Source organism: Gymnogyps californianus, chromosome 13 (genome assembly GCF_018139145.2).
Source record: "Gymnogyps californianus isolate 813 chromosome 13, ASM1813914v2, whole genome shotgun sequence".
Classification (NCBI taxonomy): Eukaryota; Metazoa; Chordata; class Aves; order Accipitriformes; family Cathartidae; genus Gymnogyps; species Gymnogyps californianus.
Genome location: NC_059483.1, coordinates 7,380,800 through 7,669,157, shown reverse-complemented (window position 1 = coordinate 7,669,157; position 288,358 = coordinate 7,380,800). Strand labels below are relative to the sequence as shown.

The 288,358-nt window shown below is 45.0% G+C and overlaps 2 protein-coding genes across 2 annotated transcripts; one reads left to right on the top strand and one right to left on the bottom strand.

The window, feature by feature from the left end:
• Nucleotides 1-47,704: 47,704 nt before the first annotated feature.
• SLC25A26 (solute carrier family 25 member 26) lies at nt 47,705-138,044 on the top strand. The gene is made up of 10 exons (XM_050904637.1): nt 47,705-47,810; nt 49,798-49,954; nt 51,602-51,711; nt 68,160-68,264; nt 69,721-69,768; nt 110,570-110,614; nt 122,206-122,275; nt 130,472-130,536; nt 132,021-132,094; nt 136,993-138,044. The coding sequence occupies exons 1-10, from the start codon at nt 47,778-47,780 to the stop codon at nt 137,087-137,089; spliced, it is 804 nt and encodes a 267-aa protein (XP_050760594.1). The 5' UTR covers nt 47,705-47,777; the 3' UTR covers nt 137,090-138,044.
• Nucleotides 138,045-140,395: 2,351 nt separating this feature from the next.
• LRIG1 (leucine rich repeats and immunoglobulin like domains 1) lies at nt 140,396-237,319 on the bottom strand. Its single transcript, XM_050904865.1, has 20 exons — nt 237,227-237,319; nt 236,599-236,666; nt 198,963-199,034; nt 193,378-193,452; nt 174,253-174,390; nt 173,054-173,197; nt 170,652-170,795; nt 169,650-169,793; nt 164,482-164,625; nt 160,475-160,555; nt 154,938-155,009; nt 153,547-153,618; nt 151,107-151,270; nt 148,964-149,284; nt 148,029-148,310; nt 147,065-147,484; nt 145,630-145,752; nt 144,884-145,030; nt 143,441-143,749; nt 140,396-143,249 (listed from the first exon to the last, which is right to left on the bottom strand). Exons 1-20 carry the CDS (start codon nt 237,317-237,319, stop codon nt 143,017-143,019), a joined length of 3,246 nt encoding a protein of 1,081 aa, XP_050760822.1. The 3' UTR covers nt 140,396-143,016.
• Nucleotides 237,320-288,358: the final 51,039 nt, after the last annotated feature.

Here is a 288,358-nt window from a genome sequence, read left to right as displayed (position 1 = left end):
GGGAGACCTAAGATCTCCTGGATCACATATCTTTTGATATGAGCCCTAAGGCTTAAAAAAACCTCTTCTTCAAAAGTTTACAGTCCCCCTATTTATTACAATCAACATTTTATGTATTTAAAGGAATGATTTAGGAGAAGTGACCTGTGAGATCAGAAAGACGAGAAGAACTGGGTACCATTGGGAAGATAATGTGACAGGCTGGTAATAGCCGAATGACATTTTATAGCTCCGAGACTCTTTGCTGCAGACTTCATGGGGAGAGGGTGTGCTGGCAATAGTTGATGTGTCCTGCTCTGCCTGAGCCTTATCCCAGCCCCTGCTGACAACCAGTCCTAGTCAGCCTGCTGAACACGCGTCTGACCTTTTTGGAGGAGGCATGAAGGCAGACGGATGTAACGTTTGCCGAGGACACTGTAACATAGCTTTTGTCTGCTTCATCCATGTGCCTTTTAAATACACTGGGTTGGTGTAGCACCTAACTAGAGCTGCTGGCTGAAATGCTTCTTGTGTTGCAAAGACACTGGACTTTCACGCCGTACTTTCTTGTCTTATGATACCCTGGAAGAGATGGAAGTGAGGAACACAGATAACCTTGCTAAAACTGGCACAGAAGGTCCCTGGTAGAAAGGGGGAAGGAGGGACACAATCTGTAGTCACACATCGTTCAAACCCTGCCATGAGGCATTTTACAGCTGTGCTAGATCCTCCAGCCCCACTGAGTCACAGGCATACCTGCTTAGATGTATTAGCCTCGATCGATTTTCAGCACTTACAGCGCAGTTGCACCAGGCGCAGCCTGGATTGGTGCCCCACCGTGCTGGACATGGTACAAGAACCACAGAGCCAAGACTCCAAACGATGGACCCAAACGGCAGGGCTACAGGTGAACACAGCATGGTACGGATTGCTTGGATTTTACCTCCCAGCCAAACTTTGCTTCATTTTGAGTTGTTTCATTCCCTCATGCTGCTATCTTTGTTCATTGGAGAGGCACATCTTGTGCCATTTCCCCCGTTCCATTTTAGTCCTAATATTGCCAGTGGAATGGATTAATGGCACATTATTTTCTAGTCTAGTAATCTCTGTCACAAAAGTGAGTGAAAGCATACAGTGAAAATGAAGATCTATCAGCACTGCCGTTTGACTGATGGCTCACTCTGATAGCTAATGCTAAGATGAGAACAGAAGATGGAAAAAAAAAAGTTCTCTTTCTTATTTTAATACCAAGAACAGTACACAGCACCTGTACCTATCTTTTTGACAAAGACTGTAATGAAAATGGGAGCATGCTGGAATGTCATCGTACCTCCGTGATGGGCTGTAATTTCACACCCCTCTGTGGGCACTGCAGACAGTCAGCACTCTGTCTGCAGGTACTCGGGTTAAAAATGCCTGTCACTCACTCCGTGTATTGCATCTTGGCATCACCCAGATGGTATTTCAAGCCCCTCATGCCACACAAGCTATCGTGCATCCTATTTTCTACTAGTTAATTGGGCAGGGACACAAAGTGCAGCGTGCTTTGTTTTCTCAGAGTCAGTAACTAGCCACATTTGATGCATGTATTTTTTATACCCAACACCAGCTAGTAAACAATGTAATGAAATGAAATTCATTGCACACATCTTCAGCCTTCACGCTGCAGTTCTTCACTGACCTTTTCCTCTGTTCCACCTTTTAGGCACACCACAAGCCTCCCTGAACCTTCACAGCAGCAAAAAGAAGAGTGTATTTTTTTTCAATATCCCCTGGCAAATGTCATCTTACTATTTCCTTTCTTCAAGCCAAAAGCACAGCTGGATACTACACGGTTAAGATGTTGTTATCCTAGGAACAACCTAGGAAAACTTGGTTTAGACTTTAGCTCTGCTGGTTCAACTTTTTGTGAATCTTGAAGACATTGCTTTTGTCCAGATCCATCCTGGGAGCAGTAACAGCCTTCATCTGAAAGAGGAGCTGTGTGACTAACGCGATACAGGAACAAACAAGGCTGCGTGATGCTGGGGTGAAGGATAAAGTGTTCATCTGCTCCTTCCCTCCAGTAAACCAGCTTTGCTCATCAGTGGCAGTCCTTCCCTTGATGGGTTTCAGGCCAAGCCTCGGGAGCTGAGCACTTTTCCTTTCCACTGATATGTGGAGGAGGACCATATTCCCTTTCTTTCCAGGGGAATGTCATGGTTACTCCTTGGGGATGGGCCTTGCCAAGGGGTTGGATACAGGCAGGAGGAGAAGAGGAGGTGAGTAGTCCAGGGATTGCCCTCCTGACTTCTGAAATCAGCAGTTTCAGCAAGGGAGAGGCTGGCCCAGGACACCTTCTCCTCCAGCTTTGGCAAAGGCAGTATGAGCCCATCAAGAGTCTGGCACTGATGGGCAGTGACAGGTACGCAGCACTCACTCTTTCCGACAGGATGGGGCATTTGGCAGCAATTCAAGTCCCTTTGTAAGGGATCTGTCCTAACCTTTCAAAAGCCCTGGGTTTCCTAATCCTCACTTGATTGTTTCCTGCTTTGAGCAATTTACATAGTTATTAGGCCCAGTTCTCATTCTCTTCTCTAAAACATGCGGAGGACAGGGCTGAATGAGAGGGAAAATTTGATTGCTTAGTATTTTGTCTGCCTGCTACTATCGGTAGGGAGCAGCTACACAGGCTGGCAACAGTTTGCAGAGAGCCTGAAATGCTCCAAAATTAGAAAGACCCAGATTCACACTTCTCCTGATTCCTCATTCTCACAGGCCAGAAAGAAAAAAGGGAAACAAAGAAAGACAGAAAGAAAAGAGAAGATCGTTTGTCTGCAGAATATTTCTGTATGTGTATATTTTGCAGAAGGTTAATTGAAAAGGGTGTTTCTATGCCAACAAGGGCTGAGAACAGACGGCTGGACTTGGAGAAGCATCCGCCCCCGAGCAGACGTTTTGGATGCATGGATGATGTGGCCCAATGGCTAGCACATGGAGCAGGCCAGCAGGAGATGGGACTTCTGGACCACAAGCCTCCCTGCCTGTGAGGCTGGAGGAATTACTTGACTTGTCCCCTGCCCTAACTCAGCGTGGCAGATCCAGTGAGAGGGTGGTCTGACTGCTTCTCTGCTGGGCTTCAGTCCTTGGTTTTTGGCCCTTTCCCTTACAAGCTGTGGCAGAAGTTGGCAACACTGGGCTGAACTGGGCACCTGCAGAGGGCAAGGCAGGTCCTTCCCATCCTACGCAGACCTGGTGCCTCCTTGGGAGGGGTGAGCAGGAGAAGCCGCAGAGCAGTTCAACAGCCAAGTCAGGAGCTGCTGGAATGGCTGCTCCCCCTCTCCAGCAAGGGAAGGCACCCGGGGACAGAAGCGGTCACTCAGCTGTGTAGCTCTCAGGGACTGGTGTGATGTTTGCCTTGGACAGGGGAGCCCCGGTTTTGACTGCAGGCTTTAGAAGCAAATGCCACATAAAGATACCAAGTCATTAACACTGTATTAACCTGTGAGGTATTCAGATCATAGTTATCTGCTCCAACCCTCTCCCCTCAAACATATTTAAAGTCTGGGGATGAGCACAAACAGCATTTTAAAGGGAAATCATTTTAATAAGTGCATATCGAATCTTCAGATTAAGTTAAAAAGAATACTATGAAAACTTGGCTTAAAACTACTCAAAGAAGGCAGAGTATATTGTGGTTCTTAGTGACTCATTTTTCATGTGAGAACCATAATGTAAGATGGCTTTCACAACTGTCTTGGGAGGAAGATCCTGCTCTACACACTTTTGCATTCTGAGACATTTGAAGTGCAGATGGGGAAGGAGGCGGCTTAGGCATGCCTCTGGACGAGAAGCTACAAATAGGCTCTAAATGGAAGCATAAATCATTTCTCTTGGGTTTCTGGGGTGAGTTACATAATTGTAGTGGCAGATGGGTCTCTAGGACATTCAGATCATTCTCTTCTGGCTGAGTTCAGCACCTTTGCACAGGTCTTCCAAGCAAAAAAAGAAGTGCCCTATAAGACCAGCTGAGGTCTTGCAGCTGGACTGACCGACACCCCTTGGATCAACGCACATCTCTGACCTGTAAGGGATATATTAGTGGGAAAAAGATGACCTTCCTCATTGCAAATTCAGGTGGTGAAAATGGCTTTGAAACACGCATCAAGTGTGTCCTATTATAACGCCAGAAAGAAAATCAAACCTTTAGAGTAGCTGAGTGACACATACCCCAGCTAACTACAACCTCACTGCAGCACCACATCTTGCCGATTTGTAGCTGAATTCGCTTGAATCATCAGATGAACAGATTTTCATCTAGTTTGCTCATCCAGGCTTTCCCATGTGACCATGCTGTGCCTCCAGAGCCCGCTGGGAACGAGGGACTACAGCGAGCGCACACGTGCCAGCCAGGCACCTTATGTACGAGCTGCCACAGATCTGCGTGCAAGAGACACTTAGCAAGAGGGCAACATGAGCACATACAACGCAGAAGCAACAAGCTGCCCTGGTGATAACACCTCAGACACCTTCATCTCATTGAAAACCATAGGAATATTTCCCCTGAACAGAGTGGGTAGGATCAGGCCATCACAAGCCTGCAGCCAGCCCCTACCTTATATCCATACTCCTCAGGCTGCTTTTGGAGTTCGACAACACTGTGCCTTCGCTCAAAGCCATTTCTGTCTTAGCTCACGTTTGCAGTGATTACATCAATTTTTTATTTTCCCCAAGTTAATATCAAAGGAATCAATATCACTTCAATAAGCTATTTCTTTAAACCAACCTTGGAAATAATTACCAAGAGACAGAAGAACTACAAATCTGTACCCTGTTTAATGGCTGAGCCACTTTCCATATGGCACTTTGCTGCATGCCATGGTCAGTAATGAAAGCCGCTGAACAACTCTGTTCCTTCCTTTGATCTGCAGCATCTGCTAAGGTACCTGCCCGGGAGCAGGGTCAGCGTACTTCACAACTTTAACACTTGCCAGCAGAGAGTTAATCAGTGTCCTTAGCGTTCATCACAAAAATACCTTTCTAATGCTTGTGTTGCGTGCCTCTGTATCTGTTCTTAATCAACACATAGGTCCTGTCTGCACTGAAGAGCTTTGCCAAGGTAACTCTAAAATGATGGCTTAGTTTATTCAAAGAAATTACATAAGCTACACCAGCAAAAATACACTGACTCTAGTTACAGTCACAAATTATCTCCAGGACTGAGTTATAGATAAAAGTTTTGCCAGCACAGCAATGCTCCTTAGGGATACCATTTTTTCATGACATTTCTACGCCAGCAAAAGTCATGTGAATGCAGCTATGCCAGCATAAAATTTCTTTTGCCAGCAAAGAAGTGTTGGCCAAAAAATTTAAACCCTTAACTCTTATTGCTTTCCCAGGAAGAGTTTCTTCTGTAGACTCAGCTGTAATTTGAGCACTGGGGACAGAGTAATCTACTACATTTGAAATCACTTCTCCCAGGAAGGTAGGCAAGGCACCTCCAAGAGCTTTTATTCTGTGCAAGTCCATGCTATTTACAGTGCCCTGACATCACGTAATTTTCTTGTTTGCTTATATAGCCAGACCCTCTCCACCGGAGCTCTGCACCAAAGAAAATGTTCCAAACAAATAATTTAGGAGATGGGCAACTTAGTTTGTGCATGAGGAAACAACTTGTCAGAGAGCCACGAGGCAGCTAATGCCACCAGCCTCCTCTGGAGCCTCACTGGGCTCGTTCCCCGCAGCGGGACAGTGCTCGGTGCAGGTTCACACGCGGCACTCTGTGCCCAAACCCAGGAGCTGCAGTAGCCACAGCTGATTCTGCTACAGCAGAGAGGAATAGGAGAGACAACCTGTCCTATTGCCATAACCTGGACCCTAAGCAAGTGCCACAGGAATTTCCAAAAAATACCTAAACTATGGGATCACACCACCCAAGACTACCAATTCTTCATCACCGTTTAACTCTGACTTGTGCTGCGAGCTCTGCCAGGCAAGTCCTGCTCGCCTCCATCAGCTCTAGAGCAGCTGACTGGGGAGGGAGGGAGGAGGCAGCTCTCGTGTCCTGCTTGAAATTCCTCAGGAACACACTCGGACACGGTGTCTGTGCTTTTGGTCGTGCTATCTGGATTGTAATGTTTGTGTTTCTGCTATCCTCTAGATGCAGGGCAATAAAATTAGCATTCACATTCAGATTTATAACCCAGTAAAGGCAAGTTCCCTCTAATAAAAACAAGCTCATTTATGAGACCAGATTTCAGGCATGACTTGCAAGAGGGAAAATAACATCCTGTGTAATTCTAATGGCTCACACCTCAGTGGGCAGACACAGCAGATGATATTTTTCTGCAGCTCTGCTTCTGCTCTCAGCCTCCCCTCATCTGTGCAGTGTCTGTGGGTTATTCGCTAAGTCCTCCAGTGCCACGCTGAGCTGAGCCTTGGCACCAGCCCTGCGCAGTTATCCCAGCCCCATGGTCTCTGCGTATACACCCTGGGGGAAGGGGAACAACTACGGACCTTCCCTCTGCTACCCATCACATATCCACAAACACCCCGGGCCAAGCTTTCTGGCTGAGGTGCCAAATGACGGCCACAGAGGCTGGGCAGGGAGAAAAGCCCATATGCTGCTGCGTCGCTGTTAGTGCCCTCATGGTCATATCATATTAGCAGGCAGCACTCCTGGGACTGCGTGTGATACACATTTTCTGTGGTAAGTTGTGCCTGGGTACATCCCCATGCAACGAGGCATTTTCTTGTCTCCTGTGGGTAAATGCAGTGGAAAGACCGAGACCTCACCCACCCACAAAGCCAAACGAAGCAAGAAGACATGAGTTTAAGCCCTGCTGTTGCACGTGCCCTCTCTAGAGGCACTCGGGAAAGGATTGCCTCTGCCAGTTACTGCGGCATTTCTCGTGCTCCCTCTGGCTCTCGTCTAACAGATCGCTGTGCAAGACTTCGCTGCTTTCCTGTGTTTCACAGTTTCCATTGCAGCCCTTCTGTTCTCACAAGCTGCCCCCCATCCCTCAGCCACCCACCCAGAAGCAGGAGACCCGGGGAGCCGGTGGGAGGGAAGCACCTAAGGGTGGTTTTGGTCTGGCCAAGTCGGGGGAACAAGGGGACGCTTCAGAGCATTCACCAGGATAGGTTTTAGCCTCTGACACAAACAGTTGCGAATTATGGGGCAGGAAAGCACAAGCAAACAGAAGACTAAAAGCCACCATTTCTCTCTCTGTATTTACTATACCAATAAAATATCTTCATAGCAGCTGGCTGTAATGTAAATCCTCTTTAAGGACTAATGGCTGTGCAGGGGACCATTAAAAAACCAGTTCCATCATTAAGGCTTTTTGTTGGGAGACTGCCTGTACTGTTATTCTGTGGGGAGGACCGCTCTGCAAGGCTGCACGGAGCTGCTCGGAGGCTGCTTTGCTCTGGGCTTCTCTGTTGCACAGCAAACTGGCTCCCTGGCCCACGCATCGGACAATGGCTGGATTTCAGGGGAGATTTTCTGCCTCCAAATCAAGGCTACTCACTAGAAAACAGCTAAATCAGCTCTGTTTTCCTGCAAGCGCCCACCGTGCCCTCCCACCACAAGCTGCTTGCTGGCCATGGAGCTGGTGGTCTGCCACTAAATACGACCCCACTGCAGACCAGGAGGAAGCTCAGGGCACACAGACGGGTCTGAGCACCGCTCCAAGCCCAAAGCCGTTCTTGTGCTGCAGCGCAGGGCCAGCACCGACTGCAGCAGCGCGGTGCCCTGCTGCATTTCTGTGCAGTGGTTGTGATACGCCGTTCACCAGCAAACCCCACCTTGGGCAGCCTTTTTCTCTGCCAGCTCATGAACCCTGGATATATTTTCAGGGCCTTTGCAATGTAACACTTTCATGGTTACATTGAAAAAAAAAAAATCAGCTATCACCTGAAAAACAGTTAATTAGTTGCAGAATCAGCTCCTTTTGAAGTAGTAATATAATCGTTCACTTCTCTCTTTGTTCCTGGGGCATCTGCCTTTAATCTAACATCTTGCAGGCTTTCCAAACAGTGCCTGGCTCTGTGGTGCTAAGTTCCCGGGATGCTGCACTCAGAGGATGCTCTTCCACGTTGACAGAAACAGAGAGGCCCCTGTCCGTCTCACCACATCCCGGGGTAAGACTCGACTTCTTAGTGCAGTATGTCTTGAAAGCTGTGAACAGGTAAGCACAGGGCATGCCGAGGAGCATGACAGAAGTGATCAGAGCAGAGAGCCAGTGAGGCTGCCCTGCTTGATGGCCTCGGTCCCATTTCGCCCACGTAGGAGGGTATCGGGAGAAACAACGATGAAACCAAAGCACACCACAGGGACGAGAGCCTGGGGCATTGCACCGATCAAACAGCAATTGCCTCTCTCTTTCTTCCAGTGCAGCATTCTTCCTCAGCTGTTCCTCTGAGCAAAGAGTTTCAGGATTACCTTGTTGCACGCTGGGTCACGCAGCACGTTGGCACAGACCTCACCCAAAGCCTGGGGTACGTCAGCCCACGAGCAGCGAAACCGATACAGCCTCTGCCCAGCACCCCTGCACCATGGTAACCCTCAGCTCCCCCCATCTTTTAACCTCCAGCAGGTCAGGCTGGGGCGGCTGCGCCAGCTGTGACGCGCTCCCTGCCTGGCCGGCAGCCCATACTCGTTTGCTTGTGCCCAAGCCAAATTAAGCAGATAATTGCTGCGGTCACTCCTGTTGCAGTAATCTGGGTCACTCTGCTCTGCCTAAGACCTAAACTCTTTAACACCTCTGAGGTCTCCTCGCTGCTCTTCAGCTTGGCTGATGCTGGCCGGTGGGTTCAGCAGGTACTGGGGAGGGGCAGGGGAGGGACAGACAGACAGTGCAGTCCCCTTGATCTTGATTTCTACCTTCACCAGCCACAGATGAGGCTCCCACCACAAGGTTATGGATGCTGTGGAGCTGTGGGCTGCCAGCCTTTGCAATACCATGGGCTGCACTAGTAACAGTCTGTTATTTTTCGGGCGATGGCACAGATGGTGAGCCCAGCACCCCGTGACTGCAACCTCTCCCAGAGGCTGGAGCCGAACCCCATGAAATGGGCTGATTCTATCACAGAGCTGTGGGTTCAGATTTATGCTTCGCAATCTGCTTTCAAGCAGAGAAGTTGGCACGAGGAGCATCCTCTTGCAGGATTCTGGCTGGCAGCTGCCTGGCAGGATTTAATCAGTTATGTGCATGGAATCTGACCCAGCCTGCACCTGCTGACCTTGGCCCCAAGACTTGCAACATGTCAAATGAATGCAGGCTCACAGATCCATCACCATCTTTTTCTAAGAGCCGGTATATCATCCATCCAGCGCATCTTGATGATCTTCGTGTAATCAGCATACAGATTCCCATTTGCATTTCTCAGATATTCATAGAGAAAGAGCATCCTGTGTAAAAAAAGAGAAAAGATCATCCATGGAAGAGGCAAATGAAAAATAGCTGCATCTTTGCACAAAAACTCTCCTCTGCTCCTTGTCTGGCCACGTATTCGGGTAGTTACTGCATAGTTTATATCTCCCTGCTCCTCCATAGGTGTAATGGAGAAGACAAAGGCCTGGGTTGCTCGTTATGAACCAACAAGCCCTGGTTCCTTCCTCTGAAGCCTGGGTGGCCTCACTTCTCCAAGGCCAAATTGTCTCAGTGACCACCTCAAAAGAAGGAACCGTAATGATGAGCTCAGCCCTGCTGAGAAGAGGCAGCAAGAGCAATCGTTTCAAAATGGAGCTCTTTTTGTAAAAAAACCACATCTTCTTCTGAGCGGGCCCAGGTGACAAGGAAAATATCTTTTAGGAGGAAAAGTAAAGAAAACTTCGCCCTTCAAGCCTTTTAAAATGGGAGCATGAAGGTAGCCACCAAATTTTAATTAGATGAGGAGTTTGATGGGCTCATATTATTATTCTGTTATTGAGATATCTGAGATAAATAAAATAAGCCAGCAAAGAGCGGGTGGTCACATAAAGGACCCACTCCAAATGAAAGTTCATTTACTAATGTACATAAAGATTAGCAGAAAGTGCATGGCACGCTCCAGGGCTCTGCGAGGTTATTTGGAGGAGGACAGTTTTCACACTAACATCGGGGATTCTTCCTTCCTTTCCAAAACTCATCAGTTCTTCACTACAGAGCCCTACTTGGTGCATCCACAAATAATAATGTCTCCTGGCTGAATGTCCCACCTTGGCTATCAGGTGTTCAGGTTTGTTCATGATACGACTGAACTCAGTGGTAATTCCAGTGTATATCATCTCATGTTGACTATGCTTGAAGTGTTTACTGCAGGGAGAGTGGATGTTGCAATTCTCTATTTTTACAGCCTACCGAAGTTTTCACCTTGATCATTAGAAACCACAGTGCACAACAGATGGCTGATTGACACCATATAATTTGGCTTTATCACAGCATTTCTTCTGACTTTCTTTTTTGGGGGGAGGGATATGTGTGAATCTTTTAGCATTTCAAATATAAACTTCATTATAAATCATGTGGTAATTTTGCGACTGAAAATCCACAACTGCATCATCAGGAACTGACCTTGGAATTAAATGTTTTCCTCCGAAGTTCTAACTTGATAAAATGTTCCTGCATTTCCGTGCTTGGTGAAACTCATCATGTGAGTAGGCAGCCGTGTGATTTTCTGGGTCTGCTTTCCAAGCTTGGCTAATCACACAGTTTTAATAGCAATAAATCACTATTTCAACAAAGGGCTGTCTCTTCGGCAGAGACGTGCAACTTTTACTCACAAAGGTATGGATTTATCATGTTTATTAATAGACATGCTCTACAGCTTTGTCTTGCTTTGTGTACTGCAAGCAGTGACTCAGCCCTGTGCCATGGGCATGCAAACATTATTAATAAAACCTTATTCTGCCACATTTAGACAGATTATGGACAAACGATAAGGAGAGATTTGCATACAAGAAACCCCATCAGAAGTATGTGAGAGAGGATCATAGTTTCTGGTAAATTAGATATGCCATTTCCTCGGGGAAAAAAATGTAAAATTCAGGTGGTCTATCAGAAAGTGTATTACACCCTCAAATGTGGTAAATGCTAGCTGCTAGTATTCACCGTGGTACTTCATTTTGTCAATAACTGGGGCATGTCAAGATACTTCCAGAGGAGGATCTGCAGGGCTGTGTGAGAGCTCTGCCCGCTGCAGGGGAGGCACTGGGTTACACGACGGGCGAGCGGAGCCATCCCTGGCAGGAGCTGTGCTCCGTCTAGTCCCAGTACCTGCTGCAGAATTAAGAAAGCAGGGGTTTGCTCACCAGTTTTGTGCTGAAAACACATGCAACTGCAGCTATTAGTTACAGGCAGCAGATTACTTGTTGGAATTAAACCACAACCATTCATGAGTATCCCCCAACCTCCTAAGGGATCAGGTCTTTCTAAGAGACCCGCTGCTACTCCGCTCTTCCCAGGGCGCTGCTGTAAGAGCGGCGGTGGGGATGATTCATTGCACAGCGAAGCGTTTCACTTCGAAGCTTTCGTCTGTGCTTCGTGGCAACAGGATGTCCCTGATCAACCCCCAAATCTCACTGCTGGCATGGGAACCCTGTGTGAAGACATCTGGCTCCACCGACATCTCTGTATTGCAGGGCTCGGCTGCAAAAGGGAAACCAGCTGGCACTGCTGATGGTTGTCAGGTCCCCAAAAAATCTCCATACAGAGGTGCTCTCAGTACCTGCCTCTTTGCAAGCCTGATAAGCACCACCAGCATAAGAAAACCTACAAAATACTAGTAAACAAGGCTTCCTGGGAGGGAGATAGACTCTCCTCCTTTTCCCTCCTACTCTCTCTCTGCATGCAGGCAAATTTAGCAGTGAGCCAAGATTTACAGCTTTAATTATGAACTTTAGCCCAAGCAGTCGTTCTGGAAATATCCTCGCCAGGGAAATGGAGAGTGGGACCTGGGCGTGCGCAGCGACGTGTACAGCTGTGCCTCCGGTTAATTGTACTGATTCTGGTCCTTCATTAAGATGATTTCATGTGAAGGGATTTTATCTCCCCCCCCCGCCCACTGCTGGTGACAAGAAAACGGGAAAAAAGGAGTCTCAATCTGTCTTTTACTGTATTATCTAATAAACCAGCAAAAATTAGCCTCAGCAGCCAAGATTAGCCTCCTTCAAGCTCACACACCTTAATTAAACATGCTGAGCTCCAGCTGGCAGCAAACTCAAAATGTTTTACACTGTTAAAAACGGTTCATTTGTTTTACTGTCCAGTCATCCTAATTTTAACACCCAAAGCCGATCAGCACTCCTAGCAAGACCCTGACTATGATGATGGGCCACAGTGTAGAAACCTCCTTGCTCGTTTCAGAGAGAAGATTCCAAGTAAGAAGGTAGGGAGATTTTTGTAAAGAAATCACTTGTGAACCATCTTGCAGAGAAGCAGTGCAGATCACTGCCACAGTGACCAGTGGTCTTTGTATTGAAATATAATCTGTTTTGGATACGCACCTCCAATAAACAGCATAGCTAACGCAGGTTCATCAGTGCAGTGATAAACTAGGTCTGACTCCATACTGAAAGTATAGCTACATCATGACGTGCTCCCTTGCTGCTGAGCCTGTAACTCAGCCATGGTCAGGGCTCTACTGAGACTGTGGTTCTGCAGAAGAGTCAAAGCAGGAACTCAAGCCATGTAGAAGATCTTTGTGGCATTGCCCATGTAGGTTTTTTAATGAAATAAGCTTTCTGTGTAAGACTAGTATGATTCCATAAAGGCATTACGGTATCAGGAGCTTTGTATGAACTTACACAAATTAACGGCAAGACGCTGTAATTCTCTTTTGCAAAAGGTTCGAGATATCTTGAAAAGCCCAAGTACAAAGAGGAGCAGCTCAGAGGCACAAAATTCAGCTGCAGCATCCCACCTGCCCGAGGCAGGGAGCATCAGGGGACGCCTTGCTGGCAGTCAAACAAACAGGTAAAACAGCTGAGCCCGGCCTCTGGGCTGGCCACCCCAAAGTGCAGAGCGTGGTCACGATCAATTTTTGAAACACATTTTTCATCCTATCTATTGTTCATCAGACACTACGGAAAGGGGACTTGCAGCTCCCTGTGGAGTCGAGATTGGCCGACACCATCTCTGAATACATTACACGAGCCCCGTCCCCGCCGGGCACACCACCGCGTGTCTGATCCCTGGCACAGAAGCAGAAAGAAGCATTACGGCTGCAAAAAGATTACATGCTGGGAGGTTTCATTATGTCACATTTGACCTTCCCGGTTTTCCTAATAGATTGTTCTCGTCATTAGGGCCTAACAAAATGCATTACCTTGCTGGCATTTGCTGCTCAGCAGCAAGTACAAATCTTAGCTCCACTAGCTTCATTTGGAGGTCCAGCACTCTGATTTAGAGAGTAACTTCAGAGGCTAAAAAGCTTAATTTTTTTCCTCCAAAAAGATTAAATTTTAAATCTCTTTGTAAGAAGACATTTGCACCTGAGCAGTCCTTTTAAACTACATTTCTTTCTTGATCGGAAAGAAATTGAAGTGCATTAGAAAATGCTCAACCAAATCAGTATTCTTAAATATTGGTGTGCAGGAGACAGAAAAAGTGCTTTTTCTTCTCTATGGGGTCCAAGAAAGGCCTTCCGAGGACTTTTGAAGCCCTTGCTCTGCACCTATTGTGCGCTTGCGCATCCCCAATGTCCTCTCATTCTTTGAAGACTCTCAGTTTTATGTTTTAATTTTCAATTCCAGACCATAGCTAGCTCCTAGCTGGTGTTTGTGGCCTGTCTCACCAAAGTTCAGTAGTCAGCAAGAGAGGTCATTTTTTCAACGATACACTTTAAGTATTATATCACTTCTTGATGTCCCTTTTGATCGCAGTTTAATTACACTGAAGATAGCTGTGAATAAGGTTACTAATCTTGAACTAATTCTGTTTTCTGAAGGTCACACAACCCTGTCCTTCTCTCAGCCTCTCCTAAACTCTGTTAGACATAAGATCATCCTCATGGTTTCACTCTGTGGTGGTTACATTTCAGAAAAGAGCATATGAGCACCACTACCACTGCCATTGATGGAGAATTATCTTCAGCTCAATTATACAGCCATGGTCTTTTATCCACTGGTCCTTGACCACGTGCAAGCAGAGGCATTGCTGGGGGAATGCCTCTAAAGGCTCTGCAAATATTCACCTTCATCTCCTTCGTAGATAAATATATACATATCCTTTCACTCTCAGGCCCTCTTTCGAGACCTGGCATGAAATTGCGTACAAATGCTGTATTTCCTTTACTAGGAAAATTATCTGGAAGAAATATTGTATCAACTGGAGTTCACTAATGCACAGCCAAGAGCTGTCATTAAGTGATATATCATGCATTAAAGATAAAGTTATGGGCTCTAAAACAGATTTGGTAAAGGAAAATTTAACTTACACTAAATTACCTATGGAAATAACTCACCTAAACACTGACTTAATTCATTATGATCGGTGCCATTATAATAAATATCAGATATATTCATAATTGCATGGCATTTATCTTCAGTTAATGACCTGTAGGAAGGTTATTATATAGGTTTCATCCTTTGGTTACTGTAAATGGAAGTATTCACTGAGCTGGCTTGCAATCTCACTCTTCATCCTGAAGAACAGGTATTGCTGAGCCCTCCTGCAGCGTGGCTAAGGTGTGGACCAGCCGGTAGCTCAGCATTCACCCAGTGCTGACATATCCTGCCCGAGGGAAGAAGCAGCTCATTTTTGGTTGCTCTGGCCAGGAGCTACAAGGAGAGGCTATGACTCTACTCCACCCACCTGGTACTGCCAATGTTGGTGCTGAAGTAAACCTTCAGCAAGGTTTACTTGTGAAGAGCAGGCCAGCAACAAGCTTTATCTTAGGTTCATTCGTATAGCCCAAAACTTCACTGGTATCTGTGGAAAACACAGAACAAACACGTTCTATCCCTAATTAATGGTTAGAAATGTCTACTGCTGCTTCCAGAAACTGGAATTAATGCTGATCCTGGTGGCAAATGGGTCTATGCATGGTCAGAGCAGTGAATAATCAGCCTTTCTCCCTGTTTCCAGGCTGAGCAAAATAATAATAAATTAGTAGAAGATGACAGCAGTCCATCCATTTCCCTTGTGAGCATTAGGTTTGACATGCAAGTCACTAATCTGGAGCTCCTTACCCATGTTGCTTGTACTGGAAGCAGCTGCATTGCCAAATCCTAGAAGAGAAGTGTGAGCTTATCTCATGGCCAGGTTTTGGGAATCATGGTCCAAGAAAGTACTTGGCTGAATGCTGTGCAAAGGAGCTCATCTTCCACGGCTGCGCCTTTAATCTTAATTGTAAGTGTCCTTGGTTTTCCTAAGCCTCATCAGAGCAGTCGGTAGCCCAGCAGGCTGAAAGACTTTTTGTTGCTATTAATTTACCTCCAGGTCTTTTGGTTCTCCCGGGATCTCAGTTCAAGGATGGTGGTTCACATCATCTCTGGTACTGTTAATCCAACTCTTCCTGTCTCTAACCACAGTTAACACTTGCAGTGCAGAGAAAGCAGCCGCCTGTCCTGGCAATTAAGGGCTTTTCCTTTGCTGGTGTTTTATCTATCAGTCTTTCCTCTCTGGACTAATTGTAGAAGCTGGATTCAGTGCCAGCTTCACAGATGATCTTTTCATTTTTTAACGGTGTTTGGCTTTGTTCACCAATAACTTAATTAGAGGTACTCTCCAAATTCCCTCTCTGCTTACACAACCCTCGCACTTTTTCTTTTCCTTGTTTTCTCTTTCCATCAGACAGGTACATCAGAGCTTAGAGGACCCGGGGTGGTGAAACGTGGGAACACTGACAAGTCTGTGGGAGGAACAAGGGTTGCAGCACCTGAGAAATAGTTTGCTGAAAGCCTCTTCCAATCGCAGCCACATTAAGAACGTCCCCCCTTGATGAAAAATGAGGGTGTTTGGGCTGCTGGGAGCTTAAGGAAAGAGAGAGGACAGACGTTTCACAGGCAATACAAAACTGGGAGGAGTGGTAGTAAGCCAGATGGTTGTGCTGCCCTTCAGAGAGACCTTGGCAGGCTGGAGAAATGGGCCAACAAATGCAAAGTCCTGTGCCTGGGAAGGAATAACCCCAGGCACCAGGAGAGGCTGGGCGCTGACTGGCTGGAAAGCAGCTCTGCAGAGAAGGTCCTGGGGGTCCTGGTGGACGCCAAGTTGAACATGAGCCAGCAGCGTGCCCCTTGGGGCAAAGAAGGTCACCGGTCTCCTGGACTGCTGTAGGCAGAGCGTTGCCAGCAGGTCAAGGGAGGTGCTCCTGCCTCTCTGTTCAGACCAGTGAGACGCATCTGGAGGGCTGGGTCCAGTGCTGGGCTCCCCAGTACAAGAGAGACATGGACATGCTGGAGTGAGTCCAGTGCAGGGCCACAAAGATGATGAAGGGACTGGAGCATCTGATATATGGGGAGAGGCTAAGAGAGCTGGCACTAGTCAGCCTGGAGAAGAGGAGGCTCAAGGGGATCCTATCACTGTGTATAAATACCTGAGGGAGGAAGTAAAGAAGACACAACCAGACTCTCCTCAGTGGTGCCCAGTGAAAGAACAAGAGGCAATGGGCACAAATTGAAATACAGGAAATTCCACTTAAATATAAGAAACAACTTACTTACTGTGAGGGTGGTTGAACACTGAAACAGGTTGCCCAGAGAGGTTGTGGTGTCTCCATCCTTGCAGATGTTCAAAGCCCAATGGGACACAGTCCTGGGCAACACGCTGTAGGTCATCCTGCTTTGAGCAGGGACTAGGCGATCTCCAGAGCTGCCTCCCAGCCTCAGCCACTCTCTGATTCTGTGATTTTTGATATCTCTAAGGCAAAACTTCTATTACTTTCAGCAGGGTAAATTTTGTTTGCAAATGTTTCTGACATTATCTGAATTTCTGCCAGAAACTGGTGTTCCTTCTTTCTTTTTAGGAGCAATAACCATCTGTCCCGATTCCCTGAATGAAAGCTTTTACCTCCTATCAGCAGGCGTGGTAGGAAAAAAATAGCAAAGACTGAAAGCAGCTTATTGTTTATTAATGTTTGACTGAGTTTATATCCTTTCTGGAAGTCTGCAGTCTTGTGTATGCTGACTATTCTCCTAGATATCCTTCCTATGGGTATAAATGTCTCTTTTTTTTAAACTCCTTAATAAATTCTTGGCCTCAACGAGAATTCCTGGGGGCAAGAAGTCCCTGAAAATGTGTTATATTAATACAAAATATATTCCTTACAAAAAGTCTGAGTCCAGGTGTGATGGATTGTGCAAAGATTTGCTTGGATTTTTCAAAAAATGTGACCCGAGGCCTTGGGATGGAGGAGGGTTGTGATTTGACCGGCATGGTTACCTGACCCTTGACAGAAGAGTGCGATCCAGGGAGACTGACAGCAGCAGCCTTTCGTTCCAGCGTCGCTGTTGTTCTGGTTTTATTTAAATTGGAAAGGCGAGAGGGCTTGGGAAGCTGCCAATGTTAATGCTATAGTCACTGACAAGGTAAAATGTGCCTCGAAAAGATATACAGCTCTCCTTTCACAGCCGCATTTGCTTTAAAGTTGGAGCTAAACCTCTCTGCAGAGCAGATACGGGGAGCGTGGATTGCGTTGATTCCTGGCCCTACAAGGTCGGGAAGAGATTCGGCATCTAACACCAGGCCTAGTCCTGCTGCAAGAGGGGGTGGCGAAGGGATTGACTGCTTTGCATGGCTTAATTGCCCTCAGCACTGCAATCTGCAGCAGTTTGCTAAATCATGGCTAATGTTCAGCTTTATTTCTTTGTGAGAAATGGCAGCCAGTAATGAAGTAGAGCATTTAGTCAATGGTAATAAATAAAAATAATTTCTTTCTTAACCAGAAAAACAGAAGAAAAGGAGCCACAGCTGAGTGATCAGGCTCTTCTTCTTTTCTTCTTAGATAACATCACCAACCAAAAACTCAAGAGCTTTAAGGAGTCAAATGCCCACCCAGAAGTATACTGGTGTGACAGAGCAGGTTCTTCCCTGACTCGGCTCTGCCATCTTATGTTTAAACCTTAAGCCTATTCTCTATCAGGCATGTATTATAAAAGAGATTTTAGTTCTCTGCCCACATAACACTTTCTTCCCTCTTGGCAAGAGTGGAGTCTCCTACAGAAACAGATGTTTCCCTCTTGCCTATCAAGCACACACCATTCTTGGGCTGAGGCTTTCCGCTTGCCGGTACTTCCAAGCCCCAGAGGTGACCCCTGCTCCCTGCTGGAGCTCCCTTCTTTCCCTTGGGAAACCCCTGCCCCTCCTGAGCAGCCCTGGGAGAAGAGGCTGAAGGGAGCAGAAGTTTCCCAGAGTATGTCAAGGCTTTTGCTGTATGTCTGCTCTCAAAAGCAAGTGAGGTGTCCTGGGATGTATTAATCCCCCTCTATCAGTGACTGATTTGGCTCCCTGTGAATGCTTTGGCCATTTGCACTGTCCTTAATATTTCTACAAACAAAGGGACCTGCTGGCACCCCTTGGCAGGGCCAAGAAAAGGTCGAGAAGAAAAGGACCCAGGCTGACAGCAGAAACCTGCTCATGGCCCCACCAGCTGCTCTCTTTGGGACTGGGGACCCTCAAGGTCCTGTCTTTGTTCAGAAAACCTTAAATTTTATGCAAAAATTAAAACAAGTGACTGAGATGTCATGTAAGCTCTTACTGACTGTACAACAGCAGTTTGTAGGGTCTGTTAAGAATAGACCAAGTGCCTAGGGAAGCTGCTGGCTCTGCCTGGTTCCTGTGTATTTACTCATCAGTTCTTTGTGTGCTCTTCCCTGCAAGTGACTGCTATCAGTGTTTGGAAAGATGGTACATACCAGTTACTACACTTGGCTTCTTCTGTTCTGTGCCTCATTAATTGTAGCTCTTGGCATGTTGATAAAATGTTATCTCCCAGATAAGCCGAACACACTGTGCAGTTGTCTTGACTTGTGCAGTAACACTTGGCCTCTATTTCTATGGGAAATAACGGAGTGGAAAGGGTACCTTCTGAGACGTGATTAAATTATCTCCTTGGAGGTACTGCCTGTGTGTTACCACTGCAAACAGTGGTGTCTGAGAGGGGATCTGAAGATGAACACCTGGCAGGCGTCCCCTTCCCTGCCAGGCACCATTGGCATGTGGCCATCCGACGCAGGAGCACACGTGCTGTGTCCTGGACTGACAGCTGAGCAATGGCAGGGACAGCACGAGACCTGATTTAATAACCAGGTATGGTGCATAAGGACCAGCTGGGGAGGGTCAGGCTGCAACGGGTTGTAAGAGACTGGGCATGAAACAAAGGATGTCCCCACGCCAGAGACACACTTTCTATTCTTGTGACTTGGGGGAATCTGGTACTCTCTGGGGCCACCCAACCAACCGCTCTGCCTTTCTGCAACACTTGGCCACTGCCCGCTTTGCATTTGGGAGGATGCCCAGGACTACATTTGGGCTTGTCCAGTATCTGAGCGGTGGGAGCACCTGGGGTTTCGGTGAGGTCCAGAGCAGATCATGGGGTAAGCTGAGGCTCACCACCGAGCTTTGAAACTATGTTCTTGGTATTTGTCTGTATATGTGTGCCAGTAAAGCAGCACAAACCATTGCCTATGAGCCCTTCATGTGCTTTCTCTGCTGTTCCTGTGCTGGTTCCCCAGTGCAAACACACAACACGTGGGATCTTTTCTGCAAGCCTCTCAGTGATACATGACTGTCAGCACTAATATAGCAGGAGAAGCAGCATAATCATCTGCAGCACTGACAGGAACCAGGCTTGATCTATGAGTGCACTATGTATTTTCAACAAGGATCAGAAAATCAGCTTACCAAGGAGTAAAACAAAAAAGCTCATCATTTAATACCCCTGTCTTTTCGCCTCCTCCCCAGGATATGAATCTGGACCCTGTGATGTTCTGGCTTTTACTTTATTCAGCTTTCTAGAGGATGAAATGACTAAGATCCCCACTCCAACGAGATAAACGTGGCTAATAGACAGGTAGTGCCATCACCAGCAAAGGGCCCAACCTGCTCTAAGGCCTCTGAGCGATCTGTGTTCGGTGATCTCTGCAGATGGTTGAAGTGGCTCATCTCCTCTCTAGCAGAAGTGTTTTATGTTCTCCATTGGGGGGAAAAAAGGAGAATAACTGCATAAATTACCAGTGGAAGCAATCTCTTCCCTGACAGTCTTCCCTGTCTGCTCTGCTCCTAAAGGACCAGTATATACTGACTGTAATCAGGCTTGTCTGCTCGTGTCGGGAATTTCAACAAGAGGAGGGAGAGGAGATACTCTGCTTTCCAACCGGCAGAAAATCTCCTGCAGCAGAGATTGCTCCCAGGGGGCTCAGGCCCTTTACCCTGATTGATCAGAGGAAAAAGTTGCTCCTAGGCATTACCTAGTTACCTTGGCCTTCTTTTTCAGGAGTAACAAGACTGCAACTGCCTCCCACTGAGCGTCCGGCTTGGCTTACATTTCAGCAAGGCTGATTTTCAGCTGGGAGGTGCTTGGTGCTGCTTGGATATCGTCCTGCTTTTCCCATTGCCTAGGCAGGGCTGAGCGCAACCATCTTCATATCACACAAGCCAGTGTAACCACAGCAAAGTGGCAGAGCTTCACTCCCTATTTTCAGCGCAGGGAAACAGGATCATGAAAGTGCCCTTTACAGGTTTCCTGTCCTAATCCAGAGAAAAATCGCTCTCATTGTTCACTGAAGTTAAGGAATTGCAGGGGTTTGTACATGCCTTTGAAGAGCTTGCAAGCCCTGCAGAGGCAGTGCCTGTGTTCTGTGTTTTAGCACCTGCAAAAACCACTCAGATCAGCAACTTGCCAGAGCTACAGAATACATAAACCTGATATTTTTGCATCTGCTTAGTATGTGCTGTTAGTGGGAACCAGCTGAGTAGGTTCATGTCTTTTTTGCAGGAGAAAGAGGATGACACAAAATCCCTTTCCTTGTATTTTTAAAAGAAGGCAAAGAGAAGCCACTTCTTTCTCCTGTATAAAACATTTAACAGGGCCCAAGCTCATTATTTTCCACATTTTTGGTATAAATCTCTAGAAGCAATGATCGCAGCTGGGAAAAACTGCAGCCTAGCAACCATGAGACATTCATTTGGACTGACCTGTCCCCTCCTGCAGTTTCAACTGAGGTGGGACCAAGCGGCCCCTTTGGACTGGGTGCGCATGTAAAACTGCTTTCCTTGGTATCGACTGGTATTTCCCAGCCCTCTCACAAGCCATGAGGATTTGGGGGCTGCCTGGGGAGATGGGATGAGGCAGAAAAGAAGAAAACGCCAATATTGAGTTGTTAAATGTTGTCTGAATGACTGGAGCATGACTTGAGCCGGGAATGAAATGTCACTTGCAACTGCACATCGGGTGAGAATACTGTATTAAATTGTTTCCTTTTTCTACTTGGGCACCACCTGCTGGCATGTAATTAAATTAGCATCATCAGCCAGATATTAAACTCTCTGCAGTCCCTGAGAATATGCCAGGTTTTTTCCAGATTATTAAGCAAGGTAGAGAGGAGAATTTTTTTAATCACCTTGTGCACTCCCTGTACCAGCGCTTAGTCACTATAAATATATCTCCTTGAACAAGACTGCAGTGGAGAGCTCTTATGGAGAATGGTTTTCTGGGCATTACTTGCTCCTGGCGGCAGGCAAAGCCAGGCGTGTGCGTGGCCCGGGCACCCGGCCAAGGTGCTCAGCCCAGCCGCTCAGCCCTTCCCGTCCTGCCTGCGGAGCCCCCCTGGACCTGCCAAAACACAGCCAGGACAAACACGGGACTGGAAGGACATTCCTGGGAGCCCAGGCTATGTCACTTGCTAGAAGCCCAAAACATAAAATCATGTGGCTGAGAAATACTGGCCCAGCTCACTCGGGCATCCCAGAAGGAGCTCCAGAAGGAGCTGCAGCAAGAGCACAGCCCGGGAGCCAGCAAGCTGATCCCAGCAGGGGAGATCTGCAAGGGGGATACCGGGAGAGGATTGTGGTTATGCCCTAAGAGCTGCTAGTAGGTTTCTGGGAGTTTTGACTTCACGTCTTCTTACACAGATTCAGCTTTCTTTGCAATGTTTCATGCAGGAATAGCAATAATCCCCATGCTCAGCAGTGTAAGCTCATTCAAGCTAGATTGGCACCGTAGAGCTCATCTGCAGTCTTTAGCGATGGTTTGTCTTGGGTCCTCCTCTGCCCTCAGCAAAACAACCTCTGCAGCCAGGGCTGGTTTTGCACAGGCATGAGGGGCTTCCTACCAGCTTCATCCAGCTGCAAAATATGTAGCTTGCAGGCAGCTGCCAGGAGGGAAAGGAGATGGGGTGGAAAGAAGGGTGAGGGAGAACACACTTAGGGAGTGAAGCACTAAATAATCATGCCATGGTTTCAGACCGGCCAGCTACAACGCACAGTAATCCACTGCACTGAAGGAATACAGTGCTAGCCCACAGATGAAGACAGAGACGTACCTACAACGTGGGGACCAGCAAGCCTTCCTCTTCGGGAAGTCATGCATGCTGCTCCCTCTCCCTTGCAGAAGGGGAGGGACAAGTTTGCTGGCTGGTGACCCTTCCCAGGAGTGCAACAAAAAGGGAAAGGGCAGCTAACACAGCCGACTTCTTTCCCGGGCACCCAAAGTCGTCTGCTGGTGCATATACTGTGAATGGGGTAAGAGACAGCACATAGTACCCAGTGTTCATCCCAAGATATTTCCTACTCAGCTTTTGGCTGAGAGCTTCACAGCTGGTCCCAAACATGCTGTTGTGTTTCTTCACATTGAGGGAAAAAGGATAACCAGGACTTGGATTGGGAAGGCTGAGGGGAAATGAGAAGTGACATCCAAATTCCTCGTTGCTTGCAAGATGTGTGTACACCACAGGAGGAAACAAGCCAAGAAGAAATCAAATTAAAAACTATGCTTGTGAGAAATTGTGCTGAGAGTGAAAAACCTCCAAACTATCATTTTTGCTGCAATCTGCTGTGGAAGGCTTGTGGTCTCGTTGGACCTCCGGTGCTGTGGGAGAGCTGTGTCAGGTGGCTCCACAAAGGGGTAGGGAAAGATCTGTGAGACATATGGGAGCATTTATATAATGTCTGCCTTTACCTGGCTGCAGAAACATGTGACTTTTATAAACAGGGGTGCTTTTGGGAGCCCCAGACTTACTGCGGGGCAGATCTCTGTCCATTTCCTTGGCTATGAGCTCAGGGAGACACAAGAATAACTCCCTGAACCCAACATGCGTGTGAAGCTCCTCAGGACCCAAGGGACAGGTTCCCACGGGCCGAGACAAACTCAGGACCTTACCCCAGGGTAAAAGGCAGCCTGCCTGACCGGCTGGCTCCCGTGTCCTCTGCATGGGATGCATATACAAAGCATAAAAGAAAATGATGCTGAGAAGGGGGTATGGCCAAGGACACCCCTGCCACGTGCCAGCCCTATGGCATGCAAACCATCCGGGGGGCCCCTGGGCCAAATGCAGCCCCTTCCCCAGGGAGCAGGAAGCACCTGGGAGAGCCGGAGTGGGTGGAAAAGCAGCTTTTGGGACCCAGGTCGCTGGTGTCACATGCTGCTGGGGTGGCCATGGAGAGAAAGGCCATCCTGGACCTTAACTTTTCAACCCCAATGCTCCAGCTGGCTTATTAGGGACACAGGGCTTTCAGCAGGGCTTACAGTGCTTTATTCATTAGCTCATTTACTCATTAGCTCATTGATAAAGAGCTTTGTCGTGGTTTAACCCCAGCCGGCAACTAAGCACCACTCAGCTGCTCGCTCACTCCCCCCCACCCAGTGGGATGGGGGAGAGAATCGGAAAAAAAAACCTCGTGGGTTGAGATAAAGACAGTTTAATAGGACAGAAAGGAAGGAAAGATCATGATAATGATAAGAATAATAATATCACAATAGTAATACTAAAAGAATTAGACTATACAAAGCAAGTGATGCACAATGCAATTGCTCACCACTCGCCGACCGATGCCCAGTTAGTTCCTGAGCTGCGATCCGCCCCTCCCGGCCAACTCCCCCAGTTTATATACTGGGCATGACGTCATATGGTATGGAATAGCTCTTTGGCCAGTTTGGGTCAGCTGTCCTGGCTGTGTCCCCTCCCAACTTCTTGTGCCCCTCCAGCCTTCTTGCTGGCCACGAGAAACTGAAAAATCCTTGACTTGGTATAAACATTACGTAGCAACAACTAAAAACATCAGTGTGTTATCAACATTTTTTTCCTACTAAATCCAAAACACCAGCTACTAGAAAGAAAATTAACTCTGTCCTAGCCGAAACCAGGACAAGCTTGAACAAAAGCCCTGCTTTCAGATACCATCACCGTGCTTATCAGCCTCCCCAGAGGAGAGAGGAAAATGGCAGTCAGCTCCTCAAACTGAGAAGTGCGGCTCTGGGGCTGGGCTTTCCTGAGTGTGCTTCAAGAGGAGCATGGCCTGAGCCAAGCAGCCTTTTTCCTCATCCTACACTGCTCTCCAGAGCAGTGGCTGCCCAGCAAGACCCGGCTGCACGGGGGCTTCCCAGGGCCGTGATCTGCTCCCCAGGAAAGGCTTCTCCTCACACCAGGTGCTGGGAGATGAAGTGTAGTGAGAAATGGTGAGAAAGAAGGGTGGGCAGGAGACAGTAATTTAAGGAGTCACTTGTGTTTTCCTCTGCTGATATGTCTGTTGGGGTAGGGCTCATTACAGGGGCCCAAGTCTGGGTAAGGAAACAGGCAGGTTAACATTATCCCTGTTTTAGAGATGGCAAAAGAGGCACAGTGGTGGCATCTACCACGCCAGGCATTAGGCCAGGTTCACAGCTCATCCACATTACTTGTTTCAGCAGCATCCTTCCCAGGAGCCTTCCGAGAAGGCAGAGAGCATTGTCCAAAGCCTCTAGAAAAGAAATAAAGATGCTCAGCTTTGATAGAATTTCTGTTATTAAAGAATAAAATTCACTCAGAAGATAACTTTGCAAAAAATACCATTTCCTAGAGAATTCTTTGCAAGAAGTGGAAGCTTAAGGCAATCAAAGTAGAAATGTTTCCTCCTTATCAGGCGTGGGAAGAAAAAAACAGGCATTTAAAAGCAACTTCTGGGAAGGCCCCTGCAACATGCAGGATGTGTGGAGCTGCAGGTGGGATTCATGCAGAAGGGACAGAGGAGTGATCTGAAGTTGATGAAAGGATTTCCCGACGGTCGTGCATCTCCGCTCGTGCATGGTGATGGGCCTTCTACTTATCAGCCCTATGCCTGCTGTCTGTCATTCAAAGCTGTTTCAGATCCCCATATGGGTAGGAGAAAAGTTCTCAAAATGGTCAGAAAACGGGATTTTTCAAATACAAACCTGAAAGATTTCCTAGACTTCTTCAGCATGCAGAGAAATGCATGTCTTCATGTCTTCCCTGCAGTAACAACAGTCCTGCAGCTCTTACAGATACAAAACAACCCTCCCAAAATGCAGCTGTACCAGCAATTGCATACAGGATGAAAACTACACTTACATCCAGAGGAACATGGACTTCCCCCAGTCACCATAATTTCCTGTAGGTCTGAAGAAGATGGTTAAAGAAGCGCAGATGGAAGCACCAAGATGCTGTAGCTGGTCGAGCTGCAATTTCTCTGCCGGATTCAGCCGAGGGAGAGCGGTGCGGCTCCCGGCGGGCACGGGGCAGAGCTCAGCACTGCCCAACCCGTGGCCCTCGGAGGGGAGCGAGCCCTCTGCCAGCCCTCCTTGCTTTGCCCGTAATGAGTAGCGCAGGCAGGAACCGAACGTGCCTCCAAGGCAGCACATGAAAAAAACATAGTAAAAAGATTTTAAATGCGGTTTGTGAGCAATAAGGCTTTCCCCATGTTGGCTCAGTCTGACAATCTCTCCTCATACAAATTTCAAAGAGGGTTTTGCCCTAGTGAAAATACAGTGAAAGGCTCTCTTTTATATGTTTTTTAAAGCCTATGCAATCAAAAAGCTCTTTGAAGCTCCAGGAGCTCTAGACATTGTCTAAAAACATCTGCTTCTATTTTTCTGCTGTATTTTTCCTCGATGGGAAATGAAACCAATCAAACTCTTGTTAGGGAAGAGAGCCAGGACGGCCCTGTGCCGACAGCCTGGGTGCTGGGCTGGGACGTGGCTCTGTCAGGAGGGACCAGTGGCACCTGCACAAACCAGCACCGCTGGATTTCCAAAAGCTGGGCTCCGCTTCCCCTGCTGCAATGGATGGGGTTTGATCCAGCGTGCTCAGGATGACCAATATGCCTGCAGCCACTTCTCCAATTATTTGCTGTCCCCAGCCCTGAAGCTCAGCTCCCCAAAAGCCAGCAGCGTTTGCTGCTCACCCTCCTTTCCTGCAGGTCTGGATGGGGAAGTCTTTCCAGACAGGTAACACTGGAGGACACGTTTGCCCTCTCCTTCCCAAACCTCAGTCTCAGGAACCTTTTCCCTTGGTTCAGCCCCGTCTGTGATGGAAAGGAGAGCTTGACGGATGGCAACACTGGCCTCAGAGAGGCCCCAAGGAGCTGCCTGCACCATTCCCGTGCCCCTAGCAAGAGAGGAAGATGCTGGCCAGCCCACGGCCATCACATAAACCAATTTGAGTTTACTGTGTTCAAGCAAGCTGGAGAAAACATCTGTGGATTTGTCATTTAAAAGCATTTTAATGGGAGGAAGCCCATTTTTCAGTGCAAAAGCAGAAACTCAAAGAAATATTACAAACTATGAGCACTACTTTCTGCTTCTTTCACAGCAGGGCTGAGCCATCTCATCTGGTGCATTATGAAGAAATTATTTTCGTTTTCCTAAAAAAAACCCCCAACAAACCCCAGGAGTAATAGCGCAGCTACCTTGCTGCTTCTCCTAGGAGGTAATTGCTTAATAGGAACATCTTACTACCTTCAAAGAAAAATAAAATCACCAGGCCTGTAGGTCTTCCTCCCCAACTGTTCTCTGCAAGTGCCCACAGCTGCTGCCGGTAATTTCTAGCACCCTGGCTGCTTATATGTCACAGATACAAAAATATCATCATTGTGAACAACCTCATTGTGTAAGAAAATAGTATTTACTAAGCTGGAATTGATCCCACAGTGACAGCCAGGGAAGCATGTTCTGCATCCCAGGACGGTCAGAGCTGATCCAGCCTCAATGGTGGCCAGGGCTGGCACCCACCCACCCAACCATGGGGCTCCTTCTGTGCAGGTACTGTTCAGCTAAAAACCCAGCAAGCAAAACGAGCTGGGCTCAAACGTGCAGGGGGAGAGAGCACAGAATTCCTCAGGCTGTTTTTTCTCCTCCTGCACCCTTGGGCCGAGCAGAAGGTGAAGTGGAAGGAATGAGCATCCAGACTGAGAAGGCATGGGGGAGAAGCAAAGAACATCATCAAGAAAAAAAACACATTTCAGCAGAGGATAATAGGGAATATTTTATGTAATTCTGGAAAATCTGCTCAGAGGCAGTGCTAGGGCAGGTGAGGGGGGAATGACCCTCCTTCCCTCACCACGGCCCCCATGTTCCCACAGAAATCGGCCAGGGCAAAGCTGGTGTTTCACAGCCTCGGCCAGCCTTTCACCAGCACTGCTACCCCTGCACCACGCGTGAATCCTGAGCTTAGAAGCTATCGGAAGGGAAGGGACCACCGCAGCTTCGCTCCTTCGGTTCCTCAGCCCTTTTGCCTTTCTGACATCCAGCCCCAGCTTTCAGTGATTCTGATTTTTGCAATGGCAGCCTGATTTCTGCTCTCCTCCAGCTCTTCTCAGACAACTTCAAACAGCCTTTAACCACAGCTCCAACTGCTGCAGCTGCTGGATGCAGACTCCCTGTTTCTCCGAGGACACTCGCTCTCATCCTGCTGTGTTAGGCAGGGTGGGACTTAAAACCAGAACAGAACTCTTAAGTCCTTCCCCATCCCCATCGTGTGCTCCCAGGCCCTACGCTGAGGTTTCCCTCCTGTTGGAGGTGGGAGCTGGAGGCTCCTTCCCCGGACGTCTGTCGACTGAGAGGCAGCATTGACATGCAACACCTGCAGCATAAAAAACCTATTTGGGAAAATGAAATTGCGGGGAGCGGAAAGCTCAGTATAAAATTTTGTACTCAGCTTGAGGCTGAAAATCAGTGTGTTCCCCATTCACTCACCTGATTTCTTCCCTCCCTATTAGCTCTGAGAGGGCCATCAAAGCATCGCAGCTGAATATATTTCCATATGGAGGCAGGAGGAGTGATGATTTGGCATTCAAAATGGATACAGTTTATGCAGCAGGGAAAAAATTTGGGGGAGAGAGAATTGGCAGTGAAACAGGAAGGTTATAAGATAAAGATTCAAGCCCCCCACCAACACATACACACCCAGAAACACAAGGGAAATAATTTTTAACAGCAAGGCCCAGCAAAAAACCAGAATGATGCCAAACCAGACTGCAATGCAGCATGAGCCGCATCTAGTGGCCAAGGAAAGTAGCGCTTTTCTTTGGGTGAGCAGTTGAGCTTGGTAGGAAAAGTAACGATCAAGTCCAGGAGTGGAACTAGAGCTTCTCTCATTCTCCTTGCTGCTCAAGTTTGAAGCCCGAACTGCGATCGTCCTGCCTTAGGAAAAACAGAGGCTTCAACAAAAAAAATCACAAGTCTCAGCATGTCAAACAGCGCTAGTTTGGGAGGTGCCATAGGTGCCCTCCTGACGCAGGTTTGCAGCAGCCCTCATAGCCCGCAGGCTACTGTGGCCACCTCTTTGGGGTCAGTTGCAATAAAAAAAGGCAGCTGCTGCCTGCACCACTTGCAAACCAGGTTTCATGGGCAGAGGATTTGGGGCAGAAAGGCAGCAAATGCAGAGCAGAGCAAGGCTGTTTCATGCATTAGCCAAGACGCCCAGGAGGCCGACAGCACGGACTAAGGAGCCTCTGCCGCTTCGTATTCTGCTCAGGGCTACGTAATCCCTGGCTGCACGTTATTAGCATCCTCAGCATTTCCTCCTCTAAATCTTGACAGTATACTGACAACTCAATTTGAAAGCCAAGGTGTTTCCTTGATGCAGGACTTCTTCTAAACAGGAGGCAGAGTACATCAACCCACGGCACGATTCATTACCCTCAACTCAGAGTATATGGCGTGTCAGGGATAAGCCATGAAGTTTTGATTTATATAGGCTAATGAAGGAGAAAGCTATTAACTGAGGCGCAATGGATTATTAAATAAAATGACAGCAGAAACATAATGTCAAAACACCTAGTTCTGACTCTTGGAACATATAATTGCTCTTCTTATCTATCCCAAGTCTTCTCTATAAAAGTTATAGCAATCCCTCCAGCTCAGGTACAATTTTAAACACGTTGAGGACCTGATCCAGCTCCCATTTAAGCATATAGAGCATGGCAAAGTACTTGAAACTCTGAATAACGTCACTGAAGGGCTTTCTCAAGAGTACTCAGGAATAGTGAGCTCAAAGATCAAGACCTGGGCGCTACCTGCTGCAAAACTTTCAGTACATTGCCCTTGACTGACAGCAGGGTTAGTTTTGGGGGGCACAGCCTGGCGGGATGTGCCACAGCATGTTGCCGGAGTGCGAGCACAATATCCATGGTCGTAAATATTACACTTCTGGCATCTTCATACAATCAAAACTAGTCTATCCGAAAGCTGTGCATCATTGTAAAGAGAAGGAAGACAAGGGGACCTGAAACTGAAGAGCAAAAGACAAATTCACAGCAGCATAGAAAGCCATCAAGAGCCATATATACCTCTGTAGATCCACTGTAACAACTGTATCCCTGTTATAGTGCAGATGAAGCAAATGCAGAAAAATCCCAACCCATGGACAACTTCCATCCCCATGCCCCATATTAGGGCTAGCTTTAGGGTCCCCCACTCTCCAGGGCCACCTAATGCCTTTCACTACTGCCTGGCTTGCTCTCGGCCCTCGTCCCTGATAGAAAGGTGTCCTCCCCGTGCTACTCCTGCTCCATCCCTGAAGCCCCTTCCCACTCTGGTCCCATCCTGCGCAGCACCACTAAAGCCTCTATGCCTCCTCCCGTGGTGTGTGCCCGGTTCCTCCCCACCATGATCAAGACAGCATGTGCTACTACTGGATTTTCCCAGCCTGCTACACTCACAGTGGGAACTTTCTGAGTGGGGCCGCGAGCTGCCTGCGTACGCCCTGTTATTCAGCAGGGATCCCCTTCAAAGAGCCAGAGGATGGGGACTCAAGCAGAGTTCAGTGTTCTCCTATAGCACCTTTTAGAAACCTGGCATTGGTGCATGGCAAATCCTCTCTCAGTCCTAATTAACATGGTTTGCTATAGCTATTTGTCCAGGGCTTTTTTTCCCCCCTCTTCTCTGGTTTTGTGCTTAGCTTACCTGTTTTGCTTTTCTGTATCTGTTCCTCCTATGTGAGGCAGACAGAAAGCAGAGCCCAAGAGGCCAGGGAGCACTCAGCACCAAAGGAGTGAATGTGAAGACACAGCCCAGAGATGCACATGGAGGTTCAACATTAACACCAGCCCTCCAGCTGCAAGTTCACAGAAAGGCATTTCTGAATCCCACTTGGCAGCTTAAAGAAAATAACTCACAAGTCAATCAACACAGGTGGCTTGTTCTGAACCATATTTGCAGCGTGGTGAGCAACTGTACACGGAGCAGAAATGGCAATATCATCCTGCCTGCCCTTCCCAACACCTCGGGTTTATCTGCTTATGCAGCACATGTATGCCGAGGCCCGGGACTCCGGGCTGTCCTGACCCCAGCCCGGGGCTGCCCGCCCTGCCCTAGCTCTGCTCCAGCCTTCATCCTCTGGAGTTCTCTCATGCTGAAATAACTCCTGGGGCTCTGCTAGGGACCTGTGTCTCTGAACTCTCCACACCACCAATACCTTTTTTTGGTGAACTTGCAAACCATGTTCCAGTTCGTCCTCTCATCTGTATATTATCAACTCTGCTAATGGTTGTCCAACTGGTAACCAACTGTCCATCAAGTAAGTGCTCTGTGGGGAGTCCAAACAGATGGATTTCAGTACTCTTCTTGCCTTGACTAGGTGCTAACTTAGCAGAGATTAGGTGTGGTAGGAATCCCTATAGCCAGCCCACCTTCACTTAAGGTGATTCTAGTCCTGCAACATCCTATAGCATTTCTTAAGTAAGATACATAACTAATTAGACCATAAAGCAAAATAACCTCCCACCTTCCTGCTCTATCCCTTCATCCTGTTTTCTCATAGGGTCCTCCCCAGCTTTTCCTTCTGCCTAGATCGTATTGCTCTTTTAACTCAGCATCCATTTCCCAGTAACCAGCTGACTTCTGAGCCTCTTTTTTCTCTCCTGCCCTGTTCCCCCTTCCAGAAAGTCCGAAGACACAGCCCTTCCTCTGCAAGCCTCTCCTACCTGCCTTTTTAAGGGATTGTCTCTCCCAGCCAAGTCAGTGATTGACTTTGATTCCTGGATGATCGGGATGAGCTGAAGAAGGCAAGTATCAGTGATCCATCACAGATAAAACTGAGCCCAGTTACCCAGGGAGGGTACAGCAATTTCTGCTCCAGACTAAAAGCGTTCTGAGCTGAGGTGCTAGTGCTGTAGTATGCTGCTCTTGGAGCACAGAAATAGAATAGGCTGGAAATAAATAGGTGAACTTTCACTTTATTTTTGCTCTCTAAGATCAAGATAGAGGAAAGCTCTGTTTCTTGCAGTGATTAGCCTTTGGGATGAAGGCGCTGGGTGCTGCTCTGCTCACAGCATTGATTTTTCTTCTTGTGTGATAAGTTGATCTTAAGCCTTTTCTGAGTATTTTTTTTTTTTAGTTGAAATGCTGCCCATGTTCTAATAGGCTGCTAACAACTAGGCCTGCAATTTAAGTTCTGGATTGTGCTTAATTGCTCATATAAGACAACTTTGTTTCCTAATTTTCATGGATGCCTAAACACAAAGATGAACATAAATACTGGTCCTAGTGACTTTGGAGTTAACCTGAAACATGAACGTTGGTCATCCCAGACTTCCTGCAGGGTGTTCAAGGCTCTGAAAAAAACTCTAGCATGTACCTCTATGTCCAGGGAAGTAGTTTCCACTTAGTATAGCAAATGCACACTTGCTTTCTTTGTTTCACAGAGGGGTTCTGCTATCACAGGTGGATTAGTGTGCTCTCTTTCTCTCCCCTCTGTATCAATTTTCTTAAATTATCAGCCTGAGATCTCCTGTTGGTTTTAAGCTCTGAAGTATCTCCTGGCATGCCTAACCTGAGCAGCTGTGTGGCTTCTGGGGGCCCTGGGAACTCCAGGAGTGGGGTTTTGCTTGGGCCTGTGTAAAAAGGGCACTAACAGGTAGAAGGAAGGAGAAAGGACAGGAAAAAGTCTGCTGATATCAACCCCAGGCTGGTGGAAATAGTCTGTGAATGGCCTCTTGGGTTGCTCTGATTGCCAGATATCTGTGGCAAGGGAAAATGTTGGTGACAAATCTGTCAAATAAGGTTTTAGTCTTAAATCAATAAAACTACTTTCCTCTAAAAGGGATTTCTTGGCTGCTGCCATACAACCAGCATCGAGAGAGAAAAGAGCCATCAGGTTTTGATGTCAACAGTGTCAGTTTAATGCTAGAGGGAAGGACTTGCCTACATGTCAGTCCTGAGCTATTTCTCCCTGTTGTCACATTTCTGACCAGATGTAAGAGGGGCCATCGCTTCTGCCCCTCTTTGCTTTGAAAAGTCTCTTCAACATTGGCTGACCGGAGAGTTTTGCTGCTCTGACACTGTGTTCTTGGCTTCCTCAGGCCTGTGGTGAGATCTGGAGATTTGCCCCAATTTCCTGCCTATATGCCTGTCTTGGCTCCAGCATAGGGAGCAGGTAGGGGATTTCTACTGGGAATGATCTCCATCCTCTCCCTCACTGCAAAGGAGCAGAGGGCTCTGCAATCCAGCAACCTGTCCCTTCACTCTACCCCTACATCTTCATGGCGGGAATGGTTCAGCTCTTGTCCCAGGGTAGCAAAATTCGCCTTGGCCCATATTACTGAGTAGTTCTAATTTTCAAATGGCTTTATCAGTCTGAGAAGGATGATTAGGTGTGCTGAGGATTACAGCTTGGATGTCTGAGCTGCAAGAGAAATTTGAGATTTGCTCACAGTCCACTGGAGAGCATATTTTAAGCATGCTGAAAATGAAAGGCAAGCGCTCTAAAAAGGGTTCAAGAGCATTGATACCTTCAGCCTGAGGATGTCCAGACCCCTTACAACATTGTGAAATTGTGTCAATAATTTGAAGAAATAAGATACCGTTATGGCTTCAACATCAAAAGCAACGTAATGGCTCTTCTTTGCTGTCAGCAGGTTAAAGGCTTTCTCTGAACTGCAGCGTTTTCAATGGAAGATGTATATAATAAGCCTGGCATGGTGCAGTCTGTCACAGCTCGTTCAATATCTGCAGTAAAGCAGAGCTGCCTCAACATTCCCTAATGCAATATTTTTCTAGTTGAAAATGCTGTTACAGCACATTGAAACTGTAAGTTGGGGAATGGGAGGACTTTAAGGCAACTTCTCTTGGAAAGGCACAAGAGTTTTCGTAGGTCAAAGGGGAACTTCTCACTGTGTTTTTTGTTCTGAAATTATTTTGGAAAGTATAATAGAAAGTCAATGGTAAGTCAATAAAAGTCAAAAGGTGGAAAAGGCATTTAATTTTTTTAAAGTATTCAGTGTTTCAGTGGCTTCCACTGCATTTTCCAGTCTCCCCTGCAGCAACCTGGCCAGAACAGAGTCCTCTTCCCCTTCACGCAGCCTTGTAGGGCTTGCGGATCACTTGATATCTCTTTGGACTTGATTTTGCATGGTGGGCACAGCAGGTAAAGACTGTCACTTAATTAGGTTAATATTGCTGAAGTCATCTGCTCCTTGCTGAAGCAGCCAGGGCAGCTAAGCAGTGGGGCTGGGGCTCCAAGAAGGCTCTTGATTTGGGAGACCCATTTTAGAGGAAAACTAACTCTTCTGGCATCCTGGAGAGGTTCTAAACATGCTCATCACTCCCACACCAGGAAGTGTGAAGTGTCTTGAAGTGTGGCTGGTCCAGCAAAGCTGTGTCATGACCTTCTCCAAGGAGAGTCAAAGATGCTCCCAAGGCAGCAAGAGATGCCCTGTGAAGCACTGAGATTCCACGCTTGATCTGTGCCAGTTCTGTTGAACATCCCAGGTGTGCTAATAAAAGCATTAATGTGTTATCAATTTTACTGGACCTTTGGAAGAAAAATATGGAAACCAAACATACCACTTAGGTTTCCTGCAAGAGCTATTATTAAACCAGCTTGGTGCTTTTTTCCAAGATCATAAGCCTAGTTGACTTTTCTATTCTAATTCAAGTGGGAAAGTAAGATGGCATTGTGTGGCCTTCAGTCTTTTCTATTTGTACATGTGTCTCAGGAGATGAATTATTTATGATAATGTAATTATAGAAGTGAACAAACAAGTGCATTGTACATTTTTCCCCCCCCAAAGAAGCCGCAGTCTGTCATCAGGACACTAGATGGTAGTCTTAGTCCAGAAACATTTCAATGGATGTTTGCAGTGACAGTAAATCGTGGCTGTTTCAGTGGGGTTTGCTCCTTTCAACACAAGACTTGAGGTGAATCAGTTGTGATGTGGAAACGTTATTCAAAGCTGAACTCTTTGCAGTTAGGTTCAGAAGCTAGTAACCAATTCCCAGCTGATTTCCAGAAAAGGAGATCTCGATTCTGATAATTTTGTACTTAACCATTACTGATCTACCTGAAAACCCGTGAAATATCTATTTCTGATAGTGTGAGCACAAATTCTGATCAAAAGAGATACCCAGTCCCTAGGTATCTCAGTGACTGGAGTCAATGGGATGTGGAAAACACGTTAGTCTCTTTTTTTCTCCTTAGTTTGGATCAGATGTATGAGCAAGTGTCACCTGAGACCATGGGAGTGTCCTAGCTTGTAGGCTATTATGTGAAGTTGTCCTGTTTCACATTTGGAATGGACAAACTGTGACCCATGAAGCCATGCTAATTTTATCATATGTGGTTACGTTGGTATCTTCTACTTTGCATAATCATGAAGTACTCACTGACTTGCATTCTTTGTTAGGGCTCCAATATGCTTTCAGTTCAAGCCTATTCTTTGAAGGAGGTGGGCTGGAAACTTTAATTTGTATCTTCCATAGCCAAGCCCCAACACTCTGTAAGACATTCCCTTTCACCTGCTTCTCTTCCCCTGAAAAGTCAGAATTTTTAAGGCCTATTTTGCAGTTACTGCAGGTATATTTATTAAAAAAAAAATCCACATATGCCATTAAATTTTCAAAAACAGAAGAATTCAATAGCAGCACTGAAGCAGAAGAGACTTAGTTGGCTTCATTCCCCACTGACCAATATTCGGGCTATTTTAGATGTGCTGGCTGGGGATGGAGTGTCTTCCAGCTTTCCCTGAATCAAAGAAAGGATTCCCTTTGACACCAGTGATGTTAAGGAAGACTCACAGCCGTGTTCCTCCTTGCTTTGTTCAGTTATGTTTCAGTGTGAGGTTAACAAAAAAATGTGTGTGGGATGTGGAAATAACCGGTTTTAATTATTAGATATCACAGATTGACTGAGAAATGAACCCAGTTCTCACTCTGCTGAGGGACTAGGAATAGAATGCAAGGAGAAATCAGGCATATGTTACTCCTAACATGACCATTTCGGTTTCAATAAATTGCAAACTAGTATTGATTTCTATACATAAGCTACGAACAAAAAAGAATTACAAAACTTCTCAGGAGCCTGAAAAGCCAATATCGACCGAGCTAGAATGGCATTTAGGAGAGCGATGCTTAGCTGATGAAAATAAATAGCAGTAAAATAGCTTCTCACTTGTAATTTCTATCTAATATTGTATCAGGTCTGTAATCCTTTGCAAGTGTCATCTAATGCATCACTGGTGACTGCAGAAATGTGCAGAATTAATAAAGAAGGTGCCTGGATGTGGAATAGCTACCCACCTCCAATCTTCCTGAAAGGTTTCAGTTTGATGTATGATGTTCCTCTGATGAAAGTATAAAATCTATTAGTTCACGAAGTGAGTCTTATTCTTGAGTTCCAGCAAAAGAAGCCCTTTGCTCCAGGCCCCAGTTTCATACCGTCAATTTGTCTTTATCCCAACATGCATCTTCAGCCGTGAGACTGTGTGGTCATCCTATAGCACTTCTAACAGGAGTGCCTATGGGGTTGCAAACATGTGGATTAGAATCAAATCTGGTTTAATACTTAAATACGTGAAGCAGAGGAAGGGAGTAACGGTTAGCAGATGGGTGTGAATTGGCAGGTGGCACACAAAGGGAACTCTAGCAGGAAGGGGAGTGGAGCAGGGATATAGGTGATTGGGATACCGTGAAATAAATGGGCATGTCAAAAAGCCAAAATACGACAAACATTCACCAGAAGATGTGGGATTGGTTCCTCTGGAGATCCCTTCCCGTTCTGTTGTCCTGTCCCTAAAATGTTACTGTCCCAGCATATGACAAGGATCAACAGTTTTTAAGGGAAATGGAAGGAGGAAGTCTTTCTCACAGGCCAATCATCATTTTGCATTTAACAATCTTCCTTTCCTATGTTTTGGTTTCTCCTCTGTTTTAGAGCATGGGATGGGGTGGGTGGGTGGGTGAGCCCAGAGGGATGGACACCAGAGCACAGCATGTGGGATCAGTCCATTCAAACATGCAGATACAAACACAACTTCCCACTATCACCCCAGTACCAGAAGAAAAGAGCCTGTGGAGCAGGTATGAGGTCTCTGCACCTGCCCAATGTTTAACACCTCTAATGTTCTGGTTAAAATTGAGATTCCTGGTCCCTCCTCCCTTTGACAGGTCCCAGGTCTCCCTCAGGTTCAGCAGAAAGTCGGACCCAGCAGGATGTTCCTTGCCTCCCTGGAGCACTCTGCAAAATGCTGGACTCTTTTTTTTTTTTTTTTCCCTTTTCCCTTTCTCTTTCTTTTTTTCTCCCCCCCCCCCCCCCCCCCAATTTAGACCAATCCTTAGTTCCTTCAGTAACCTACTCTACTGAGATGAGAAATCCCTACTAGGCATGTGCCACTGTCGTTTTTAGGCTCAACAGGTATAAAACAGTTTGTACTGGTTCTCCAAGGATGTAAGCTCTTGCTAAGTATGGGAGGTTGTTGCTTGCAGTAGGATATGGGTGTTCCAAGTTCAACACACACTTTGCCAGCCTGGAGCTCGAATCTTTATCTACTTGTGGCTGCTTGCAAGCAAGAGCAGCTCCATCCCTTAGATGATTAGAAATATTAGTATTTGACTGGTATCACAGTTTGAAAAGAAATATAACTGAGAAGCAGGTGTTGCGTATGACCAGACAAAGAAAAAGTTCAGGAAGCCTCTCTGTATCGTCAGATCAAGATGAACTTTGATAAACTTGGTTATTAAAAAAACAAGCAACATTTTTCTTCCTCTTTTGACTTGCAAATTAAGCTAAACTTGCATAATCAAATCTGATTGGAGTTTATTTTCAGCTGAAGAGTTCACCACAGACTTCAAAGACTAAAGCCAAGATCATAATTGCATATTGTGGACTGCCCCTGCTGCAAAAGTTTTCCTGATTTCAGAGCAAAAACCTACCTAGTGAAAGGAGTTTTTGTACTAAATGAACAGTTAGAAGTGCAGAAATTGATGTTTCTCATTCAAATGCAGAAAGGATTTTGATCTTGATCCATCCTCCCTCCCTTTGAAATGCTATTTACCTACCTCAGAGTCTAATAAGGTTAATGTGTTAGATGTTCCCCCAGTGTAAATTGTATCAGTGGGAAGAATACTGCCTGAATAGAGTCCTCCAGCTCTATTCATTTGCTTTCAATGTGTCAAATTAATTTTGCCACATGGGTAATAAAAGCTGTGCTTCTGTGTGTTTCTGTAAACATTGTACGATTTAGAAAGTGTTTATGATTTCTTTCAACAATGAAACTTAAACTGTGCACAGTCCAATATCAGCGAGTAATTTCAGAAGTGACTGAGGCATGTAATTGAGTTTGTCAGCGTAATTGTATTTTGGAATAGATAGTGGTATGTTTTTTTTTTTTTTAGTCGTTAGCGAATCTCGTATTTAGTGTGCTGATTAATTCTATTAGAGGAGTTAGACTGAGAAGGTGGGGGTGAGAATGGATACAAATCACTTTAAAGCACTGCATTTAACTCAGAGTTGATTGTTCTGTGCACAGAGAAATGCCGCCTCTCCGCATTTTGGACTCACGTGTGTGATTAGAGCTCATCAGTGCAGCCCTGCGCCTGCCGACAAGGATGGACGATGAGTATGGATGCAATTCTCTCTCCTTTCAAGTGTGAACTTCCCAATTGAGGCACTGCAGGATACAGAGTTGACCTGACTTAAAAATAATAAGCTCCTGTGCATACTCTGTAATAATAAAAATAATTACAATATCTGTATTTCTGGCACAGCCTCCCCATATTGTTTCCTGTAAAGAATAAAAGGCAATATAGAATAAACAGGCTCCACTTAAAGGCACTCTTTGGCTCTGCAGACTTCAGAAGAGCTTGGGCTCAAGTCTTGGCACGGGAGATTCAGATTTTCCCCTGCAAAAAGAAAAGAGACTTGGATGCCGGAGGTCTGGCAGCTGCAATATCTGCCCTGGAGGTGCTTGAGTCAGGAGCTGAACGCAGGCCTCTGTTGGCATCTCCAAGCAGGAGCCAGCACATCTTGCCCGCAGGCAGCTGCATGGGCCCTGCCTGCACCAGAAGGGTGGATGCTCTGCAGAGGAATTGGCTTGTCCAGAAGAGGGAGCTGAACTTGCAGCTGCATTAAAAAAGATTTGTAGCTCTGACCCAGAGCCTGGGCTGGTGGTAGACATGAACCATTTTTGGAGAGCATCACTAGCCTTGGGATGGTAAACGGAAGAGGATGGACAGACGTTAATTCTCCCTACTTGTTGACCAGGTGCTGCGCACAAAAAAAGTACAGCCTTAGGAGTGGCCATGGAGGAGCTGATGTGGCTCTTTTAGTCTTCTGCATCTGACCTAGCATGGACCAAGCCAGCTCAAAGAGTGGGCAGGCTGAGCTCAAGCCCTTCTACACCTCTCCATCCCCACAGTGTGCCCCAAAGCACTTTGAAGTGTGAGATGGGAGGGACTGAGGAAAGGGGGGGTGAAGAATTGAAACAGCCTCCTCTAAAGCCAAAGTATGTGAAATAAATATATACAGAATAGAATTTTAAGCAGTGGTGTGTAATTTTTTAATTGCTTGGAATATTTCCAACTAAACACAAGACATTGTCAGAAGAACATTAAAACATGCCTTGAGACATCATCTGAGCTGGACAAAAGTCAGGTCCCTTTATAAACCAAATGTACAAATTGGGAGCTGGTGTAAATTTCTGGAAAACAGTCTCAGTCTGAATAGATGCAAAGGAAGGATACTGTCAAATGAAGCAGCGGTCAGGACTACACAAAACCCAGGTCAACAGCCTGTACATTTTCAAGAAATTGTGACGCCACGTCAGGGAATTGCTCCCAGGCTGTCTGGTCAGGCCATTACAGCGCTGTCAGTGAAAATACCTCTTATCTTCCAACTCCTTCCACGTACAGATAAAGCAGCCATGGTCAGTACAGGGCATATTTTAATAAGATTCAGAGTGGTAACATCTGGCAAATTCACATGTCATATGCTTCTCCTTCCCCATGTACAAACAGCCTGTGTTCCCATGCTTTTGTGTTTCCCTTAGATAACGGCTTTTCTGCAACAGAATACAAATGATAGGTTATCAGCTGGGAATGGCAATGCGTCTCACGATGGCACAATACGAAGAAACGATCAGAGACTTTCACTGTTGGGAAACTTCACATCGGAAGCCAGCTCCGATAATCCTATTGAAAGGAGAAGAGCTGGCAAGTCTCTCTCGCTGCAAAACAGAAGGAAAAGGAAGAAGGCCCTGGAAAGTCACAGGAGGTGAACAAGAATTTCTTGTCATCAGCCTCCTTCCGCTGTTCCTGGGAAGGACCTCTTGGCTGCCTCTCATCAAAGGGTTGTGCTCCACAATGTCAAAGAAAACACGGAAGATGTCTCACAGCCAGGACCGAGACAAGACTGAAGTATGTTGGTAAAGATTTAGAGGTGCACGGAGGGAGAAGGCAGTGGGAGCCTCATGTAGAAGAGCAGCAGTGTGGCTGCCCGGGGGTGTCATGTGCTATTGGGATAAAAAACCATCTTTTTGTGATGGCAAATCACCTCCTGACTATCAGGCTTGGGCTTGGCTACTGGATTCAGTGGCTATTACAGCAATGGTCCGGGGCTTTGGGTGGCTACAGACGCACATAGATGCCTCTAGGGATAGTCTAAAATGCCCAAGAAGGTTAAGTCTCTGCAGTCGACAGGATTTATGAACCTGAAAATACTTAGGCACTACTGAGACTCCCAGGATCCTGTTTTATCTCACTTTTGTATCACTGTGATCCCAGCCTCATTTGACTATTAACACCTTTGCCCAACATTTAGGCCCACAATTGTTTTAGTCACCTCCTGTGCTTGATTATAATCCAAAAATCAAGCATTGCGTACAGATGGGGTTTGCACTTGTCCAGGTTGAGGTATAATCTGTGCCGGACTGATGCTGTGCTAATGTAAGAGTTCAGCTGAATATCCAACAGGGCACCGAGCCCCTCAACGCATTTATGCAGAGCTTTCCAGCCCCATTTGGGGGTTCAGTGCATGGACCTCTGCAGCTTTTCCAGGTCTTGTGTTTTTAAACCTGCTATCCACAACCCCGTTTGTCTTAGTTTCTTCTGACAGACCACTAATGCGGAAAACCTCACGCAACCGCAGCCCTGCAAAATACCCGGTCCCTGAGTAACACAGCTACTTTTGTCTCTTTGTCAGCAACAGCAGCCTTTTGACAGCTAAAGTGATGAGCCACAGCACAGCAGTGAGGAGGAGAGCTGGGTCTGCAGGGCGCTGATAGCTCGGCTGGGCAACGCTGGCCCGTGGGTCCTCAGCTGGTGGAAGAGCTACACGTGTCCCCTCAGAGACCTCAGCTTGCTGGAGACTGAGTCTTCTGGAAAGAGGTAGTGGAGCTACCAAGCTGTCAAAGGCAATCACCCGTACAAATAATGCTGTGTAGTCTGGGTTTTGTGAGCAGACCCCTGTGGCGTATGGACAACCCGCCGAATGGAGCTGGGTGCGGACAGAGCCCCCTTCCCTGCTCTTCTGGAGCTGCTGTTTCACCTCCCTCCAGGGGCATCGCTGTGGGTTTGACTTGCAATCGGTGACTCAGTTACTAGAAAATGGAAAAGGAAAATTGAGGTTAGGCAGCCTTCCTCCCTCACTGCTGACCTCCTCCTTAGGGACAGGGCAGCACACACACCCTGTCTGTGGTTTGGATTTAGGGATGGGACTCTCCATGGAGCAGTCGCCTCCATCCACTCCACTGCTGTCCCTGGGCCTGCAGAAGGGGAAAATGAAGCAGGACTTCATGTGGTCTTACAGGACATAGGCGGCAGTGTGGAGCGGTGGCAAAAAGGGATGTGCAGGAGTTTTGGGGCAGGCAACATGTGCCCCAGCAGCTAGTCCTTATGAGAGTCTGTACTTCCTTCAGCCCTCTGCTCCCTGTCCCTACGCTGTCATCCATGTACTTTGGTTTCTTTGTCCTTCTCTGAGTAGCCAAAACCAATTGAGAAAGACTTTTCTTGGAATTAAATGATACTAAAAATGAATTATATCAAGTACACAGCACCAAACACACAGCATGGTTTTTTAAAGCACGCTATTTTTTTTACAGTTTATATTTAAAAAATAGCTGTAGTTTACATGCTGAAGTTCAGCTGTTCAAATAAACCCTTAAGCTCCTTTCTTCAGTGCCATCTCCCAATAGGTGGATCGTTTCGGCCACGGTGGCTACTCTATATGTCATTGCAAGCACTTCCCATCAGCTGTGTTCCCTAGGAGCCAGAGAAGGAATTTAGTTGATAAAAACTCTGAGCTGAGCAAACAGCTGGCAATGAACTAATTTTCTAAAATATTGCTCCTTGTCTGTACAGAAACAATTGCAATTTATTTCTGCCAGGAGGCTGATGGAACTGAGCAGTGGAGGTGAGGGTCAGCCTTGAGCCGGAGCCACACACCTCTCCCAGGAGCTAGGGCTACCATCGCTGCAGGGCACTGCTGGGCCATGGCACTGGGGTGGAGGATCCATCCATCCCCATGGAACAGGGAGGGGTCAATGTCCAGCTCTCCAAAAACATCAAATTCAAGGAAATCCAATTTTAATTGAGTCTTTCTTACAAAGGTCCAGCAAAATAGCCCGAGGGGTCATGCTGGGCCTCCACCAGGGTGGCCTTGGTCTCCTGCTGGTCCATACTGGTTGGAAGGGGTGGGTCCAGCACTAATGTTGCGCCCACTCCTTCTCCTAGGAGGGGACAACCCACCCCATGTTTCATTAACACTGGCTGCAGCCTTTGGAAGAGTCCAGGTCTGTTAATCCTCTTTTTTAAACAGAGGAAGGCACTAAATCACCAGAATGACTCAAGCAATTTGGTGGCTGAAGGAACCCAGTGTCCCGGTTCCAGCCGCTCTGCGGGAATGTCAAGGATGCTCCTCCGGGACCATTTGGAAACGCACAACTGTCTGGGCAGCTTAGGGCCATCCTGTTGCAAACTTTTTCTTAACTCTGCTTCCTGAGTCAATTAAGTCATTGCATCAGCCCACAAAATGAGCTGAGAACAGATGTGAGTGATTCCAGTGTCAGGGGTTTGGACTATAACCACAAATGCAGGCGTAATTAAGATTTTCCTCCATTTCTCTTATGTGCTAAATGGAAATATTAGATTAACTCAGCTGTGCTGTAAGACTAACTGCAGAGAGTCTCTGGAAGACGTGTTCACATGGAAAAGGTCACTACATTGCCACTGGATCGTTATTTCACTTACTTTACCCAGTAGTTAAAACGCACGTTTTCTGTCTTTCCCAGACCGTTCATCTTCAATTGTCCAGGCAGCCAATAAGGCAGAATAAATGAGGATCATCAGAAAGTTGTACAGTTTAAGGCTTTCTATCATTATGCAAAATCTATATCTTCATTAATCACTTTTTTTCTTAATGAATTTGGGGACTAGTGTTTCAGCTGCTAAGTACTCAAAGGAGTTATTAAATTTCTGGCTGTCTGGTTCCCCCATCTGTTTCCATAAAAATTTACTGCAATTAGTATTTCAGCAAAATTTCTAAAACCTGCCAGATTTCTTAAGAACACGGAACGCTACTGTAAGCGTGAGGGGGAGCTTATGGTGTCTGAGTGGCAAAAAACGATCCAAAATCCCCATTAAACCAGCCTTCCCTGTAGCTTGCAGGAGGGTTAAGGCAGCAAAAGGGAGACTGACAAAATGAGGAGAGGGTGGAAAAACCGCTGCCCGTCCAGGTCCAGCTGTCCACTGCTGGCTAGATATTAGGATAATATTTAATTCATTTTCATTTTTCTGAAGGAGGCAGCTCCAAGAAGCACATGCAACAGCCAGGGAAGTGGGTCAAGGTCTGCAGCACAGCTACTGAGCCTGCAGAAGGGCTATGGGGCACCAGGCAATGGGGTGGCTGCTGGAGGTAAGTACCAGTCCTGGGGGTACGTACTGGGCACAGGACTCTGCTTCCTTGCTCAAGAGCCCCTGGCCACTTGGTGTCAGGGGGCCTCTCGGATTTTACTACGCTGAAGCTGTGGCCAAGAGCATTGCTGCCCTCTCCGTGGCAGAAATAAACTGCAGAATGTAAGCCTGTGCTTCTGCAAGAGTATGGCAGGAGCCCTGGCCTTAGTGCACGCACTTCAAGTGTTTAAGGAGGCTGGTGACAATGCCGTCTCCTGGAGAAGGACCAGTGTCGCACCTCTCCGGTGCATGGAGCCACGCCGCTCTCCTATGCGCTGACATGATCTCAGGGAAGGCCCTTTGCTCCACACTAATTTCACAGTTCTGCGGCTGTTTGTAATAAAATGAGACAAACAGGGTTTTGATGGCCAAAGGGTTATGTTTTGTTCCTAGTCTTTCAATTAAGAGGCCCCCTCTGCCATGATGTGCTCCTGTGGTGCATCACAGCCTCTTGGGTGCTGTATGCGGCCACATCATTGACATTCACCCTTCAGATGGCCTCCCTGGCCCCATTATGTACCTGCTTAGTATCAAATTAAAGGGATCCCTGAGTCTTTATTTTCACTATATTTACGCCAGGATAAATTTTTGCAGCTGATAAATTTCCATCTGCTTTTAAGAACAGTGGGACGAGCCCGGTTTCTCAGGAAGGAAGAGTTGCAGGGTGTTGTCCGAGCTGAAGCAAAAATGACGATCCAAGAAGGGCTGACTGACTGGAAGGGGTTGGCTTCGACGTGCCTGAATTGCCCAGGAGAAAGATAATAAACAGAACGAGGAGAGCAATTGCTTTAATAAATAAACTGGAACATGTGTGCGACTGATACCGCCAGGGGCTGATATATGCCAAGAAGTCTGTTTTTAACATCTGCTCTTCAGCAGCCTTAATATGTTATGACCAGATCAATATATCTTCTGCTGCTGGTGTCAGACATCCTGTAGCAGCTAGACACTGGGGAAGGAAATACAGGCAAACAAGCATACAGACATGCATATGTATACACAGATATACACATACAGGCATTTTTGTACATGTGCATTGTTGTACCAGTGGAAGGATTAATAATGTGAAACCGATTCAAAATGGTGCTTCAGTATCCCTGACAAAGAGGACCCACCAGTGGCCGACATTCGTTCCCTATGATCTCTCTTTTTTGCAGAGTATAAGCTAGAGGATTGCTATGTTGTTGGCAGCTCATATCCCACTCAGTGCATCCATAGATGCAATATGTTCTTTATCATACTGTAATTAAAAGGTTTTTCATCTCTTGCCAAGGCTTTTATGTGCTGCAAAGGCTGAGGGAAGCAGGTGAGGTGCTGTAGGCATAATGGTCATTTTTAAAAGCACTCTTACCAGCCTGCAGCCACGGGCAGGGAAGGGCAGAGAAGGAGAGGAGCAGGGAATGAAAAAGGAGATGAAAGGAGGGGCTGAGCAAAAACCCGGCAGCCACCAAGCCGCTCCGATGCTGGCAGAGTCAGCACTGGCAGCAGCACGGACACAGCTGTCTATTCTCTCCTCTGCTACAGGGCATTGCACCCGCAGTGCCTGGGAAAAGCACCATGTGGCTGTTCCTCAGCCTCCCCAGCTCGCCCTCCAGCCCCTGAGCTTCAGTCACAGCTGAAAGCAGGCTTGGGAAAAGGTACAGGACCATGAACGGGCTGAAAACAGGGTTGAGCGAAGGTATGGGACCACGAACATCCATCGTTCAGGTGCAGTCAGACACTTCCTTTGCCTGTGCTAGGTTTTTCTGCTCAGCCCATCTTCTTCACTTGCAGTGGAGATGCTGGGGAGCACCCGCGGTTTTCCCGCAAGGAGGAAAGGACGCGAGAAAACAGATCTCTTTCTTCACTCAATTTACTCTGCAAGCTCAGGGGGAGTCCATTGAAGGACTTAGCACAAAGATTAATGTTTGGCCTGCGGCATTAAGCAGAACTTGTTCATTTAAGACAGGACAGTGGCTTGGAAGAATAGGAGGTTGTGACCTCTCTGATGCAGCAGCAGTTCTTCTGACAGAAGGTGATAAATAAAAGAGTCACTGCCACAGAGTGTATCTGAAAGCTTTGCACTGAACAATGTGAAAAATGCTTGCTATGACCCCAAGAACCTTTACATCAAGAGACCTCCTGGGCACAAGTGGGGAATAAGGTCTCGTTTTAAGTGCTGCCATCAGTGGGTTGTATGGGGATAGCAGTAACTCTAAAAGCATGCTTCATTTACTGCAGATGTCTGATTTTCCCCTCAGTATCGCTCCAAAGTACCTAATTTAATGACAGACATGGACTTGGAAACTGAGGAACTTTCAGCTTTTGTGTTTATTTAGCCACTTACCAGAACACCAGCTGGAAACAGTAGATTTCAGATCATTTTTATTTCTGTCTAAATAGCAGGGTTCTTTCAGAAAGCCAGGTACTCTGCTGGGCATTACTATAATAACTGCTCACAGTCCAGTCTTTGCTATATTACAGCTGAAATCTGTAACTCTGGCTCCTGCTTCTTCCAGGAATCAGAATCAAAGTTTTCAGGAATTAACTCCTAGACAGCAAACTGGCCTGCTTTAGGCTTCACGCACATTGCGGGCTTTGGAGGAAAGGTGGTCAGACAGCCATACTGGGGACAGGTATACTAGTAATGTCAAAGAAGTCCACTTGTTTGATCATGTCCTGATATGAAACCAAGAAGTGATCCTCGATAAACACAACAAAGCCCAAGCTAAAACAAAGTACTGATAACCCACCAGATTATGGTAAAAATCATAAGTTAGGACCAGAAAACCAAGGAGCTGCCTTAAAAATCAAAGTAAGTTGAGAAATATAATACATTCAGGTTCTTTCTATTTTTGCCTGCAGAGCTTTGAGCTTTTCACTCAAATGAAAATGAAGACTAAAGGAAATGAAGACTACTCTAACATCGCCGGTCTCTGGGGACTGAGGCAGTTCAGAAAAAAATCACAGCGTTGCAGCGTTGTAATAAATTTGCTGGAGTTGGCAACTGTACTTTGATGTCAGTCACTATGCTGCTGCAGGCAGATGTTACAGGACAGGACAGGACAGCACGGTGCTTCCCATCTGCAAACACCCTTAGCAGTTCGATGAAGAGGAGCTGAGCTGCCTGAAGGCGGTTACTGACGCTGAGAACGTGAGGCATCGTCACATCCTCGGCTGCTATGTCCAAAAGTCATCCCAAGTGATGTGCTTGCAGCCACGGAAATCTTGAATTGAAGCCTGCTGATGTTCTGGTTCTGCATGCACTATAGTGCTCTCCAACATTTACCCCTTCTCCCTCCCCTAGAATCGTATTTCCTGTAATTTCAAGTGTGGTTTCCTGCTGGGTGAGGATTATGTGAGGACTCTGTGCCAAAGTCCTCTTCGCAACTTTTGAAAACACTGCCGATTCGAATGACCTTTGTGAAGAGGGGGAGAGGCCTCAGTGAGATACAAGTGCAAAATGCAAAAGCATTTCTGACGGGATGGGAGCGAAAAACAGCATTTTCCCTTCCAGGGAGAACCAACACACCTCCTGGGAACAGGCAGGAGAGATGACCCTGGCCAGGAGGCTTTATTCATTTCCCTGCGCACTGCTCCGATCTGCTGTTCGCAGGAACAGCCCACGGAAAGCCTGCGCAGGATAGTGTCAGCAGGACCATGCATCAGGTGTTTGCGCTGCAGACGTGAATTGAGGAAAAAAACCAAGTGACTTCAGAAACGTTTTCCCCTCAAAACGCCTTTTTTCCCAGTGGACGTTAGGTTTGCTTTCTGAACAGATCCCAGCCGCAGGTGGAAGGAACCACGGAGGCCACCGGAGCACCCACCAGCACCTCAGGGCCACCTGGGCCCAACTGCGGGGCAGGGGCAGCGGCAGGGGCAGCGGCAGCAGGAAGCGCCTCTTCCCCCCTTTTCTGGAGCAGCACGGCTGCTAGCGCACAGCAAATCACCATCAAGTAGTAACTAATTTAACGCCCAGTGATAATTAATGGGTGCTTTCACCCTCACAGCACTAACACTAATGCGAGGCTCAGGGCCCGGCGCCCCGCCCGGGCAGCAGCATCGCTGCCCGCCGTGCGCATGTGCGGCGCTCTTGCACAGGCGCAGTGACGACACGCTCCCGCCTGACCGCGGGTCAGGGGCAGCAACATGGCTGCCTCCGTGAGCACGCCCGGGGCACGGCTAAAGCGGGGCGTCTAGTCCCGTCCCGTGGTGGGGAGAGCCGGTCTGTGCCGTGCTGTGTAGCCGTCCCGTATCGTCACCCCTGCATGGAGCCGCGGGAGTCCTGGGCGGCCTTGGCGGTGAGTGCGCGGGCGCGGGCCTGCTCGTTGCCAAGGCGACGCGGCGGCCTCCGCTGCCGGTGCCGCGCTCAGGGGCGGCGGGAGCGCCCCTTGGTTCGTCTCCCCTTGGCCTCAACAGCCGCTCCCGGGCGGGGGGTGTCGGGGCCGTGGAGAGGCCGTGAGCCCGGCGGCATGAGCCCGGCGTTGCTGCGGGGTGTGTGCGCTGTGTAACGTGTACTTCGCGCTGCATTTCCCGCCCTAAAAGCTACTTTTCAACGTGTACTCTCAGCAGTGTTGCATGCAAGGGGGTAAAGCCCCCGGACGCCATAGCTAGGGACCTCCTTGGAAATACCCAGCACTCGCTCTCGGTTCCGTGTGGAAAATCCTGGACGTGGTGCCCTGGGCTAGCGTGAGGAGAGCTGCGGGCCTGCGCCTGCTGGGAGAGCTCAGCTCCCTGCCCCAAATGCTCCAGGGGCAGTCGGCTGCCAGCTTGCAAGATCATGGTTCAATGCATTTGAATTAGGTCCTGGTTTTGTTTAATTGTTTTGACGGAGTTACGTTTAACGGGTATGTCCAGCTCCCGGTAAAGGTTTTTCAGCTGTTTGACTTCTGATAATGCTACTGTTACTGAAAGGTGGGGGAGAAGGTGCGTTTCGGTTGTCTTATTATCTAAAAATCGTTACTGTTCCCTGCAGATGGCGTAAACACACAGGTATTGTCGCCCTCTGGCAGGTGCTCTATTAGCTGCTTCGTGAATTTAAATGACATTTAAGATACAGAACTTTGAAAACTAAAGAAGCAATCAGTAACTTTTGATTCACGTTTTAACAGATGGCTAGATTAAATCTGATCAACGTTATTTTGAGCAGATAAGGATTTTGATGAAAAAAGAGTGAAGAAAAATCAATGCATGCAAAATAGCCAACTAGATTAAAAGAGTAATTAACTTATTGATTAAAACTTTAGTAGCAGATAGTGAACACCTCTCTGAATCCTCTGTTGGCCCTGGAAAAAAAAAAATCAGAGTAACACACATGTGATTTGTTTTCAGGCAGAGTTAAAAATCTGTGCAGCTGTTTCTTGTGCGCTGTTCTACACGAGGTAGATTTCAAACTATGTTTTCTGTTCTGAATAACAGTGCATCTAAATAATGTCTCATAATGGATTAATGCTATTGATGTTTTTTTCTTTTCTTTTTTTGAAATGAGTTTTTGTATTCGTTTCAGTCTTGTCTTCCTGTTTTTTGACAAGTAAATCTTTTCTACAGATCAGCCATGTCCTGGGGAAACAAAAAAAAAAAAGTCATCTAGAAACACAGACAATGCAAAAAGATTGAGCTTTAGTTGAAACTATTTTGTTAGGGTTTGGTTTTAAGAATTGCTTTGGATAACAACCTTCCCCTTTTCCTTATGACTTTGAAAACATCTTTCTTTAATGTGATTTTTTTTTCCCTATAGGCTTTTGTCAGTAAAAGAAAATAAAGCAGTTTTACCTTAGGCTTTGTTCAAGAAAGGAAATGGGGGGGTAACACTTTAAATGAAGAAGTTTGCTAGAAAAATGTGAATGTGCTTTCTAGAGATGCTTATGGGGGAAGTAGAATTGCTTCTGTCTTTCCCCGATCTTATCACACAACTTCCTAGAAGTGTTGGTCATTCTGTGCTGTGTCATCTTGGTAAGTGGCATTCACTGTCTTGCTTTTATGTGTAGCGGGTAGAAGTGTTGCATTGCTTTGCTTGTACTATTCAAAACACTGAGATAGTTTTGAAAATACCTTAAAAATGGTTTGAAAGTTATAATATCTATTACTTTCTCTCTTTTGTTGAAGCTTCCTTGTTATAGCTATAGAAGCTATTGAGGTCTGTGTAAGACTATCAGTTTATAATTTGACCTCAGAAAGGATATGGCCAGTAGTGCTTTGGTTTAGGCATGCCTCAGTTACTCACATAAGCACCACAGCTTCACCCCTGTGAATATTAATGCACTTTTACTCCATGGTTTTGTCTTGAAGGCTGGTGGAGTTGCTGGTGTCTGTGTTGACTTGATCCTTTTTCCACTGGATACTGTAAAAACAAGACTGCAGAGTCCTCAAGGATTTAGGAAGGCTGGTGGTTTTCGTGGCATCTATGCCGGTGTTCCTTCTACTGCTGTAGGATCCTTTCCAAATGGTAAATTTTCTTTGGATTATGCTTTGTTGTCTTTAAGTGGGAACTTACGTAATATAGGACATTCATGTCCATGGCTTCCTCTCCTGCAGGTGACTGTTTGGATTCTGTGAGTCCATGTCCAGCTGTGAAGAGCAGTTTCTAGAGTTGTACAGTATTGAACAAACTCTTTGAGCAAGCCTGGAATGAAGGCTGCTGCATGTTTACTCTGAAAAACAACCCTTACTCCTTGGAATCGTTCCTGGATATGTCTTATAAGCCTGTCCTCACTTCTAGGGGTACCCTAAAGCATTTTCCAGGTGCCAAAGAGGGCTTGAGTCTTGCTTGCCCTGGACACTTTTGTCATGACCCACTCTTTCATGGCATTGGAAATGAATCAAAATTCAAAGTGCTTGAGCACTGGAAGTCTTTGAGCTAATTGCCCTGGGGATGCTATGCCCATCTTTTTCTCCCTGGAAACAACTACAACACTTAAAATGAGAAGACATCAGGAATACTTTTGAAACTGAAGGTTTAAAAAAGTAAATGCTTGTAGTCCCTGCAGAGAAAAGGCATCTAAAAATCCTAATGCCTTTGTCTATTTTGTCTTTGTAGGGAGGGATAAAAAAGCAGCAAGCTATGCTGTCAGTAGTAAATGTTAGGAGAACTTTGCTGACAAATCCACTGACACCTTCAGATGTTTGATGTCCTTCATAAGATGATATAAAAAAATTCAGTTCTTTATCTTGTCTGCTCTGTTATCTCCTCTTGAGGTGATAAGCATCTTTTGATTAGCAGAAGGCAATTCACATAGCCCTTCTTTACAATTAAAATCTGTTCCCCCGCAAGACATGTCAGTTTTTCAGGATTTACATCTTCAAAATCTGAACTGTGGTTTTATCTTTCCAACGTATGACTGAGAACTGAAATTATCTTTAGGAGAAGGAGTAACCCTTAAGGGTGCAAATGCCTTTGTAGTTGACTGTTGCAGTGAATAAACATAGCTCATGTTGCTATGCTCAGTTTAGTTTTGTATGTTTCTTGTTCACTGGACAGGACTTTTACGAGTCCTTCAGAAGCTTGGAATAATTTTTTTATGGAGCTAAAGTGCAAAATATTAAACTGACGATGGCTAGGAAGAAGTTATTAATAACTGCTGCTGGAACAGTTTTGCATATTGCAGGGTAGCAGACTTATATCAAGTACCTTGATGATTTTTGGGTTGTTCCCCCCTCCCCTTTTCAATTAATCAGCTGATTTGGTTTGGTTTTTTTTTTTTCCCAAAAAATAAAGACCATCCATCCAATTCAATCAAACGACCTCCTCTCTACCCTTCCCATCTGTGAATATGGAAGATACCGTTTTTTCAAAACCTACTGGACATTCATGACTAATCAATACATCTTTCCTTAACTCAGTACTAAATATGGCCTTAAGTCCTGACGCCTTTGATAGTAATGGGAGGTTTGCCAGTGATAGCTAGGAGCATGAACTTCTGAAGGAATTATCCCACAGATTGTGTTGATACTGTTGTACTGTTTTGGGGCAGAAATATCCTGTTTTGAACTACAGTTGCAGAATAATAGGTGACAAAATCCACCTCTAAAAGTTTTTGTGCTAGTTCTGTGATGGAGAAGCATTTAAATGACTGCGTGTATTCTTGAATTTCAGCTGCTGCATTTTTTATCACCTATGAGAATGTGAAATCTGTGCTGCACCCTGGCTCTACATCTTACTTGGCCCCAGCAACACACATGGTGGCTGCCTCCCTTGGGGAAGTGGTAAGAAAGAAGTTCATATATTGTGTGTCTGTGGGAGGAAAGGAAACCATTCAATTATGAAAAATCAGGTTTGCTGTCATATCTTACTTTTTTGAGTGTTGACCATCTTTGTACTTGTGACAGTTCTTACAAACATATTACTTATTTTTTAATGAAGCGTTGGCACTTGTAAGGATTGTTTCAAAGCGAATAAATGAGTTAGGAACAATTCTTAGTAGGCCTAGTGGCTGATCTTGCTAAGTCCGTAGATGGTGGAAGTGTGAATTGTTCCGAAACATGAATACATCTTCACATTGTAGTGGTTTTGCGTCAGTGTTAGCGTTCAAGAAAGCCTTTTACAGCCTTTCAGCTTCATGTGGGGTAGGCATGGAAAGGATTTTTATTTTAAAAATAGCCGTAAGACAATGATGTTATATGTAAAGTAGGTAGGTGCCATCATCTGAAACCCATGCACCTTGATGTGTAAGAACCAATATTAACTAATTAGTAATTATCTCCCTCTCCTCCCTTCCGTGCATTCACATTCAGCCAACACCATTTACCAAAATATTTCATTGTATTTATAAACAGACTCTCCTAGTGGATGTACAAAGTGACGTGACCTGATAGGGCGACTGGCGGCTGTGTAACTTCACTTACCAAATGATGTATAATGCTTTCCTAATGAAACCTGTCTCAGTGGAAAGTGTCATGGGTAATCTAATGAAGCTTCTTCCCTTGGGATGGACATCAGTATATTTTACTGACAGCTCTTCACATGGTCTCTCTGATAGCTGTAGCCCTTAGTTTAGCGTATTGGTTGGGTTATTGCAGGATAAAGATACATGTGAATAATGAAAATAATTTCTATATACAAGCTTTTTGAAAACTCTTTCCCCCCACTTTTTGGAAAAGTTGCTGTGTTTCTTATCCATTAAATCCATTACTTTGTTTATAGCAGGTTCTGGAGCTGGAAGTAATGGCTTGCTTTGCCTAGGTTTATACAATACCCAGAATAATTGGAACCAAATTCTGTTGAACATTTTGGATGATCGTTAAGGAAGGTCACAAGAGAAGTCTCTCTTGTTTTGATGCCTAGGTTGCCCTTGCCTTGTTAACAGCATGGACTTTGCAGAAATTAATTGTGTGTGTGTATGGGTGGTTTTTTATTTGTTTGTTTTATATTGCAAGTTACAAGTGAAATAGCATTAGCCTATTGAATTTAAGTAACAAAATACCTCTTGCCCTCGTGACTTTCCAATCTGGTATATCTAGGCTGTTTCCCGGCTTATATTGACCACTCCTTAGAAATCTTTTCCTTCTCTGGGGGGAAAAAAAAAGGTTTTCAGTACTAAGGAAATGTCAAGGCTGTATTTGAAAGTGACTTTATATTCCAGTTTAAGATCATAAAATTAATTTCATTGCCAACATGCAGCGCCAGGATTACTGGTCAACCTGTAGATCCACAGAGTTGAACGTTTAACTCTGGCAAGAGCTAGTACGTGACACCCTGTAACAGGAATTTCCTGTGCAAATAGACTGTAGCAAGTGTTGAGAGAGAACACGTCTTGATGTGATCAAATGATGACCATTCCTGTCTGATCCAGACACAAACTTGTCTATAGGTAAATACTGAAGACGCTTTATCCACACACTTTGTCCTACAAGGTTGAATGTTGTGTTTTTAAAAACTGTTTCTGAGGCTATTTGCGAACCAAAAGAGCAAGGTTGCTTTGGGTTAGCTGAATCAATATATTCCAGGTTCAGCAAAATCCTTCTTTCCCCACATACTCCTCTCATTTTTAACTGCGGAGTTGGCACAGTGCATTAGCAGTGTATGGGGCTGGTTGTTCAGCTGTAAACAGTCCATTGCTGTTCCTGCCAGTGCTGTCCACCTCCTTTCTCCTGCTTTTGTCACGCTGGGTGTTTCCTGACACTGCAGTGATGAAATGGGATGCGAATTGCTGTGTTCCCACAAGTTTGGAGGAGGCAAATGGGCTGTATGAAACTAGCTTTTCTGGTTCTTTTGCAACTTAAACTTAGCCCATGATGTGGGGCAGAAAAATGTATTCTGTCTGTGGTTCCATATTCTGCTTTTATTAATTGAGTTTTTTAATCTCTTGTGACACTGACGACTTTCTCTCCATTACAGGTAGCTGTGTATTTATACTCCTCATGGTGGCTTAGCTTACTTGTAGGTTGGTCCCAAGCTACCAGGAGTGCAGAGGGATCTATGCCATTTTAGCTTAGCACAGGTGCCTCACTAATATAGCAGCATAGCCTAGCTACTTCCCACGGGAAGCAGTTCAGCTCTCCCTGCTCTCTGTGGGTTCAGCTTTGATTCCCAAGTACTTTTTATTCTTCTGTGGAAATGATACTGATTAGATTGAATGGGACTTAGCCAGGGAACTTAATTTAACATACCAAGCACATGAAGACAGATGAATGCAGCACCTACTAACCACTCTGGTAGGGGTTATAGGCAGGAGTACATACAAGGTGATAGATTTAGGGCTGGGTGGGATACATTTGTGTTGCTGCCTCAGGTGGATTCTTTTTGATCTTGATTAGAGCCTGTGCTGTCAGGTTATGACTTCTAACTTAAGGCAATGCACAGAACTTATTTCCATGGAAATTCTCTAAAGGCTGTTAGAAATCGGCAAGAGGTTCTTACCACTATGGCAATGCATAGCCCTTAAATGCCTTGTTTGCCTGATTTCTCATGGAACAGCAGATGCAAGAGGTGTTTTAAGCTTCTCAAGTGCTGTTTCAGAATCAAGCAAAATGACGATTGGGCTCATGAAGAGGTGCCAGTACTCTGCGATAAAATCCGCTGAAAAAAAAAGTCTCTTCTTTCACGAGTGGGTCATTTATAGTATACTTCGTCTGCCTGTGAGGATTCTTTGAGAAAACTATAACTGGATAATTTAATCATCAGCAGCCAGAGAACAGTTGGCTACAGGTGACTCCTTGCATGATTACAGAACCTGTTGCCTGTTTTTTCCAAGGTGGTCTGTAGTCTTGTGACCCTTACAACTCAGGCACTTAAGGCTTTCATTTTCAGGCTGACAAACAGAGATGCAGCATAGTTAAATGAGTTGCTCAGGGCTGTCTCGTGCTTGGCTCTTGCTACTCTAAGGCCAGAGAAATAGCTAGTGATAGCCATCGATTGAAATGGCAATCTGACTTTATGGTGTGGAAACTGCGATGTTGTAACAGCCATTTTTCAGCTAATAAGATTCTGCTTTTTGCTAGCTTTTCTTCTCCTCTTGGTGTGATGGGAGAACTAAGCTGTAAAATAATTGAGATAGGGATTTAGAGATTTGCTACAACAAACCTGTAATAAAAATAGCACAAAGCAAGATCTTCTCACATTTGTTTTATATAACGTCTTAGCCGATCAATAGAAATATATAAACTATTCCAAATTGCATTAGGGTGAAAGTTATAATTATAGTTTTATTGATTAGTCATTAAGTTTTAATCAGGGCATAACCACTGGGACTATTATTTTGTCAGTAGTTTTTTTAATGCGTACTTTTTCTCCTTTGTACACTTTAATAATTACTGTGATATAAATTGCTTTTAAATGTGAAATAATAAGCCAAAGACTCTGTCATGTTAGGACTCCCAAGGCATCTCTTTGCATTTTCAAACTGTCTTTTTACAAAACGGAAAAATTAAGATTTAGAGCAAGAAAATAACGTTGGATTTCTAGGTTTGTTGCTCCTTCACTGGTGAGCATAAATGAGTCAGCTACCTTCTTGTGCATCCATAAAATGTGAGTATGTGCTAAGCTTAAAGGTATGTTAATGGTGACTAATCTGTGTTTTGAATGTGACCCAGTAAAAATAATAAAATAGGTAAAGAGGAAAAAATGCAACGGTTGCATCAAGTTATGTTAAAATAAGTGGGAGAAATCGGTCAAATGGGAGCTCTTAGTTTTTATAACAGTCACTCTTCTGTATTGTTTACAGTCTGTGTAAATTCATGGGAAACACAGTTCCCTGGAACTGGTTTGGTCCAATTTCCCAGTTCCAGGCTAGGAGGCACAAAACCAAGTGGTAAAAAGGCAGTGGCTGTAGCGTGGTTTTTTGTGTTTTTTTTTTTTTTTTTTTCCCTTTTAGGCAGGAGGAATATAGAAGGCTAATCTCATCTCCTGGAGTGAGATAAAGAAAAGTACATACAAAATCTGACCCTGATAAACATAATTATTTTTCCTATAACTGAATCTTGCTGTATAAGGACTCTGAATATCCCATAATACATGAAAAATTACTTACAAAGACAAAGACACAGCCAAAACTCTAGAGGGCAGATATATGGTATCTCATCTCTTCAAGGAAGAAGGAGGTCGAAGAATACAGGAGTTACCAAGAGGGGGGAAAACCCTCATTATACCACTGGTGTAACTGAAATTTGGAGATAGGAAACACGCTTACTGCATCCAGGGCTTTGGAATTTTTCATCTTGACTCTACATTGCCCTGTATGTTTAGTCTGCCTGTATCTTTACAGTGAGTTGCCAAATGTGCTTGGAAAACATGATATCATAGGGAGTGGAAAGGAAAACCAGATGTTCTAAAATTTTACTTTTAATATTCTAAGGCGGTGTAAGTAACTCTGAGAAGGAGCAGTATTTTTAACCTCCTAGTGCCCATTTTAAATAGTAACCAGGTGCGTCTTGCAGATCCAGAGTTAATTGTACAGCTCCGGATTGATTTGTACAGAATTTTTTATGTTGGTTTAATATATGCTATTAATTACAAGAAACTTTGATAAAGACAAGTCCCCTTTTGGGCCTCCCTCACCAGCCTCCTGAAAACATGGTTTTATGGGACAAGTTTAAGATTGTCCCAGCTTGACCGATGAGGTTTCCTTCATGGGTGCCAAAGTGGTTGGATTCAGCACAGTTAATTTTACATCCTGCTGGCTTTTCCGTGGAGGTGAGAATAAAGTCGTTTGGATCACGTTCTAGAGAAGCTAGCTGACAACAGCCTTTTCCATCTAATATTTAGATATTGTTATGGTTACGATCTGAGCTTTGCAAGATACTTAGTGAAAGTTTTGGGCTGTTGCTTGTAAATATCAGGTTCACTCTTATCTTTCTGACCTTTTATTTTTGATTGGCTATTTTTGGCGATGTCTTTTGGGGTTTTTTTTCCCCCTACTCTGTAGGAAAGCAAGCTACCTTGACTTTCAGCTCACTTGTGAGAGAAAGTGTGGGGGACGACTGAGGACCAGGGTGGGAGGTAGATGTTCTGTTCTTTTGGCAGCTAGCGGTAATGACCATGCTCTGGAAGTAGATTACCAGCTGAAGTTATTGAGCTGCTTTTGTCCTTGTGTAAGTTTCCAGAGTACTTTAGGATTACAGTGCTGGAGATGTGTTGACACTGTGCAGTGCATCCCCAAGGCTGCCAGATCCCAGGTTACTTGCAGTGAAGTGGTGTGTCTACAGAGTATGCCGTAGCACCAGACGGAGTGAGTAACTCAGATCCTGAAAGCTGCCGAGTCGTATTAGTGACACTGTGCCTGCATTGGTTTGTCCTGTTGAATTTTTAAGCTGATGTAGCCATGATACTTTAGGTTCCTCATCTGGCTTGTTTTCATTCTGCTTCAGTGTCTCTGCACTGTGGTCACTTGAGTTGTATAAATGCTGGACAAGCTCATGGGTCTAGAAAGGTGTTTCTGGTCTGGCTGCAAGAATGCTAGAACTTGGGCTACCTACTAGGCTTTGGTGGAGCATGAACCTCATAGGAAAAGATGGAAACCTCGGCTGTGTTCTGAGACAGCTCTGAGTGGTTAAGTAGGGACTGCTCTCTTCGAAGATGATAGGCTTGGCTCTCCTCAGCAAGAAAGATTTTGGCATAGCCTCACACTTAACTTTTTTCCAAAATTTGAGAAAGGAGGGATTTTGAATCAATTTGAATTTAAATGTCCAAAAGTTTGTTACTTCACTGGGGAGAGGGGATCATGTGGCTCCACAGGGCAAGGTGAGGACAGGTATTTCAAGGTGAAATTCCAAGCTCACTTGTGTATTCCAGTGTGTTGCCACTTAAGATACTTTTGTGATAAGAGCAAAGTGTGTGGTTCACCTGTGATTGGCATCTGACCCTCAGTATTAATAACTTGGGAATTTTTTTATCTGCTGTTGGGATGTGTCAAATAGGAACGCTTCTTAATGCAGGAATTATCTTTCTGGGGAATTCAGCTAGCTTTTTCCACTAGTCCTAACTTGTTTCTTAGAAGAAGCAAGCCCAAATGCAAGCAAGTTTACAGTTTACAAATCACGATTCTGTAGAATGACATTTTGAGTGTGCTTTTAATTCAAATGAAGAAGGAAAGTACATGTTTTATATTATTTTAGGCTTGGGTTTTTTTCCGGGGGAAAAAAAAGGCATTTTAGACATGATAGACAACATCATGTTGTCTGTCTCTCTTTGTCCATGATTCAGCCCCTTCTTCCCTCTGCCCTGGCAGTATCCTTTGAAACAGTTGACTAGTTTCAGTTTAATAGAAGAACAGGAATCTCCAAAAGTGTGTTGGTATGAATTCCATGAGAGTAACTGGCTAGGTCAGAGAAGAAAGTTGCTATTAATGCCTGTTCTGAGGAAAAGGCAGAAGCATGAGTCAGACAAATCCAGAGTGAAATCATGAAAGAATCTCCAGCAGAATAATTGGTCAGGGCTTCACAGCATTGTAAGCCCTAGAAGATCAGCTTGCAGGAGCCCAATCTAACAGAGATGAAACAGCCGCTCACATCAGACATGGAGTTAAGATTTTAGCTATTTGAAACTCCAAAACTTGCATGTTGGAAGATGTGGCTTTTCAGTTCAACAGGCAAGTTGGACTCTCTGGGGAGAGTTGCTTCTAAATCAACAATCGTCTGCTGCAACAAAGAAGTTATTTAGTACTTATTGTGTCTAGACTTTGGGCTAATGGCTTTGAATTTTTAACTATCCCTTTTATAAGAACTGAACTAATAAATGGACAAAACTGTTTAAAAACGAAAAGCCACATTTTCTGCTTTCCATCCTATCTCCTCTCAACCAGTATAGTATGGGCTGGCAGACCATAGTATTCAAAGTAGTATCCAAAGTCTGACAGCAGTCAAAGTTTGATGGGACCTCTTCCACAGTACTTAAGCTTTTTTTGCTATTTTCATTGATCAGTGCCTTTCGTTTTAGGTGTGACTGTGTCTTTTGTGCTGTGCATATCTGGATGCATATAGGCATTGAGAAGGGGAATGTGCTGACCCTGGCAAGATGAGCAATGGTGGGGAGTGCAGCAATGTAGGTGGTCTTTTGAATTAATCATGGTGGATTTTGAAATATTCATAAATTAATCTAGGTGAGGTCAGGTCTGCAATACAGATGCTGCAGGATTTTTGCCAAATCCTTATGCAGAAGCGTAGCTGAGGAGTGGTTGGAAGATGGTTGTGAAGGTGAGACTGCTGCCATTAAGAGCTAGTGGAGAAGGAGCATAGTTAGAGCGGATGGAAACTCAAATTAGAGCTGCAGCTGAAAATTGGTTGTAAAGAAAGATGAATGGAGGCATGAATCCACAAATGCTGCCAACAAATTCATCATACAATTAAAGGCTGAAACAGCAAATTAAGAACTGTCAAACACCTAACCAGCCAGCCATGCTGATCTTCTCTTGTATGCTCCATGTTAACTGCATGTGTTGCCTCTTCTTCATCAGCTGCCCTTCCTAGATTGGTTTGTGTTATCTACTCAATTCAGGGCTTAGAGGACATGCTACTTTGCAGTAAAGAGTAAAAGCATGATGGTTGTCATCTCTTTTCTTTCAATCCTAGGGCTGATATTCAGCTGATTTAGAAATATTTGTAGCTCAAAGTGTCTATAGAGGAAATCTAATTTGGGTTAAAGAGTGTAAGTGAGAAATAAATAATTTGAAAGTGTTTCCTGGTGGATTTCCTGGCTTGCAACATATTCTGCCAGAGTCAGCTTTGGAAATGTCTGAGATAGTTTAAGGTAGGTTTATTCCAAAGTAAGGTTCTGTACAGGGTTTGTCAGGAATAACTATTCTGAATAACTCCATATGTGGACAAGCCCGTAATTCTTTAAGTGAAAAGGCTGTAGGAAAGAGTAAGGGAAATACTTGATAAAATACAATGTAGTTGAAATTTCCGTGTTCTGGGCCAATGTAACCTCAAGAGACTGAGCAAATTGTAAAATACTAGTCATCTTTCAACAGGAGACTTAATGTTTTTTCAGAAAATATTGCCTGTGTTCTCTTGCCTGGAATCTCATTAACGTTTGTCCTCCTGTAACACAGCCTGACCCCACTTGGCTCCTTGGAAACAGTTTTATGCTGGACGGGATGCACTGTGCTACTTTTGCTGAAAGAACAGTTTGGCTGGTGGATGTGATTAGTTTCTTAAGCCTTTTAAAATAAGTTTAACAGACTCTCAGTGGTGGAAGAGTTGCTGGGATGGATCATGCAGACAATTCTGTAGGTTGAATTAAGAGTCTACTCTTCTTCGGCTTTAAGGCTTTTTATGTTTAAATGTGGTAGTAATTTATGATTCAAGCATCAATCAGGTTAAGGAAGATTTGTTTTTTAAAGCTCTTCAGCTGTTTCATTTTTGCCTCTCAAGTTTAAACCAACTGCTTGTGACTGTACTGAGGAAAATAAGTGGGACAGTTTGTGCTGGAGTACAAAAGAGATGTGCATAACAGCAGGCCACTTTCGGTAAGTTTTAGGTTCAGTTTCAAAAAGGAAACAAAAGTCTACATGGATTAAACTTTGAAAGACCAATTTAGTTATGCAAAGCACACAAACTTTCAAAACATCTGCAGTGAGAAGTACTTCTGTAAAGATGTGTTTAGTGTCAGTCTTGTCAGCTTCACGACCTTTCCCTGTTCTTTGCCTGTTAACTGATATAATTGGGATAACAGTTTCTCCTTGCTGTGAAGAGAACTCAGCACAGATTTCCACTGTTTGAGGACAAAAGCTTTCCAAGGTGTATCTGACATGGCTGATGGAGAGGTAGGCAGGGAACTCACAGCAAGGGTTGTAGGGCATGTAGCTGGGCAATTGAAGAGCCATGTGTGGGGAAGGAAATCTGAGAGGGGGCAGAAGCCCATGTTGAGAGGGCTACTCAAGTGATGGACAAGGAGCCAGCTGAGGACTTCAGGCAGCTGGGGTGAAAAGGCTCAGCCAAGATGGCCATTGTGAAGGAAGAAGTGTGTGGTGGTGCAGATGATGCTCTGGAGCAGGAAGAAAGGAGCTCTGGAAAGCAATAGTAAGGACCTGACTTAGGTTTGACAATGACAGGGTGAAATAACACTCTGCAAAACAGCTCTGCAGATTCCAGGTGAAGTCATCTAAGGTGGAAACTTGGAGGAAGTTGAAAACATCTGTGCAGAAGCTCTGGTTTTCCAAGTGCTTGTGACATTTGGTCCCTGTGAATGGTCTAATCTCTGAAATAGTATGTTTTTAAGCTCTGGGAAGTGCTGAGATCTGAGGAATCTTGCTGGGTGAGATTGCTCTTTGAAGAAATGTTTCCTGCCAGCATACAGGGGAGCTGCAGTTAAATTAATGAAGGCCCTGTTGTGTCAGTCAGAGGAAGAGAAGGGATGAAGAGCTTGGCATTGTCTAAACTGTCCCATCCAGAGCCCATTAGTCAAAACTTGTTCTCTCCATGGGGTTTGGATTAGGAGTGGAGTCACCTGTTCATGACCCCAGCAGCTTTGCACAGGACTGTATTTAACTCTGCTGGAAGGGCACATCCGTGCTGTGCATGAGTGTGGAAGGGGAAAATAAGATCAGCATATGCTGAGGTTTTATTTTGAAGATGAACACTTTTTCTCTGGGGCTGGCACTTAACGCAGAAACTGGTAGTGGACAGTACCTATATTGGGTGGTTTCTGTCATCCCTGGAGACAATTTCCTCATTAAAATAGGTGTTAACGCTTCAATTCTCCACTTCAATTGTGCTTTAGCAGGCAGCACAGCCTGCTGACAAGCATGTGTGGAAGGGCTTGTTCAAAACTTGAGTTGTGACCCGCAGCAAATTACAGACCATAGAAACTTATATTTTTGTTCTGTCTTGGTCAGAAGGGCAACAATTATTTAGATGAAGGTTTATTGGTGTATGAACGGTTATGGGTCTATAATTGCAGCAGTTCAGGCTTCTTTGTTCAAAGAAAATATGAAACCAAATGACAAATGTGTATTTCATGTCTCTCTGCTTTTCCGTTAATTTTCCTGGTGGTGGAAAGGGTGAGGCAGTTCATCTTCTGTCTACAGATACATCTCATGCTCCCCACCTCCCCCACTACCTAATGTTCCCAATCCAAGACTTGTGACCAGAGTTTAGAAACCATTATTTGGAGGATGAAATACTTTGCTAATCTCATAGTATTGCATCGAAAAAGTTCACTTTTTCTCTTCTGTTGGAGAGGGGAATCCCAGTGAGATCTGAAGAACCAAAGAAACTTCAGTTTAGAGAGGCATGGAAAGCTGCAGTGCTGAATTCAAGGTTTGTTGAGAGCCTCTGACTTGAACCAAGAGGGGAATTTCCCCTTCTTTTTCAGGATCCAAAGAAAATCAGTGCAATTTAAGATCTCTTAATTTTAGACTCGCCTATTATTTTAATCATTCAGTTATCTGAGGAATGGAAAAGGACATTTTTCATGTTTCAGATGAAGAATAGTAACTTCCTACTTAGAAGGGAGCATTTGACATAGAAATTGAGATGCTCAGATTATGTCATATTTATTGACCTATTTTGGGAAGCAGCTTTTTTTATATTAAAAAAAAAAAACAACCAAAAAACCAATGACAAAGCAAACCTGAGCTATAAGGTAGCTTTTGTCTGCAGGAGTACGGCCAGGGCTAATACAGAGAGCACTTAAAAAAAAAAAAAAAAAAAAACAAAAACCAAAACCACCACCAAAACAAAAACCACCAAAACATCTTTATTGCTTCTTCTTTGAATGGGGTTTTAGAGTTGCGCAGTTCTTCTTGCTCTTTCTGCATTATGTTGGAGCAGGCAATCCTTCTGACCTTCAAGAATGGGGTGAGAGATTAGGATTTTGTTGCCAGATTGACTGCAGCCTAAACATACGTCCTTTGATAAGTCATAGCCTCTTTATTGTCATTTTTGTGCAGCAGCTTTTTCTCCTGAATGGGTTAGTGATTATCTTGCAAAGGCATTGTGAGGTTTAGTTTAAAGTCTCTGCTCTCTGGATACAAAGTTGTATAGTGTCATAAATTAGATTCTTATTTGATTAAGGATAAAGTTATGCAAATGATGTTTAAGAGTAACCCTCCCCAGGTGTGTTCCTTTAGTTCTGTATTAAGTATTAAATTATATTTATATGGTGAACATCAATTAAAGCTTCCCAGCCTACTCAGACAGATAAAGTCATTAAAACTAACCTCCTGCTTGGGAAATTTAAAATTAAAATCCTTTAGAAAGTGTTCTAAAGGGTTTAAAGCTGCAACAGAGAAGAGTTTTCTGGAGCTTACTGCATGTTTCTGTGCCCAGTTTTCAAAGTAGGCTTAGCTATGCAAGCCAGAAATTTGCTCGGAGTCACTGAATGCGAGTTCCTAAATCACCAGCCACGAATGTATTCCAGAACCGTTCTCTATCCTCAGACTACTCTTCTCCTCCCTTGTAGCAGAATGGCTGGCTGATTACTGAGTGGAAAAAATTTGGTTTTGATCCTCACCTAAGCCTAGGTTAGTGCAGAGAATAGATCAGCTCGTTAGCCAGGAGCACATCAGGTGCCAGCATCTTAACAGAATGGGCTCTTAGTCTTTGCCCTTCAGTAGCCTGTCTTAAGAGCATGGGTAATATCTGTCTCTTATTAAAGATAAGAAGTGCTCAGACTCTATGGTTGTGGGAGCTTTTAAGAGTGTGAGTCAGATCATCAGCTGTGCAAGGTGCATGCCAGGCTGCATAAGGAAATGCTTTCTCAAGCTGCTCTCCTTAGGGGTACAAAACTGCTAATAGTATTGTACCAGCTGTGTTCCTGGTTCTGAGAAAAACCTGCCATGCGTCAGCCCAATTTAGATACCCAGCATAAGCCCTTAATAGCAGCTGTAACACCTGCTCTGTCCTCTTTCAAATGTTTCTGGATACATCTCATGCACAGATCATGCCTGCAAGGTTGGTGGTCAAACTGTAGTATAGGTGCCTAAAAACAAATGCATGTTATCTTTGATTCTCTACTAAATCCTACAAAACCAGTCGTGTAGAAAATGGTTAGCCTGGAGCACAAAGGATGGAAGCAAAAGGCTGTTAATCTAAATGGGCTATGTTAATTTTTGGATGATAATAATATAGCTCTGAAAAACCAGGAGGAGTTGTGCTCTTTTCTAAAGATGTTGTCACTGTTTTCTGTTTGGCTTTGCATAAAGAACAGAACATATTGCATAGAGGAGCAAGGACCTGCTAGTGAACTAGAAGTGGTGTCATGGTGGTTTGCAGATAAGTGCTGACTCCAGAATTTGCAGTGGTGATGCAATGGGTTCTTTCTAGTCCAACCAGCTACTTCAGATTCTTTGTCACGTTAACCACAAAATCATTTTAAAAAAAAAAATAATGAAAACCTCCTTTTGGTTGGGAGTTTTCTTCAGCCATTTTCATGGTAGGCTGTGTTTGCTGCTGGTTTCCCTGAATAAGCAGTGAGCTGTGTATATCTTGCAGCTTTTGCAGTTCCCTGGCTATTGAATCGTCAAGGCCTGGATGACCTACTTGCACCGAACCCCCTTGTAAGCAGGGCTATCCCCTCTTTGTTCTTTTTTATTATGTCTTGTGTTATTGTCTAGACAAGAATGCTCGATAGCCTTGTGCTGCTGAATTAGATGAGTACTGCCTAATTCTGAACAGCTGCTCCAGCTTTAAGTAGGATTGGCCCCTATGCCGAAGTTAGTGCTTTAAGATGAGGTGTTTCCAATAAACTTAGGTGAGCCCATGCAAAAGGCTTTGTGCAGGTTCCTGATGCTATTTGCAGCAGATCTTATTTTCTGTTAGCTACAGACACATAAGAACAGGCTTCAGATATACTGAAACAAACTGTTTAAATTGGTATATATAAAGACGCTTTGTGTTGACTTTAAGGCACTTTTGAGACTTTAATTGCACTGGTCATTCTTCACGATCAGTCGAGACATTGGTCAGACCAACCAGGAAAGTCTGGTTCCAACGTTGATCCGACCAGGAGATGGCAGCATTGATGCATGCAAGGAGTATCCAAAAGTTAAAACACTTTTCCCTGAACTGACAGAGGAAAAAAATTACCTTCATTTAATTGGAAGATATACTGCCTTAGCAATACATAGATGAATGTTAACAACATAGTCCTATTTTTAGCTTTTGTCCCTAACTGGCTAATGCAAGTCAGTAAATTAAAAACGCGCTTAGGTTTGTGTCTAAATACTGGAGTCACCCTTTGACCTGGTAATGATTTAAGACCAGGATTTTGAAATTCAGTACTCTTTTGTTCAGAATTGGTTATAGTATTAAAAGGCTAGAAAGATAATAGATGCTAATATTGTCATTTCTGCATATCTGCTGTGTAAACTAATAATAGCTTTGCTTGTAGCTGTAAAATTGAGTTTTGTTAAAGCTTAAATCTAAAAACCCTTGAGCCTTTTGTTTCAGTGTTATTGTCTTCCTACCCTTATGGTATGTATACACGTGCATTGACATGGGGGAGAGTCTGAGAACTGGAGAATTGTATTACCTGACCTGGTAAACAAGGAAGGATCTTATAGGACAGCACCCATTTTTCCCCTGAACTTGGTCTGTAGGATCTTGATTCTGTCTTTCTGCTCCCATCAAAAGATGGGAATAACTCCTGGCTCCAGAGCTTGCTTGGAAAAATGAGCGTGGCCCCTATCAAAAGGGTGTTGTCTGATGCTTTAATGTCAGCTGAGCTAGCTGAGGGCCCACTGCTGTACCCGCTCCATGGCTGGCTATGCAGATGTTCGACAGAGAGCTAATTTGTCACGGGGTCATCCCCAAAACCGGTAGGATGCACCAGGAATGGCCTGAGTTTGGCAGGCTGTATTGTGCTCTTCAGTGGCAAGCAACAGGCTACATCTATGTAAACAGCCAAGAGATTAAAAAGCAATTTCTTCCTAGGATCTTGGTGATTAGGGAGGTGAATGGGCTCCCACCGTGCGAGGTCACATTATTATCTGTCTTCCATGTCTATTTATCTAGTAGTCAATGCAGGTAAAAACATATATGTGGACAGTTACTGTGGAGCAGCTGCACAATTATGTCTTTCACCGTTGCTCGTGCAATTTGCTTATAGCTTTCAGATGTCTGAAAATTTAAGTATGAATTCTCTTGGTGCAGTGTTATACTGGCGCTGCTTGAACATATTTAGCTAAGAAAGCAAATCGTGAAGATGTGTGTTGTGTTCTTTTAACTTTGGCAGCGTTACCTGGAAGGCACTGCAGTGATTGAGATCTGAGCGTAATAGATTTGAGATTTTTTTGCACCCATCTGTCCCAGGTTGTTACTTTTTTTTTAACCTTGTGGGCTACTAAGATACGTGTGAACTTAATCTTGCATACTTCCCTTTAGAGGCCTGTGTTTGACATCAAAAGACTGCTCAGATTGTTATTGATAGTAAGGTACACATGTAGGAACAAATAAGGTAACACGTTGTAAGTTCAGGTGCACAGCGAAAATGTCACCGTTCAGTCTGATGTTGGCAGTTGCAGCTTGTGGCTTTTTTGGTTCCAGAAGTGCCCTATGGAGCCAATCTGACAGCACAGCCCGGGTGACACGAGCCTTTATTTCCTTTCATAACAGCACAATGTAATCACTGTTTTTGTTCTTGTGCAGCCACAGGCTCCCTCGTAAGCGCAAATTCAAATGGGAGAAACATCAAAGTTAATTTGAAATGAAATGCACCCCAAGTAGTCCGGGCGAAATGGAGACGTTACTTTGTAGCCACCCTTCTTCTGCCAAAACTGCAGCACCCCAGATGTCAGGAAGCCACGCTGCGCTCTTTGTCTGGTCTTGATTGACTAGATTGTTTTCAACCGAGCCTTTTTAAAGCTTTCCTCCTGCCTCCATATTTTTAAGGAATAAAAAGCTAATATAAGGACATGGAGTGTTATGAAGCATGAAGTTCTATAAATATTTATGCTGAACTATCAAAAAACTCGACAGTTCTTATTTTCTTGACAGATTGGGGTCACTTGTTATTTTTGACCCTGAGAATTGAAGAGCACATGGAGTTAGATCTTGTTTGTAATGACTTCTGGATATTGTTGTCTGGTAAACTTGTAGGAATGTAACAGGGAAAAAGACTTTTTCTTAGTGTCTTTGTGAAAATGGAACTTAAACCTTGTACTATGTTACCCACAGATGACTACTCAAGTTACTGTCTCTGTGCAATCTGGCAGCGAATTCCTGAACTTTCTTTGGCACGTGTGGGTTTCTGAGTTAGCAGCTTGGTTTGCTGCTTCAGATGGACAGCTTTCACCTAGGTTGCTCTTGACTTGAAGTACTTAATGATCACCTTTATGTCTAGGAACCACAGCGTGTTCCTGAGCCCAGCACAGGATGGGATCAAGGAAGGCTAAAAATCTGGCATAGGCCCATGGTGTCTCCAGTGTTTTCCCACCAGTCCCAGCACTGCTTTAAGTATTCCTGGGGCCAACTGAAGACAAACTCTTCCTAAAAGTTTAAGTGCTGATAAACAGGCATTTTCCAGAGAGATGAGAGGCTTGTAACTCTCTGACACTTCAGGATCCTCGTTCCTCAAAATTATGTGCACACAAGCTTAACTCCTACCTGAAGCTGAAGTGGCAGGTGAATGTTTTAAAGCCAGGTCTGGCTTTTTCAGAAAAGCTGGAGCTTTGTGATGGCAGCCACATTATTATGTCCAGCTGCAGGGGCCTTTCTTGCCTAGTAAATTCATTGTGTAGGAAAGAATCAATCCAACGCTTCACCTTGAATGAAATCCAGTGTGTGTTTTGAGGTAAACCTTGAATATATTGTGTGCATCTAAAGCTAACCAGAGTGTCGCTTGCTATCAGTCACTAGAGGGCACAAAGGAACTACCTAGGAAAGAAGTTTGTTGTTCTTCAAGTCCTGAATCTCCAGTTTGTATCTGTGAAAGTGTGTGTGGGGGGAATTCCTGTGGCTGCCAAAAGACAGGATGGCTTCAAAATTTTGGTTTCATTGGTGATTTTCCCCACCCAAATCTACTTCTGGTTTGGAAGTTAAAAATTTCAAGGGTACTTCCATTTTTCCATTAGTACAATTTTGCGTTCAGAAAGTACACAGCTCTCAGAGCAAATACATAAGCTGCTCATAAACAGCTTTTAAGTTCAACTCATATAATTACAAAAATTATTTCCTTGTTTCTCAGGTTTCTGTACTTGGAACAATCTCCAAATGTGTCTTCTATATGAAGAGCAAGGCAGCAAAAGGAGTTGCTCTCTGAACATACTGTTCTTTTGCAGGTTGCATGCCTCATACGGGTTCCATCTGAGGTTGTCAAGCAAAGGGCCCAGGTTTCTCCTTCCTCAAGTACCCTCCGGATTCTCTCCCACACCTTGTACCAGGAGGTGAGTTCAGAGCAAAATTTCAAAGAAGTTGCTTCATTCTTCCCACTTAGTGCCATACATGTCGAGAAGCATTCCTACAACTTTATTCCAGTTCTGTGCTCTCCCAGCACTTTCCCATCTATTCTTCTGTTGTTAAAAGCGATTGGCATGTTATGTTTAAAGAAACGAAACCCCCACCTCCCCCATGTGCATGCACTTACATGCACGCGCTAAACAACTCTTTTTCCTCCTCTTTTTATATGGGGTACCTACATTTAAAAAAAAAAAAAAGGGATTTAGCTTTCCAATTTCCAAAGCTCTGCTTGTATTTATGCAAACAGTCCTTGTCTGGGACAATAGAACATTGAGTCTCTGTATCTAGAGTTTGCTGAATGGCTTCCAGTTTTTTAAGCAGGCTTTAGGGGAGATGTCCTGAAGGCACCATTTCAGAGAGGCTCTGTAGGAGCTCTGGAAATGAATGCTCATCCAGTATTGGTAACTTTTGAAAAATAAGGGCTTTTGTCATCTTTTCAGTAGTTTTACTGTTTCTTCCTGTAAAAACCTGTTCACCACTGTTTTTACTGAGTCTCACAAGGGGCGTTTTTCAAGTTGTATTCCATAAGAGAAAGTGGCTCCTGAAAACACTGTGGGGAAAAATATTATACACATTTCCGTGTGTAAAAGCCTGGAAAAGGAAGACATAAATATGTATTTATGTCTTTAAATGATCCACTTGATTTTTATTTGCTTGTAAATGAAAACTATTGTGATAACCCTGCACAAGATGGTCGCTGGAACTTCTTTCTGTGACTTGATCATTCTGCTCTAAAAGCTGGTGCTCTCAAAACCGTATGTTTTTCGCCTTCTTTGTAGCTGGCCAGAGAACCATAAGACTTGCCAAACACTGGAAAAAACTGTCCCATAAGATATTAAACATAATTTTATATACACTTACAAAATAAAATTTTAATTGTTTTGAATATTATCCGTTGGTTAAAAATACAAAATATTTGTCTTGATAAAAGCTCTGAATCCAGGCTAAGAAGGTGGACATAGGAAGCTGTGTCATCCTATGGGTTCATTTTGCATGGGCTATTTAAACAGAAGAGTAGTAGTTTCAAAACATTTATGGGATAGTGGCTACTTCTAGACCAAAATATTGGGCAAGTAGAGTTTGAAGTAATGTGTTTCTGTGCCTTCTTGGCCTTTTAATTTTAACTGTAAGGTATATTTTCTTCTCTATATAACTGATTATTCTGAACAGTGGTTAAATGATCTTTGAAATGAACATTAAACCCCTCCGGCATTGTAAATCATGGAATACAGTATACAATGTTATAATCAATATAGTCAATTTGCAAGAAGTTCAGGTCTGACACTCAGTAAGGCTGTAATGCTTGCCTCGTCATCACTGATAAATTGTGGTCTTTGGCAAACTAATTCCCTATAGCTGATGCTTTCTTTTGTTGGTTTACAGGGTATTCAAGGACTTTATCGGGGTTATAAAAGCACAGTATTAAGAGAGGTAAAACACTTGTCTTTCTCTTTTTTCTTTTTAAATTGATTCCTTTGCCTTACTTTGTTTTCTAACAAGAGATAGTAGTAGAATTAAGATCAATTGCTCTAACCATAAGCTCTAAATCCTAGCATATTTCATTCTAGGTAAGTTACTAGTCTGTAATTTAAATAGAATACTGATAATGTGCACTAAGAAAACCTGCGATACATGCAAAAAGTCATCTACCATCCTGTGTCTCAGTTCTGTTGCTGCTAAACTGTAAAAGGATGGAAATGTATATGTTAACATGATGAAAGCCATAAAATAAAGTACTGGAAACTTCCTCAAGTCTTGTGATTGCATCATGTGAAGTATGTATGCCAACAATGGTGAACTGGTGGCATCGGGCCAAGTTTGGCACAGACAGATTTAGGCTTTCTTTAAATATATTTGTCAGCAGATGCCAAGAGATTATCTATCATCTGTATATAGGGAGGATTGTGCTCTCTCTTTTTCTTTTTTTTCTTTTTTTTTTTTTCCAAACGTGAAAGAAATGCATTTAGTCATCCAGTCTGTAGATGTGATATGGCATTACTTAATTCTAAATCAGAAGTACTTCACTGCTGGAAAAAGACTGGAGCTAAAAATATTTTGGCCTGCTTGGGAGAAGATAGTTCCTATACTAAAATCTCTTCATAAACGTACTGTGAATTACAGGATTAGTGTCATGGAAGTGTTTGATATGCTGTGTCAACTGAAGGCAGGTTATAAAAGAAGTAGAAAAACATACTGATGAACTCCCAGTCTAAAGCTGTTTCAGAATCAGATCCCAGGAGGTCATCTTTTGACAAAGCAGAAGTTGCACCATGAGTACCTCAAATAAAGAGACGAGGCTCAATTCCTATGAAAACATAACAGCTATTGTCCAGGAAGGGTTTTTTATTTACTGTGTTCAGTGTGATATGTGTGGGTTTGTCCTCTCCTTATATAACTCAACTGAGTAAACTAGGTTTGGATCTTTGCTGCTTTTGTTTTTTAAACACAGGCTCAGATCTGTTGGCTGTGTTGCCATTGATAATAAAGCCAGTTGCAGAGGCTTCTTAAGCCTTCATTCAATAGCTCTGCTTTTAAAAGCCTTTCTTCATGCTTGAAGACTGTGTTTAGGACAGTTATGTTAGCCAGCTCTTGTTACAATTATGGAATAAAGATGAATGTTACCTAAAATAAGAAATACCAAATCTAGTGTTCCTTAAAGTGCTGACAAATGATAATGCACTGCAGTCTATTTTAGCAGTTTTGAGTGTTTAAAAAATTAGTTATTTGTGCAGAGATGACACCTGCTTTTCTGAAACGTAACACCTACCAGAGCTTCATCCTGTACTTATTTTCTGGCTCACTAAACACATGTTATTCACTCAGATTTCATTTGGAGACGCGCAAAAAAGGCCAACGAATCATTTTGATTTCTCTGAGGGGTTCTGAATAAATGAATAAATTTAGATCCCATTGAATACAACTTTTGCATACTAACAGGTAGATAAAACACATGGTTATTACTGTGTGCTATTCTCCTTAAAATTTGTTTTGACATATGTCAGGGTGGTAATTAATTTGCAGACCATATTCATGGCATAGTGTGTGACCCTGCTGAGATAACTTTGTTTACTCAAAATGGCAGCACTTTGTTGGAAATTTAATGGGGGTCCTCTCCATTATGTATATTCATAAAAGATCCTTCAGAACTGATTTCAGTTGAAGTATTGCTTTTTGGGAGAATCTGTCCAATAGAATGAGAAATAAATGATTACCAAATGAAATGCGCTTTCTCTTCAAAATGAAACAAATCATAGGTGATGTTTAAAAGAAAAAAAAAATCTTTGAATTTAACACCGTTAAGACCGTTGCATTTTTCTGACACTAAATATTGTAAAGCAATGTCCACTCGAGTAAGAACAGCATATTGAACCCTCAGCTGGAAGTGTTGTAAGCCTGACATTTAATCTTGGTATTTTCCCTTCTCTTTAAGTACACTTCTTCCTTTAGGGAAAGTCTTTATTTTCAGATAAAAATCTATATTAATTCATTATTGGACACATCCAGGTAGCTGCATAGCATATATAGACTGATATTTAATTCCAGCTGACTTTTATACTTACAGAGTTTGTTTACATGCTTTGGTTCTTTACTTACACAAAACCCTTTGTTTAGTTACAGTGGAGTGGGATTTTTGGATAGAGGGGCTTCAATGCATGATTTTTCATTTAAAAAAAAATAATTGGAAGAGGCTGGGAATATTGATGCTTTTCAGATGATGACATCCTTGCGCTGGCAAAACTCTTGAGCCAGAATTTAAGAATGGTTAATTTTAGTTGTTGCATTGGGATAAATTTTTGCATATTACATAAAGCAGATTTCAGTGCCTGGAGAGAGATCTGCTTGCCAATTGCTTGGACTTAAGTGAAAAGGAGTCTGATTGTTTATAAAGGGAGTGCAATGTTGAAATCCCATCTTTTTTACTATAGCATTGTAGATCTTTTCAAGACAGCCTTATTCTGCTCCATGTAATTTGCATTAGCTGCTGTTCTGCTTCTGTTCTGGTGCAAGGTAGTTGTTTCATCCTTCATTTTTGATTCTCACTCTTTCACTTATCCCCTTTATCTTCTCATCAGAATACTTTCTGTACAGATGAATATTAGAAGAGAAGGAAGATGGCTAAATATGTAATGCTTTTGGAAATAACTTTCTTTGAGTGAACCTCAATGCTTGGAGGTTTTGGCTATGACTCTTTCAACCTACCTCCTTTTTGGTGCCTCTTCTCTCACATCTCCATTACATTTTGGTCTTTACATCTTCCTTTGATGTAGTTACACTGAACTAATCCTAAAATCGAAAGGGGAGTGAGGTACAGTGCATCATTCTGTTGGCAGTAGTAGCTCAAAAGAGACATCCATGCTCCAAGAAGAAAGCTTTTGTGATGAAGCACAAAGTGGGAGTATGGTTATGAGGGTGCTGAATGAGACTTTGAATAAATGGCAGAAATCGGAGGCTGTGAAACGATGTGGAATTCCCATGATGTCATTTCCAAAGCAAATTCAAGTGAGAATTGTCCTTTCCTATGGTTGTAGTGTACCAGAGTGTACTGGTGTCGAAACTGGATCATGCGACTAAGAACAGTCAATGAACAGGTAAATTTATTCATGTTTTCCACAACAGAGACAAGTTCATTTGTAAAATCTCCAGCCATCTCATAACAAGGCAGGAGCAGACTATAAAATCCACTGTAAATCCTCTAGAATTTCTTAATGGGAATGTAGTTCTGCTGCTGAGATCTTATATAAGCAAATGGAGCCAGATTTTTAATTCCTGCATAATTCATTTTATTAACTATGACCAAGTAGAACATCTGTTAAAATTCCATGATGTTCAGTTCATGGGAAAAAGAGAGAAACCCCTGAGTTCCCGTTGGAGCTTTTCCATTTCCATTAATGTTACAGGACTCTAGCAGATGTCTTAAAGGACGTTATTACGAATGAGAGGACAACACAAAAGAAAGGGAAGTGCCTTGTCCGGTTTCCCTGTGTACAATAGCTTGCTGTACAATGAGTTACTTCACCCTCGGTGTGTCTGTGTGCAGGTTTCAGCTTTGCACAAGCAGTGCCATGGTTAACTGTAGCGTCCCTTCTGTCATGAGTTACCATAGTTTGGAAGAACTGAGTGAGTCCTGAGTGGGTGTTCTGTGTGTTTTTAATCTAATTTGTCGCTTTTAAAAATATTGCAGATGGACTGGGCCCTAGCCCAGAAGTAGATTCAAAAGGAGCTAAAATTAATATTAAACTCTTCCTTGAAGACAAAGGGGATGGAGGACGACTGGCTCTTTATAATTCACAGATGTCTTGAAAGGAGACTGAGAATTGCTTTCAAATGTCAGTCTTCGCTGTGCAGGTAGCCCTGAGTAAGCTTGTCCTCTGTGTTGCCTCGTAGACTTTTCTGAGACAATTCAGGCTCTCTGCTTGTGGTGGCCTCCATTCAGGTAGAGGTGGTAATGATGCTTTACTTGACAACGTTGTTTCAGAACTCATCTCGAAGCTCTGAATTTGAAAGAAAACTGCTGATAAATCTGAACCCACTCTTGTACAGCATGCTATTGATCTTACTCTCAGTGAGATAGCCTAGTCATTACTTTTCGGAGTCCTCGTTCTTTAAGTTAGTACAATTGTGGGTTGGTTTGGGTGGTTTTTTTTTTTTTTTTTTCCCCTCCCTTCAGTGTATGCACGTTGGAGCCCTAAGTGGATAAAGGCAGCTACTGCTGTCTTGGGAGGGAGAGAGCACTCCGTGCTATATTCATTTTGAGGAGGAGGGGGACAGCTAGTTCAAAGTATGCTGTTGCATTAATGAGTGGCAGCAGTGTGACAAACAGGCAACAAATTCAGGCTCTTCCCAATCTCAGAAAGCCAAGAAGTAATAATGTCTCCTGAGGAGGAGGTACTGTTTGTATGTATGCCACAGAACTAGTGTCCTGTTATAATGTGTGTATCAAAAGGGATATGGAGGATACGCAGTGCAGCCTATGCAGACGAAGGAGGAGCTAGCATAAAAAAGACCAACAAAAACCCCCCTTCTTAAATGACTTACTACCTGGGAGAGGGAATCTAAAGCAAGTAGCAGCAAAATGGGCCTTAAAGGCACACCTGCTGCATTTTCCTAAATTTAAAGGGTCAGTGAACAAAGGATGCTGAGAAGAGTTTATATAAAAATGGGAAACCCGGCTGAGATATGTTGACCCTGTTGACTGAGGGAGGGAGGGGATCTCTGAGGGCTGAGCTTAATAGGGAACAGTCTGCAAACAGGGAGCCTAGTTTGTTTATCCACTAAAGGTAGTTTTGCATGCTTTTCTTTTGTTAGGACATCTTTATATAAATATCCTGTTCTCCTAGCTGTTAGAGGGTTTTTTTTAAGTTTATCTCTGTTGCTGTAGGACAGAAAGAATGTTATTAATACATTCTTTTACTTGCACAATTAAAACTTTGATCTTCTGTCATTCTCTGTGTATTACAGAGCAGATGTCGATAGAAATAGGCAAACAGGACGCTATCTTAATACAATATTTGGAAAAATAAACATCCTCCTTAATGAAATATGTGCAGTATCTGTCTTTTGTTACCTTCTCAAAAACTGAGCTGGCTTTATTTTATTTTGCTATTCTAGATAGGTTAGGTTTAACCAGGTATTTGCCAGGCAGGATCCGTAACACTGGATTTTTGACTTTTACGGAGCAACTAGCATTTCTTTGGCTTGAGTGTTTCCATATAAAACAACAACGGTCTCATGAAAGGGATAGGAACTGTAAAATGGATTAACTAGCTAGTCCCTGCCATGTGGAAAAATGTGCAGAAGTTACGTGATGTGATTAATAGGAGAAAAGTTGAAAAAATAAGTCCTGCTTTCTCCCCGCCTTAACACTACTCTGTCTTGGAAAGCCTATCACTGGAGTTGTATCAGCTCTTGTATCACTTGTACACTTGTATCCTTCTAGATATCTATATTCAAGGGATTTTCATTTTGAAAGGTGTATAAGGGTTAAAGGTAATTCTGGTGGAGTAAGAGCAGGAGACAAGTCCATGCTCTGGGATAAGGGCTCAGGCACATCCTAGCTCGTGACCTGGAACACTGATAAATGGACAAAAGGAATAACTGTCCTTCGCTGTTGTAGGTTATGCTTATTACCTTCTCCCTGCAAACGCTGGAAAAGTACTTGGAAATGAAAATGGAGATCTCAAAAAGCACTTATAAATGACTTTTACAGACCACAAAATAACCCTGGTTTTTCTGATTTACCAGTTGTGGGAAGTAGGTTTTGTGACATGCCTGAATGGCAAATAAACTGGACAGAGACCTAAAGCAAATTCCTTGTTGAAGTGTGTGTGTGGGGGTGTCGTCTTTTTTTGGGTTTGGTTTTTTTTTTTTGGTCAAGCATGTGCAATGACCTCAGATTTTCCGATTGAACGCTCCCTCTTTCTCAGGCTAGGTCCAGTATCCATATATACTGGTTAGAAGCAGAATGCAGCCATCCTTGCTGCCATTGATTTGCAGTTTACCAATGGAGCATACAATTATTGCATCTGTCTAACATCAGTGGATATCTTCAGATGAAAAGAATTTCATATATGCAGAGTGTTTCTGTATTTTGAAAACTACAGCCTTGCATCTAGGGTCTTTGAACAGAAAAAACACTTTGAAAACTATGTGCACTAAAAACAGCTTGTGATTTGATAATGCAGATTCTTTCCAAATGAATGTATATGCAAGCAGAGTCTTGCAGGAAGCGTATTCTACCGCATGCTTGAAATAAAGATACTATTTCTGTACATTCTCTAAGCAGCTTACTAAAGCATTTTTGTAAGTAATGTTTTCTGCAGCATTCATGGTGTAGGAATGTGTTTTGTGGGTCGGTAGCAACACTGTGGGCAAGACCAAGTTGGGAAGAAGAAAATGCCTAACTTTGTTCTGGTTTTCTTCATGCTGTGGTATTTTTCTTTCTTTGTTGTTTTTTTGTTTGTTTTTTTTTTAATTTTAAATAACCTAAGAACTATATTCTTTACATTGGTTGCTTTTGATTTCTTTTTACGTTTCACAATGATTTGAAGAGCATACTCCACATGCTGTCTCCAGTGGAGAACGGGAATTTCCCCACCTAAATAAAATTATCTGTGACAAAGGATCAGGAAGTGGTTGCAAATCCCTCATGAAGGAGAACAAACAAAAAGCATCCCTTTCCCTGATAAGAAGGTGGGACTGTAACAAGAGAGAGGACAGGCACCAAGACAGAGTCCTCATTGTAAAAGGAGGATAAAAGGCTTAAAATAGTAAAGGTAGTAAGTAGCAAATAAAAGTGATTATAAGGGGTATTTTAAAAAAAAAAAAAAGCTATCTGATAGTGTCATTGGATGAGTAACATCTTTAAAGCTTTCCAGGGCAAACTAAGGATATTAGAGTTAATGGAATAACTTTAAATCTTCAGTCATTGTAGCCTGATAGCATGACCCTGAAGTCAGGGGAAGCCACTACATGTCTAATGGGATTAGACAGTTGTGCCTACTTCTGTAAAATTTGGCTGGCTTTAACACTTGTGACTGTTTAAAAGCAAAAAAGAAAGAATCAAATAAAAATTTGTGGAATTTTTGGCTGAATTGGTGGCTTTTAGTTTTAATTCCACAGCTACATTCCACTATGGGCAAATGTATTCTGTCTGTCTTAAATTCTTTCTGTAGTTCTCTGTGGGAGACAAGATTTCCTGTTTTACGAAGTTGTAGAGTAATCCTGCCGATGGCTGAAGGGTTGCTGGGCTGTATCTGGTGAAGACCGTGTTTTGTTTGTGGGTGAAGCAATTTCTGTATGTCTGTGCTGAAGCGGGTAATTCTCTAACCCTAAAAAGATATGTGCATGTGGTATATCTGTTTATATAAAATCTGTACAAAGAGACGTATGTATGCATGTACATGTAAAATCTGGTATTGTTTTTAATAATACCTTGTCAAGGATCTTGGACTCTCTGAAGCAACTAGTCCTGTAAATGTATGTGATTGGTCTGGAACAACAAGCAATTTAGCAATTTTCTAAAAGTACCGGACTGTCTTTCAAGGATGAAATTCTTGTTTGAAGTAGACCAAACCATGATTTTTACAGTGAAAGACTTCCACTGGCAGAATCACACTGCTGTCAGTATTAATAGCAATTATCTGGTGTTCATACTTGGGCTGCTATTACCTAGTTTCTCTACATCTGCTAAAAACCAGAAGCACAGTTAAAAGAATCAGCAATCCAAGATCAAAAGCTTTTTCCCAAAATTTCTTGTACGATGTTATGTCAACCAGCAGTTCTGCTTTAACACAAAGACCCGAGTGTCTGCTCTGGTCAAGAGAAGATGCACTTCAGGACCTGAGGGCATCGTGGGAGTTCTGGGGAGCAGGGCTGGCATGGGACCAGGAGCTCGGGCCGTCTGCTTTCTGTTTGCCCTTGAGCTTGGCAGTGATGGAGAGCCTTTAGCACTTGTGAGTCTCTAGCCACTAATTGAGTGGTGGCTGTCATCTTGCTTTCTCTTTTATCAGAAAGATGATGTTTTCAGAAAGACTGTGTTTTCATATTCTGTAGCTTGTTGAAATAGTTCAGCAAGAGGGAGGTCTGAAGGCATTGATACGGAGCTCTAGTGATTTGCTTGGGAGAATCCCCTCCTTTTTGTTGTGGGGTTAGCATCTCTGTAGCTTAAAGTAGCAGGAAGCAGTGGGCTTTGCGCTGGAGTTCAAAGGAGGGCCTGACATATACTAGCTTCTTCTGGTCCTGGTACAGGGTGAGGAACCTCTGGCAGTGGGGTGAGGCAGGCAGCTGGGGAAAGTCTCCTCTTAAATAAACCTAGTATTGATTGTAAGAATCTGTCATCCATGCCCTCAATATGAAAATTCAGGTCTGCATGTATCCATAATAATGTATCTGTCAGTGGTGCTACTTTGGGTGGGAGCCTTAGTGCTTGAATTACCATTTGTGCAGATTTTTGAAGACGGTAGTGATCATGATCGTCTATCTGTAGGTACAACAGTGGATTTGGAGGGGTGTAGCTAAAGCATTTAGGAAAGAGGAAGCTGATTTTAATCTAGACTGCTGCTGCTGAAACCATGCCGTCTTTTGACCATAAATAATTCCACCCAACCCTGACATGCAACTAGATTTTTTTATATATATATATTTATGTATATAATACTTTCTCTGTTACTTGTTTATATTACATATAATGTTTATATATATAAATATTAGGCATCTACTGAGAAATATGAAACTGAAAAGTTTAATCTGTAACCCAAGGGTTATGCTAAGATGTGAAAAAGAAACCAGATCTGTGGCAGAGAGCTTATGTAATTTATCACAGTTATGATAATGTTTGGAAGCATGGCTAGAGAGGAACTTGAGAGCCTGCTACAAGAACAATTCTTCCAAGTGCATAATACAGATCATACTTAAATTTTTTTGAAAGACTATCTTATTATCTTGCAGGAAACAGGAATTGATTCCACTGTTTTGAGTGTAGGAGAAGTGACCCCCAAAAAAGAAAATACTGAAAGCTGTATCTAGCTTCAGAATATTTTAAGGGCCAGACATGGCTAGTTTTAGTGGATGGAATAGATGAAACAACTTTCTTAGCTTGTTTAAAGGGGAATCTTGGGAGTGCACTAGCAATCAATCCTTATAGTGAACATTTTGGATGGTTAAGGGAAAAGAAGTTAATTTTGGGCATGGGAACTCTTGCTTCTATGTTTAAAAAAAAAAATAAAATTGGAGCACGGTGACCTTTCTTCTGTTTCTTCCTTGCTATGGGCATATTGACTTCAGTGCTACAGGCTGTCATGCACTAGAGGGCACACAATGCCTGCGCTTGCTGCAATACCAGCCCAAGGAAATGCCTGTCGCAAGGGATCTAATCTTAGGATGACCTGTGGATCTTGGCATTGACTTTGCTTTAATCCTGCCTCTCAACCCAGTTGCAAAGGAAACGTAAAATTTGAAATGTTATTAATTTTATTTGACTCTGGGGACTAGTCCCATTGAATTTCCTGGGACTAACTTGTGTGAGTAAATGGAGTGAGATTTACTTTGGGAATGATTTTATGGATTCCTATTTTTTAACTTTGACTAGGTTTTCATTTGATATAAATTGATTGTATAAAGTCTACGGGTCTGTAGCATTCCCTGTGTATTCTTGCCCAGTGGAATAATGCCTATGTGATCATGAAGAAGAGAAAGGAGCTTGTATGATCATGACATATTACAGTGTCCATGCTGAGACTTCATAGGTTATGTAGTAAGCTATTTTAAATTTTATTTTAGCATCAGTTTTTGCCAAGATTCTGCATTTCTTTAGCTTATCTGTTTTTAAGAAAAATACAATAAGCTTTATAATCTTTGGGATAATCCCCATGTGGTGTGCACCTTAATTTGAGAATCTCTTGTCACTTTGTCTGTAGTTGGAAATGCATGTGGGGGATGGTACAGGAGAGACGGGTGGTAACGTGATTTTCATTATTTTTATAGAAATGTAGGCAAAGCAGGCCTGTTGTGTATACTGCAGATGGAAATAGTGTTATTAAACGAGGCTCTTATCTCACTTTTATTTTTCTGTTAATTTTATAGAAGCCAATAAAGTGTAAGGTCTGCAAATTTTCTTTTTATGCTTGTTGAATATGTGAAAATTGTGTTCTTGCTTTTCAAAGCCAGCAGGTCTAGCTACAATAAAGTAGAGCTTGGCTTGAACGTTTTGGCATCATGCTGCAGATACAGCAATGCTCGGGTCGCTCTGCCAGATCTGGCTCTCCCGGGCTTGAATCTTTCCCAGTTAAAGGCTGCTAGTGATGCACAATATGTGACATGGATGAATTTCTGTCATGAGTAAACTGAGGCATCTCAGTGCTCTTTCAGACAAACAAAACGCTCCAAAAAGAGAGGGAAATGTAAGCCAGGATCTACCCCTGCTTTCCCACGGGAGAACAGCTAGTACGTTGTATCCTGTGTTTGCATGTGACATTGTACAGTCTCTTAATGTAAAAGAGAAGAACAAATAAAGAAGTATCCTTGCATATCAGAATAATTAATATGCTCGTACCTCAGCGGGAGGTTATCTGCTCTGTTCTTGCTTTTGCTGATATGAAATCCTGAAGTGCAATAAAACATTTTAGGAGTCTCGTGAAATACAAGACCATAAGGCACTTAACTGAATCTTGTCTTGCTGACTTTAATGTACTGAATGCCAATTAAAGCAAAATTTGGCCCAGTACAATTTTGCCACTGGCTACATACCTCACAAGTTTTGGGTGGATGTTTTTTCCCCTTTTTCTCCAACCCTCCCAGCATTTTGCCTTCTGGCCTGTACAGCTGTGCTGCTAGTATACTTTCTATTTCTGGAAATGACCCATGCGGTTAGGTCAGTTTGTTTTAGCCTTGCTCCTTGTTGCTGAAGTAGAATAGCACATTTCCCCTAACTGCATGAAAGCCAGGGTAGACAATCTTGATAAATATGATTAATGGGCCTCTTTGCTTTGCTCTGCAGCTGAAGGCTTCCTGAGGTTCTGTGTCAGCTGAGCTACAGCTCCCCAAACCAACCTTTACATAGAAAGTATGCCTCAGGTTCAATTATGTTGTTGAAGATACTTTTATTCACAGCTTTTGCTATAGGAAAGTCTTTGCAATTGAAATATGGTAATAAGAGTCTGCAGAGGTAGTATTGACAGGAAAAGCAATTCATAAATGTGGGTGAGTTTGGATTTTTTTCCCTATGTCTTGTTACCTAGAAGTTTGTTGGTTATGTTTCCTGTGACTGAAGTTAAGTCTGGGGTTAGTGAGATATTTAATTTTGTGCCCTGATCAGCAGGATAGTAAATATGATAGGAGATAGTAGCAAGTAATGGTAGCTTTGAGTCGATTATAACTTGTCAGTACATGGAATATATTTGTAGGTTACTGTTATGTTTATCTCCAGTAATGTGGAGACTTAAATATGGTATTCATCGAATCTGACAGAAAATATCTTGTGTTGTCACTTTTGTCAGAAGGAAAAACAAATGAGTATCATATTATCTTGATGAAAAATGTTATCTAGAGACTCCAGCAGTTATGTGACTGCTCCTTCAGAAATGGAATTAAAGAATATAGGGGAAGAAATCCCCATATTGATGTGAGTGATAGTAAAATAAAATGTGTGATTGGCATCAAGGAACATTCAGCTTGCACCTCTCTATTAATTAGCAAACACTCAAATTTGTGCGGGTACTCTGCGAATTGTCGTTAAAATTCAGAGGCCAGACTTCTGCCCTGCGTGTGGGAATTGCTGGCTGCAGCACAGGCTGAATCCATCTAGCTTTCCTGGTGCCTGCTATGCAATTGTAATTGCAGGAGCACATCAGCATTCTCAATAATTGAGTACAAGTCTTAATAGCAAATAATCCTCTTGAAGTTGTTCCCCCCTCCACTGCAATCAAAGGAGAGCTTTGTTAAGGCATTAACTAACAAATTAGCTGCTAAATACTGGTAATAACCTATTTCCCATAGATTGCTTTTTAATTATAGCCTAAGCTGTGTGATTCCTGAAATCACTTCTTTGGCAAACCAATGTTTGTGGTCATTTCCAGCCTCTGTAACTAATTGGCAAAAAAGTAATTTTTAAAGTCTTTACTAATATCAGAACACACTTTGCTTATATATTCCTGCCTGCAGAAAGACTTTATTAGTGTTTCTTTTCACTGTTATTAGTATTTTAATTTAAATGTATTAGGCTGTGCTATGAAATTGTTGTTTGAGTTTTACTTCCATGTACAATATATGTCCTTATTGGATTTTTAGATAGCATAAATATTTTTCCACTTAACTCTTACAAGAAACTTTTCCTATGAGAGAGGAGGAATTAACCACTTTATTTTTATATGTATTGGTTAATGCAAACTATTTATTTTGCTAATCTGTGTTGCAGCAACCATTTAGAAAACTAAATTATGTTTGATTTTTGGAGGGAGGAGATATTTTTTGTGTATTCATTGCTTTTCCTCCCCAGATTTCAATAAAGGCTGCACGTCTTCCAATATATCATTCTGCTTCCCTTCAAACCTGACTTTTTTATAAGGGAGCACAGCCATCGAAATTGGCAAGCGTTAAGCTTGATAATTAGTTCAATATAGTGACCAATTCTGTGAATTACGAGTTCAAAGCAACATATGGACATGGATGAAATCAGATTTTGGCATTTCTCACTTAGATTGTTTCAGGACACTGCTGGAGCTTCTTTGATCTGTAAATAACAACTGCAGTTCAGTGCCTTACTTAAAATACATCAAACGCATTCATGACTTTTGCTTTTACATGTAGACCTCACTTCTCGTTACAGTTTTGAATCAAATTAATAAAGCTTTTCATGTTTTGAGATTACATAGAGAAAGCTACCAAAGATAGCTCTTTTCATTCTTCATGTTTTAAGAGAAGCAGCAAACATTTGTCTGTCTTAATGTGCACCCCAGACTACATCAACAGATGCTTTATGAAGTCAAAAGCAACCATCTCCTATATTGCAGATCCTCTACAACCTGATGGCAATGGGTGTCTTCCTTTACTCTTTCAGCAGTATAAAACAAGTGAACCAAAGGTTTATTTTCACTGCACCATGCAGTAACTTACTTCAGTAACTCCTTTCCCTGCTGCTGTAGCTTGCACATAGCAGCCTTTTTCCTAGTTCTGAACTTTGTGTTGGTTTGAACTATGATGTGCCATCTAGCAGACAGTAGCTGGACATAATCAGAGAGGCTCTATTTGTTACTCCTTAAAGATATACACAGGTGCTGACCTAGTTCAAGAAGGATCATTACCTTTCAGTAGTTCATTAAATGCACTACCTCTGGGCTTATCAGTTAGTTATAAAATGGCTGTATGATTTCTTGGTAGCAAAGGAATGTGGGGAATTATGGCTTCTCAGTGTTTTACCATCAGCTTTCCAGCTGGGTAACTCCATTGCTTCTAATTTAACTCCCAGTGTTTTGCTTAGAAAAGTTCAGCATTCAGCAATAGTGCAATAGGTTTTTTTTTTCTGCTGCATAGTTAGCGTAATTACCCGAGTTCTACGCAAACGCTTAAGAGTTGTTTTCATAGTGCTTTGGGGTCTACTGAGATAAAGTTCTTGTCCTGTACAACCCCTAATATACAACTTTGTACTCAGTGAAAATTCACTGCAACCCCCCCCCAAAAAAAACCATAAGCTTGAAACTTAGCTGAAAGACAAGCTTCTTTTCTAAGCAACCCTGTCCCTTTTCTGTTTATAGTCCCTTAGTAAGATGCCAGATACCTCACACTTGGAGCATTTATTTCTGTGGGTGGCAGATGAGAAAACCCGAGCAGGCACATTAGACTTTGCCTGACAGGATCAGACCCATGTTCTGTCCAGTCTCTTGTCTCTCCTTGGGGCCAGATGTGAAATCCTCAGGGAAGCCAGGAGGTAGGGAAGGTGCCCTGCTGTGTTTCAGGCTCACAGCTGGCAGCTGTTAAAAGGCAAGCATTCAACCTCCCTTCAGTGAGTCCTTGTTCCTACCAGCACCCCCAACAAAAATGACTGTAGAAGTAGGTACTACAAATCCTAAACTTTTACATTAACCCTTTTAAATGGATGCAGCTGGCTCAGATTTCTTACACCAATGATTGATATTTTTTAGGGGGCAGCTTATATTTATTATCTGGGAAAACAAATGATCCTTCCTACTTATTCCCCATTTATCTTTCCCTTCAAGACTCTCCTGTAGAACACCCTTATTTATTTCGGTATCCTGCCTTGCAAAACTTCATCTTACACAGGTAAACTTTTAATCTTTGTGGGCCAAATCATGCTCCCATCAGTGTTTTCCTGCTGACTTCTCTCTCAGCAGAATTGTGGGCCAACAAGTTGGGGCACAACCCAAGACCATGTGTCTCCCAGACCTGTGTGGCAGAGGCTTCTCCAGGGTGACTGCACGGTGGTCCCTCACCTTTGTTGCAAAGTCTTTTGAACATTGCAGTTCGTTGTCTGAAAAGCAGTAACCAGAACAGCTAACAAAGCTATGGGCAGAGAAGATGTTTCAGAAAGAGAAATTCTCACCATGACAATTCTTGGCAGCTTTGGAACCACTTCATCCCACACCTGCTGTGCTTGGCAGAGGATTTCACTTCCGTGTTGGGGGGGGGGAACAAAGCTGTACACATCCAAAGAACGCTGAGGTATGTAGATATAGTGTGATATGAGAGAAAGAGTTGACATCAAAATTCAGCTGCAGCTGTCACTAAAAAGAAAACAACAGCAGAGGACAAGGAAAACCTGAGGAGTGGCAACAGCGAGAACATTGAGGTGCAGTGAAAGGAATTGGTGCTCTTAGTGTTGTGTAAGGTCTTGTGTTTAATTCCAGACTTGGTCAAAACCTGACAATGGGAGGAAGAGTTTTCAACTGATTTTGTGCTTTCTTATCTCCATTGATTTCCCTTTGGGAGCAATGCGCTCGCTCATGGACACTTGAGGGTTCTTGCCACATGCGCTAGCAGGCTGTAAGGCATTGTGTTTTGCAAAGGGAAAACCCTGCAAAAAGGAAATGGGTAGCCTGTGTAATTTTCAAGGCGAGAAATGTTTGTGGCTGCTTTCAGTGTGGTGCTTTTTTCTTGCCAGTTCTAAAGGCCTTGGTTTCTGTACTGGCCTTTAAAAACGAAGAGAGAACACCATCTGTCTTTGTGTTTTTAATTCTTTCAGAAGTTTTGATAGACTCTGCATTTTATAAGAGAAATGATTCAGTGAAATTTTACTCCTTAGCTTTAGCTTGAGTAGTTCATATCATTGAGCTACTTCATTTTTATTTTGCTCAGCTGGTTGTTCAAGATGAAGATTCTGGCTTGACCAGTTGGGAAGAGATGGGCTCACTGCGCTTGTAATTGGCTAAGAGGGTACGATGAAGAGCAAAAAGACAAGGAGGGCTGCTCTGAGAAGGTGAAAGGGGTGCCTCTGTGAGGGCTTTGGGATTGAATCTCAGCAGGATTTGTTTTGTAAATTAATATCTGAAACTTCTGGGGTTTGGTAGAATTAGATTCTGAAGAACATTATTCTTCTTTTGGTTGTCTCTGGTATTTGTATCAAAACTGTATCCCACAAGATTATATTTTATGCATTTTTTAGTTGTTCTTCCCCCCCCCCCCCCCCCCCCGATTTATTTACCCTTTTTGGTGCTCTGAAATATATGCATGTTTTCTGTGAGTGCTAACACTTCATCTTAAAGTAATGAGTAGGAATTTCGTTTTGGATTCACAGCTCTGTCACCAATGCTCTCTATTGTTTTTTCACTTTGGTTGTAAGTCTAGATGTGTGTTTAATCTGTTCATTTTGAATTTTAGATAGTTGAGAGATGCTTATTCTGAATATTTAACGGTACTAACCATTATTTTCAGAACACGTAGTTTCTGAAAGAATGCAATTAGAAACTAAGCCCAGGAATTTCTGTGGCAGGTCAGGCACTTCTGGCCTCAACTGTCATTGACTGGAAGAAGAATAAAGCTCACGGTGCCTCTACAAATCACTGAAGCATTCCCTTCCCTGATGTTATGATACATGTCATACGCTCTGTTGAGAGACAATATGAATGTGCCTGGTGGATAAATGTTCTCTGGATAAACTTGGATGTTACTGTGTCTCCTCACTGTGCCTTTTATGATCCACATCTCTCAGACTGATGTGAATATGTAAAATATGAGCTGGTTTTAAAAAACAGAAGTGTGTATACATCTAATGACCATGGAAAAAATGTCTGAGAAGTGAACTAGATGCTCTGGTGAAGTTTCAAACACTAGCTAACAAAAGAGCTCTGATGTGTTTGTTTTCATTCCTGCACTTTTTAGAGCCTATTTCATGATTGTTGATGCTTGATTCAGAATTTTAGGAGGGCGCTTGAAGACGGCAGTGTAATTGTGTGATTTAATAGGCTGGTGAACTGCCGTGGCCTCCGTGCATGGTGACTGAGAGTAAACTCACCCTGCCTAGATATTCCAGATGCCTGTGAGAGAAAATAAACGAGGGAAAACAACAACAATTTGGGTGAGGAAGAAATACTTAAAAATAAATGTTTGGGGTTGGCAAACCATGGGGACAGAATTCTGTGTGAGATCCTACAGGGCCATGGCTTGTTCAGAGTGGTGAAAGGCAAGATGGAAAAGATCTTTAGTCCTTTGTTTTACTTCAATATCGGAGTCAATATGTTGCACAGATCCACGGGTCAGGTGAACATAAATTGTGCTGTTGGAATTTATCCGGCCAGTAAGTTAACCTCTGACTCACCCCAGCAATGGTACAGCATTACAAATGTAGTCTTCAAGGAAGGATGAACAAATTTCTTAAGCCATTGGGCACAAACAAAACCTTCAAAATCAGTCAAGAATACCTCCTTGTTCCACTGCTCCGTCACCCCTCATGCCCTGGGATGTATTTATTGCAGCTAATGCTAGGAAAATTCAATCTGTCTATTTGTGTTCTGTGCTCAGAGTGACTAAAAGTACCTTTCCTCATTTTGTCCAGCTCATGTTTAGTTCTGTGTCCTTCTAAAAATTTCCAGACCACCAAGTGTGATGACTGTCAGCTAAGCATATGAATATCCGTGGTTTGACAAAATAACCTCTTTTGTTAATTTACTTCAGCAGAAGGGAACATAAAGAAGGGAATGCAAAAACATGGTTTTCTTGACAGTCCCAGCAGTTTAGGAATTAACTAATTCAGGCCACAGGAATCCCGTGTGGGGGTACTAGGGGACCTGAAAAGAATGTGTCTTCTCACCTGTGATTTCATTTTACCTTTGTGCTCTCCCAAAAACCACCAGACATGCAGAGTTCCCACCAGCAGTGGGGAAGGAGCTTAGTACTTCCAGAAACAAATAAGGCTGCTTAAGTACTTAAATCTGGTTTAGCTCTTTAACTATGAAGTATATGAGTTGGAAATGTCTCTTGTGTGTGTAAGGGAACTATTCCATTGCTAAATTTCCTTTCTCTGGAATTTCCCCCCATTTTTAATTAAAAAGGGGACCAGAGCTGGGTAATATTGGTAGGAAGAAGCCAACTCAAGGATCCAGTATGAATTTTGTGCTAAGTAGGTAGCTGGAAGATCCTGCCTGGGTTATGGGGCAGACACTGAAACATGGGACCACCTGCTAAGGTTAATGTTTGATCTCTCAGTCCCCTTGGAAATGATAATCTTGAAATGGGATGGCCTAGGACAACTTAAAGTATTTATTTTCCCAAGGCCTGTGAATTGCCAACACAGGGAGTACTTTTACTGTAACAAAATACTGTGTATTTAAAGAGGATTCCTTCTTTCTGAGGAGAAATGTGACCTTGATTAAATTATTTCTATTTTTAATCAACTTTAAGGTCCCTGGAACTTCTGAAGTTCTCAGCAGCTGTTCCTCAGATGTCTGCTGGCCTGTTGGCCTCACAGATTTCCCCATCTCGTCGGGAGAACTAAAGACTCTGAACACACCCTAAACAGCCAGAGATAACATTTTGTGGCCAAGAAAGACTAAGTGGTGCTCTGAGCTTGGGAAAGGGCTCTGTAAATGGTCTCCAGAGCTTCCCCACAGAGGCTATATGTTGGAGAACCCTGGTAAAGAGCACTTCAGCTTTAATAGTTGTACACTGATCCCCAAACACTGGTTCTTCTTTCTGCTGCCAATCTCTCTTTTGTGCATTATGTTTCCTTTGAGAGCAGAATACAGGCAGAATCTCTTAGGCTCTTGCTTTACTCTTTAATCCAGCACCACAAACCAGAAATCCTTGGGGTTTAAGCAGCTTTGCCATTTATTTACACAGGTCTGCAGTGGCTTTTTGTTGTCTTTGTTGTTTCATCTGTGGTTTTCCCCCCGCTGTGTTTTGGATGGTTCTGTTTTCTGTAGGAAATTCTGAAAGGCTGTTTAGCTGCATGCATGCTGCCTTCCCTGTACATTCACCTAGTCATCTCTGCACATGGTGCAATACATGACCAGCATCCTGTTCTCAAGGCCATAGTACCTTTTCTTTACTGAAGTAGTTCCGTAAACAGCAGAAACACATTTTCCTATGGACCTGTAATCCACAGCGCCTCTGCTTTCCCTATTGCGCTGACTCAAGCTCTGCTTTCATGGCCCCAAAACTCCCTCCTACAGCCCTGAGCTGTTGGCTGAGCAGGTGGTAACAGATGCTGGGGCGCTTCCCCAGGTATCCATGTGCTGGTTGCCTGCCTGTGCATACCCACTGATTGCCTGGCCAGCAGCCACACAGATAACTATTAAGCTCCTTCTGCAGCCTTTCCTGCAAAGTGGAGTTGCCAAATCGAGTCTCTCGGCTCAACTGAGATGCTTACAGACGTGTTTGAGATGTTTGTTTGATGTTCACAGAAGTTTTAGGAGCTTTGCCCCTACCTCTGTCTTATTTGCCTAAAATCAGATGATGAGTTCAAAAGGTAAGGAGAGGGGAAAAGAGGGCAATTTCACGCACTGCTTCAATAGCAAACCAGTCTAAAAACGCACCTCTATACAGTCAGAGACAAGATGTCAGTAAATATCGTATTGAATGGCTCATGTTCCATTACTTACTGGTACAGCAGTGAAATAATTAATTTTTTGGAGCCAGATTATAATCATATGGTGGAGATGGAAACCTTAGTACTGATTAAGTATTATTATTCAAGTGATTAACTAAAATTTTACCATCCAGACATTGTGTAGTTGGAGCTGGTGGAAAGCAAAACCCAACAATACCAGTGAAATTTGGATCAGGACCATGTTATGGTATTAATAATTGGCAAAGGCACTGAGTTTTACTGTAGTAACCAAATGTTGTCATTTATCATGTCTTGAGTACCCATTGAAAATACATGGGCTACAGTCCAAATACCTCTGGAGATTTCCATGTTGAAGGTTGAGTTCAGGGCACCCCTGAAACCACTCAGGTGTTAAAAATGAGGAATACTTCTTGGTACAAAATGTCCTCAAACTTCATCAGTGCAGATGTCCTTTCAGTAGTTGTTATGGATAGTCTGCGAGTAACCAAACCATGACGCAGGTCTGAGGTACCGCTTACCTTTTCCTGGTAGATATGAGACTGTTTAATTGAAGATTTAGTTATGGAATTTTCTCTCTATGAGCAGAATTCCATAGTTTATTATAGTGAAATTCCTGAAATAGCAAAAAAAAAACCCCAAAAAGCCTATAAAGGAGGATCCAGGGAGTTTAAATCAAGATATTAGAATTGCATGGTGTTGTATGTGCATTCCCATCGTGAATCAGACTTGCAAATGATGTATGTTTGCCGTTGTTGGTTTATTTTCAATTAATTGTATCCATACCAGATAACTGTTACAGGTACTTGAATAGGCTTAGAAATATTTTTCTTTTGAGATGTCTGGTACTTTGCTGCTTTTAAGCTTTAGCACTGGTAGTCAGGTTTTATGTAAATCTATCAATGTTATTTCTGCCATTGGTGATCTTATTTCTGACTACAAGCACTACTATTTAATTCTGTCAAAGGTGTTTCCGTAATTAAATTTATAGTGCAGCTTAATAACAGTTCAGAGAGCATAAAGCTCCCAATGTGTTTTAGTTCTATTTGAAAATGGATACCCAGGCTACAGTTTGGATCACAGACAGTAAAATTGGATAGCATTTTGTGACCCTAAAGCTTTTCTGTTCAATCACATCTTAACATTCCACATTACTGGAATGGAAAAGATTTTTGTCCAAGCGTGTTTTGAAGTATTTTAGTACAGTAAAGAAAAATCACAATAAAATAGAACTGTTGCCATTTCTGTGTATTAAGAGCTGTTCTGCTCTCCAAGCTCCTGTTAGCTTAAGTGTGAACTGCTTGAATGAGATGTTTGCAGGGTCAGGCTGCTTCCAGCATCTAGGTGGAACATATCCTGGTTTCTTTACCTGATGAAGCATATTGAATTAACAGGAAATTACTAGTACCTTGTCTCTCTCCTTGTATTTTTCCATGAGTATAATCAGGAGATAAAAGAAGTTTGTTGCCTAACAGAGAAATGATCGAATGGTCCTTTGACAGTAAAGAAATAACAACATTAGAAAATCCTATTGACCAAAAGCATTGTACAGGTTTTGGAAACTGAAGTATCATGAATATGGTGGGCACAATGCAGATGCCACAGCTTGAATAAACTTTCTGATCAAGGATACAGGTGTACCTTTGGATGAAAGAATGCAAAGTTGAGCATTGCTCCCTTTTTAGCATGAGCTTTACCCCAATATATCTTTCAATGCCTGTGCTTACACTGACAGAAAACCTTTTGATTACCAGTGCCTATAAAGAGCAGATGGTATCTTCTGAATGTGTTTTAATATGAGAAGGTATTGAGTATAGATTGAGACCGTGCATATTTTAAATCAGCTGTGTCTGTAAACTCCATTTCAGTGTTACCTGTGCTTTGAAGAACTTACGTTATTTAATATGTCTACAGACATCCCATAAATTCTTATTCACCCCACCTGCCTCCCTGTGCTAAGTTCCTGCTGTTACAAGTAGAGCTTTGATGAATATTTAGATTGCACTATAAAGTTCTTTCCTTCAAAGATATGGATTTTCCTCATGGAAAAAGCTTTGTTTCTGTTCAGAAACACACAGGAGAAAAGGCCTGTCTTATGTGCGCAGCTCACCAGCGTTGCAAGTGGGGTGGGAATGAATAGTGCTTCCTAGAGCAGTACAGAGCAGCAAATATAGTTTCCTATTACCCCAAAAGCTTGGTCAAAACCCCCACATTTAGTATATACTTAGGATTTTTGGTACTAAAGCCATCTCTTTCCCTAGTTCTGAAATTATTGCAATAATCATCTTCTTGATGGATATTGTTCTGTTTGTTACATGCTTGTTAATCTTGTGACCTTCCCTCCACGCCCCCCCCACCTTTCCAACCATCCATCAGAAGTATCAAAAGTCTCAGTCATAGGAACCTGGCTGGGCTTTCTTTGTTTTCCCTCCTCAGGAATCAGCTATTTAGTATGAGATAGAGTTTTACATATGCAGCTGTCTGAAATTACAGCTCCCTTTTCTGAAAGGGGACGTTTACTGCTTCATTAATACCAGTTAGAAGTCCTGCTTTATAGCATTACATTAATAGGAGCAAGGTGGAAACATTAGTGGAAGGCTGAGGTCTGAGATTTTCATTAGTGCTTTTGAGTGTCGTTACTGTCCTTGTAAAGCTACAGGTAAGCCAGTGTTCTTGTGAGAAATGTGTGCCCCTTATCTGGCCAGATGGTTTACAGAGCTTTAGATTTATCATTTATCATCTTCCTTGTCTTTCTTCACAAATGACCTCTTTGTGAAGCTTTCTGGTAGACAGCCGTTTGATCAGAGTTGACTTTGAGAGGTCTCCCCTAGAACTTCCCGGAAGACCTCATCATTTAATGGTTTAATTTTATCTTGAAGCATTTGGGTTCTGTGGAAAATCTCTTGTCTGTGTGTACATACACCCCTGTAAGAGGAAAGTTGAGATCTTGCAGCTACTAAAAATGTTTGTGTTACAATGTCAGGATCTGACCTTTTACAATCCTGATAGAGGGCTCAACAAGAAACCTGGATCATGTACATGCTGCTTTAGGCTTCAAAGCAAAATTGGAGATCTGTGGACATAATATGAATGTCCCTTGTGTTGCTGGGGAATTAGATGCATAGGTGAGATGTATTCTTATAGAAAATGCTTATCCAGAAGTTTTTCCCTTCAGGGAATGTATGCTTCTGAATGCAACAGTAATCATAAATTGAAAGAGGTTGTGTTCTCAGGTGAACTTCACGTGTGTTATCGTTGCACGTCTGAGCTGGCACATTATGTTTGGGTCCTTCAGCCACTGTTGTAATATGAATAATCCATACAAACCCGATCAAAAGCAAAGCCTTACTGTTTTACTGACTGTCCTTTCAGCAAAAGGTCATCTTTGAGCTGATGACCTTCTAGTCCAATGGACAAGATGAAGGGCTACCATTTTTTCCAGATGTCAGATCCAGAAAGATTGAGTGCTTTGCCCGAGGTTATGCTCCTAACTTCCTATGCAGTAGGGGAATTCTCCTCATTGCCAGACCAGTTTCAGAAATGAAAGACTATCCTACTGCCTCACTTAAGGGTTTTTGTTGTGAACTAACGGTTAAGCACACACGTGGCATTTTGCAAGGCGCTGAGGATTGAAACTGTCACACTGGCTGACTTTGCTAATGATCTGCTCAGAAATTCAATGTACATATATGGTGACTTCTCTCCTGTTCACTTTTGAGCCCCAGAATAACATAGTCCTGTAGCTCAAGCTTCTGCACCACAGCATGCCTCAGACTACACAGGCTTGCACAGACTCTTAGGGTTATACTTGTTTCCCACAATTTTCTGCGTGTTTGTCTCTAAATGAACCATGAAATGATTCAGTGCCCACATGTGGTTTTAATAACAAGCGTATGTGGGCAAATGAGAAAATACAGAATGTTCAACTGGAAGTTTCCAGCATACGATACAGGTTAAAATCGAAGTAGGTTTGTAGTACAGTGTTTGTCAGAGTTAGTTAATTACTTTTGGGTTATATGACACTTTAGATGAGACTTCTCTCTATAACCTTGTAACAACTGTTGAGTGGTGGAAGGCTGCATACTTAATCAAGGGCAGATTTGGAGCAGTAAGCTCCAGTTTGATCTTCACTGGGGTCTGATTGTTTTTCTGGGAAGTTTGCATGGTGTTGTTGGTTTTGGGGATTTTTGTTTTGCTGCTGTTGTTGTTGGGGGGTTTTGTTGATGGGTTCGTTTTTTTTTGAGAGAGAGAAAGTGCAGCAAGTAGCTTTCTGATCTTGTTTTAGTTGAGAGTTATGTCAAGGGCTTATACTTCTTTAATAGAAAGTCACACTAGGCATCCACATCTTGAAAACTACAACTGCTGTAGATACATTCTGGCTTCAGGTGGTCTTTTCAGAGTCCAGAGCAATCCTTCCCTTCGCCACGTATCCTCAGCTTTGCAAAATGCTTCTGAAAAGACTTGGCGTCTTTCATTATTGTTTTGTTAGAGAGCAATAAATTCTCAGATTTTCAAAATCTGGTGTTCTATTCTTTTCTCCCACCTCAGACATGTTCAGCTCTGATGTTCCTTCTTCCGTGGATACTGAAGGGAGGTTATGACATCCCACTAGCCCGAAACCAGAAGAAGAAATTTATTGTGGTCAGATGAGAGAATCTCTCTTAGGCTATTCTGACTCTATATTTTCTTTTGCTCCCAAACTTGAAGGGTTAACATTGGTTTAGACTTAACCAGCTTTTGCTAACAATCTGGCTTAAGCTTGCTGATGAAATACACAGTCAGAATTGCCTTTGGCAGTCTTTGAGACTGATGTTCTTGTGCATGAAAGGGAGGAAGAGCATTGGAAAAGCCACAGGGAGGAAAAATGATAAATAAAGACAAGCACTTGAAAATTTCTGCGAAGGAGAAAAGAAAAATCTGTTCCTATGCCTGTGATGAGAAGGTGAAGAAGTAATGACTTAAATTGCTCTGGGGAACTATCCAACAAAGCAGCACCTGAGCTGATCATCTGGGCAGTCCATCCATCAGGAGAGGCCGTTAAAATAGGTTAGACAAACATGTTGGGAACAGGCCCTGCCCTTGGTCAACAGCCTTCGGATCTCGTTTTCTCCATAATACTGTAATTCCCGGGAAAGACAGGTGTAGCTGTAAGAGAAGGCAAACAAGAAATGCAAGGGAGCAGAGCTATTCTTGTGACAGCAGTGCTTTGGGTATTGTGTAGAATGACAGACTTAAGTAAAACAGGTGGATAAAGCCTATAAAATTTGTTAAACTCTGCATTTCTCCACTTGTGTTACTGGAAGAGTTGTTTTTCTATGGAGATTTTTTCAGTATCTAAATGATGTGTCAAGGTGACTGTGGTGTGTAGAGGTACCTGAACTTGGTGCATAGGTGCGTATATAAGCCGTGCTGGGCTGCGTTGGTTTCTTCTCACTGTGATCTTTGGGCACCAAAACTGATTGCAAAGAGGAGTTACATGGCACGTGTATAGATCTTTTTGCTGCGCTGTGAAGAGCATAGGTCTGCTGGAAGCTCTGGTCAGTGTAGAGGTCTGAAATGACAGCAAGGAAACTGCGATAAAATTTGCTATAAATCCTGCCACCTCTGTAACTGACTTACATAAAACTTACAAAAAGTGGTTTTGGCCCAGAAATTTGAAACCAGTTGTATGTCATCCAGGCATATAAGCTGGAGAAGGCCAAGTGGTCTGTGTTTTGGGAGTGCAGAAGATTTCAGGAGTACACTGAGGTTGAGGGAAGAATAGTTCTTCACGGCTGTTCTTGCTTCCTGGCTCGCTGTGGAAATGGACCCAACCCGAGGCAGTTTATGGGACTTCTCACAAAGCAAGGGCTATAGTGCCGAGGCAAATATTTGCATGTTCTGGAGGGGAAATGCACTTCTCTGAAGCACAAACATCCCAAGGTGCTGTAGGAGATTAACACCTGTATGCAGTTATTTTATCTCTGGGCTCATCGGGCTTTAGGAGCAGAGCCATATCTTAAAGGAGCTGTCACAGCAATACTTGTTTGCCTCCAAGGTGTCTCCTGAAGTGCTCCTGCAGGTAATTAATCACCTAATAAAATACACTGTTTGACAGTACGTGGAATTTGGAAATTAATTTGCACCACTTAAATGAGGCTTCTAAAACTATAATTATCATGAAAGGAAGAAACGAGCTGTGTCAGGTGTATAAATGATTTATTTATCAAGAATAAACTGTCACCAAAGTGGCACTTAAGCTTGCAGCGTCTGTGCTGCATTTCTTTTAAGTGAATTAAGCAATGACATTTGCCTGCCTTCCTATATTTGCAGGGCAAATCTTTAGTTGTTTGTGAAGCATTTGGTACAAAAGTGACCTGCAACAAAATTATAGCTGCCTTTTCCACGTTCTCTTTTTCTAATGTGTGATCACTTCTTGCTGCCCCATCATTCTCTGCTCAATGCCTTATCCTCAGAAGAGCCTCTGGCCTGCCCAGAGGACACCACAGACCTTGTGCAGCCCAGTTGGCCATTCAAATTTCTCATTATCTCTCCAAATGGTGGATTTTGTGAACTGGGTGTTGGTAGCATCAGGAAATAGAAAGGGGAGGAAGTTTTAACTAGTTGGCTGGACTGCGTATGGTATAAGTTACCTGGAATAAGAGGAAATCCAAGATATCTGATTCTGTCTTTTTTTTTTTTAATGATACAGGTTTAAAGATGCCTGAGAGATCTATTTTTGAAGGTTGTGAGAGGGCAATTTTTTTTTTTTTAAATCCAGAGAAATGTGAGAATAGCAACATTTTAAAAGTGAATCATTTACAAAAATATTTACCTTCAAAGTCGAGCAAATACCCTGCTTAAAAATGTGTTAGCAAAGTGTCTGACCTGTGTACCAGAGCATCTGTAGACTGATTTCAGCTGTGTGGGTAAAGGGGACATAAGCTTCACTGCAGCTTTCACTGCGAAATTGCCACTAACAACTGTTCTAGTTGCTACATCTGAAACGTATTTGTTGCTGACAGTGTAATTTGCTGGCTTCAAAGTGTGCATGGTGTGCCGATACAGTAGATGTAGTTTGTGTGACATGGAAGAAAATTGTCTCATTATTACATATTAATCTTATGTTATTGGTGCATTAATTTCTGAGAAAGCCCAAGAGGATTTCTATTCATTTGTGTCAGACTGACTTCTCTAATGCACAGCTTCTGGGAAGGGCCATGCCTGATTATTTCCCCCATACTTGTTTGCCTGAAGTTAAGTTGACTTGAAAAAGGGATGAGCGTGCTCAGCACCACTGGCTTGGTTCAAAAGTCCTTTGCACACAGTGAGAAGATTGCCTGAGTTAAAGCCCCTTGAGAAAAACTGGAGTAAGAGTGAAATCATTTACAGTGCCCTTTTTATTTACATTTTAGTAATGTCGTCTCCTACACCAGAAGTGGCTTTTGCTGGAAAGCATCACAAACACAAACAAAATAGGCTGCCATTCAAAACACCCCCTGTGATGCTATTAGATTGGAAATGCCATATTTTAGTTATGGGAACTGACAGATTGCAAACAACTCGCATGAGCAAAAAATACTTGTGATTCGTACTTTTCGCTTAGGAGTGTAGGTTGGAATAATGCTATGCAAAATCCTTTCAACATAAACTAATGCCCTTCTTCTCCCTTCTTCTCCAAAGTTTTACCATGAAGTATTTTTACTGGATTGCAGAATTCTTTGGAAGTGTACTGGAAATATTTTTCATAAAACTGAGTGGCAAAAATTAAACGCTCTGGAATGCAGCTGAAGGGGCAGTCCAACTACCCTGAGCATGTCCTGGTTTGCTTGAAATATGGTTGCCCTTTACAGGCACTCAATTCATCTTGAGGCCAATTTTAACAGTGCACAGTGCAGAAATGACTAACTGTTATGACATGCCCTGAACCAGCTCCAGTTCAGCTTGTGTAAATTCTACATGTGGGGTGCTTTTGGAGCTGACAGGTGGAATTTTATTGTGATTGTATTTAACTATTCCGCCACGGTAAAGGCTTTTGTCATTTATCTTACTGAGTTGCTACGTGTTGCAAAGCAAAGGCACGAGTTCTTTACTTTTTTCGTTTTTTTCAATCAGCACATCTTGTAAAGACTGTTGCTCAGGGTAGGATCTTCCCAATGTTCAGCTGCACTTTCCAAATGGGTACTGACCAGCTGGTCTGTGGGCACAGGGCATCGTGTCAGGGTCTGTTCTGGGATGACCGCTGCTGGGTGCACCATGGTGGCGGTAGAAATAGCTCATCCTTGGTTTAAGCCTGAGAGTGAAGTTAGCCAATATTTTCTGTTCCTTAGGCCGTGCTCAGAGATCCTCTTCTGGCTGCGCAGCCGGCTAAAGAGGTTACAGTCCCCAGTGCTAGTTGCCATCTTTAACCTGGCTTATTCACCATGAAGTGGGGATGGAGCAGTTATGTGAGGAGCCAGACCAGCGCTTGGGAGAGATGGGGACAGTAATGTGTGGCGGGGGTTGTGATAAGCACTTGGGAGCAGGATGAAAGTGGTAACCAACTGTCGTGGTTTAACCCCAGCCAGCAACTAAGCACCACGCAGCTGATCCGCCCTCCCCCCTCCCGGTGGGACGGGGAAGAGGATCGGGGGGAAAAAAAGTAAAACTCGTGGGTTGAGATAAGAGCAGTTTAATAACTAAAGTAAAATAAAATATAATACTACCTAATAATAATAGAAATATAATAATAATAATTGTAATGAAAAGGAATATAACAAAAAAAAGAGAGAAATAGACCCCAAGAAAAGACAAGTGATGCACAATGCAGTTGCTCACCACCCATTGACTGATGCCCGAGCAGCGATCCGCCCCTCCTGGCTGACCCCCCTCAGTTTATATACTGGGCATGATTTTCTATGGTATGGAATATCCCTTTGGCTAGTTCGGGTCAGCTGTCCTGGCTGTGCTCCCTCCCAGCTTTTTGTACACCTGCTTGCTGGCAGAGCATGGGAAACTGAAAAGTCCTTAACTTAGGATAAGCGCTACTTAGCAACAACTAAAGCCATCTACTGGCATCATGTCAGCTGAGCTTTAAAATTGTATGTGTGAATGCAGAATCAGCACACTGTTCTGCAGGTTTCTTAACTCTTTTCATGATCCCAAAGACCACTACCAGCACTTGGTGGTACTATTTAAAGAAAAGGTGTTAATGGTATTATATCTTTTGATTGAAAGCCACAGTTGATTTTTGCTCTTGTATGAGTTCCGCAGATTTTGCGTGTTTTGTCTGAAGTGGTCTATTAGTACTTGCGCTGAGATAAAAATTGGATTTTAAGTGAAGAAAGTGTTCTGGCACAAATTAGAAAATCCCAGGGAAGATAAATGAAAAATGTAATTAAAATGCCTTGAGGTTGAAACATTATGGGAATTGTAATGTATAGCTTGCTAATCTCATTAGAAAAAGTCCTGGTTTAAGTCACCTGGATATATTGTATGCTGCTAACACCAGTCTGCTCCTTTTCAGCCCAAAAGATTATGAACGTTACACTGGAAAAGGCATTTGCTTTGAGATCAGCTCATTCTTTGTATTAGGCAATAGCATTGCTTTCTTTCCTTTTCTCTTTGGTCTTTAACTTCCTTGCTAATTTTTCTTTACTGCGCTGCCTGTTGCCCAGTTCTGAGTCCAGCTATGTGCAGTGCAACCTCAGGGACACCATGTCTTTGATCAGGATCAGTATTTTTTTCTTCAGATGCTGCCTTGCAATTTTGTTGAACTAATTTGGACAGATACATCTCAGTCAGTCTTGGTGAAAGGAGCATCACGCATGCATTATGGGATCTGTGGGTAGCACCCAGAATAAGGCATCCAGATGCTGCAGGAACAGAAACAGTTCTGGAGACCTACTTAAGGGCAGGTTTCTCAAGCAGATACTAAAATACTGTCTACTGAAAAGGTAAAATTTCTGGAGATTCCTCATGGTTAGGAAATGTCTGGCTATTTCCCCAACCAACACTGTGTTTGATTCCCCCCCCCCCCCCCCCCCCCCCCCTCCAGTAATGCCTGTTATCATGAAAATTATTTCATTACTGATTTTCTGTTTCCCAGCTGGAAAACAATTGGGAAGACTATGGTTCAAATCAGATATATGTAAATCCCATCTACTGCTGTGTATCACAGAGAAAAGCCCATACCAGGCAACACAACTTAAGCCATTGCACTGTGAGTTTTATGAATCTACCTATGACAGCAGGGAATTGGCAAATCTGCCACTTGGCTGTGATGGGCATTTGACATGGCTGCAAAACCAATGAGGAAAAGAAATAATCCAGTGGAACCTTCTGGATGCAAAACGGCCTTTAAATGAATTAAAGCTGTGAGAGCAGCGTTTCCCATCCCTTTCCCTCTAGAGGCCATGCTGCAGTGGGCGTACAATTTGGCTTTCTCCTTTTGGTGTCAATGTCTTCCACAGAAGTACGTTTCTTAAAGGGACCATCAGTGCAACAGATGCTGTGCTCAGACCTGCTGCGTGAGAGGAGCGTGCTGGAAATGGTGGGATCTGATCCCATCGTGGGGCCCTGGCAGTTACTTTGACTGCTTGGATTTTTCTGCTGCTAGTTGTGGTGCTAAAACCTCTTGGTGGAGCTGCAGTTGTGTTGTTACCTTGGCTTATCCTCTCTTGGGTGTTTGAGGTCACTTTGAGTTGTTTATTGTGTATCTAAAGTAACTCACAGAAAAGTTTAGACTATTTTCCTTGGCTTTTCTCTTCATTCACCACGTTGGTTGCAGCCCCAAATTAGCAGAAAACTTTGTTTAGGCATCAGTTCAACAAAACACTTTGGCCCAGCTCCAACTCTGGAAGAGCTTTTAGATTGATGGGAAGTTGGGAGTGTAAAGAAGAGTATGGAGTCTAAGAACTTGTTTGGGTCTGCTCTTTAATGTTTTTAAAGCATAATCTTGTTCCTATTCAGCAATAGTGAAAGTTAAGCATGTGCTTAAGTGCTTTGCCAAGCATGGAGGGGATGATTTATACTAGTAAAGTGGAAACTTAATAGTGTCTACTCTGCTGATCACAGCTATAACCAGGAATTCATAGAACAAGAGTTAGCTGCTGTTGTGCTTTGTAATTCAGTTCCCATCAGGCTCTGAAGATAGCCCAAACCTATAGCTGGGATGTGTGAACAGCCGTGCAGGGTGAGCAAATGAAGAAAATAAGGGTTTGCCTGTGTCTGGGATGTTCCAGTTGTTTAGTTCTTGCCCACCAAAGCACCCTTGTTCCTCTGGATCCTGTTCCCATGCTCTTGTAGTTTGGCACGCTTTCCTTATGTCCAAGCTGGGTAACTGAGTGTGAGAAATTGTTTTGATTTAGCTTTATGGTTTAACATTGTGGTTATGATAGATCCTCAAGGCAGACGGAAATGAGGTGGCTGTATAAAGACATGCAAATGAATTCAAAAGCGTATGGTGAAAGCATCTTCCCCAAAAATGAATTAAAACAAATCATTGAGAGTCATGGCTTCTGTTTCCACAGGTCTTATAATGGTGGTGCCATTGTGCAAGCAGGGTTAGACTCCTTTGAGGAAGCCTGCAAGAGGTTCTTGAAAGCAAACCCTCCCTGCTCTCTGCACGCTGGATTTGCCTATGCAGCCAGCCTCGTCTGAAGTTTTTTTCCCAGCCTGCTGACAGGCAGGAAGTTGGGGGATGCCGGCAGGGAGACGGCTTTCCCAGGGGCTGGATTGCCGTGGACGAGTCTGTCCACACCTGGGAGGGCAGCGAGTCCCAGGTGGCCCTGCAGGGTCCGACCCGACATCGTACAGCTGCTACCTTTGGGTGGGGGTGGAAGAAATGCTCCATTAGGAGCAGAGTAGCTCTCCAGCTGCATAGGCAGGGAGGTCTGCTGGGTCCAGGGGGCTTCCTGTTTAAATAGTTACGGAGTCTGCAGAATTGGTTAAACCGTCAAAAAAAAAATTATAGAGGGTGAAAAAAAAAAAAAGGAACCATCCTTCCTGTATCTGTACGTGCATTGTGTAACTGTTCACTTGGGTTCGATCAAATGCTTGTTGTGATTTTTCAATTCACTTTAACGAGTTTTAGATTAGGTCTCTTGTAATGTAGAATCAGATTAAAGTTTGTGGAACTGTAGCTGCAGTTCAGGAAAGCTCATGCTTTAATACATACAAGCTAGGAGAGATCATTGTCGTAAGCTAGTAGGTCCCCTGATGTAACATAGGAAAGTCATTTCACTCAGTGACTTTTGCAAGACCATGTCTTGCAGTTGGGCTAAAGCAATGCAACTATTTATTAAAAAATAAAAAAGGTAGATGAGGGAGAGAAAATAGTCCAGTCTTATTTCAGGCACACAGGATAGTCAGAGTATTCAGTACGGACTTAAGGAAATATTTAACTGCTTCTCTGTAAAGAGGTGGGACATGAGATGTGTTTTAGTGCTTTGCAGAACCAGCTCCTCTTCAGCTAACACCAACAGAGATCACACGTGGCAAACTCTTTCAAGGACTCTGTGAAGATCAGTCCTTTAACTCCACCTGTACTGACTTTGCAGTTTGTCTGTGCCGTACATACAGCTGCTGTATGATAGACCACTCACCCTGGCCTGCTGAAGCTTCCCCCGTGTTTCCTCTGAGCATTGTTTCATTGGCACCCATTGAGACACTGCCCGTGAGACTGTGAGCACCTTGCAGGACAAGGCTATTTCTTCTTTTACCTGTGGTGTGCGATGCAGATATGGCTCTTCCTAAACAGTTGAAAATAGCAGTCACAGAAGGAAGCTTAGCAATGCCCCATTTTGTGAGATACAAAATTTTGAATGTGTGTACGCAGTAAGTGTGTATACATGTGTGTAAGATAAGTAAAATACCTTTACATGAATAGCATTTCCTAAATTGGACATTAATCTGCATTTTTTCTCCCTGCCACATGATGGAGATAATGGTGTAAGATATATAAACAGTGCTGCATGGGTCATGCACTTCAAAGAAAGAAGTTTCAACTTCGTGGTTTATAGTAGTTATTCCATTAATGTTGGTTTTGCACTAGCATTGATGAAGTAATTTTCTCATAGTATCTGTGGGGTGTTTTGTTTAAAGCAACATTTGGTTACTTGTCTTGTTCTGTTGTTTGTTCCCCAAAGGCTAATATGCAGGAATACCCTTACCAAATAGTCAGGGCTATCAATGCAGCAAAACACCAAAGTTCATATTTGGCAAAACATTCAAAAGAATTTGCTTAGCTTGCATTAACTTTATTGGGACTTTAAGTTGTACTTAAGTGTACACGGTTTGGGCTCAGATAGAGCTACTAGTAGGGCTGTTGTGTACGCTTCTGTAAAAGCAGGGAATTTGCAACAGTTCCTGCTTAAGAAGTTAAGAAGAGCACATCCTAGATCCTGCTCTCACCGTGAGTCTGAGTCTGTGCATCCTGGGAAGGACATGGCAGGATCCAAATTAGTTGATCCTTGTGTTGTATGCTAGAACCCTTGCATCTGCTCTCTCCTCTTTTCTCCATCTTGAGCATGGGTCCTGATCCAGGAGCTATCAAAGCCACATGTGCAAAATTCCCAGCGATGGCAATGAACTTTGGATCAGGCCCATATGCAAAGGCAGAGGTGGATTTTTCTCATGGAAATTTTTTTAGTGACGTTCAGAAATCTCCTGATGAGAGATGTATTTAATTTTTATGGTGAAAGCTGCTGTGTTATATTTGTGATCATAATGTAGTAACAAGACATTTGTAACAAAACTGCTATAGGTTGAGATACATCCAAAGAAACGCATTTCTTCCCAGTCTGTTAACTTTTTTTTTGTGGCTGTTACTCTGAGGACAAGAGTTCCTATGCTGATGGCAGTGCAATTACAGCTGCACTGTTGTCAAGTTTCTTTGATTGAATATTTGCTGGTTGAAGCAATACTCTCACTCCTCTCCATAGATCCACTTGCCTTGTGAATCAAACATGCTGCTTGTTTAATTCCTTGTGCTTAGGTCCTTGTATCCCCTGCAAAATCCTCATTTGAGGAACTGTTCAACTCTGTGATATTGCAAATCTGTCAGTCCAGTGTCTGCCATAATTTTTCTTTTCTTTGATTAGAATTTAAAAGTTTGTATTTAGAGGCTCTCCCTTGATAGGTGCCTTTCATAAGGCATTTTTGTAATTATACTTAGATTTAAAATGTTACATGTATGTAAAATGTACATTAAAATGCCTTCAAAGTTAGCGAACTGACATGCTGCCCGGACAGCAGCACATAACCACGCGTGTGTGTGTGTGCACCCACGTATTGATGTAATAGCTTCTCCAAATGTTAGAGTTTTTCCTCAGAAGACTTTTTTTCCAGAAATGCTGTGCTCCATGCTCTAGGGTTCTGCTCCTATGTTTTTTTCATGAGAACAAAGATTAGTCCTTCATGGTCCTAAACTCAATGCATGTGCATGACTTAAAGGCATTACCTACCAATAAATAGGAGATTAGCTGCGGCTTGTGTATTTCCTGATCAGTTCAGGTTTTTTCAGATGGCTCGTTGTTATCCCATTTCCTTTAACGATGGGACACTTTAATGAGTTTGCCATCTGACATACATCTGCTTCCTGTTAAACAATACCTTCATTCTTCTAGAGCTGCTAAACTCATCTTTTATCCTACAAGATTTTTATCTGCACCTTGAAAACAGCATGTACAAATCGGTCAGCATATTCATTTTCTTGTTGAGGATTTTTTTGGTATGTTGTTTTCGAGAAGGAATAGCAAAACGGGCATCTCCTTTAGTGCTTGTTTGTTGGAGAGTGAGAGAACATGGATATTATTTGTCTAATTAGGGGCTGGCCAGTCCAGCTCCTGTTTGAAGTACAATAAGATCAACTTCTGTGGCTAACATTATAAAGTTTCTAATAGTTATTCTGTCCTCCCAGCAAAGTAAGGGGCTGGTGCGAAAAGGGGGGGATTTAGAAGGCTGTTAATATTGTTTCTTGGAGGAAAGAGTCTTCAATAGGTCAATGATGGTCTGTCTCACGCGTGTGCAAAGTTAGTGCTCCGTGATCATCAGGCTCTCTTAAATGAATCCAGCCTGCATTGAGTTTGTGCATCTGCCTCAGTGCTTCTCTTTTTCCCATGTTTTGGGAACACACAGTCATGCTGGATCTCTGACTGTGTCTTTCCCCTCCACTGGTCAACACTGCCCCTCCAGAAAAACTTTCTTTTTTTCTTTTTTTTTTTTAAATCATAAAACCTTTTTCTAATGGAGGGAAAACTGGATAGAATTTTCCTTGTATTTATCTGTCTCTACATAGTGACCTTTATGTGTTGCTTTTATAACGAGCGTGCAGTGCTGTTTAAAAGAAAATCCTGTTGTATGTGAAGTTCTGCCACGCAGGTCCAAAGAACATCTGTGAGAATGGCTTGTAACCAAATTAAGCAACCCTGTGGGGCACATAATGTTTTGTCTCAGAAAGGAATTTACTTCCAAACATCCACATACGCCAGGTGACAAGGGGAAATACTTTGGCTTTAGAGCTGGGGAAACTGAGGAAGCAAGGTGCAAATATTTATTTGAGGGTTAGTGGATGCTTGAATCAGAATAATGAGTACAATTCAGGAATTTTGTATTTCTTCTCATTTATAGCTTGCAGTTGTCTCCTAGCTCACACAGGGTCAATGTTATTTGCTTGAAAATGAGAGAATTGCTGATTACCTCAGGTGGCTGCTGGTGCATGATCTGAAGCCTTTGTTTTAATGATACTCTTGGCACTGTTGAGACCAGTGTTTCTACCACCCTAAATGCCATTCCTTTGCCTCTGGCAGTGCTGCAGAGCCACGCATTCAGCTCCGGAGAGCTGTGAAAAGTTGTTTGTTGCAAATGCAACTTGATAGTTTTACCTGTGATCGCCTAGCTTCCCGTGGGGTTCCACCTCTCTTTGGCTTTGTGCAGTCTTACAGGAAGGTGCTGTATGTGAACTTGGTCTTTCACTTGTCCCTTAAGGAATGGAGCCAAGGGAAGATCTTCTCTGGTCATTGCTATACCAGCGGTGTCATACTTGCCTGAAGAGTTTTGTTTCTAATTGCATCAGTGTTTATTAACAAAGCCCTCCACCATTTATTTAACATATAAACTTGTCCATTCTTTCACCATGCTCACACTTTTCATCTCTCAGAGCTGCAGGAACACTGCTGATGGCTTTGACAGTCTTTCATTCATGTTAAGATTACAAATTACCTTCGTTAGGTTCCTTGTGGAGTCTGCAATTTATCAAGGAGGATCTGGGAGGCAGTATTAATTGAAGCTTTGCAAGAAAATAAGTCTACTTTGTCAGCTTTGGGGGTATACATACCATCAACGATGGCTGTGCTGAGCCCCTCTGCACCTTCACCTTCAGTCAGTACTGTGGAAAGCTACAGGTCTTCATAATGGTGTCTGTTGCTATGACCTCTGACATGACCAGGGGAGAGGCTTACCTCATTTCATGCTGTCTTTTCAAATCTCATCATGGGGAAAGTATATTTATAGCTGGAACATCAGTTTATCATAATCCAGATGTGTTGGGCAAGCGTGTGAAGAATTTTAGGAGGACAAGACACTGAACCAGATTTACTGTGATTATTAACGGAAATGTTTTGGTGTTAACTCCAGTGGGCAGACAGGGTTGCTTTATTCTACTGTAACTTGAACCTATTTGAAAAGAACCATCTTTTATAAAAGAAGCTGATTAAAAATAAAGGAATGTAAAAGAGACTTAGGTAAAGGGAAGGTTGTTCTCCTGATATTTATGGTTTATGTATCCTTGGAAAACAGTATACTTTTTGATACTCAGAAGTGAGTTATTAGATTTTTCTTTGTGAATACAATGGAGAAGGCACAGTTTGGCACCTGCAGCTCAGACACTGTGGTGGAGTACTCCTTATAAATACAGGCTTCCACGGTGATAGCATCTCTATGAGCCTTGTCAAAGTGTGTGCAAGTGACAGGTTAGGTGCAAGTTTGAGAACTACTCCGTGATGACTGCAGTACGTTCTCCCTGAAGTGAACAGATGTTTTTGCTGTTGGCCTTTGTGATATTCGTACTCTCAAAATGCTCTTCATAACTGTTGCCTTTTCTCCCATTGCTGTTAATGTAGGGAACAGCGGAGGTATGGGTGAGAGCAGTTTCTGGGATGGAGGTACAGTTTCAGGGACATTGAGAAAGCTCTTACAAGGTGAGCCTGTTACTCCTCTGGCTGTTTATGCCAATTTCTCATTCAGTATTTACTCTAACATTTGTAAAAACAGATAGCTCTTCTGGAAAGCAAAGCCCGCTGAACTGGAGACAGGGAAAACCTGAATAAACAAACATGTGCCACAGATTAGTAAGAACATCTGTAGAGTTTATATTGTTTTGAGAACACATACCACATAGTTTTTCATTTCTTATGCTTTTCTAGTTTCTCCCTTTCTTTCTGTATCTCTCTTTTCTTCTTCTTTTTAAATATATTGCTAATAAAGGCTGGAGGTAGAAAGCACAGCTGGACTCTGCATGACATGCCACTGTTTAATTTCTAGCTCAGAGGATGAGAAGAAGAGTAGTTTTATTGTATCCTAGAAGAGAATAAAGCCACATGCAAATTCCAGCTATAGACATCTGTTTCCTCTTTGTGTGAAAGAATTCTCATATTTGGAAGGGAATCCCAGTTCTGAAGGGGCTGATGAGTTTTTTGTTTTGGTTTGGTTTTTTCTTTTGGTTCTTCCCCTTCTTTGCCACTCTTGCAGCATGCTCTCCTTGCTTCCTGGCTGCTGTGTTTCTTTCGGGACAATGTCAGCTTGCAATTTAGCATCAGATATTGAACGGGTGAATTTTGAGTCACTTTAAAATGCTGTGTTGTAGTTACAAAGAGTATTATTTAGCTCCTCCTTAAATTTCTTTTATTTAATGAAACAGTATTTGGTGGGAGGACTTTTGCTCTGTCATCAATCTTCAGTACTTGCAGGTTGGTATTTTTTTTTAGAAGTGAGATATGTGTGTCTGTTGCTCTGGCTGTGAAGTGCAACTATTTCTAGAAGTAACTTATTGAAAATAATCTTTTAAAATCCTTCTGTATCGGGAATTAAGTAGATCTGTAGAAATAAGAATCTGCAACGTTCATTACATTAAGTTAGGCATCAGGTGCTAAGGACTACAGGGACCAGAGTAAATGATAATTTCACTAACCTATAAAACATTTTAGAGTAATGATTTACAGCTGTCTGGGGGCTTTAAACTTTTTTTTTTTTTTGGTATAAGAGTTGACTCTGTTGAACAAACAGCACAGTTATATAACATCAGGCCAGACATGAGAACTGGTACTCTCTGTCTATTTTATATTAACATCGAATGAGAGGTTGGTGGAGCTCGCCAGGGTTTCATATTTGCTGGCAGAAAGTTACCCACATGTGTGGACCACATTTTTATTGTTGCCTTAGCCTATTTCAGGCATAAATATCGCTGCCTGGCAGGGTGTGATTCTGTTCATTGCTGAAGAGCTTTTCTTTTAAAAAGCAAAATATGAAAAGGAATGAAATGCTGTAAAAGTTCAAATTAATAAGTGTCCCCAGACTGCGAGATTTTGTCACGTCTGTCATGGTGGAGGAATAAAGGGCAATAAGCCATCTAAAGGCGCTTTCATTGTTGGATGAGTTACCCTTGCAGAGCTATTTCTTTTTGCATATATTAATCCTACTGTTGGGCGTGGGCTGTTTAGTCTGGTCTCTTAGGGAAACAAGGCTTATGCAAACAGGGTGTATGCACACATGGATGCACAGCAGCCTGCGCAGCCCTTGGACATGCTGGCCACAGAAATGTGGTGGAAAGGCAGAGGCTGCAAAGATAAATAGAAGTTCCTATAAGTTTCTTGAAAATATGGGTGTGAGGGGAGAATAAAGGCGATTAAGGGGTTTGAGGGAAGGCTTGCAATAGGAACTGAACTTTCAACAGGGGCTGTTCAGAGGGAATGCGATGGAGGTCCCTGTCATGGGAAGATCATCGAACTTGGCTTGGAAATTATTTGGCTTCAGAGAATCTGATGACAAAAAGCAAATCCGCAGGAAGCCAGACTCCCTTTCATTCCAGTACCCATGAAATTGCTTGTGTGGGTTTTGTTTTTAAGTCAGGATGTTGTCAAACAGGCTCCAACAGATGACTGTAAGAAATGGAGGACATCTTGTTAGGATCTTAGTGCAGGCAAAGGTGCTGCTCTGTTTTTGTTGATGGTGCTTCCTAGTCTGTTTGGTTTTTGCAAGTTTTCAAACTCTATTAAAGTGTGACTTATGAATGCTTAGGCCCTTATCCTTCAGGCATCTTAGATAGGAGGGAGCCCGGCGGCTGTGCAGATCCCACTGACATACATCTGAAATCTTCCCAGGCACTTTGGAAGCCTGCGCATCACAGCGTCTTGTGGGGCTCATGGGGAAAAGTGAAACCGATAATCCCCATCCAGTTCTAGTCCCTGCTGAGCGGGACAGGGAAAGCAAATACCACTAACACCGAAAATCAAAGAGCAGTCGTGAACAAATTTCCTCTTTGATTGAAATCCTTCTAGCTAGGAGATAAAAAGGGCTTTATGTCAAAAGCTTCCCTTGTCTTATTAACAGCTGCATAATTTTACCACTCATTCACGAGCATAAAAAAGCAAAACTTGGAGACTGTATTTGAAAGCTTGTTTTGTTTGGTATACAGCTGGATACAGAGCGTTTCCTTTTCTCTCTTTTAACAAACTTGAAGCAAATGTAGTGGGTATTGTTTCTTTTTTTTTTTTTCTATTTTTTGGCCTGTATAATAGAAGATTATGTTGCTTTTCATTTTACATTGCAAAGAAATCATGCCATTTAACTCCAATTCAACAATGATGCAGCAGCATGTGGATATATATATCTTCTCATAAATATATTACCACACATTACTGTCAAATAGCTGGACTTTTTCACCCAGTATTAAAAATGAAATTTAATTGCTACACTAGAGTTTCAAGGCCGTGATAAATAAGAGCCATGTCTGACCTTTATTGTGGGGCTCTGAGATGCCACCAGGGATATTGCTCATTGTTCAAGATGACAAACTTCCTCTGAGATTTCAGTTTGTCAGCTCAGTGTACAGCAGTGACATTGATTTCTTCTCACTGCCATTTCCTGCCTGAATAGATAACAAATTTTCTGTGGCAGGTGTCTGTCAAGCTTAGTTTTGCCTGGCAGATTAACTTAATAGACTCATTTATTAATCATTAGTTGCAACACAGTGAAGCAGACAATACTCTAACTCTTGTGATGTTGAATGGATGTACCATTTCAGATTCCTTTGTGTAGCTTGAATTTGGGTTTAGTAAGCCGTTCATATCTCTGTAGTGAATGTTTTTAACGTGACATTACTGATGTTACAAAGAACAAAGATTTATGTATTAGTTGTGTGACCCATTTTGAGCATCTACTACTTTTCATGGCAAAAGGTGCGTAAGTGCTTTCTGAGATTAATAAAATGATGCACAAACTGCAAAATCAACCTAAATAAGGGGGGAAACTAACCTGACATGCATCGTGTTTGGGGGAGGAAGATAAGAGTAGGAGAAGAAAATAGATTCTTGGAAGAAGGTTTGAAACTGGGGCTGACAGGCTGTTGAAGTGGAGGAGATAACTGCAGAAGCATTTAGGAAGGGGCAAAGCAGACCTGCAGATACAGCTGTAGGGCAATTCTAGCACAGGCTAGTATTTTCACAGGCACCCCTTTCTCCAAGATGTCTTGGGATAGATACTTGGGCTGGAGATAGCAAAGGCAGGGTCGGTACCAGAGGTGGATATTGGACAGGGCTTGTCAGAGTGGTGAAGGAGAAGGAAGAGCCAGAAGAACTTAGTGGAGAGGTTGGAGGAGGAAGAAACTATAAGGGAAGGCATAATCTTGGAAAGTGATGTCTCTTGTTGCAAAGAATCACTCTGTTCACGGTGAGAACTGACTTATTACATGTGTTAGCCCTGCACAGCCTGCAGAGCTGATGGAGACATATGTTTGCTTTTTTCCCTGTGTGTTAAGAGAGTTGGTCACGAGGTGTTTATCAAGGCAAAATCTGTAAAGGAGCTGGAAATGCATGGGCACTGATGGGGACACATGGCAGCAGGAATGAGCCTAGGCAGAGATACAGGCTGTTGCTGGACAGAACCACCTCATTATAGGTGATGAGAAGAGAGCCACCAAGCTTCTCCCTTGGGTTTTAGTTGGGTTGCGGTAGCTCTTCATAACCTGCTTTTAATTCTCAAGGGAGCTTGTTCATGTGAGATCACTCGAAGATGTTCAGGAAAGTTTCTGCAGCTGATGCCCAACTGCAAAGCCCTGGTTGGAGCACAACTGTTTTCAGCTCAGCATTTCTGAGAGTGTGTATTGCTGAAGATGTTTTTTTGCCAAGCTGTGTTCCTGGGCTTGGGAACGTGTTTCTTGAACCATCCTTATGGCTGTCTTGGCTGAGTGTCAAACCAAGAATGTCCCTGCACTAGATCATACTGCTTATTGCTCTTCTAGGCCACCCTGGTAACAATACATTAACCTCTCAACGGGGAATGTGATAAACAAAGTAAAACTGCTTTAGTGAAACGAGTCATTTAATGGCAGCATACATAAAGTGTCCGTAAAGATTTGTAAATGTAATAAGCTGCAGTTCACTGAGTGAACAATAACTGTTCCTAATTTAGCCAGTTGAGGAACACGCCAACCTAGTCTGCTTTTGTAACATTATGTTGTTGGTTTTTTTTTTTCTTTTCCCACCTCTCCAGATTCCTTTCTCTCTGGTACAATTTCCCCTCTGGGAGTCCTTAAAGGTAAGTCCTCTTTAATGATAGAAATATAAGTTATACATTTCGCAAAGGCTTTCCATGGTAACTTACCTAACTTGGTTGTCACAATTATGGGCATGTCCAAGAATCACTAAGTATGTACCAGCCTACCTGCGCATGTGAAGATCATTTGCCTGAATATCTGAAAAATAACAGGGAATATCTAACCACTGATATGTGGCATGCAGTCTAAATTTTACTCCCCAACATACCAGAAATCTTATCTTCTGCTCTAGCTTTTTTTAGTGATTAAAGAAGAGTGGGAACTGTCTTACGTTGTGTGATTTTTTTTTTTTTTTTTTAAATTTATTTTAATTTTTTTTAGCGTTTCACTCTCAAGGTAACAGGAAATTGCAAATGATACAGAGAAAACTGATTGAGCCTGGTTTTGTAGACAGGGCGAGACTCTCAGTGCATCACTGACAAGCTATTTTGATTGGCTGTGTATACTTTATTTAAAGGTCATTTAAAGAAGGTGTCAATGGATGATGTTTTAATAGTGCAGTCTTTCAGAGTGATGTGCTGTTCTCCCACTGGCTGGTTGCTTTGTTTATCATGGACAGAGTCAGGCTCTAGATTTTTGAGCACAGGGTTGGATTCGAAGACATGTAATTTCTCCGTTCCTCTGTTTTTCCTTTAACTCACCGCAAAAGATGAAGGAAAGGGTTTTTCAGGTGCTTTGAGATCCTGGGTTGGAAGCACAGAAAGTTATTGCAGATCGTTAAAAGCATTGCAGCAAAATATAATATTTATAAGAGAGGAGCTGGAGAGAGAGTAACTTTCTTCTTCCGAAGGGTGCTAGACTTCTGAGCAAGCTTGGCACTGAGACCCAAACTGGGCAGAGGTACTGGAAGGGTGGGAACCGGTGATGATCTTCCTTGCCCCTTGCTGCTTCTATTTAGGGAGGAGGCCTTAGGTTCTCCTTGGTCTTTGTATGCTGGGTTGGGACAATAGCTTGTCCTCTTGCTGTGTGTCAGTAGCTTGGGTTATTCTGGGGGGACAAGGCCACAGTGTGAATGTTTGCATCTAGAGGCTTCAGGGAGTCAAATATAAGGGGAGTCCACAGGCAGGAGGAGCATGAAATACATCAAGAGCTTTCACAGAACTGAGCTGGTTTTTGTAGAGGATTCTGTAGGTACTTCGTGAACTCGGCCTGATGTGGTGTCTGGGTATCATCCCATTGCACAGGGTAGCTTTGGCTGCCTTATTAGGAATCTGTTTCCCTGCCAATGTCTAGGAATGGCTTTCTGTAAACTCTTCGGCAGCAATACTGGCCTGACCTGCTAATTGTTAGTGCAGCAGCCGTGTTTGGGAGCGAGAGGTGGCAGTGCTTAAAGAGAAAAAGTGCAGTGTTCTTGCCAAAACCACATAAAACAGCAACATCGTGTAGCTGTTTTCAGAATGTAAAGTTGTTTTAACTAATGTCCATGTAGCTGTGACAATAAAATGTATTGTTTAGATTGCAGGCTTTAAAGAAGACAGTTTGAATTTAGCTAGCTACAGGAATGAGTCACTTAGGATGAGACATCATGTTTAATCTAAAGAGGTCAGTGCAGATCTGAAGAGAAACAAAACCGGGTCAGTTTGTTCCACAAACCCGTTGCAATATATTCTTCTGACTGTGGAACCAAGAGTAGAAAACTGAAAAATCAGTCTTGCATGCTCCAGTCACTTTGGCTTAGCACATGGAGAGACCTCAAGGTTTGTCACATCAAAGCCAGGCAGTGAAAGCAAGAATACGTTTTGTTTATCTGAATGAAGCTGTTAAAAAAATTGTCCTGACAGTACAACAAAGGACAGAAAACACTAGGGTCCCATCAACAGGCTGGATTTGGCCAGTAGCGTCAATAGAGTATGATTCAGGCTAGGGCTTCTCATGGGTGCATGAAGGGAGCATGAAGAGACAGTAATTAAGAAGAGGTAGGAGTGCAAAGGACAAGAGAAAAACGGCACGAAGCCTGAACATAGAGAGTTATTGAGATAATGTCTGAGGGACTGTTTTGCACTGTATTAATGGGATTACTTGAGAAAGTAAATGTGGGAGCAGTTGTGTACGATATGCGTGGATCATCTCACAGAGGAGAACAGAACAAGTGCTGTGCCTGTGTCATTTTTAAAACCATTAGTACAAAGTTACATAAGCTGATGGACTATAGACTCAGTCTTATAATTCCCCGAACAAGTTAATCACCATAAAAATGAGGAAAAATATCTTTCCACTGTAAATGACAGTTAACGAGGCACACGGAAGAAGAAGAGTTTCCTTTCCTTCATGTATATGCTGGCTGCAGCAAGCAGCAGGGTGTTAAGCTTAAAGAAGCCTAATAAAGGCTTGTCGTAGGTAGCAGATCAGGTGTTTCTATATCCCATTTTCTCTATCTGCTTTGCTCCAAGCTGCTCTGGTTATTCTTTATGCTTCCAGCAGGCTTTAGCCACATAGTTTACATGCACAGTTTTCTTCTGTCTGTGAATGTAGACCAGCTGTCCTATGTGAGAGTAAACTTGCCTATCGTGCACTAAACTCAGAAGAAGAGAGCGCATTGTATAGATTACTAAACTATAAGGTTACGTACGCTATGGGTACTGGCAAAGGGGGTATTGCAGTAATTAGCAAGAATCAGATACTGTTTCAAATACAAGCCTTACTGCCAGTTACTCAGGTGAAGACACAATTTAGAAACCATTAATTAGACTCCTTAGTTCACAATGACTCAAGAAACAACAGTAAAGAAATGATGGTGATTTTAATAAAAAAAAAAAACCCAAACCTCCTCTTTTTTTGGATGTAGGTAGCATCCACTGCTATAATGCATGCTTAATGGCCTTTCTCTTCCCGATTCTTCATTTTTCCATATTTTGTTTTAGGCACAGATTATTGATATAAACCAAAGGGGAGAAGGAAACTGTGCTATGATGTATCAGATTTCAGGACAGACGTTGTAATTCTCTACTGGGTGAGTTAGTGTAGCACTTCTCTGTCTTTTTAGCCCAAGCCTTACAGCTAAAACAATTTTGAATTCTTCAGGAAAAGAAGGAGCATTTCAAATCTCATTCACTCTCTGCTACAGCAACCCTCGGAGGAGCACCAAGGCTGATTACCACGGCTGATTACCACTGTGGCAGTTTGATCAGATTTAGGTTCTTTTAGGTGGGGCTAATGCTTCTGATCCCATCCCAAAGCCAGCTGGCCATGAAGAAAGGCAGCAGAACATAGATGTGGTGTGCTTCCCAAATGCCAGCCAAGCACACTGCCTTCCGTATTAGTTCAAGTTTTGGAATAATGTTGTAAGATACAGTCCCCTTATACGCTGCCCTGGAATTTTCAGGGTGCCTCTGTAACTCGCTTTGGAAATACTATATGTGCGTTCTTCATTGTGGGAATTTCAAATTACAAGGCTGTGTATTTGGCATGAAATTGTTGTGTGTTACAGGGAGTCTAGCGCAGCTCTCTTGCTTTCATCCTGCTGCCAGGGCTGTGTAGTCTCCACTCAGATGACTATAGCCCTGTGGAGCTCATCCCTTCTGTATTATCTTCTATTCTGTTCTGTTCAGGCATTTTTTTCAGCACTTGTAATCATCATATCTGAGTACCTACCAACAGCACATGAGTGATTTATCATTTGTTTCATGTTGTGTTTTAATCCATAATTTTTCTCTTTTAGACCTAACTGAGGAAAAAGGCAACTTTAATTTCTGCTGTGGGGATATGCAGAAATACAGGGCATCAGTTTTTTTTCAACAAAATAGAGTTTAAAAAAAACCACAAAAACAAGAACCTCTGGTTAGGTTTGAGTCCAGAAACATCTTGTCAAAAATGCCTGCTTCTTATGGCTGAGTGGGAATGGTCAGCTCCCCTGGAGAACAGTGCTGTGTGTAAGATAAATCCATCTCAGGTGAAACAAGACTCAGTCCTCTTGGGTTTTATATTTCTGCATGTTGGCTGCGCTTCAGAGCCTCTGAGAGTTACTCCAACGCAGCTGTACATGGAGAATGCTCTCTTTATAGACCAAATGTATTGTATGTCTGGAAAAAAGGCTCTGGTAGCCAGTGAGGAGGGAAGGAACAGGCAGGACAGGAGGACATAGATCTCAAATGAGTAGACTTGAAAAACAAGGGGTTTTTTGTTTGTTTGGTTGGTTTTTTTTTAAGGAGAACAAACCTGCTATCCTGGGAACCTTTTGTCTTTTTCATTAGACACGTCTGATTCTGAGATGAGACACTTGGACGTTGCTAAGACTATATAACGTCAGGGTCAGGCTGACTTCACCCTGCAGACTGTGTGCACCAGCGAGTCCTGCTCTTGCACACGCAGCCTCTCTGGGAAGGCTGGCACAGACTGTGCTGCTCTGCTGGCCCAGGACCTGCAACGAAAGATAAAAATCTTGGACTGACCATGCTCAAGGTGATATTCTGGCTCTTCTGGCACTTAGTGGGGCCAGGATTTCCCTCTTTGTCTCAGTTCTGGGCAAAACCTAAAGCTCTTAGACTTTCTGCAGCTATAGTGAGCCCACGTGGTTTATTGTCACTGGCTTTAGCAATAAGATCATTTTCTCAAACCTGTAAGTCTCACAAATTAACAGGTGTTTTACAAAGAGATATTTGGTTGGACCTTCAGAGGCAATACCTAGAGACAGGGAGCTGACATACGTGGGCAGGTCTCTCTTGTGGGTTTTTGTAATGACTATGGTGGCATGTGATAGTGCTGTAAGATGCTGAACAAGCAGAGGAATGCTTTGGTGGCTTCAGGAGAATAGAACGGTTTGAAGAGTACACACAGGCACATTTCCACCCTGGGAAATAAGCGGGCCATCGTAGTAAAGAGAATGGGGTGAGTCCAGCCATTCCCCTGTGAGGCTGAGCAGTACCAGAAGGTTGGTTGGGTCAGGACAGAAGTTTCCCATGTTGTTCCTAAACTGGTTTCTGCCCACACGATGGAGAGCAGGCTTGGGATTGATCTTACACTTCCTGAGGTCCCTTGTTTTCTGTCCAGGTTCAGCTGTCATCCCAGGCGCAAGGCACTTGTGTTGAGAGGAACAGAGCTTGGGAAATCTGCTGGTGGACTGAACTATAGATCTACATGAAGGCACTGGCACATGTACTCATTTGCTTGGTTCTCTTGGTTCCCCCCTCCAGAGAGCTCAACTTCTGGGGGCTGGTACAGGCAGTATAGGGTGTGAACAGGTCTGGTTTGAGGGTGGGCTCAGCCTTGCTTGTAGTTGTCAGTGGTGCAGATACACCTTTGAGACATACCTTGAAGCGTGCTGTGCAAAACCTGCTTGGTGGGTTTCCATGGAGAGTGAGGACTCTAATCTTGGTTGGAGCTCATTGCACCTGATTTTTAAAGTTAATAAGAATGAAAAGTTTACAGAATGCTTCTGCCCAGGCAGCTGGGGTTCTCGGCAGTAATACGTGTTTATAACTCCACCATTGAAACAATAAACCACATGCTATTTCCCTCCTAAAATTTACAATCAAATCTGTTGCTTTTTAACAGGATAAGTAGAAAATAGGGGAATGTAGCCAAACTGGGCCTAAAATGGCTCTTTCCCTGCTCTATAGGTAGGTGACAGCTTTCCTTTTTTCCTGGAGAAGCAGTCTAGTATTTCTTTTCTGCTGTGCTCAGCTGCATGTAAGTCAAGAGTAAATGAAACCCAGGTCCAGCTTTAAACCCATTTCCTTGCAGGCAGTGTAGTAAGTGTTCTACCATACCTCGCTCCCTCTTTGAGTAACGATCGGGCTGATTTAGGGATTAAGTCCTAATCGTTAAATAACACTAACGTGTCTGCCATTTGCTTAGGTGCTGTATCAGGAAAACAGATTTCCACGGCGGCGTTTCGAGGCGTGATGTAACTTGCAGCCAATGTGGCGTGTGCATGCCATTAGCATAACGGCTGCATTTTTCTCACAAAAGAACAATGTACCCAACAGCTGTTCAGCAAACAGCCCTCGCTTTATTAGTGTCACAATAAGTGTCATTCACACAGTCTTGAAGCACAGTCGAAGGAATGCTAAACACCATCTGCACCAAAGAGAAAGAAACAAATGCAATCTTTACTTACAGCACTGCAGACACGTTTGAGGAAGTCAGATGGTCTCGGATCATCAATGTAGCATTTGAAATGGCAGAAGTAAAACAGACTCGTGCAGTCTGTAGATACAGAGCCAGATTGTGATGCCCTTGGTCATGCCTAGCCCACAAGCGGTTCTCTAGAAGTTGCTGAGCTTGCCAATGATGTCTGGGGACGTTTGGTAGAATATAGAAGTAATCAATGTGAAGGGCTCACCACTTGATTCGGACACTTGCTTCTTGCTGAAGAACCTTAAAAGACTCATGTAATTCTTCCGTGTAATTTATTCACACAAGCCTGCATGAAGCATAGATTTATTAGCAGATAGTAGCAGTGCAGATGCTCAAGGAAAGCCGTCCTAACTTTGAAGTGATTTTTCAGAAGTGCATTTTCCTCCCCAGACACATATATGGCCCTTTGTGCCATGGAAACTGAGTGTAGCTGGCATATTATGTTCTGCCTTGCCATGGGAATGCTGTTTTGAAGACATTTTCTTTAACCAGGCTTTTAGCACATCCATTTTGATTTACATCCAAATGGGTCACAGACATCAATGCAGTATTATATGGGGAGAAAAAGGGAATGAAATGCTTTTAACATGAAAAATATGCTGTCGCATGTAGGCCAACTTTTTTTCTCTTTCTCAATTTATCTAGGATTTGGGTGGGTTTAATTCTAGCGCCAAATTCAGTACTGGCATAAGTGAGCACAACTCCATTAGTGCAAATGGAGTCTCAACATTTATATCAACAGTGAACTGAGATCATTGAATTTTTCCCATGTTTGGGCTTGCATGTTTCCTGCAAGATAATATACACATGTACTTGAACATATGCTGCACATATGCACATAAAAATTCACTGGGGAGGACGTTTGCCTCTATGCTCTATGTTTGACTTTACATATATATTACGAAACTGCAATCAGCTTATGAATTTTTTGCTTCTCCTGTAGCTAATGTGCCATGCATCTGTAAGGATCAGCCATGCAGAGTGCCACATTGCAAGTAAAATACCTAGCAGCAAAGGCAAACGTGAAAATTGCTTTTCTTTCCTCAGTCTGCAGGACTGCACATGCACACAAATCCATGTGATTAATTCAGAGAGATTTTTCTCCCCTCTGTTATCATGAAGTTGAATACTGCCTTGAACAGAGAGGTACGTAGAAATACTACAGATGCTTGTCATTGGAGTGAATTGTAATATTTACTCAGCTGCAGGCCTCAAGTTTAGTGTATGCCATGAGGTCTGCTTACCTCTTAGTGCCTGAAGAACAGCAAGGCCAAGGCAGAGATGTCTCATTCTCTGCAATGCTTCCTGCAGCGTTTGGGGTGTTGGTCTGCTCATCAGGTTTGAGAGATGCGAGTGTTGCACTTTCCCAGGATCACCATAGCTTAGGTGTCCTGAATATAGACCAAGACCCAACTGCGTTAGGAGCACAAAGCTGACAGATTATTTCTGCCCCAAACTTTTACCACAAACGTACGGCAAAGGTGACGGGCACGCACAGCTAAGGAGTTGTGTGAACTAGTTGAAGGTTGTTGGCCATCTGGAGGCCAGGTGTCCACAACACATGAGGAGCCCACATTTGTGGGCACCGTATACTTCCCCCGTGTATTTAAAGGCGGTGGTAATCTTTTCTTTTTTTTGTTTGTTTTTTAGATTGAAAGGCCTTTGGTATATCCTAGGAGTGACTTTTCCAATACGCCTTCTGCCCAGCAAAATGGGGTGTCCTTGTATTCTTGGTATCAAAAGAGCTAAATAACATTTGTGGTGAGAAGTAGAGAACACTGGCCTATGGGACAATATGAAATGGGATCATTAGGAAGAAAAGTAAGGCTCTGCCCACATATAAAACTTGACCCTTCTCTGTGAACATTATCCCTGTGAATAATTGGAAATCTGCATTCAGGCATCCCACTGTGTGCCATCCCTTGAGGACACACCCGCTGTATTGCTTTACATGGTGCAGCAAGGCACAGCGAGATTTACATATATATCACATAAAAGTGTTTACAAAAAAAAATTAGTATGTGATTGAGCTGGGAAGCTGCAGAGGGCCCCAACTGTACGAGTTTCCATGTGCTTCAGCCAGAAGATTTATTTCCAATTTGTTATTCATAAGGGAAGAGCGAGAGATTGGGATGGGGTCCTTTGAAGTGGAAAACAAAGTCTTCTATTCAGCCTTCAGCTTAATAGAATACACATGACACAGGCTTGGCATGGCGGCCCGCTTTCATGTAATGTGCTCCTTGTCATTTTGCTTTCCTAGGCTGTGAATACTAGTGGAAATGCGTATTGCCCTGGAAAAGTCTCGTTATCTCCTGCAGCCTTTTGCAGGAGGAGCACAGTGTAAGCAGGTAGGAGCCATTTGGTGATGGTGGTGGGGAAACCACGCTGATCCAGTTGTTGCAGTTGTGTTGCTCATAATTCCCGACTTATGTTTCATATTGCAAGAGCATGTGTAGAAAAAGCAGTGTAGTTGCAGGGCTTCTGCAGGCATTACGCAGGTGCTTCTGCCCTGTTTGGAGGCCCTGAGCAGGGAGCCGTGGCCCATGGGCTCTGAACCTGCCTCTGATGCCTGTATTCTGTGTGACCTGAGCGCTCACCGTTATCCCCCCGAGTGGGATGCTCTTCTGAATTTGTGCAGCACCTAGGATGGCGGAGTGCGATCTAGGCACTGTATCACTGCAAATAACCAGCAATTCTGTCCAAAGTCAGTGTTTTGGGGAGGTAGGTATATGAATCCTGTATTTCTTTCCAGGAACAAGGCCCAGTTTTTACAGTGATCTATGAGCTTCTAATAGCTTCTATGCTTTGCCCTGTGTTAGTAGTATTAAAACCATGCTCGGTGCAGCACAAAGGCGAGTATTTCTGAAGAACTTACAAGCCCAACTTACCACAAAGCCCTGTCAATTAGTGGGTCCATGGGCTTTGACAGGAAACGTGTGACCTTCAGCATGTCAGCTTGGCCTGCGGCGCAAGTGTGGTTAGAAAGAATTTGGACCGGAGTCCTGCCAGTCCTCTTGGCCCTGTGACACTTGTTCCTCTCGGCTTCTGCCGGGATGATGTCCTCGTGCCCCACTTCTCTCTCGGTCTTCTGCATGTTCAGGTTTGGAGCTCTGGGTGAATCACCAAAATCAGAGATGGAAAGAAATGCATGAAGTCATCTCATCCTGCCCTTCCCAATGCAGGATTATTCCCCACAGTACAGTCTTGAGTGTCTTCTCCAGTCTATTTTTAAATGACTCAAAGGAGAGGGCTTTCCTCTCCTCCCTGGGGAGGCTGGCTCCGCTGTTTAGTAGATCTCACTGTTGGGGAATTTTCTTCCTGTTCTCTAGCCTCAATTCTCCTTTTCCCTAATTTAATTGAACTGTTCCTGGTTCCACCCTTCTAAACAATTTTCCGTGTTGCATGACTGTTGCAAATACCTGTTGTCAATTTGCAGGCATAACGGATGGGAATTCATCACCGTTTGCCTTGCTTGGCAAAGGCTCTCTGCGCAGAACTGTACTGGGAAGCCAGGCATTATCAGAAACTACATTTCAGAGCTACATGCCAAGAAATACAAATGACCTTTTCCTACTTCTTTGGACAATGCCATTAACATAAAACCTCATCATGACTGAGAATAGGCTGGGCTTCTGGCAAAGCCATGAATGTCTGTATTAATGTGCTGGTTTTCCTCTTAGTCCTCCAGCGGATCTTCCATAGTGCTTTTTTGCATGACAGAAGTAACTGTTCCGAGTTCTCGGGTGTAGTTGTAGATCTTTAGACGTTTGGAGAACATCTAATGAAAAAATACAGTAATTCTGTTTTTATCAAGTGGCTCCAGCAGTTAAATTTCTAAACCCTGACTTTCAATTTGAGGTTTCTTAAGCACCTGAAGTGTTTTGAAAATGGGTTTTGAAGGTGGGATTTATGCTTTGACAATGCCTAGATGCTTTGGAAGGTAGCGCCTTTTGTCTTAGGGGGTGGGTGTCCTTCATCCAGCAGGACTGAGTTGCAAGAAAACTGCATGTCCAAAGAATGTAAGTTATTCCAGAAAAGCATCTTATGGGTTTGAAGAATTATGAATCCCTATTTATTTATTTATGAGATGAAAATCAGTTTCTGCTGTGGGTGACAGCAGAATAGAAGCCCATACTGAAAACACCAGGAAAAGAATGGCTAGCATTAAAGAGACTGAAATCCCTTTAGTGCTTTCGTACAGCAGAGCTGCAGCTATTTAGCTATGGCAGGATACCAAACAACATTGTGGCTGGCCATTGTTGCTAGAACAGTTTGATTTTTAAAACATTCAACTGAAATACAACCACCAGCCAAGTTGGAAGAAGCGAGTCACAAGGACAGCGTGTTAAATGAAGAGTCAGCAAATGAGGGAAACAAGTTCTCGTGCCCCAGTGGAAAGTGGCTGTATTGCAGACCAGGAGCCTGAGAGCAATATCTCAGCCTAGCATAGCTATCGGGTTGCTTTTAAGAAAATTTTATAGCATAGAAGTAATATGGCCTTAAAAAGAATGAGATAGTGCCACAGCTATAAAATCACTGATTTCTCTGTGGTAGGCCTCAGAAGGGCTATGGATCCCACCCCTTTTTGCTCAGCACTGATCCTCACATCATAAACCAGAAACCTCTCCTCCAGAGAACTTCCAGTGTTAAGCATTTCAGGAGATGGGAAAGGGGTGATGGAGCGGAGTGGAGGAGGAGAGAACAAAGTGACTGTAGGTGGCATAATAAAAACCATCCCAGCACGCATTGGCCTTGGTTGCTGATACCGATCGGGCTCATCAAACTGTTTGACGTGATTCTTGATAGATATTTTTTAGAAGGCACCGTTCTTGTTGGTGTTTTTAAATGTGCATGTTTAAATGATGCTGTGAGTTAATGGATTGGAGCATGGTGTGTGGGAGCAGTGGAGAGGAGAAGGGTGTGTGGTCCCTAATGACGCCAAGTGAAAAACAGACACACACCTGCTTTGGGATATAATGGGAGTGATAAGAGTAATTTCTTAATGATGGGAGTTTTTTGGGAGTGCGAGGGGAAGGGTTGGTTTAAGAAACGTAGTGGGGCAAACAGGACTTCTGTCTCGCTGTGCTGGGGTCTGTTCATTTTAAATGGGAGTGTTTGGTACATCTGGGCTGAACTGATATTGGTTCTTGCATGCTGCCCCCCTGCTCAGTGTTTTGCTTTGCACTGTTTTATCTGCCAAAAAGAAAATAAATTCACAAAATATTTGCGAAGTTGCATGGCCACAGGCTTAAATACATACATATGAAATCCCTGAAAGCAATTTGCTTCAAGCTCTCCTCAGTTCCAGACATCTTTCTCACTCCATCTGCTCATTCAAGTACACCAGTTCCTTGGGAAAAATCACTTATTACATCACTGAAAAATGCCACAAAAATAGCTTTTCACTTAAGTTCCCATCCTTGGAGTTAACTCACATGGGGATCAGATAGATTCAAACATTTAATAACTTTTTATTTTCCTTTCTCTTTAAACACAGGATCTCTGGTCATGGAAGCAGGGTCACGTGGTGGATTCTTGGCAGTCAGCAGTCTGTGGAGCTTTTGCAGGTGCAAAGGATTATATGTTATACTGGGAAAGACTAAAGAAGAAAGGGAAAAATGTGCAAATCTATTAAGTATAGCAGAACAGCATTCCTTTGTAATTCAAGTTTGTTTAGAAGAAAATGGATCCAGTTGTTGTTTGGAAATAGGAAAGTCAGCAAAGGAAAGAGGAAAAAAAAAAAACTCAAACAGGGTGTCTGTTTGAAAGACAACCAATTTGTTTTTGACAAATTTCTGTTATTTAAAAACCAGGGGCCTGTCAGTCAGGCTTTGCGATTATTTCAAAGTTGATTTGTAAAGTCCTCATCCAGGAGAAACTTTGCTTGGGTGGGGGTTTGTGCAGCTGTCTGCTCTGAGCACTTCCCCAGGGGTTGAAATGATTGCAGCGAGAGGCCATGATTCACCATTCATGTGACAGCTCTGACAGCCATGTAGATTAACTAGAGTCAGGAGAGCAGGGGCTAGCACTGCACAGCCCGGAGGCAAAAGCCTTCCGCAGCAAAAAAAAAAAAACGGAGGACGAAACATCTGGGCAATCTCCAGACACTAGAACAAGAATAAAGAGTGGCAGAATACAGTACTGCACTATTTATTACCAAACAAGCCAGAAGTTAATTGAATTCTTCAGTAGGCTTCTTGCTTGATTTTAGCCTACTGTAGTTGTTTCAAAAAAAAAAAAAAAAAGAGGAAAAAAATCAATTAATGACTCATCAGTATAGCTGACAAGTTTGAGGGAGGAGAGACTCAACTGTCTTAATAGAAAAAACAGATTAGTAGTTAAGAGATGGATAGCCAGAGCTTTTCCCCAAGGAGCGAAAATACATTTTGAGATTCCAAACCAGTAACAGAATGTGTGGAAAAAATAAATCCTGTTTAAAGAGAAATTACAGCATTTCTTGAAATAGAGATTATCAAAAGCAAAGCTTGTTGTTTGATGACTTACAAAATCAGAGCCATTACATCGTGTGTAATTTTTTAAAAATAAGCTCTGTTAGGGGAATTGAAGTATTAATAGCAGCAGAATTCCAGCAGAGACTGAGGCTTCGTTTTGGTGGGTGCTGTAACTGCATGACTGAGAGAAGGGAGTGTGGCTGTAGCTGCACACAGTTTAGTAGATCGGGCATGTGAGCTGTGAGGGAATGGTTTAGGTAGAATTGATTCCATTTTGGAGCAGAGGGGATATTTTAGATGATCTCTTGTGGTCTTGTCCAGCTGTATTTTCTATGTTGGTCTTGTTGAGCTGTATTTTCTATGTTTATGTGCTAGGAAGGGAGTTTTATTCTGCTTAAAATTCGGTCTGCTGTTGGATTTTACACTGACTTAATCCAATCAGTGCAAACAAAATCAGAGCGATTGAAGGAGATCGTTCATTTTTGTTTTGAAACAAAACAAGCTATCGGACTAAAAATGCTTTAAAATGCATTCTGTACGTCTGCAGGTGTGATAGGGGATCATTAATTTAGCTCTGTTTATTTCTTTACAGTCAGATTGATACAGAAACTGTGTTCAGGCATGTTCAGAGAGCTGGAAAGGTTATCTGATTTACCCAAGGCCTTGCGGAGTAATTTCCTGAAGTCCAGTTTGGTGCCTCAATTGGAAATCTAGCCCGGTGCCTCCACTTCCTTCGCTGTATATCTTGATTCTGACCAGTTGTGCTTGGACTTGCTACTATTCAACAGATGTTCAGTAGTGTCCACTCGCTTTCTAGCAGAAATATCGCAGAAGGAGCTTCCGGAGGCACGGTTGTACATGAACGCTTCACTGCCCTTTGGCAAACGCTGGGGAGACCTAACACTGTGCTGGAGGAGACACTGTGTCCTCTGTGGAGCAGCAGAGAGACTTCCAGGTTCATGGTGGTGGTAGATGAGACAGTTCAACCTAGCTGTCTTCATAGGCTGTGTTCCCCAAGCATCTTTGCAGAGCTGGAGTGCTATTTTGTAGATCGTGTTGTAATTGGTGATGATATATATTCTCTGGGTTATCCTTCCAGCTTTACTTCCTCCAGCCTGGTTTTCCTTCTCTGTCCTTTGTTTCCCTATTCTTTCCTTTTCACCAGCAGTATTTTAAACTTCCTTTCTCATGTGTCCTTTGAGGACCTGCTTCAAAACTCATGAGGTTCAACTCTTTGGATCAGAACCTTCCCCTTCCATCTCCATTGCCTCCCTCTGCAGACATGTAACAGGCAGGCCCGGTATTGATCTAATCTAGTACCGCATCCATTCTATTCCACTGAAAATATTTAGCCTTCTTGCTGACTGGAGGCAGTGGAAAAATAATTTCCTGCTTTCTGAAGAATGGATTCCACGATTAAAAATTATTAACTACCTACATACAGCTTCAAAAACAAGGGAAGAAAAAACAAACCAAACTCTTTATCCCTTTCTTTCCACCCCAAAACAAAAAAATCAAAACCTCACCAGTACCCCGTGAATCAAATAAGATGGATGTGTGCATCCGAGTGATTTAAAATCATCATGTTATAAACCTTAAAAGGAGAAGATTATCCAAAAAACAACCTTTAAACACAGAGATGCTGTGAAATGCCACCATGGTAGTAGTGGGATGGTGAAATCACACAGACATGCTTTTCTCCTGTGTTCTTTGCTTGAATTCAATACTTTCTAAAAATATGTTAGAGGTCCTGAGGGGCAGGGTAATAAGCTGAAACAAACTGAATGAGAAGTCCTGTTTGGCTTCCCTTTATGGCTCACACGCACACATATATGTGTGTGTCTGTGTGCGTTGGTTAGTTCCTAGCTAAATCATAATTGATTATTTGGCAAAGACAGAACAAAGAGCAACAATATATTGAATTCCATCCCTAGTGCCTGTGAAATGGCAGCAATTGCAGCCAAAGTGCTGTGAGAGGCCTGACTCTTCCTTGTTGAGCACGCATGTGTAAGATGTGTGTATGCGATCCATGGGCTTTTTATAGAAACGTAATAGGCATGAGCATAAATATCAGAGATTTGGAATCCTTTCTGTCTCATCTGTTAATAATTTAATCCCTGGAGGCCTTGTCCAGCTTTATCATCATCGACAGTGTCTTAACTAGAGGAGATGTTTGGAGCAGTCGGGGAGCGAGCGAAGGTGATATCTGAGCAGCCGGTGGGGAGGAACCCAAGGGTAGATCTACATGATATTTTAAGCCTGAGGTTGCATTTGAACCAAACCTTGCCTCGTGTCTGAGCCGTTTGGACACCAGCCCAGATTTGGGCACAGGCTTTGGCAGGCTGGAGGCAGAGGAGGGAAGCATGTCCCCATGCTGCGGGCAGGCCAGGCATGATTGTGGTTGCACTCTGTGCTCGAGTCTTCTCTGGGCTTAGGCTGCCTGGCTAGACCACTGCATCCCAGCCCTGCACCGTACCGGGGCAGGCTGTCACAGAAAAGCTGCTGGGTGGGTTTTGTGTGTCCTCCACATAAGTGGGCTGGTGGCAAGGAAATCCTGCCATTGGGTATTAGCTGTTGGGAAAGCAAAGTACTGCCCTGGATCAGCGAGGCCATCTCCAGCTTGTCAAAGAACCTGAGTGTCCATTTAATGCAATTGAAAATTGCCTCTATTAAAGACGCCTTCCTTCTCCCTACTGTAAAAAAAGTGTGGCTTAACATTAATGATTAATGCTCTGTGGTGACAAAGTCACCGAGAATGGAGGTGCAAGTCTAGTAAATAATAAAGCACTAACAAGAGCTTTTTGCACATTAACAGGCAAGGCTTCCCATCACTTTTGTTTTGATCTAATCTGCTCTGACAAGATTACTCACTGTGTCTAAAAGCCTCTTTAACTCTATAGCTCTGAATAAATTTTTGAGTAGTTCTCAAGATTTCCCTGCAGTGTCTGCTTGGACCATGCTTCTAACCCTGAATTGGTGAAATTGCTGGAGGAGCAGTGCTTTGCCTCTTGGTATTTCTGCTGAAATCCAAAGAGGTTCTTGGGTCACTTTGCTCTACCATTGGCAGGTCCCGCATTGTTGTTCCCACAGTGATAAAGGACCAGAATAAACCTCCTCTTAAAAAAAAAATTAACATAGTATCAATAAAATAAAAGTTCAAATAAGAACTCATTGATCGAAGAGTTCTGAAAAAGACCGTTTGTGAACCTGGAAATCAGTCGGTGTAAGAGGATGCTGTGAGGTTTAGTGTTGGACCTGTGCAACTCAGTTTTTCAACCTGGATTTGGGATTCAATCCTGAATCAGTCCTGGGTAACTGTCAGATGTCAATACAGAAGTAATGAAGACAGGCAATAATACAGCTCAACCTGGATTTTTTTATCTTCCTAAGGTGGGCTAATTTAAACAAGGACATTAGTCAAGCACAAGTTCCTGTCTCTTGAAACGAGTTTGACCTACCAAACTGGGGTGGTGTTGCAGAAGAGAGTGCCAGGGGTCTGGCCAGATGACAGAATCACAGAATCAGAAGGAGCCCCTGTAATGGCCAGAAGGGTTCCCTGGACCCTTTAGAAAGGATGAGGAGAAGTTAAAATGGTATAGAAAAAAAAGATACAGGGACTGAAGAAGAACTTGTCTTTCTCCCTTCGTAGGATCTTATTTGAGGAGTGTGTCAAAGAACCCGTGAAACATTTCCCTGTAGCAGCAGCAGCAAATTCTGCAGGCAGCCATCTTACTGCGAGGACCTAGGGTTATGTATTGTTCTCAGGTGAAGTATTTCACTCTGTTCTGATGCTTCTCAATTTTTATTTGCATATGACAGCTAAAAAGGGTAGGAAATGCCAGAAGGAACCTAGGGGAATATTTTAAGTCTTCAAGACTTTTTATTCTTATTGCCAAATAAAGGTAAATCATTCTCTGCAGATGTATGTCACTAGCACTTCCATCAAGAACTGGACACTGGGGAAGTGTGAGTAGCAGAGGGATTTTCTGTTTAACACCCTGAGCTTGGTAAAGTTTAGCTGCTCAGCTGATGTGTGAATATACAGTGTCCATTGTAACTTCTTGGGAGACAGGTGATGAATTTACCACTACTGCGTGAAGTTTTATTTTTCCAATAGAGGAGTTTGTCACTCTGCTAGAAGTATTAACGAGCCAAGAGCCTTCTCCCATGTGAAAATCCATATTTATGCCGACTTGCTGAGCCCAAGTCATCACCAGATCCTTCTAGGGCAAGGGAGAAAGGAGCCTTCTCCAGGAGTGAGTTGGTGAGTCTGTCTGTCTGTCTAGGCGCAGACTGCCTGCAAAGGTGCCTTTTTCTCTGTCAGCTCTGCAGAGAAGCCGGAATGGTTAGGAGTGTAAGGCTGGATGGGTCTGGGCCTTTCTTGCCAACCTGATACTTTGATACCTGCTTTTCCTGGTTGCTGACTAGTTGAGCAGACTCCAGTCATATGTGGCAGCTCTTGGAGAATTCAGTGACAGCAGGAATAGACTAAAGGAGTGACTTAAAGGTCTGTTGGACCTTATTGTGTATTAGACAGTGCAGTGCACAGCCCTCCTATTTTGAATGAGTAGACTTTGGCTGTACTAGTTTGTATCTGTTCTATTAATCTGATGATTGGAAACAGTCATGTTTTAAGTTCCTTTACCCAGCTCGGGTAGGTGGGACTGAGCAGTACCTCGCTAGCACTGTAGCCTGTTCTTGGATACCTGTGTACTAGTGTTGAAGAGGTCACTCTAAAATTGCCTTGGACGTTTAGGGTTAAGGCTGGAGCAACTTCGTTTTGTCAGACTCACTGCCTTCAATAAAATGCAGTTCCCAACAAACGTTAGCTTTAATCTTATGTTTTTGTCAAGCATATACAAACTTGCATTTAATTTAGCCGCTATCCTGCTGCTTGTTGTGCTTATGAAGCATTTTATTGTTGCTGTTGTCATTCTAAATTGATTGGTAAATCTGTACCAAATACTTCCCGGTGATGGAAAAAGAAACATTGAAATGTTAATAACAAAAGAGTCTGAAAGGTCCAGATGTTAGCTGGGGAAAAAATGAAAACCAATCAGCCTCGATTAAACCTTTCAGATAAGAATTTGGGAACATCGTATCAGGATAAATTGTGTTTGTTCTAATCACTCTATCAGCCAAGACTGAAGCTTCTGCCAATAAGAAACTGTTAGGAACAAATGCACAAAAAAATTACCGGGATCTGATAAGGAAAATAAGTTAGTCTGACTAAAGCGTTACCATCATCTCTATAGCTGAGTGATGCACTGAGATTTTTTTGCTTGATACAGGCCTGACAGCCATGTGGTTCACTGTTTAATTTTATCTTGGTCTGTGGGCAAAGGAAGGGCTTCTATATCCAGACTTGTAAAGCTGCTATTTTCCGTGGAGATTATTTTTACTGTTCCAAAAATACATCGCTGACATGAGTACCAAAGTTTCTATCCAGACCATTCTCTCAAAGCCTTTGGGTCACTTACTCAAAAACTGGCTCACAATAAAAAGATTTTTGACCTTAAAGAAGGTCCAAGAATGGGCTGGAATTTAGTTTAACTTGCTCATAGTTTCTGCTTTGGCTTCTTGAATACAACCCATTTTTCTGCTTTTTAGTGAGGTATCACTGCTAGAAAGCTTCCGGCTGAGTGAACCGGATGGGCCGACCTTACGTGAGCAGAAGCTGCTCGTAAACCAGGCGTTTCGGGCTGTTCGCAAACTCGGCTTGCCTGCTATTCTTGTTTGAGATCCAGGGGACTGCACATGGGCCTTACTGCATCTCCTGAACTGTCATGGGACAGTCCTTAATTAACTGTAAGAAGTCAACGTAGGGTGCCAGCTGGCCCAACCTCCTTACTGACATAAAGCAGGGTTTAATATGTTAAAGGTAAGGTGGTTGAGAGGGAGAGATGCAGGTAAAAACACAAGCCAGCGGGGAAGATGGATTTTTTTCATTACTTTACGGATTTTAGAAGACATGCTTTTCCCTTCTCCCATCCCAAGAAAAGAGAGATCAATTTTTCTACATTCCATAAAACTTGGAACAGAAAATAGATTATTTTTAGCTTATTCCCTGGGTACTGTGTAGGCCTCGGTCTTTGGAGTCACTTTGTTCCCTGCTGTAGCAGATACAGGATTTATACAAGCTCCAGAGGAAAAAAACAGGAGGAAGAAGAGAGAGAGATTTCAGAACAAGTCACTCTCTCTTTTCTTCCCGCCTTTCTTCCCCTTTCTTTCTTCGCTTACTGCTGGGCTGTTCCTGCATTTTAAAAGTTTCCTTCACTTTGGCTCTTCCTCAGCATGAATTACTTGCTTGAAATATTGCGGCAGAGGAGGGAGAGAGAGATTAGAGTTAATTTTAGGGTAGGGAAATAAGGCAAAGGGAATAAGATCCTGGGAGAAAAAGCAGCAAAGCTGGTCCCTAGATAGCACAAGAGGCCAGGCTGTGGGTTAAAATATGGAGACAGACAGACACACGTTTGTGGGTGAGACATGCAGATGGATAAGCTGAAGATTTCTGGCTTTCAGGAGGAAAGCCACAGCTGAGCTGGCTGCTCCAAGTGAAAGTAACGAGCTCCAAGGGTGAAGTTTGGGAGTGATTAGAGAGAATAAAAATGCCCGTGAGGGGACGATGGCGCTTGTGGCAGCAGACTTCTGACAATTTCCAGAGACCCCTGGGCAGCTTCACGTTGTTGTTATCCAAAATGGAGCTTTCGTTGGAGACGAGCTCCATCCCAAACGCTGGCTTGTCTTTTTTCCCTGAAACAGAGTCCCAGATCTAACAGTTGAAGTCCAGATCCAGTCTGTCTGTATCTTGTGGGTAGCTTTGCCCCTGAAGCATGTGTGTTTCAGATGCAGAACATCTTTCTCTCTTTCTATCTTTCTAGCATTTGAATGGTCAGACTTCAATTCTCAAGGCAGAACACAGTGTGACGAGCTTATTTTCCCATCTCTGCAAATAAGTAAGCAGGTTCTTCCTTTCAGACTTGTCTGTAGATGTTGGAAGTGGAATCCGTTATCCTTATGACCTTCATATGTTCATATATGTACAGAGTCCAAAACAAAAGACAGTAATCTCAATGGGAATGTTTGGATTTACAGTTAACTAGTATAGAGCTGTTTCCTTAAGTCAACACACAGGAATAAAACACTCTGTACAGACCTTCGACAAACGTACCTGGACTCTGACGTGAGGAAACATGCTGTAGGCATTAATAATGGAGCAGTGTTGACCACAGCCATGGGAATTATAGGCAGTGTGGCATTCATATTCACCCAACAATGTCTCACTTGTGTTTGGTATTTTAATTTGCTCAGGTGGATTTGCAGCTGCAGTCACCACACCTCTCGATGTAGCGAAGACAAGAATTATGTTGGCAAAGGTAAGAGCAAAGGAGGCCAGCAGACACGCAGGTGAATGGCTTGGGTAGTTCCAGAGTTTCTGTATGGTCATTACAGAAGGAAATCCAGCACCTATTAATAATGATTTCTGCTCTTGTCCTCGAAGGCAGGATTAGATGCGAACAGGTACTGCATGCAGAACTAATGAAATTGTTGAGTTCCTTTCCTTGAATGGCTCTTCTGGTCCTTTTCCAAAGGAGCTGTCTGAGAAGGGCTTGTGCTAGACTTCCAGAGTCTCATGCAGTGTCTTTAGGAGAAAATCCTTGCAGAGTCAGACACCCAAAGTTAGTCAGACACCCAAAGTTAAACTGCCCATCAGGGATTTATTCCTCTGTTGTTTTGATAATTGTTGGGCTTGATTGTGCGTGTGTGTCTTTTCTGACGAGGGCTTGGCGCTGGATTTTCAGTCCTAAAATTTTAAGCCATAGAGATCGTGATGGCTTGCATCTGCCAATCAGGGCAGAAGGAAGATTGCTTATCTGATCAGTAAGTTTAGTAAGTAGTTAAATTGCTAGTAAGTCTGATGTTCCCATCATCATCTCGCTGACCCAGAGCAGAGCTAAGCAGCCACATAGCTAAAAGCCCTTAGCAGGTGGATATTCCTAAAGCCTTTCCCTGCCCTGAAAAGATCTGTTGTGTTGGCGAAGGTCAGGCTTCCTGGAGTTTCTGTGGGTGGTTTTTACCCTATTGCTCATGTCCCTCAGTACGGGAGTGTTTCTTGTTGATGGCATGCACCTCCCCAGCCGAGTCACGCACATCTGTGCTCACCATGTTGCTGTGTCCGTGTATCTCTCATTGCTGGGTCTTGTACCTGCTGCAGCTTCTTTGCCTTTGGATAGTGTGGGTGATGAAACTGTAAGAACTAGGTTTCATTTATGTCTGCTGCTGCCCTGAGCAACCAGGTCAGCATTGGTAAGGGAATGATGGTGCTTTGAGGTGTTCTGAGACCATTCAAACAGCATCTCACACTAACTAAATCACACATGTAATTTAATTGTCTGTAGTCCTGCTGTTTGTCCTCTGTTTTGCACTCAAGGCAATTTTCACATGCAATACACTACTCACGTTGGCGTTTTTTTAAGTAAATCTCAAGGCTGCTGTCCTCTTGCAGTGAGCAGCGAGGTCACTTGTTGGTGCTTTTAGAGTGTGTTTTTATTAACATTGTACTCCGGTGTCAGCTGCTGGATGTAGAGCTGAGTGTAGTGCAGAAGGGACTGGATACCTAGTTCTGAACTAACCAGCTCTGTGACCTTGGAGTGATCCTTTTGTTCTTCTGTGCCTCAGTTTCCTGTTCTGTCCTTTGCCTCGTTCCTGGAGACAAGGAGCTTTTGCCTGTGCCTGGGGTAAGGAGGTCATTAGGATGTCTGTAATTCCTGTAATGTAGCACTAACCAGGGACAGGGAGCTCAGTAAATAACTAAACCTCTCTGCTAGCAGTTTCTAATCTCTCTCTTTCTGTGGTGCAGGCTGGTTCCAGCAACGCTAGTGGGAATGTTCTAGCCGCCCTTGGTGGCATCTGGAGGACACAAGGCCTGTCGGGGTAAGGACGTGCTACATCTCAGGTATTGTATCTCTGTGTGTGTCGGGAGGTGGGAGAGGACAGGATGGTCTGCTTATATTTAAATACTGTCATACAGAAAAGACTTCTAGTTGCTGTACACGTGGCCAGGGAGCAGCTGTCAGGTAGCTAAGAACAAGTCCCTCCAGGGAGGTCTAGTGTCCTCTCCTTAGCGCTGACTGGGAGCAGTGTCCAGGGAAGAGCACAGAAACAGGGCATTATTGGGAGTATATCCACGGTACAATCTCGAAGCTTAGCTCCAGGCTTCGGGGGCAAGAGTGGCTTTGTGTTTAATAACCCGCGATGGACTTTTCTCCGTGAATGCGTGCATTAGTGTTTTGTGTCCATTTAAACTTCAGTCATGCACATCTTGTGGCAGTGAGTACCACAGTTTCATCTTGAGGTGTGTGAATCACCCCTCCTGAGATGTCAGGGAAGGCCAGCATAGGAGCCACGTGTCCCTTAGGGACAGTCTTCTCCTCCTCCTGGCAATTTCCTACTGATTTGAAAACACCAGCAAGGTCTCTTCTGTTCCTTTATATTCGCTGTTCTTACTGCGAAGCGTGATGGGAGCAGGCGGTGCCAGTGTGGTGCCGGCAACAGGGACAAGCTGAAGCACAAGGGAGCCATGTGCTCCCTGACTTGTCCTCTGAGCCTCCCGTCAGGTCTGGGCTTGAGCACACGCCCGCTTGGATTTCTCTGGTGAAGCAGTCGTTGCAAAAAATGCGAGTTTTCTGAGACAGGCTTGAGTGCAAAGAATAAGTCTGAGCAGCCGCAGGGCAGCTCTCGGCAGCTTTCCTACTGTGGCCGGAGTGTAGAAATGTTCTGGACTTTCTTCTGACCAGCTGTGGAAGTCTGGGGTGATGTCGATTCAGTCTCTTAACTGCCTCACTTTACCCAGTCCTGAGACGGAGAATTGCTCTTCTGGCCTTGGAGTGGTGTTGTGAACAAAAAGTGCTCTGCTAGCATTTGTAGAACATTTTGAGGTGTCACGAGCTTATAAATTATTATTAATTTTTACAGACACCTGCTTCATTTATGCTACCTTGCCCTCTTTGAGTGCGTGACTCATACCAGCTATTGACCACACGTAGTAAACATGTCTTAACTCCTCCAGTCCATGAGGTTCAGCCTGTGCTTCCTTCAGTAGGGCTTGTGTCCCACCTGCCCTTGGCCTGGAAGAGAAATGGAGGTTTTTTTGGATGCTTTACTTGGGGCTTTTCGCTGTAATTTCTCATAGGTTTTTAATCCACTTGATGTGGCCGACACTTTCAGGGTGGTATTTTAACGTTTGTAAACTGTTGCTCGAAGCAGCGTGCACCTCGCAGCTTTGCAGGAGACAGTTTTCTCTTAACATCTGATCTCTGCTTGCCCAGCTAATAAAAGTTCAATCCTCTTTCTACACATGTGGGAAATAATTCAAAACAAATTGCAGGAAGTTCCTGAACACTGATTCCAGGAAGATGTCCAGCCGTGCCCCCGGCAGCACTCGGAGATGGGTTGTCTCAGGTTTGCTCTTTGAGGTGATGAGGTGATGTGGCGGTGGATGAGTTTTGGGTCCTACAATGGCTTGGCGGACTCTGGGGCATGTTTTGAAAGGGACTGGGAGAAGCGAGGCCACGTCTGCTGCTGATGGCAGTTGAGCTCTGAAGGGTGTAAAGAGGCATGGATTTGGCTGGGGAAACCTCCCTCTTTCCCCAGCCAACAGCAGAAAATAAAAATGTATGTTTGTGTTCTTTTCGGGGTGTTTCAGCAGTGCCCTTTTCTAAACAGCCCAAAATTAAACTCTGCCTAAAGATAGTACCCGTGGACTAGGACCAAAGGGAACGCAATTCAATTGAAATCAAAACAATAAGCGATCTGGAGAAAAAGTAACATGTAAAGGAGGCCAAGCTGCGTCAGCTGCAAGGAAAAGGAAGAAAGTCTTGGGAAAAATAAACGCAGAGGCTGCCATGCCTGCTGCCAATTATAAATCTATTAATCAAAAACAATAAAAATGTCGGGCTTTTTTGGCCAGTTGCAACATGAAGTGATTTATGGCTGCTCTAATAAATCTTGTACTTGAAGAGGAGGAATTCTGAGGGCAGAAAGACGCATTGCTTATTGCCACTTTATTAAAACCAGAGCGCAGGGCTCAGCTTCCTGGTCTGCACCTAGTAAATCCCTCTGCTTCATGCCAAGAAATTTCACATCCCTTTCTGTCCGGGGAGAGCCAGGCCTGCGGCGGGAGGTAGGATAGGGATGGAGTGAGCAGACCCGTGCGCCTCCTCGCTCTTGCTAGCAATGTAGACGAGCCATTTGCATGAGAGCAGGTTTACATCTTGTCCGGCTGCTTTTGAAAGCCACGGATGAAGCTTCACAACTCAACGGTGAGAAAGACGAGGGTTATTTGACTGATAAACCTGGTGAGATAGCTTGTCCCAGCTTGTGTGTAGCTGGGGACGGAGCTGGCGGTTTGCACCAGGCATCCCGTTCCTCGGATGAGCTTCCCGGTTCGGGTGGACATGGCACGGCAGGCACTAACCACACCGCTCTCCGGAGCCGGATCTTGCCGATGCAAGTGGTGAAAGCAGCCCCTGTGCCCAGGGCTTGCTGCTTCGTGAAACACAAGGTGCCCGCCGGAGTGAGCTCAGTGCAAAGCTGTAGTCTGATAAAAGCGGTGGTTTTTCTCAGCATGGCCACCTCTTTGGTCCAGAGCATAATATGGAGGTTTTGTGGCCGAGCACACAGCGCCCGTTTCAGCGCTGGCCCCTTTATGCTGTGTCCAGGCCCTGCAGTGCCTTTTCCAAAGGGTAGCTTCAGGGGTCCTGGTTAGTCTCTGTTGAGAAAGAATTTGCTTTGGATTGCCAAGTGTTTGCCCAAAAACATCACCTTTGCTGCTGGGACCGTGGGACTAGGTGTATTGCTGGGCTGGGAACCTTGAAATGAAGAGCTGCACCCCGGAGGGCATGCAGACGGTTGAGGAGGGCGCAGGGTGCGGGTTTAACACCTGCAGCCAGGCCTCGCCCTGGGATTTAAACGTGATTCCCAGATTTGTGAGTCCTGCCCGGCCGTTCCTTGCACGGCTGGGGAGAGCGCGACGTGTCTGTACTGGAAAGCCTGTGTTTGGTCTTTGCCAGTCACTGACATGCTGTGCATTTATTGCAGCTGTCGGTGATGCGAAGGCGGGGGTGAAGCCCTCCAGCCCTTGGTGCTGGATCCAACCGGTAACTGGGAGAGTTGCTTAAGCAAAAGGGAAAACCCAGGGAAGGAGAGAGGAGTGGCAGGGTGCCAGGTGAAATCTGCGCAAACAGATAGCAAATACAAATAGACAGCAGACCTCTGCCCACCAGAGGGGTTTCTGATGGGGCCAGCAGAAAACCACCCAATTTATCTCGTCTGCTGATGAGGGCAGTTGTGGCCCAGCGGGGACCAGTTTGGATCAGGCCTGTAGCAGAGCTCAGCTCTCCGGGTTCGGGGCAGCCCCGGTGCCGTTCAGCTCTGCCCTCTTGCAAAAGGGAGCCTGTGGAGGAAGCGTGGATTGGCGAGCCACGGGTGGCAGGTGGGAAAGGGAAACTGGGGGGAGCAGGGCCAGGATTCTTGGAAGTGATGGTTAGTAATAGAGGTTGCCAGGGATGCAGCTTCTGGGTAACTCGGTTATCTGCCCCTGTTTGTGTAAGAAAGAGCTGTGTCTCGAGTGGGCTGTTTGTAAAAGAACGGCTGCCACTGCTCCTGTAATGAGGGCTGCCGAATTCGGCAGGAGAAGGATGGTGCGCGTTTCGAGAGCGATGCTGCACCGTAGGATTTACCCTATCAGCGCTCTGTCCATACATGCCTTGTACAAATTACTCTGTTTTAAAGCTGTCATTATGGTAATAGACCCAATTGCTGTCTAGTAAAGCCATAAAACGTTTCCATCTGCCTGTGTGCTCCAGGCTCCTTAGCAAAGCTCATTACAACGAAAACCAGAGTTATTGCAGCCAGAGGTTTCCCCAGCGCAGCGTGAGTAGGCGGGCGCGGGCAGGGAGCAGAGAGCTCCTGAGCAGCCCTGGGACTGCGTGCATCTCCTGCGCAGCCAGGTCTCACCGGGAATTACACCTTGTCCCACTGTGGACACGCTCCTAGCCGGGACCATGCAGCGTTTGGAAAAAGCCGAGGACAGCAGCGGCCCCGCGGAGCTCAGCCAGATTGTGCTGCGAAGGGCTCCCGCCATGTGGGCAATAGATCAGCAGGGGGATGCCAAACAGATTCGATCCTAATGTTTAATCCTTGCTTACAACGAAGGAAGCCTGTAATCCTCTGGGAGGATACACTGGCCTATCCTGAAGTTGTTAAACCAACTATGAGCTTAGATGTGTCGCGCAATTGGCTTTGCACGAGTTTCCTGTTAACTTCCAAGAACTATTAGGATCAGGCACCTAAAAATCGTGGCGGCTGAACACGCAGCCGTTCCTGCTCCCTCCCTGCTGGCCCCTGTTGTATGTTACTGGGAATGAGCCGCTGCGGTGAGCAGGGCTGTCTCTGCGGGGGGGGAGCTCCTCGCACAGAGAGGGGTCCCCTCTGCCGAGGCTGGATGGGGGTGACGGAGGATGGGACACTTCTCATCTGTCTGCAGCCCTTTGTGGGGATGTGTCTGAGCTCCTCTTTCCACAGTGTGGCATCTAGCCTCCTGCACCTTTGCTTCTGCACCTGAGGAGTGTGGAGAGGGGTTAAAAATCACAAGGCTCGGGAGTACTCTGTTGGGGAAGCCCAGGCAGGTTCCTTCGGTGAGCAGTGGGGTGGGATTTCAGAAAACAGCAAGAGCGAATTGTTCTTGGCTTTGTTTTCCAAAGCCCCTGCAGCCAGCCGTGCAGCATCCGCTCTCCGCTTGTCCTCTAAAACCGCCTTTCCTTTGCCTTCAGCTTGTTCGCAGGTGTTGTCCCACGGATGGCAGCCATCAGCCTGGGAGGCTTCATCTTCCTGGGGACATACGAGAAGACTCGCCAGCTGCTGCTGTGACCCAGCCTGGCCGGTCCTGCCGGTGGCTGCCGAGGAGCTGGAGAAGCCGCCGAGTTGGAGGAGGAGTCCGCCCGCGAGCGCAGCCTTCCTCCCGCCGCCCCGCAGCAGCTGTTCAGCAGGCTGAGAGCCGCTTTCACTGTTAAAGAAAAGTAAATCCTCCAATAATCCAATTTCCCAAACATGAAATTTTCCTGCATGGAAAGTGAGGTCATTGTGAGAGTCGTGCCAAAAAAGTAATGTTTGGGGGGTAAACAGCTAATTACGGTGGCTGAGAAAGGCGTTATTAGAACTCCTGCAGGGGAAATGGTTTGCAAACCTCTAGATCGTGGGCTGAGCGGGGAGCCTGAAATAAAGCGAGTTTTCATAATCCAGCGGCACCTGCCTCATAACGTGGGGAGGGTTTTACTGGTTGGGGAAGGGGCTGATAGAGTTACAGCCTGCTGCCCTCCAACACCACTGAAAGTATTCCAGGTTGGGAGAGCTCTTTGTAAAAGACAATAATCCATTTGTTTCTGATTTGAGCTGTATTTGTGGAAGTTTATATTCCTGTTTATACCTACAGGTGCTCAGCAAGCATTCCTGTGTGGTAGCCAGTGCAGCTTTATTAATTAGACTCACATTTCTCCAGTAAAAGCATGGGCTTGTATTATTTTACAGCTGTGATTGATTGTGCAAAGACATGCACCTCTGCCTTCTTTTGGTCTTCCTCCCTCAGCAGCGGAAGGCGCAGGAGGTTGGAAATGCTGAAGCCCAGGAGGGAGACCGGGAAGGCAAGGCAGGGAGAGCACGCAAGTTCTCCTGCCGATGTACGGATGGATCCTCAGGGCTCCCGGGGGGCTGCTGGCAGGCAGAGCAAACCTCTGCTGTTGCTCTTGTGTTAGGGAACAGAAGCTGTAGCGGCCAAAATGGTGCAGGGACGAGCTCGGTGAAAAGACCTTATTGAAATTACTCACAATTATCACCAGAGTCTGGGGTGGGGGGGCCCCAAGTTTACACCAGCAGCTTGGCTAAGTAAGTAAGTGGTGCTTGAAAATGTTTAGGTGTGGAGGGCGTTTGCATGGGGATGCCTGGGCAAGCGAAGCCAAGCTGCTGCAGTGAGCGCCTTCGGCACGCACCGAAAAGACCCTTCTAGGGCTGCGCCGGCGCGGTGGGATGAGGGGCCGGGTCAGGCGGTGGCGGTTCACACGTTTGCCCTGGGCTCAGCCATGATGCTCGGAGGCTGAGGGGCTCCTTGCGCCTGGGGGTGAGGAGGTGGGTGCTGGCTGCCGCGGGGTGGGGGGCTGTGTGGGGTGAGTTGCACAGGGGTGAGCAGGGTGGCTGTGTGCCAGGACTGAATGCACGGTGAGTGCCCGTGGTCAGGCTTGAGAGGGGCGGCAGAGCCCGGCTTGTGCAGCCATAGCGGCACCGAGGCCATCGGCTTCAGCCTGGTGGCACTGCGTGCCCGCACCCGCTGGTCTGTGCACGCTCCTTCCAGGTCATCGCAACACTTCTGAGGTAACTGAAGCCGTACCTGTGATGACGTGCTCCCCAGGGGTGCTGTAATTTAACGTTGAGGTTGTTCTCCTCATTAGGAAGATGCAGCGGTGCAGGGAGTCTGGCGTGGGGGAGAAGAAACGCCAAACCAGGTTAGCGTGTGAACGCGCAGGGGTACGTGCGAAGCCTGAGCCCTGCCCAGAGACCAGGCTGCTGCTCAGGTGCAAGCATGGGCCAGGCTTACTAAGGCTGGATGTTTTATTACACTGTCATCCCATGACATAGTAGTAAGACTTTTTTGAGGCCAAAACTTAGAAAATAATTGGCAAACAAGTAAAACATACAGAACAAAGGACATAACTCTTAAAAATAATCTTCAATTAAAATGGAGAATTTCAGCCAAGTCTCGTATTGGCTGGCTAATTCTACCCGTTTCCATGGCACGGTGGAGCAGTGCTTCCTGCCACTTTTAAGGTTGTCTCTTGTACGAGTTTATATATAGCAGAACCAATTTTAGGGGCATTTGGGGGGAGGAGATTTATTACTCTGTCTTAAAAGCTAGCTTATATTTTCTATTAAAGCTCTTTAAATGCTATGAGAGGGTTAGCACTGCAGTTGGTGCATTTAATTACTTGAGCTGAAAATAATCGTGCCTCATAGTCTTTCGGTCCAAATGCTGGATTGTTGTTTTTTTACTTAATAGATGCATAATCAGTTTTTGTTATCACTGCTTTTTTTTATTAAAAAAAAAAACAAAACCCACAAACAAACCCCAACTAGCCAAATTGTGTTAGCCAACCTAACAGAGCGGGCAGAGACAGACCCCAAGCGCTTCCCCTTCCCATGTGGTGATGGACTGGCTCTGCACCCCAGACCGCTGTGGGAAGGACAAGATCCCCCGGGAAGAGCACCAGGCAAGTGAGAGCCCCAGCGGGCTGCCAGGGCTGTTCCGCAGACACCGATTTGTCTAATCCTGCTGAAAATGCCACTGTTGTTAGTTGTGGGACTGTGGGGGGATAAAGACCTAAAAACGTGTTTGGTTTTCCCCTATTGCCTGTTTGCCTTGAGTTTTAGCAATGGTTTATTTCAAGTTTACCAGAACTTGAAAAATTAATTTTAGCCCATTACTGGGATAATATGAATTAACAAAACTTGACTCTCAAACCAGGCACCAGCTTCTTAAAGGCTCGCTCTTTTCCATTTTAAAAAATTTTAACACATGTAGGAGTTAAGGGACTCATTAGAGTAGTCTCAGAAAATCTGCTTTATACCCAAAGTTATAATTTGGAGGAGGAAATACTTTTATTTTTTTAAATATACAGAAACCGAATTGAGATTTTTTTAGTTAAAGCAAGAATTCAAGGTTATCTCCAAAGCTGCCTCTGGAATTTCCATACAGCGTGGGGTTCGGGTTTGAGAAAGCCAGAGGTGTTCACAACTGCAGCTGAGGCTGGTGCTATCCTGGCCCCATTTTTCTTACGTACTTGCACACATGCACACACCCCATCTGTTCTGTTTTCAGTGCCAAGATAAGGGTACTTGCCAGATACTTCAGCAAGTTGATATATTGGAAATGTATTTCTTACGAGTTCTTTATTGTATCTTTCAGTAAAGCCCCCGAATCCCACCCCATCCGCAAGTCAGGCTGCCAGAGTCTCACGCTGATCTACAGTATCTCACGGTGAAGTCGTGGGTCTAATTTCACGAGCAGGTATTTTGGCAATTAGTCTGCACTTTTGTCAGAGAAAGACAGAACAGAATATAGCAATGGATTAGAATTTTATTTAATTTTCAACTGAAACTCCCAAAAGCTCACTCTCAACAAAACAGCTGTAATATTATAAATGAACCTTTATTAAAGACACTTCAATGCCGTTTGTTAGACACTTCAATATCTTACATGTTTTTCAATGTACAACATTGTACCAAATTTTCTAATAAATAAATAACTTTGTACACAAAAGTAATACTTCCTCTTTCACATTGCCTCTTAGAAGCAGCAAATTCACATACTTAGTGGAAGTCATACCATTAGGCAGTTATCTTTATTCAGAAACATTATTTTCAAATGTTAATGTGGCAAATATGCTTTGTATCTGCAATGGTGATGATGTTTCTGCCAGCAAAATGAGTCAATTAAATCATTCCCATCTTCCCCCTGTCCCTGGTTCCCACTGTTTTCACCTTGCGAGTCGGTTCTGAAGCATACTTTTCCCTTCAGTAAAGGGAAAATTACGCTCCGTTTATGATTTTCTAACATCCCTTTCCTTTGCTTTGAACAAACTTGGCACTCAACATAATCAGCCACCTGTCTCAAAGTGCAAACGTGTCAAATAGTCAGGAACTGATACAGACAGGCACCTGGCTGAATTATGCCTGGCTTCCTCAAGGTCAGGTTCAGCTGGCCACTCTACAGTGAAACTCGCCATCAGCTGCTGGGCAGCAGCCAGAGGGCTCGCCCTTACGCGAGGTGGTGGCTCCTCAAGGTAAGGCTGGACAGGAGCAGCTTGTAGTAAAACCAAGGGGCACCGTGCGTCCTGATGCAGGGCAGCAGGTAACTGCTTGCTGAGACCCCGCAGGTGCGGTAGCACTCCGGCAGATCCCAAAGTGATGGATCCGAACAGAAAATTAAATGTTTCCGCCCTTACCTCTGATGCTTGTTTCGAGCCACAGTACTAGCAAAGGTGGATTTCCACCGGACTCGGCTTCAGTGGGACTGGCATTTGAATTGCGCCTAAGGAAAAAAGTAACAAAACCCCCTAATAAACCTTCCCCCAAAGTAGTCATCACCGGAGTTAGCAACCTTATGTTAGCAGAACTCAAATTACAAGTAACTGGAAGGGAGTCCTCCATCCACAGGTACCAACAGAAAGCAGCCTTTCTCTAAATAAAAAGCATCAGAGTGAAGTTAGAAGTGACAAAGATCTGTTTGACCAATGTGGGTATTTCTTTTTCCCCCCATTCATGGATGAACTTAAAAGACCACATAAAAATACTTGGGACATTCCCATTTAACAGAGAACTTTCAATCATAAATACACAGCTTCCCTTCTAAACGAGTCTATTTCTGAATAGCCTAGGATTGCTACACAAAGCAGCGTAATTCATTTGGAGCGGATATTTTCACGTAAAGAGTGGCTGCAGGTGGGGGTAATGGTGTCCAACAAGAAAGCGTGATATTCTGTTGCAGAGGGGGGGAAAAAAAAAGTATCAGATGAATGAGCAGTACAGCTGTCAGCTTGGGAGTGTGATTTGAGTTTTGTTGTCAAAACAACTCTATGGTTTCAAACCCCCTCCAGAACAGATGTATTTTCTTTTTGGGTGTGAAAATGCATTATACTGTCACAGGTTATTCCTTCTGAACAAGGCTAGGCCGTATATCATTATATGCACCTTACACAGGTAAAGCTGCTACCGTTTGGGAGGGGAAATGTCTGCCATTAGCTCTGCAGGTGATCAGTGCTGTAAGAGCGCATACGGGCAGATAACGCCTTCCGCTATGAAGTTTTTGAATGGTGCAATATATGCGACCACCCCGCAGTTTACTGCATGAATTATTTATTTTGGTAATGACTGCTCAGTATTCACGACGGCCTTTTTGTCTGGTTGTTTTGGGGCTCTGCGCTGTTGCTGAATTTTTTTAGTGCCTCTTGTGTGGTCCACTAACATCTCACACAGTCACAGTTCAAATACTAGTTTTTATGCAGTTTTGAAAACTAATGGAATTTAAGTTCTTCCACCAACAGGAAAAAATCAGGTTGCTATGTAATTTCTCACTGCATGGTTTTTTTTCCTATAAACTTCATTTGAAACAGTTGAAGATCTCTGTTTAAAAATGTGTTAAGTGCAATAAATTTCTAAGGGGAAGGAAATTTGTGCTAAGTAACCCAATTGATACTTGATTTAAAGGAACTTCCATTGAAAAGAGGACAACCCCTTTGGAACAGTCTGGCTTTTTAAAGTTCTGCTTATGCATTTAAGGCACCAGAATTATTTCTCTCACAAAGTTTAACAGCAACCTGATACTGAAAACAATATTGCCAAAGTTGTAAAATTTCACTCAGTTTTCCATGCACTAAAGATTAAAATAGCCTCTGTAAAAGATATATATATTTTTATATATATATATTTATATATGAAAACTCTTATGTACAATTGTATCAAATACTTTTCTCTTTACACAATAATCCCTTGCATTTTTGTGCTTCATATGCAAGTCAACTTTTGAACGCTTCATACTTCTCAGGGAAGTTTTAAACTATGTACAAACAGATGACGCTCGAACAGGAGTTTGTTCCCCATACAAGCTTGTTTCTCATACCTCAGTTGTTTGCCTTTGACAGGTCATCAGTTCAAGATTTGAGGTAGAAGTAAGTAGCCTATATACTCTGTGCAAAAAAAAATTAAAAAAAATAATAGCGTGTTTGTTAATTTGCACATGGCAGTCCGTCCTCTCAGTCCAGCGATCTGTTCGGTGGCTTCAACTCGTGAACGGAGTCGCGCGGCTTGGGTGCGTAGCTGTTGGACAGGAGAGCCTGTTTCACTCCCGCTTCGCTCTGCAAATCCAGTAGTGTTGGGGAAATTTCAGGAAGCACGTTCAGTTGCTTTAATGACCCTCCTGCTGGCGAAGCTCTCACCAAATTCAGGTTGTTGAGCTCTGAAGGCTTTGCTACTGCTTGCGAAGAGCCTGCAAAAAAACCCAAAGAACCGGCGTGGTTAGTTGATGCCAGCGCTCCTCATAAAACCAACCCTGCCACTGTCATTCACGCCCTTGAGCCAGTTAAAAAAAGCTGATGGGAGAAAGCAGGGCTCTGATATAACCCAGATGGCATTGTATTGCATCTGGGGAGAAAAAGACATCCCCAGGGACACACGTACCGTGCCTGTCTGCAAGCAGCGGGCTGGTCGTGCTCACAGGTCTTATTCTGTCGTGGTTGCTGGGGTAGAGGGTCCCGTCTGTTTCCATCCTCTTGCCGCCGGCAATCCCGTTGCATGGCTGAGGATGAAGAAGGCTGGTGCCTGCACCCCTCTTCCTATCTCGTTCCTTGCTGCTCAGTGCATTTGGGTAGGTATTATCCATAGTCTTAAGGCTCTCAGAGTAATACTCTGACTCCTTGGGGTAAATGTGGACGTTCATGCTGTCCGTGCTGCCACTGCAGTCCGTGCACACAACTGGCAGGCCATAGCCTTTAAGGGAGGAAGAGAAGAAGGCAACAAACGACGATTAACCAGCTGGAAGTTGTCAGCACTGAAGCACGCAACTTGCGGAAGGAAAAGGCAGCTCTGTTTAGTTCACCTGTCCCTCGGCAGTGTGGGAATCTCTCACTAAATATGGAGACATTTCTTGGTTTTATACAGGGCTAGTAAACAAACACCTGCGTTTTTCAGAACTCTGTGGCTATCACTAAAGGTAGTTCCAATTAATAGGTTTAGTTGGTTCGGGTTTTTTTTTTTTTTTACACTCCAAAGAAGTTGTGACTTTTTTAAAACAAACTGTGCGTTTATTCCCTTTTCCAGACTTTCTAGTCAGTGTAGAAATAAAAACTGGAACCTTCCTGTACATGCTTTAAAATACCAAATTACCTTTCTTATTTTTGTGCTGCTGCTTTACAGGGATCACTGTCAACTCATATTGTTATCTCAAGATACGTTATTACTGTTCATGGTAATAACAGATGAGCAGAATTCAAAGCAGCGAGCAGGAAGGAGTTTCTAAATGTTGAAAGTTAATTTCCTTAGTGCACTCGACAACTTTCCATTATTAAACTTTACAGTTTCTCCTGGAGAGAAAATTTGTTTCACTGACTGTTTTTCTGTGGATGTTATAATACAGCATGAGAACAGAAAACACATCCTAAAAATAGAAAAGTATGAGTGTAACACCCGAGAAATTGGCAAAGAGCAGAGGCAGGTGTACTGCCCAAAAACAACCTTTAAATTTTGAAAATAAAAAAAAAAAAGCTGAGCTTTGAAGTTGCCAGCCCCTTTAAAGAGCATGAAAAATTTTAACACCTTCAGTTTGAAAGTGCTCTCACATTTTAGGAATAGCTCAAATCAAAATACCGATCAGCCAGCTGCAAGGAATGGCGATCGGGAGCTTTAGTCTGCCTCTTTCTGACGGTTCCTCGAATTCAAACTATCCAAGCTTGATAGAGGATCAAAGCAAGCAGAAGAAAGTAAATTTACTGTGCTCACACCTGAGAATCATTCCTGGCTTTTTTTCCTGAAGGTAACAATTTCTTGTCTTAATGCTGTCTGACTTGGAGGGCTTTCTGATCTGTACAAACACAAAATACCTTTCCAGATTAATGGGTTTTGTACCTGTCTTATCTGGAACAAGCATTCCATCAGCCATGTCTTCAGTTTTCCAAGTGTCTTTATTATAGCCGATACACAGCTTTGGCTGTCTACAACCTACAGTGGGAGCTTCAACATCTGGACACCTTCCAGCATCAGTCTGACACATACCTGTAACAAACGAACCGTCTGGCTAAAGATTACAACCATCTGCTCTCAGTTAAATGACTTGTTAGTCTTATTTCTACTGTAAAAGCTGCGAAAGGGAGAAAAAAATAGCAATGGAGATAAGAGATAATTTTAAGCTAATGTTTAACAGCATAAATGCTGTATAGTCTCAGGAGAATCTTAGTTCAGAACGCTTAACTTTCCCTTCCTAGCGTGCTGCAATACTGTAAAATCCCAACATTTAATTTCTAAGCCTGAAGGCAGGGACAGGCAATGCTAATGTATTTTCTAGTAAAGCTTAACTATGGGTAACTCCGGTGCCAAAAGACTAATCCAAAATTAGCAAAAAAATAGTCCTTAGGGCCTGACTGAGCAGTTTCTGAAGCAGTCTGCTTGTATGAACACTGTTATTACCGGGAGAGGATAGCTTTGTGAAGTAAAAGACAGATCCTTGTTCTGCAGAAATGCAGTAGCTAGAGAATTCCATTATGAAGATCTTTCAAGATACAACAAGCACAGAAGTACTTTGTACTGTGATTTCTACCTCCTCATATCAAATTCAGATACAGCATTACAGAAAAAATAATTAAACCGGTTCTCACCATTGCTGTCTATGTGCCCGTTAGGCTGTTGGTTATCTACTCTGACGACCGCTTCCTGCCGGTCAGAAAGAGTCCCTTGTGAAGACAAGTAGCTTGGCACGTCAGGAGGCACAATGGTCTCATCTAGAGCAATGGGAGCAGAGAAATGTCAGTTCCTAGGAAGATATAAAGGCTTCTGTTTTCAAAGGCATGTAAAATCACATTTTCAAGAGGGATTTGGGACCAGATCTATAACTGGTATTTTCTGTAGATGCAATGGAAACTGAACTGCCTAAATACTCCATTCCCCTAGGAAGCCCTGCTCCTGATTTTTCAAGGCTTAAAGCTGTGAGAGACAGTGCTGATAAAGCCATTTGAGTGTTTGCATTTGGCATGGTCAGTACCAGGTAGGTGGAACTGTCTCATCAGAACAAGTAAATCCTTCCTTTTCCCCTGAAATTCAGAGTGCCTCATTTGACTCAAGTCCTCTGTCTCCCAAAGTCAAGAGTAAAAGACTTCTGGAGAAGAGGGTCTTTGATTCACTTAAGCAGGCAAGTAAGTCTAAGCCCCTTAGCTATCCTTGGCTTTCTTCATTTTATATCGGGCAATTTCAGCTTCCCTTGTCACGCACAAAGCCAAGTGAAACTCAGTTACGCTAGGCATGAAGCCCTAGATTTTCAGGACTGAAAAAAAGTGGAAAAAAAAATCCCACTGACACATCACACCGGTCACATGGTGTCCAAGACTTCCTACCTAGCCTGTGTCTTTAAAATCCTGTGTTATACTATATCTAAAGCTAAGCGTAATACAGGAAGGCTGCAAATCCCAGCAGGGTGGGGAAGTCTTAGGCTGGTTCTTCCATACTTCTGTTCAGAGGCTGCATAACGTTGAGGGCAGGAGAGTTTATTCTCACTGCAACACTGATTTCAGCACCAAATTATCCTGGTTGAATATTAGGAGGAAACAATAAACACTACTTCTTCCCCTAAGAAGTGAGGGATAGCCCTCATCAGCAGGGCTACAACAGCTTTTACAGGCAACATGGAAAAAGAGGTTCCAGCTTCAGAGTCTTATTTTTCAAGTTTTGAATACAAAGTCCTTGAAAATAGATTCCCAAAAAGTAAGACAGGTTCCCAGCATCATGGACATAGTCCAGACTGTCTCAAGAGTTATCATTTATGGTCATGGAAAATCAAAGTAGCAAAGTAATGGCTGAAACTACTGCCAAGTGGAGAAGACCTTTCTGAAGAGCAAGCCAAGGGGAGAAATGCAGCTCTGAACATGCTTCAACAGCAAGCGAAAGCTGGCTCCAGCTTTGTGAGCCAGGAGAACCACTGAGATAAGCCAACTGCTTTTCCAGCGTGATCGTGTGGCTACCTGACATGCCGATTCAGCCTCAGTGGGAAGTCTGACAGCACAAAAGTTAGAGGAAGCCTTAGCAGGAGACTGGAGCTACCTGTGTTGGTGACGCTGTATTCTTCACTCTTCTTCCTGGTCTGGTAGATAATGCAGACCCAGACCAGAGACGTCAGCACGATGCTACACACCACGGCAATGGTGATGATCCCCACAGTGGTACGGTCCTTCCTACAGCCGAGAGACTGTAAGATGCTCACGTGGCTGTGTGCGCGCTCTGTCCCCAGGGTGTTGGACATTTCACAGGTGTATTTCCCAGCATCCTCCAAGACAACGTTCCTCACGATCAGGAGCTGGTTGCCAGAGGTAAAGTGATGCCTTTCTGTCACGATCAGGGGCTGGTCACCTTTCAGCCAGGTAATGCGGGGAGGTGGGCTCCCTGTGGCTTTGCACTGAAGAGCCACAGTCTCACCTACGGACACTACGTGGTCTTCCAGTGGATGAATCAAAGATGGTGTCTCTGCAGGAGAATAAACACTGAAATTAATTCTCGGGGACAGTGTAACAACAGATTTCTTCTAACAGTATTAAACGTAACATGTTCCTGCAGACAAATATACAGCAATGCACTACACAGCCATGCACCCAGGAGCATGGCAGTTGCAATCCACAACAGATCTATCAATCACAACCAAGGCCTTCCCATAACCAGCTGGCGTTAGTCTTCCCAACAAAGAAACCCCCGAGGACAAGGGGCAACGGATGACACATGAATTATTTTGTAGGGCAAGAGAGATGGAGTGCAATTTCCTTTTGAAGTAATTTTCCCAGACTATTGGGGCTTCCTTGGCACAAGAGAAAATGTGACTTAAGGCTCCTTCTCGTAATTAGCAGGGTATTTTTCAGTAGTTAACTACAGTGTAAAAGAATGAAACAAGACTAACGCAGAGCACTGCCTCTTTGTCCCTTTTCTGTATCTGCAACTGCTGAAGAGCTTGAACAGCAACCCCTTCCAGTTCCTACTTCCAGACCACTTGGTCTCTTGGAGCGCTAACGCATCTTACCCAGTACAGTCAGGGTGGCATTTGCAAGCACAGACCCCGCAGAGTTCTGTGCCGTGCAGCTGTAGACACCCATGTCTTCTATCTTCACATCCGTAATGAAGAAGACATCATCGTCAGGCATGACGTGCATGCGGCGTTCTCGGGCCGCAGGGAAGTCCGTGCCCCCATCTTTCTGCCAGGCGATTTGTGGGGTGGGGTGTCCTTCAGCTGCACACTCCAGCCGTGCCGTTGTCCCTGTCCGGCTGGTGATGTCGTGGGGAGTTTTGATAAATGAGGGCAACACTGATAAAGAAAAACAAGAAAAAGGGATGAGCAATTCCACGGGGAAAACACCATCTTCTGGGCAGTTGTAACTGTTTTCCTTCCTAGGCAGAAGATTAATATGATAATTACCCATAGGCAAGAGGATGGCAAGCTGCTTTTGCAGTATATATCCAGACTGCTGGGGACTAACCCTGTGTTCCTACAGCACATACCTGTCTGCAGTGTCCAAGACCCCCCCACTCAGGATCATTAGAGCTAGGAGCAAAGCTAATTTTCTTCCGCGATTAATGTGGAAAGAAACCCCGTTATCTCTCCTACAGAGAACTTGCAATCACTACAGTCCCTCTTCTTTGTATCCTTTTGTATTTTCATTTTCATTTGCCCATTTCATTGGGCAAAGACTCTACTGGAACAGCCAAAGAGAGGCAGCTAAAGCTGTTAAGAATGTGCTGAAGTGCTTGGCTGGATGGCAGCCATCACAAGCCTGGAGTGTGCTCCTCACACAGCATTTCTCAGCATCCACTGAGATGCAAGCAGCTGGTGTGAAGAGGTTAAGAGCTCCTCACCATCAGGAATGGACCCTCAGGAGTAACTGCCTGCCAAAAGTGGGTCCCAGAGAATTGTACCAGCTCAGGCTGAGGAAGGGAATGAGAAAGCAGCTTTCTGCTCACCATTAACAGTGAGTCGGGCCTTGTTGGAGTAGGTAGAGCCAAAGTGGTTGGTGATGATACACTGGTAACGCCCTTCGTGGGCAAAGGTGACATGCCGGAGGTGCAGAATGGTGGTGTACTCCATCACCTCGCCATCCTTTGCCCGCCCGTGCGCAGAGTTCTTGATCTCAGCATTGTGCAGCATCTCGTTGTCTTTCTTCCAGGCAAACATCATGGGGGAGCTGCTACTGCTGGCGGCCAAGCAGGTGAAACAGATGTCCTTCCCAAGGACAGCCACTGTTGTCTCAGGCTGGATGATGATCTGTGGCTTGGGGAAATCATCTAAGAGAAAACAGCAGGCATAGTTAGTTCTGGACTGCGAGGAAAGACTGGAGCAAGCAAAGAGATGCAATGAGAAATGAGTAGTGCATACGTGAAAGACGTTATTGCACATCTGCTTTTACATCCACCGTCGTCTACACCAGGAAAGCAGCTTGCTCTTGCAAAGCACTCCACCATCGAGACTGGCTCTATAGTGCAGATGTGCCATGCACAACTCCACTGAGTGGCTGGTCTAAGCTAGGACTCTCGTTCCTCTGGTTCCTTCTGTAATCAGTTGACTGAGATGGTCACTTAGCGACCTCCAACACCTACAAGATGCCTAGCTCTCTTCACCAAGGTAGCTGAACCTCAGAAAGATACTATGGTCCAAAGAAAATATCCTTCCTTGTACAACCCATGCATGAAGAGCAATAGTGAACCTAAAACTTCACCTCCAGGCCTGCATTAGTGTGAAGCAGGAGGGGAGAGCAGGAGGACACTTAAAGGGCTGCAAATGCCACCTCTCAGGATAAATGCTCATGAGCAAGGCGACTGCAGCACGCACTGTCAAAGCAGAAGCGGCTGTATTTGCCTGTCACTCGTCTGGAGTGGAAAGCTTTGCACACTCTCTCTCTGCCCCGAAGACTGTTGGTTTTAGCAAGGTTCCAAGCAGATTCATTTATTAGATTTCTACAAATGGTGTAATTTAATATTTGACTAAGGTTTAATTAAATAGCCAGGCCTCTGGAACCAGGAGTACTAGTGCCTGGAGGACTTGGCAGGCACCGGAGAAGCAAAGCTGTCTTCACTTTGTGATGTTGCTGTGGGGATGGAGCCTTCATGATCTCTTCTTCCAGATGAACACAGCAAGCCTCCCAGACTTGCTCAGACAGAGGCCACCTAGGCAGAGCCCCACCACTCTGGGATCGAGAGGGACATGGGACAGCAGCTGGAACAAAGCTTTTACTCCGTGTTCAATGCAAGTCATGCATTCAACTTAGTTAAATAGTGTTTTCAAAAGCTCATTTTTCCTTCATCAAACAGCCATGTGCAGCTCCACCCAGGATTCACACTGGTTGGCTCCACAGCACGGGGTTTGGCTCACCAAACCAGGCCTTTATTTTGCCCAAAAGCGGGCTGCATGAGCAGCATCACTTTGGCCTCCTCTAATCATTTACATTTCTTTTCTTTACGAGAGAGGTAGTAGATGTTTGTATGTGCTGGGTATTAAGTAAAGCTGCTTTGCAACCACAGCTCAGGTGCAGAGTCAACGGCAGTGTGTGGGTGGGAGAACAGCAGTAGGTGCTGTTTAGAAGAAAAAACAACCGCAGGAGAAAAAAAGAAGATTATAATGCAACTATTAGCCATCAGTTGGTTCATGTGTAATGCCTTACTGGCCCAAAAAAAAGGAGCTGTGATGGAGAGATTCTCCTCTTTTTTTTTTTTAACCCTTTGTTATTTCTAAGAGGGAGAAAAGATGAGCGAAGAACACAAAGCCACAGAAGAAGGTCAGAACACTGCAGAGTGAAAAAAATTAGAGGACTGGAGAAGTCTCTGTACAGCCCCATCTGGAACTGGAACAAGCATTAGTCCCTTTTGATTTAATACTCAGGGAGCCCTGTAAGGAATACACTAGATGCAAGCAATGCACTGTGTGGTTTTGGTGGGAAATAAATTGTAGCCAATGACAAATTTTTAAAATGCAGGCTTGGGCTTCCTTTGATCCCATTGAAAAACAAAACAAAACAGAAACCCTCTCGTAATAACACACTAGTAGTCAAAGAAAATGTTTCCCAAGTGAGTCCTACCCTTCATACAACCTCAAAACACAGGCAAGACTTACCACACACAAAACTTTCTGGCAGGATGGCAAAAATGCTCTTGCTTTTTAGTGACTCAGGATGGGCGCAGGTGGCCACCACAAAGGATTGCAGCTCTTTCTCAACTAACCACTGGGGCAACCATTTCAGCTGGCAATCGCAGAGGAAGCTGTCACTGTTTATGTGGCTGCAGGGAAACAAAACCAACACGAGCCTGCTGTGAGTCCCGCACAGAGAGAAGGCTGGAAAGCTCACAGCCCTTTCATGTTAGACACATTCCTCCCTCCCCCCCAGCATGGGTGGAAGGAAAAAAAGGACTGCAGGGTTGTCCTTGAGGCACTAATGATGTTAAATACATAACACATTTAAACAGCATTTCATCTCCACATACAGCAACCCACTCCTGTACTCCAGTGACACTCCCTAGCGCCTTATATTTATTAACCAACTTCCAGAGTGATCCCCAGGAACAGAGGAGCAATGCCATCCCTGGCTTACGTGAGAGAAGCTGAGGTAGATCATCTACAAAGGAGACACGCAGCGGAGGCACAAGTCAACAGTACAGCCCGTCCTGCTCCTACTCCTCGTATCTAATTACCACGCATGCTCCTTCTCTGCCTCTGTGCTTTGAGCATCTTTGATAGGGACTGAATTCAGAACTTAATTACTGAACAGAGAGAGGATGCCAAGTTCCCACTGCAAGATCTTTAATTCCCTCAGTGGCCAACACCAGAGGAGTAAGTGGAGAGGCCCCTGCCTGCCTTCCGTAAGGTACATGTTCGCACACCAGCATCACCAGGGATAAGAGGTGTAGCTGATGTTGTGTTTACTGATTAACAGAAGCAGTGGAAGAGAAATGACCAAAGACATTTGTGTAAACCCAGTACAAACAGTGACTAGTTTGGAAAGCAAAACACAAAAACATTTCTCAGCATCCTAACAGTAACTTAGTACCTTCTGTTAAGAAAAGAGCCGTGAAAAAGGGGCAAATAAAAGGGGAGCCTCAGGATTTTTTTTTTTTTTTAAATATTCTGGGCCAAATTGTGGCTCAGCGTAGCTCTGAAGCCAGTGAAGAACCGCACGTTTACACCAACAGGGAATTCAGACTTCGGTCTGGTTTGGTCCAAGATCCTAGGAAAACCCAGTCTGATCCCTCAAATCAAATGTGAGGATGCCTCAGAGACTGGGAAAATGGCCCCAGACAGAGAAGTCCTGTCCTGCAATACTGCAAGTTGTGCAAAAGCAGGATATCAAGAGCGCAGCAGAATCCCAACTCCAGCACTGTGTTGTAAGAAGATGTGAATCTCCTCCCATTTTTCTACCTGATCACCTCGGGAAATCCTGAAGTCTGAAACTAGTCAGGAAAGGGGAAAAGAAAGAAATGGACTGGAGAGGGAGGGAATGAGGGAACATAGGGATCTGATTTCCAAAGTTGGCCACTTTGCTGCCCTAGAAAGATGTGCAGCCCTTAATACACACGATGGCATAAACACTGCTGGCTAGCTGGGACAGGTCACAGAGACCCTTAGTATTTAAGACTTCAGTTCAATGCATTCTGCATGTCTATGTCCCCTATCTGGAAGCCACCTTCTCCGTGGTATAAAGGTTCCTTCACAACATCTGGGATCCCACAAGCTCTTCTCTAATAAGATCAATCTTTCGCCTCAGTTTTGTTTCAAGAGCCAGTGCAAAAGATAAGCTGGTTAAACAACGGACATGCAACGTTTATCTTATTCATTCCCCAGTCACTGGTATTAAGTGTCATTGCTAACAGCGACCATCTGATTCCCATTTCCAACGTCAGGAAGAAGAATCTCAACCTGCCCAAATACCAAATAAGTGATTTCGTGTTCCACAGACATTGCACTACTCCAGAGTGTAGCAATGCACTGACAGCGGATTAAATATTTATGGAGAAGAAGAGAAGAGGAAACCAGGCAAGACTGGAAACAGTGTCTGATAACAGTGCAGAGCCCCACCCCGGAGCACAAGCAGCAGCTCTGATAACGCATCCGTATTTTTACACCAGAAGGCTGGATGACAAGTGGATCCAGTTCAAATGGTGCTTATCGCTGAAATGTCAGTACTGTATGCGAACCCTAAACATAGGTACAGCAAAGGAGCAGATGGGCCACCGGGAATTAAATCAGTGGCAGCGTGAGAAGGAGAGATGGCTAACAGGACCAGGGCTGGACTTCCTAAGCGGAGATAAATAATTGCACAGATGCGAACCTGCTGGAAGAACCTGTTCCGATGATCTAATTTCACTCACTATTAAATGCAAGATGTTCCCGTGACATCGATTCATGTGTAAAAATACCCTGCAGAGGAGGACAGAGGGGAGGAGGAAGTAAGTGAGTGGTAATGCGGATAACACCCCATTGGAAACAACGTGCTAATTCTCACGTCCCGGGCAAGAAGGATCCCTGCCTCCTCAATGGTGTGTACAGTCCAATTACTTACAGCTGCCGCAGGCTCTTCATCTTCGCAAAAGCATCTGCTTGAATTGAGCGGATGGCGTTATCCCCAAGGTTCCTGCAGAACACAACCAAAGGCAATGTGAACAAAAGGGATGCTATGGCTGTGACAAAGTCTCTCCATATTTAAGCAGTGACTCCAGCAGCAGGTGATTTGGTAGCTCCTTGTTAAGGCCGTATGCACTTGCAGCTCATAGAAATGTCTTTCCACAAAACACTTTAATATTGAATAAGTATTGACGAACAATAGTCAACCAACAAAAATTATGGGAATAAATCACTAAGTCATTCCATACCCCATCTTCTCACTACACTTTCTCAGTCTCAGCTACCTCCATCATCCACAGCTCAGAAATTCCTCAGCCCCCTCAATAACCAAAGATAGTCAGGAATGTCGTATCCCAGGCTAGACCTTCAGTAAACATAAAGAAAGCAAATACTTGCACTAAACGGCATCTGAGAAGTTATTTGAAAGTGACTTTGAGAGGATACTATTGTGTTCAAAAAACATTGCAATGTTTCCAAAAGAAGGTATTCTTAAAAGCTTTCCTCATAACTATTGCTAATGAAAAAATTCACTTGTTCTCTGAAAAAAGAATAGTGTCAGACTTAGGGCTTAAGTTTACTAAGTGAAGCGTAGGACAGACAAGCACTGCTTGCAGAGGAAAATCTCAGTAGAGCATTAATAAGGGCACCTTTATCTGGGAACGTACCCCCCGTGCCCCCCGTCAGGCAGCCCTAACCCTTCAGTATGCTCTCAGTGGTCATAACATTTCATACAATCAACAACCAATAAAACATCTAGAGCAAAATCACATATACTTTAACTTGTCTTAATTCAGAAAGGAAGTTATTCATGAATCACTGCTGGAGTCATCAGCCTTGGGACACAGAAAAAAAATTACATAGCGGCAGCCAAAATTTACTTCTTGCAAACCGCTCTAAGGCAGTTGTGCTGAATGGGGATGTTAGGTGCCTGCATCGTAAGCAGTCATTTGCAACATATGTCACTGCCAGAGCCTAGATTTAGGAGGAAGTTGGGGCAAGGGAGGAGGAGAGAGGGCTACGTCTGAAATAGCATATTTTCATTGCTAACAGCCTGCAAAGCAGCAATGTGCAAGTCAAGGCGATATTTATCCAAGAACAAATCAAAAAATTAAGAGCATGCAGATTTGCCATATGTTCTATAACTTTGTTCCTGGCACAAAAAAAGGCCAAAGTTGAGGCGGACTTATAATGAGAAGGAAGCAGGTGGCCCCCACAAATGGAGTGGCTTCTCAGTTTACAAAGAAGCTATTAAATTGCTAGCAGATCTCTCAAGCAGCTACTTTTGGCAGACCCCCCTTCCCAAACTCTGAGGCATGGTGGGTTACTCACAGGTGCTCCAGGGCCTCCAACCCTGAGAATGCTTTCTTGGCCACCGACTTGATCTTGTTTCCAAACAGAGTTCTGCAGTTTCCAAACATCCAGTGCCAGATAAACAGAAAGAAAATGAGGAGAGGGGGGCAGAAAAAGAAGGAACACAATTAGTGTGACTTTATCTGATATATGCGCTCAGTGGAAGTCCTGGGAAATCTGAACTGCACGGAGATTAAGAAGGCTGAAGTACACTCACTTTCCCGCTCCTGAAATTAAATCCTTTTATCTGTATTCGAATTTAATAGTGATGACAGCACAAAAGGGAATGTACCATATCACGTAAAAAGGCAGGTTTGCTCCAGTGCTTGGAAACCAGCTTGCTGAGTAACAGAAGGTCCCCTCTATCCTTTGCAGACTGGCTGTGGACACGATTAAGTGCAATGACAGTTTAACAAGATTTTGGTCTCTCCCTGCAACACTTTTCATTTCTAACTTCTTCCCAGATAGTAAGAGAGTGGTAATTTATTCACTGCTGCTTGGCCTAAATGGACATCCACACACAAGGGCTGAGAGCTGTCTCTTGGCTGCACGTTTATACAGCAGCTAACTGAAGTGACTGCTGACTTCCTTCCTTGGCTTATTATAAATACAACAGCAAAGTAATATAATGCAATAAATAATAGCTGAGTGGTAATTTCAAGGGGCAAAGGAAGAAGACAAAAGGTAATGTACAGAGCTGAGGAGCGTGCTTGCTTGCATCTGTGACCAGAAAGCATTCCTCCGAATCAGCAGACAGTGCTATGCAGGAGCAAGAGGGGGACTATCAGCAGGCAACAGCCAGCTGGAGCGAACACAGCCCAGCTGCTATCTGCAAAGTAACAGTTCTCTATAAATATTGACCAGTGGTGATCAGTCAGGGGCAGGGTTCATGCAAAATGGATAGTCTCCTCACCTGTTTTAATAAAACATCAACCAATGTCATTAATTAGGAAATGCTGTCCTTCCCCAGGTTCTCTCTGTCTAAGGTTTATCTTCCAGGTGCATCTTTTATCACCGCCTGCTTCACACGTTGTCCAATACAGGTCATCACTAACACCTCAGGTAAAAAACTGGCACATCTGGTGCTGCAGTTGATTGAGTTTTCCTCCAAGATTTTTCCTTCAATACAGGGTGCAACCTACATCTGCACTCTAAAAGGCTCAAAAACTATGATGGTCCCACTGCTTGCTGCCAGCTGGGGAAAGGAGGCTGGGGTACAAGATGGAGCATGTGCAGCCATTACATGAGCAAATACATTTGCAGGAGCTTGTTAGGGCTTTCCACAAAGCACCCTTCAAGTGTCAGGATAATTTGGTGTCTCAACACTGGCACCCAGAAAGCCCAGTTTCTGTGTGGATGAAGCAGTGGATGCCACAACGAGTAGAAAGGAAAATTGGGGCTCATCACGCTGTTATGACAGTGAGGACTGAGACTGTATCACAATCTGTCCTTGCAGCCTGTTGTCTTTGGAGGTAATCTGGGTGCCTGCCAGCAGGCAACACTATGACCCCAAGTAGGTCCCCACAAAATCAATCACCCTGACGGTGGTATTGCCAGAGGAGCCACCGCTCTAACTCTCTTGAGTAGACAGGAAAGGCCGGTTACTCCTAGCTCCATACAAAAGGTCTGTGGCCCCAGAATCACAAATCTTACCATCCTAGAGCAAAACACAACCAAAAGCTTCGGTTTCAGGCACAGCCACCTCCCAGCCTCCATGGTGAGACACACACTTGAAGCCCGTTCTTACGGGCAGAGTTAACTTGGTACAAAACCACAGCTGAATTTTCAGAGCTGTGTCCCTTTGTTAATTATTTGATGTGAGGTGAGAATAAAGACAGCTATAGTAGGCATGCTGGTGGCTGACTGAAGGCTCCAGATAGCTGCAACCTGCTTTATCGACAGTATCATTCTAAATATCTACAGTGAGCTTTACTGAGCTCCTCGTTACAGCACCAAAATCAGGGTACCAGAGGTCCTATTTATTGCCTGAGAGTGTGTGTGGCTTTTTGCTCTGGGTGAAATACCCCAAGCACCAAAGGATGTGTGCAATCATGTGTACCATCATTTGGTAAAAGGGATGTTGTATTAATGAAGGCTTTGAAAAATCCATTAGAATGATTAATATAGTAAATAATTTACTATATGCAAACTCTGGTCATATGGCTGCATCCATACACACTAATTTCTGGAGCCATATTCCCAAGTAAGGGTGTTATGCAGAGCTTTGGTTTGATAACTGGAGATTTCTATTTACTGTTTACAGTGGATCTTGGCCTTTGAAAATTGGAGATACTGATTATATCTGTTTACTTATCTGTGCAGAGATAAGCAGCGCGTCTGGGGATGTGAATACACAATGTATACACCACTTGTATAGGTGCATACAATTTTATGGCTATACACAGGAGAAATAAATAACACGCTGGTAATAAAACCATGCCCCAGCAAACTCATTAAAATCATTACGCCTTTCAAATTTCAACTAACCACTTCTCCAATTCTGAAATGGTTTGAACCCAGCGGCCCCCTTCAAAGGGCTGTGGCACGCTGGAATGCAAAGGCGGCGGTATGCAGCTCCACAATTAGCCTGCCTGCTGCAGTCCAGAAACGCTCCTCCACTGTCAGCAGAGCTAGGCGCAAGCATGCTCTCCCGGTGATTGCATAAGTGTAATTACACGCTAGGCACGCAATTCATTAGAAAGCAGCATTTTCTCCTCCAGCCAGTTTTGCACCTGCAGGAAGATCTTGGTCACTGAGTGAGCCATCAAAAAACCGGTTACATTTAGCAGCTTGAATAATTAGGAAACTCGTTGTTCCCCAGCGATTCCACTGATGCTTTTTATGCTTCGGTGCTTCTCGACTCCCTCTTTCTTGAAGCAACATTTTAATTTAGGCCTGTGCTCTCCATGCTGGAGACCTTCATATATAATTCAGAGAAGGCTAAAGTGACTGGCCTCCCCACCTCTCAGTTTAACACCTTCATTTCAGCAAACAACTCTCTCTGTGCTAAATCCTTTCAGAGGCTAATCTGTGCCAGATCAAAGGGGAACAGCTTTTAAGGCAATCTCCACAGAGTTGAGGTGATTATTAATTCATTGGAAGGTCTCCTCTGAAGTGCCCATTTATTTTTTGTATGCTAATGCATTTAAAGCTGGTTGACGGTTTAAACACAGGCCCTAAATCACGCAGTGAAATGTTTGCTGTAAAGGCTGATATTTTATTTTATTTACGAAAAAATCCTGCCAGCAAGAACGATACTTACTTCAGCCTTAGATGAAACTACAAGTTTGGGATTTATGTGCTGATGAGCTAAAACAGACCTGAGCAGATCCCTCTAAAACTGACCACTCCCAAGTGTCCCCAAAACACCTCAAGAAATATAATGAAATAATCTCATATTCTGAGGGTTCTTCTAGCCTTACACTCTGGCTGACAATGAATGATCCCAGCAACCTGTCTGTCCCACAGCAGGTTCGCTCTGTTAGGTAATCAAACCACTCCTGTCTGCCCAAGACCAACCTGATCCACACGCTCTTCCAGGCTACAAAATTTGCTGCAATTCCCCCCACAAACCACGGGCGCACGTCCTTCCCTGCGTTCGACCAGACTCAGAACTGGCCCAAGTCCATGTGCAACGAAAGACAGAGGTCAACAACGTGAAAAAAGATGCAAAGCCGGCTTCTTTAGACTTGCGCAAGCCCTTGCCACATCCTTTGCTACCGGCAGACAAAACCGGCCATCTTTTGAAGCTGTTCCTTGTGCCAGATGATAAACATCAGATCAGGCCACGGCTATTTCACAGGGGAGCGATAGCTGCTCTGCCCAGAGCTCCAAACACACAACCCGCACAACCCTGCGGGCTGCCTCTGCTCCCTTCCTTCCTCCTCCTGCTCCTTGCCGTAACTCCTGGCCTCTGCCTGACCCCCACAACTCATCAGCGCTCATTTCTCCTGGTTGCTGAGTCAATCCTTTTGCTGAACTCCTTCCCTCAATGCTGCCTCCTCTGGCTTTTTCACCTCTCTCCTGTTATCCGCACCCAGCATTTCTAACATATCCCAATCGCTTGGGACCGCCACTTTTGCTCCCATGCCAGTGGCCATGCTGGAGGGATGCCCTACAGTGGATGTCCCACCAGGACAGCTCTCCACTCCTTTCCTCCACCTTTTCTCCCTTGTCAAAGCAGCACTACAGACTCACAATCCTACAGCTTGCAAATCCCTCTGGACAAAGCCTCTGCTCCCACTACCCTTCTAGCTGCTCACATGGTTTCACTGGTTTCTTCAGACAAACCAAAAACTTCAGCAACAGCAGCCAAGGACTCTCCCACCCACCACATCTGCTCCTCTGCCTTTTTTCTAGCTACTCGTGGGAAGATTTCCCGACTCCACGTGCACAGCAATTCCTACTGGCCTCTCTCTCTCCCACACTTCTTCTACCTCCCTGCCTGACTCCCCCGGTCCTTGAGTCCTTCTCTGCCATCTGCCTCACTTTACTCGCAGCTACAACTTGGTTCCTCTTTCCTTGGGTCCAGTGATTCCCCTCAACAATGATCAAATGCCATCTATGTCTGTGACTTCAAATTTTTCTTCTCCATCTAAGATTACATCCCCACGAATCCTGCCATGGCTCTTCCCACTCCCCCAGGAGTCTCTAATGAGAGCACGACAATATACCGCCTGCCAGGATTCATTCTAGCCATCTGCTATCCATCGAGGTACTTTTACTGCACCTCTGGCTGTGCCATCTCAGCATCAGAGACAGCGTGATGGGGGGGTGCTGAGAACTTAAACAAAGGCAAGAGGTAATGATTAGAAAGACTCTTGATTTGTCACAAGCCATCAGAGACTTCTCTGACAGGGCTGATTTATATAGCTGATTTCAAATGGAATACGAACAAGTACAGAGCAATGTGAAAATACTTGCAAAGGCCAAGCAAGCTATAAACATTTGCAAGGCGCATGCTTGCCTTAGGTTTCTTTTTATCTCTTTAAGAGCCTATGCCCCATGGTGCCTTTTATTGTCGCTGCACATGGAAGCAAGCCCAAAAGATCGCTCTCAGACAGAGTATCCCACAGAAACGAATCCTGTTTCAATCCTCTGTTGTAACAGGAAACGGGGTGATTTTTCTCTTCTGTTTATTGTTATTTGGTGCATCAATCAGTGCTTCGCTGAAGATTGCAAGGGGTCTTTTTTGTTGCTGTTTGCTTTTAGAAGTGAGGAACAGTTGTGCTGAATCTTATAGATGTAAACAACTTAAGTTTCTCTCTCCTCTGTCTCTGAACTACAGTATGTGGCACTGTCTGTTCATTGCTTTAAAAGGACTACAATCACCTCATACCTGCTTAGAAACACAAGTGCTGGATAACCACATTTGCACTCTTGCAGTGAGCCTGCAATTTTCTGTTGATTTTTATCTTGTTCCAAAGGGAATAGGGCTGTGTTGGAGGGGAGAGACCCACCCCGCACAGGCACACAACACAATTGCTTTGCAGAACTTGAAACCCAGGGATACTCACAGCTTGCTTAGGTTTTCTAGACCTGTAAAGGCTCCGTTGGTATCTTCTATTGTGCCTGAGATGTCGTTGTGGTCCAGTTCCCTGGGGAGAGAACAGGAGAGTTCACAATCAGTGTCTTAGTCCTAGGCTCATCATTAAAAACAAATGGAAGAAAGTTTGAGAACGCCACATGAAGAGCTTTCCATTTTCTTCTGACAGTTATCAGAAAAAGCAGAGTCCTGCAGCAAAAGCAGCACTAATCACTTTTCCTGCACTGACCCATGCTGAGATGGTGCATTCCAAAAAGAGCCCTAGCTTTTTCCTAGCTGAAACCCTCTGTTTCTGAAACAGCAGCAGTAGCAGATAGCTACATTTTAACATGTAGGTTTCAGTCTTTTTCTAATTCTGTGCATCCAAACAAAAGGAGGAAAAAGAAAATAAAGTCCCAAAACTAAACTGAAAGAAAACAGCTGTCCTTAAATGTTACTATCATGAATTAAGATAACTTTGGCTATTCCAATATATACATGTATTCGTCTATATCTTAGGAAGATGATGTGGTGTATTTTCTATGAAGCTGCATTTTTCTCCTGGCAATGAACTTGAAAGCTCACAGGAAAGCACCATCATCCCTACACAGGCCAAACTCTCTGTATAACCACTTTTCAAAAAAAATCAGTAAGAATTCCTTTTTCAGAGTTAGCTTCCTTTGGCTTTCAAATTGACCATCAATTACAAGAGTCAAAGAGGTCTGAAGAAAAACAAGCACACAGAACAAACACAGGGATCCACAAAAGCTGTTTAAACAGTCTGTTTAAAAATCCTTCCCTCCTAGCTTTAATTCTAGCTAACAATGAATACCCCGCAACACAGACAGAAATTTATCATTTCTAATGTTAAGTAAAAAGAAAGAAAAAAAAAAAAGGCTTTGTTGGTTTTGTTACATCACTCTGATTTAAAACCTAGCAAAACTCAACAACAAAGCAAACTTAACCATCCAGATAACCCCCCTCCCAAACCCTCAGTTACTCTTTTCGCACCTTTTGAAGATTATTATCAGAACTCTTCCAGTTTAAAAATACTAAGACCAAAAAAGAAAAAACAAAGCCCCCTGCATTTTGCAGCATTCCAGACATGGGCATCATAGTGTAGCTTCTGGGCTATGCAGCACAAATACACAATAACAGACAAGAGGAGAACAGAAGTTTTAAAAATCCCACAGTTTCAATATTGGCATGGTTTTCCTCAGCCGAGATGGGGCTGAGACTTTTGCTCTCAGTACCTAAGCTGGCTGCAGTCTTTGCTTGTTTCTTTGCTTTGGTGTGTGAACTAAAGATGTGAAGGAAGATGGCCAAAAGCCACAATTCCTGTTTCTCGGCTGGCTTCGGCGTGAGACTTAAATCTCATGTCCCTGGGGAACCCTGGCCTTAGCCAGCATCATTGTGGATGTCAGGTTGATCTGTGGGTCGGTCTATGCCAAAGGGATGGATAAAAACTCAACACCCTCGTGGGGTGCGCGCACACATAATGATGTGGTGGCATAAGAGACAAGTCCAGGAGAGATGCTTTGATGTGCTGACATTTTCAGCACTATCTGAGTGGGGCAGGAGCAAATACATCCTCCTGGAGCTACATTTCTACATTTCCCCTATGGTTGCCAAGCCAATGCCTGTTGTTCTGTTTGTTTTTTAAGGGCAAATCCCTTCTCAGACATTTCTCCTCTTCAGTTCCACCATGGGCTACTGGTCTTTGGATCAGCAAACTCTTTCCCATGGCAGAGACAGACAAGTGGGAACAGCCTGTAGGAGCTCTCTGACACACACTTTTATTAATTGACTGCCACACATTGTGTTTTCTTGAAAAAGGAAAAGAAAATGGTATTGCTTGTTCATCCAGAGGCAACTCAAAGGTTTAGTGTTAGGAGGAATAAAAACCTTTTTAACAAATGAGTGAAAATAGAGAGAGAAAAAAAGAGTGGGGTATTTTGGCCTGGCTCTCTTTGTATTCAAACTCCTCTCCCAGCCCCTGTTGCCAATTTCCTATTCTTTCTGGCTGGCTGAGCTTGAATGCTCGCAGCCTTGTTAATCATTGTGCTCCGAGGTCTCTGGGCCTGACCTCTATTTGAATAGCTCCACATTTCAGCAGTTTCACACCCACCAAAGGCTCCCCAACAATAGGCCATAATTAAAGCATGCTCGGGTCTTTTTCACCAGGTGCAGGACCCAATAGGCCTTTCTCTTTATTAAATTAGAGCTCCCTCACACACTCCCCTCTCCGCCTCCCCCCTCTGCCCTAGACATAAAAGAGGCTCCACATTCACTGCAGAGCAAAGAGAACTACCAGCTCCCCTTCCCCTCCATTTTTCTTTGGAAACCTTTAGTTCCGGTCTTGACAGCTGCCCCAGAGAGGTCCCTTTCTGAATGCCCAGTGGCTGAAAGGCTTTGGCTTAAGTTTAAAAAAAAAAGGAAAAAAAGCAAACAAAACCCAAACTCACTTTCCAGTCACTTCCTTCACTGTGAACTTCAATAAAGGAAAGAGTAAGATGCAAAAAGTACTGTAAAGAGGGGAGATCTCTCTGTTCCCATTTCCTTTTAATTACTCAGGCCACAACGGGCTTCTGAAGAAGAATAAAAGTATCAAAGTGTGGTTTTTTTTTTCTTTTGAAGGAAGAATTAAATCAGCCTGCTGAACTCAACCAGCCTGGGAGCATGGACAGTGCCATAACAGACTGTGAGAACTTTGTGGTGTGCCAGATGAAGGTGCTGAGCCCACAGCCTCTGGAGAGAGGAGGAGAGCAGCCAGCAGCTCAGCAGGTACAAATAAGGGAGGCAGAGGCAACACAGCTGCAGGAATGGACAATTATTAGAACTGGAGTCCCCATCTTCTGATGTTTCTAAGGCGAGCCCAGATGTACTTCAATCTAACGTAGCTCTTGGGTTTAACAGTGCATAATAGTACAATTCTATAGCTGGCATCGCAGAGGGGGTCAGATTGATCTGTCTAATGGTCTCTACTAGCCCTAAAATCTTAGAAGCTGGTATCCGGACTAGCAAGCTCATTTCCAGTGCCACATTTTCCAGGTATTTTTCCAGGTATTGTGTTGTGTCAGTGACTTTAAAATAAAAGTCTCTAGTAAATGGCCATAGCCACCACTGGATGGATCATTTTGCAATTCAATATTAGGGCACGTGAAACTTTTCTCTTGATAGCATGGCAACTTTTTTGTTCTTCAGGGGTTACCATGAAAATCAGAGCAACAGAACATTTCATGACCGAAGTGAGCCCAATTCTACATTAAAGAGAAAGACTTCTGGGTACTCTCATGGTACCTGCAGCAGCTTCTTGCTCCCATGGTTGGGCCCAAGACTGGGTGAAGCTTCACGTGTTGTTACACTTCTGGTATAACCAGATCCCAAGCCAAACCTCTGAATTTCTTTGGTTTTTTTCTTCTTAACACCATCTTAGCCCAGAATTTTATATTTATTATTCAATTAAAAAAAAAAAGTAACAGCATGCAAAAATACTCGATAGCACATTTAAGAGGATATTCAAATTTCTGGTGTTGTCAGTGGAAGGAATCATTCCCTACTCCTTCTGAGTGCAGAATGACCCAACAGAAACTGTCCTTTTCTAAGAATTTCAATTAAAGTCAATATGATAGCAAGAGAAATTCTGCTATTAGCTGAAGGACTGAAGCCTCAGGTATTTTTGCTCAGCTGGGCTAGATTCAGGATCCTGTGCTATGTTCCAATAATTTTACTCTGGAGCCCTCTACTCTGAAAGCACCCTACAACACTGAGCAGTCCAACTGCAATTCTCCTAACTACTCTTAATTAAAAAATACAAGTTCACTCAAGTTGAATAATTGGGTAAACACAACAGCTGCTGAAGACAACAGAAGAGCGTGTAGGGGAGTTTGACGCTGAGGACACAGGCACCCAAAGAAACTGCAAAGCAGAACAGTTTGGCAGAACACAAACCGTGGAAGGAAGATGGGTGTTAGCTGACAAAAGCTGGGAGCAACTTACAGGACACGTAGGTTTTTGAGTCCCTTGAAAGCACCTTCTGCAATATGATTGATGGAATTGTGGCTCAGTCGTAGTACGTGCAGTCCCCCAAGGTCTGCCAAGCTTCCCTCATCCAGCCTGGTTAGGTTGTTGTAAGAGAGTATTCTGAGGGAAAAAAAAAAACCAACAGCCCTTGTCAATCCAACCAGCATTTTCCAAACTCCCCTGCGCCAACCAGTGCCTGCCTCCCACAACCACCTTACAAGAGGCAATGTGTACTGGGTGGATACATAACAGCTTGATTAGGAAGTAAGACTGCAGTCTGCAAATATTCCCATGAGAAACCCATGAGGCAGCCTGGATGACCAGAAGGGAGCAGGACGCATTTAGTACCCAGCTATAGGGAAGTCTTCTGTACAGGCAACAGACACGAGGCTCCTCCAGAAGTGAATGAGAGCAATAACCTAATACACACGCTGTCAGTTATGGCGGAGATGAGCTACTCTTTCTCCTGTACGTCTAGGTTAGGGTCTGGGAGCACCACCCCTCCTCAGTCCCCAGGTAACAGTCAGATATCAGTCCTGGTTGTGTTCAGTCCTCACTCCCATTTGGACTCCCACCGAGGCTTACAGGAAAAAGCAGTCCTCTCCTTCCCCACACCCTGCAAGGTGGAGAGTGACGTCAAACAGATGGATTTTGAAGTTCACACGCCCTCTTGGCAGGGGCCAGACTTCTGTATTCAGGAGGTGTCTTATCATTCTGCACTTGTGCACAGCAAGCCCCAGGCGTCTGGGTGTGGGTGTCTCCACAGCCTGCTCCACCCCAGTCAAGAGCCAAAAGCATTTCACCATAAGGCAATTGAATGCTTCCTTTCATGCACAGGAAGGAGGTATCTGTTGTAAACCAGCCGCCTTCCCTCCCGCTCCCCTTTGTCAAGGAGCATACAGTCTGCTTGAAATCTTCTCCACTTACAAGTGACTAATATTGGAGGGTTGTTTTTTTCCTAGTTTTCCATCTGTCTCTTCCCCTTGCCTGTATTATCTCTGGTTTTGGAGATTTTTTTTTTTTTAAGTGCTACTCCTGTTGCAGTTTGGAAGCTGGTAGGAAGAAAGCTGTTTTTCTCTCCCAGCCAGGGCGCAGATGAGGCTTCTGAGATTTGATACCGTGGGCAGGCCATGGGAAGCTACAAGCCACTGCAGACACCTCACACACTGTGCAACCACCTTCTATGCAAGCAGTAAAGCCGCAGCGTTGCCGACGTCAAAGGCCAGCTTGGCTCGTCAAATGAGGGACATGCTGGGGTAGCAGCAGGCAGAGTCACTGGTCAGTGATCTTCAGCCTGAAACATTCAGCCACAGCTCCCTGCTGTGAGTATATTCCTCCTGATCTCTGGATGTCACTGCAGCTGGGTAAGCCCTGCAGGGCTACTGGCAGGTGAGCGCGACCAGCAATAGCCTCAGCTTTAAGTTGCCTGCACACGGACATGTGGTGTATAAAAAGTGTCATTCAGCTACATGCTGCTACTCACATTTTCTCAAGCTTATCTCTTTACAAAGGGCAGTTGCATAGGATTTTCGAAAATACCTTAGTGACCTGGGAGCACAAGTCACTTCAAAAGATGTGAGGGTTTGGGCTGCTAAACTTTTCAAAAAGTGGAGTTATGCAGCTTTGAACGAGCACTGAAATCCTTCATTGTACAGACAACAAGAAAAAAAAAAATCTCACTGAGTTCCAAACCTCCAAATTCCTCTTCTAGTACTGCCTGTTAATGAGTCTGCTTAAAAATGTGTCTAGGGCTTGCATGAAAGTCACTGCAAAGCCAAAACTTAAGTCAAAACAGACATATACTCTGAAGCACTGAGAGCGTCATTTACTTGGCAAACGAGCTGTCTATCTTTTAGCTGTGTGAGTAGGCAGAGGGCAAGCTTTGGAAAAAATTCAGCAAAGATTAATGAGTTTGAAGAAGGTATGGGACAACATACTTTCATTCCTAAAGAAGTTGTAGTGTTAGTTATGAAGAACTGGCATCTGGTCAAAACTATGTCCTCACCTGCGATTAAAGAATTTGGCTTTAAAAAAGAAAAAAGTGTTCAAAAGTAATCCTAAACCTGGCTGAGAAAAAAAAATAGCTCCTTTTGATTCTACACAGAAGAGGTCCTGCCATAACTGGTGAAGGCATGTTCCCCTCTGTTCGTTCTGACGTCACCTCAAGATGGACAGACAGGAGCAGTATTCAGAGGACTCTCTTCTCAATGGCTGCAACCAGATGGAAGGCTTCAGGAGCTAACGCACCTGGTAGTGGCTTCCTTCAACATGTAAGGGCTCTGCTTCCTGCCAATGGGACAGGCCAATTTGCAAAACAGAATGTTTCCCTCCTCGGCAGTTTGGATTATCTGGGTTGAGAGAAGTCAGCAGGTCTCTGCTGCTTCCCCTACCTTGTCATCTCTCTACCAGTGAGAAATCACTGGAACAAACAAGTGGAAAAGTTTGTCTACACAGCCCTTTTGGCCTGGCAAGGAAGTGGGAGAGCAGCACACAGAGCAGCATGCCAAAAGTGATACATAAAGGGGTTAACCAGAAGCCTGTTGTGCAGCTGGGGCTCCTGCTGCCAGCCAGTTCTGGACCAGGTACATCTAACACATTTCATTCCCATTGACCAAACTATAGGTAAAAAGTGAAAAGAAAGACCCAGCAGCCAAGTCATCATTTACCTCTGATGAAATCCTATGCTCCCACTGTGGATTTTTCCATGATGTTGATGCCCTAGCACCTGACTGGTGAATACAATCAGCCCTTTCTCATGCCCATAACAAGGCAAGAGCTCTTTCCTTGTTAGCTTTTACATCAGACCAGAGCTTTGGGGTCACGTTTTCCCCCAACAACTGAAGGAGAGAGAACCCATCCTTCAGATGACCACCTCCTTCCTCAGCACAGATAAACAGGGGTCTGGCCACCTCTCTTTCTTGGGTCAAGGACTTTGAAATTCATTCCCTGTACAACCACAGGCAGTGTTTTCTGATAACTGAAGCCCAGTAGATTTAGCAATAGGGGAGGTAAGCAAGGATCTTTTAATAAGGAATGAAACGTACACATTCAAAGAAGTACACAGGCAGTCTAGATGTATCTAGCACTTCCTGTCCTCACCCTTCAATTTCAGAGCAGACCTCTCCTACAAGTACTCTTTGGCTGTGGGAGTTTCAGTTAGGAGTATCTGATGGCTCCCTGCAGCAGCCTTACCCTAAAGGCAACACCTGCAAGAGCTTGTAATATTTTGCAGAGATGCGTGCTAACACCCACATAATCACCTTTCGGATCTCAGCTAATGTCGTCTCTGGCCTCACACTCTAGCACAATCCTGTTTGTCAGGCCGAGCACGCCCCAGTGGCTCCTACCACCTCACACCACCAGACATTTTCCAGATCTACCCCATTCTGCACCAGGGCAAGTGAGTCCTGCACTGGGTTTCTGCAGTTACTGCAGAGGATGGCCTCTAAGCCAGGACAGCTCACCGTTAGGAATACTTGTTGGCAAGAGATCCCAATCCATACCTGACAGATAAAGGACTCAGCATGACGTGCAACCTCCAATCTAAACCTTGAGGGTTTGCAAGGACAGTGTCAGATAGAAAAGACAAGCATAGTTCTCCCTAAAAGAGTTCTGACGTTAGGTCTGCAAGATGCAGATGGGGCTTACCCATCCCATCTGAACCCAGGCTGAAATAAAGCTTCAACACAGGCACCAGATATTGGGTCCCTGAGAACAGAAAGCTCCCAGAGCTGTGCTGCTAACACAGTGCAGTGATCTGAATTTGGCTATTCCAGGGATCCAACTGTGAGTGCCTTCGGAAGGTAGACTCCCCTTTTTTGACGCTTCAGATTTAAGCAGACCACGGGCAGAGCACAGTGCCAATTCTGATCTGTTGCCTTGACGATTTCTCCATTGATGCTGCCTTAACCTAGTAAAATATCACTTGAGGATCTGCACGTGAAGGAACTGTAGCTGTCTACAGCACTGTGCCAAGCAGAGGAGCCCGTTAGGCATGGGCAGTTTCACAGCAATTTAAAAAATTAGGTAAGTAAACAATCACATATGTATTTAACTAAAACCAAAAATAAAATATTTCCTTGTGCCCCCCAAAAATACTTCACATCTGAATGAATAATTTGGGTTCAACGGAAGATCACAGCTGGTCACTGGGCTAACATGTTAATTCTACAGCTTCTAAACTTAAAGGAATGACATGTGTCATGTCCACCTATCTCTGAATCCACATCCCAAAAGACTAGGGACTCACAGCCATGTAGGCAGATACCGACCTTTAGTCTAAGACCAGAGTGAGGCCTCTGAAAGCAGGAAGCTGCTTTATCGTACTGCTTTTTGGTGGATAGGAGAATCCCTAACAATGTTTAACAAGAGATTTCCGAGCACCAAGCAGAATGAATTACAGTTCCGCTAACCACATGTGTCAAGTTCTCCAAAGAAAAAAGTGAATCTTTCCACAGTCCCACCGAGGGGATGACAGCTACTTCTGTAAATACTGCAAGCATCCATGTGTGTCTCTTCAAAAAGGCATTAAGCAGTGCCACAGACCCAAAAGACACCCTTATGGGGCTGTCCTCAGCAGCAAGGCTTTCCTTCATTTATCAAAAAGACTGTATTCACAGCTGGAAATCTCAGGAGAGCAAAGTCAATGTATTTACTTTTCAACAACTGAGCCCTACAGGAAGGGTAAAGTGTAAACAGGAGAAACAAGGAGAACTGCCTTTAAAGGGCCAAATCTCTGCTGGTTAAAAACATGATTGTTCTTTGTAAATAGAGAGGGTAAAGCAAAGCTTCCTTCAGGCTGTACAGTCATTATATGGCAAGCCGTACATGTCTTGTAACTAGCTAGCTAAAAAGCGTTGGCAAGCCGCAGATCACAAACTCTCCAGGTCTTTTGGCACTGTATACTTTTAGTGGGTTCTAGTCTTTGTTTCTGGTGCAAACGTATTTTAATCAGGTGCTCTGAAGGTCATAGCATCGTGAATAACAAGGGCATCACTTAGGAGGCTGCAGTTCCTGCATTTCTACAGGTTGATACAGCGGGAGCTGTAAGCCATGTGATTGGGAAAACTCCTTACTCCCCTTTCCTGCCAATGCTACATTAGCATCAAACCCTGCCCAACCAACCACAACAGAAACCAACTTACAGCTCGTGCAGCTTCTGACAGAAGCTCCAGCCATCGGGGTTGATGCGGGATATGGAGTTGTTACTGAGGTGAAGCTGGTGCAGAGATGAAAGGCCATAGAGAGAGCCACTGTTTACTTCTGTCAGGCTATTATACTCCAGGTGTCTGTGGAGAAAAATCAGAAGGAATTGACAGATAAGCAGCACTGGTCAAATGCTGAAGAATTTCCAGCAAGCATTGGGATTTTAGCCATTCCTACACATCTTTCTACATACCCATGTAGATAAGTGCATGTGTGGGCATTTCTTGTGCAAGTGAAGGACAGAAATTCAAGGACAACAAAAAGGAAATGCCTAGAACAAGCTTGACTGCAGAGGTACGCTCCACTGCAAGTAAACTGGGCTTAAAGCATCCCATTCAAGTTTGTATTTGCAGAGTCTCAGTTGTGTGACAGCAGCATCCAGAAACATGCTGCCCTGATCACTTGTGACCTTGCAAACACACTTGAAAGCCAATCATGTTGGAAGTTTCAAGCATTTCTCTGCAATGACTATTCAATTTGTTCTCTCGTATGGAAAGAACACATCACTGAGATAGGCCAGCTTGGTTTCTAGGTATCCCAAGAGGCAGAATAATCAGGTCTGCAACACAGAGTTTCCATGTATCAGTCAAAACAAATTTGCAGAAGCCAGATGAGCTTTTATTTAAAGACCAATTGAGGTCTTACTGAATGTTCAAGTCGTCAAAACTTTCAAAGGAATACCGCCACAGCTTGAAAAACAGGACTTTTTTTTTATTGAACACCTGGTAAAGCAATGAGCTTTAGTAAACTGTGGGTCAACTGAACAGAAGCTGCAGCAGCATGGCAGAGCTCTGTGCATGCAGGATATAGAAAGAAGGACGAGGACTGGCACAGGTGCCCACAGGTCTCTGATGGGAGTCCTTGCTGAAATGCAGAGAAGGACATGATAGCAGGTGAAGTCTAGGCTGTTTAAGGGAAAAGAGCCCATCTCTCCAACTTACAGAACTTGCATCTTGGCTAGACCCCAGAAAGCCCCATCAGTCAATTTGCTTATGTTGTTGCGCTGGAGTTTCAGGACTTCCAAGCTGTCCAGCCCCTGGAACGTCAGGCCTTCAATCAGGCGGATGCGATTCCGGTTCAGCTCCCTAAAATCACCAAGGCCATACAAGTTTATTAAATCCCAGTCCTTTCCCACGAAATCATCTGTGCAGCATACAATGGAGACAGCAATGCCAACAACTCCTCTGTCAACGGTTCCCAGGAGACAGCAGAAGCACACCGGAAACTTTCAATCCCAGAGCTAGCCAGGGAAGTCAGCTGGGTGTGATCGCTTAAATAAACTCACCCTGGGACAGACATTCACTACAGAGAAATAACAGAGACAGTGCAGCAATTCCTCTTCATCCCTCCTCTCTCGGTATGTCTTTTAAGCCATTTATCGTTTTAATCAATTTTCACACTTCATCTTCTCTCAAGCAGAGACACCATTTGAACCAATACAGTTAAATATCAGCATTATTTCCCTTACAATCCATTGTTTTTACAGGACTTGTAATCGCCCAGCAAAAATGTGCTCTGAAACAAGCGGGTGCCATAAGAACTGTGAGCCCAATAGGAAATTTTATGGCTAAGTTTGAAAGGAAAGCTTTCAGTTCCCCTGACAAATTTCACATTTTTCCTATTATAAGAAACTAATAAAGAGTGAAACAAGTTGTTTCCAATAACAAGGCAATTAGTATTTTGTGTATACAAAGATCTCCGACTTGGTTCATTAAATTTTTCTTTCTTTTTCCCCTGGGTGGGGAGGGACTCCTAAATTTGGGGAATACCTTTTTTCTGAATAGCAATATGAACATCATCACAGCACGCTTTACCAACCCATATCAAACAGTCTTATGGACCCAGACATACCAGGTGAAAACCCAGTGGAAAACTTCATTGACGCAATGCACTAAAGCTGAAGATAGAGCTTTTAAAATGGATACCTTTCTGCACATATAAGACTAACCTAAGGATAGTTCCCTATTCAGCATTTGTGCTGAAGAAAATGGTGGAGGTTACAACATCAGAACTTGTTTTGGAAAAGATGAGGAAGCCGTAGAAACTTTAAGCTTACTTTTTAACTGCCTAAAAAAACAATGTTGAACTTGCACTCAAGTTGAGTGTAATTAAAGTCAAGTAAGCAACCAAAAAGTTTGCAGGCCTAAAGACTCTTGCATTACTGCACTTCCTAGGCTATTAGTGAACTATGCTTTGCCAGAAAAAGAACTGTACACAAATTCTACAACGTATCAAGTCTGTATAACTTGCAATTCATTCATGTTTACCTATAGGGTTAAACAACCAGCTGTGAGACTATCTTTAAGAGTACCAATTACTCCAACTTTCAGTGAAAACTGTGTTCTTAAACAGATTGAGTTGACTCTCTTTTTTATTACAGTTTTGCACATGATGCAGATGAACACAGTGGATTACAAGCTCTCAGTCAACAGACAGTAACTTCCAACTGAGAGGCAACAGACTTAAGCTGCATATGCTATTGTGTCACACTGTTCAATCCCAAATTGGGTCTAAATCCTACACATACGCAAGCACAAATGCACACTCCTTCCTTAGACACATCTTGGCTTAAGGATTTGTCTCTCAATCAAGAGGCTGCCTTTTAGAGGTGTGAGTTCCAACAGTTTTTGTGGACTTTATGTTAACAGACAGAGGTTGACCTTTTGCCTATCAAATTTGATGGAAAGACTGCAACGGGCCTCAGGCTGGGCCCATTTCTCCAACAGCAGCAAAAGGGAAAAGCTAAACCATTAGCGCTACTATTTTACACGTAAAGCATATTTATAGCTGCAGATGTCTATGCATCCCCATGCAGCTCCTGCCATACGGACCGCAGGCAGGACAACAACGTGTGTGTTAACTCATCTAGAGTGCTATTTTCTCTGCCCAAATATCACTGCACAGTTTAACAACCTTTCGTCATTGCTTTTTTATTACCACATAAAGATACCTGTGTGGTCTTGAAAAAACTAACATGGTAGCTGAGCTCTGTCACTCGCAATAGAAACATCTTCCAAACCTCTCCTGTGCCATAGACACTAGCAGCTTTCAAGGGAATGGATTTGTCTTACGTTGTCAAGTGCACAAGATGGTGATGTCTGCTGCAGCATCCCTCCCTTCCCACCTGATCAGAAGAATGGCCTGAAAAGCCGACAGTTACAAGACAAAAATGACCCTCTCCCAACGTGTTTTACTAGGTGCTGGCAGAGGACTACTGCATAGTGTATTCTAAGTTTTATAGATAGCAGGTGAGGAAGGGTGACATTTGCTGTATATGTCCTCAGGGACATTTTGTCTCCATAAAGTGTGGCTGAGCTTAATTAAAGTGCACATTTCTACTCACAGTTGTATTAGCCTGGGTAGCCTGAATGCCTTGACAGGAAGCTGAGTGATCCTGTTTTTACTCAGACGAAGTGTTAGCAGGGACCGTGACAGACTATCAAAAGCACCAGGCTCCAGGGTGCTGATTCTGTTGCTCCCCAGGTAGCTGCAATAAATCACAGCAGAAAAACGAACGGTTCTGTCAGAAATCTCCTTTTATCAGCATTTAGTTGGTCTCCAGACAGGCTGGTGAAATTACAGAGGTGGCTTCAAATCAGTTGGATTTCTGGCTGCACAAAGAGCACAGTGCCTTTCCCAGAGCCACGTGACGAACGTGGAGAAGTGCTGCACACTTTCCAAAAGCTCCTTGATACCCTCCTACTTCAGCAAGGCAATCGAGAATGAAAGCCAGAAACTGGAGAATATTCCAGTGCAGGATGACTCCATTCATTCCCCTTTTTTCCCCTCAGCATCTGTCCCAGGACTCTTTCTTACTTGGACCCTAGTCTTAGCCACAGAGGCTGTTTTTACGGGACAACAGGCAAACACCAGTCACCACACCACTCTCTTCTATCCTCTTACAATCAGGGGCAGAAACTCAGGTGCAAACTTTAATGTAAGCAGATTATCTGTCTGCACCTCTTCAAAGGTACCTAAAACACAGATTATTTTATGTTTCCCTGAATAGGCAAACATCTCTATTGGGAAGGTGTTACTCTGCTTAACCCCCAGTTTTCTCCAAATAACCAATGAGAGATTTCTGTTCTTAACATTCAGTAGCCACTTTAACGATGAAATAGTCATTCCCCCTCCCCTCTTCCAGATGCACATGGGCTGATCTGGGAAACAGCATACACACTTCCCACTGGGGAAGAGACATAGATCTGCTGCAGACAGTTCCTCTGGCTTCTAGGTTTCCAGCTGTAAAGACACCCACACCTGAAGGATGCAGGATACCTTTTCTCTGTTGCAACATTCCCATGCAACACAATTAATAATCTGCATTCTTTACAGATACATCAGAAACCAAAAAGACAGAGCTCAAAAAATAACCTGACAATAGGGACGTTCTGCTTTCTAATTCTCCTTTGCACTTAAAACCCTGACGAATAACCCCATACTTTGTATGTTCGTTCCCTCTGCTTTTTTTAAAGAAGGTTTGAGGCCCTTTTCTCTGCTGCGGTAACTCAACAAAAGCTGTTCCCGACAAGAAAAACTCACAGCTCCTTTATGTGAAGTCCCTGCGGAAAGCAGCCGTTTCGGATTTCCGTGATGTCATTGAAACTCAGGTCCAACGTTTCCAGGGTAACGTAGGGCTTCAGTTGACTTGCTTCAATGCTGCGGATCCTGTTGTGATGCCTGAAACAGTCAGGAGGAGAAATGGAGACAATTTAGTTCTCTTAGAAAAACAGAAAGAATATCTGAGGCCACAGCAGGCCCACAGGCTGGCCCCTGAGTTCATACCCTCAGACTTACGGTGCTTCTTCAACAGCTGCTGAGGAGAAACCCACACCAGAGAGACCTTCCTTAATCCCCATGCTGTTCCTATGGCTAGAGAGACTAACTCACAGATATTTGCAAGCTTCCAGATGCTTTTTCTGGTATGGTACAAGACTCTTCCCTTCTATGGAACTATTGACTCTATTCATCACTTATTCTTCCAGTAATTTGGGCTTGGTCTCCTACAAGCCTGCACTTCCAGAATGGATTTGTTACATGCAAGGACTGCACGGCTGGATTTTAATCCTGCAGGCAAGGAGTGCTGATCAATGGTTTAAGCAACCCGCCAACGTTTTACACAGAGGATGGGATTTTCAGAGCAGAAAACAGATAAGTAAATAAGATCTCAGCAAAAGTTACAAAAAATTGTTTCCTTAAGACCTAAGGATTCTTCTGAAAACTCCCAGCTTTGGACTATGTTACAATCATTTGTAATGCACAGAAATACTGTAAGAGGGCTTGCAAACGTTTCCTCATCTTTTACTACCTTTGTCCCACTGTGCAATTAGGACAACTCTGCAGTGCCAGTGCTCTGCCAAAGCACCGACTGCAGGATCAGACCCTATAATGATCACCGGTGTTTGCTGCCTTACCAATACCAGCCTGAAGGATTCAATCTAATGTTTTTCTTCAGAGAAGGTACAACAAGCTGTCCTCAGGGTTTCCGCAGCCATCAAACAGTTAAATACCCCTAGACCTCATCTGTACTCAACAAGGTCTAACTAAAAATCCGGAGTCCTTTCCTCTGACTCCTTTCTGGCCTGAATCAGTAGAGAGAACAGTAATCAATTAAAAAAAATACATTGCGCATTAGTCACAAGAAGTAGAGCATATGCCTGATGTGAATTTAGACTAGTCACTGATGTTATTGGCAAGGCTGCAAGTGAGGCACTCCAAACAGAGACGCTCACCAGACACTTGAGAACTTGCTGAATAATAAGAGATAGTAGAGAGGGCTCAGACAAGTGCTGTGCCTTAATCCAGCCGGCTACCTACGGAGTAACCAGAAGAGGAGACAGCAACCAGTGAAAGCACTCTTGAATGCAAACCAGGACGTCCCAGCTCTCCTGACAAAGCCTCAGCTCTTTGAAACAAAAAACTGATGGATAAGCCGACCGCAGCCTTCCAGGCACTGAAGCTGCTGGGTGTCTAGGAGCTCATCTTCTCCAGCCTCACCCCCACTTCAGGCTCTCCCAGGGGTTCAGACAAGCCCCTTTCAAAGAAAACCTCTCCCCCTAAAAGAAGACACCAGTAACACATGGCAAGGGACCTGCTCTCCATACTGATCTGCTCCTTCACCCTCCCTGTTATTAAAACCAGATTGTTTCACCATCATGTTTGCTGGTGTCTATAACAGGAAGAGGGTACAAACTGCGTCCCCAGAATAATTTGCTTTCTAGAGACTCACCCTTTAAACAGCCAGCACGTGACCCTCACTTATACCGGGGAAATATTTGCAGAAATGCTGCTTTGACTAAAGAGTTTAAATGCTACTTAACTAATTCAGTGCAGGCTCACAAAACATTAAGGACAAATTTTACACCACTATAGCAGCATGCTGCTAATACGATGCAAAAAGGTGTCAGGAAAATCAAAGGAAAGTCATAACTTATGTCCCCAAACTGGTTATTCCATGGGTTACAGGCACACAGGTCTCTACAACCACAAACTGTATAAAAGGCAATGATATGGCTACTATCCAAATGACCAATATTCATTTACAGCTAGGAATAAAGACTGAATTTTCACATCCATGCATATAGTAGAACAGAGGTCCAGTGAATTTATACTATAGTGAGACTAAAATACAGGAAAATTTACTACACCCAGAATTTTGACCTCCATAAATTGAACACATGGGCGAGGGGGATTTCTTTTCCCCAAGGACTAGTTTCTTTTGCAACGAAATCAATTAGTAGAATCAGCAAGTTCCAAAATTCCAATCTTTTTTCCTCCTCAAAAGAAGAGAGTCCATTAAATGCGTGTGTGACCCTGATTCAGGAAAGTACCTCAACACAGACGTAAGTGAAAGCAAACCCCAAGCATGTTTTCTGGAGCTCTCCTGAAGCAGGGGCTGTGAGTTCAACTCTGATCTCATCTAGGCTGTGATGGCTTAGATGAATCTGGCCGTAAATTAACAGGAAATGAAGGCTTGTACAAATGAACATGGAGAATCTATAAATTACCTAACGATCCCTGCGCAGGGCAGCTAAGTCTGCAAGGGACTGAGAGCACAGAGTGAGTTTGGACGTGAAGTGCTCTTCAGAAGCCAATGTTATTTTTTTGGAGTATTAGTATTTCTGTGCTTTAGTTGCTCAACGTATATCCAATCTGCCCGCCTGCCAGATCTCCCAGCCCATCCCAGAAGACAGACTTTAAGAAGGGAAGAAAAGGACAGGGAAGAACTATTTTGTTTGAGCCATGTTCGCAGTTTCCAGGTGACTTCTGTCCGTTTGCCTCTTGCTTTTCATATGCTACAGCTAGCAGATTAGATGGATGCATTATTTCACACAGGGAAAAAAAACAGACTCCTTTCTCTCTCTCTCTCTGTCTCCTTCAAACGTGGGCTGACTCCAAATGTAACTCAGCTCCAAACACCATCCCCGGCCAGTCCCAGCTGGGGAATGTCAGACAGCTCGCTGCAAAGCTCTGCACTTCAAACAAAACTAGCCCAGCTGACTTTTCCTATACACAGCATGTGATATCAATGCAACATCATCCAAACCTTTTACTAGCTTAATTACATTTTATTTTTCATTCTTTCAGTAAAAGCTGAAATGTGAGTTAACCCTTCCTGTTATTACCTAAATCCTTTCAGCTCGCCTGCCTTTGTTCCCGATCTCATCGCAAGGGTGTTTTACAGGGTGACTTTACCACTCCCCTTTAGCAGTGACTGGAAAAGGGCTGGATTTTTCCCAACTAGCTCCTTAGTTGACACTTCGTTGGCTTCAAAGGAGACAGATCAGATTTTAGTACCAATTGCCAAAACCAGTCTTTAAAGCACTAACTATTGGTGCTTCTACAACCAATTTGCCTCCAGCTGTCTTTTCCTCTCCCCACTCCTTAGGTATCACAGCCTGGAAACAGCTTTCCCTGTCTCACTTCAGCCAGTGTTACCTTAAGAGTATACGATGACAGGGCTTCAATGTGAGATTGAGCAATTAGAGCCCAGAGCAGAGCCAAGTCTCTTAGTTTCTATTCCCAGCTCTGGCACTGACTCATCTGCCTTGGGCAAGTTTCTTAACCCCTCTCTACCTCTGGTTTACCAATCTGTATGGGAATGTAATACCAGACTAGGATGATGCAGGACTGCCTTCACTGAGGACTAAGAATTTGGAGTGAAAGCAGCTCAAGTGAAAAAGAAATCATAGGAGCTAAGGAGCCCATCCAAGTCCATTTGGGTTTGCTCAGGAATATGGGAGGATCTGGCTAAAACAGTTGAACTTCCCAGTTCATATCCAACCTCATTCCCAGAGACACTCCATTTGCAGCTAACGCAGATCTTGAACTGTAACATCTTCGTGCCAAACTAAGGTAACTCAGAGTCAGCAATGGATTACTTTCACACTCTGAGCTGCACACACATGGCACTTGTTCAGGAACTGCTTCGCCCTCAGGTCAGCACCAGCTACAGCTGCAAACGGAGAGAGGAGAGCTGAGGGAAGCTACCCTCCAGCCACCGCTACTTAACCCGCCTGCACCCCGGTTCAGCAACCCGAGGTAGCGCAGCCTCTTAGCCCTTGCACTTTGCACCGCTCTTGAATAGACCCCTCAGGATTCCAGGAGACGTGGATTAACCTCAGCCAGCTCTTTGCTGAACCAAGCCCGTGAGGACCACGTCAGGAAGCAAAGGCGCGCTCTGTGCTCCTCCGGGCTGCTGCGAGACAGAAAAACAAGCAAAATGTTCCAGTGAAGCCAAAGCGTGTTTGGGTTTGCTCTAAGTCGGGAGGGAGCCGAAGGGGGTGGCAGGAAAACAACAGGTGGCGCAAAGTCAAAAGCTTGCAGCATTTCCAGGAATCTCAGCTTGTATTTTAGCGGTAAAGTTACACTTTAATCCCGGTGGGTTTCCTCGTTCGAAGCATCTTTGTGAATATTTATTCGATAAACAGGCTGTGAAACATTTTCCACTAGAGCTAACAGGAGAAGAATTCACCTTCCTCTTTGCAGCAAGCCTGTCCTTTAGAGAACACTAATCAGTTTAATTTAGACCATAGCTTCAAACTACTTGTGTGAAATCGATGCAGAGAGCAGCGCAAACACGCTCCTTTGTTGTTCAAGCCACATTCACTTCCCCTCAGCAGCTGCCCATTAGAAAGCTGACAGCAGAAAATCAAAGCAAGCGGACCCTCGGATGGGAACGTATGAGGGGCTTTGGTTGGACTGATTTAAATACAATCAGCACAAAACCTCCTGGTTTAGACAAAGCTTGAATTAAGGCTGCCTTGGCTGCTGGGAGTCTGCAGCACAAATGTTTGGTGTGAAGTGAGGCTAAAGGCAGGGAGAAGTCACATGCTTGGCCTTCATGTAGTGTCAGCTTACAGAGCTGGCTGGGCTCACGAAAAAAAAAAAGGCAAGCCGTAATACAGCAAACCTATTAAACCAACACCTGTTATAGGCATCAAAAATAAAACCAAGCTTCAAAAGAGAGGCTCTGCACCTCGGGTAGGGTTCTATTAATAAGCCAGCACATTTTCAAAATTAGCATATGAGGGAGATCACAAGACTAGAAACAGAGAGATTAAAAAGTTCAGGGTTTGGTTAATATTTCCATACTGGGAAAGCACTGAAGAAACTAAATGCTGGAGCCAGAAAGAGTTATGGGGTTTGCTACTGAAGGACAGGCAAGGTTTGGTGTCAGAGACAGGCCATGCAAAGAGAGCGAGATCAAAGGCACCGTAACAGGAGACGGATCACACACACTGTGACTAACTGATGCCTTGAATTACCTGCCCTCCTCCTCCTCCACCTTCTCAATTCAGAGAAGACAAAGATCTAATAGCAATCCTCCTAGAAACACTAAAGAAGATTCAAGACATAGGCTCCTAAACTCTCACCTTAGATGATCTGCCATCTGATTTTAGCCCATCACTCACTACACACACACACACACACACACAAAAAAAAATCATCGTTTCAGAGTAGAATGCAATGCCTGAGCAACTTTCCTGACAATGATGAAGGGGAACTGAAAATCTGGAAGATGTGTTTGTGTTTACAACAGCAGCAACAGAAATGTTTCTGTTTGTTCTGGTCACCTTATTACAATCAATAACTGAAGATCTGTCCCAAGTGATTCTTATTAATGTATGGAAAGAAGGAAAGATGAGAATGCCATTGGGACCTGGACATCAGCTTTGACTCAAAGTTCATACAGTTTATCAATTCAGAACTTCTTACGTGATTTTAACATCTTACTCAATTTTTTTTTTTTTTTTTTTTGCTTCTGGAGACTTTTATTCTAGAAAAATTCCTCTTCCGTACCGTAACTTGTGAAAGATCTGCCTTGGAGTAATGAAAACTATCTCTGCAGCAGAAGATGAAATAAACATGCAGGCGACACCCTGGAAATCTGCGGCACACCATCCTCTAGTTCTTTGCATAAGACCTTCCCTGAAAGACTGAACTGCCCAAAGTGCATAAGCCCTCATGCTTCCCAACTGCTCTAAGAAAGCCCCACTAACCGTTTGACACTTTGCACTGTCATGTCAGCCTTGTCAGGATAATCCATGAGGCTCAAGATTTCTTACCATTACAAGAATGCACATTTCCATCCAACACAACATGCACTGTATTTGCTTATGGGAATGGCCCCGCTGTCTTTTCAGAGTAAGGCTGCATGGGTTACTCTCTGGGCAGGAAGCAAGGATGCATGGAAGCAGCCCCCACTTTTCTCAGATGCTCTGAATCACTCCTTCCCTGAGGAATCCTGGCGGATTCCCAGGCTGCCGCAATACAGCTCTGTTTGTTCAGGTGCCGGCTGCACGCACAACAAGAGCAGAGCAGTGGCAGGCCAAGCAGCCACCACATTTTAGGGTCAACCACAAAAAAAAAAAACCCACCCAACATACCACCAAAAAAGCCCAACCTTGCATAATTTTTACAGGTATCCTAACTTTCCCTTAAAGGTTTACATGCTCTGCCTGAGGCTGAATGTCAGGATCTTCCCTCTCCCTAGCACTCCTTCAGAAAAAGGTCTAAGATGCAGCAAACAAAATCCATGACCATTTTCTGTGACTGTTTTTCACTTAAAACCATCATATCTAAGCATAAAGCAAGAACAGGCTGACAGAGCTATTCCAACTATATCAAACTATGGCAGAAAGTCTAAAGACATTTCTTCATCTGCTGTACAGCAGCTTCAAAACACATTTCAGGTGGCTTTCATTCATCAGGTTATGTTCTCACCCTGTGTGGGTGGTTTAGGATGGAGAAGCATGAAGCAAACTACCCCCAGCTATATGCAGGCTGGGACACACAGGGGGCTCAAAAAACAACTTTTCTGTTGGTTTTGGGGGGTTATTTTGAAGGAGGAGGGGGCAGAAAAAAATGCAGCCTTTCATGGTGAAGTGACTGCATCTCTATTCCAGGTCATGGATGTTTAGAGTGAGAAAGCAGTCTGGGACATGAGATTTGCTGATTCATCCCTTTGGACCTGGGAGCAGCAGCCACCTGCAAATCAAGTCAGTGACACTGCAAAGGGCTGTGCTATGAACTCCTTATTCCCACAAGCAAACTATTACTCACACAAATAGTTCCACTGTAGTCAACAGGACTATTCATGTAAGACCAGTGTGACTCAAGGGCTATGTTTTCACTATCTATTAAGGGCTACTCTGTGGTCACCCACAGGACCAAACTCATCTGCCTCTCACATTGATGGACTGCAACCGTTGACCCTGGTGCCATCCAAGTGTGGCCTCAGAGCCACACTTGGGCCCTGGGTACCTGATCACAGACGGATGTTACCCTCCTGCCAGGCATGCTCTCATAGCTCTTTCATAAGGCAGCCACATGGATAAGAGTTAGGCAGAGATCAAGCATACTCTTTAGAAGTTGACTTTCATAGCAGCTGGACATAAGTGCCTGGATTTGATGAACATTCATTAAGGGCTTTTGTTGGGTTCAGTATGAACTGCATGAAGGAAAGCCTTTCTTCTAGTGTAACCAAAAACGCCACATCCAGCGAGATACATATTCTCTTAGGATATTTCTGCACTAGCAATGTTTATGTAAACCTTCTGACTTGTTAGATGACCTTATGCTGCATGTTAGATCCACTGACATAAGCAATGTATTTTTTAAAAGCTCTCTCCCTCACTTTGATCTGCATTTACTCTCACTAGACTTTTTTTGACTTGCCACCATATGATTTTGGATATTTTTTGCAATACGCAACTTCCTAAACCTTCGGCATTCAATTCCATTAACAGAGCAAAATGTGTGGGACAGGCAGTATTAGAAGTTAGTCATCTTTAAAACAGAGGCTGTCTTATCTCTTCAGCAGATTACACAACCTGTTATGACATCAAAGCAAATTAAGATTTCTGAAGACAAGACAGTCTCTGTTATGGGCACAGGCCCCCCCATCAGCAACAGGGTGGTTCCAAGAGGACCAGAGTTTCTGCTCTCTTCTGGTTACACTGGATGTTTCATGAAGATTGTATTCTGCAGAGGCTTTTAAATGATGTATTCACAAAGGGCACAGATCCATTAAAAAGGCTGTGCAAAGCATCTTTCATTGTGTGTCACAGCTTCTCTGTAAGGAGCTTCCCTGAACTTTTATGAACTCAATACCAGAGCACAACCTCATCTCCCTGTGTGCAGCTCTACCTCAAAACATCTCAGCGATTATCTTCAGAGTCACTGTGTGCAGCCCTCAATGGAATGATGCACCTGCTAGGGTTGGGGCCAGGGATCTTCAGCAGGGGCTGCCCAACTTGTAATGCAGTTTGGCCAGTTCTCTGGCACAAGGGAGGGACAGGACCCCTAAGTCACCGAGCATAATCAATGCTGGTTTTGAAACAGCCAGTTTGTGAACTCATAGCTGTGCTAGTTTTTCACACCCTTCTCCAGTTCTCAGTCCAAAGCACTGCTCTTGTCACTCTCCATCTCCTCACATTCCCTGACCTCAGTCTGGAGCAAGCACTGAGAAAGGCGGCAAAGGAGAGGAAAGGCCCTGCTGAGCGCTGAACTCTGCTAAGAAGGAGAAGAAATTGTCCTATGGGAATAGAAGGAGTCTCATATAAGGTAAATAGCAGTTTTCATACAAGAATGCAGGAAACCACATGGCTCTGCACTGGCTGTCTGAATGGGGTCATGGGGCTCAGCAGAGCCTGTTTGAAGGAAGGGCTGCATCAGTATTTTAAAAGGGTCATTCAGTTGCTGGCAAGATGACAGGTCAGTGTTTCTATGTTCTACATCTTATGTCTTTGGTCTGCTACTCTCTTGCTCCACCACTGGCTTTCCCTCTTGCACTTTTACCTCAAGGGCTTTCTTCTGCTGCTGATACATGCCAACCAAACTCAATTTTCTACCACAAATTAAATGCATAAGCTAGTCCTTGAAGCCAAGAAAGAGCCCAGCTTTACCCCACCCGTTTGCTGCTCTAATGAGTTCCTGCTCTCCACCGCCCTGTACTTGCGTACCACCCAGCACAAGGAGCCACTCCATGTCAGGGCTGCTGCCTAGCCCCCCCCCCATCCTTATCAGTGGCCTCAAAGATGAGTCAGGTTTGTGACGAGGAAGAACAGACACTAAGAATCAGATCCAGCCCAGATGTCCATTTGACTAGCACAGAGCAGAGGCTGGGGCAGCTACCCTGTCCCACTCCCAAGCAGAGACAGCAGCCTCTTTTCATCGCAGGCAAGTTTTGTGCTTCTAATCAACAAGGGCAGCATTTTCATTTGAAAGCCAATAGGGTCCAGGATCACAGGGCATGTAGGCACTTTTATACTTAAATCCTGATGCTGATTTTAGTTTCTCTTTGTGTAATAAATGATCAAAGTAAAGAAGATCCACCACAGCCTAGTGAGTGCATGTGTTTTGTGGGTGGCTTTGTTTTGCTTTTGTCTCTCCACAGGAGTGAGGAGGGGAAAATACACAAGCGGAGAAGCAATTTAAGTGCAAACCAAATGTAATTACTCTGCTCATGATGCTGCGTACATTAATCCAAACTGTAATCGCAAGCAGACTTCTTGATAGCATGTACTGCTTGTGCCTGAAAGCCATGATGTGACACAGTGGCTTTTCCCACCTTTGACAGGAGCACAATGAAAACAGGTGGATTTAACTACGCAAGAGCTCTGTGACCCTGATGCTAAGGCAGGTAAATAAAGGACAACACTTGAATATGTCTACTCTCCAGACCATCAAACTCTCAAAGTCTCATGGAACTTGCAGCAGAAGTTGCTAAAAGACTCGCCCCTTGAGGAAGGCAGCAGTTGGAGAAACATTTTTGACTGGCCAGTCAAACTCCTGTTAACACTTTAGAGATGTAGATAGGCTGGCTGGTTAGTCTGTTCCAACATGACACACACTTGTGCTCTGTTGAAAGGGCTTATCTGTCTTGTCAGCAAGGTCGCCAGAACAGGGATAGCCTCTGGGCAGACTTCACTGTGAGCGCTGCTCTCAGCCCGCAAGAAGGAATAGCTCCTATGTGGAAAAGCAATGGTCAAGTTAGCAAAGAAAATAGCTCTTAACAAGTCTAGGCACCCTGTTATCAATAAAGCATGTCAACTAGGAATGATGGCTTCAGGAAACTGCAGAACAAGGTGTCAAAAGATCCAGGGAACAGAAAATTTGAGCTCTGAAGTAGAACTGCTATTGTGCTAAGCCAGGCTGGTGTAAAACACTATCTGTTCAAGCTTCCCTAGAGCAGATCTTGTAAAATCAGTGGTAAGCATTTGCCACCACTTAGCCAGTAAGTTCTTCAAGCTTCTTTAATAAGACCATTTATTTCTTCAGTTCCTCTTATTTTGAAAAAGACCACAGCTGTCTCAAGAGCATGATCTAGAGGGAAAAAAACATCTTCAATAAGACCACCAAAAGGTGCCCCTTTTCCAGGGCACCTGAAAAGTTACAGAAAGTCCAATCCCTTTCCCTGGTTGCTTATGCTAATCACCCCTCTGTTCAGCAACTGCTTCCATACAGCGTGTGATCTGCAGCGTATGGATTGGACAGGAGAAGATATTTTAAGTCTAAAAAACAATGAGCCATTTATAGATGCTTTCTTTTGCCATCAACTCTTAATTCTTCCCCTCTCCCCAACTTAGTTTTCTCTGCTCAGATCTGACCACTAAAACCGTTGTCTTTTCACTCTTACGCCCCTGCACTCCTGTTTCACTTTCCAGCTGCCTTTGCTATTTTCCCCTGATGTGCAATTGAACATTAAATGGTTTGACAGGCAGAACATGTACTCACCCAACCACTTATTCCCAATCAATATTCACGTGGAATTCCTGTTAACAAGCAAGAGTTATGCACACACTTGGAAGGGCGGGTGGCCTCTTAAGTGATCACTTCATCTAAAGGTATGACTGATCACTTTCTCATCTACCTTAACCAGCAATCACATTTTTCCACCCCACATACCCCCAAGCAGGGCTGTTTTTGCAAGAGTAACATCATAACTTTTGACGTGATTTCTATTGTTCATCTCTGCAATTAACTGGGGAATTTAACATGGGTTAAAAATAACAGAAAATCCAGCACGCAGACAGCTTTTATTCAGTTAAAAATGAGCTTTCTAGAGATTTTTTTGCTAATCTTTTCCAACCTAGACATGGCAGGATCACATTTTAGTGAACATGTTTACACTAGTGTTTCTTTACCCTGAATTACACACTATTCCTAATGGTGCCAGTGGAAGCAATGATGGAAGTGCTAAGCATCGTATGGGGCAGAAAGTAAATGGCAAAACTGATGTTTTACTCACTGGGCTTTGAACCACATGGGCAGGATTCATTTTTTAACACCTCTGCTGAAACAGTTTTAGCCTTGTTATATGCAGAGGAACTAAAAGACACTGCCTGTACTCAGCTTTCCAGGACGCCTGAAGGTAAACAAAATGGAGAGATTTGGAGAGTGCTTTATGGCACCATACTTTAAAAAAATAAAAATTACAATTCTACCCCCCACCCCTGTTCCTACTCCTCGCTAGGCATCTATTTGATGCTCTGAGCAAGCACCACTGGTTTAACAACCAGGCTAAACTGATGACTGATAACGAGGACTAACTGGGCAATCTCAGTAGGGAGGAAAGCACAGAAACAGTAACACATACTGATAGTTTCCTGTTTTGTTGCAAAACTGAATCAGCCAAGCTTTCAGAGAGAAAATTGGGTAGAGAATTTTACCCAGAAATAATTTAACTTGCTTTTATTGCAGCTGCAACTCTGCGTTTACTCACCCCTGAGCAAACTAAATTGCCATTACTAGCAGTTTTTAGGCAGGAAACTCCAATATGCTAAAAAACTTTCAACTCAGCAAGTTATTTATGTTTAAAATCTGCTCAGCCTGTGAAGGCTAACAAAGGAATTGCTTTTGTAGACATGTGCTTTATTTGCCATATGCCATTAAACAAGACAGTCAATCTACCACAGATATTAATAGTAGCAAGTTTGGGCTATTCTAAGGCTCAAATATGAGGCTATTTTTCATATTGACCTTAACAAAAGATCACGGTCACAAATGACCCTAACAACTAATCTAGGCTTGATCTGCAGAAGGACAGAACTTGGAAACCATCTTGTGCATTGTACATGACAGGCACCTGCCCTTGGACAATGCACCAGAAGATGCTTTACATTCATGAGTTACATCTGCCCTGGGGCAATACCTGCTCTTCAGCTCAGAGGAAGCAGGCCTACCCGAACAGGAATTTACTTGGTCTTGGGGTGTAATGAATATGTGGGACACACACAAAAAAGATACTGTTTCAGTATTCTAACTCCTAATCTTGTGCTCCATCCCACGAGACCACTTGTGTCCTCTCCCTTCCTCCAGAACAAATACTAACATAGCATGGCCTGCTAAGCAGCACACAGATGTCAGAACAGACCTAGACCAGCTCAAACCAATTCTCTACTCGCAGAAGAAGCTGCCACAGCTGCACAAAAGGGTTATCCTCACTAGTAAATACATAATAAAGTAGCCTCAAGGGGTAACCGGTATTCCATGAGCTGCCACCAACTTTCACTACCTTCTTCCTCTGGCCAATTTTTACACTGCTCTATACATGCCCAGATTGCTTTCTGATGCTTTTTTGTTGAGTCTAAGGACTATGTGCTTTACTGCTGTTGCTTTTCTAGAAGAAATGATTACTCATTTCCCTGGAATAGCCTCAGATCCTTTGCCATTTCCATGTGCTCACATTATATCTGAAAGCTCGAAGCGGACACGCAAATGATTAGACCAGTTCCAACAGCCCAAAAGAGAAGTCAAAACAGCATCTCTTCTGGTGCTTGGGAGCACATGATTAATGAGAATTTCCTCTGCTGGGAAAGGCTCTTGCAGACTTTGGCCTCAAAAACTAGCAGACTTTACGCACCAGAGCCTTACTATGAACTCTGAGCAAAACAAACAAGAGGTGCGTTTCAGAATATCTTATGCCTGTACACTGCTCGCATACTGAACAGCCCAACTGCCAGCATTCTTTCTATTCACCTTTCCACATCGATATATTCACATTCAAAAATAGAAGCTGAGTAGCGTAGCCTGTAGCATGAACCAAATCCTCACAAAGCAACACTCTCACCAGCCTCTGAGGGGAATTGCCTTCATAAACACTGGAGAATTGGTCCCTGTAGACATTCCACCACACAAGAACTGATGCAAGCAGGGGCTGGGGGTGAATCTGCTCCCACTGATGGATCTACACCTGCATGTACCACTTTGCTTTACTTACCGGAGAAAGTTTTCTTTGTGCAAGTAATTATACAGCGTGGCAGGCAGCGTGGTTTTCTGAGCTGCGCAAGACACGTCCTGCACACAAGCAAAGCCTGCTGACTTCAACTGGACCCTGTACACGGCTGCATCTGAGTCATCTGGATTTTGTGCTTATGCATACAAAACCACTTGCTGTGACCCAGATGGAATTAACAGAGTATTCTCCTTATTTCTAATTGTTAGATCATCCTTTTTTAACTCCAGCAAAGATGACTTGCAGACTAAGTCTCTTGAGGGTCAAGGCAGTTGTTTTGTTTGTACAGCAATTAGCACAGCAGGATCCCAGGCCACAAATGGCCTCCAAGGCTACATCTATACTATCATGTTAGCTCAAACCTCAAATCTTCATTTAAGCCCAAACTTCCCAACTATCACCACCGCCTACGCAGAGGTTTATACTCTGGCCTAGTCAGGAACATGAAGTGAGCTCACACCTCACGTAGAGACCAGCTCAGGCTTGAGCTGTGCTCTATAAACAGCACAGATGAAGCAGTTTTGAGCTCTTTCCTCTCACACGGGTCACCCAGAGAGGCTGCGATGGGCAGGAACTGAAGCTGCAGTTCTCCTGATACTCAGCCGAGTCTTCACCATCTTAACTTGAAAAGCAAAGACAAACTGGAGTTGCACATCTGAACATTACCACCTCAGCTCCTGGGAAAAGAAAGCATATTTGCTAGATCACACTTGGATCAGCAGAGTACAGTGACTGCTAGCATTGTTTCAGCTAACATAGCAAGACACATTTGTCTTGGGTGAAAACAAAACAGCAGCTCCAAGAATCCAATGGACCACATGGGTCTTTAGAAAGAGGCTCTGCAAACCCCCTTTGACAACACTAGGGAAGCAGTGCAAACAGCACTAAAGTAACAGTTGCTTTCCCAAGCCTTCACTAAGAAAGCATGAGGCAACAGCTCCAGGAGCAGGATCAATAGTATGATCCTGATTCTGCCACATTAGGGATCTCCAAGACCAGTCAACTCTAATCCAGTACAAAGATCTAATGAGATACAATGAAAATTAAAGCCAAAAGTCAGACAAGCAACAAGGGTCACATTATTAACAATGTGACTAATTTAACCAGAATTATAATGAGATCCCCAACACTTAGAGGAAAAGCTCTCCAAGAAAGCGTGTAATTCAAATGGAAACTTTAATGCTGATGCAGAAATTACTAGCTGCAGTCCTTGACCTGTCTTACCCCCGACATCCGGATGGAATACCATAGAGTACTCTCCTTTTCATGAGGACCATGCTGCCCCAATTGGCATCTGAGCTCACCAGTTCTTTCAAGCAGACCTAGCGTGTTCCCTGCCACTCCCAGTTTCCAATTCTCCATGTATTTAGTTTTCAAATTTTACATGATATATTTTGCCTGTAGCACAGTAGATCACTTACCCTTCTCCTATTAGCCCTCTCTGTTTAATTACAGTTTAATGTGAATTGATCTTTACATTAATGAGCCTGTAAAGAAGATTGATTTTCTTCAAGAGATTTTTATGCTCAGTTTGGCAGCAGAGTGGTCCTATTGATTTCACTTTCCCCAGTAAATACGCTGCAGAGTGTCACTGCATCCTCTGTGAATCAGCTAATCCTATTTCACACACTTTTGCTCCAAAAATCCCTATTCTGACTTCCTTGTTATCTGTGCTTTTTCAGAGCAAGATCATGGGGCCAAAGCATCTCAAACAGCTTTGACTGTTGCTAACATACAGCTGACTGCCATGGGTCACTATCCCCTTTGTTCCTAAATGGCTGGGGGCTTACAAGACTTACAGTGAAAGAAACGAAAGTTATTTTTAAGTGTTTAATCTGTTAACTTCCTTAATTCCTAGCCAGCTAAGGACATGGCACAGAGTGTGCTCTGTTTACCACGCTTGCTTCAGAGGTCTGGTTAGCCAGCTCTCCACTAAGCTCTACAGCTGTGTAACAGCCTGTGCTGGCGTGCCTGCATCGATGGATGCTGATCGAATCACGCTGGCCACCTTGGTGCCAGGTCAGAGGACAAGGATCCACCGCCATCATCCCGTGCAGACATCGCACAAGCCCTCCAGGATGCATTTACCCACATGCAGGTAGATGAAGCCATAGCAGACAGGCCCCAGAGCAAGGGCTGAGCTTGTGCCTGCACGTGTGTTTGTGGGAAACCCATAGTAACAGACCAATGCAGAGCTGATTGCAGCTCAGGTCCTGCTCTTACCTGGCATGCTAGCCAGGCTAAGAGACTCTCCATGCAAGTTAGTGAGGAAGTTGGATATAAACAGACTCAGTTCTGCTGCAAATAAATGGTTTCTTCCATCCTCCCCTTCCCCACCAGATCAGGTAACAGAGTTTTTGCTAGAGCCTACAGAGTTAACACACTTGAGTTCAGCAGAACATTGGGAAGGGAAATCCTCAGCCAAGAGCATGTCAGTGAAAACATCCTGCCATCAACTCCCAAATGTCCAAGTCTAGGAACTGTAGCTAAATTACAAATGCTGTGGGAATTTCAGGCAAGATTCTCCTCTCAGCTACTCCGATGTGATTTCGGAATGAATCCAGATTCAGTCTCTCCCCCTCCCAGCTGAATTTCCTGGCTTTTGTTTGCACTAACAGATGTTTGCATTTAATGTCTGTCTTTATTTGGTAACCCGTACATAGATTATTTTTCCCTTCTGTTCTATTAAAAGCCTTATCAAGTCCCTTATGTTTGCTCTTGTTGAGATGAACAACTTTGGCAGTATTTTCAACGTGCAAGGCAAACAAACTGACTCTTCAAGGAATAATTAAACTGAACTAAACTTCATGGCAGTATATTAGGGTATAGCATGTTTGATACATATGCTATGCCTGCATCCATCTGCAGCCTGAAACATCCAAAGATTTGCAGAAAGCCTTGAGAATTCTCTCTCCGACAGATTCCCACATGCTTACATATATACATAACTGGCCTATGGTCCACACACATGTGGGGTCAAGCAAGTTTTGGGTGATGGAGGCAGGTATGGGAAACCCAAAAACAGGGAATGCAAAGCAATCAAGCTCATTTAAAAAACCTTTACAGAAAATTTGAGTTTGGCGGTATGGCAGATTTCTTTCTCCTAGCACCAAAAGGAGAAGTCGTCTCTTCCCCAGTTTAGGAAGAGCAGGAGATGAAGTAACTCATTCAAAAGGGCTGTTTTGAGTGACAAATACACAACCCTTGCTTTTATAATACATTCAGCAGCCCTTTGGAAATACTTAACCACATGCAATATACAAAACCTACTTCAGAGGTTTGTGAGGTAAACACACTTCACACATTTCTAAACACTGAAAAAAAAAGAAATGTATTTATTTTTCTTTAGCAGTAAGAATACACTGTAACACTATATACTTAAACATAAACCAGTTTCTTAGTACACAGTCTTCATTATGAGTCTTCACCCTGGGTTTGGTTTGGCAGCCTCCCCAATTGTTACTTCATGGATTTGAAGGCCAGAAGAAACCAGTATGACCATATAATCTGATTCCTTACATCACACGAGGCTGAAGAACTTTACCCAACAATTTGCTTATGAAGCCCATTAACCTAGAGCTGAACTACAGAACCATCTTTTAGGAAGCCATCCAATTGATTTAAAGACTCCCAAGGATGGAAAAAGCTTCACTTCCTCAGCAAATCATTCCAATGTGAGTTAGTCAGCAACATCGATTAAAGCAGGTACATTAAAACATCTTTCAGATTATTTTTACCTCTGATAAAAATTAAAAGGAAATGCAAGGGGAAAAAGTGGCATTCTCTGAAACAAGCTAAACAAAGAGATTCTTCTTGCAGAGGTATAACAGCAGCATTACAAATCCCACTATCAGAGTTATTTATGTGTAGCAGCTGAGGAAAGCAATACAGATTTCTGGAAAGTGATACTAAGCAGGTCTGTTTAGAATACCGTCCTTTTATCATTTGGCTTTGTACCTTCCCCTTCCTTCTGCACCACTCTGAAATTTCAGAGGAGCTGTAAATCTACTGCCTTCCACCACTCATTATTCCTCCTTTCCAAACTGCTTATTTCATTTCAGGAATAAAAAACCCAAAGCTCTAGCAATTTGGTCCTTTGCCAAGGGTTAAATTAATAGCAAAAATAACAACAGGGGCTTGTGAAACTCAGATCATTTATAGACTTTGTGAGAAAGAAAAGCCGATTTGGGGGGCCTAAAACTATATCCTGGATGGTAAGTTGTATGTGAGCTTTCCACCCATAAATCAGATTTCTGGATCTTTTGAATCCCAATGCATAACACTGGGTTATGCGGCAGCCTGGTAAGCTCAGTTCAAGTGGCAGGCAGATGGCCTCTCATGTCAGGGGATCGTGCCTTAAACATGAGACCCCGCTCAGAGGGAGTTACCACCCCGCTATGCAGCCAGCAGCCCCCATATCACGCATCCAGACTTCACATGTGGTCACACAAGCAGGGAGAGGCTGCAGCAGGAGGCAGAAATCAAACAAGATGGTTTCACACCAACTGCATGTGACACATTTGACAGGTCTGATAACTGCTAAGACACAAGCCACCCCTCCACGCAGGAGGTGAAGTGGTTACTTACGCATTTAACAGAGACACTTGCTAGATCCAGCACTGATGATAGCAGAGGAGCACTTTGGCTCTTCATAAGCTCTGCAGGAACACGGTATATGCAAGAACCAGATCAAAGGCACCATATCTCAAACAAAAGCTAAACTCACTTCACGCCAGGAGTGAGATATGGACACCAATTTGAAGCTAAGATCCTTAAACTGAATTAAGACAGTGAGGGAGTTGTTCTGCTTTGCATATTTTAACACTGCCTAACGGAAGAGCAGGAACAGTGCTAGTTCACTTCACTCAATTCTGTCCTTGATTTAAGTAATAGGAATGTACTTCTAGTCAACAGATCAAGGCTGTCTCAGAGTAAGTCAGAGCCTTTTGAGCATGAGAGGCCAGTCACCTGGTGGTACGGACATGGGCTTTTTCCACTACAAGGAGAAGCAAATCCATGGCAAATATAGACGCCTGCCTGCAGGTATATGCTGCAAGGCCATACACGCTGGAAGCCATCGCTTGAACTCCTCAAGCACTTTGCTGGAGTCCATATTAGCTATAACCACTTCCCCTTCCCAGGAACTTGGGAGGTATCATGCATACCTCAGCAAAATTCCTTCTCTGTGTGCATTACAAGCAGACACATGCAAAAATAATTGTAGAAATCCACACTCTTAAGGTACTAAGAAGTTTGGTATTATATGTCTTTATTCCCATTAGCAGTGTCCTCAACCCAAGATCCTTGGTGGCAGATACACAAGGGCTCTCAGGTGTCTAACACTTCTGCAGGCACCTCACTACCAAAATTGGGAACTTCAAAGCTTCTGCAGATCTAGCCTTACAATCACCAATCACTCACTCAAAAGAAAAGGGAAAAAAAGAGAAGTTGAAAGAGACCATAAAAACAGGTCTGGAATGAGTTCCCTGAAAGATTAAGATGTGAATAGTGTCTGGCTTTAAGAAAAAAGAAGAAATGATCAGAACAGGGCCAGGGGAAAAAAAAAAAAAAAAAAAAGAGAACAATAAGGAAACGGTAACTTGTCCTTTAATAGCACAAGTATGACATAATGGTTGAAACCCAAAGGCAGATGAGAGAAAAAAATAATTATACTCAACATGCAACTAACCTGTGGAGTTTACTGACCTAAGTTACCACTGACCATAAGCACAACATTAATCAAGCCCAACCTCGCACAAATCACACAACTCCAGAAGATGCTTCTTAATTAAGGTGCCAACAAGCCCGATAATGAAATCTGAAGAGTCAGAAGTGGGTGGTACACACAAAACTCTCAGTCAGTAGCAGCTAAACCTACCCCACAAACAGCCCAAAGTCAAAAGCCAAAAGAGGCAGCAGTGACTTACAGGTGGAGGGAGCGGACACTGGAAGCAGCAGGTCCCAGGGAGGGAATGGCGGTCAGCTCGTTGTTGTTCAGTTGCCTGCAACAAACAGAAATTAATTGTTGAAGCAAGCAGCCTACGACCAAGCATGCTGGAGCAGGGGACAGCCGCGGCACTTCCTTAGCCAACCCCCCCAACTCTCCAGGAACACTGAGATTTTGGCAGAGGCCTCCATCTCAAGGGGTTTGTCTGGGTCTCTCTGACAGTCCCACTTCATCCTCTCAACCCAACCCTTTAATAAATGAAAGCCACCACAACTGGCCCCACAGTATCTTGTGTATAAAAGTAAGGCTTTTTCTCCCCTTCCACCCACTCCCTTAAGTGAAGGGCCACCAAGGAAGGAACTGTGCCACAGCCCTCCATCGGCCTGAGTTTCCACAGTCATCACAGAGCCAAGCCTGAGACAGGAGACTGTTTGCACCCATGGCCATGAGGCAGCTGGGTCCCGCTGCCTCAGGACAATCAATTTAACTCCCTCCCCAAGCAGCAGCCCCCACTTGCCCCTCCATGCCAGGCCAGGGCATGGAGGCCCAGCAGGGTGCCATGACAGTGGGGAATGGCAGCCTCAGGCCTCCTTTCCACACCAGGCCAAGCTCTGGAAATCCCATAAGGGCAGCCCCACGAAGCCAGCAACACACACACACAAAACACTGGTGCTGGGTGCAGTAATGCCACCAAAAAGAGGTGACCTGCTCCAGCCAGCCAGCTTGGGAGCACCATGCAGCCCCCTGGGGCTAATGGCAATTGCAGACGGGGCCCGCTCCTGGAAGTGCCAGTACAAAAAAGTCCTCTTCAATGGCCTAATGTTTGAAGTGTTTTTCTGACTGAAAACAGATCCTTGCCATGTGACCGGCTCTTCCTTGGTTTAAAGAGCCCTTGTTTGTATGGTGAATTAGTCAATTAATTACTGTAACAGTCGCTTGTCTGGCTGCTTGAAAATTACCTAATTTCTTAGCCATCTTGCCCACTCCCCCACCCCTCGTCGCCACATGCTGAAGCAATTAAAGCCGAGCCCCTGCCAGGCCGAGCAGGGCAGCACACAGCGGCTCCCCAGGACCCCCAGCCACCTCCGATCGGCTATTGCTCGAGGCAGAGCCTTGCTGGGTCTCTTGCCGCTGCCTGCCTTTAAACTGTTCCCCTTTTAAACTGAAAAGATCATAACTTGGGTGCGAGAAGCAGAGCATCCTATAGCAGGCAGGGGAGCACAGCACAGCTGAGGTGTGCTAAGCCATGGGCACGAGTTGGGGCAATCCTAAATTATGGTGGGGTTTTTTTTTTTCTTCTTTCCTTTAAAACTATTTTTGGCAGGTGGGAGAGGGCAACAGTACATCCATCCCAGAACTTCCTTCTGACTCCTCTGACAGCAGGCAAGAAATTTGATTTCATGAGGAGTTCCAGGCACTGCTGGGATAAAAGCTTTCCTCAGCCTCGGCTCTGCCTCTGACATTATACCTGTACCTTAAAATGTAAGGGAAAAAAGCCAGATGCATTGCAATTCAGCAAGGAGCTCCACTTTGCAACTAAAAGCTCATTGTTGCGCATATTATAGCAAGGTCTATAGCTTTCAAAGGTACAAAGCAAGCTGGAAAGAGCATTAAAATGCTTATATTTGTGCCATGTTTTCATTAACATCTGTCCTGGTTTTGGCTGGGATAGAGTTAATTTTCTTCTTAGTAGCTGGTACAGTGTGTTTTGGATTTAGTGTGAGAACAACATTGATAACACACTGATGTTTTAGTTGTTGCTAAGTAGCGCTTATCCTAAGTTAGGGACTTTTCAGTTTCCCATGCTCTGCCAGCAAGCAGGTGTGCAAGAAGCTGGGAGGGAGCACAGCCAGGACAGCTGACCCGAACTAGCCAAAGGGATATTCCATACCATAGATCGTCATGCCCAGTATATAAACTGGGGGGAGTTGGCCGGGAGGGGCAGATCGCTGCTCGGGCATTGGTCAGCGGGTGGTGAGCAACTGCATTGTGCATCACTTGTCTTTTCTTGGGGTTTATTTCTCTCTTTTTGTTATATTCCTTTTCATTACAATTATTATTATATTTTTATTAGTAGTAGTATTATATTTAATTTTACTTAGTTATTAAACTGCTCTTATCTCAACCCACAAGTTTTACTTTTTTTCCCCTGATCCTCCTCCTCATCCCACTGGGAGGGGGGAGCAGCTGTGTGGTGCTTAGTTGCTGGCTGGGGTTAAGCCACAACAACATCCAACTGAGCATCTTATGGAAAGGCACAGGAGAAGGATAATTAGGCCCACCTTCTGCTAGCCTGGGTCAGCTCTGGTTAAGCAGCTCTGACACTGACAGGCATCTAACAACTGGTCAAACCCTCCTCCGACCTAAGTGTGATTTTCATATATCAGCCTCCCGTCAGGTCAGAAGTCAGTCAGAAGTGGTTCTCCCACCTCATTTTCTCTTTTGGCTCACAGGCACCAGTTGCCAATGCAGAGGAGACAGGCAAGCTCAGTATTTGCCTGGGATTTCCCTCTCATCTTCCTCTTCCCCCACGTAAAGGAACAAAACAAAACGGCAAAACACCCAGACGAGAACAGCCAGGCTCAACAAATTTAAACTTTCAGTCTCCTTTCTCCTCCCCAGCCCTCCCCTTTGACGACACAAACCTGCTGCCTCTGGATGCTAAGGCAGAGAAGGAGGGGGGCCACCCATATAAAATATTTACGGTGCAGTTGCCAGGCTGGTGTCAAGCTGAAATGGAGCCTACTCAAAAATAGCACAGCTCTCCAGAGCTTTCAGTGAAAGGCACTTTAGAAAATAAAAGGTGAGTTGTTTGGAGAGGAATTTTAGCACAGTTACTATTTCTTTGTTACAAATGAGCTTGGAAAACCTGAGAGCCATGCAACCACTTCTGTGGATCTCATGATCCATATGACCTGAGGAAACCCCAGAAAGGACCACAAGGCCTACAGCACAGCAGCACCCTCCATCCCACCCTTTCAACCAAGGTACAAGAATGGATGGACCCCAGGAGGTTGTCATTAGAGGGAGCCACCAAAGGGGATGAGAGAAAGCATAGGTGTCCTGAAGGAAAGTAAAGTAATGTCCCACTCCAGCCCCTACCACCTGAGCCTCCATCAGCACAAAGCTACTTATTTCAGAGCATGCAGGATCACAGGGTTTCATATCACTTTGAGCTACTAAATTTCATCCCACACAGACTTAAACTTTTAAGGAAAAAAGCTTCTCAAACAAAAAACCCACACGAACAACTGCCTAAACCCAGGGAAAGGGAAAAGCGTAGGGTAAATACAGCTATTACTTTATTACAATCTCAGTAAAGCAAAACACAGCATCCAAGATAAGCTATAAAGTTTATATCTTTTGGTTTGCAGACATTTTCTTAAAATCAAGGGAAAACAAAAGGTTCTCAAAATATATCATACTAATTATTCACATACAGAGACACACACAGAGCTTTCACCCTGATCTGTAATGCTCAGGAACCACAGGTACCATGTTTGAAGCATCATGGGAGGTTTCAGGTCTTATCAATCCATCTATTATTTGGGGCAATCTCTTTCCCTGAGGGTGACTTGGTTTGCCCAGCACAGCGCACACAGCAAAACACTGACTTGCTCTCAAGACATGCCACAGCATGATGCTTATTTCATGAATGTTTGTAAAGTGCTTAAAAAAAAACCTCAGAAAGGAGATGCTCTGGCAGTACAGATGTGGTTCTCTTTGTGAAATGCAGTTTATTTCAGTGGTCTGTGGTTTAGCTGTTATTCAAAAGCAACCAAGATTGGTAGATAGTGCTTTTAATAGAGCTTCTCCCTCACACTTTCCAGAGCCTGCCTTCCAGGCTCCACTCCAGACCTCTGCCTCCCTTCCAGTCTCCCATTTCTGACTGCTCCCTTTCCCTCCTACTCACTCCTCTGCTCTCTCCCTTTTCCCTAACCCTGCCTTTCCGACACAGCAAGCAGCTCTTATCTGCACCATTACTTTGCGGGCTGCATTGCTTACCTCCCCCAAACCCTGACATCTTTTTTTAGAGGCTGACTGTTCAGTGCAGTGCTTGTCCTGCTCTCAATGCATGCAGCACTTTGCACAAGGGAGCTCCCTACCTACGGAATCAGAAGCCATACACGTTTCCCAGCCCCACACTCCCTGAAGTCACATGCCTTCAGGCACTTCCACAAATAAAAGCTATTGCTAAGCCACAATCATGTTTAGAATAATTCTAAAGTCTCGTGGGATCAGGGCTGCAATTCTCTTCTTTAAGCACAGTGTAATTTAAGGCTTTCCACAGTTTAAAGAAAAGCTGAGAAAACAGATCCTATAGGCAGCATTTTGCTGACCTGCATCACTTTCTCTCCCCTCCCTGACTGCTCTCTAGGATGATCAGGATGAACTGATTTCAGAGCACTGCAGTCACTCCTGACGCGTATTCCTCACTTAATCATGATCACCCTAGCAAGTCCCTACTATTAGTGTAAGCAGGGGAGCAAGGGGAGAGATGCTACATTAATCCCCATGGTCCAATCTTGCAGGCATCAGTCAGGCAGAACTCCCACTATAGCAAACCCTTTTGCCTATTTAAGAATCACAGGATCTGGCCCCTCCACAAGCCCCAGAGCCAACACTTAATGAAAACAGACAGAGGACAAGAGAAAATACACGATATACACAGAACACAGTATTGTTTCTGAAAGGAAATGTTTTTTCAGTTTCCCATGAGGCATCAGTAGCTCTTCAAACAGAGCCCAAACCTCAAGTATGCCAGCGATTCAAACACGAGCTCATTACCTCAACCCACCACTTGCAATTTTAGTCACTTTCATTTTTCAAAACCCAAATCAGAGCTCCAGGAATCACTGTGAATAGCTGACAAGCACAGCTCCTCTGCAAGTGTAACTGCTGAGCGTCTACAGAAATCAGGAGCTAGGAAATCCTGCGATTCCCCAAACAAGGTTTCTTTTACCAGCAAGGGGGGTCTGGCACAGCCACTCAGACCTTCACCAGCTCCTTCTCTTCCCCCACAAAAGCAGAAGACAGCTCTGCTGTTTTAGCCTGTCCTAGCAGACTTCAAACAGAATTTGTTCTGGTTCCAAAAGGAGCACAAATAGCTGTGTCTCCTCCTCTCTCAGACAAGTGCTTTGTTATCCACTACACTACACCTTTGTTTCCTGGGAGATTTGGGTTAGGTTGGCATCAGGTATCACGATCCAGGCTGTTCTGCCTTGCTTCAGGGTTATCCTTTCAGCAAGGAGCTTTGTGTGTATGTTCAGGTGTGTTAGCTGAACTGCTCCCTCAGAGTATTGCACAAGACTGAGGGAGGCAAACTCCAATGATTTCCAATAACAGCTATGCTGTTTTAATTGGGATGTTGTGTTCTGCTCATTGATTAGTTTAAAAAAAACAGCACAGGTACAATATGGAGAAAAAAACCCTCCACACCAAGTTGGATCTGCTCATTCAAGTTAGCTAAAGGAAGGTACTGTCTTAGGAAGCTATATACAATTTCCTCCTGGCCCACAAGCCACCCCAGCAAAATACAATTAAAACCTTTGAAAGAATACTTACACTTCCTGCAGGTTCAACAGCCCTGCAAAGACAGAAGGATCAATCTCCATCAACTTGTTGTAGCTCAAGTTTCTGTAAAATAAAAGACAGTGGGATCAGCATACTGCAGTTACTGTGCTCAGCAAAACAGTCGTCTTCATTATTCTGGATTGCAATGGGAGGGTGTGGGGTTTTTTTGTTTTGTGTTTGTTTTTTTTTTTTAAACAAGAGCACTTAAACATGGCAGAGCAGCACCTTTCTGCTGAATACATGAGTGAGTGAATTTAGTTCTGTGATCAAAATGTTATCTAGCTCTCCCTAAGCTTTTTCCTCTTTTGCATTAGTGTGGTTTTTTGTCTTTATATTACACAATTACATTTATTATTCTTCTATTGGTTATTCACAACCACAAAACTAATCACAGATGAATAGGGTATTTCCTGACAAATTAAAGTCTGAACTGAAACAATCAACAAACCTTCTGCTAAATATTTTATAGCTATATTCACACGGAGTATTTTCATATACCACTCTGTGTTACGTACAAAATATACACACACAGGTATGTACACACTTACTATGGTTAAACATAAATATATTCTACATTTTATAGTAAGATGATATTATTAGTATATCACTAAATGTTTTTTTAATCAGCGATTACAGCTTTCAGCCAGTCACCTAGAAGTACACACTTTGGTCCTCAACCACCCCAACCAATGCTTTCCAACTACCCGACAGTCCAAATCTAGATCATATTATAGCACTTTACTGACAGATAGCAAATAGGTTGTGCTGTATTATCGGAAAACAGCCTGGTGGGAGAGCAGACCTGCCTCGCAGGACATCCCTGTTTGGAAATATAGTCAGAACTCCATACGCTTCTGGAAGGAACGCACTGCGAGGATTGCTAGGGACAGCAAACAGACAAAATAATGCAAGTAAAGTACCGACTCCAAAAACGACAAGCAAGAGCTTTGCCACGCTCTGCTGTAGCATCATACGGTACGACAGCAAAGTCTCCCCTCCAAGATATGCACTATCAGCACACCACATGCAACAGGTCAAACCTGCAGCTAGGGACTTACTGGGAAAGCACAGATCAATTAAGACCAAGTGACTAATGATGTGGAAATTAACAAATGGCCTAATTAACATGATGTATACAGTGTTGGCATGTTCCTGTGAGTGTGTAATCTAAAAAGGGAGGAGGCAAATTGATGGGTGGTAGCAAAAAAGCAACCACAATAAGTTGTAAGGAAATTGTGAGGGGGACCTACTTTAATTTTACCCTGCTTCACATCCTACTCTAAGGCATTATCCTGGGTAAAATTCAACCCTCCTGCCTCCTCTGCAGGGAGATTACACCCTCTTACTGCACCTCTGAACATGACCCAAAAGATTCATGGCCTGATTTTTAGATAAGCCCTCAAACATTCAGCTGCTTATTCAAACCACCAAGCCAGTCTGACTAGAAAACTGGCCAATCTTCCCTGTTTTGTGTATTTTCTTTGTTTTAAAGCTGTGCCCACAGAACCCAAGCAGGTCTGGAGCCCAAACAGGTAAACAGGACCTAAGTCACCAAGGCACCCACTGAACTTTTACCCATGCTACATGAGCTAAGAGCTGAGGGACACAAAAAAGGGCAGCTGCCAGAAGAGCATAGACATAGACCTCCTGTTTGAATTGCTTGTGCTAACCCACTGCACTTTGTGGTGATGCAAAGAGAAATCTAGGCCCACAGCAACTTTACAAATACCAAGACTTGAAAGACTACAAAGCTTACCAACTTTGCATGATTAGCAGGAAGCGATAAACACCTCTTTTGAGCTAAAAAGCAGTTATTGATCACCTGCCCTCCTATAATGCATTTATGGGAAGTTCTCAAAGCGATCCCCTGCATGCGGGAACCATTTGATAGTTCTCACGCACGTGCCATTCCCCATTATTTCAGAGAAGCCAGCTCTGAAGACAGCTCCTTGCATCTTGCCTGAAATGTTCAATTTTTTTGCCAATACCTGCTGTGAAAGAAGGCTCTACAAATCAACAACACAGGCTAGCTCTTAACAGAATCTAGACCTGAAGATACACAGGAGTGTAAAACCTAACAAGCATCTAGTTTTAAAATATGCTGTCCTGTAAGCCCCTACTGTCTTTTAAAACACTCAAGAGACCTTTAAATCAATACCAGCCTACAGCAGATATCCATTTCACTATGAACTCAAAGGCATTTATCTAAATAAAAGTCAAACTGCAGTTTAAACTCAGAGTGCATTTGAAAGCCAAGTTCATATTCATAGCACAATTACGAATTAAAGTGCAATTTGCCCACAGATTACATTACTACTTTTTTTTTTAAACCACACAGCACGATCAGGTTGGAGCTTGTCCCTGCCTGATGTACAGGCAAAAAGAGAAAATACAACAGGTAATGTCCTATAGGCTCAACACAATAAAGATAGAGCTGACAGAGAAACACTAGTGACAAACTGTAAGGGGGAAATACAACCACGGTCATGACCGTGCATGAATCCATCTGTTTTCATGTATTTCTATGCCTTCTATTGCTGAAAATATTCACATTTCTTAAGGTAATGTATTTATCCTCAAAACATTCCTCTGCAATAGGCTAAGAAGCTACTTTATGAGTCTAGCACTGAGAATCACAGGCAGCAAACTGATCATCCCTACACTTGTCAAAGGGACCAGATCCCTGGCTTAGCCAGGGCTCAAGCACCGAGTGATGCATGCTGACATGAATCTCAAAGGTCTTCATAAATTAAAGGATTTCATGGCCACAGTTTAACATCAACCAAAGCGACTTTCTGATTATTGTTGCTGCCATTCAAGAAGTTTGAACATCAAAGTCATTGCACAAGTAGCTGGCTCTTCAGATAGCACAGCCGTATTTTGCCTACTCCAGCAACAGAAAGACTTTCCAATGGTTGCTGCAGAAATACAGGTGAACTCCACCTTGTATGCCAAAGTCTTCAGTTCTCCCCACACTACACACTCCAACCGCCGACTATCTTCACCAAACATAAAACACACTGTTCAAAAATCAGTGGGGGAATGAAAGCCACAAATACAGAGTCAGTGCAAAATAAACAGGAGACTTGAAATTAAATAGATACCCCAAAATAAACAGTTTACTCAATTTCTGAGACTAGCTGTATTTTAACTTACATTAAAATGCTCAAGAATTTCTAGTCTGAAGCAATTTCTAGTCTGAAGCATTAGCAATCAAAGCATGTGTTTCCCAGAACTCTGATCCCCTCACTAGACAGTATTTGGCATGCTAGTCACAGCATTCAAATGGGAGAAAGAATTAACGTGCTCCAATAGATAGATCATTGGGACCGGGAGTCAGGAAACCTCCATATATTCCTGGCTCTCTTAATCTCCTGCTGGGTGACCGGGTCATGTCACATCACCTCTCCAGAGCTTTTGTTTCCACAGCCACCCTTTGTCTGTCTTGTCTATTTAGACTGTAAATAAAATTGAGGTAGGTATTGTCTCAGTTTGCCTGATGCTGATGAAATGAGGCCTCAATCTTGGTTGGGCTCCAGTAATGCAAATAAAGAAGGGAACTCAAAACTTGAGGTCACGGGTGCATACGATGCTCCCCCACCACTAAGCACAGGTCCCAAATGTACAGCAGTGCACAAAGCGCTGCAGGGGCTGTAACGTCCCCCATCAGCTCGGCCTCTCCAAGCTGAGCAGACCAGCAATGCAGGCTGGTCAGAGATGCCAAGCTTAGGGGCACAGTTGTGCCCCCATTGCTGAAAACTGTCACGTTTCTGCTCTCCCACAGCACAGAATGCATTCCTTCTCGAGGAGCCCCTTGGTCTGATGCCATGCAGTAGTGCAATGGCTCACTGAGCAAATGTTTCTGCCATCAATATTCTAAAATGTCTTCTTCAAAGCAAAAGAGCCCTCAAAACCCAAAGCCAAAACCCTGTCCTCTCCCAAATCAGCACTCCCCTAAACCATCTGAGCTATCTCAGGTGCTGGGTATCTCTTCAAAGTGGCAGTTTATAAAGCATCATCTACAGTGTTTTATGCCAGTCCCAAGAGACCACGTCTTTGGTGTGTGGTCAGACCATTTCCTGGCACCTGCACCTACATATGGCATTAGCCAAGCCCAAGTGTGGGCATACCCACACAGAAAGCAGACTGCCCAGTGTCCTGCCTGCTTCTCTGCATGGGTAAATGTTTCTGTTGAATTACTCATGGGAGGATATTTTGATCCCTCCAAGGCAACTGGAAAGAAAACAGAATTCAGACAACCAACATAAATCCTGGACAAGAGCCTGGGCTGTAAGTTCAGGGAAGCATCCTACAAAGGTCAGAAGCTTCTACAGATGGCAGAGAAGACAGAGCAGAGCCACCAACTTGAGCGGCCCCTAATGTTCAAATTGTTTTTTTCCCTGTTTAATAGAAGCTGATCTGAAGTTTGTGAGGTTTTTTAAGCTTTATTTTGACTTAATGGCATGATAAGTGCTCTGCACATTATTTGTCCATTACATACTTTAAAAGTCTTCCTTGTATTGGCTAATCCAATGAGGTAGCCCTCCTCCCCTCCTGTCACCAAGATGCCCACAATCGGGAACTGAGAGCCTGTTAAATCAATATGGGAAGGGCCCTGTTCTGTCTGTTCATCCATTCCAGTCTCCAAGTAAGAAAGCAGTGTTTGCCTTTAGTTAGCATTGTGAAAATGGCACTATGGATCACTGAACATTGCAGAGACTGAAAGGAAAGCCTTGTTAAATAACCAGGTACATAGCCTGCCTGGAAACCACCTCCCAAAAGTCATAATGCTGTCACATAGAGAGTCCTGCTTGCCAGCAAGGAGGGATCAGTCAGTTCTTTGAATCACGAGATGCCAATCCTGCCTCCTTGGGCAAGGTGCAGGGTAGACCAGGAGTTCATGTAGAAGTTTTGGCTCTGCTTTGTGAACTTGACCAGCGTGGAGAAAAGCCACCCCTCTCTTGAAAACAGAGGTGCCCAGCTGGCTCGCCAGACAAAGGGAGAGACACATATGTGGCTCCTGGTCTCTGCTCACCACGATAGCTGAATTCTGTTCAGTGAGGTGAAGGTTTCCAACCCTTACATCAAAACCATTTATCTGTCAGTGCAGAAGATTATGTCAAAAGCGTTCCTGCACCTTTTGATGACAGGCATTGGAGAAAAGGAGGATGGCTCGAAGTTCTGCCACTGCCAACTGTGGCTTTCATTAAACACTTTGTCAACCATTGTCATAACACAACTTTTCATCGCTCCTGCACAAAAGGGAGCCGAGGGCCCAGAACAATCGGGCCCTGCAATAGAAATTCCTCTGGCTAATCTGTCGAAAGATAGCTGCCTAGTCCGCAGCTTACTGAATAGGCACCATCCTCTTCCCACATGTTTGTAGATGGCTTTACAGCACTGGAATGGAGGCCCCATGCACACTTGATTGGGTATGAAAAGCATGGCTGCAGTTGAATTAGCTTGGGGATGGGGGCCAGCGGAACAAGAGAGGGAACACATTGCCCATGCTAAAAGTATACAGCTGTGCAGGGAAGAAAGCACACTCAATTTCTCTTTTAAACAAGCTTGTGAGCTCCCAGAGAGATGGCAGAGTCCTCATAAGCAGTGACATGCAAGGCTTAATGCTGAAGCACAAAGCAATCAAAGAGACTGCAAGGATTCAGGTGGTTGCATGGACTGTAAGGACAGAAAGAAGCAGCTTTAGTCCACTTTCTTCCTGTGCACAGGACAAGTCCAAAATCTACTCCCATGAGGCAAGAGCAGCCAAACAGCTACTGCAGCTAGTGCCAGCTATCCACAGCTGCACTGCACAGCAACACTTTACCTTAAATGGGATTTTTTTAGTTCCCCCTAAAACAAATGGCCACTAAATGGAGTTGCATGAGCCACCACAGTGATGAGAGTCAGAAGGAACTTTCACATACTAGACATGCAGTCCTTAATTACCTTCTGGAGGATTTCTTGCAGATTCCTTTGAAGCGGCCAATGCACTGCCAAAAGCTGAACCTGGACTTGGGGAAATCATTCGCCCAACCCACCACAGCCATTCCTAGGTATCCTTTGAATCCGCCTGCTAAACTGATAGAAAACCACAGATTCTTATACCCCTCAGCTCCCTCATCACCCTCACCTCTATTCCACTGCTCCCGAACTCAGCATAACAGGCCTACAGTCAGGAAGGACAAAGAACAGAAATACCTCTTTGCTGAAGGATGCACTGAAGGGCTCTGCACCCACGCTATGTCTTGCGGTTCAGCCAGCCTCAAGCATGAGCTCCCATACTGCTGAGCAATACTTGGACTGCACAGCCTCAGGGATGCTGCCATTTCTGGGGTGCCCATTGCTGCGATAAGTCAAGCCTCTCGTGACTTTTTACAGCGTACCCTGGGGAGCTCTGCCTCCCTGTGCAAAGCACCCAGCTTGCAAGAGAAGTGACACTGCTGAGGCACAGAAACGTCCCACAACAAGCATCAGCAAGAGTTACCTCCTAAAAGGAGGTAAGAGCGACAAAACACAGGGCACCAGAGGTGTCAATGTCCCAGCTTGCTGCTGTAAGTGCTCTGGGAGAGAAGGTGACTCTGCAGGACATGAGAAGGACAAGCAGCACCCACGTGGGTGAAGCTGTGCCCCATCACTGAGAGGTCCTGTTAGCGGCTAAGCGAATGTGCTCACTCAGGCTTTACTTATGCCCTAGCTCAAATTAGCAGCAGCATTATCAGCTTGGGTTAATAGCCTGCTCATATAAGGGGCTTTATGTGCAGAAGGGAGTCAACTTAAGGGCAACCCTCAAGCCATAATATGAGCTAATTTGACAGTGAAGACAAACTTTGAGAGGTCATCCAGATACCAAGAAAACTGCACCATGAATCACTCTCAGTCATGACCAACAATACTGTCTAAAGGAAATTCCTGTAGCATGATCACCAAAGAATCAATACCACACCGATTCCAGCAGATGCATGCAGTCATTAATGCAAAGAATACTAATTAAAACCACATCACTGAGAAGCATTGTGCCGGACTACAATTTAATTTAGCATGTGGTTGATATGGTTCAAGGAATTAAGGAATTATCTTCTTATCTTCAAGTAACTTTCAGGGACACATTTTCAGCCCTGGCCCTCCCTCCCGCTCTGCACTCACAACTGTTTCCGCTCACAAGCATGCAGAGACCACACATCTGGCACGTAAAGACGCCTGCGCATACAAGCCTGGTAAGCGACCACCAGAGCTGGTCTGCTCACACAAGGCTGCAAACGTAAATATCTCTATCATTGTCTGCTCCTTGGCTCCAACAGACAGCACAGGAGAGCAACCACGCTCTCGGTGGCTGAGGAAGGGCAGAAGTCCTTTGCAGGAGCGTTGGGTAACACCATGCTGCTGCTGGGGCTTCTACATCTCCTACAACAAGGAACTCTTACAGGCTTATTTGTCTCTTAAAAAAGGGCATTGTCAGGTTATTTTAGGCACTGTTCAGTTTACACAAATGTGTTTTGACAAAACCTAGGATCTCATTTCCTCCTATTTTAACAGCCTTAGCAAAACTAAAGTGGAGTTCTTTTATGCTTTTTTTTTTTTATTTTGCTTGGAAGACCATCTCCTCCAAACACCCCAAATGTTTTCTTTTCTTTTTTCTTAAAGAAAGAAAGATTAGCTTCAGCTTAATCTACACAATCACACATATATGCAAGTACACCACAAAATACGTGCAAAGCACTTGGGTAATTCAGGTGCCTACAGACCTCTTGCTACGCCTCTGCAGCATCAGGAGAGATGTGAGGATACTCATTTCATCAGGGCTCGATCCTGGTTCACTCAACAAGAGTTTTCTCAGTATTTCAACTGCTCCATGCTCCAAAAAAAGTAAAATGAGATTTCAAGAAGTGAAGTAATTTCAAAGTCATTCAATGGCCTCAATGGCAGAGGAGGACTGCGAGCCCTTGTCTCCGCAGTGTGCCCCACCAGCGCTCATGACTGGGGACCCATACAGCCTTTCCCAGCAGCCAGCAGGGACCCGAACCAACAGAAGATGGCAGGACAAAGCAAGCATGAATGACAAGGTATCCAACAACATGTTCTCTGCTTCTGAAAAAAATACTAGCAGCAGCCACATAGCCCGCAGTTACTGAGGCTACAAACCCTCCCATTAGGATTGCATGTTCCTCTGCTGCTAATAAGACATCCCAGTCAAAGGCAGTATTGTATGCAGGGAACAGGGGATGCTGCAAGGGTTAGAGCAGGCGGTATTTAATTGCAGCAATTTTTCCACTTTATTTGCTGCTTCTATTAAGCTGCACTGCCTGAAGGAGACTGATCCTCTCCAAAACACACTGAGCCATCAGCTGCAAAGATTGCCTCAAAGCAAAAACACATTTCAAAGGGGGCATGGATATCTAAATAAAAATAACTGTATTTAACATAAAGCAATCCTGGTTTGCCACCTGTGACAGGTAAGAAGTTGGAAGGAAAAGCAGGATGTGGAAGGTTTTTTTTAACCCACAAATAAAACTCCACCCTTCATCTGCCCAGACACCCATAGGGTTTCTTCTGGGTTTATTGTTTTAAGGTGCTACCTACTGTCACGAGGAAGACATACCCTAAAACCAAAACCCTGCAAGTTGTTTGCTCCACTGCGTAAGAGCAAACTCACCTTTTTCTAATTTGATGGCAAATTTCTTTCTCAGCGATTTTGCCTCCACAAGGCAAAGCACATTGTGTCTTAAACCACTGAAGCGAGGGCTCGAGACCTAGCTCATAAACAAAATACTCATGAAACAAATTGCTCCCGCTTCCATCACCACTGTGTTTCTTCAGTAAATCAATAAAGGCCATGACTTCTTTACTAACATTTTCAATTAAGGTTCCCCACTGTGTATTCAACATACTAAACCAATTTATTGAGGATTAACAACTATACAATTTACTATACATGTCTACCTTAGAACAACTGCTAAGCCTCCATTAACTGGTAACAAGAGCTATATTGATAAATCAACATTAAGCGTCCATTTACAGTTTCAAAAATTGCTACTTCTGCAAAGCAAATATTTTCAACTGAAAGTTGTGCAATTTTTCACAAGTACTCACAGCAGATAAACCGTGTTAAACCTTTGGCTTTTTCAGATGCTTGGAAAGACCCACAGCAATACATTCAACTGCTGGCAACCTAACCCTCCCACCACATGACTTTGCAAAATCCAGCTGTGGGTTACAGGTCAAGTGCAGATGGAAGACAGAGATAATTCAGAAACTCCCTGAACACTGTTCAGAAGTTTCCACGATTTAGGACAACATCCGAGGTCAACAATCAGTCAATAATATCCAATAACCCATATTTTAAGATATGTTTTCTCCTGAAACACAGAATTGTAATGCGCTCTGCTCTCTTTGGGGATGCAAGCGGTTTACAATCGCGTCCGCAAGCATTTCTGGTAAGCTCAGAGTGCTTAACTAGCCGAGAAGACATTTCTCCACCACTCCAACACCGCAGTTTATCAGAAATATTAATTCAGTAAATACATCACCAGGCACAGCTCTCATGGTGGCACTGATCAGCAGTGCTGGGTTTGCATGCCAGGAAGGGAGAGCACCAAACCCTGATGCTAAAGTTTCAGCATGCATATGGCATCGCCCCTTTGCAGAGCCCGTGGCGAGCAGGGCTCGGCCGTGCCTGGTCCAGTGGCAGCGCAGGGCACAGCACCACCCAGCTGCACTGGAGCAGAGCCGGGTCAATCATTAATGGCGGGGAGAGGGCAGGCAACCCGCTCCCGCAGTGTTTGCTCAGCGCTTCATTCTCTCGCGGTTCTTCTTATTAATAGTTAATCAGGAAGGACCGATCTCCCCCCAAAAAACACGCTCGCTTGGAAGCGGCACAAAGGAATATTTGTGCACTGGTTAAAACTAGTCAGGCAAAGAGGTGGGGGGAAAAAAAAAAAGTCTTAGAAAAACAGCACGCAGATTTCTCCTGCGGCTCAGGCAAGGGGGCTCACCAGCTTGCTCTTGCGTCTCCTGCACTTGATGCTGCTTTTTAACACCACAGAGAGGGGCTGCATCACCTCCTGCCCTTGTACAGCAGAACGGTGCAAAAGCAAAGAGGCATTTCCCAGGAAAAAAAATGCTGTTCTCCCATTCTCCATCGGCCCAGGCTGGCCACGCTTACACCGCTGTTTCACTGGTAGCTGCTCCTCCTCAGCCACCCAGTGCATCCGCTGTGCCGCCATCTAAGAATAACCTCAGCAGACCTGTTGACTTGAAGCTCTGTCTCATGAGATGTGCTGCAAAGTTTAACGAGCTAACTGACCATAGCCAAAGCAGCCAGCTCAGTCATACCTGCCAAGACAGAGGCAGTGGTCATCCCGCCTGGCTCTGCTCCCCTCTTCCCACCTGGTGGCAAGAACTCCAGTCTCACAAAACACCTAGACAACTCTGCAGCTTTCTACAGTGGAAATAAATCCCTTTCTGACCCCAGCAGCAGTCTGAGTGGAATTACAACACTGGACTCCTTCCTATGCCCACTATAAGCTTATTCAGTTTAAAATCCACCCAAGCAAGGATATTCCCTGCGCTTTTCAATGCCATGGGCTGAAATTGAGAGGTTGACCAAATCCAAAAGTCTTGTGCATGGAAAGGAATGATGTATATAACCTCAAAGCATCAGCTAAAGGACTAGTTACCTATGAGGCAGTCAATGGCTGGCAGCACTGCATGTTGCAGGGCCAGCTCTAATCCCCTAGAGGTGTGAAAAACACACAGCAGACAGCTCTCCATTTTCAGTTTAAAAATAGTTCTTCTTTATTATAAAGAACAGCATTTTAAGGGCAAAACATGCACATTTTAAGCTTAAAAAAAACCCTAAGCTGGCCATCCTGGCTGGAGGTGTGTGGTTTACACAGGCATTCACCCTCTCTCCTTTCGAGTAATCAATGTCCAATCACAATGCACTTTCATTCCAAGCACTTTTGTATTGCCAATAAAGCACCAAGCAATTTAATGGATTTCTAACCCCAAATTGGAAGCTGTACTGCATCCAATTGATTCAATTTGTTCAGTCTTAGAGGAACCCCTGGAACAAAATGCTAGAAATAAAACCACATGCACTGATAAAATTACAGAAATAGATACACCAAGAAGCAAATGTTCTGGCTGTTTTATTTTATCTGACCTCCAACCTGTTTTAATTGACCTTCAAGATGGAAAGGCTGCATTTAGAAGAAGCCATTTCCACCTAGATCAAGAGAAATAAAAGCCAAGCTATATATAATGCATTTGCTGCAAAACAAGGCAAATAAGTCTACCATGAAATTACCTTTCACTTGATAGTGAAAAGCCAGAAGAGACTTTTAAGTTAATTTACTCCATATTTTAGGTCCTAAGCAAAGCTATTCTCCTCAATAAACTTTTCTCTGCACATGGCCTGAAAACAGCAGAGATTGCTTCCTCTGCCCTCACCTTATCACAAACTATAGCACTTGCTGGCAGACAGCTGTATTATCAATCTTTGGCTAGGAAGAGGCTGAAGCAGCAGATCACAGAGGCAACAGTGTGATGCAGGAGTTTCCAAATGGTGGTCCACAGTGTACCTCCTGCCGGCAGGAGAAAGCCAGCCAGTCAGATATTGTATGACATGGCAGACACTTTCTTTACGTTGATTCTACATTTAAGTGATAACTGTAACTACAATAAGTTTGACCTAGAATATGACATTCCTCCAGAAGATGCTCTTTATTTTATGATGTGCTATAGAAAGCTATATTCCTGCCTCAATGTTACGAGCAGGGCCATCTATCAGAACAAGCATTCATACTTTTTTGGCATAACTCCTGTATTGGTCTTTACCACTGGGACAGTGGCTGGATACCAGCAAGGATTTCAAAGCAGATAAAGCTTGTGCTCAAGTCTCTGCCCAAAGAATGCCAGAGAAGTCAAGGGGATGGTTAAATCTATTGCTGCTTTCCATTACATGCCAGTCTTCACATTCCTTCTATACAGCAGAATGTCACAAATAAGCATATATTCTTGTTTAAATAACTTGCACATGTACATGACCTTCACTGTGTGAATTTACAGATGCATATGCAGCTACAAACACATAAACATGTACACATCTATATATGCATGAAGCAATACATCTACAGTGATGTATGCAGGTAGAAAAGCTTTATCAGGAGAGTTTGGACAGCTGTACAGCTTATGACCGAGTTATGAGGAATGCTAGTAAAAAATCTTTATTACACTCTGCCCCAGCATATAATGCCACATCTTTTACAGAAGCACTATTTTAAAAATGTTTGAGAGCTTTACAGTTTTTATTGGTGCTATTTTTCAACTCCTTCCACTTACAAAGCCAGACTTCTTTACTCGTGCAACTCAAACTGCAGAAAGACTCAGAAAGAAAAGTTACAGCCAACAAAATTTTAGGAAGTTCTTCAAGTGAGCTTGATCTTCCTAAGTCCAGTATCTCAGGACTTCCCAGGATTAAAAGACAGCCCCTATTGCCAGGGGCTGCAGTTTTTGCTCTTCAGGTCTTTCAACCTTTCAGGACTCCCGGGCAAATGGGACTCTGGGCAGAGCAAAGGTGAAGCACCCAGTTAATGAGCCCACACTTGCTCCTGCTCTCCACACTCCTTGCCAGGGCACTTGAGCTAAGCTCAAACCCCACACTGGCATCAGTCAGGCACCAAAGCTGAGCACACGTTTTGCTTTCAGATCAGGAGGATTTTTTTTTCAGCTACTTCAAAGGGCTATAATGTACTTTGCTGGATGGATGCCTTGATTTATTATTCAATGAACTCCCCTGGATTTGTGCAATTTCTCAGCTAAAAGCATCCCAGCTAATTCAAAGGAAGGGTAGATGTTAAGGTTGAATCAAGGAACAAACTTTTTCTATAGATTTTATCCTTTCCGTGTTGTAGAGGGATGGGAAAGGGAACATTTCCCTATTCTTTTGCTACAGGAAGCAATTAAAGACCCAATCTCTTGCAAAACTGCTGGATTCAGAAGGTATTTGGATAAGCTCATTTCAGCTTCTTTTAACTATTATTACTGGAATCGTACTGCTCCACTTGGCATTTGAGATCAGATTTTTTGTTGTAACTGTCTTAGTTTCTGCCCACCAGAAGGTGCGTATATGCTAGTGGAGGCTCCAGTCCCAGCTTCAAGCACAGGGAACCCCTTTATCTGAAGGAAGGCTGCATTGAACAACAAATTCTGCAGGGAGATGTTAGAAGGCAGACAGATACCTTCCCTCTTGCTTCGAATCTATCTCACTCAGGCGTAACCCAAAGTAGATGCCATCTTAAAACTGACTGATGACCTCTGAAAAATAAAAAAAAAGTCCCATAACAAAACTCCACGTGGGTGGCCGCCTGGCTGCAATGAAAACAGAAAAGCTAACACTACAATTAGGCCAAGAAGAGAAACACCCTTTTGCTCTTCCAAGTGGTCCTTGCAAGCCCAGGCGCCGTGCCAAGGAGCTCACCATTCACTACTCACACTGCACCTCTCATGGGGCAAAAGGCACCTTGGCTTCACACCAACACCTCGTGCTCCAAAAAGCAATTACTTGGAAAAACATGAATGCAGAAGGCGCTCCCAATGCTTCACTCCCAGGGTTTGTTACTGCATAGGGAGGGCCACAGGTGTACTCACCACTTGGTAGAATTCAAACCATGTCCTTTTGGGAGTAGATAAATTAATCTCTATGAAGAGAATAAGGAGAAATGTCACCATTTCATGGTAATCAGAAAAAGAGAATTCTTAGGGCTCTTGGAAAGCACAGACAGCAATGGAAAAGCGCAGCACTTCATGAGCAAAAGATGAAGAAATCCCGAGATGAACCATGATGGACAACCCAAGGCAGCCCACAAGCTGGGTCATGGGAGAGATGAAAGAGGACAAGTCTGAGGAGACCGGAAGGTAATAGCACATCACGTGGTTGAAAAACCACAGAAAAGAAACACCCATGCAACTCACTACCACATTTGTGAAGCCACAAAAACGAGATACTTTTTCTCCTCCAGGCAGGTCACAACTCGGCTGTTAGCTGCACAGTTTTCTCAGTCCTTCCTAAAAACGGGCATTGTCAGAAGCAGGACCCTGGGCTAGACAGGCCGCTGACTCGCAGCAGCGTGGGAGCACGCACTAATGTAGACTCTCTATTCCAAGCCTGGCTCAACTACAGCAACGCCACATTAAAAAACACATTCTCCTCAATTTGTCACAGCAAGTGAGGTATGAAATAAAAAACTTTCCAAATCTTCCAAACACACAGGCTCCCCCCCAAAGCCTTTTGCAAACCAATGAAAATTGTGTAAAAATAAATTGTAGTGCATTTTATAGGGGAAAATAACTCTACTGCAACTGGAAACACATAATTTAGCTTTTCTCTAACAAAACCTACAGGAAATGGCTCTGCAAAAGTTAACTAAGTGATACTGAACTTTCTCCAGAGTGTTGTATAGGAAATAACACTGCAGAAATGACTGCCTGATTTAACCTTTTGTCCAGACTACACTACAAAGCTGTACTACAGAGGTATCTGGCTGATGTTAACAATTCTCTGGTGTATTCTCTAGAACTGCAGCAGAGAAAGCAGGTTATCTCACACATGCTTAGCAAAACACCCTTGCCACGGCACAAAGCCCAGGCAGCCAACTGCTCATGGAAAATAGAATTTTACGATTTTCCCTTTCTGTGGCTGGCAGTTGGTTTTTATTTTGTTTTTTAGATATGTGAAAAAGTAACGGCTGTCCTGTGGTGCAAAGGGCAGAGCAGATGTATGCATCCCCTGCATTCAGACCTGTGCCAGATTGGCAGTGCAGACATACCAAGGTGTCCCATCTCTCTCTGCCATCTGTCAGACCATCCATCCATTTGTTTGAGACCTCATAATGCGATACCATAGTATTTGAGTGAACCCCCCTTTAGCATCACATTTCTCAGCTCCACCACTAACACTCACTGAGCTTCTCCCCCTTTACTCACCACCTCCACCATCCCAGGAGGGGCTGCTTCATGCAACAGCGAGTGCCAGTGAAGGATCTTTTACTCCCAAGGCATCTCAGGAACGGCATGTCTGCCAAGAAATCTGGTGTCAATATTTGCCTGGAGCTCTGCAATCACAATTACACAGACTGAGTCAGGCTGCCCTCCATCCTTTCTCCCCCACCATCCACATGCTCCAGTGTGGAGAAGGTGTTGCTGCAAAGACCTGAAACAAGTCTGGTTTTCAGCCTTCATTTCTTTAAGTCAAAAAGAAGGAGCTACAGCTTACATACACTCCATCTACTGAATCCCCAATATCTCACTCAGTCTTCGTTTTCCATGAAATACGCTGTATGGGGAAGAAAAAGGTAAGGAAAAGAAACCAAGGCTTTTCCACATTCCCACAAAGCTTGGGTTCCTATGTAATTGCTTTAACCAGGACAGAGCTTCTCAAGAGCTATGGGACACATTTACTGCTTGATCAGGTTAGCCAGCAGGAAACCATTTTATGGTTTTTTTTTTCCCCAGCAAATTTGACACCACCACCAAAGTTGCTCCAAGACACAAAAAACCCCCACACATAGGGGCAAGAGCCAAAAAATAATCTGTCTAGAGCAAGGACATAACCCTCTGTTCAGGAGGCTCACAATAAAATGCCCCCCCCATGGAACAACACTGATTTCAATATACCAAATTGGCCCCTGGGAGGGAAGCCAATACACAGCAATACTGCAATCCGCCTCGGGAATTAGCTCCAGTAGCTTTTTTTTCTTGCAGCCCCACGCTTACGTCAAGTCACGTGAATACAATTACATAAACTGTACCTTTTCCATGAACACCTTCTCTGGGATAAAGGTTCTCATTTTACTCCACATAAAAACACCCTCCACAGGTTTATAAGCTTTAATTGCTATGCGAACACATTAAAAGTGCCCAAATAAGTCTATTTAATGGTTACACATTAACTATCATACACCTCCAGGCTTGTGTTATCCACCTATTTGCTAGATCAATAAACTGCTTGTAAGCAAACTTTTTAAAAATGTTGCTGCTGCTGAAAGTGTTCCATTCCAGTTTACTAATAACTTTATGAAATTAATTGGAAACTCCTACCTATATCTGAAGTTTTCTGCTTAGTTCTGCTAGGGAAAAAGCAAGCTGGTTTTCAGCACAAAGAATCAAAAACATATCCCTCTCCCATGCTCAAAATTGGATGCTGGTCCACAAGGTAATGCAAGAGCAGTGCAACTCTGGCCTAGGAAGGATTTGGGTGAAGAAAAATGTGTGCATGTGTGCCTGCAGACACAGAGCTCCTCTAAACCCAAGCAGAAAATGTCTCTAGGAAATGCTGTAAGCCTGGACAGCCAGGAGCAGGGAAGCCATTTGCATGAGGAAGACAAACAGAAAGCATTAGCAAGAGGTTTTAGGAAAGTATACACCCAAAATACTCTTATTAGCAATTAAAATTAAGGGCATTGGTCTCAGTGAATCCACTCCTTTGCCATTTATCTGCTGCTGTCCTACACTCGCCCCACTGGGCTCTGACAGGCAAATTTGGCAAATGGAGCAGCAGGTAAGGAGGTGGCTGCCTGCAGCCGATGTGTGCAACAGCAATGGATGGGACAGCATCAAATAAAACCTTACCACAAGGCACCCTTGCCTGTTAAACAGCACCTGAACAAGCCGCTTGGGAAAAGCTCTGCAAGGCTGCCCACAAAAGCAAGCCCTCTGCAATGCTCCACACACCTCTGTGGAGGAGGGCAGAAAGCATTTCATTTACTGTCCCAGACCTAAAGGTATGCATCGGCAACCTGGTGCAGCCCAACTGCTTTCTTGTTATGTCGAGAGTGCACTAAACACCTGCTCAATTTTACCCTGGGCATTTACAGATGCCCTCATGTGCCATCAACCCACCTGACAGACGCTTGCAGTCGGCAGCAGGGGCACAAGGCCAACTCTTGCACCCCCCTGCCTCCTCCGGGATAGGGGAGAGGGCAAGCGAGACCAACCAAGCGGCCTGAGAGTGATTAAGTGTTGATCAAATCCAACTATTTCATAAAGTTTTGGTATGCCCAACCAGCTTCAATGGTCTCTGCACTTTGCTGTGAAAACCCTGTGATATTTATGAGAAGTTTGCACATGGCTCCTTTGTCTTTTTTTTTTTCCTCCTTAATAAGTAAAATGCAGACTCTGAAACTCCAGAGATGCACTTTGATATCCCAGCGTGCTTCTCCAAGCACCCACTGAGTGCTCTCAGTGTCAGCAAGGGCACCAGAGCCCCACACCTCATGACTTCCATCCTTCCGGGGACAGATAACGCCGCTGCTTTCTTCCTAACCAGCTCCCCTTTCCCCACGGCCAGGAAACATCCATTCTCCCACGCTGCCCTCCTGGCCACTCGCTTCCCAGCCCATCTGCAGACCTGCTTCCACAGGGGTCAGACAGACAGCAGGCACTTCGCACCTCACCACCATAAACCTGCCCAGAGCAATTACCCCGCTCCACTCCAGCTGGGAACACATTGCTGCCTCATTTATAGCAGCAGAGCCCCAAGGGCAGCAGGCAGCTGGCCCCAGGGCTGGGGTATACATGGAGAAAAGCCGAAGCCCCACAACAGCAGAGGAAACGCAAACACAGGGGGCTCACGCTGCCTGCTCCCCCTGCCTGCCCACCCCCTGCCTGCGCGTATTAAAAAAATTAATCCCGATCGTAAAAGCTGGAGCACAGCCTGTATTTCAGGCCAAATAATAAGGGGAGGCCTTTATAAAGAAGGAATCACTTACTATTCAGAGGGAGGGGGATTATAAAGGTTATTTAAATTAAAAACAAACTGCACAAACAAATAAACCTCACTGCCTCCCCCCCAGCCACTGCAGCCCAAGCCCCCCGTTGGCTGCCTGTTCTGCACGTTATCTGCAAACCACAGGCAAAGCGATTCCCCGCTCCATGCTGTTTCACAATCTGCTCACTCTGAACCTTACACTACGTCAGGAATTAAACAAACATTTCCTCCTTCTTCAGGGTTTCCCCCCCCATACCATCCAGAGCTTGGCTCCAAAGTCCAGCCGGGCAGCAGGCATGGGGTTGAGGTGTAACTGCCAGATCAGAGAGCTTGGCACACTCCCCACTGCCTCCAACAGCCCCCCCAAAAACGTCCATGGGGGTGGCTGGTGGTGGTGACGGGGCACACCAACCCCATTACACTGGGAGAAGCAAGAGGAAAGCTGGGGGGCAGGCGTCCGCTGCAGCCTTCCACAAAAAACAGCCCGGAAAACAGGAGAGGGGCTCTGTGAAACCCTCAGCATCTCTCCCACTGCTCCACTAAGAGAGGATAAATGCACCAAAGCCACCAAATCTCTGTTCATCAGGCAAAAACAAGGAATGAGGGGAAACTTGTTTGTAGCCTTGCTCCCAAGGAAGTCATCCTTGTGTGTCCTCCTCATCCCAAATAGTCTAAAACTGGGATGAGACCAGAGGGGTGGGAAGGGCGAGTGAGCTGTGCCAGGCTGCAGAACCAGGGGCAGGCAGGGGAGGGAGAGTGGCCGGGGGCCGACATGCAGCCTTCGCCCTTGGCTTGGGATCGCCTGCGCCCATTGCTATGGTAAACAGGCAGCCCCACGCACTCCCAAAATACACCACAGACAGCAGAGGTGGGGAAGGAGGGCGATACTAAAACACAATGCAGAGATAACAGGAACGCTCTGCAGAAGTAAATTAAAACGTTAGTCAGCCCTGGAGACAGAAATCCTCAGGAAACCAGACTTCATGTGCCTGTTTCCACACAGATTACTGGTGATTACGAGTAACTGCAGCAGCAAAATTTGATGAAAAGTCTTCTTTTAATCTGTCTGTATTTTCAAACAGGTTTATGTTACAAATTTAGGGTTTATCTGCCTTAGAGAGCACTGCAAGGGCCATAGCGGGGAACCAGCAAAGTGAGAGCATGAGATAAAGCAAGGGGCCAAACATCAGAACACCAAGTCAGGTTGAATTTTTGTGTGGTTGCTGCTATATAATGGCAATGTCTCATTAAAATTAGGGATAAAGGAAGCTTTTGTTAAAGACCTGCTCCTTCCCTCCCTCCCGTACCTTCCCGCAGGGTTTTGAGATCACATAAAAAACACATCCCAGAGCTCCTCAAGGGATTTTTTTTTTTCCCCAGCAAAGCCAAGGCTGACAAGACTTGACATTCCTGAAATGTTTAAATGGGGGGAGAGGGAGAAACAACAACATTTTTTCAAACCCACTTTATGCATCAGAGACAAGCAAAAATTGGCCCAGGGCCAATTAAAAAAAACAACTTAAAAATATTTGCGAGATCATCTTAAATACTCTCAATGTTCCTGATGGAAAAGTCCCCGGCTGCACAGCGGACGCAAGCCCCCGCGCCAAATACTGCACATTCCTGGAGGGAACTGCGGAGCAGAAAGATATAATCGAGGCGATTGACAAACCACGACACACAACTGCCGGTCCGTCCCCGAGCACCCCGTGGGGACATGCCACCACCAGCACTCGCCCACGGCGGGTCTCGGGCTCTGTGGCGAAGCCCCTGCGGGAGGCTGGCAGGGACCAGCCTCCCCTTCGAAGCAGGTGGGAAGCCTTTAAAAATAAAAACAAAACACATCCCAGGGACTTTGTAATGAGCTCAGGATTAAGAAACCTGGCTAATGAAGAGGCAAGAGCCAAGATATCCAATTTCTGCCAAATACCAGGAAAAGCATACCACTATCAGTAGCCATTATATTAATTAATTCATACACTGGCCCATTTTGTAGCTTTTTCCAGGCTGGGATTTCACTTGCCTGATGCTGCAGGACAGAACCGGGCAAGGAGAAGGGTGCAGACTGAGCACTACAGCTTGCAATAAAACCCATTGAAGGTGATACAAACCAGATGTGGACGGTAACTCCACACGCTCTGAGAGGTATTACAGCTCCATATGCCAGCCACAGCATGCCAGACACTCGGGAGCAAGCACCCATACCGCCAAAACACACTTGAGAGTGGGGAGCATTTCAAGGGGTGCAGAACAGGTTAACGGGAACCCACCGAGCTCCACCGGCCAATTATTCTTCCTCAGTTTACTAGCACAGAAATTTGGGCATCAAAGAGGACTGCAGTGTTCCACTTGTGCAATAAACTCCTTTCACCAACATCACTTCACACTTCCCAGAGTGCAAAGTTCGCGCTGATATTGTTGGCTTTCTCACTCACTGCTTTTTGGCACCGTCCTGCCTGCTTGGCTGTTCATTAATATGCAATCAGTACATTAAAGGCTTCATTCCACAGTCCCAACTAGGCTGTAACAGCCTTTTCCAGCAAGTGCTGTCTTGTGGGGGACAGAAGTGCAAATGTGTTTAGGTGCTCCTAAATACTCAAAATTTTAAAAACCCCAAACCCTATATTCCTACCAATTGGGTTTTACAGAACAAGGGATTATCACCATCAATGCAAATAGTGCCCAGAGAAAACTTGGAAACTATACTGAATTTACTCTCACTATGCTTTACTCCTTTATGCACCAGTTACACTACTAAATTTTTGCACAATTTACAGACTGACTAATCATAACTACATGGCAAAGGCTGCCTAAATGCACTGGCAATGAGAAAGTTCCCACCATTTTCGTTTGAATGATGGCTAGCTGGGAACAGTCTCCCAAAAAAATCCCACCTGTTTTTTCAGCTATCCTCTAATCTTCCAGATTTGAGCAGGAGGCAGGACAGCCCTGCCTCATTTACTGTCACCACGGTTGCATGGAAAACTGTGGCACCATAGATCAAAATAATTTCTGCTCTTTTGGGAGCACTTTCTGAACAGCTCTGCTCCCCATACTCCTCACTCCTACCAGCTCCATCACTTCTAGGCCATCAGCATGCAACGCTCATCCCAACCAGGAAACGAATTCAGCTTAAGTCTCCTGTTGTTCTCTACAAAAATGAGCCATCAGCTGTTGGCTAACAAGCTCCTCAATTAAACACCCTGTATTTACTTCACAGCCTCCTCTTCTGCCCCTGGCCTTGACCATTTCAGCCTCTGGTCCAGCCTGTTCCCTCCTGGCCCACCCAGCATCACCTCCTGCCCTGCTTTCCAAACAGGCACAGAAAACTTACCCAGCCTCCCTTAATATATTAAATCCTGTCTTATTTTTCTTCCCTGGGAGACTAAACATAGGCTGTTCAATATAAAACTAAGTACATGCTCAAAAGACAGAACAAACAGAGTTTAATTGTAAGGAGTACTAAAAAAAGCACTCTAGTTGTTTCAGGTCATTTTAAGCCACATTCTGTCCCAACTTTTGAAAAGTTGCTTATGATGGAGATGAGCCCAACTGGAAAACCAAAATCAAGAACCCCTGAACTCTGAACAAAGGTTTATCTGAGTTTGGGCCCGTATCTGCACTGAATGCAACACAGCCAAATAACATTTTTCCATTACTTTTTTATCACTATTGCTTTGTGTTCTCCCCCCACGAGCACAAGGTCACATCAAAATTTCTCCAGGCGGTACCCAGTCCCATAAATTGTTAGAGATCTGGATTTACATCAGTGGGATTACACAAGATCAGCCAAATGTGCACATGCTGGAGGGAGAGTGCACATGCTGGACAACACAGCACTTTAAAACTGGAGAGTATTTTTCATTTATAAATAGTTTACATTTTTTGGATCCAGTGGCAGACAACCCGCTCAGTCTGTACTGAAACCAAAGAAATATCATGTGTGAGCGCTAACCACAGTGTAACAGAGATAATAAACAACAGACAGGCAGCCATATGCAATGAGGCTAGTGCTTTTGGTAGGGGAGGCAAATTAAAAGGAAAAGAAACACCAAATTCAGCAACCCTCACGCAGCTAAAGGACCTATTAAATTTCAGAGGGGCCTGTTTCTCCAAGTTAGGCTACAGGAGTAACCTCCACAAGGAACCCTGCACCCTGCTGTGCTTCCCTGCTCTCAGCTGTACTCACGGTTTTAGCATCTCTCAGACCATCAACCCAGCGCTAAGGAGGGCCCAATCCAGGTACCTGCAGCAAGGAGGGACAAAGCGATGTCCATGGTGTCACACGAAGCACATGCATAACAGAGCATTGGGAGGCATCCAAGTCCCAGGGCAACGTGCACAGGAGCAGTTCAAATTCTGATCCAAGACAGATCCAGTGCACTCTTCTAAATTATATATAGGAAACAACTACAAGAAACAGGAACCTAAAATACACTGTGCATCTTGCAACCACATACCATGTTTTCACACCCCATGAGATTACATTTGCAAACAGGTCATACTCAGCATCAGGCAAGTGAGGGCTGCTACATGCAAAGCACCTGAAGTCTGCTGGGCTCCATCAGAAGCCTCCAGCCTCATGGACTTCACCAAGAGAACTAACCGAGCTGGATTACAAACTTCCTACACCAACCTCTGCTTTCACACCAAATAAAACTAAAATGAACGCTGACATCTGTCTTATCCATGCTTTTACAAATGTTTTTGATATTATGTCAAACAATATCTTATATCCCACAGAAAAGACAAGTGTTAAAAGGAAGCAGGACAGCTCTGTGCTTGCCAAGCAGAGGAACCTGGACTTGGACCATCTATTGAAATCAGCCTTCCAAGACCAGTTTGATGCATTTTATTATTGCAAGGAATTCCACAAATATGCTGGTAACTTTTGAGCATTAGTGTGGGTTCCTAGGTAGGAAAAAACCTTCTTAAAATATGCACTTTCCGGATTTTGCAAACATTTACCAGATGCAGAGAATTCACGGACAATTCATCTGCCATGACAAGTGTGTAGACACGAAATCTAGCAGAAGAGGCTGAGCACCCATCTCTGTCATGAGTGAAAGCCTACAGCCAGATACGCCTGGCTGAACAAAGGTTTGTTTTCAATTATATTTCAGATTCTTCTAACAATAACTGCATGGCGTCTGGCACCAACACATCTGAGCCTTTGAAGTGGTTCTTGACTTCAGCGGGAAGAGGGGGGAGGGCAAAAAAGGGAATCAATCAGCAATTTCAGTCCGAGTCAAACCTCTTCTCTGAAGAGAACATGTTAATACCACAATCCCCCAGCACACCAGAAATGTGCTAGCAAAAACAAAAACCAAAACAAAACCCATATTTGGGTCAAAATAGCAATGGGTCTGCACTGGGGTTGCTGCTTTCACCTTCAGAAACAAGGTTATGAGATACATGGGTCAATGGTCCCAGACACAGGAGCCTTCCTGCCTCCCAACACCTCCCCGCAGCTGCCTCGGGTAGCATGACAGTCTGCATCCCCTTCCCGGTCGCTCATGCTCACACCTGTAATAAAATGCTCAAGCAAAGAGACATCTAACACCTAAACCCCAACCCCAGCAACCACCAAAAGCACAGTTGAATCAGAACAGGAAGGCAGTGAGCAAAGCTTGCTGTCACGTTCTCCATTCAAAACGCTATTGCTGGCCACCCAGCCCCAAGGAAAAGGCAGCACTTCCACTTCCCTATTTCTGGGCAAAAGCAGCAGCTCCCACTGAGCTCTTCCACAAAAACTTATCATGAATGTACGTTCGGAGCATCCATGACAGGCCAGGACAGCAACATATGGGTGCTGTGGGGTGTAAACTACGGGTGCCGGTGACCACAAGACTGAATCACCTCTGGACATGCTCAGGAGAATATCTGCAGGAGGCTTAGCAGGTTTGCAGCGCCTGCAGGTACATGAGCTGCCATACAGCCTTGCCTCCTTTTCACCTAAGTCCATTTTTAGGTATCTAAACCCCTTTTCAGATCTAGCCTTAAATGACATTGCTAGGATCACCAGGGAAGTCAGTGCAAGAGCAGGGCAACAAACCTCAGTTTTAAAATGCATATCTTCTTTATCTGGTGTGTTCAAATAAGCACAGCTGTGGTTTAACAGCAACAAGGTGGCAGAGTGGAACAGCTCCCAAGACCAGGGATGGTGGTTTTGATCGGAATGATGTTCATTTAAAGAGGGATAAAAATGCCTTATTCATTTTCCCCAAGCTGCGCCCAAGTCTTCCCAACTCTTTTTGTTAGGTCAGGCAGTTTCTGGAAACATCTTCTGGCTCAAAACATTTGCAGAATTTCAAGAATCTGCTCCACAAATCTTGAGGCTGCTTTGTTCAGGAATGCTGACATGTGGGCAAAGGGAAACCAAAACATTCCCTTGAATGCTGCAGAAAACTTTAAAGTCTGCCGAAGATGAAAAATGCAAGAGTCAAAACTCTGAAGGAAGTGTGGGTTTTCTGCTGCATTTCAAATATCACCCCAAACACGCTCTTCCAGCACGGGAACACGGCCGTGCCAGGACAGCCTGCATGCCTAGCAAGGCTGATGGCCTCCATGTGCTCCCCTCAAAGCAGGGCTGGAGTTAGGAATGAATAAATAAAACAGACTTTCAGATCAAGTTTTCTTGGCCTTTACAGAGATGATTGTGCTGTGAAAAAGCTCTGGGCAGAGACTCTCATCTCCCAAGACAGGATCCACCCACTTCCCAATGCCTCCCCATCCACAAGCACCAAAGGGCAAGCATGCACTTGGTCTTCTGCTTGCACAGCTCCTTGGACAATACTTGAGTTGTCCTCTGGAAATATCCATTGCATTCCACAAAACTGAGAAAACTAGATCTCTAGCTTATCCATAAAGCGTAATATTTATAGGCTTACATTAGGTGAGACAGTTTTTCACTGCTCTAATTACAGGACTAGTTTCAGGCCAAGGAGTCTTGCCCAAGCCAGCAGCCTGCTGGTGGCTGCCAAAACAAGGCCCAGCTTCTGCTGCGACAATGCTGACGCCACATCGGCTTGTCATTTATTTCTGCCCTGCTCCCCAACAAGTCCCAACAGACACCACAAGACGAGGCCTGGAGGGATGCTTTCGACTCCTGATTGCCAGGCTGTGGGACACCAGCATCATGGCACTAGGCCAAATGCAGACCAAGAGTGGAAAGCAACCACTGGCAGGCTGGGCATGGGCCAAACAGCCACATATTGCCCCAAAACCACTGTCAAATATTACACACACACTCAGAAGGATATGGTTGGCTCACCCTGGCTTGAAAGCCCTCAGTGGAGGTGGCCACAGAGAACGGCAAAGGAGCCAGCAACTGAAGGCCTGGCAGAGGGAGCAGTGCTGGAGGACTCCTTGCTGGCTTATCCTCTGCCTTTGCTATCCGTGGACCCAGACCTCAGGCATCCTGCAACCCTCTCCCCCACACCACAGGAGTGCTAAGAGAAGGACCAGCTCTGCTTCTCCAGGGCAGGCACGGCCAGGTGGCTCTGAAGCCATTCAAACAAGCCAAGAGGGATTCTGCATTTCAAACCTAAAAAGCAGGAAAGCCATCAAAAGGCATTTCAGCTGTGACAGACCCATAACCTCCCCAAAACACTTCAAGACACATTTTCAATCCACTCCCAGTCCCACCCCAGTCCCATGAGGGCTGTTGCTGTTATTGTCTATCACACAGCAGCATCAGGAAACTGACTTCCCAGGGGTCGGAAATTTTTCTGCCACCAGCTGCAAACAGCACAGGGGACCTGAAAGGAGGGGATGGAGCAGCCCGGGGAGACGGCAGGTCAAAGGGAAATTCAAGGGATGATGCATCCTGCAATGGCGAGGCAGACTGTTTTATAACCAGCGGTCAGAATTACTCAGGAAACCATAGAGGAAGCAATTGGAAATTGTTGGACAGGGAAACTTCCCCATTTTGTTTCCAAACATGCAGGCCTGTAAGTCTGCACCGAATTCCTCTTCTTTTAGCCATGCCTCTCATGAACAAAGCAACATTAATTAGCACACAGCCCCAAAAGTGTTTCAGCTGCCACCTCTTCCTCCCCAAAAAAGGTGGATTTGTGTTGTTTTGACTTAAAAATTTACAACAAGCCTAAATGGCTTAATCACACATAGCCTGTTCCCCAGCAAGCCCCACACTGGCATTACAACTTGCACACGGGGTGCTTGAAAACCTCGCCTTCAAGCCAGCTCAAGCATTCACAGCTGGAGAGTGAAGCAAACAAAGTAAATAGCAGTAACCAGAGCCCAGCCAGCAGCCTGCACACACCACCAGCTCATCGGCAGCACCAGGGCTGCCAAAAGGGACCATCACCTGAGGACAGGGGGGCATGCAGGGAAGGTGTTGGAAAAAAGCTTGTGCAGTCTGAATAAAAGGAAAGCCTGGGAGCTGGAGCAAGCCTGGGAGACACACAGAGGGATGCGGCACAGTCCCAGTGTCCCTGCCAGCTGAAAGGACAGCTCATCAGGCTCTTGTTAAACAGACCACAGAGTGGTAGCACTTGAGACACAAGTGCTAGGAACCATGAGACAGACACACTGTAGTAAACAGCCTGGGCTGCAATTTGGCATCTCCCAAAGATGCTGCCCAGCTGCATGGCTCTGCCTTCTCCCCACACTTGCTATAAAGCCCAGACCCCATGAGCAGCCAGAGCAGGCAGCAGTCCCAGACAGCTCTCCCTGCCCTGCCACAGTACTGCCAGGGAGCAGGGAGATGCAGACACCCAGGGCCACTGCTTCCCACCCGGAGCCGATTGCTCAATGCCCATCGGGCCACGAAGGCATCTTCTTCCTGGAAACACTGCTCCAAGAGAGGAGCAGCGATTCACCCAAAATGATTCCCAGCTGCGGCCATGGCAGTCACAAGGGCTTGCTGCTTTGGCTGAGACACTCCCCCACTGCATGGGTGGCACCACTTTATACACAGAGAAACAACTATGCCAGTCCCCAAAGAGGCCAGGATTCAGGTGCTGCCTCCACAGCATCCCTTGCTCACAGGATGATGCATGGGGTAACCCAGCACCAAACCCTCCACTCCTACCTACAGATAATAGCTAATGCCAGCACCACCCCAGCAAGACTCTGAACCTCTCCTTCACTGACCTCCTAACAGAGGTAAGCACAGCACTCAGCAGAGCTGTGTCTCACAGCTGGGTCTCCGTTATCTGCTTTTCCTGCGGGGATGGTTTAATGGCACTGCTCTCCCCCACGGAGATTCTTTGATGTCTCATATGAGACAATCTCACACTGCTTCCCTTCCCTGGGTGGGAATACAGCCACTCTCCCCAGCCTGCTGCCTATGAGAGGTAGGCATTTCAAATTTGAGTTTGCTCCTCAAACTGAAGTTGGCCAACAGCATCAAAAGCTCTGGGGGAGAGAACAGACATGCACCATCGCACAGCCTCCTTTTTCAGGAAACCTAGGTAAAAAGTAGTACCTGCCTCAGATTATTAAACCAGGGAGAAGCAAAGCCAACTGCTGTTTTAAGTAGACCATATAAACCAAACACATCCTGTCAGATCTGCACAGCTTTCTGTCCAAGGAGATTGACTCAAAGACCAGTACACATCTCTGCTGGTAAGGTCGGTAAGAATGAAACTGGAGCTCCTGGAAGGGGTTCAGCTCACCAAGAAGTCAAAAGCCAAGCAACTTCACTGGGGAGCTGGCCTCAGCCCCACAGAGATAAACAGATGCATTTACTAAAACTGCAGGAGCTGAAGCAAGTCCCGCATGCATCCCTGCAGACCAGAGAGGCAGGCTGCCGGCTCCTTGTTCAACGGGCAACAAACCAAGTGACACCACTCGAGATGAAAGCACTCAGAAACCAGGGGTGAAGCCTCAGCTCTGCAGACCTCCTCCCAAACCAGAAAACTTCTCCTTGCCCACTCACACAGCAGAGGTGGAGTCTGCCTACACACCATTTTCTTATCTTCATCAAGCTATTTTCTAACCTACTATAACAGGAAAAGTTCATTCATCTGCTCTTATGAACAGAGTCATCCAAACCCCTTAACTTCATCGATCTCAACAGCTTTTGGGTGGTCACAATCTCAATAACAAAGGTTGGAAAGTGGGAAGGAGGATACACAAGAGGTTTACAACCATGTGAAACAATAAAGCCAGCACAACTCTCACAAATGCTTCCAAATCAGAGAGGTCTAAAAATACACAATATCTTATTTACTGATTTAATGCAGAATGTGTGTCCTACTTCAGAAGGTGTCTGAAAGCCAAGAATTCTGACTTGTTTAAGGAGGAAAAAGGAGGAACACAGCTGTTTATAGACTAACATAGATAGGAACAGCACAAAAATATGCTTAGCAAAGGAAAAGTGGGAAGTATTATGACACCTTTCAAAATAAAACATCATATGGTTTGTTTAAATCTCCTACAATAGGAGAAGTCTCCCCATTTTGCCAAAATAAATGAAATACAAGTGTGGATGCAACTCTGCTCCCTGGTTCAGAAGGAGACAAAGGTTTCTAGTGAGTTACAGAGTACGGGATGCTCTCCTGGCTCACCAGCAAGACCAGACCACAGGCAGCAAAGAGATGAGCACCAGCCAACCGCCCCGTGTCAGCAGCACTTGGCATTTCCTGCGCTGCCTATGCCATCACCAGATAGGTGTGGGAGTGATGAAGTAACTGGGCATGAGAGAAGGGGAATAGGGTGGGGAACATCCAGGTGCCACCCAGATCATGAAGAGATACCTCCTCACCCTTTGCAAAAGACAGAGAGGTCACTGCTGACACGGGCCACGCGCACATCCCTGCCATACTCCCCATCCCCACGTCCCCTTGGGGCTGCAAAGCCTGGTGAGAAAGGAGGAAATCCCATGGCTCCATACACCTTCCAGCTCCAACTCAAAGCAATCACCTTGTGCTGGGGAAGAGCCAAATTCGTGTTGCCTGCTCATGGACCAGGCTGCTGCAGGAACAGCCCATGCTGTCCAGACTGCTAAAGGATATTTTTTAGGTCTGTGCTAAAGAAAGGCTTCTGGTGCTTTTTCACAGCTCTCAAACCTGGGTGGACTGCAGCTGACCGAGACACAGCAAAAAGCAAGCAAAGGCTGCTTGGGGCTGCTCCCCAGGCAGTGGTGGTGGAGAGCTAGCTCCAGCCTTCCCCCACGCATGCAGCGGAGGAAGGAGAGGCACCAGTGTTTGGACAACTGGAACACATTTAGGGGGCGATTTTTCACAGGGCCTCCAGCCAGGCTGTTTCCTACGATAGTTGTTTTATTACCCATGATACAGCCCACAGACCAGCAGCTCCTCCATCCACGAGGTCTCCCACCACCCCACTCCTACGGGGACATCACCCACATCAAGCCCCACCAATGGGGCATCTACACACCTGGCACACCTCCAGCATCACATCCTTAAATGCAACCAGAAGACAACACCCAGTAAACCTGCCATCTCCATGTGAATATCTTCCACCAAGCCCTGTGGACATCCAGTTCAACACCTTCAACCCCAGTACCCATCCATACTGGCAAACAGAACTAGCCAAGCGCTGCCGCACACGCTGCAAGCACCGACCCACTGGGCCAGCCGTCACTTTTCAGAAGTATTTTTTAGATGATAGATAACACAGAAAACCTGTGTTTATATTGGCACACAGCAGACTAAAACAGACTTTAAGTGCAGTTATAAAACAGCCCAGTCTACACCGGCTAGGCAAAAGGTGTTTTGAAATTGCAGGGCAGCATTTGGAGAGAGAGTTGTTAGTAGCTGGTGTTGATGGTAAACTCTCCAGGGCAAAGGAGTATTCACAGTACTGAAAGACAACGGGGTCCCATCCTGGCAGGTGCCCATCCTAAAAGCACAGGCTCTGGGCAACCAGGGAGAGACACGGTGGTGGTGAGGATGGATCCACATCCCTACGTGTGGGGAAGTGGGAAGCAGCACAGCCCCGACTTCGCATTTTGCATCTCTCATTTCCTTCTTGCACCTGCAGGCTTGTCCTGCCTTTCTGCAGGGAGCAAAAAACTGCCAGCTAGAGGAGATGGTCTAGGAATAAAGCATCTTATTTCAAGATTTTACAGCCAAATTTCCACTGAACTCAAGGGGTGTGTTTTCTAATCTGAAAGGGTTCACCTAAAAACAGGTACCTTCAACACAAGGGAAACATTTGCGATACACAGCCTGTATAGGTGAGTAGGGTTTACAAGAAATGCATTTAAGACTGCAGCTCTGCAGATTTCAAAAATTAATGGAATTGCCCCAGGGTGTCCAAAAAAGGGAAATTCACAAACAAAAGTTACTGCCTCGTTATGAGCAGCAAGACTACCTAACCGCCCCCCCCCAAACATGACAAATTCTCTTGCACACAAAACTTTAGCTCCAGAACAAAGCTTTAGGCAGCTAACGCATTTTTAAATGCAACTTGTGCATGACGCTGGAGTGTACATTTTATAGATCTGTAGCTCTGTGTAAAGCTGTTCAACTGTAAAGGGCCTCTGATACTTTTCCTGCTGAAATCCATGCAAAGCCAGTGCAGCAAACTATGAAACTGCCACAACAAGTGCAAATAACCAACCATCCTGCCTGCACATCCAGCGTGGTTAACATTAATAAAAACTAGGCAGATGGCTACAGTTTGAGACCCATCCTTCAATTCTTACTCAAACTGAAAATGCAACCACGCAGCAGTGAACCACGCTCCTGGAATTGGATGAGACACATCATCAGGTCTTGAGAGGTGCCCCCAAAATAGCAGGGCCTGCTTCTAGACTTCTCCAAAATTATATGGTTGCGGCTTGAGAGACAACGTGCTGAAAATATAATGAGGGAGCATAACATATCACATATGTTGTGGTCCTGCTCTGAAGCTGGAAGAGGCTGGGGTTGAAGGACTTGGGCTGCAGTGCAGCACTTGGTTAACTATTAATGGATGACTCAGCTACAATAATAATAGGTATTTTGTGTTGTGTGCTAGCACAACAGCATCCTGGTCCTTGACTTGGGCCCCTATGCACAGCAGAAAAAAAATACCTCATAGCACTTCATTTATAGCTGAACGTACCAGGAACTATGAAAGAGGGTTTATTCACCCTTTGTTTCTTCCTGCAGCTTCACGCTCTGCTCCTCCCTTCACGTGCCACTAAAAACCAGTGAGGGACCTCAGAGGAGAGCTGCTGGTGGGTACCCAGCCTCCCAGGCTTGCATGAAACCACAATCCAGACCAAGGGGCTATGTTTATTCACTGTTATTCACCAAAGCCATGCTCTATGTTAAATCACTCCCCTCGCCCTGAACGAGGTGCTAATTCCTGCCCACCCCAAGTCCTGCAGAGCTGATAAACCTGGAGCCTGGATTTTCTGCAGATAGCTCTTCCCAGCAGCATTAGCCTAAATTATCTCTACTCTATTCATCCACATGACCCCATCCAGCTCCACACTGCAAAACAAGGGACTCACACTGGGCGATTAGGTTAGCAGCACAAAATGATTATGTTAAAAGCTGATGAGCTGAGCTAACTCAATCCAAGGTGTCTCACGGGGCAGCCAACAAGATCAATTAAAAGCCCTGCAACCCTAATTGAGAGTTTCTGGGTGCGGTTGACATACAAGTCAGAGACAATACACAAGTTCTCAGCAGAGCTGGCTACTGAGGAATGAAAGCCATCATCCCATTTTGCAGCCACTCAAACTTCAAGACACAACTTTAACCCCTCTTCAAAAGATCAAAGCAACCAGAAACGAAAGGCTGGCACTGCTTGGGCAGGGCCAGGGGCTCCTGGCACTCAGCAATTCCCAGCTGCCCTGCAGAGCCAGTGGGAGCTGCACATATATCCCAGGCATATGCACAGAGTCAGGAAGGTGTTTCTCCAGCACCTGGGGGAGTGCTTCAACATGAAGCCACCTTGAACCTTTGCAGCATGCTCTGCTAAAGCTGCACACTGGGGAGCATCCTTCCAGTGCTCTAGGATTCTCCTGCATCAGGTGGGGCTCATGCCAACTAAAGCCCCATCTCAGCAAAGTGCTGCTTCATCTGCCTAAATCCCCATCAGAGACAAGACTCCAGCACCAGCTTAACTTTAAGCAGGGAAGTGAAATCTCACCCACAGCTCAAGGAAGCATTTAAGTACCTAAGTGCTTTGTTGAAGTGTTTGGGCTCCCAAACATATCGTTTTACCACCTCTAGCCTCTTGATGCCAGCAAGCTAAGGGAGAAAGCAATCAGCCTCACATTTGCTCTGTCATCCCTTAAAATCCAAGTAGGAACTCCTGCAAGGCTCAGCCACCCCCAAACCTTACATCCACAGAACTGTAGAGCAGTTTGCACAAGCAAAGAAAAAAATATTAAGCTTTATCTCACACATAATAATGGTTGATTTTCCTAGAGAACAATTGATGGTGTGTTCGTTTTTTCAGCTGCCTACTGAGATGCTCGTTCCCCTGCCCTGGGAATTTTCCCTCTGCAGTTCCTCCTCCCCCGGCTCCCAGACCATCCATTCTCCCCTTTTCAAACTGCACCCATTGTAAATGGCACTGAATATTAACACAGCCCATTGAGCACTTGCTCCTTTTGTACGGGACCCCTGCGTTTCAAATTGCAGTCACTGCAGAGAGGAAAAGCCTCGAAGTGATTAAATGCCATGAAGTTTCTCAAAAGGAGAGACGAATATGCAGAGGAGGCTGAGGGGGTCCTAGAGCCTTTCACTTGAAGCCAGGGGCTTCTGCAAGAGCCAGAAAGGCTTCTCAGTGGGGATATTTTATCCCATTCAGGCTTCATTATGAATCTCACATGTACTTCTAATCCTAGTCTGATTGAGATAATTTCTGCCCCAGCTGTGGCTCAGTCAGGGATTAAGATGAGAAGACCAGACAGCAGTTGCAAAGGGCTTGCTGTTAACTGCTGTTCTTCAGCAAGCACCAATAAATATCACAACATGCTGAGGGTGGTCAGCGAATCCACCGACACATGTTCACACAGGAAGGGTGGATTTATTTACAAGTGTGTGTATTTATTTGTGCATAAGCAGCAGGCCCAGAGAGGCACCGCTTTGCAAGGAGAGGCTTTGCTGTTACCCCACCAGGGCCAAGCTCCAGAGCAGCAACTGCAAGCCTGTAAGGTGCAGAGCCATCCTGCAGCCCCAGGGCTGGAGACCTTCCCCAAGCAAGGCCACTGCTGAGGACAATGCTCCATGAAGCACCAAACCCAAGCGCGTCATTGCAAGCTGAGCAGGATTTTTTTTTACAAGCACCACCAGCTCCCAGCGCTGTCCCACTTGAGCAGGAAACCTTCCTTGGACTACCACCCAGGAGGGAGCCACTGGCTTTGCGGAATTTCTTTGGGTTTCCACTCCCTCTTCCCCAGGAGGAGGGAGGGGGACCGGCCACCTGCACTGATCCTCACCCCCCTCTCCCAAGCCATCCTTCCAAGCCCAGCGGCCCCCCGGGCAGCCGGCACACGGTGAGGGCTCCGCAGCTGCACAGGGCCAGGCGCCATGAGCCTGGGGTGACAATTACTTAATCTTTGTTCCATTATTTCAGCAGGGCTGGAAGTAGGACATGCAGGGGAGGAACTGCCAGCAGCACTCCCCCCTCCCAGCACCATCAGCAGGAGAGTCCCCCCCACTGCCTTCTCTTCTAGCATCTGCAGAGGAGCACAAGTTACTCCAGAGCCTGAGAGCAACCAATGTCCATCTCCAGAGAGCACCATGCACACAGGCAGTGGCACAGCAAGTTTTCTGCAGAGCCCCATTCTGCTTTACCAAATAAGCAAAGAAGCTACTCTAACATGTGAGAACAGAGCAACAAGACCTGACACACTAAAACCCCAGTTCAGCAAGAAATTTAAGTTCATAGGTAGTTTTGAGCACAAACATTCAGTTTCGTTGTTTTCAACAAAATCTTTGTGTGCATACACTCGAGCACAGCAAGAGCCTGCTCCTGACTCCTATTTCAAATGCACTTCCAGGCCCTAAAACCATTGATGGCACCCACAGGATTTTCAAAAGCATCCAGACACTTTGCCCAGCTCTCTCCAGACAGCAGCAGCACCATGCAAACAGCCAACATCCACACAGCTGGTGCCTCAGGGCAACTTATCCATATAGCCAAACCCCAGAGCCTCCCTGGGAAACCAGGAGCAGCTCCTAGCCCAGCTCTCCTGGGCACTTGAGGACGCTGCCTTGTTCCCAGACACGCCAGGCACACACTGACCCAGAGGCAGAAAGGTCCATGCATGGATGCCCAGTATCCCCAAAAAAACCTTTGCCTCGTCATTTGGGTCAAACACACACAACACATCTGTTTACAATAAAAACTTTCACTCCTCCAGTCCATACCAGCAATGAATTAGCTATCCAACTGCACTTCCACAGCCCCAAAGCCTTCTCACCATTAAAACTGGTACCCAAAATACTATTGCTCTATCACTAAAAAGGAAGGAAAAAACCTCTCTCATACATGATGCCTAGAAGAAATCTCTCTTCTACCACTCCTCAAAAATTAAGATGCATGGAGAGACAGAAACAGAGGATGCGCCATGCCACCAACACTGCTGGAGCCCTGCACCTGGCTTTTCTGGGAACAAAGCATTTTGTACTTAAGCTCGGCCCTGAAGTTTATGCCATGTATTACACTCTAATGTAAAAACAAACTTCAGACTTGAACACCCAAAGACATGAAGCATCTCCAGCAGCTTCCAAGTGAGACACTGCAAAGGAGCCCTGCCCAGCAGAGTTTGATTCTCCTGGCATCCCCCCCGGACCAGGGACTTCTCACAGCTGCAGAGCTCGCAGCGGCTGGGTGCTGCAGCTCCCGTGAGGACAGTATGGGTCATGCCAGAGTGTTGCAACGTGCCCTACTCAGGGCTGCTCAGCCAACAAGTCCTGCACACTTATACAACTGGCATGCAGTGTTGAGCTGCCTGTTGCTTTTAAAAAAAAAAATATCTGTGCCACACTGCATTAACTGTGAGCAACTGCAGTGCACCAGCCCTTCTGCGTATCAGTTATGCTTTCTGAAAGCTAGGGAGAAAAATTACAACTCGAGCTCTACTGCCAACAGAGAAATAACAATAGTTTCAAAAGATCCCAATGCTTTTCCTCAGTACTGATAGTCCTGTTGACAAAATACACGGTGCAATTAAGTCTGTTCCAGAACCCTCCCAAGTGTGCCGAGCCACATTTCCAACTCTACAAACAAAAGCTTTATCTCCACCACACTGAAAACCGACTCCAAGCACTGCTTCAGCATTGTGGAATTCATTAGGAATAAAAGATAAACTGCTAAGGGGAGATTTTTCAATAGCACTTTAATGAAGTTAAAGCACAGCCACCACGAGTCACTGAAAACAGGATTTATCTCGTCTCCTATTAGCGATCGAACATGCCCAAGCTTATCAACCTGGGGAAGCAGACACCTTCGGTGGGAGACGCAGCCTGCCCAGAGGCGACGGAGATGAGGGATGCACAGCTCCCACATTGCGCGTCTCACCCCGGTTTAGGGCTGGGGGGGGGGACCCGCACCCCCAGGCTGTGCTCCTACATCAGCCTGGGGCCACTGCAAACCTTCACATTTGCCTTCTGTTTCTTTAAAAGGGCATGTTAAAAAAGAAACAAAGCAAAAAACGACAAAGATAGTTGCGTAGAGATAACTTTTCTCCGGCACATGGTGCTTTTATAGAGGACATTAAACAACTACTAAAAAATGAGTTAGCAGCTCTCTGCACCAGAAATGAGCATTCATGATCCCACCAAGCATGAAAAAACGTGCTTCAGTTGCGTCCCTAAACTGAAATAAGCATTAAGGGATTTTTGTAGTTATTGGAAACAATATTACTTCAAAACCAAAAGTGTTTGCAATAGCTTAAATGTCTGCTTTCTATATTAGCTATGGAGAAGGAAAAAACCCTTAATTTTGCATTGTCAGATATGAAAGCCATCACAAATTTCCACTTTAGCTAATTCTTTGGTTAGTTTAGAATTTACAAAGTTACAAATTATATTCTGTCTAAGTGGTTAAAAGATCAACAGCCCACAGGTCTGTAGCAATAGTTTTATACGTGCTATTACTTCACCAATAAAGTTTAAACTGAACTCAAGACACACAAAAATCTGTTCCATATGAAAAAGACACTCCTGGGTATTAGCACTCCTGAAAAAAACCAACAATAAATTTGTTCAGACTGGGCTATTAATGCATTTCTCTGCATGAACAAAGATATGCTGTCCTATTTTAACAGGCATATAGGGAATTATGCTGAGAAAACTAAGAACTTGCTCTGAAAGGTGCCCAAGGCTGAAGGAAAGATCCTTCAGAGCACACAGCGACAGGTGAACGGGATGAGTCAGGGTTTTAATGCAGAGGCCACACATTCCTCTTGGTACAACACCTGATAATTTCATGTAAAATAAGGCATTTCTGCAGCCAGAAGTGAATAATACCAGGAGAACCTGACAAACCTCTAATAATTCTTCTTAATAAGGAGCTGGATGATCTCCAGCAACACTTCAGTGACTGTGCTCTCTCCTGCCAGAGCTGAGGAGTATCTATTACAACCAGGGGTTTTATAGATTCAATAATCTATAAATCTGTTCAAACAGCAGAAAGGCCCAGCAACAGAAGCACTGAGACGCTTTTCCCTCTCCCGTTCTGGATCCTTATTTCCCCAAGGTTAGCTAATAGTTGAGGACACTTATTTTTACAAGTTTATGAGCACACACACACACACACTCTCAGTCTTCCTGCACTGTCAAATGAACTGAGTTCTCAAAGCCGAGCACACTTTCCCCCCTAAATCTCCTGTGCTTCATGTGCCTGACATTTTATTTCAGATCTTGCCAGGTCAGAGCAGCGGTTACACAACTGGAGCAGACCCACTGCACTTTACGGGAAACGGCAATCACGCCGTCCTGCACTTGGGCATGTACCTGAACGCTTTAAAACACCATTCTAGGGGAAAAAAAAAGAAGCCACAGTGCTGTACTAACCACCAGGTGCTGGGCTATAAGTTCAGCTGCCATCCAGGACATATGATACACTGCACGTTAATAACTTCGATAGACGGACAAGCACCAAGGGAACCACAGCCAGCCACGCAGCTTTTATTGGAAAAAAAACACCTGGTTTTTCTTGAAACACCCCAACAGCACCACAAGAGCCCCCGACTCTGTTTCAACCCACGCTCGCTGCCTCACCAGCTTTCACACCTTAACTGTTAGCAGCTCAAAACGTCAAAAGGGAGTGCGCGGCCCCAGCGCTGGGGTCCGTATCTGGGGACCTGGGTGCAGGGCGGGATGCTGGGCACGGTGCGGGGCTGGGGCGCGCCCCGGTTTGGAGCACCAGGCCGGGCGTGGGATGGATGTCCTAATAAGGATTCGGGAGCCCAAGCTGGCCGTTATCTCCCGCAAATCCCATCGTTAAGAGACCAAACCTGCTCCCGGCTCTTCCTCCTCTGAGACACCCGTGTAAAGGGGAGGGAGAGCCAGCCCTGCGAGGACCGGGCGGACAGGGAGCCCCGAGCTCCTCTCACCCGGGACCAGCATCGCACCCGCCGCCTCCGTCCCCGCCTCGGGTGGGAGCCAGAGGAGGCACCGGATCACGAGAGAAGTTTCACACCGCGCAGCTCAGCGCCTACAAGGCGGCAGAGGTCACTTTGCTTTAAAAAAAAAAACCAAACTGACTTTTGTGGGTTTTGGGGTTTTTTTTGTTGTTTAGAGGGGTTTTTTTTGTTTTACAAGCCCCCCGGTGCGCCCAGCTGCGGGCGCACAGCCCCCGGCAGAGCGGTGCTGCCCAGACCCCCTCTTCGCCCCCAGCCCCTTCCCCGCCCGGGTCCCCCCCCCGCTGCACGCCCCCTCCCCAGCGCGGCGGGGCCCCCCGCCCGGTACTCACACGTGCCGCGGCCAGCGGGGCAGGTCCCGGGGCACGGCGGGCAGCGCCAGCCCACCGCAGCTCAGCAGCTCCCCGCCGCAGGCGCAGCCGGCGGGGCAATCGGCGGCGGTCGCCGAGCCCAGCAGCCCCAGCAACAGCAGCAGCGCCGCCGCCGCCGCCGCCCCGCCGCTCGCCCGTGACGGCACCGCCATTTTGTATCCGGCACCGGAGAAGGTCCGAGGCGGGAGGAGGCGGCAGGAGCGGCCCCGGCGCGGAGCGCAGCGGTAACGCCGCGGGGCCCCGCGAGCGCTCAGCGCCGCTCCGCCGCCCGCAGCATCGCCTCGGCCGCCGGCGGCGCGGCGCGGCCCCGCGGGGCGGTCACGGCACCGGCATCCACCCGCCAGCGGGCGGGCGGGCACCGCCGGGCGGGTCGGGTCCGCGTCCCCGCCGCGGAAAGCGCCTCCTCCTTCACGCCGCACGGCTCCGGCCCGGCGGCCGCTGGAGCTCCCCCTCCTCGGTGCGCTCCCGCGGGGCTGAGAGCCGCTGCGACCGCCGCACCACTACCGCGCCGCTGCTCCCGCTCCGCCACCGGCCCAGCCCGGCCCCGCCGCTCCCCGCCCGGCCCGAGCGCCGCTCGCCGCGGACCCACGTTGGCGACACCGCAACATGTAGCCGCGCCGCCCCCTGCGCGCCCGCCCATTGGCTGGCCGGCGTCCTCCGGCAGGCCCGCGCGCGCCGCCATTGGCCGGCAGGCCCCCCCCGGCGCGGCGCCGCGGCGCCCCATTGATGCCGGCGTCCCGTCAATCAGGGGCGCCGGGGCCCGCCCCGCTTTCCCACTCCAGGTGTGAACGCGGGCGGCCGCCGCCCCCTCCCGCGCTGCCCCTCTTAAAGGGGCCGCGCCCGCCGCCCCCCTCCCCTCTCCGCCGCGGGGAAAGCGGTTTAAAAATCTTCCTCCCGTAGATGTGGACAATCTGCGTCAAGACCAGGGTCTGGGGGCTCCCCCACAACCCTATGTGCCCTTCCCCGGACGCCACGAAGCGGCTGTGGGGCCACACTCCCGAGGGACACGCGTGTCCCGCCACGAGCCAGTTGCAGGAGTGGATTAATTATCCACCCGTGTTTCAGACCAAACCTAAGCAGCGGGTTTCACTTCTCAAATTGATCCCTACTTTTGAAAGCCCAGCACACACCAGATGTAAGAGAGCACACAGTCCAAAACGGGTCGAAGCATGACTCATTAGATAGCTGCAGCAAGATCATTACGGGCAAAATTAATCTTAGAGCATCAATACACTCTAAAGACTGAATTTAGAGGCTGCTCCTGAGCTTAGTGGAGAGCATCCAACTGGCTTTGGTCAAGTTTGGATGTGGCCCACACAGCAATTTAGGGGAGGAAGCTCTGTCTGGAAATCCTGAGGGAGGAAGATTTAGCTTTGGAAGACGACATGATATGAAATGTAGAAACTGGGTTTATTGATGGGGCAAGATCTTGCTCCAGGATGAAGAGTTTATGATTTCAGCATCCCCACCTGAAAGCTCAACCGTACACCGCAAGAAGCAGTGTTAACTATTGCTGGCGTAGCATTTCCCTGTTCTCTATTTACTCTTGACACTCCACCTGCACAACAACTATTTGGCCTTCGGGACAGCTTCGAACGTATCAGATTGCAGAGATTAACCGTAAACGGAAAACCCAGTCTCTGCAAAGGCTTCTCCCCACTCAGCACTGGGATGACCAGGACTTTTCAGGCATCCCGTCCCACCGACTCACACCTTCCCGGGGACCAAACGCCGGGCGTGCCGAGCCCAGGTGATGCTCACCGGTGTCGGTGCCCTCGGCAGCGTGGCCGGGACGGCTGCTCTCCCCCAGCCACGCACAGCCTTGCGCTGGGTCCCCGATGACAAGCACACCTTTCAGCGCACACGCTGCGGATACTCTGTGGGCCAGCCCTAAATCTTTCCGGGAAGAATCAATAGGCATTATTTATAGATAGGGGCTTTCACTAGGTAGAACTTGGGGTTTAGGCTTTTGTTACGCCAATGGGGGGAAAAAAAATTTTAAAAATTCACATTATTGTGGCTTGGGGTCTTATTTCAGCTTTCAAGAACTGGAGAAAACAGGAGAATGGCTTACATTTAGTCCTCTAATTTATTTGAAAGCTGTTTGCAAACCAAAAGCAAGAGCTCCTGTCCCTGGGAAAGGAACCTGGGGCAGGAAGGGTAGATGCATTACAGAAAATAGTGCAGTCTTATACAAATATATAGCCAATTTAAAAATATGTCTTTAGTTCTTCGATGTGGGAAAACTAAAGTTTAAGGCACTTTTATGGAGCAGATTTCTCTTGCCCATTAGGGAAGCCATCGTGAAAATAAAAAACTTTTGGTTTTTTTACAGTGTTTTCAAATTTGACACCCAAGCTTTTTAATTAATTTTAACAATTAATTTTAATATTTTTCAATTGTTCTTGCCATCACTGACCTCAAACCCTGCTGATCTCATCTCACACATTCAATGTAGGACTCTCGCATCGCACCACGCAACTGCCATTGCAGTGCTCGTCCCCAAAGCCCCTCCGCTGTTCCCCCGTCCCGTGACAACGGCGAAGGGCTGGCCATGGGGTTTCCCATGGAGAGAGAGATCCGAAAGCCTTAGATAACCTTTTTAAAAGAGATATCTAAAAGAAGATCTCCTGGGTACAGGTCCAAATCGCCTCACATGTGCACAGGATCACGGTGCACTGAAAATAATTCAGCGAGGGCAGTTGGTAGGAAATGAGACTATTCTCCCAGTCGCGCTCTCCCTCCTACCCGAGTCCATGCCTTTGCTAGAGAGGAGTCTGTGTACAGCATGGAGGATGTTTCTTCCTCGAACCTCATTAAATCTAATTAAATAGCTTACAAAAGTATTTATGAAAACAAATTTTAAAATGGCAAAGGCATGCCAACAAGGAAGATATTTCTAATTCTGCCGGTGTCTTTTTGTGGATTTGGAATTGGTTCAGAAGTGCACACTTGGAAGGTAATTGCTGACAGCATGCAGAATCCATCAAGCTATAATTAACACTCTACTATTATTCTAATTGCCTCACTCAAGCTTCTGTGTTTTTTAATTGTAGAGCAATTTGCCAATAGAGAATTTAATTGCAATACATATTTTATACATTTTGGGACAAAGTACCATTATTTCCACTTCAGCAAAAATGTTCCTCAGTTTTTAATAGCTTGCTTTATTCTTTTCTAGGATTTTTTTTGCCCGATAAAGGAATTTGATTGCAACCTCTTGTGAAATTAGTAATGATATAATATACAGGAGTGCCTGGAGGCTTCAGTTTGGATCATGACTCTATTAAGCTAGGAACTGTACATACATGTAGCAAGACACAGCCCTGAGGAGCTTGAAATCTAAACAGAGAAGACAAACTGAGGTGAGAACAGAAGTATTATCCCTGTTTTACAGCTGGGGAACCGGAGCCCCAGATCACTCACCTTAGGCGACCCTGCATACCTGGGGTGCAGCCAGGAACTCAAACGAGCCCTGAACGCAGGGCACCCTTTGTCTTTAACATGAACTTATTTTCTGTCTCCTGGTTCCTGCAAATCTCTGTAATTTGATTTGCAAGCTAGACCTTCTAAATAACTTCTAACCATCTAGGATCTACATTCACTTTTCATGAAGGCCCCGGCTTTCAGAGCAAGACCCAGCGTTGAACAGGAGCCCCGGTGAGGCTGCAGAGTACCCCAGCAGATGTGACACGCTGCATGGAGGACGATAGCAATGCTGTCAGGCTTTGTGAGGGATGTGTTTGACTTCTCCTGGGGCAGGCTGAAGGTTGGAGGCGGTGAAATAGAAAAGGATGGACCTTAACTCGTGTTGACCATCCTTGCATTCGACAATTTTCCTTCACTCCAGCTTGGTGCTTCTACCTGCAGGGCTGCAAATCTCTCTGTAACAATGTTTATCTCCTTCTAATAAAGCTCATGATGGCTTTCTACCCAACAGTGATGCTGCCGAGATTTGCAAAATGGCTGATGCCCATGGCTATAATCCCTTATATTGTCACCCTGGTGCATTGATGTGTCAATCACTACTATTATGGCGACAAATGCATAAAAAGGTTACAGAAGGTGTGTTGTGGGGCCAGTGTACAAGATCACAGTGATTATTCAGCACAGCAACAGTCACATTTATACAAAGCTAACAGCGGTCTTTGGTATTAGCTGCTCATGGCAAGCTGCATGGTTTGGGTCCCGGCATCCAGGTTGCGAGAGATGGTTTCTCTGGTATGACCAGATCAACCAAAGCATCAGCATTCCAGAGGTTTATTAGTTGATCTGGTTACACCAGATCTGCAAGGACAATTTTATGGCATCTTGCCACCCAAAGCTGGTCTCTATCTCTCTTAGATCCCAACCCTGCTCCTCAGAGCTCGTTTTGTTGGAACAACCTGCGAGATGTATGACGTGACCCAAAAGTGCCTAGCAGCAATGACTAATGATAACATCACTTTTCACTGCTATAATGGGTGAAGCCGATTCAGCTTAGCAGGAGGCAGCATATGACAGTGAGAATTAAAGGAAGAGATGATCAAGTCAAGCTTTGGTATAGGGTCACTAACAGTACTGACATGAAAGTTTAACTTGGGCTCAAACTCCGAAGAGTTTGCCTTGCAATGACACATAAGCCTTTTCTTCTCTTAAAATTAGAGACCGGTGCTTGAACTCTGGTCCTCGAGGAACATAAAGTCTTTGATCAAGGCCAGATCATGCTTCGTTAATGTGAAAGTTCACTCAAGTAGCTGCTGTCATTTCATTTTTCACAGGCAATGAGTTAAATTGCTTTCCCAGCCTGGGACTGGCACAGGCAGTTAGCAAAAGATGGTGCAAATAGCTAGATCCAATTAACTAAATCCATAGTCTGTCACAATGTTGCCACCTCTGATACTTTTTTTTACCTCCCGAAGGACTTGTTTTAAAACCTTTGTATAAATGTATGTGTGTTTATCTCATCTTTTTAAAAGTAGACTCAGAAAAGCATGACAGTAATCTACTGTTGAGACAGAAGGGGGAGAGAAAGCGGACTGTTAGCACTAGAATATTGCCTGCCATTTGCATGAGCAAAATGCATGATAAGAGCGAGGGTTTGAATGTAAACCTGTGGTACTCGAACCTGGAGCTTACACTCAATTGCTTAAAAGCATGTTTTTGTAGACAAGGCCATGGACTAACTCCAAGAGCAGGAAGAAAGCTGGTAGACCTGAAGTCTGAACACTGTCTGTCTGCTTGGATCACACATTTCAGCATGACATTACTCTCCCCTAATCATGCTCAAGATCCAAAATCCAGAAGTTTCCCCAAGCCCAGGGAGAGATTTGGCCCCGTGCACGAGCTGGCAGGTATCAGGGTTTGCTCTTCAGATCTGGGCTTGGACTCAGATCTGTGCCGAGCCTCCGACAACAAGAGCAGAGCCAGAGACACAGCTATTCCCGACAGTGACTAGCACTAATAGTGTTTATGCTATGAAGAGCTCTATTAACTGGCATAATAACTATAATTACATGGTGTAACTTCTTTTCCTTGCCTTCACCTCTAGGCTGAGATGGAAGCGTGAAGTTCTTGCAGCCCCAGAGGAATGTGTTAGATGAAATCATGCAAGTGGAGCAAAGAAGCTGGAATCCAGCTACAGCTAAAATAGGAGCCACCTGCCCCTGCTCAGAAAATAATAGAAAAAGATTTAGAAATATTGGAGGAGAAGGAGTTTAACTTCTCTTTCAGATAGGGATGCTTTAAATTGAGCCTATTTCTTCACTCTGGACAAGCCTCCATTAGAAAGGGCAAGAGACTTCAGGTGCATCTGAAAAATAGTAAATGCTTTATTTTACTGCAAACCCTTGCCTCAATGTAAGTGGGAAAACAAGCCACCAGCTTGCTTAATAAAAGCAACGGGCTCCAAAGCATTTCCAGAGTAAACCTTGTATTTCCTTGCTGATGGCTGTTGACTTCCAGTGACTTTCACAGTAAATGAAGGTAATTCACCCCTCCTACCTCCCCCCCCCCCCCCCAAAAAAACCCCAACCCACAACTCTCTGTGGGCTCAGAAGGTTGATAAGGAAAAACCCAGATGGAGTAAGTGCAGGGTGCCCTCTCAAAAAGCAGTCAAGCTGAGTATTTATTCAATAGCTCACTGTCAAGACTTTATACTACAGATGAAGGGTGCCATCAGCAAGGGTGGTCTCTGCCTGGCAGTATTTTCAAAGCAAGTTTAGCTGAAAGTTGCACAAGTTATGGCTGTTCTCAAAGGTCCACATCCCATATAACAATTAAAGGAAGATGATTGCAGAATGACCACAGCAGCCAGACTTTGGAAGGATCTGGCAAGCAAGCACTGCCTTGCAGGTCAGAGCTAGTTTTTTTCCAACTGTTGTACTTGATCTTTATCCATACTGGAAATGGGGCAAGATACCTTGTGACAACATTTATTGTTACTCAGTTACTGCCTCTGTGATTACCATGGGCTATTACTACCAAACTGCGTCTTGTTGCTTCATGTGGCTGGAAGATATTAGGATTTGTCCGCTGCTTCATCATACTTTGATCCCTTGTTTAGAAAAGAAATATTTCCTTGCTCGAGTGCCTCGTTCTTGGCTAGGGACTGAACTGCAGGCTGATATTTCTGTTTGGCCCTTGAAGCCAACTATTAACCACACTTCTTGTCCTGCTGGTACCACCCAGGAGTGCATCAATAGTGCAATACAAATGGCACAGCGTCATTATATGAAGAACAAAATATGTGGCAGGGCCCTGCTGCGGCTTACAGGCTCTGAGAAGAATCTCTCAAAATATCTTAGACATCTGCCATGTGTAAAAGCTCATGATTGTTCTTCAAATTCTTCTGTGGATACATCAGCCTCTCCTCCGCTTCTCTCCCCATCTCCCTCCACTAATTCATGTTCTTCTTACCAGCAGTGTGTGACACAAGGGTTGTTTTCCTCCACAGTTATTCTATTTATTCAATACCTGAGGTCATTATCCTCTGGTTTGAGACATCCTAAATCACTTCCATAGTGCACAGTTGGGATGACATGAAGGATTATGACTTCATGTGGGAATAAGGAGGAGCAGATGAAGACTTAATAGACACAGATCCTGTTTTATGCCAATGCCATAACTAATTAGAAACAGGGGGGAAACAAGTAGATGGGAACTGTCTCAAACTTCTCTCAGAGTTTGCCATGGCATGTGAATGAGTCTCTAGCATCATCATGCCAGCATTGCAGTAGTTGGACAACTTTGTCCACAGATGCAGTGGTGGATATTTGGGATTTGTATAAGCTCTGTGTGTCTCCAGTGACACCCGTTTCTCACATGCCTTCTCCAGCTCCCACAAGATGTGAGCGACCACGGGAAGCTGCAGGGATGCATAATGACTGTTTCTGTTATATCCCAGGAGGATTATATTCCTTTTGCCTTTGAGATGAGGTTTCCATCAACTTGGCAGTAAGGCACGCTGTAATGTAAGAGCTCACACAGAAGTAATGAGATTGAATCCGTTACCAACTTGTGATCTGGAGGCAGCGCTGTTTGAAGAGGCACAAGATGCCTCATGCCCCTTGCCACCCAACTTTAAAAAAGAAAAACACACCCCAGTATGATGCAATTTGTCTCTTGGATTAGAGGAAACTACATAGAGCTTTTAGCCTCACAACTGTGCCGCTCCAGAGAGGAGCTAAAAATCAACCAGGATTTATTTTTGCTCTTCAGCTTCCATGTTTTTCTCCAAGAGGACTACATTATTCCCTTTCCATCCCACTTGGCCAGAGCCTCTTTGTTCTGGTTACCCCAGGCAGTAGCATCATCTATTGTGTTTTGGAGGATCCATAACCAGACACCTTGAAGATAAGGCCATATCAACCAGCCATCTCTGCCTCCTCACCTAGCTAGAGCAACATCATCTATTCCCAGGGCACTGAGAGTGAGTTCTTGTTGAAGACAGCTTAGAGAACAGGCAATGTCCAACAGAAACCCCAAATGAGAAGGTGGAAGGAGAAAGGAAAAAATGCCACTCTAGCCTCCTGCTTACCACACTTGCTTGAAGAGGTTTTTGCAGTCACTGAATCCAGCTGGCAGCAATGCATTAAATAGCCACATCCCCTGTGCACAGGCTCACTGCTGACATGGGTGAGCACCGGCTTGCTGAGAGGAGGAAGGGGAGCCGAGCTCCTTCCCTTCTGCTCCATCAGCACCATCTGATGATACACAAGACCTTGGCTATGCAACCCTTCCCTTTTAACCAGGGCTGTCTGCAGCAGAGGTAAAGTCTGCTCTCCCCAACATCTATGGGGTTTACGTGTGTCTGTATGCTGTGGCTCCCTGGCTGGGCTTTTCCAGATGGGCTACAACTGTGGGGAGAAAAATCAGCTGTGAGCTATCAACTGCCAATCTCACGTCCCAGGCACCACGTACACTGCCTCAAGCTTTTATCCTTCAAGGGATCCTTGAGGGTGAAATGGCAGGCAATGAATGCTGTTTCCTCACATGATGACCTTGCTTGCTGTTTTGCCAGAAATACCAGAGTTGGCCTTGTTCCTGGCCCTAGGACTTGGCCTTGTTTCAGGCAGAAGGGAATGCCTCTGGGGTGTGCTGGATGTTTTTGAGTGCATGGTGGAGCCTCCTGACACTTGGCATATCTGTGGTGGTCCCAAGCTACAACGTAAGGGGTAAGTGAATGAGAATTGCTTCTCTCGTTAAATGATATTTTGTCAAGTGCTATCTTGTTTTGTTTTGTTCACCTCCAGTTGTGACTAGTAATGGCTGGGTGACTCTATCTGAGCTACTGCATTGTTTGAACTGGTGCCTCTGTGCGAGGTGTTTCCTTGGGACTTCAGATACCTTCTCTGCTTCTGCCCAGAGCCCAGTCTTGGATGTGTTCAGGAGGGGTTGCTGGTTCCAACGCCCAAGGCATTTTCAGATGGTTTCCGTAAGGACTGATGGTTTCCCTTGGCTCTTTGGCTGATGGCTTTGAGACTGGAGCAGTAGTTCTCCTAAATGTCTTCCTTTGGCAGCCGGGCAGAAGGCAAAAAGGCAGAATGCAATATAGACAGGAGGTCTATATGTACCACAATGCGTATAGGTAATGCAAAGCTGACTGGCTTGTCTCCTAGATACCCAGATTGCATAGGTTTCGACAGCTTCCTTACATATGGCAGGCTGCAGGTGATTAGAATCCTCTAATAGATCATCCATAATTTAATAAAAGTTAGCTCGCTGTATTAATGTAAGGCAACACGTTGGAAAAAGTCATTAATCATAGCAAGTCTTGATGGCTGCTGAGTCCGCACCTGTGAAGCTGGAGCCTTGGGAAATAGTATTTTGAGCAATCTGCATGGCTTTGACAGAATGCCTGTAAGTTTTTCCCATTACATCATTACTGGGGCCAACACAAAGGCTATCTGGGTTGCTCAAGGAAGTGTATTGTGGAAAACAATCCTACTTTGATGACTGATCCAGGCATTTATTTAGGCAAAGCAGAAGCAGTTGCATTGGCTCATTTGATCTGTGCTGTTAATAGGAGACAGCTCAGTGCATGCTTTTGTTATACTTGCTCTTGCTTGCATAAGTTCTTGAGATACTTTTTTTTTTTTAATGAACAAAACTGTCCGTCCCTTCACGTGGCAATCATGCCAGTGTCACAATCTTAATTATCACTCAAATTTTCCAGATGGGATTTTTTCCAAAATCTGGCTCAGAAGAATTTGCCCAGGTTTAAGAAAGTCACTCAATATAATACTGAACAACTAAAAAGTTGTATGTATACAACAAGAAAAAAAAGACGGGATGCAATGTGTGTAGGCATGAGGTAAAAATAAAACAGCTACTTGATTTCTAGTTGCGTGCATTGCTTTTTTACCAGGAACATGTCAGTAGCCCTCTGTATCCTTTTCCAGCAAGGATGCAAAAGTTACTGGTTCCCTGAAAGGGAAGGAAATCTGTTACATGAATCACACTGATCTCTGGGGCTATAGTTGGAGCACCTTGCAAACCATTTACTTCTTTTAACATTCATTCTTTGTTAACATTTCTCATATGTTAGTGCCTGTTATTATAGGCTTGATAAATGGTTTGAATTAAAGACTTGCAGAAATGGCCAGTTCACCTCTTTGGTATCAGACTTTGAAACTTTGTGTGCTCTTTATGTAGATATTCATTAAATAGAGATAAACTGACCTTCTGAAAAAATGAGTGGGGCTTTCAACAATGTAATATCAGAAAATAAAAGGTGAAATTTGGTGGGGGAAGCTGACAAACGGGGGTTATGTTCTTCTCAGGTCTACGTAATGTGACAAAACATGGTGTCACTGCAGAATTTTTCTGCATCATAGCAGTTTTATCCTGGTTTAGATCTCTTCTAAGGGTTAATATTTGTCACCCCCAAAGCTGCGGGAGACGAATGGGTTTTCATCTGTACCTCGCTGGCGAGAAAGGCCATGGTAACTAGCAGGGCATCGCTGATTGGAATTGCAAGAACCTACAATGAGGAGAAATCTACTCCAACCTCTGCTAAGGTGAAGCCACTGGCAATAAATCTTTCCTCCTAAGCTGGTCTTTAAAAGACTCAGCAAGACTTGGCCATAAATGTGCCTTGCATAAAAGGTAGTAAACTGGATGTCCAACTGTACGCTCACAGGTGCACCAGCACCCCTGGGGCAGCTCCGATGGGAACTGGCTCTGTTACTTTTCTTTCTGCAACAGGTCAAACAAGCAGTGGGCACTGAAGTCTTTCAGCCAAAGTTTCCAAAAACCAGGAGGTCAGCCCCTCGGCACACCTTCCCAGGGCATAGCTCCAGCCACAACAGCCGACAGGCTCTTTTGCATGCCTCTTCTCCTAAAGCATTGCAAACCGTAACGGGGAGGACCATAAAACTGGTGTCCGGACAGCTGGAACTCGTGTCTTGCAAGATAATGGAACGTGCAGATTTGCACCGTTGTGGATTTGATCCAAACTGACTGTCTAGTTTGCAAGGATGCTGAAGGAGCCCATGGGGGGAGTCCCCCCCGCCCAGCATCCTTCAGCAGAAGTCTTTCCCATCCGCTGCCCTTAGCTGCTAGATCATTTGTCTGCTTTGTGGTCTCTGGTTTTGGCTAGGAATGGCACATCACCATCTCTTCCTAGTTCTTGGAATTAATTTTCTACAAACGTTATAGGGTGTGTCTGTCTATTTTTTTTGCAAACGGGGTTTTTAACTAGCTGTAAAGTGACCTCAAAAGCCTGCTTCAGTATGAAGCTGGAGGAAGGCAGAGCTGCATGCGTGCCTGCGTATCACCTGCACACACCAGACCCTGCAGCTACTCATTCCTTCTTGCGCAGGCAGCTCGGCGCAGGCAGCTGAGAGCGTGACAATAGCATTTGGATATCATCCCGTTTCCTACCCCCTTAAACCTGAGCGTTGTCTTCCAGGTGTTACAGATGTTTTTGAAGTCAAAACACTTGCCAACTCCAATTAAACTTGTGGTTTGCAGACAAATTGGGAGCCGGCCGGAGAGGAAGCTGGCAAGAGAACAGCTTTGTACGTGTACCAGGCTCCAGGACAGCTAGGTTTCCATAGGTTTTGTGCAAATAGCCGGCAGAGAAGAGACTGTCAGTCCTCTGCCTCTGGTAAAGAAGGGATAAATGCACAGCTGCATTGTGTCTGCAATGAAGGACTCCACAACAGCAGGGACGTGCTTTGGTTAGGTAGGGTGAGCTCTGTTAGAGACTGCAAAATTGGAGAACTCAGATTTCATTTGTCCAGCTCGTGGTCTAAATGCCACCTCTTTAGGTGTCCTGCCTGCAGGGGCACCAGCGGTCGGCTGCAGCGAGCTGGAATTAGGCTTTGCATGAGCACGTTCTGCTCATCTTCTGGGGTACCTCTATGTTCTTTCTTCCTTCCTTCCTTCCTTCCTTCCTTCTCTATTTTCGCTGCTTCAGTCACCGATCCTTCCTTCTCCCTGATCCAGTCCTGTACTCCTATCTTATTCTCTGCAGGACCTGGTCAGAAGAGGGCTCATTTACTCTCACCTCTTTCCAAATGATTTCTGGACATTTGAGGTCTCCTTTCATGCAAAGCATTTCATCAAGCTAAGAGGTAGCTTGAGGCCATTTGTAATGCATTTCGTTAAAATGGAGTGGGAAATAGTTTTCCCAAACTGGGAATATTTTAGAGACCTTTGAACAATGTAATTCTTAGATTGCATAGTGACCAAGTTCAAACACTTGGGTTTTGTTTTGGGGGTAAGAGGGGAGGTTATTTTGATCCTTTTTCTACTGGCAACTTTGGGAACAGATGCATTTTGAACAACAACATAAAAAAGGACCTTGAATTTTGGCACTCGCCTGAAATGGGACACTTCACCTGGATTTAAAAAATGGATCAAAATGGCCTCAAAACTAAACATTTCCTGCAAAAAAGTTTGTTTTGACAATTTTTTTTTTTCTGTGGGAAAATATTGTATAGTGAGGAAACTGCTCATCAGTTCTAGCATTTGATACTATTGGAAAGGTCTTTTACAGCTTAAAAAAAAAAATTGCTTTTTTTTTTTTTTTGTATCCGCTCTGCCAGCCAAAGTGAAATCTGAGACCAAAGTCAGACACAAAACCAGGAGGAAACAGAGCTTATTAGATTGGGGGTGACTTTTGCAGTGCATCTCACTGTCCTGTTTTAGTGATCTTTCCAACCTGGCTGTCTGCATTGCAAACTCATCCACAGATAACGTGTCCCTGATGTTGCAATGACATTTCTCCCCAGCATCCTGGCCGTTCAGCGCCGAGCGATTTCCAGCCCTCTTGCTGAAGTTACTTGTTGTTCTCTGCCTGAAGGCACTACAACCATCTCCCAAAATGTCTGCGTGCCCTTGCCGTGGCCTTGTGCCATACCCTTTTGGATTTTGCTTGCTGCACCCTGTCTGCCAGGCATCACTTTCATTTACTGCCCCTGCTACACCCATAAAAGCTCCACACTGGTGTCTCTGAAAGCCCTGGAATAAGCTGTGCTATGGCGGAAGAGAAGTGCTTGATTGCTGTTGTGAACGTGAGGATAAAGAGGATTGGGGAATAGTGCCAAATGACCTTGTTAAAAATCCTATGCTTGCAGTAGAAAGTATCTTGTGCATCCCTTGTAGGAAGCGTCTTTGGTCCAGGCACCACTGAGGTGTTTTGGAGGGCAGAGCTGGGGAGCTGGAGACCCCCAGGGAGGTCTGTGGCTCTTTGATGGCTGGAAATGAGCCCACATCTGCCATCCTTCCCACCAGTGAGACTTTTGCTTAGCCATTCCCAGTGTTGGTGGCCACATGGTGTCCTGGGTGGCCAGACAGCATCTGAGTTTCCAAAATCAGCTGCTTTGAGTGGCCCCCAGCCCCTCATCCTGTGAGCAGGAGCCATGCCCTGCTGTTTGCCCACCACCCTAAGAAGGACGTGCAGGTCGCAGTGGGGTGATAGTTTTGCCTCCTAGAAGCGTCTCTCTTCTCCTGCAGCCTTCTTCCTGACCACGTTTCTGTTTTTCCTCTTGACTGTTTCTCCATCCTCCACCTCCCCCCCCCCCCTCCCCCCCGCTCCATCTGGTTTCTATCTGGACTAAACAGATGTTTTTCCACTTCTTAAATGTCCTGTATGCTCACCTCGCTGATGTCTAACAGTGATTGTTCATTCTTCTTTCCCCAGGTGTAAAACTTGAAAAAATGGAGGGGCTGGGGGAGAAGCAGCTTCTTGTAATACCTTGGTGTGCATTTAGTGCTGGATGGAGGGATGAGGGAAACCTCTCCAATTATTCACCTTGCAGCCTAGAATCTTGTCACTCCTTCCAGGTCCCCTTTCCGTTGCCAGTGTATACAGAGGATCAGACCTGTGATTTATGCCAGGGCAGTGTGTATAATATTCTCGCTTTCATGTTATAAATGTTTAACAAATCCATAAGGTATCAAAAGAACTCGCGGAGGAGATTTGCTAAGAAGGGCTTGTGCATAAACCTTTCGGACTTGGCTGGAAAGCAGACATATACAGTTTATTGCTTCCCCCTGCTGCGGAGTGACAATAGGTTAATTGTAGATTTTTCCTTAAAATAAAAGTTCCTCACTTGGCAATTCAATCAAGTGGTATCTGTCATGCGGAGGTCTCATGAAGGATTTATTCCCATTTTAAGTAATGTTTCAGAGGTGCACGCTCCATATGGAATACATTAGATAGACAGCGGCAAGGTTTGCTGGCATGTTCGCGGGGCTGGGGAAGGTATGTGTCCTGTGGGCACTGGGGTTCGGCAGCGGGGATCTTCCGCAGTTCAGCGAGGATCTGGTTTCCCCTCGCCTTCTTTCTCTCCTTTTCCCCTTACATGGCTCTGAAGGTCTTTGAGGGAGGGCTTTCCCAGCCTCCCCTATGGATGGACCGGGAGCATCACGGCAGAGATTGCCGGCATCTCCTGCCCATTGCCAGGTGCCTGGCAGGAGAAGGACCCCATGTCCTTGTCCACTGGAGCAGGAAGCCGCAGGCTCTCCCGGTGGCCATGGGGCAGAAATCCCGGTGCAGATCCCAGCCCGGGTCCTTGGGGCAGTGTCGGCAGTGCTGGGGTTGCAGAGATGCTCTGAGCCGCTTCGGGTCCCAGAGCTGGTGGCAGCCACTGCCAGTGGCTCTTTCTGGCCATGGCGGTGCCCAGGTCCTGGGCAGGGGGGACTGAGGATGGGGCTGAAGTGAACAACTGCTTCTTCTCTGGAAAAAAACAACTCCCTTCTGTGATGGGAACTGAATGACCGAGTAAATGTCATTTGGAAGCTGCTCTCTGCTTGGCTTTTGTACTTATTTATTTTTCAGTTGGCTGGACTCTTTCTCCTGTAAAAACAGCAACCAGAGATGGGATAAGCGAGCAAAATGCTTGCAGGGCAAGTGCCTGCCAGGTTTGGACCCGGGTGTCACAGCCCTCTGCCGCTGGGAGCTGCCGGCTGATCGGGAGGTGGGTGCTGGCCCCTGGCTGCCCCAGCCTCTAGGGCAGCCCCTCCTGTTTTGCTTTAGGTTATGGAAACTGTCCTCCTTAGAGACCATATCTGCGAGCACTGGCATTTTCCATGCTGCCTGCCAAGGGGGGCTGTGCAGTGCGGATTAACGATTGAGCGTGAGTGTGTTTTCTCGTACTGGGCTGCGATGCTCGCTGGAGCACAGCCTGCTCTCCTGGGGGATTTAGCTTTTGTCACGCACTGGCCGCCGGGACCAGAGCACCCACGTTATTGCTCTGCAGGTGTCTGGCTGCAAAGGGTGCTTTGCTCTGCTGCAAACGAGCTGGGAGAAGTCCCCATGGTGCGCTCAGGCACTGCTGAGAAGCAGAAGGGAGCAGGAACTGCTTTTGCTGTGAATTTGCTCTCATAGGTGCCCTGTATAACATCCACGGTCAGATGAAGGCAGCCACTCCAAGCAGGTGTGAGCACAGTGCTGCACTGTTGGAGGGGCTCAGAGACACAAAACGATGACCTGCATGGAGTAAAAAAACAAACAAACAAAAAGCAACAACCTGAACAACTTGAGGCCATTTTAATCTAGATCTACCTGTTAATACAGCCATAGCTTCACAGCATCGTGCACCTCAGCACTGCCTCACCATACTGTGTCTGGTCGTGAAGTCTGCAGGTTCCCTGCTCCCTGGGACTGTGGGCATCGGGGCATGTTCCCTGCAATTGCTGCCAGTCCCCGAAAGAGCAAAAATACCCCTGTGTGCCCCAGAGGAAGCCCCATAACGTGAGGGCAGAGGGAAGAGAGCCAAAAGTAGGGTTTCAGTTGCTTTTATGAAAGTACATCGTAATGACAGAGAAAACACAGCCCCTTTGGCCAGGGAGAGCTGGGTCTCTGTTAGGGCATCTCGGCATCGCACCCATGTAAGATCTTTTTGGAGACGAGACCCTTCTCTGGGTGAAGTCAGTGGCCCTCTGCAGCAATGCTGGTGCCGTGCGACACTGGCACTGTCAGTGGCAGAAAAGAAGTTTAGTTTTTCACAAAACATATTTCCCTAAACTTTCTGACCTTGAAGTTTTCGGCCGGAGCTTTGGTATTTCATGTTCCCCAACCCAGTGAAAGATGAAACTCAGCGCAGAGCGGACGGGGTGCAGCAGGCGCGTTACTAATGGGATGTGGAAGTGCCATATGGTCCTGAAAAATCACTGTCAGCGAGACAACGTTGAGGAGCCCCCCCTCGGAGGGGAAGGGGGGGAGAGGCAATTAATCATCTTCACCTCCTAATAAGTATGTGAGCTCTCATACCAACCAGCGCTCTTGTTGGAGGAGCAAAACTTCAAAGCGCGCGGTGCCCTGTAGCCCAGCAGATGCATGGGGCGTTGCTCAGCAGAGGCTGCATCCCGCTGGGTTACAGTACGTGCATCTGAAAGCACCGAGAACTGGTGACAAACGTGACGGGGGGTGGCTGTAAATGCTCCCTTGGGACAGGGCTTCACCCGGGGCGTGCAGCTCGCAGCATCCCCGGCTTGTCCCAACACTGGTCTCTGTGTCTGTGGGGCTACCGAGGGAAGCATGCTTCTGGGGGTTTCCAGCTGGAGAGCTTTCATTTCTGTTGAAATGTTTGAGGGGTCCGTAAAGCAAGGAAGATTTAACCCCCGTGAGCACTTGACTGCGTTGCCCTTGCGGTGCCCCAGTCCCCATCGGATCAGTTGTGCAAGTGCAACGCTTAAGAAACATGTCCCTGAAGCCACCGGCTGCCTTTCCACCACTGGAAAATCAGCAGCTTCTTGTTCTTTTATCTTTAAGCTCTGGCTGGATGAAGTTGAAAGTGGTATTGGGGAAAAAGCTGTTTATTAAGGCTTTTCTTACTTTAACAGACTTCCCTTTGTCCTAAGCACCTCTATTTCACACATTTCCCCTTGCAGCGGAGTCTGCAGTACCGTCCTCTGGCCACAGACAGGCTCATACAACCCTTTCCACTGTTTTCTTTGTAAACTTGGTGTTACGCTGGAAAAGTCTCGAGCAAATCGTGTTTCAGCTTGTCCCTACTTCCATTGTCCGTGGATAAAATAATACTTCCAAACCTCATAGCACTTCATAAATACCGCTGCCTGTGTAGAGAGCAGTAGGCGCTTTCCAGAGCCCTGTTTGCCAGGCCACGGAGATTTTGAATATTTATTGGGAAGCTGCAGCTGGATCTGTCCCTGCCCGCAGTGCTGGCAGTTGCTGTTTGCTGGGGAGCAGGGGTCAGGGCAGTGGCTTGCTTGGGACAAGCCTGCGACTTCCAGAGGAGTATATGCATCCAAGTCCATTATCTCTGGAGCAGAGGGATTTGTCCCTCGCTGTTACTGCTGGCCAGGAGGCAGACAGCGGGGTGCACGGTGATGCTGGTGCTGCAGGTGGATGGGCAGCTCCCATGCAAATGCAACTGAGTGAGGAGTGGTGGCGCTGGGAAGAGGGTGCTGGAGGAATAAGCCCTTTGTATGCCTCGGGGAGCTTTTTCTTTGCTTTCTGCTGAGACTGCATCTCTGAGAAGGGCCTTGGAAGCCGCTTCCAGTTTGTTCTTCTCCCGTCTGTGCCAACCACAGCTCTCCCCGATGGGCTCATCTCAGCACACGCAGCCCAGCACCGACACTGCTGCCGCAGCCTCTCCATGCTACTGCAGGAGCCGCAGCACTTCATGTGGGGTATCCGGAATAAAGGAAGTCAAACCAAGCTGTCCTTGGCTCATGTTTAGCTCTGGTTAAGTGAACAGGCTTTGCAAATTCTCTGCTCTGAACAAGCTTCCACTTGTATTTCCACATGCGGCATCGTCCCGAGCTGTAACATAAAGCAGATCCCGCAGAGGCTTGCGTGTGGGAAGATCTCTGCCCAGGCAGAGATCAGCCATCAGCATCCTCCTTGTGGTAGTGTTATCTGGGCACAAAGCGCCTTTGCAGCATAGAGCGGTAGAGACCTGGAGGTGAACGTATGTGGCATGTTGCTTAACCATAATAACTGATACCCAGCCTAGGGTATGGGTTCTGCTGGGAATTTTTCAGATGTCTGAGCCTCAAAGTGTGTGTGTGTGTGTGCGCATGTTCTTCTTCCTCTTCTCCACTGTCAGCACAAAAAGGTAATTTCCTTTTTCCACAAACTTTGCCTCTTTCTTGTGCCCAGGAAGGCAGCACCGCTCTTCCAGCAGCACTGCAAAATCTTTGGCTTTGATTTCCTCTATCCACCCTGGTGTATCTGTGGGGAGAAAAACATCCATCTGACGAGCACAATCATGTCGTCAGTCACAGGGAGGGCCCAAGAGCAGCCAAGCTGGAAATGACTGACGCTCTGAATGGGTATTGGAGACCTCCCGCTCGCTGCGGATAGGGACACGCGGGACTTGGCTGAGCGCGCAGGGTTTCAGTTGGGAACGAGCAGCAGCAGTTATATATCCGGTAATCTCTGGCAATTCACCGTATCCTAAAAATGTTGTTTCATTAAAGCTGCTTTCTGAAGCAGCTCTTGTGTCCCAGCAAGGGGAGGCAGGCCACCGAACCAGCTGTGGGTTTTTTTGCTAGTTTGCTATACTGGCTTTTTAAACTCCGCTGCTCAGTTTGCCAACTGCTGTTCTTTCTGATGCTACGCAGTTGTTTTGCATGGCCTTGAAGTGGTTTCCCAGCTATTTGAACTCCCTAAATGACAATGCTTCATTATTGTCTGATGGAGAAGTGGAATCTTCTGTTTATATGTAAAGGTTCCCCTCCTTCCCCCCTACCTCCCTCAACATATGCAAAGGCACTGCAGAAACTGGAACCAGATAAAAAGAAGAAAACAGGCTTTTAAAGCAAGTTCTGAAGTGTAAAGATGTGAAGGCCACTTAGAAATCATTGCCTTGCGCTTTCTCCCACACTGTGATTCATTTGGTCCAATCTATCATTGATTCAACATGCTCATCCGACAGAGCCTTCAAAGACAACTGTGCATCTGCTTTAGCCATTCATCAAGGAGGAGCACAAAAGAGAAGGGCAAAGGAAAATGTATTGCCAGCTCCCTTTGGTGCTGTTTAATGGGTGTGAAAAAAGGACAGTAGAGAAACTTGGTTAATGAAAGCCAGGATGACCGAGGAAGCGCCCCTGGGATGTATATTTTTCAGCCCAGGTACGGACCTTGCTAAATTTGATTCTGCAGAGGAACTTCAAATGCTAGGCAGGAGAGCCAAAATGAGGTCAACATGCAAAAGAGTAATCCAGTGCAGGTGGATGCTTTTCCCCAGATGTGGCCCCCCGGCCTCGTGCGGACACCGAGGGGAGAGGGGCTGTGGACCATGCAGCTCCGTTGTGTCTCTCATTTCCCTGATAAGCAACGAAGTATTTTCAGGGAGATGATGCTCTGCTGTGCCAGAGAGCTCCCATAGCCCGATCCCTAAAGAGATGGCCTCGTGCATTTTCTTCAGTTAAAAAAAATTCAAGCAGCAAAATGCAAAGAAAGGCCTTGCCTTTCGGGGCTGCTCGTTCGGCTGCAGTCCTGCCTGCAAATTGCTTATCTTGCACATCTGCTGAAAGGTGAGTCCCTGCAGCACAGTCCTCTGCTGCCCAGGAGTCACCGGACCAAGCCCAGCTGTGTTGACTCAGATGTCAAGCTGCATGCACGTAGCCCCGGTGCATGGACCTGCTGCGAGCGCCTGGGGTACCTGAGCTCGCTGGCTCCGTGCTAGCACAGGCATCTGCTCTATGCTCTGCTCTGCAGGGGAGATGTATGGCTGAGCAATCCCTCAAGCAGCACCACCACCTCTGACCAACCCAACGTGGCGGTAAACCCAAGTTCATGATGGGCTCCAGGGGAAGTCTCTTGTCTTAACACAACCTGGAAGGTATTTTGTTGAGGTTGCTGGGCTTGTTCCTCATGTCATCTGTGACCCTGCTGAGCTGTCTAGTGATGAAGTGAGGGATGTTTTGCCTCATGTGTTTCTATTTATTTTCTTGCCTTCTCACATTGTCTTTCTCCTGGCCCTTCTTCGCCCCCCATGGTCTTCCCTCGTTCTGTCTGTCCCTCCTTCCCGCGCACCCTTCCCCATGTGGAATGGAAGAGAAGGAAAGAGAGGGCTGGTTTTTAGGAACAGGTTTGACACTTGTTTGTTCACCTTAAAAAACTGAGAGTGTTGGAGGGAAATATTGTTTTTGCAATTCTCTAAGTCTGTAGGAAAAAATAAAAGGAAAAATAAGGCAATAACCTGCGAGAGTATCATGCCGTCTGACTGCACAGCCCCATGACTCTCCAAACACACATGTGCAAATGATGCCAGTGGACAACACCGAGCGGGACAACAGAAGAGACATGGTCTCCACCTCTCCTCTTGCCCAAGCGGAGTCATGCCTGTGCAGGTGGGAGGTGGCGGGTGCTCCGGAGGGCCTCAGCATTTCTGATGCTGAAACCAGAGTGCCACCAGCTGCACAAGGAGGGTGAATTCGCAGATGACCTGAGCTGTCCTTGTGTAACATCTCCTTTCCCAAAGGAAGTTAGGTACTCGAGAAGTGACTGTGCTCTCCTTGGCAAGGACAGGAGTTAATAATGACAGGATATATTTTTTTTTCTGGGCATCCTTGAAGCTCACTCCAAATTCCTGGGCCAGCCAACCCTTTGTTAACAGAGAGAGATTATTTGTCCTTCTTTAGTGTGAGTTTATCTTGGTGGAGGAAGGTTGTTATGAGTTGCACAGAGGAAGAAGGACACTCTGTATGATACCACAGGGAAGACTCTTGGGCAACTTACTGGCTGGTATGGAGCAGCAAGTGATAGAACATGTCTTGCAGTTAATTATCTCACTTTTGGGGGAGGTTGAGGCCTCCTCCTGTGTTCTCACATGATATTATTTATCACTGATATTATGTTCTTTTCAATGAAAGATGCTCAGCCTGAAGTTTTGTGAAGACTGCTTCCAAGTAGTTGAGCAACAATTTGTTCTCGGAATAAACCAATTTGCAGCTGGGGCCTGAAATGCTTTGAAGAAGATGAGTTTATACTTGCAGGCATTCTGCTTTGTGCTTATCTTGATTTGGCCTTGCAGATCTTAGTCCAGATTTATAGCTGAGTGCAGTCTTTTCTTCAGCTTCAGGATGGGGAGGGAAAGCACTGTGCTTCCCAACAGCATGTGAATGGGTGAGCTCTTGTCCAAAATCCTTCCCCTGGGAATTAAGTAGAGCTTCTGGACTTGTGTAATACGCTGACCAGTGCGTGTGCATTTCTGTCCTTCCCATACTGCAGGATATAGATGGAAGCTGGTATGAATTATTAATCTTTGTGCTTCAGTTCTGTAAAATGAGAGAGTTGGAGGTTATAACCTCCCTTGGAAAAGGTTGGAAACTGTGGACAAGAAGCCTGTAGAAGTACTGTGAGTTTTTTCATTTTAGTGCATCTATCACAGAAGCCCTGCTATGTCTATATTTATGTGGTTCGTCTTTCAGGCCAACTGTATAGATTTTCTTTTTTTGGTCTGTATGTTGCAGGTTGGGATTTGCTTTTCCTGGCTGTCTCCCCTTCAGCCTCCCTTATTAATGCCCTTGTTTCAACTTTTTGCTCTTGAATTCCCTTGGTTTCAGTCAATTCTGGAGCTTTAAAACTAAAAGCTCTAGGAGATCCCTGCTCATTTGCTTGCAGCTCAAATCAAATACAGCAACCCTTCTCCACAAGCTCATCATTGTTACAGAAATATTATAAATCATTCTTGTGAGGTTCGAGTTTGCTAATGAAGAAAGCAGGACAATGTATGCTGCTAAATGAGCGTACTCATGTTAAAAGGTTCTTGATGGGAATCCAGGCAGTGAAGTCACATAGCCCTAGCCTGGATGCGGTCAAAATTGTGAACAGACATCAGTTTTAGATAGAACAGTGTTCTAGCATTAGTGTGCTTTTATAGAAAGTTAGTAGCATGGATGTTGACCTTATGTTTGGCAAAAGTAGACTACCCAAAACATGTATGCAAGGCAGATGGGGAATGCGATTTAATTAAAAAAGAAAATATTATGATATTCTGAGAACAAAGTGGTAAAATCTTCTGGCTGTGCAGGAATTTCTTTTGAGAAATGGAAGGCACTGAAAGGCTGGACCGGGAGAGGATGGGGTCTGAAACGTCCTTCCCCAGCGGGGAGGAAGAAGGACGATCCCAGGGTATGTGGCTGGCAGCAGGGTTATCAGTTACTCTCTGGAGCAGCGGTGGCTGGAGAGCTTCCAAGCACTTTTTTCCATAGGAGGGTGCCAGCTCGCTGGAGCCGAGGCGCTTCGCAGAAGACGGTTTGATTCCAGCGCGATAGCGGCGATGGCTCCCTGCCCGCCAGAGCCGGCTGCTGCTGGCAGCCCCCGGCCCCACCTGCGCTGCCCACCTGTGCCTGCCGTTGCCCCGGGGCTCCCCCCGAGCCCCCCGGATCCTGTGCCAGAAGCCTTGCACCGACTAAACCTCAAGGCACCAGGTGATGCGATGGGGAGGTAGGAACCGAGCTTGGTAAACAGGAAAGTCCTTCACCCATCAGCGTTCCCATGCATCTGGGTTTCCCTCCGTCCCTCGGGGACATTTAATAAAGACCTGGAGCCTGGGATCGCTGGCTCCCAGCTCCTCTGCTCTTCGCCAGGCAGGCGGTGAGGAGCGAAGCCCTTTGAAGCGCTGCTGCAGCGAGGCAGGTTTTTGGGACCAGGGAAGCCCCGCGGGAGGACAGCTGTGGAGTCCTCTCCCGGTGGGAACGATGTGACCCTGAATTCCTGCGGGGCGGGAGAGGGCAACAGAAACCTTGGCTTGTTCCCCCGACGTCTCGCAACCACGCTCTGCTCGCTGCCGTACAGCCGCTCCTGCCCGCCTTCGCCCTGCCCAGAGATGAGCCTGCAGCTGCTCCCCGGCCCCACACGAGGAGGGGGAGGCCAGCAAGTGGGTCTACGTGGGGCAGCTGCAGACCACGCTGGGCAAATAAACACACAGGGGCTTTCCTGAAAGGAGGGATTGCCGCCGCGGGGTCTTGCTGCACCGCGGATCCTCGCTACCCACGATTGATGCCTCTCTGGGGACTCGAGCAGATTGCTGAGTGGGCAGGGGTTCTGGAAATCAGGAGATTTAAGGGGCTTTTGTGTGGATTTAAGAGCCTCCGGATAGACACCTGCTTCTGAAAATATATGCCAAGGGCACCAGTGGGGAAAGGACATGGGAAAGTATCTGGGGCTGCTGAGGCAGAGTGGGGTCCCTGAGTCAGAGGGAACGGGAGAGGGGACAGTCCTGGGTGCAGGTACAAGGGTGACCTCCTTGCCCAGCGGAGAGAGTCTCTGGTGAGTGATAGAGAGATGCCTCAGCTCAGGGAGGACCTCCCTCTCCATGGGGCTGCTCATGTAAAGACATCAGCCCTGCTCACAACATCTGCCTCCAGGCAGCAGGGTGGCTTCTGCCACAGGCTCAACCCTTCAGGAAAAGCTCCCCTAACCTTTGGAGACCTGGTAATCATCACCCACCTCTTGAATGATCCCAGCGAGCTACAGAGAGGGCAGTACAGCCTACAACCCTGATCCTCCAATCCGTCATGCAGTCCTGTCCCCATGCAAAACCCGCAAGCCTTCTGCCTTGGCTCTGGGGGTCTGTGGGGACTGGGGCAAGCAGGTCTAGCTGCAGCCTCCAGGTCTTCATTTGTAAATAAGCACCTAGCTGCTATGGTGATGCTTATTTAATTTAGGCTAAGTATTTCTACAGCTGTTCTGGGGGAATCATGCTGCTTTATGCTAAATGTTAATTCTTGGCTGCTCACAGCTGCAGAAGTGCATTGGTCAGGCGCAGTCCTAAGGACAGGTTCTGCTGCGTGGTAAGGCACAACCGTGCAGGCTGTCCCTGCTTTGGGGTTCACGGAAAATGCCAGTTGCTCTCCGAGTCCACTAGTATGCAGCTTACACAAGACAGCGACCAGTACCTATCTGTGCCAGCAAAGCAGGTCATAAGTTGTAGGTTACCTAAGGCATTTTTAAAGAAAAAGGATGCAAGTCCACTTCGCAGATATAGGTGTCTTATAATTTACCTGCCCTCTGCCCAGTCACACCATGTCAGAATACATGCTGGGTTTTCCTGCCTCGGTTATATAGCGCTAAATCTCTCCTTGCTTCTTATCCAGGCTTTGAATGACCAGGGTGGGTCAAGGCGTAGAAACCAAGGGGACAGACACTGAGCACGTGGCACAGGCACCTACGAGCCCAGGGGTTGCATGCTGTCAGTGGAGGCAGGTCGGTGGCAATGAACTGCTGGGGATGGTCCTTGTCTTGGAGCAACCATCGGGGCAGAGCTACTTCGAAGCCAATCACGGGAGCCCTGTGCAGTCCAACTCATGCTCCATCGCTGCCCAATTCCTCTTCCTTAGAGGTGTGGGGACACAAAGACCCCACAGATCCCCCTGCAGCACACCTGAGTTATATTAGTCCCTCTGCAGCCGAAACCTCTCCCAGCCATGGGATCGATAGACTCCAAGGCTGAAACGCTGCCAAACCATCCTGCTGTAGCAGGTGGGCCCCGCTGGTGGGGAGGAGCTGCAACGAGCGCTCAGGGTTCCCAGCCCTGGCTCCTCTGGTGCTGTGAGCAGCTGGGAAGCTGCTGCGTTGGCCAAGTGTGATAAAAGTCTCCCTCCAGCCTCCCTTGGACTCGGGTGGGTTGGAAAGCCTGGCTTAGCTTGCACTGGGGCTGAAGATGCTCTCTGCAAAAAGCAGATTTTAGGGCATGCTGGTCTGCAGTCAACTTTCTGTTGAGGATGGTGTTTCAGGGCAGGCTTTGGGGAGCAGCAGGGTGCTCTGCAGCTGGCAGCATAGCCATAATCCCAAGCATGCCATGGACCCAGCATCGTCTCAGGTGGTGCACAAGCTTTGCACCACCTGAGACGACGCTGGGTCCAAGCGTGCTATGGACCTGACACAATGCTGGGTCCAACCATGCTGTGGATCCAGCAGCTCCGCAAACTTTGCACCACCTGAGATAATGCTGGGTCCAAGCATGCCATAGACCTGAGACGATACTGGTCCAAGCTGGTCCCAAGTGCATGACTGAGCATGCAGTCCCCAAGCTGGGCCATGGTCCCAAGCGTGCCACAGACCCAGCATCATCTCAGACGGTGCAAAGCTTTGCAGAGCTGCTGGATCCACGCATGGTTGGACCCAGCATCATCTCAGGTCCATGGCACGCTTGGACCCAGTGTTGTCTCAGGGGGTGCAAAGCTTGCTCTGCACCATGCTGTGTCCGTGGCACGCTAAAATAAGCCCCGCTTTGACAGGAGCCTTTGCGTGAGCTATCACGCAATCTGTTTATAGCTCAGGATTGTCTTTGGCTTTTAAACACTACAGCGAGGAGTAAACGCAGCGAGCCCAACGCAGGCTTTGTTATGACATTTTGTTGCAGGCAGGAGGCAAGCTCCGGCTCCAATAACAAACACCCAGTGTTATGACACTTTTACCTTTCCAACTATTTATGTAAGCACAAATATTTTATTTTAAGGTTTGAGACATGCCGTTAACATAAAGCAGTCTCGTTCCTTTCAATACGGCCTGGTTTTCACTTGGGGAGCTGTTGTTTAATGAAAAGGTTAATTGTGTTTTATAGGGCTGTATCGCCTGCCTACCGGTTTCTGGCTTGGAAGGAGGCGAGGTGCGGCTCCTGGTGCTCGTGCCAAGTTATGGGCTGTGAATACAGGCAGTTCCTAGGAAGAAAACAAAATGCACGACAAAAAGTAGCTCAGAAATCAAGGGGTTTGGTGGTGCAAATCCATTTAGGGGCTGCAAAATTAATGTCAAGTGAAATGTTTTCCAACAATACTGCCCCATGACAACACCCTGTGCAGTGGAAGATGAGAAGGGAGTTTCAAAGAACATGAACTGTTTTCCGCTCAGCAGTAAACACGCTCAGCCTTTCCCTTCCATAGCTGCACCATGTTAAAGAAATCCTGCATGTATTTTCCTCTACTGAGATTGAATTAATTAACTTGAAATTTCTTCTTAACAGCACATAATGACTGGGGAGAGCAGAAGGAACTGAAAGTTTAATCTTGACTTGTCAGCAAATTCCTCCTCCGGCAGCTGAAGGAGAAGCAGCCATGCACTTGCATAATGCCCTGGTGCGGCCGCCGGACTGTTTTGATTAAATGGATTCTGGGGGTTTAGGAAAACTACAAATTTTATAGCTATGGTGTTCTTTGCAAAAGTGATGTAAAACATCATAAAGCTGCCAAACCACCACTGCGGTGCAGGGATTCATGCTGGCCTCCTCTGCAGCAGGGACTGTCAGCCCCAGAAAATGCTGTTAAGAAAATATCTGAGATGGAGTTGGCGGGAGGGCATGGGGGGAGGTTTGCACGTTGCAAACTTTTGTTCCCTCTTTCTGAACATTTAATGTCTTTCGATCCGTGCCACTTAGAAGCCACATCTGAATTTGGCCCGGTGTTTGAATTAAACGCTTGTGAGGCAAGCGTTTCTCTGCAGTGGCATCCCTCATGGCATCAGTAATGGCACCGTACCTGATCTTTCCTTCTTCCATTTCAAAAGAGATTTAATACCAGCCCTGTATCAGGGTACTGACTATTTCTGCCTTCAGACTGTATTGAAGACGGATCCAGGGGGAAGTTACTATCTAAGCAGCATGGTTTCAGAGCAACTCTTTGAAAGAAGGCGGTTGTGGCCCCAAACCTCACGCAGGGAGTCGTCCCCTGCCCTGTAGTCACCCCGTGTTGCCTCCTGGCTGCCCCGAGCAGTGGCACCCAGCCCCAGCTGTCCCTGAAGGGTGAATTTGTGCCTGGATGCCTCCATCAGGGTGCCAGACACATGCTGTGGTCCCCAGGTCAGTCCGTGCCCCCTCATACCTAACTAGAGGGGGCAGACCACTCTTCGTTTGTTCGCTCGTGAGTGGAGCTATGACCTGGTGCTCTGCAATATTAACAAGCTGGAACATATAGTCATGATGGTGTCTGGCTGTAGGCTTTTGTCAGCTCCCCTTGTTGCAAAACCTCACAGGCTTTGGGCTGGATGGAGGCAGCAGGAATGGTGCACCCTCCACCAGGAGGGATGGTCCGTCTCCGAGCGTTTAGGGAATGCTCCCTCTTTTGGCAAATTTTGATATCTGTTCCTATGGATTATAGAGACAAAATGCAGCTCAGGGTTTCTTAGGCATACTAAAAACTGAATTCCTGAAATCAAATTGATTGCATTAAAATTACAGCCATCCTTCCTTGCGACCGGTGCCAGATGGGTGTGCTGTGTACGACCGATGATTTTAATGGCTGGGACCTGAGCATTTCGACATCCCAGGCCCTGAAGAAGAGTCAAATTCAGAGCAGAAGGGGAGAAAACTGAGCCCTGTTCACTGCCAAAAAGGCAACAGGGAGGACAAGAGTATGCAGAAACAGAACTCTGACTCTTTTGACTCTTTCCTTCTTTTTTTTTCCTTCTTCTTTTTTTTTCTTCTTTTTTTTCTTTCTTCTTTCTTTCTTTCTTTTTTCTCCTTCTTCTTTTTTTTTTCCTTCTTCTTTTTTTTTTCCCCCTTCTTCTTGTCATCGGAGCAAACCGTGCTGCCAACAGTATCGGGGCAAAGCGTTTAGTGGAGTTAGGTAAGGCTCTCACTGCACGACTGAGCTGAAGGAGTTTTGTACGGTGGGGGGTATGCAGATCCGTGGTAGGGCACATGGCACGGACCCAAGGTTATGTGGTCCCAAGCATGCTGTTGCACCCAGCATCATCTCAGGTCCATGGCACACTTGAACCCAGCGTCGTCTGAGGGGTGCAAAGCTTGCTTTCGCAAGCTTTGCACCCCCTCAGACGACGCTGGGTCCAAGCATGCTGCAGTCTCAGCGTCGTCTCGGATGGGGATGGGACTCGTGTGCGGGAAAGTTGTGCTCTGAAGAAGGCCTCTGCTTGAAGCCGGTGGAAAAAATTTGGAATCAAAAATACTGTTAAATGCCTCTAACGTGTAAATGTAAGTTCTCTAAACCTGAAGGTTTAATTGATATTTTTTCTTCAAATAACGGACTAAAGTTGAGTAATTTAAGCCATTTTACAGCAAAGGCAATTTAATAATTGCTAATGGCTTTCAGCTGAATGTATTTAAAGTCAGGTCACAAATCTGAGCTGATTTAAAGACCAAGGGGCATTCCTTTCTCTTGAAAAAGAACGAGATAACAATGGTAATTACAAGATGGGATTCAAAGGAAAATTGAGATTTGAGGATAAGCCTTGGCAGAGCAAGAGCAAAAGAACTGACCCGGTGAAGAAAAATGGTGACCAACTATCCTGCAGAGTGCTCAAGGGGAGCAAAACAAGAAAACAGAGACCTTCACGTTAGAAATTTTCAATTATGTTAATATGCATTAAAGGGTGAAAATGGAAGGGTTTTTTTAGCCTGGTGTCACAAGGTAGAGGTCAGGCTGTTGCAAGATTTTCTGGGCTGTGGCTGCACCTTGCATCCATTCACAGGCTGGAAAATGGTCTGGATGTGGGATGACGGGCACCTTAGCTGGAAGATCCCATGGGGACGTTGTGGCATGCAGAGCGCTGCAGACTGGCAGGGGAGCACCACCATGGGCTGCTTGCCTAGGGATGGTGACAGGACATAACTCCAAAGCCAAGCAGAAATACATGCCCCCGAATACTTGTGTGGGTGTTCTCAGAGCAGATAAACCTCATGCTCTTCCGAGGAACAATTTATTGATACTTCAGACAAGCTGGGACTCCTGCCCCACATTGCTGTTGGGGCAAGTCATTGTTGTATTTGTTTGTTTTCCTGCCGCTGGCTCAGGAATGTGTTGGCTTTGGGAGCTGGCAGGTGTCTGTCCTCACGTTGCCGCACGGCCGCACGTGTGTCACTGATGCAGCATTAGACCGTAGCGGTGAGTGCTGCCACATCTGCTGCCTGCTGTGCCGGCAGTGCTGCCTGTCCTTGCCTCTGCGAGGGGGGACTCATCCTGCTGCTGGGATAATTGTGGACCAGAAAGAAAAGTTGTCACTTTTTCTCTAGCACATTACCCTTTCCCCAAAGGGGAACTACTTTAGAAGAAGGCACTAAAACTTTGCAGCTTGCAGATCCATGCACAGCATCTCAAAAACTGCTCTATATAATAATTTCAAGATGTAGCATGTGTGCCCAGCCTGGGGCCTGAGTGATAATTCAGGATATTCATACACATCTCATTTGCAGTCACCTCCTGAAGCTAGCGGGGGCTTCAGTTTCAGTGACACCTTATGGTAGTGGCCTCCATGTCCCAGTGGTGAGGTCACATGAAACTATGCCTTTTGCTGTCCTCTGGACTGCTCTTGCTCTGGTAGTTCTGGAGTCATGGGAGAAGGAAAAGAGAAATTCCTCATCAGCTTTCTTCAAATAATAGAAAGTGGATTCCTTTGTCTCCTCCTTTTTTGTTTCCTTTTAAGGTAACTTGTATTGGCTCTTCCGAGGAGAACCTTTTTCTTGCCTCAGTGTTTGCTCAGCTTCTCTGAACTCCTCCTGGCCCTGCATCCTCCAGGGACGGAGTGTCCTGTAGCAGAGTGGCACATCCCTGCTTATCTCTGTATCGCTCTCCGTGATGGAGCTTCACTGAAGCGTGTTGTTCACCATGCCTATATGTTCAGCTGAGGTCTTCCCTGTCCCTTCTGCTTTAATGCTGTTGGTCTCTTTCTGCCCCATGCAGTGATGTGAGCACCTTCCAGCGTGTACAGCTTTGCCTCTATCAGCACTGAACTTTGATTGCTATTACTTTGTTTGCATACGGCGACAGTCCTGCCTCTGGAGCACGGCTGTTTGGGAGCTTTTACACATCGCAGCCTGCCTTCTGCTGTAATTTATCTCTTTCCTTCTGCCAGCCACCACATGTGGCATGTGGAGATATGATCTATTAACACAAAACTGCATTGAACTTTAAGTCAGAATTACCCAGGATGTGCCGTGGGTAGTTTTGCTCTGACTCGCAGGCCTATGACTTCTTTTTGGCAGTTTGGTAGTGCTCATGAAGCATTCTTGCAGGCCTTCATCACAATTCTCATGGGCTTTCTTCAGGCTTTATGGCTCCTGGCAGAAGATCCTTCCTCACTGGATCCCATCTGTTCAGTGTCCTCAGCTGAGGCATCCTTCATTAAGGTCTTGTTCCTTGCAGATTCCCTTCTGGATGCTCCTGTTCTCCATCAGACTTTGGCAGTCTTCATCCTGATGTCATCGGAGCAGGTCCTCATCTGAAGTCATGGCTACTCTTCATTTTCCTTCCCTTGCCCTGTTACTTGCTCCCCAGGACTCTCAAGGCATGAGATAAAGAGAAACCAAAGAGCAAACAAAGCTGCCAGTGGACTTTTAACTTCCCCTTGCCTTGGGAAAGGTGCTGGGTCTTGCACTTTACTGTTTTCTTTGCTATCACCCAACTTTCCACCACACTCTAACATGGGAACAGTTAAGCAGCGTAAATAGCAAACAGGTTCACATGCTTAAGCACTTCCAGATGCCTGAGCAGGTAATGCTTTGAAATGTCTTTTAAATGAGTGCTGAGTTTTGACCTGCAGGATAAATGCTGACTGGCATGCCACAAATAATACCGATCTTGAAAATTATCCCAAATTATCCCCACCAGTCGTAATGGTGGTAACAGCTCAGAGACCTGCTCCTTAATGAAGCGATTTCCTGCCAGGGCACTGTAGAGCCCTGCAGTTACTGTCACTGACTTGTACCTCGAATTACCATGTCTTTGCTAATTGTCCGTGCTTCCTCATCTAGTCTAAACACAAAACTCTTGTTTTTAATTTATTATCTGTTCATACATCCACGCTCCAGCCGTGTCCGACCTCTGCATCCTCTCACACTGGACCTAAGGAGCTAAGTGCTGTATGTTCAGCATTGCTCACGCAGAGCTTTTTCCTTTGGTATGCTTTCCTCATGCAGGGATTTTGCAGCTGGTTTCTGCAGGATAGAGGTGTCCATTTTCCTCCCTCTCCTTCTGATTACAAATCTCTTTTTGAGGAGGATGGTGCTTCTCTTACTGCAAGAGCAGCACTACCAAAGGAGTAATATATTTAGTTCAGTGGTGCTTAGATATCTCCGTTACGACTGTAGGCTCCTGCTGTCCAAACAGCTTAGACGGCCCCAGTACATTTAGGAAAATAATTAGGACAGGGTGTGTTTTGTGTCCTTTCATGAAGAAAATTCTTTGGAACCACTCACACTTGAATATAGCCTGTAAATCAGAGCAGATCAAACTCCAGATCAAACTGGTACCGGTGTGAGGATATTCATTTTGTCTATGAAATGGGGGAGAGGAGGTGGAGGTGAAAACCTGGATCCCACTCCTGGATCCTTTGGGAGGACTCCTCACCCTTTAGAAATCTTGGCATCAAACCCTGCCTCCTTCCAAATCTAATGAGCTCACGAGAGACAATTTCTACAGAAATTTTCATTATCTACATGCTCCAAAAATTCTGTGTGTTTCTTTGGGTGTTTTTTTGCTGCTGAGAATGACTATTGCATCTTCCACAGGAGAGAAATTAAAAGGCAAAAAACCTGAGGTCTGTGTGTGGGATAAACCAGTGAGCTGGACCATACCCTGTAGTATTGAACAGCATGATCAAATCATATTTCTAGTAACTGTTTACAAATGCTTGCTTCTTGGAAAACGTCTTCTATATGTGGGCAAGGAATTAAACTACTAGTTTAAAATTATTATGAGAGAGATCACTTTACTTTGTGCTGAGTGATAACAAACATCCAACATAATTTTAGAGCCCGTCCTTCCTCTGGCTGTTAATATTTAAAGTTTAATACTAAAATAAAATGTTAAAGGAATTATTTTCCCTTTACTGCATTCTGTCTGCTCCCACTTTGTCCTCCAATAGCTGTAGGAGACCTTCCCTAATCTTTCCAATTAACTCGGTATTTCCTGTAAGGCTAACACTGAGGAGGGAAAGAAAGGAGTGTAAAGCGAGGAAAGACATCTGTCAACTATTGGAAATACTTTCCGTGTTAGAAATTGAAGGGAGCCCACACTGAAGCCAGATGATCCGGCGAGAAGAACAATTGCAGCGTTGGCTTGAAAAGAATGTGGGTGATTTGTTATAGCTGTCCTCACAGTAGGCACCCGGTTGTCATGTTCATATGAGAATACCTTGGAGATATGCTAAACACATATCCTGTTCCCATCAGGAGTGCTGAAGGGCCAGAACAGGCAAGGTTTGACTTGCATTTTCTGGAAGACATGAATTATCATTTGTTCCTAAATCTCCATCTTTTCAAATCCTTCTCATTCCTCTCCGCTGTCCCACGACTAATTTAAAGCAAGCTGTGAAGAGTTTGTGTGTTGTGTAGGCAATTGAAAGTGTGCGTTTTACCAACTATTGAAACTCCTGATTGACCCTTTTCGGGGGTGAGGCTGTGTGCAGAAAGTTTGTAATGGTCTGGTTTTGACTATGAGCTTTATATAATAGGTCAGTGGAGACCCATTTTGGTAACACCACAGTAAAAATATGAAACGCTTTCTGGGGAGGAGAGACCCAGCATTTCAGCTGATCTGACACATAAGCTCTTGGATTGTTGTTTGCTTGCTTTACTTTTGGGTTTATTCTGAAGTTTGCAAATGGCTCTAGCATAGCCCAAAAATGAGCTGGAACAACAGTTCAGCTTTGCGAGCCAGGACACGTTTGAACAGGAGAATGGGTCTGCAGATTTCCAGGGCTGTCCCACTTATCCACTCCTCCTCGCCTGACCCAAAGTAAATTAATTCTAGTTGCAGAGAGAAGGACCAGCTTCGGCCTCCTAAAAGGCAGAAAATGTGATTTCATTGTGATAGTTTCTGCACCATTGGTGTCCTCCTCCTTTCCCTCATCTGATCAAAGACCAGCTTTTCAGCAGTCCCTCACCATCCCCATCTGCAGAAAAAGACCTATGAATTAGTCGAGTCAAGACGTGGCCCCACCGGTTTGACATCATACTCTTGTATTCTCCTGCACTTCATCTCCCTCATTGTGCCAGGCTCCAGGAAACCAGAAGAAACTTTTGTGAACAGCTGGATTAGTTTTAAGGGCAGAGTATCACAAGATCAACAACTGGAAGTTTACATTTCGTGAATCATTGGATTTACCCAGTCACTCTGGCAATGAGCCCAATAACTCTTATTCCAAAATGGCCTGCCACTGAAGATGTCAAGGGATGAAGACTGCGTTAGTAGCTCCTTTGTTATCTTTGTGCTTAGTCATGATGCTTGAATTTGGCTACGTTCACTTCTAACACTAATCCATGCCAGTCCTTCCTCCCTGAATTTTGGCGGTGGGTGTTACTGTGGGATGAGAAAAGGAGAACTGTGGTGGTCATTGCTGCATGTTTAGGTCCCTCAGAGCCGCTTGTGCTCTGGATCTCATGGAAAAAGAGCAGCCTTGCCCAAGGGAGCCCAGCAGTGCCCAATGGCATCCAGCTTGAGAGTTTGAACCGATCCAGGCTTAGCCCTGAAAGCACCACATCTCTGTAGCTGTGTCCTCCCCTGCTGGCTTAAGCACAGAGGGAGCTATTTTAAATAGAAACCCTTTATGAAAACTGTTCAACATGTTCTCTTCCAAAGGGTCAAACCTGTGTTATCTTCTGGGCTTTTTCCCTCTCAAGCTGTGTCTCTTGTTCCGGCATGTAATACGGATGCACCCAGCAAGGACAGGAATCGGTGCAAGGCTTATGTCAATGCACTGTGGGTTTTCCTGCTCCAGTCCAACTGGAGAAGGCACTGTGTTTATCATGAGCAATAGACCTGTCCAGCTGCATCATTTGTCCTATAAAAGTTTCACCTCTTCCTATGAACATTGCCTTCTTTCAGCCCGTTGACCGCTGCTGCTTACGCTGACCTGTGCTGTTTGGTGGGACATCCCGACCATGACCACTTCCAGCCCCTGCCTCCATCCTCGGGATTTAAACTCCTCCCTGCCTTGCACATCTCCCGAGTCCAGCCTCATGACATATGTGCTATTTGCAGAAAATGTTTGTCAAGACCAGGTGGTTGAAAGTAAAAATGCCAACAGATCTGCCTTTTGTAACTGTGCAAGCAGCTTGTTAAAATTAGTCACAGGCTAAGCTGCAGTACATCTGTGCTGTCAGCCGTCCAGAGAGCCATCGATACCGCCCGCTCCCACTGCGCCAGCCCCAGATGGGAGTTGCGCTGCTAACGCCGATCTTCGGGTCTGCGCTAGCACAGGCTGAAGTCATTCCCGCTGCCTGTTCCCCCTCCTCCAGTTCACAAACCTTTGCCCAAATTTAGCCACGAGCCTCCTTCTAAATGCATAAACATTTGTGTGTCCTGAGTTTCAGATGCCTGCAGACAGAGCATCCCAAAACAAAACCTGGGAAATCTCGACGTTGGCATTTGCTTTAGAAGAATTTGTACTTGGCTGTTCTGAAAACTTTTTTTTTTTTCCACTTAATTGTGCAAGGGCTGCGATTTCCAAGGCCTTTTGGGGAGTGAGGTACCTAGCTGTCACTGGAGATTTTATTAAATTTGGGCCCAACTCCCATTTTCTGCTTGAAAAACTGCAAAGCAAAATTCCTATCTGGCTCTCTGCTGTTGTACAGCTGTCTATTGGAAAGCGCCAAATCATCTGGTAATTAATAGCTGTCTCCAGTGTTGAGCAGGAGTCATCTGTTCCCGCTTTCTGTGCAGCACCCAGCACCAAGAGCCTTTGGGGACAGTACCCCAGCGAGCGCGGCATGTGGGGCCGAGATGGCCAAGGCGTGCTGGTGGGGCAGCGCCGTGCCTCGATCCCTCCCCTTCCCCATCGGGAGCTGCCTTTGATGCACGTCCAAAAATATGGCTTGAATTGGCTTCTTCGGATCCATCGTGCTTAACTGCTCTATCAACATGGCCCACTGTACAAATACGTAAACAGTTTGCATGTCTGTCCTCGAGCCAAGGGTCTCGTATTTCTTCGCGTCCTACCTCTGATGAATTCTCCCGACATGCTGTATCCGATGCCTGCGCTCACCCTGCCCCGCATCCCCACTCCCATCTGCGGGCATATGGCCCCAGCCTGCTCAGCCTGGGAATGCTGCTCCTTCTCCTGAAGCACAGAAACATGAGGGTTTTATTCTCTCACCCTTAAAACAAGGACTTTCATGACTTTGACCAAGTTTTCTTGCATCACCACCAGCAATGGACCTAACAGTCCACGATTGCGTGGGGAAGGGGAGAACGTTGCTCCGGCTTTGCCTGTTTCAGAGCACGTTTGGTGCTGACTTCCAGGCATTTTGCACATAATTCCCTGCCTGTGTGAAAGCCTGACATTGTGCCGGGAGGACACGAACACAGAACCTTTGTGCTCAGGGTATTATGCTTTCCCCGCGCACATGCTCTCTGCTCACACATGCCGTCTGGCCAGCCCTTGTAGCTGGGTCTCTTGCATACCACGCTTTCTTATGGAATTTGGATTCAAATGTGAAAATTCTCCGCCACACAATAAAAGTGGCATTTCCATGCCCTTTAGCACATCAGTCTTTTCTTGTGAATAGAGCCCTGAGTTCTTTGGCTTTTGCCGTATGGAACAATTGATCCCTTCAGTTCACTTGCCAACAGTAATCGGTTTCTTCTAGCCATAAATTTTAGCAATTCTTTTTTTTTTCCCCTGCCTTTTTTGGGGGGCATGGAGGGGAATAAAGTAATAAAAAGAGACAGCCATAAAGTAGGCAGCTGTTACTAGTCAGCTCTTGGTCTGGGAAAGAAGCAAAGCAAATATCAGCCTGACTTTTACCTGTTGCTGTCTGCTGATGTTTAGCTATCGGGACAAGTTGCTCTACGATGGGTCCCGCTGCCCCCCTGCTTCCTGTGTAATGACTGGCCATGTGGAGTCTTGCTGTATTTAAACTAAAGGAACAACCAATTTTAAGCACCCTGTGGGCTTTAGTGGTTGTTGGAGAAAGTCAGTTAATAGAGTGTAAGTGGGCAAAGCAGTAGTGAGACAATAGTTTTGTTACGATGGGTTTTTTAGATACATCAATTTTCTATTTGGTGTCATTATTTGTTTGCCTGTTCTTTGCCTTGCATTGACAGACTGTTTGCGCATTTTACCAAGGCTTTCGTTTTCTGTGCATTGCAGTATCTATTCTTAAAGGAGGATCTTGGTGCTCCCTGCTCTGGTTGATCGCAGTGAGCTGCTGGTTTCTTGCTGGGTGGCACCGGAGAGGCTCTCCAGAGCACAGCAGCATCCTAATGCCAACGCCAGCCTGCAAACTCTCCCTTTCCTCTCCCCACCGCTGTCCTGGGGACCACGTGTGTGTTCTGCTTTCCTCCTGTCTGCAGCTGAGGCAAAAAGGGATGGGAAATGCCAAGGAAAACAATTCTCCCCTCCCTCCAAAGACGAGTGCCACAGAGCTTACTTTATAGGACCTGCTTTCTCCTAAACCTAGAGTGTGCCTTGAGGATGGGTTTATTTGAAATATGTTTGTCCTAAAGGGAGATTTTCTATCCATATGGCCCAGTACAGTAAGAGTTGTTTCACACTTCTCTTGTGGTTTACAGTAAACTGTGAGCACCTGCCTCTTCTGGCCTTGGGAAGGGTAGAGCGGCTTTGAAATTGCTGATAAAATTGTTCTGCAAGGGAACTTGATCTTGCTCAGTTTCCTTCCTCCGCCTGCTCACTGCTCCATGTTGCCGGTATCAGAGGAGGAGGGTGGAGGCCTCCATTGTGAGCAGCTTATTAGAGGAAACACGGCAGATTTAGGGTCCAATCCCTTGGAATTACAAAAGAAAACCTCCTGCAGCTCTGGGAGGGAGGAACATCCTACTTGGGACCAACCTGCACCTCTACAGCTGCTGCTGCCACTCCAGTGACAACCAGGAGGCATTAAATGGGTATCTGATGGGGCCTGGGCATGCTGGGTTACTTGCAGAGCAACCAGAAGACCTTCCTGCAGAAAGAGTTTCTCCTTCCCCTGCAGCTGTGGATCTGCAGACATTTGCTTTCTCCCCAGCAGGATTTTGATTCCTACAAAGTTCTTCCAAAACTGATGTCATCTGGGCAGAGACCTGCCAGATTTTCTGACCTTTCTGACATGCTCCCAAAATCCACATCCCCCGGGGACTCTGTGAGATGACGCGCGCCGTGGCCAAAGGCCGTGGGGCTGCTGGCCCTCGAGCAGGGCACTCGGCTCACAGGCTGCCCCGGGGAGAGCCAGCCCCAAAATCCTCACTCCAGCTCCCCCTGAGCCTGGTTAAATCCCTCCCACTGAAACCACTTCATTTTCCTAATAACACTCTACAACTACATTTTGATTTTGGAGAGGGTTTGGGTTCCTTTCCACTATCCCCACTGAGGACTGGAAAGACATATATGTATTTTAAACCCCCTAGATTTGGCAGAGTCAGCCCTTTCCAGCGCTGTCCCTGCCCTTTGGATTTGTACATCATGTGCCAACATCCAAATGCAGTACAGCTACAGTATCACCTTGTTTCCATCAGTTCAGTATGAGGCATTAAAACCTTTTTTTAATCTTGGATAAACCAGGACCACCAAAGAGGGCTGTAGTCATGAAATATGCCATCAGATGCTTTCTCTTGAGGAAATATCCATTTCAGTGTGTTGTGTCACCATGAGTCTTATCTTCCACTTTAAATACTGCGCTGGTGTTTGTAGTAATGTTGCATGTCCCCCAAAGTCCCCCTTGGAGGACAACGTGCATCACCAGCCACACTTAGAAGAGGTGGACAGTTCTCGAACACAAGTGTGAAGCAGCCTGACCAGCTAGCGCGAGAAGTGAGTCTGAAAAGCCTTACCTAAGGCCGGACACATCTCTGAGGCATTGCGGTTGTCAAAAAAAGTTGGGTTTTTGTTTGGACATTTCATGCACAAAAGCAGAATTTGAGACCTTATTTCAGAATCCTGTTCCAGATCTTGACAGGTCAGAGCCACCTTGACTGAGCGATGGCTTTCCACCTTCAGATGCACAAAGCTTGGAGCATGTTTTTGAAATGAGATGGGCTTTTTTTTTTGTCCATACCAGGCACCTGCCTGTGCGTGAGGCTGCAGGGGCTCCTTTCGGACTGTGTTTGTGCAGGGTCTAGTTTGAGAAGGGACCCCCTCAGATGGATCTCCAAAATGCTGCTGACACCCAGAGAAGATTAACAAACTCAAGGGAAGGCCAGAAATAATATATACGGCCCCTACTCACATTCTTGTCATGATCAGTTAAAAAAAATAAATACACATAACTGTCAGTCTACCACAGCTGAACACAGTTGTATTATCTGCTCCATTTTCTGATTTATTTGTTAAAGTATAGCAGAGCACTTATGCTCTATATAGCTAATAGTTGCTCTTTCACAAGCAGCAGAAATGCTTACGCATTCCAGTAGTTAAATGATGCAATATCCAGGTGGATATTTAATGGCCCATGACAAATCTGGAATGACACAGCAGACACCATAAATATCTTCACTCGAACAGATAGAACAAAACCTTTTTTATGAAAGCTGTTCCCATTTTTTTTCCATGTGCAGGCCGTATTTTTAAAATACCCTTTAAAAACAGCCCAGGGAATCGTCCCTGTCCTCCCTGCAGCCTGATCCTTTCCGAGCTCTTCAGGGCGTGGAGCCTGCAGTACTGCAAGCAATGGAGCTCTTTCCTATCAAACAGATGCTTCTTGGCATTTCTTCAACACTCACGGAAAAATTTGCGGAAGTTCATTCACACGAATATGCCCAATTTGTTCAGCGAAACTCCTCAGGCCTATGTGCATTTATGTTTTTTGCATAATCCTGGAGGGTTTTTTAAGTGTGTGCTTCTGCTTATAGGTAAGGGCTCTCTCGGTTAGGGCAAGTTGTTGCAGGATGCCAAGGCTGGCAGTCACTCATGGCACTGCTGTGGGTGCTCCGTGCCACCAGTGTCCTTCAGCAAGAAGATGTTGTCCTGCAGATGCAAGACAGACCTGAACAGTGGCCACCCCGATGTGCCTAAGCATCTTCTCTGAGTCTTGTTATCATCATGTTACATATAACAGGCTGCAAAGGGGCAGGTGAATCACTGAAGGGAAGGACACATTTATTTTTAAAATAAGGTTTTGGAAGATCTGGAGCTCTTGTGAACTGAGACTGAACTTGTTGGATCTTTAATTTTTCTACTAAAGCTTTTTAAAAATCCTCATGCTTCATTTGGTCATCCTTCAGGTTTGAGTGTATTTTAGGCCAGCATTAAAAGGAAATTTCAAAAACAGAAAAGTTTTTAAAAAAGAAGTCTGAGTAACCCAAACACGAAGCAGACTATTTTATTTTGAATTAAGAAAAATCATGTTATGTGTTGAAGACTTTATTTGAAGTTTTTCAAAGGGTAGGGAGGAGAGGTGAGTGTTTTCCTGAAACATTCCTTTTGGTTTAAGATTAATAGGTATTTTCAAGTTATTTTATTTAGTTACTCATTGACTTAAAAACTCTTGATTTTCTTGGCTCCGTTACTAAAACAGTGGTGTGGCATCTTCGGTTTGATACTCAGCTTATGGAGATGTTATTTCCAAGTGCACGGTACACCCCCAGCACTGGTACAAACAGACAACAGTTGGGTCGTTATCGAGTACATCTGAAAATTCTGATCTTAAAAAGGCAAAAAAGTGGGTGAAGGGCAGAGCAGGGTGGGGGGTTGGAGCTAGCAGGCCCTGCTGGCCGCAGTTGCCAGGGCAGTGCTGTTATGGTCCCAGGGACCCTGCTAAAGGGATGGAAGTTTGCCAGTCCCTTGAATACACCTTGAATGCTGGGGTCCCAAGGGACAAATGACGGTTTTGGCATTGCTTTACATAGGATTTGATCCCCTGTGGAGTGCATGGCAGAGCCCAGATGTAACTGTTCCCAAACAGGCTATAAAGATTCAGAAGAATGTATCTACTGCTACTGTCCTTGTTTATGGGCCTTTTTTGTGTACTTTTTTCCAAAACATGTAGAAAGCAGTAGGATTTCATTACTGATACATGTGTGCCTCGGAGGCAGCTACTGAATCTAGTGGAAACGTCATCGTCTCTTAAGAGTGCTTTGGACAATAAGTTATTAACTAATCTGTTAGGTTTAACAACACATGCTGGTACGAGGTACCTCGGAGCCATTTTTCAAGATACGCAAGTCTAAAATGCAGCATGCTCAGCTTAATGGACTATACACAACTATACTCCTGCCCACACCTCCCCTCTCTAAAAATGCTCTTTATTCTTTTAAAAACTTCCTTTATTCATAAGCAGTGAAGAACTTGTCAATTTGTCATGGTCTCTATATCCCCTCCTCTTTCCTCCAGTTAAATCCTTGTTACAGGCTAACATAACTGATTTTTATCTGTTCTTAACCACTTACCCTTTCTGGTATTTTGCAGTCACTTTTACTGATACTCATGTGTTTATTTCTGTTTAATCTCTAGTGTCAAAGCGCTAGAAATCTCTCTTGGTCTTGAGTTATGGGATACTTGTCTCTACCACAAATTAATGAATGATGTAATCACAGCTGCATCTTGAACTAGCTTGCCTGAAAATACCTCCGCAGCGCTCTCCAGACATGACCATGTTGCATTTGCCCTGCGAAAAAGCGCGTGCTCAGGCCAAGCATCAATGGGAGAGCCTTGCAGACGCACATGCGGACATGTGCAATTGCTCCATCCAGCAAGGGTCTAGTGACTGCTCCAAGGAGGACATGCCCCGGGTCCCCGGTGGGGTGCTGGGTTTGTCCTGGGAGCACGTCTATCTGATGGCAGATCTCCATTTGGAGCGATGGGGAAAATGTCCTGGCTGCCGCTCAGCTTCCCCAGCAGTGATGCTTTCCTTCTTATGCCTTTGAACTTGCAAACTCCTCTCTCCTCCAGCAAACGTCAATGTTTCACTCTATTGTATGGAAATGTTAGTGTTGCTCTGTGAAACAGTGAGGATTCATTTTTTTTTCTTAAACATAGACAAAACAACCCTGTTTTCCATGAGCTCATTCTACGAAACACGAGACATATTTCAAGTGATGTTTTCTCCCCAAAATCTAGACTGAGGCAGATGCTCGCTTGGAAAATTTAAGCCCCAGTAGTTGAATTTTGGCAACAGCTACTGAAAAACCGGTGTCTTGTCATGGAAAGCGTCTGACAACTGTAACCATTGAAAAGCACTACATAAAATAAACCTGGGGAAATCATTTAGTGTGCAGGGGAGGCTGTGCAAATGAATGAATGGGGAAGGAGATCTTCAGGCATGTGGTTTTCTCCTTGCTTTTGGACTGTATATTGTCTCCCACCGGCCAACGGGGCTGGGGGCCACTGGGGCAGCCCGGCTGCAACCAGGCCATGCTCTTGTTATCCAGGGAAGCATTAGTGGAGATTACAATGACGCACAGCCCCGGCCTTGGCTTGGCCAGCATCCCGTTTGCTCCATCTCCGCTGTGGTTAGCAGCCACTCGCTTCTCCTCATCTCCCTTAAAAATGTCGTTTCCCATAAAACCATTCTAGAGTGCAGATGTGAAGTCGTGCCTGTGCGGGATCTGCTGCAAGGGCAGGCTGGGCACTGGCAAAGGCTGACCGCAGCTGGGAGAGCCCCTCTGGACTGCGGTTTGATACCAACCTGCCCTATTTAAGCACATCTAGGAGAGATGCTCAGACTTCCCAGGCCCCTCTGGACCAGTGCAAAGGCACTAAGGAAAGTGGCCAGACCTAATTTAAGAGATTTTTTTTTTTTTTGTTCCCCCAGCTTCACTGATGACTTCCTTTGCTCGTCTTTCTGTTTTCCTTCTCTCCCCTTTCCCTGTTAGTAACAGCGTGGCCCCTTCCCGGACATGTCTGCCTGGCTGGGAAGACTTGAATTTCCATTACTAATGTCCGTCACATGTTTGTCAGGTCCTGTACACAATTCTCCCTTTGTATTCCCAAAGTGTTAAATTGCATTTATTATACAGGACACCAAGAGAAAATTGGCTAAGCTGTTGATGGATAATTGTATTTTTATATTTTCCCCTTTTTCCTCCTGTAGAAGCGATTTGTTTGGTGAAAAGACCTCTGCATTTTCATCCAGCTTTCCTCCCGCTGTGACAGAGCTGTGCTCTCATTACTCATTCAATTTTTATCTTTTATGGCAATGAATTTAGGGGGTTTTTGGCCATGAACTCATTTGTTCTGTCTTTGTCCTGATTAGCTCACATTTGCTTTTCCTTCACTTCCTGCAAGAACATCTTTTCCTACAAAAACTTCATGCGTTTATCTTTAAGGCATTTATTTGTAAACCACCACTAGGCCTTTGTACACAATCCAAAGGCAAAAGCCCCGGTATCTCCAGGAGATATTTGCAATCCGACCGCAAAATGGAGTCCTGTATGTGGCGCGTGTTTGCACGTAGGTTAGGACCATTCACCTGGGTCAGACCAAAGTTTAGCCCTGCCTCGTGTTTGGGACCATGGAGCAGATGCCGAGAGAAAAAGTCTAAGGACAAGGCAAGAGTGCCCTCATACCACCCTTGGCATTATTTTGATTCATGGCAATCGATGGCTTGGGGACTTCCCACGCTAAAGGTTGTGTTGCCTCTTGGTATTTAATGTTTGTGTCTCTAATCCCAGTTTAAACACTGTGCTTAGTAACATTTGTCTATGTGGTGGCTCACAAAACCTTCTGTAAGTGGCTTTTTTATATTCATTAGCAAAATATTTTTGGGTTCCATAAAACTTTTTCCTTAAAAAAACAAACAGAATAAATCTTGGTAATCTATCAAATTTAGCGCTGTAAAAATCATAGCAATTCCCAAGCCAATCCCATTGTCTTGGGCTCGTCTCAGACTCTTTGACAGCTTCCCTGAGCCATGGGAGCTTCCTGGGGTGTAGGGATCTCCAGAGGGAACCGTGCATGTCCCAAGACTGTGACTTCTCCATACAGAAGTGTCTACATGTGCAAAACCTCCCCGGGGTGGAGTCACTTCAACAGCACTTTGCTGGAATTTTTCCAAGAAAATTGATTTTTCCAGGTGCTCTTCATATGTCCTGAATTGAGGGTGCCATCGTTATTTGCAATGTTTCGGGTGTTCCTTGGGTGATCGTGCCACTCACTGCACTGTCTAGGGACTGATTTGCACAAGGGCTTGTCTGTGTAGCCATACAGACCATCGCTGCATGCCGATGCTCACATCTTCTCTTTGTGCTGTAGAGAGGAAAAAGCTGGCCCGAGGGGGACAGTGTCTGCCCCTCTGCACCTCCTGGTGTCTCCTGGATGGGGATGTTCTTAGGGTGAGACAAAAATCTTTTCTGGTGCCTGCACACCCCAGACTGCTCTTTACAGCAGCTCTTCATCCTAAGGATTTTTTTTCCAAGCTGGGATTAATTTCTCCTTGATGCATCAGGTTGTATTTCTCTCCCAAGCAAAATGTCACCTTTTGGTTTTGACTCTTTCCCCTGCATCTTTTTTCTTCCTTAAAGCAATTTTGTTTCCAGGGTGAATTTTTAGAGCGGCTCCTCTTCTGATTTTTTTCTCTACTAATAACATTGAATAAACCTGACCCTTGCCACAGCCAAAATCTCTGCACACCTCCTCTACCTTTCCCTACGGCTCTGCATACTCAGCACCACATTTCCAATGGCTGTAGGTCTGTGGTCTCCATCTGAGCGACTGGTTGGGCTTGTCCCATAGCTGGAAACTGGGCTCCAGCCTCAAAGGCTGCCCATGGAGGTCTGTGTCTCTTCCCAGGGCTGGGAATCAGGGTGCAAGCGGGATGCAGCTCTGCTCATCCGGCTAAGCCCGCTGGGATTTGAGGCTGCTCAGGCGTCCTCTGCATCCATCCATCTGTCCGCAGCCGGGAGGTTGGCTCTGCCCGGGGCTCGGCTGCAGTGCGGAGCTGGAAAAACTGCTCCGAGCGCTTGGGCAAGAGCCTGTTTTAGAAAGTTGCCTGGGTGCCTTGGCAGCGGCAGTTGTTTTCCAACCCGAAGCAAGCCATCAGGGCAACAGATGATGTTTACTTCATGTGACATAATACTCAAGTCAAATATTATTTAATAGTGCTTTCTTTCATGTCCTGACAACTCTGAAAGTGCCTCTGTATGACAAAAAGCTGTCGAACAACTTTTTGCAGCTTTGTCTTGTTTTGTGTGCAGAGCGAATATTTGTCTTTTCTTTGGCCAAGTCGGACTGATCCCAGAAGAGCTACATCAGGTCAGACTGAAGCCATTTGCCTTCGGTTTTACTAGCACAAGTTTATCACGTCCTGCAAAGGAGACTGGAAAAAGGCTCTGGTGGGTTTTTGGACCGAATTTAAGGTCAGCTACAGCACTCAGTGAAGTGGGAGGGATTAATAAAAATGTCAGCAATGGATGACAGGAAAAAAGCTCAGATTATGACCCAAAAAAGTGTCAGTGCTTCCCAGCTGCGTTCAGGTGTTTGGGCTCAGGCCTCTGCTCCTATCGACATTCTTCGCTGGGTACCGCTGCTGTCATGCCAGGTCGGGACTATGTAAATGTCTGGTGCAGACAAGCACTGCTGACACCTCGTACCCGGGAAGGGTCACTGACTCCTTCGTTGTGCCCAGCTTTGAGCTGGCTGATGACCGGTGAGGGTTTCAGAGGCTGCCTGAGCCTCTCCTCTCTTTGCTTCGTCCTCAAGCAAAGGGGAGTCTGTCCGGTAGGTTGCTGCCAGCCTTTTTGTTTCTGTGAAATAATATGATAAAGCTTTTGTGGGTCTCTGGGAGCCCCAGCAAGCTCCAAGCCAGAGCTGTGATAATTATAACTGAGCACCGTCTCTGGGACCAACCCCGAACAATGTCCTCACATCCATGTAGGAGAACATTGAGGTGGTGGTGTCCAGAGACACCATCACTTTCTTGCAGCAGTGGCTGGTTTATTAACCTCCTGTAAGCCAATTTTTCACAAGGAAATGACACGTTTTAGGGACATGACCTGGCATCTTGCAGTATCACAAGCTGACTGAATTTTAAGAGCCTTTTCTGCTAAAGCTTTGTGGATTCAACAAACCAAATGCCCTGGCAGTGTGGTAGCCATGATGTAACGAACGTACTATTTCATTTTTACAGTGTGCTTAGATGTATTTTATTGTCATGTTCACTGCAGAAACTAAATACTATCTGTCTTGCTGAAGATGTTTCTTGGAGATGGTATTTCAGGCGACTGAAGCTGACAGAGGGAAATGTGTCTGTTCTTTGCCCACAACAGGCTTTCTCTTTCAGAGTTAGCAAGGCTCCCATGAATAAAGTAGAAATATCCAAAGATTTTGTTAAAACTTTTGCTGATGAGAGAAAATATTATTAGTGGCATGCCTTCTAGCAGCACCCAGAGGACCTGGCTGAGCTCAGGCTCTCTGCCCTGCGCCAGGTGCCCTCCAAACCTGAGCTGGTTTTGCGGAGGTAAAATCCCTGTGAGAATGGCAGTGCCCCACTTGCCATCTGGTCTTTAGCAGAGGAGTCAGTGGATCTGAAATTATTTGGAGAGTTTGGTGTTTGCCCTGTGTTTTGAGACTGCAGGGGTAAAGCACATCAAGGATGACTGCGGGGCACGTCTTGGATTGAGGGTTGTGTTGAGGATGTTTACAGGCTGTGCTAAGTGTTGCAAAGCATTTGGAGTAAATTTGTGTTGGTCCTAATTTAGCAGTGAAGGGTTGATAACTCCTGTGTGAAGAGCGAAGCTTTTCCCCTTCCCCACAACTGGCTGCAATACTGATGGGAGACCTCCAAAATGTTGGTGATGGCTGAATGCCACAAAAATGTCATGAATATTCATTGAGATTTTTACATGAATTTGCCTGAGTTGTGATCACACTCTTTGTATCCACTTTTCACTGATACTCACTCGATCAGGTTTTACTGGCAGCAGCATGCAAGCATTGAAGCCAGGATGTCATTGGCATGAGTATATGTAGAAATTGATCTTTACATTCCCATGCAAGGGGGAAAAAAAAAGGCAGAAGAAAAAGAAAAAAAAAATGCCATGGGAAATATTCAGGTCATTGTTTAATAACAGCTGGCAGGAAAACTGGGCTCTTGGAGTTGAAGTTGACTTCATTATGGGCTTGGATGCTGGGGTGCCAAGTACAAAAAGGGCAATAGCCACCAAGACCAAGTAATACTTAGTTTAGTCTTGCAAAGCAGCATCACTGTGCTAGTTAGGGTGGGTTGTCTCTGTGTTTTAATTGCCCACATAAAACTTTCCTCTGGACATCCTAAGCACAACACTCTGAGCAATTTCTCAGAATTAAAAACATCCAGGAGCGTTACATATGTGCAAACATTAAATCAGTTTTAAAGTTGCAAAGAATTATCTGTGTGCTCTTGAGTCCCATCAAGTCCTCTCTGTTTTCTTCAGTGGAGACTGTGTGTGGTAGTCCAGGAAAATAAACTCCAGCCCATTAAAGTAGCCTTTGCTAAGAGTATTGGACTGATAGAGCCTACTTTATCATAATAAAGTCGCACTTACAGCCGATACAGATCTGAAGTCACTAATGCTGATGTGTTTGGAAGCAAGATGTTTGGTCTGTTTTACGGGTTTTATTGTTTTAAGATGATTGATGTTGCAAAAGGCTTTATCATGCTGTCAGCAATAAATGGAGAAAGGACACAACATGTCCAGAGTCATGAAGCTGGTAGCTCAGTCTCGGTCTCCTGACTTGCAGCTGCGCGCCTCCTCTGCTTGGCCACCCTGTCTTCTCCAAAATACTGGACTATCGTCAAATGCTCTGCCGCGTCCCAGCTCAGCAGCAAGCCAAAAGCCCGCAGGAAGGAGAGGGATGTCTATCAGCAACTCTGGTGGGCTCTGCTTTAAGAGCTTCGAACCTTGTGGGATTTTCAAACCGAGTATTTTCAAACCCAGACAGTATCCCAGGCTCCACTTGGGGCTTCTGCAGACACGTTGTAGCCGATTCAACTTAACATTTAGATTGGAGACAGACGGCGCAGTTTAATACAGAAAAGATGGAGACAGAAGCTTTTAAAAAAGGACTGTTTATTAAAGCTCCCTCTCCTCTTTAATGTCAGGAGGGGCATTTTAAGAACACGAAGGTTGGGTATCTCTCACTGCTCCTCCTTGCCATCATTCACAACGCGGTGCAAATCACCCTCCCAGCTACGCAAGCACAGAAGGACCTGGTGCCTGGTGTGCCCGTTCCCCAGGAGCCTGGTTTAGCAGAGCCAGCCCTGCTCCCCTGGCATGCAAACCCCAGTGTCCAGCCGGCAGTGAGGGGCATCTCTTGCTTTACTTACTCCCTGCCTGCATTTTAGGGAGCATAGGGCAGCATTTTTCTGCCACTTTTGGCTGCGAGACAAGCTTTGTCTGAACAAGCAGGAGGGAGTCTTTTTTGGCAGCTCCTCATCTCCTCTCTTGTTTCCCCTGGTGTTTTGGCTCTTTCTCCCCTCTCTGTTTATTCCCTCAGGAGCCCAGACACTAGCAGAGCTGTTGAGACTCCGGCGAGGGTGCAGCAGTCGCAAACATGCAATCACATTTCACTTTGCAGAGAGAGAAAAAGAGCAGACGCTGGGTGCAGGGAGCTGCCCTGGGGACGGTGTCACTGGTACAGACGCAGAGTCAGACCTCTGTTGGCACCATTTGGCCCACAACTCGGGTTGCTTTAGATGCCAGCAGCAGTGGAGAGCACTGTGTCAACCACTCACAAAGCCAGCCAGGCCAGGCCAGGCTGGTGGGACGAAGCTCAGCAACAAACTGCAGTCATCTTCTCCGGTGGAAAACTGCAGGGCTAGCGTGGGAGTAGGTCTGCCCTGCAAGGGAGCATTTGTAAAGTGCCTTTAATCCCCATGTTGTCTCTGAGTGCCTTTCCTTTTCAGAATTCAGATTTTGGATGCTCAAAGGAGAAGATGGGGTCTGGGTGCTAACAGATTTGGCTAATTCAAGCAAGGGCTTTGAATCCTCACCCAGACTAACTGGAAACTGGAGGTGTAGCAGTGTATTACGGCCTCTTCCTTGACATAGCAGGAGATGAGGATGTTTACTGCTCCACTATTCACCCTCAGCTCTTGAGACAGCTCTTTGGCTGACACAAACCATCCCCAGGAGCAAGAGCTGTTTGTTGGCTTACCCCAGCCCAGGATTTGCCTCTCCCACCTTCTTTTGGAGCTTTTGAAATATTTACTTTTCTCCTTAACTGTGATTACACCTGAAACGTTGCAGTGAAACTCCCAAATTTCCTGAAAGAGTTTTTGCAGCAATAGGGATCACTACAACCCTGTCTGCATCCGTCTTTCCCTGCCCTCAGCAGGGGTGTCCGGGGCCTGCAAGGGAAGGGGGAGGCTGGTGGGCTGAGCCCTGCCTTCAGAAACCTTCCTCTTCTACAAGCCTGGGATGAATAATGACAGCTAAACCCCTCTGGTTTTCTAAAAGGAGCTTTTTTGACTTTTGAAAGAGATTTTATGAGATCCTTTGTGATGGTAGAAGACTGGGTTCAGAGGTCTTTTCCAGTTCTCTGTCCTTAAGCCCAAAGGTTGTAACTTAAGCATTAATTTCACCCTGCAAGCCTGGAGTCCTGTGTTAAAAAGAAGCCCAAAATCAGTAACAATAGTCTTTTCTCACCTTAGCATCTGCCGTTGGGGGGAATGGGGCCGATGTGACTGTCTGATTTATCCCCACCAAGAGCGCCTGTCGGCAGCGCTGATGTGATGAGGCCAGCAGCCTCCACAGAGGACTGCGAAGCTCTTGGTGACACCCCAGCAGGACAGATCTGAACCTAAAGCCTCCCCGCCAGGCATGGGGGAGCCCACATCCAGCTCTGATGGCTCTGCCATCCATCGATGCACCACAGGGATGGCTTTGAACCTCAGCTTTACCTGCTGGAGCTGCTGGCTTGCCTGGCACAGGGACCTCCGTGGACCTCCACGGGGAGCATTTGTTATAGGACCGAGTCGACTTGGATGTCTGACCCCACATCTGGCAGGATGAGTGATGGCGAGGAGGGCCAGCCCCCCTTCCCCGTGCCTTTCTGAGTGAGGCAGAAAACGCACAGAGCGGCTTTCAGCGCGGTCCAGCTCCTTGCGGGATGGCCGGCGGGGAGGTTTGTCTTCTCGATAAACCACCTACAAGCGTTTCCTACGCGCCGCATGGGTCTGGGCTTGAGTCTCTGTGCTTTGAAGAGCAGGACCACACAGAAAGTCCAGCCATCCGACGAGGGACGCTGCTAATTGTCTGTGTCTGCTCTGGTGTCTGGCTACCGCTTGGCAGGAGCCACCCGTGCACGCTGAGCAAGGTGGACTGCAAAAACACAGCCCAGGCATCTGCAGGATGTGGCAAGGGCAAGCAGGCTGTTCGCGGTGACTCGTGCTGTAAATTGCTCTATAAATAGCCGAGGAATTACCTTTCTGTTTCTTTCAGGAAGATGCACTTAAGTAAACAGAGAGCAGCACGGAGGGGTTGCTTTTTTGTTGATACAGTTGGTCTCCATGCAGTACGCGGGCTCTGCCAGGTTGGAAACCCTATCAATGTTTTGGTGACACGGAGTTACTAAGCTACTGTCAAACCTCACCAAAAGGTGAGCAGATTACCTCCCTGAACGCAGCACGCTTGCTTAACTCGCAGCTTGTCATTTCGAGCCCATTTTTACATTTTATGGCAACGTTGTGCAATGTCGTTATCTAGTCCTACTTAGCTTCAGAGACAGTTGAAATCAGGGCGCTCTTCCCTTCCTCCTGGAGATGTTGAGCCGATAACGCTCCTCCCTACGACGCCCACAGCGGGAGGTGGGACTGGGATGCTGGAGGAGCCTTTTCTTTAGGAAACTCGTCCCCGGCCTGACCCGGCTCCCCATCCCGGCTGCGGTCATCCTGCTGGGGTGGCTTTGCACGAGGCAGGCGAGCCGGGCTTGGCCGAGGGATGTTTTGTTTGTTCTCCTCTCCGTGCTTTGACTCGGAGCCTTGGCAATCCCTGCGAAAATGCCTTGGGGTTAGAAAAGTCTGAAAATGTGTTTGTTTCAAATATTTGGCTGGGCTTTTTTTAGGCAAGGTTCCCAGCACAGGTGTGAACTTTCTTGGGTGCTGGTTGTAATGCAAACTGTGAAGGAAGCACTCCCATATTCTGCCTGGATTTCATAATGCTCCGGCTCACTTTGGGTTTTTTTGACTTGTGGCCCTTGGCAATGTTTGTTTTATTCCTTATTTATTCATTTATTACTTAAAAAACACCCTCCCTTCCCTCCCTCCCAGTCCTAAGCTGCATTTCAATGCAGATGGGGAGCTAGGAGAAGCCGGGGTCCCTTGGTGGCTTTGTCCCCGGGCAGGGACACTGCGTGGGGACTCCCTCCCCTGGGGCTCTCTTGCCTCAGAGCTATTTGGCCGGGTCCAGCCCTCGTGGGACTACGGCGATTCATACAAGAGAGAAAGGTTTTTTTTCAGCTCTGCTAAAAAGGTGATAATTCACTGAACTCCCAAGTTGGCGTTTTGCCTGAATCAACGCTGGGTGCGCAGGGTGGATTTCTCTTTTAAAGACGGGGCAAAAGTGTACCTTGTTTGCTTTACCTTTTTTTCCTCCTAGTTTGATGGAACAATTGAAGGGCTTGTTGAAATAGGACTTTAAAAGTCAGACAAGCATTTACTTGACATGCTAGGGGTCTGTGGCACTCCTGTCAAAACACAGCTCAAGTGAAGGGATGCGGTGCTCGAAGTTAACTTCATGTTTCTTTAGAAAATAATAGCATAAAAAAACCCTCCAATATGAGTTTTGGCAGCAGAGCAAATGGACATAAACAAGCAGAAAATGAGAAGGTTTATAATCCTTAAAGGATCAGGTCTGCTGGGATTGCTGCAGGTGAGGAGACCAAAGAAGGTGGGAGAATTTCAGGGGAGTTCTTAAAAAGAAACCTATACCTGTGTGGTATAAGGACCAGTGATATAAGGACATATAAGGTGCTCAGGGGGGCAGGAGCTCTTGCTTCTTGTATCTCATTTATTAATGCGAATATTTTCATAATTAAACAAATAGTCCGGTGAGAGCAGCAGTGAATCCCAGTTTTTTTCCCAACCATAATTAGTATTGCAATCTCGTTTGCTCTGTTGCTGCCTCAGTTCACAGTGGTAAAAGCACCCCAGCAAACTCGTGGCCCGGGGATACCGGCAGCTGAGCGCAGCTTGCTTTCCCCCGCAGCTCCAGCTATTCAGGCACCATTTCAGCCAAGTGCTTGGCCTTGTGAGCAGCGTCAGAAGTTTTTGCTGGTTCAGTGGGAGCGTTCCCCCACCTTAAGGCTGGCAGTAGGTCTGAGCACTCTCCTGACGAGGGGCTTGGTTACACGAGATTGTCAATTTTGCCACAGAAATTAATGAGGTTAAAGCAAATCAGCAAAGCCAATCAAGCTACCTCAAAGAATGCCCTTCTACTATTTTTAAAAGTGAGAGGATAAAATTCAAAAGCTCCATATTAACTCAAACTGCCAATATGTATTTCTCCCTATCTTTGTATCGATGAGGTCTAAGACAAGAGCCTGGTTCTGCTCCTGTGGGCAGAACTGTCCCTTTAAAAGAGCTGTATGAAAAAGGTCATTTTCTTGGCAGAATTTTGATCCTTACTTTGTCCTGATTCATTTAGCCCAATCTGAAATACTGGGAAAAAAACCTTAAACCCTCAAAGCTTGCAAAATATCTCCATGTCCACTGAGCCCCACATCACTAGCTGTTGGCTTTGTCAGCTTCGCTTGCTTTTCAAAGGAGACCTGGTTTTCTAAGGCACTGCCCAAAGACACCGGTAGATATTTTGATCTGACAGGAAAAAATTCTCAAATTTTAATAAAATAAGCAAGAGTGGACATCTGGGGATGCTGCAACCCTTGGTGTATCACGGGCTCTGGTGCAATGGGAAAAGAGGATTAAATTAGCAACAGCGCCAGCCCTCACCCTGCAGCCCCCCACCCCAAAACTCCTCCTAACTGCTCCAGAATTTGTGGGCTACAGAGGGTCTC

Bases quoted from the DNA above. Each gene is read 5' to 3' on its own strand.
- SLC25A26 (XM_050904637.1), top strand. From the start codon at position 47,778: ATGGAGCCGCGGGAGTCCTGGGCGGCCTTGGCG. The intron at 47,811-49,797 runs GTGAGTGCGCGG...TTTGTCTTGAAG, and splicing joins AGTCCTGGGCGGCCTTGGCG to GCTGGTGGAGTTGCTGGTGT. The intron at 68,265-69,720 runs GTGAGTTCAGAG...GTTGGTTTACAG, and splicing joins CCCACACCTTGTACCAGGAG to GGTATTCAAGGACTTTATCG.
- LRIG1 (XM_050904865.1), bottom strand. From the start codon at position 237,319: ATGGCGGCGCGCGCGGGCCTGCCGGAGGACGCCGGCCAGCCAATGGGC. The intron at 145,031-145,629 runs GTGAGAACCGGT...CGTTTGTTACAG, and splicing joins CGGGCACATAGACAGCAATG to GTATGTGTCAGACTGATGCT. The intron at 143,250-143,440 runs GTACGTGTGTCC...GTTTTTTTGCAG, and splicing joins GCTGCTTGCAGACAGGCACG to GCTCTTCGCAAGCAGTAGCA.